Source organism: Eupeodes corollae, chromosome 3, assembly GCF_945859685.1.
Source record: "Eupeodes corollae chromosome 3, idEupCoro1.1, whole genome shotgun sequence".
NCBI lineage: Eukaryota > Metazoa > Arthropoda > Insecta > Diptera > Syrphidae > Eupeodes > Eupeodes corollae.
The window spans coordinates 115271511-115488786 of NC_079149.1; the positions used below are offsets into that span (position 1 = coordinate 115271511).

Below are 217276 nucleotides of genomic sequence, written 5' to 3' on the forward strand. Positions count from 1 at the left end.
AAACAATCGCTATTTTAAAATAAAAATTAAATGCAAATGTATCAAAATAATCTGTTTAAGAATAGTATCTTTAATTTAAGATTTCAAAATATACCTGCAAAAACTGTTTATCTTCAAAAATGTAAGCGATTTGGTTTAAAAAAAACTTAATTTTTAAAATCTTGTTTTTGGAAATCGTTAGACCGTTTTTTTTTAACTTCCCATTATTCTAATCGATCTGATTTGTCGAATTGAAAATTTAGACATTTCTCGACGTTTCAAGATTACTAGAGTCGAAATAAAAGATTCTTAAAGAGATTTATGTGATTGCGTATGTACGTACGTCCGTCGTTCTAAAGTTTTTTTTTTTTGTCGTCCATAGCTCAAGAACGAATTAAAATAAATGTTGTTAAACAGAGATAATAACGCAGAAGGAAATATCAACATAATCGAGTAGGTGGTTTTTTACCATAACAATTTAAAAAACAGTTAAAAATTTTGGTTAACCCAAAATATCTCAAGAACCAATAACGCTAGTGACTTGAACTAAATTTTATATTATGTATTGAAACGTGATCCAAAATAAACACCTTTTTGGAAAAAAATCAGTTAAGAACAAAATAATTGCCATCTCGAATATTTTCCAAACAAAAGATGATTCACCCTCCAAAATAATTGTATGTAACGAAAAAACCGTTTTTGACATCTGGTAAATTTTTGAGAGAAATCGAGTTGAAAGTTTTTTTTACAAACAAAATCAAAACCTAAAAATAACAAAAATTTACTTTCAACTCAAATATTTTTACAAAAATTTAAAACAAAATTGACTTCAAACTAATTTTATCTCACAGAAAATATTGTTTTTAACATTCAGTAATTTTTCATTAAAAAAAATAAAATCTACAAAAAATAGTACACAATTTTTCTAAAAATGAATGTTCGGTTCTCGATATCTCGTGAACAATAAAAGTTATTGACTTCAAATTAGTTTTATTTTTCCAGTTTGTATTTGTTGTGGGTCCCATCCCAGCCCTTTCTCAAATTTAGTTTTAGTATTTAGGGGAAACTTTAAAACTTAACTTTTGTTTGAATTCTCTACCATCGTAATGTCATTTCCGATTAAAATCTCGAGTTCGAAATTTTTACGAATGCAATACTTGCCATTGTAATTCATATATGTGCAAGTAAAAATGTATAGACAGTATTATTTTTCGATGAAGTGTTCATAGTTTGCCATCGAGGTCTTATGATTTAACTCCTTTATCTTTTTTTTTGGGTCTTTAGAAAGATGATGGCCAACAATCCACATGTTGAATCAAAATCTAGGTTCAATGGTTTTCATATGTATGTTGCAAGACTCTCTAACCATACGGTGTCAAAGACCTTTTCCAAATCAACCAGAACAGCACCTATGCATTGTTGTTTTGATTCCTTGTATTGGATATCAGAAACTAGTTTAGACGCAGTATGAATTGTGTCATGACCCGCCTTGAACCCAAACTGTTTATACGGATTTATTTTGTTGTCTGCAGCCTACTTAATCAGAGCCCTATTAATGATCCTTTCGAAAACTTTGCTGATGCTCCGAAGCAGACTCATCGACTGAAGATTTGACGGGTTGGAATTGTCTTCACTTTTTCGGGAGAGGATGAACCACAGCGGTCTTCCAATGCACTGGATAATATGCATTATTTAGTGCAATTGCCTCCATCGGTAAATGTCTTAGAACAACGTACTAACAATCACCCCACGAATAAGATAGGGTCTTCATCGATAAGTAAGTAACTCATTCCAAATACTCAAAAGCTTTCAGAACAGATAAAAACTAGAACGTTTTTTTGACATTTTAGAAGATATCAGGAAGTTTGTTCTTAACAGAAAAAGCAATTCAGGAGAATTCGGTTTTTAATCAATTAAAGGATCATCTCTAACTACTATTTCTGTACATTTTATAAATCAAACGTTATTATAGAAGGTTTGTCTGTTTAATGTGGAGAATACTCAGTTCTTAGTTCTGACTCCAAATCATCCGAAGATATTACTAGAAATTCTTCAATGTATGGCCACTAAAACTTAAACTCCCTATGTATTTCAAGTCAATTCAGTTGTACCATTTAATTTTGAAAAAAATCAATGCCCCCCAAAAATTTCGATTCGGATTAAAATTCTCACAATAAAAGTGTCAGCAACCGAAACTGACTTAGTTTTATGCTCAATGCGCTTTTTGTGAAAAATTTCAAATCTGCATCTGAAGGTTATTTATAGAAATGTACTCGCACATCGTCGTCGTACATATCCGCTATCGGCTTCTGTGCTATTTTATTCGAATAATAATAATGCTATACAAATTCAAATTCACAATTCCCACCCTCAAAATGGTAAACTCAGCCAAACAATTGTTGTCGTTTTCGACTCCCCCAGTTCTAGGTTAAGCTAGCGAGCGTATGGCACAGCTCGTGTGTGCTCATGTTGAAGATACATCTCTGAAAAAGTTTTCTTTTTCATATTTCAATTTTACGAACATACATAAATTTGTACGTATTGAATTTGGGAAATAGCTAAAGCAAATGATTTCAAATTTTTCTCACATGCCCGACGAGTATTCAGTGTCAACCTAGGAAAAGGAAATAGATGGCCAACCAACAATTCACTTTGCACAACAAGAACACCAAAAGAACTATAGGAAGGTACCATTGGATTCGATATGCTATGTGGTGAATGTTTTGTTTAAGGTTAGATTAGATTTTGGTTACACATGATGTAGTGGCTAAATTTTGAATAAATAGAAATAAAAGTTTTTAAATAAAAAAAATCATAAAAAAGGAAATAGTGCACGTACTCTTTATCGACCAAAAATTTTTGAAGCTTGGAAAAAATCGAAATCAATATTTTATAAAACAGCAAAAGGGAAGCGGAAATAAGGGAACACTGGAACAGAGATATTTGATTTTTTAAATCCTCTCCTAAATTCTTATAAGTGTGTTTTACAAAAATAAAATATCACAAGGAGTTATTTGCATGAATCATATGATTTGAGCACCCATCTTTAGGTAAGCGAAAATTTACATTAACTTCTGGAGGTTTAGAAACAATAAAACTTCAAATGATTACAAAATTAAAATCGAAGAACAATGGAAATTTATTAATTTTTTGAAAGTCCCCCATATGTTTTAAGTAATCCTCAAGTTCCGACATTGGATTCCTCAAAAATGGCGTTACTGAATATATATATGAATTGGCCAAGGTCATTAAAACATTTAAATGTAGTCCAAGATTCGATTTAATTTTGTTTATTTTTTTGTATTTTAAAAATTTTTCATTCTTGTCAAAATTATCTCAATTTGATTGTTTTATTATAACAAAACAAAAGCGCAATTGTTTTATGAAACAATGCCAGTTGAATAATATTATAAATAGACATATTGTATTTAAATAATGTTTCTCTAAGGGAAATATAATTGTGTATTGTTTTCTTAAAATAAAATTATTTAACACGGTCATTGCAATGTTTTTATTTTTTTAATTTATTTGATGATATCTCAATTCTAAAATATTTGATTTGTTCATGGGCTTAAATGGTTGGCGTTAAAATAAAAATGTATAATCAAATATTTTAATTTGATTTTAATAGAATGGGGTTTTTTAATATGAGGTTTCATTTTAAATAGCCCGCTATTTAAACAGCTGTTACTTTCAAAACATCCTTGGACAACTAAAACTGAAAGAAATGAAAAAATACACGTTTCAACAACATTTTTTAGATTGCTGAACCATTGTTTCTTGAAGCGATGATCCTATTAAGGAGTCAGTTTTTTTATTTAGGCCATGTAAAAAGTGATATCTTAGCTAATGCACCACAATCGATTTAAGGTCTGAAAGATGGAATTTTTAAATGTGCGAATTAGTCTTGTACAATTTCATGAAATGATATAGTACTCCAACCGTAGCCCTGACAGTCATTTATTTAGCATCGTTTTCCATTGTAAATGACATACACTTCGTGTCACATGGATAGGGAAAAGCTTTTTTCGATTTCTATTTGACGTTATTTTTCAAACCCTACGGTTTTTTGGAAAAATTGTGGAATGAATGAAGTTTGTATTGCAAAAAATATGTTGGATCAAGTTAATAAATACAAGTTTAATGGCTGTTTTTTGAAGAAGGTCATAAAAAGTATTATCATACGATCGAAAAACAGGATCCGGCCATGGCTTCCTCCAAGTCTGTCTACGATTTACGCCATCTGCCAAGCGTAATCTGAGTTATAATTGAAACTTTTTCTCTTTGATTTCGGCAAAAGGCTAATGAGATTATTTTTTTCACAGTATTGGCTTCGAGGTAGAATGCGTAGCGTCTCTAGACAATTACTTTGTTCGTATGGAACCAACAAATCTCCGTGAAACTATTCTATCAAAACCTGTCAGACTGTTTACTTTAAACACCTTACGGCATAAGGATCATCATCTTATACAGCAGTCAAGTCTTACTGGATTAAATAATAAGGAAAATAATGTGAATTTCAATTAGAAAGGAGAAAATCGTATGGAACAATAAAGAAAGTTTAATTAACTCCCATGTTTCGAATTTCGATCGAAAGTGAATTGAAATCACTTTTCAATTTCGCGTGAAAATGTCAGAAATGAAGGATCATCCATTTTTATCTTGTTTCTAAAGCAAAATGTTTGCTGTTTTGAGTTAGATGCAATATTATTGGCAATTTTAAGTGAAAAAAGGAAGAATTCAAGAGAAAAAATAAGAAGACGAATTTTGAGAGACAAAATATATTTGATTTATGTACCTAACACAATGAATGCTGTGTGGAAATTATGTAGACTTGTTCTGATAAATAAAGTGAATTCTTGATTTCCTCTTTTAAGCTTTTATTGTAATTTTAGATTAAGCAAAGACGCTTTTTTATATGTTCTAAGGAAAATAGAACCTTTTATAATACCTTCATCCATTACTTCAATTAAAAAATTTCTGCAACCCTCCGATTCCTAGCAGAAGGAAGCTATCAAAGATCAATTAACAGAAATAAAAAATGTGATTGGAATGCGTTAAAAAAATGGAACAAACCAATTCACAATAACGAATTGTGGAACGCTCAAATTCACTTTCGCAAAGTGTATTCACAATAAATGAAATGCAGAACATGGGCATAAAATACAAAATTCGATTCAAATAACCATTTTTACCTTTTCCTATAATAAGCCAATTATTGTGAATCTTTATAGAAATTTTGTTCCCCTTTATATCTTGAAATTTTATCCTCAGAATATTTTTCTCTTAATCATGGATCCAATTTTCCTAGAAATTTTAATACCTATACTAAAACCAATTGATTCCGAAGGCACCTTTTTAGCAGTGCGAAGAAAAAAAGGGTCTACTCCGTCCTACTCCATCATTGTGATTTTTGTTGAAAAGGCCTAATAACTCAACTTTGCATGTTTCAAAAAATATACAGTGGTGGCCAAAATAATAAGAGCGAAACCGATTTTTTCCATTAATTTGCTAAAATGGCTTTATTGGTTTTAATTCCAATAAAAATAATACCTACATATGTTTTTCGGAAGTACTTCTCCCTGATTAAAAATTTTGTTCACAACAAGATGACCTTGAATAACAAAATCCTGCTCAATAAGTTTTTAAGTTGATTTTTATCCTGGCCAAAAAAATAAGAGCGTGGAACACTCATTCTTCATGAGTTTTAGTATATGGGTCACCTCTAAAGTCTTAGTATTTTGTAGGATGTCCTTTCATTTTTAGTACGAAATCTATGAGTTTTCGGCATGTTTCCACAGGTGTAGAATACCATGCTTCCTGTTTCTCTTTCCATAACGCCTGTTGATTAGTGTTTTTTGTCAAGACCCTATTCTTCAAATCTTTCCAAAGATACTCAATAGGATGAGAAGGCCATTGCAGTCTGCCATCAGAACCAAATAAATTTATCTTGGTTTCGTCACTAAAAAGCCAATTTCTGCAAGTCCATTGGAAAGATTTACTTTTGCAAATCTTATACGCTGCTTTATGTTCTTAGAACTAAGTAACGGAACCTTCCTCGCAATTCGACCATGTAAATTTTTATCCTTAAAACGTCTGCGAATTGTGCGAGAGCTGATAATTAATGATAGCTTTGCTTCTATACCGCTTGATGTTGTAAAGGAATTTTTAAGCACCCTTCTATAAATCCTTTTGTCCAGTAAAGTTGTTGTTTTTTTGGGCGTCCTCTTTTTTCGGTAAACTTTGTTGGTAGACTTCGCCCGTTTAGCACCCCAGCAACAACACATTGAGATCGGTGAAGAGCATCTGCAATAAAACTGTATGTTATGCCTTGACCTCTTATAGTAGGGCAGCCCAGGATGCTAAATCGGGATTTACTCGAGCGTCAAAGAGACCTATTGGATTGCGAAGCTTAGATGATAAGAACAAAAAAGTGTTATATCATATATACACTTTCATCGGTGGGGGGAGCGGCTATAAGTTTTCAAAAATGTAAAAAAAAAACAGTTGCATGGACATACTCGAGCGCGTCAGATATTAATAGCATCCATGTTCTACGTATTTTTGAAAATATACGTATGTTAATCTGACCGTTTCCATGATGGGGGTGGTCGTACGTAAGGGTTGAAAACGGTAAAAAAAAATTAACCGAGCGCGTCAGATTTTCAAAGGGGATGTTAAGTGAACCTAAAAGAACGCTCATATGTAATAATCTGACGATTTGGATGTGACCCAAACTCGCGGCCATTTTTAGAACTTGCAAAAAAAAATCGCCAATTTGAAATACTCGAGCGCGTCAGATTTTGATATATATGGTTCATGTATATTCCATAAGCGTGTTGCCTCTTAATCTGACGATTATCTGGAGGGATTCGCCTAATCTGACAATGGAAAGTTTTTTTTTTATTATTATTATTATTATTATTTTTTTTTCCTTGCTTAAGTATTTGAGATAAATTAATTTTTCTTAAATCGAGCTTATTTAAATGCAAAAGAAACTTTGCATGCACCCCATCTTGCATCCATCACGCCTTTCACCCTTCCCACCTTGCACATACTTCACCTTGGACCCACTCCAAATCCAATAGTGTGCCCAAGCAGGGGGGTTGCAGGGGGCAGCATGCCCAGATACACACCCGGTGTGGCGTACACCCAAACTCGCACACACCCCTCTGTTGCATACACCCACATTCAGACCTACTATTATTACTATCAAAATAAGACCACTCAAGCAAAAAAAAAAGAATTAATTTAAAATAGTAGTTGTGGTTATTTTCAATTTTTCAAAAACTAAAAGACATAAAATCATCTAGTTTTCAGTTTTTGATCAAAAACAATTAAGAGCAATACATTCTGAAATAAAAACAATGGTAGATAATCTTGAAGTATTCAAAAATTACACTTTAAACCTTTTTTCTAACTTTTTTTACTCAAATTTTGAGTTTAAAATTAAATTTTTCAAAAACTACGCATAGTTCTGACTTGAATTAAAAACTGGCTAATAAAACAGAATGTTGGCTTTAAGAAAAAGTATAAATCTTAATTTTAAGTATCACCGTTATTTTTTAATTATTTTTTTCCATTTTAAATAATAATTTTTTTAAATTGCCGCTCCCCTCACTTCGGCTAACGGAAATCGTCAGATTATATATTATTTGTGAACGTTGAATTATTACCTTCAAAATAAAAAAAATTTAGCCACGCTCGAGAAAGTCAAGATGACGTTTTTTTTACAAGTTTGTAACCCGCCTACTTGTTATCGTCAATCAAAAATTGTCAGATTAGTGAAATATACACTTTTTAGCATATAACTAACTTACCCTACCTTAATCTTACGTGCTCGAGAATTTTAGATGACACATTTTTTTTTACTAATCTGATCCTTTATCCTTGACGCGCGGCCACATATACGGGGCTAATACTTGGTGGAGGTATTCAATGGGGTACTAGGTACCTCCCTGTATATTAATCTGCCGCGCTGTAGTAAATCCCAAAATCCCTTCTTGGGCTCCCCTACTATTAGTTGAAGAATCAAACGGACTTCTTCTTCCTCAGAGCAATGCCTTGCGCGTCCCATTATTTAAAATATAAATGCACTTTAAATACTTAAGCACAAGTCTAACGGTAAATTTAATTAATAAACTGCGATCGGATGTGAAAAATCAGCGAAATAATGCAATTCTCCAGGGCACTCTTATTTTTTCCACCATTGCAAATCTGACATTTGTAAGTAAAACTAACGGTACATTGCGAGTGACCTTCATCAATGTTTTACAGTCAAGTCAAAGAAAATGCGTATGTATAACTTGCACAAAATTGAAAAGGTTTAAGGTATAGCTTTAATTATGAGAAGAATAAAGTAAATAATCCACTCTTATTATTTTGGCCACCACTATTTCTACATATTTTCTAGCTAATCTATTTTTGAATTCTTGGAGTTACGACGTATGATGGAATTTCATTTTTGTTGGGTACCAAAATATGTCATTTTCGTTGTATTTTTAGAAGAGTTTTTCTCATAAGACCAACTATATCTGAAAATGGATTAATAAAACACATTTTTTTAAATAACGTTTACCAAAAGAAGAAAAAAATAAAGTTTATTACTTAAAGCCACAGTCACACACTTATAATAATATAAGTTTCACAACTTTCCATTAATTTCCATCATTTTGAATTATATTTAGTTAGGTATATTTAATACAATTTATATTTTTTTAATCATAAATTATTTGTTTAAAGATTGTAACATTGTAACAGAAGAAATTTAACTAATTTATCAACCACAGAGAGAAAAACCCTTTTTACCAAATTCTATTTTGTTTTTTTTTTAATTTTGTTTAAACATTTCATAGGTAAAAATCAAAAACTTTAGTATATCAGTATATAGCAAATAGGGTTTATGTTTTATTTTTTAATTTAATCTAATAAATATTTTTATACTCGTAAATATAATATATCACACCAAATTGTGTAGAAAAAATAGACATAATAGTAATTTTGTTTTGTTTTTGTGACAAGTATGCATTTTTTTACATATATCATATCATAGAAAATGGTGTAAATAATTTATTTAAATAATACTCAAAATAAAATCAAAACGAAAAATATAAATATATTAAATGAATTACCTAGCCATGTTATTTAGACACATATATTGTACATTATTTATCTACCTACACAATTACTTAATTTTTGACCTAATGTTTGTTGTTTGTTTAAACATAATGTATTTTTAGTATGTATATAATTTTTTCTTTGTTTAAACTTACCAGACAGACACATATATAGTACATAATTTATAATTTTAGTTTAGTTTTATTTTGTATTTTTTTGTTTGTTACTTTTTTGTTTGCTTCTTGTGTTATAAAACATTCGGAATGAGTTTTTAATTTAAAAAAATACACATTTATTAGTTGCAGTTTTTTTTTTCTTTTTTTGTTGTTTGTTTGTTTTCACAATGTTTTCTTAGGTACACTTTGTTTTATGTTACTTAATTGTTGCTTTTGCTTTAATTTACGTACAAAAAAAATTATTTAAAATATGTTTGCCCACTTTTCGATTAATTTATATATATAACGCAAATATTTTAAAAAATGTAAATAATGTTTTGTTTCTTAATATTTAAATATTATTATTCTTTTTTGATACGTTTCTTGTATTTTTCTTTTTTTTTGTTTAAGTGGACAAATGAGTAACTTTGTTGCTTTTGGCTATTTATTTAGTAGCTTAGTATAGTAGTTTTTTTATTTTATTATAAATGATTTGTTGCTGAAATGATGATTTTTGTTATGTTATTTGTTTTTGAGATTTGTTTACCATGATTGTACTTTAAAAGAAAAAAACAATGACTTTCAGGCAGATTATCTTGGTTTTGAAAATGAAAGAAAGATTTGTTTAAATTGGTCATTCTGACAAAAATTGGTGTTTTTGAAAAATCAGGTTGTTTTGAAAAAGTTGTAGCCATAAAATAAAATTTACAATAATAAATGTTGTTTGTATCTATTCAAATAAACTAACATTTATATTGGGTATGTTCTTTGTTTACTGATAAACATCTACATTTTCTGGTTCAAAATCGGAGGTTTCACTTCATATGATATCAACAATTTGTCATAGAACGAGATATGTAAGGTGGACTTTAAAAAAATTCTAAGGACTATTTCACAAGGTTCCATTTAAAAAGAAACTTAAATGAATTTCAAAATTATGTAATAGTTTACAATGAGGAAATAAAATTAACGTAAGCATTAAATTACAAGTTTAACGGTTTTTAAAAAGTATCTCAAGATAATTTGCCTTCAATCATATTTTTCTCTATGAATTATTATTTACTATTAACAATTTACATACTTCATTTTGTTGTTGTTTTGTTTATGTATTATTTGTCATTTTCTACTATTTATCATAATAATTACTGTAAAAAATGTTTATATTATTAAATTAATATTTTTTACTTTCAAGTTAATTTAATTTATAATAATTATTATTATGAATTTTTTTAAGAAGGCCACTTTCATGTTTATTTTGAAATTCGTTATCATCATAAACGCACATTCATATTTTAAACACTTCTTTAACCTACTTTTTGTTTGTATTTAATTAATAATGTTTCATAATTGTATTGTTTGATTCATTTTTGTTTTTTAAGTAAAAACTTTAAAAAGTAAGCATTCAATCTTTTAAACAGTATTGTACAATTCATTTTTGCATTTAAATCTTAAAAGAAAAAGTAATCATATTTATTTAATTTCTGTTCTTTTTTGACTTCATTCATTTGATTTTGTTTCAAGTGTTTTTGTACAATAAATTGTCACAAATCAATATAGTGTACTTTTGTTTTAATTTTTTAATATGATTGCAAATAAGTTACATTTTAGGTTTTTCTGGTTGCTTTGTTCTCATTAATGTCTTGGCGGGTTGTGGAGAAACATAAAAATATTAGATTTAAAAAATTAATTTATCATATAAAAAGAATTTACAATATCCATGTATAAGATAGGAATAGTTTTAGACGGATTGTAGTTAAAGCAAATTTCATATAGTTGTGATAGAAAGCGAGATTAATTACAAAAAAAATAACAAAATGAAACAAATGCATATGTAAAACTTTTCCTTTGTAGTTCCGTTTTGTTCAATTTTTTAATTTATGGGTCAAAAAGTACGTTATAAAATTGTTAAAAAAAGTTAGACATAAGTAATTGTTTCTATCGAAAAATAAACTGCAAATTAAGGATATTTTTACTGCATTCAGGATTTTCCCAGTGATGGATTTCATTTTTTTTTTTCTAATAAGAAATTCGAATTCTTGTAAAATTTACAAACAAAAAACATGATTACAGCAGAAATACTTGGATGATTTATGATCATTTAAAATGTGGTAGCGTTGCAGCTCGTAAAGAAACAGGACCTAGTGACTTACAACGTTCAACCATTCCTGTGTGCGAGTATAGGATCCTAAGTTTTATACAATTTTATAAACTTGAAAATATTAATTTTTGGTTCAGGAGACCATAAGTGCCGCGAAGTACTTCTTGAACTTGAAGATCAGAATTCACAAAAATTTAAGAATTCAAGACTAGTCATTTGATAAATAATTTAAATATCTTTGATGCTACTAAATCATGAAAGTTTTATTCATTGGTTATGAAATAATTGTCATTTCAAAAATCAGATTTAAGTAATAAAAAGTTTAGAATATTTGTTAAAAGAAACTTTCAATCCTGACTTAAAACTCAGAATTGGATAAAAACTAATTTATTTTATAGTTATCAAAATATGTCCAGCAAAACTTTAAAAAATTAGAATTCCTCACTCAACATTAGCCACACATTTGCGTTTTAAGTTTCAACTTTTTAAGCTAGTTCGAAGTTTTTGAACTAATTATTTTAATAGTTGGGAAACCTGAACATAAGCAAATGGCTGCATTTTGCATGAGACTATCCGAACATGTGTGAATTAATTTGGAAACCAAAAAGAACAACAAGTTTAAGTTAAATAATTCAACAATTCAAATTGTCGTTGACATTTTTTAGAATAGCCATTTAGCCTATTCTATACGTAAGCAAATTAGTGGACTGTCATGGATAAATCTTGGTGTTTTATTATTTCGCAAGCTATTTAAGCCCTTCTTAGGAAAAGCGTAAAGAAAATTCGACTTAAAGCGAACGTTTAAAAAACCTAATATGTGGTGAAGTTCGATGTTCAAATAACTTTGGAAATAACATTGAAATGAAATTCGCAAAATTTGTGATTTAAAAAAATGTTCTCTTTCAGTCGGACGTTTGATTAGTTTTTTTTTTTTTTAATATGAGCACCTATGTGCAAACAAAATCCTTTGATAGCGTATAGATGTACTTCTTGGGCATATTTATTTAAATGAAGTCTCAATAGCATTTTTTCCATCTAAGAAGAAAACAAATTAGAAATATTAACAGCGTGACATAATGTACTTTGGTGATCTTGAGCAGGTGCAGACGACATAAGGAGATTAAATTCCTAGTATCTACCTGGCCAATAGTCAAAAAATTGAATTCAAATAAAGGCAACTTTATTGGAAAGTTAGTCAAGTAGCTGATTTCATTTTCTTTTCTTAAGTTGGGCTCAAAAAATACATCTACATTCAATTTTTCAGAATTATTAAGCATCAAAGTACCGATAATGATAAGTTATTTATTTGTTGATAGTCGTATTGACTATTGTTCTTTGGTAGGGAAGCCTGTCCTCAAATCGATTATTAATTTATCGTTTTTTTATTTAATAAATTATTATTGTATGTATATAATTGATGTTCTAACATTGATAACAATAGTAGATTAGAACAGCCTGAAATAAAAGCCACATTTGAAGAAGATTCAAGAAAGAACCACTTGTGAACTCCAGCACACTTATTTATTTGACACATTTAATTTAAAATACAATTTTCTGGGTCATTGGTCAGTCTTTTCCAGATGCAGTTCGATAGAAATTATTGTTGGTTGATTTTTCTTGTTTTTTTCTCTCTTTTCCGAAAATTACATTATATGATTTGCTTTGGCAACATAACTTATGAAAGATATTAGAAAAATCACTTATTTAATTTTTCTTAAAAATTCGCAAAAGCAAAACTAGTTTTTCGACGGAGTTCGAATCCAAAAAGTTCGTTATATATATATACAAAGATATATCTTTCTATTGCTTATACTTTCAAAAGGGGATTTCGTATTTTGTTCACACTGTTGGAAAAAACCATAAGACAGGTTTGTCGACACCTTTAAACTATAAGTGAGTAAATAAAAATACATATAATAATGCCCAATTAAAAATAAACAAATTTGCATCAGGAACTGTTCATGACTTTAATTCCATACAAAAAACTTAGATATTAAATCATACCTTCACACATGAAAATATTAAACAAATATTTGAAGACAAAAAAAAAAAACAAATCAACAATTACAGAAGTATAAATACTTTCTTCTTTTTTTTCTTAAACTATCAGTGGTTAACATTCCTGTTCTAAAATTTAAGTTAGTATGTTTTAGCTTCTTTGAATTTCTTTTCATCGATTTTAAACTAAAAATAAAAAAATTGAGAAATAAAGGTATTTGAAAGTAGCAAAAACAGAACAGGGCTGTAAATAAAACTATCGCATAAATTGAGAGAAAATAATAATAATTATTCTAGAATGATGAACAGAAGAGTTTATTAAAATTATTGATGATTATAATGGACATGGAAAACAAGATATAGTTATTAATTTATATTTTATGCATCATGCAAATAACAGAGATAATATGTATAATATTTGTTGTTTTTTTGTATCTTATAAAATAGGCAATTGTTTTTCAGTTTTTACTTAATGTTATTTTGTTGTATATAAGTTATATACGATTCAATTCATATTCATACATAATATAATGCAAAATTACAAAATTACTATTCAGACATTCTTTGTATTTATTTTTTTCAGTTTCAGTTTTCAGTTTCAGTATCCTGTACTGCTGTGTTGCTTACATCCTTAAAGTTCTACTTCGAGGATAGTTTTATGTGTAAATACAATATTGTTAATTTTTGTTTGTTCTTCTTTTCTGTCTTTTCCTTCAGTACATTCATTTATAATAATTATAAATTTATATTTTTTTAGTTACTTACTCCTTCTAAATATATATATAGTTTAAACATATTTTACTAATATAAATACTTTTCTTTTTGTTTTTTAATATATATTTTTCATAATAATAATTTTAAAATACTTCATTCTTATGATTTTCCTGATTTAACTTTTTTTTTTTAATTTAGTTTAGTTTTAGTTTAGGTTTTTTAATATTATTATTATAACTATTATACATACACACACCGCACACGCACTCTTTATCATTATTGTTTTTCTTCGTATTATTCGCAAGTGATTGGGGTATATTTTTGTGTTGGATGAAGTACGGTTTCAGAATCTATACTTCCGTAGGATGATTGCGATGGAGACGGATGAACCGGAGAAAAATGTGTAGAAGATGGATTGATTGTGTCGTCGGGATGGTAACTCGTTCTTGGGTTGTTATAATTGTTGTTTGGCCTGTGTTGAGTTGTTGTTCTTCTTCTTCTGCTTCGATTTCCTCCTCTTCGGGGCATCACGCCTATTTTGAAAGTAAATGAATATCATATTAAAATTACTCAAATTTCAAAATTTTGTATATTTCTATAGAAAAGATTTAAGCAAGTAATAACATTTCTAATAAGCCGTTACCAAAAAAAAAAACAACAACATAAGAAGTGAAGAAGGAAAAAATTCATTCAATAGGAAATAATAATAATAAAAACATTTATTTTGTTGCTTGTGTAAGATTGTGAGGAATGGTGTTGAGGTGGGCTGGAGGCATATATTAAGTAAAACATGATCTTTGTGCACAGAAATGTGTCTTTTCATTTAGTTTACTTAATAAGGCCTCAAATGTATGTTTTGGGTTTCTTTTACGTGTAAGAAAAAGCGTGCAAGTGTGTGATACTGTGTCGCACTTAATTCAGTGCTGTGCAGTTTCTAAACTTTTTACAAAAAAAAAAATATATATATTTGTGTACAAAAAGTAAAATTTCATGCATATTTACATATTTCGAGAACCTATTCAAAGTGGAGCTTATTTGAAAGCAATCAAATTCGTTTCATAAGATTGTTTAGGATATTTCTGCGAAAACTTAAATCGCAAAGGCTTTGTTTTTATTAACTTTATGTTCACGAGTTCTGCTTTGCTAGGAAATTGAAAAGGCGCTTTTTAAATGTAGCGTTGGAACCAGCAAGAAATGTAAGTTACCCTCTGCACCTGTCAACACTCGCAAAACAGGTATTTTTGCAGAGCTGCAAGCCACTAGGAGTCATAGTAGTTAAAAAACGTTTTTTTTTTAAGTTTTTAACTAATTAACTTATTTTTGTATTTCTTTTGCCTTCAAGTTTATAACTAAAAATTTAATAAATCGATTTGCGTGCTTTATGTATTACTATATAGTAACTTTAGTTGAAAGCCTTAAAATTCAACTGATGGATTGGCTGACAAACGTCGAAGGAATGATTTAACGGCTAAACAACTTGACGAGTCTTCATATCTGCACATTATTTGAAACGCTGAGAAATACTTCTTCAGAAGACAGAAGTTCACATGTGCCAGATGTTACATTCGGCAAAAAGTCCATAAGAAACTTATGTGCATTTCTGGATTATTACATCAAGATTTTCCAATCAACAGGGTTCATGTTGATAGCACGATTTTTGGGTAGCTGTTACCTTTTAACATGTGACAAGAAAGAACTACGTTATTGCTTAAAATACACGATTCAACAACACATTGAAAATGTTTTGATAGCGAACATATGGCAGTCATAAATTAGAAAGGAAATTTTCATGATCGGGTTGTTTTTCGGAGAAGTGATCACGATTTGCCACTAAGATCTTTCGATCCCAGACCTTTAGACTTTTTAATGTGGATCCAACTAAAGGATAAGGTCTATGTCAATGATCCACAACCGATTAAAATGGAATAAGCAAAATTATTGTAGATATGCAGACGCAAATGTGCGAATTTTGTCGCCGTTCATGTTTCTTTAACTGATCTTAATGCCTAGCAGTACACTAAAATTTATGAAACAGATTTGATAAATAAAAAGTGTACGACTATAGAATAAAAGTAAATAAGTAAATATAGAACAACTCTAATAGTTAAACCATAACTTTGTGATAAACAACAACAAAAAAAGAAGTAGATAAACATTCAACTTTTTTGTTTAACTTATTAAAAAATTTGAAAAACACACACAAATTTTCAACCAAAATAAAATAAGTAAATAAATAATAAAAAAAATTTAAGTACACAATATTTATGACAGCAAACCAAGGCAATGTAGGCATACAGGTAGATTAGGCAGTCATTCCAAGTTTATTTTTGTGTTTAATTTATTTTGTATTTATTGCATTTTTCATATTAATTTATTTTATATTTTTTGTTTAAATTTTATAAATTATGTATAGATTGGATTTTCTTTTTGATTTAAAATCTTACAGTCGAAAGTGATGTTTCTTGCACTCTATAATGCTGACGTCTAAAATTTTCCAGTTTCACTTTATTCATGGGCGCACCTAAAAAATAATTAATCACAAAAAAGAGAAAATGGTAGGTTTTTGTTACGAATGATTAGGGAAAATAGTCATAAGAGATACAAACAAAAATAATAAAAACACTTTTTTTTGTGGTAAAGTGCCTTAGAAATACAGGTATATTTTTATGTGTACATTTGAATCAGAAGAACACACTTTGAAAAGCGACGAACTGACATGATATATTTGGAATACGCGTCACGTTCATGGATATGTTTGATATGAACATTTGGAAAAAAAGACATCCTTGGGAATCATAATGATGTAATATAAGAAATAAAGGATAATGGGCAAAATTTTATGTAACCAGGTCTACCTAGTGTCCTCCAGAAACGAACCCTATCAAAATGATTAGGTACTATAAATTGTTTCAACGTACTAGTATTTTTTGATATTAACTAATTTATAATTTAAGAAAAATCTTTTTTGGTTCTGTGTCTATTATCTCTCCAAAGTTGGGCAATCATTTTTAAAGGCTCATACGATGTTAAATAACAATTATAATCATCATTTGCGAATGGAGAATTTCACAACATTTGAATTTAATAGGTTAAACCAAGTTATTTTAAATTTTTAGAATGTACAAATAACTACGAGGATGTACCATAAATGGAACTGCCTGTGTCTGTGAAGAAGATTGCTGCTCAACTGATCGGTCTATAATTTCACACAAGCTTTTGTAGATATACGACTTAAATTTCCGATAATTATTTCTTTTTTTAAATTAAATTTACCGACTAAATATTGGTACGAAATAGTTTTTTTTTTTTAATTTTGATCAATACTTATGTACATTCATCAATCTGGAAGAATCTTTTTGGCTTTTTCACGGTATATCTTAATGACCGCTTTAAACTCTCGAAAGTAGACTGGAAACTTCCTACAAGACCAAAGTTTGTGAATGTTTTCGAAAACATATAATTGCAAATTGAAGTTAAAAGATGCCACTTCCCTTATAGTTTTCTATTTTTATATATTTAACACTTCAAGACTTTAAGTCACTTGAGAGACTCTACAAATAGATTGTTTGAATCAAATAGAAGATCAAAGGAAAAATGTACACATTTAACATATTAGCTAAAGCCGTAAATGAATTTCAACAAATGAATAACAATAGCAGAAATCTCCCTACTGAAGGTATCCTTAAATTTCAAATTACTTAGATGGAGATTAAACTTTAGTTTCCAGTCTCGGTAAAATAAACTATTTAACAAGTGATTTAAGTAGTCATTTTCATAAAAAAAATGTTGATAACATTCAATGGATTATTAAGACAAGAATCCTTTCAGCATGGTTGGATGCGGCTCATATGACTTTTGAAAAGTGGCAGTCAAAATCAACCAATTTTAATTGTGTAAGATTATATGACGCAATATGAAAAGAGATAAAAGAATCTTACGAAAAATAATGTAATGCTTTTCCGGTTATTTTTGTTTTCTTTCAAACAAAAATTCTTGAGTCCGAAAAAGCTTAAGAATTTCGAAAAATAAGGAGAGATAGGCGAATGTTCCGAATTTCGATCGAAAGTGAATTGAAATCACTTTTTAATTTTGCGTGAAATTAAATTGCATGTTCTTCAAATCGATCCATTGCGAAAACTTCGAAATTGATTCGAACTGTCAGAACTGAAGGATCATCCACTTTTATTTTGTTTCTGAAGTAAAATGTTTTCTGTTTTGAAGATGGATGCAATATTATTGTCAATTTTAGGTGAAAACAGGAAGCGGAATTCAAGAGAAAAAATAAATAAAAAATTATGTGGAATTGTTCTGATAAATAAAGTAAATTCTTGATTTCCTCTTTAATCATTTTATTGTAATTTTAGATTAAGCTAAGACGCTTTTTTATATGTTCTAAGAGAAATAGAACCTTCATCGTTTCCTTCAATTCAAAACCTTTCCGCAAGCCTCCGATTTCTAGCAGAAGGAAGCTATCAAAGAACAATTCACAGAAATAAAAAATGTGATTTGAATGCGCAAAGTGTATTCACAATAAGTGAAATGCAGACATGGGCAATAGTAATATTATCACAAGAAATCTAATTTGGTACTATTATTTTGATATTTTTCAGAACCAATTGAAATTGTTATCATTGTAAAATTATTTTACTATCATTATTGAAAATTTGTCAATAAAATTGAATTGATTCAAATTGAATAATCACTGTGACAATCATCTATCACCTTAGGCCATCACATCCAAAGTGGATAAACGTTTTGTAATGAAGGCTCACTTTATAACACTGTTAAATCCTGGTATAACGAATTCAATCCTGGAAGTTTCTCAAAGTCGTCTAATTTCAGTTTTTGAGCCAAAAACTTTGTATGGTAATGCGAAAGATTAGAGGAATTGATCGGAAATATTCTAGTGTGAAGAAATTCAATGGTAGTGGCTCAAAATTCGTAATGGGTGAAGAAACATCGAGGTACACATATGAGCCAAAAAGTTTGTTTCATTGTTAACATTACAACTTGAAGAACGTAGAAAACCCAATACAGAATTCTTTAAAAGCATTTTTTAACAGGAAGTATTTGTTGAAATGCGAAAAACACACATACAAAAGTTGAATCATTTCTCATTATGAGCCACTCGAATCTTTTAAAATAATATGTTGAAGCAACAGAATCATCATTTAGCCTACAGACCTGATTTAACATCGCAAACATTAAAAATATATTGCTTTGAAACGATTTTGTACGAAAAAGAAGCTTTAATCATTTTTTAAGTGCACGTAAAAGAGCATTGATTGTCTTAGATAGTATTTTGAAATCAATAAAACCTTTCTTATGCCAGAAAGGTGAATGTGAATATTAATTTATTTAAAATTTTAAAATTAATTAGTAAGATGATTATATTTCTCTTTCTTTCATAAATTCAAAATAAAGGGTGATTTTTTAGGTATTATCTTTTTGGCAACACCAGTTTAAACAGCTGACGCACGTTTCGTGTTTTGTTTCACTGTCAAGCATCTTCAGTTTGGTCTATAATTTAGCCATCAATGGTCTTACAAACGATTAACGCTTGCAAACTATTGAAGTTTATTATCGAAATACGTGCTCTGTTAAGAAAGTTCATAGCGCGTTTCTTCCATTTTATTGTCAATTTTTTTTTTTTTGGCTCATTGGGAATGTAAATTATTTCCACCTTTTTTTGCCCAAAATGCAAGAGCTTGAGTTGCATGACATGTGGTTTCACCAAGACGGTGCCACACAGCACGCGAAACAATGGACTTATTGAGAGGCGAGTTCGGTGAACATTTTATTTTACGTTTGTGACCGGTCAATTGGCCACCAAGATCGTACGATTTAACGTTTATGTTAAAGCTCATGTCAATACAGACAAGCCCGCTTCAATTGACGCATGGGAAGACAACATTGAAGCATTTATTCGTGAGATACCGGCCGAAATGTTGGAAAGAGTATGCCAAAATTGGGCTTAGCGGATGGACTCTTTGAGGTGCAGTCAAGGTCAACATTTGCATGAAATAATCTTCAAACATTAAATTATATGGACCTAACTATTGATTCAAATAAAGATTTTAGGGATTTTTATGAATTTTATGTGTTTTTTTTTTTTAAAACTTTCCTATAGCTTTAAAAAACCACCCTTTACATTAAGTGCGCGCAAATCAAAGGAGAGTTAATTCCTTAAATTAAAGATGAAATCAATTGATGTGTTAAGCTATTAGAAACGATCTTAAAATTCCTAAGAAAAACGATATTTTTTTGTTAATCAGAATCTCCTAGTTACAGATGGACATGTACAGAAAAAGGATGATAATGTAACATTAAGGATTGGGTAAGTCTTTGTCACTTGTCAAGAATAAACTCAATTCTTATCTTCCTAACTATAATTAACTCCATCTGGTGAATAACACCATCATGTAATTTATCATGTAATATTTATTATTTTTTGGTTAATGCATGCCATCAATCATTGATAATATATACTTTATTGTTACACTTTCAAGGGCTCATGCGTAATCATTCTGAACAAAATGCAATAAGGTTGTTCAAAGGTCGATATTATTTTTATATATTAATATGAGACGGACAATTCACAAGTGTGTTTTATTTCTTAATGAAAATCCATTGGTTAAACGAGCTTTGCGCAAGGAATTAATGGGTAATTAGTTCAATATCATTTAGTTATACAAAAAAAATATAACATATTAAAAAACACAAAGAAAAAAAAAAAACAAAAACTTACCAATATAGCTTAGCAGCACAGGCAGAAAAATGAGACCATGGGCAGCACCAATCAACACAATGCCTAGGTACATTCTGAAGTAGAAAACTTGGAATATCTGACTCTTGGCATGTGCCAGAACTAAAATTCCAGCAAACTTAGTTAATGTTATGCCCGAGAATATAGAACTGCCCATTTTTGTGAGACAATCGGCAGCACGTTTCTCTCGCGTACTTTGAACCGAAATAGCAAAACTATGCACTAAATGTGAACAGAATTCAACTGATATACCAACGGCCATCACAAGATTGACCAGCGACACAGCGTTGAGGGATATATTCCAATGGTACATAACACCACCAAGATTAATCACAATCATTGTTATTGTGATGACGACAACAAGCGATGAGTGTATATCGAAACCCATCAAGAAATAAGTAACAATGAAGATAGCCATCACAGAGATACTCATACTCTTCAGGGTGTCCGGCCACATAGTCAGGTATTGCTCGTAGAAAACATAGAATACTGAATAAGGGAATACTTCGATTTTGAGTGCCTCACTCAATGGTACACCCTGTGACATAAGTCGCCCTCGAATCATGTTCGTTATGTTGGCTGATATTGTCCGAGCCGATCGAAGTGCTAAGTAATAATCCGCTGATGTTTTTAGAATCGAATGGTAGGCCATGAAGTGTGATGCGCCAATCTCTAGAGAACCATTTGGTTTGGCCACATATTTGACAGCGTCACCATAGGCTGGATGTCCACCTTTGGAACACGAATCATCTGGATTGTCCATTAAGAAGTACGGCAGATATTTATTGAAATCATGTTCAGTTGGTCGTTTCATGTTGCTCATGGAGTTGTTTTGCATTTCACATACATCACATGATGTGTCTATAAAATGAACAAAATATCAATCACATACACATTCAAAAAACGAATAAATTGTAACTTACCATAATGAGGACAGAAACCATTGGTTTTTGGGTCGACTCGACAGCAAGAACTTGGATTCGTAACCCAATCGAAGTAATCATCAATCCAACTTGACGCTGGTCGTGCAATATATGTTCTATTTGAAAGCTTGCTTGCCATGTAGAGTTGTGTGAGGACACTATCGTCATTGCAAAATTGTCCCGCACACACCAAGTTCTGTTCTTTGGTTTGGGTGAAATTCAAACCAGATTTCAGTACAAAATAAACCGGTGGTCCAATTCCTAAGAATTTTTTCAACGACTGGAAATAGTGCAACACAAAACTATCTTCGGGCATCGAGAGTTCCTGATCCAATCCGATATCGATTCTTGGCGCTATCGCCACGCTAGAACATAGCCAACCGAAGAAGACAATCATCACCAAAATGCGAATATTCTTCTTCATCAAGAAAGGAACATAGACACTCCTGAAGAATTTATAGAGCAGTCCTTCGGTGAATTGCGATGGATCGGCTTTCTTGCCCCGGATGCAGCAGCAGATATCAAAACGGTTTTCATTTTGTCGTTTTGTGTCCAATGTCAGCAAACTGATGAAGCAGGTGATTTGCAGCAAGAAGTCAATGAACAGAGCCATACCGGCGTAAAGAGCAAACGCCTTCACTGCTGGCATATCCGACAGTCCACCGAGGAAGAAACAACAACTTTCACTAACCGAAGTGAGCAGCATCGATGGACCAACACGACCAAGAATTCGTCCAATGTGTTCTTCATGGGTCTCTGTGGGTTTGCGAGGATCCCGCTGGTATGTTTGAACCAAAATAAAGATGTTATCCACCCCGACAGCCAACACAAGAAACGGTATTACTTCAACGATGATCAAAGTCGCTGGCAATCCAATGAATCCGAAGGCACCAACAGAGCACACTACAGATGCAAGCACAATCACAACACCTCCAATGCCAAGTGTGATTTTGACATCGATAAATGCACGACTTGTCTCCTGCACTTGACCCAGAGAGATGGCAATATAAAGGAACATAATCAGATAAGATACCAAAATTGTCGGCACATCCGACTGTGATTCCCGATTGAGTTCGTCTTCAATCGACCGCTCTGATGAAAATGCAATGTCCATGTTCTTGCTCATGTTGTATTTGGTGTAGTTCTGCATCAGTTTCACATACTTTTCCTCCCATTCCAAAGCTGCTTGAAGCTTATCCTTGTTATGATGATTATTCACGAGGAATGTTAAGATCATAGCATCAGCTGTTTCGTATTTTGTTGAATCGGAAAACTGTTCGCCTTCTTTCAGAAAACCTCCTAACGCAATAGCCGGATCAATTGGACCACCATATTGAGCCAAACAAAGGTAAGGATTTCCCATACATTGATAGATCGTATCCAAATAGTTAATTTCGTAACCATTTTCATCGGAGGTTTCCTCGAATGTTTCCAGATCATCTTTAAAATAGCCCCACAGCGATTGTACAACACAATCATTTGTGGTCACAGGTCCTGTATAGGCTGCTGTGAGTGGAGCATAGCAAATCTTCTCCAAACCCTTGCCTTCTTCCTGACCGATGGCTTTAATTGCTTCCTGGAGACTATAAACATCTAGCAAAAATTGTTTATCAAATACTGGTCCAAATGTAATTGGACCATTTGAGGTATTGTGTATGATTTGAGGCATATCGACTGCTTTTATAATTATCTAAAAAATAAAAGGATTCAATTTGGTAAAAATTGGTTTAGTGGTTGAAGAGTGTGTTGTTGTTCTTACTTGTTCGATTCTGTAGAATGGCTGGAATGTTGAGTCAAAGTATTCACGTTCAATACGAGATCGAGATTGTGGCGATGCCCACAGCTGGACTGGATCTGTGGTTATGTGCAGGAATTTAATACCACATCCGAGGAATGCAACAAAAAAGACACCTAAGTTTGTGAATGGAAAGAAAATGTGTTAAAAAAAATATTTTCAAGCTAATTTTGCAAAATTAAATTTTTTGAAATGAATAAACCGATTTTGATAAAACCACTTAACTCATCACATCACTTACCTCCTAGGAGTGTCAACCATGGATATGTAGCAAAAAATGTTCCCCAAGCTGTAAAGAATGCTTCCAAATACTTTTCGGTATCAGCTCCTAATTGATCAAAAATATTTGATGGGTCATCATCGACCATATCAATGGTATCGGTTTGGACACCATCAACTTCTGTATCAGCTCCATCACCTGAAATGCCTGCGTTTTTAGATTTCATAGAAAATAAGAAAGAAAAAAAACAAAACAGAACATAAACACCAAACGCAACGCAAAAAACACATCAACAAAAAGTGATAGAGTACATTTTTACATATTTCATGTCTTTTACACAAAAAAGTTTTTTTTTTAGTTTTTTAAAAAGCTGTTCCAGAATTATGGAAAAAAAGGACACAATCCCGCCACCTTTCGATCATATTATTAGTAAATTTGAATAACACACAAAACAATATAATAAATAGTAATAAAAAAAATATAATTTATAATAAATTCGGCAAAGCGAAAGTGGAGGGACAGAAAGGCGCATTTTATACAAATTCATATGACAAGACATGATTTTTTGATTTTGTACTTTAGTTTTTTTGTTTTCTTTAACATACTGGATCGCTTTGATTGGAGTGGGGAGTCTTCTTGTTCGGCTGTCACATCGTTATTTGTATGTCCTGCTAAACGTCGTCCAACGGTTGAATTATAAAGCCTGCTATCCAAAACATCACCCATCAAACCTAAACGGGGGAAAATGATCATGACGAAGAAAAAAAGGATTGGTTTTTATAAAATAATAATTGTGTACCATTACCAAGTTTTGCAAAAACAAAGACAAAGCAACAGGTGATTATTTTTAAAAGTTTACACAGATAAGTTTGAAAGGTTTCATGCTAAATTTTAATCTCAGAAAGCGTCTGCTAGAAGGCATAGAAGGCGTATGAAAAAATATCAATTTCGAAAATGATGCCAAAACAAATCTCAAAGAAGTTGTGTTTAATTTTCATTGCCATCGGAGCATAATTCAATTTAAAAACTAAAAATTTCAAAACCGAGGTTATCGATTTTCTAGTTTAACTTAAAATTCGCTTTAAACTAATTAAGGTAAAATCTTAAACTACTAAAACCTTCCAACTTTTCTGTTGAGGAATTTCGAAATTTGGTTGCATTTGTCTAAGTTTTCTACTTTTGTTGTTTCTGTTTTGAAAGCTTAAAGCAGCTATGTATGTCTGTAATAATAACAACCTAACCAAAATTGCTGTCTTGCTACCAATTACCATGCATGACAAAGTCTTTTTTGCAAATTAGTGCGCTTACTGAAAACATGCATGTTCAATAGCATTGTTAGTCAAAAACAAAAAAAAAATACTTAACAAATAAACAAAACCTGAAAAGTGTCATGCGATAGGATTTGTTTATTGTATTGGTGTAACGATTTATCTCTTGTTAAATTATAAGTACCCTCTTAGTTGTTGAAATTCACTTTTAATACGATTAATTCAATGAAGGAGCTTTGAAAGCAATCATAATTTCAATTTTGTGACAAAGACATTTAACCAAGAAACTAGAATTTCACTTAGAAAAAATGCTTTCAAAGCTTAAACCTTTGGTTGAGAGTTTAATTTATAATTATGTTCGTTTTGAGAATTTCGGCTAAAAAATGAATCTCTGTACATCATAGTACGGTTGAAGTTGGGCTCAAGGGTAAACTGATGGGAATTCTTAGAGGCGCGGGTATTGCGGTAAAATTGTTTAAGGGAAGGAATGCAACTGGCTATTTCGATAGAGCACAATCCGTTACAATAACGGCAAAAAAGCGCGAGACAAGAAACTTCACGACGATGTTCGAGTGACGTAATCGAGTTGATGATATTCATGTCACCAATCAAATTAAAAACTCTTCTTTGAATATTGTTCAAGAGGCTTAAATAAGTTACTGGAGCAACAGTCCAGAGATGAGATTTATATTCAAGTTTCGGACGTACATAGGTTCTGTAGATTGTAGCCAGATCAGACATTTTGTGCATCGTCTCAAAAAACCTAGACATCTTGCGGCATTTTTGGAGACATCGCGTATGTCGTTGCTGTTGCACATTCCAAAGATGTCTAAATTTTCCGTTTCGTTGATGCAAGTGCCACTCATAGATAGTGGCAAGAAGGGTATATCACGTTTTAACGTCAGCTATCGTCAGCGAAACAATGTATTGGGTTAGAAGAAACAGACTGGAGATCATTTATAAAATTGAAGAATAGGGTCGGAGCCCTGGGGCACACCAGCATTTATTTTATGGGTTTCAGACTTGAATCCGTCCAAAACAACTTAAATTAGGTGCGTAAACTTATATTTTTACAAAAATGGTTAAATTACGACATTACATGAGTTCATTCAAATTTATCAACCAATACAAAGAAAGATCATTTTTTGTCAAAATTCAGTTTTCTCTTAAGTTTATATCAAGTGTACCTCTTTTATGGACAGAATGTTTTAAACTGATTGTTAGAAATAATATTTCTAAAAATTAAATAGCATTACTTTTATTTCATCGTATGTCTTTAAAATCACCTATTAACCGACTCTGTAAAATGTGTATTTTTAAAGCTATAAGAGTACTTAGGAGAAAACTCGGACTACAAATGTCAAGAAAAAAAAGTGACAGCTTTCTAACAAACAAAATTATTTGTTCCAAAATTTGAAGTTTTGTGAAAAGTGTTATCTCGAAATCGGTCTTTATATTTGTGTGTCGACTGATGGTTTTTTTTATAAAGTTAGTAGACAAATATTTTGTAATACTTTAAAAATTTAAAAATCTATTGACATCTTTGTTTTTTTTTTCCTTAAAAATGTTTGTCCAACAATTTAAAAAATTAAGCATGCAAATGACTCGACTTGATCAAATTTAAGTTAATAATATGTGAAAAAACATTTACGAGGCATTTTACTTATAAAAATATTTAATATAATTACAAAAAGCATGATATAATGACACAAGCTTAACAAGCTCGTAATATTTATTGATAACATCTTTGTAATTCTAAAACCCTGTAACTAGATTTCTGATATTGTCGATTAGTACCTACATTAAAATGCAGCAAAAAACTAATTGCATAATTGTGTTATGTAAATTTAAAAACTCTACAAATATGAATATTTAAGAATCACAAACTTAATATTCAGTAACTATGTAGTAATTAAAGTTTTTAATATCTTTACAACAAACTTTAACGAGTTGAATAGCCTTTTGCGTGTAACAAAAACATTTTTTACTAAAATGTTATTCTAAAAGTTGTCATGCCATAAATTCAAAGTAATGAATAAATATGTAATTCAACTTTAAAAACATTAATTCATAGCAAATGTTAAGACACCACTTTTTAGGTAATAATAATTCTTATCAAAGATTAAAAGCTATTTCGGTTCCACAGAGTGATCTCTACAACTAAAAAATATTTCAATGTTTTTTACTTGCAACATGGTTGCGCTTCGCAGATTAAGTCGTATTTGAGAATTGAAACTAGTCTTCTTCTATGTTTTTTGAATATCTTTACCTCAACAACATCAATCTTAAATCGCATGACACTCTCGCTGATGCATTAACATCTTTTCTTTTTTAGCCTGCCTAACATGCAACTTGGCGTGTTCTTTAACATGTTGTTTTTTTTTCTTTTGTAAACCATCCATGGTTGAATTATAAAGTTCACCAATCCATGACATACAAAATATGTTCCATACAACTTACCTTCAGCATTTTTAGATGGAAACAGACAGACACCCATCAAAAATAGCAAAGAACCCACTAAGAATACTACCAACATTATCACAGAATATGCATCGAAACCGAAAATAGTAAACTGTTGTGGAAGAGGCGGTTCTGGTGGTGGTATTGGACAAGATGCTTCACAATCAGAACAGGAACATGGAAGTGTTTTATTCTGAAAAGCAAAATTTAAAAACAATTAATTTCAATTGGATTGCTCAAAATAATGTTAGGGACATTTATACATTTAATGGACTGCTGCAAGGAACTGTTAATGGATCAACTGGCGCATAACCGTTAATTATCTGTGACTTATCGGCATGTTGTATATAATTTATTTGAAATGGGACAAATGAATTGCTTTCGGTATCGCCAAGAAAGTGAAACCACTTTGTTGCACTACATCTTGAAGCTGGATATTCTCCGCACATAATATCCAATGCTAATTGTCCTGTCGATGGAACAGAAACCTTAAAAGAAAAACAATTGAAAAATTGATTAATAAAAATTGGTTTACAGATTGATTTGTTTTTTAAAAGTTCTATCTTACCTGAGAGCAGGATTTGTAAGTAGAATTAAGATAATCAGTGGTTATATGTAAATCCACCGCACTGACATACAATTTACCTAGAAACGAAAGTGGTTAGTTTGTTTTTTAAAAATTAAATTGATTGCAAAATAAAAAGAATAAGCAAAACAACATTTTTATAGAAATGTACATAAATTTACCATCTTTTGATGTTTTTGTAGAATTTACATATAGGAAATTCGATTGATTGGGCGAACACGTATAGTCACACATATGACGTACTAAATTACCCATGCAGGACGGACATCGATCAAGGAAGGTAGCTGCTTTCCCAATGTTGCTATTAAGAATTTTTATCTGAAATAGAAACAAAAATTTATTCGTTAAATTGTTAAATCGATTGAATAAATAAATAAAATTGTATTTTGTTGGTGTAAGATTTTGAAATAGTTTTTGAATTATTCAAAGAATGGTACAGATTAAAAAAAAATATTGTACTGTACATTAAATCAACAGTTCTCGATATCGATTTGGTGTAAATTGAATCTTAATTAAAGACGTTTTATAAATAAGTCCTGTTTTCTTGATAAATGAATAAATTTGAGATTTTTATTCGTTCTTCTTAATTCACTGCACACGTTTTGAACACGTGAAAAGATTTTATCGTTCAAACATCCTGTCTTAGGCTCGTGTAATTGATACACTGAGACATTTCATTTGGTTATATATAAGATAGAAACCAAAATAAATTGTGGTTCAAAAAGCATTCAGGATTATGTGCAGTTTAAAAGATCAGACTTTGGTGTAAGATGGTTATGAATATTAGTTTTTCGAAGCGAGATCTTTTTAATGAGTAATGGGCAATGAGTTTTTCAAAATGTTTAAGGAAATTAAACTAATACATCCCAATGTTGAGGGTTTCCCAACAAAAGGTTTTTTGTATTGTGCTCGTGCTTTAGGACGTCTGAAATTGTAACTGATTCGCATTCCTAAAATAACGACAGACATGAAACATTGCAGTGGTGTTAAAGATTTGCTAAGCCATTTAAGACAAAAGACCATTGATTAAAATAAGATTATCGGAGACATAAGGGAGTCATGGGGCACACCAACGTTTATTTTTTGAGTATCAGATTTGAACATTTTCAATACTACATACGTAAATTGAACGACCTGGAAGGTAAATTCGAACTCAAAAAATATGCCACTTTCTGAGAAACTGACAATTTTGAAGCTATCATTTTTTGCCATTTGACAGTTAAAAACTAAGACCCCTCTCCCCTTTAAACACATTAAAATTATTCAAATTCATTAGAAAAAATTGTGCACATTTTACAGTCACAGTGTGTAAAACTGAAGCACTTTTAAGTTGTCGTTGGGAAGAACCTTGTTGCTAGAACTTTATTTTAAGATCCATTGCTAACATTCATGACCGTATTCCTTTTATTGTCAATAGTTATTAATTTTTAGGCATAAAATGTTGGATATAATTTGTATTATGATTTTGCTTCCGGTAAAAAATCTTTGGCGTTAAGTAAAAAGGTTATGAATCGATTTTCTATTAAGTCTTTGTGGCTAGTTTCTGACATAAGTCTTTTTTGCCTATCGTGAAAGAAATTAGATCGATTAATTGGATTACATTGAATTGAGAAAACACGGAAAATAAGTTTTTAAAATAGAGTAGTTTTGTACGATATTTTATTTCAGAAAAAGTAAAATTATTATTATTATTTTAAACACTTACCTGTTGAGCATCACAGCAAAATTCCTTTTGGCCATTTTCTAAGAGATGTGGACATCTTACTTTTAATGCCTCCAAACCATCTGGAGAAATCGCTTGCGCCGAACCATTATATGAACAATATTGATTAAGCGCACCTGGTTTTGTATTACAAACTCCATACCAAATACATTGACCATCAGCCTATAAAAAATAAGAAAAACAAATATATTTAATAATGTAATTAAAAACTTAACCAACGTTTTGTGTGGAATTTTAATTTTCCTAAAAATTTTATATTAAAAATAAATAAGTATGTAATCTTTTTTTTTTGCGGTTTAAATTAAAGGAATGTGTAATCAGAAACTATGACAAAAAACCATACTTTAATTGTTTAATAATAACAAATAATTAGTTTGTGAAGTAAGAATAGTTGACTTTCATTGTTTTAGCTCGTAGTTTAGTTTCATTGAGTATATCGTAATCGTAAGTCGCTTCGGTCGTATAGGTTGCCGAACCATATTGTTATTCAACTAGAAAAATTTTAAGATAAGACTATCGAACGCGTATACAATGTCTTCATTTAGTGTTTATTTATTTTATAGTTATAGTTTATATTAATATGTTATTGACTTTGTAAGTTATCATAAGAAAAAATTTACTTTAAACAAAGAAAGTGTTAGAAGCAAGCAGTACATTACTCAGTTTAATCATTTTTGTTAAATATAGTAAAAGATTTTGTTTAGTTTTCACAGCACAAAATGTCAAATAAGAATAGTGAAAATTATTATAACATACATATTCCTTAGGAAGATATTCTCTTAGATCGTAAATATTTATCAAGATAAAGTCATCTTTTTCTTCATAAAGTCATCTTCTTCACCAGATGAGAGCAAAGATATAGTTGGAGGTTAGTCAACTTGTAATAATTTCTGTGCGAAAACAAAACACTCGCAATTTTTGTATAATAAAAATATAAATCTATGTGGATTAGATACACAACAAAATCCAGAGATCCAAAATAACTGTTGACCTTTATTTTCAATCGGTTTCTCACTGAAATGTATTTAATTCGCCAATTTCATTTTGGTCTTGGTCTGTGATTTATTTTTAAAAATTAATTTTTTAGGTCTTTGTGTTATGATATTATGTTATTTAATTATATGATTTTCTTTATTTTGCAAGTAAAAAAGTTAATTCTTAATTATTAAGCCTAACTAAAAGTAAACTCTCAAGAGTTTTTGGATTTAAATTATATCTCCTTCTTTCACTAAGTATAAAACTTAGAGAAGAAAACGCCCTTTCCAATGATACTTGCGTTGCTGGAACGCCCAGTACAACCAGAGCGATTTCAAAAATGTTAGAAAATTTTAATTTGAGATTTTGAAAAAATTAAAGGATGTTAGTTAGTTTAAAGGATCCAGCGGCAAATGATGTTAGACCGAATCAAAGGGTGTTGATAAAAGACTAAATAAACATTTCTTAGAAATTCTAAACAAAGAACTTTCTAACGGGTAAAGTAAATTAAAAATCTCTTGCCCAAACCCTAGTCTTATATGATAAATATATTTGTTTCTAAAAATGACCATACTTTGGAAAAATGTATGAATCGATATTTAATTGTGTTTCCCTTGAATTAAAAAATAAAAATTTTACACTGATCGATCGAAAATCATACAAAGATTTTTGTTTTCTTTTAAAAACATAAAAAGTGTAACTGCGCAATGTAATAATCTATTTTTCTATTTTCCGGACGGAAATTAACTTTCCCAAAAACTGATACTTCTTTGTTCAAAAGTGAAGCGAATCGTTCCACTGATTTGTGTTCCAATTTCACACAATTCCAATGACAGATTTCTGTCAGTTAAAATTTGTCTGTGGATTTCAATCAGGACATTTTTTTCAGTGACAGAAATTTTGTATACTCACTATAAATGGCCTGTCAAAAATGTATGTTTGTTTTCAATGATGAAAACCAATGATAGCTATAACTGGCGCCTCACTGAAAATTTAGCAAAAAAAAAATCCTCCCTTCCTATTAAAACAAGTTTATTTGTGTCAAACAAAAAGTCAGCTGATTAATTTTTATTTTTTTTTTAACTAAACCTTTTTCTTTTTTTTATTTATTACTCATACATAATTTAATTTACCTAGAGTTATGAATGAATTAAATTAAATTTGTCCGCTTTTGAAATTAACTAAAAGTTAAAATTTCACTACCATATCAAAAAGAACTAATTATGGTAGATAATAAGGACTTCATGAATAAAATAATTTTATTTTGAATTTTCCTTATCCATGAAATATGTTTATATTTTTGCCGAAATTTGGACAATAAAGATAAAATCTATTGTTCTCCACAATCTTACATAATTTTCAATATAAACTAAGTTTTTTTTTTAGAAAATTTACTTCATGTTGCAAGTTTTCAAAAATAGAAAACATTTTTAGGGAAATTTTAATAACCACACCAAATAATAAAGTTTTGGCATTTTCTGTGCCAACGACAGAAGTTAGAGTTTATTTATAGAATTGTATCTTATGAAATAATTATAAATATGAGATGATATCGTAACGAAAGAAAACCTATTTTTGACATTACAGTGGGGTCAATGATGAAAATATATAATTTTTGTAAAGAAGACCTCGAAAACTATTGAAATGTAATAAAAATGCATTCGGTTCGAAGAAAACGCTCCACGCTCAGCTGTATGAAAAGCACTTATTCATGACAAAAGAAATTGTGGTAAGCTGTGATCTAAAAATGACATCGTCTTAAGTTCAGAATTACAAACTTTACGACACAAACTACTTATTAGATTTAAATATTTATTTGTCAAAAATGTAGGCTTTAACTATAAGAAATACGATTGATAAAAACCACACATAATCATGTTATAATATTTAGCGAAAACAATGTAACAATTTGTTTCTGTAAGAACATGTTAAAGATGAAATAAAATTTAATCAGCAAAAGTTTTAAACGAAGAAAGAAAAAAGCACTTATTAAAGGGACTTAATTTACAATGAAAATGATTAAAATTGTATTCCAAAGAAACAATCAAAAGCAATTCGTGCCCTTTTTGTTTTCCCTTATCTGAATAAAAAAAAACATTATCGACAAAAATATTCGTTGTTTTAAAACGGATATATTAAAAGAGTATAATTAAACCACTAAGATAAATTCGTGACTTTGATCAACGAGACGAGACCATAGTTGTAAAATGTTAAAAAAAAAAGAATACAAGTACGTATAATTCATATGTAAAATGTATATTTATAACTATATTTAGCAAGATAGCAAAAGAGCTGCGAACTTTCATGGTCGATAGATAACTTTTATTTTTCAACATTAAACAGAAATTAACTATTTCTTTATAATTCAATAAGTAAGTCTAAGATATTGAAATTTCAACAGAACTTTGAATGAATGATACTGTATTTGATAGCTGGACAAGACTCGAAAGATCTTTTGTGCTCACTATGGATTTTTTTAAGATTTCACATTCTATAGTACCCTTCCTCCCTTCATCTTAGTTCATTTGATTAACTCTAGTTTTAAGAGTATTTAAAGTGAGATAATTCTTTCTGACTTTTTTGCTTGCAGTGGCTACTAAGAAGGGTTGTTATTGAATCGCAAAACTGCAAACAGCAGTAACATAGGAATAAGATGATAGCTGACAACTGACCTCAAATAACCACTAGAGAAAGTATCCAGAACTTTGGAAGTACTGCCTCACCGACACGTCGAAGGCAGAATCAAAAAAGATATCGTAAGCCATATTAGGAACACAAAGATTGTGTTCGGGATGTTAGCCAATATTTGGAAGAACAATTCTTTGATCCTACATTCAAGTTACAATCCTTGCTTCGCTCAAAGTTTAAATCAGTTATTACACGGATGGACTGCCCCATGGTTGCTGAAAGGTTGGTCCTGTTATGAATAGTGTACTATTTCGGAAGCATTTTTTTAAGGGCGCGTAGCTCACATTTAAACCTACCAATTTTTTGTAAGTTATATCTCTTGGTCATATCATCTTCTGAAAATGTCTTGGACTTCTATTTCCATAGATTTACAAATCGAGACTCTTTCCCTAGGATTTATGTTTTTTAAGTCCCAACATTTTTGTTCACTCTTCTACTACTAAATATATAATTTCGAGCGGCCCAAAGAAAATGATTTATTTTTGGAAATTTGTGGAAATGTGAAAAAAGTCTTTTTTTTAAATTAAATTAATTTATTTTCTGCTTTAGAAGAAAATATCTCCAAAAAAGGTTGTTATCAGTTTAGGCAATATTCAAACTCTTCTTCCGGAAATGACTTTTACAAATTTATATCCACTATCTATTTAACGTTACATTCTCCTCAATTTAAAGGTCAAATATCTATTTGTCAAAGTGATAGATAACACTTCAAAGTGTAAAAATATCGAATTCTAAATTCATCATACTTCACTGACTCATGTGTCGGTTTTTTTTCTAGTCAAGGCAAGTTAAAAAAAGTGTTATCTTTTTTAAAGTCATTACGAAAAAAAACCTTTGCTCTTATACCAAATAATTTCAATTCCAAATAATTTTAACAAAATCATCAAATAAACATAAGAACAAATTATATGAAAAATATCCGACACGTTGCTTTAGTGTTGTCGTAAAGTAAAGTATGATTGATAAGATACATAGTGCTAGCTGCTGGGGAACTTATTATGAAAGTCTTATGATATTTGAAGGAAAAAAAAACCACACAAAATAGGTACATATTTAAACACCTGGTTTGTTAAAAATAAACAATTATGATTAAATAGAATACCGATTACATATTTGATAAGGTTTTTTTAAGGCTTAGTATTTTAAAAAACTGTAAGGTGGCAATGTTTCGCCTAAATTATGAATCAAATATAATACTTGATAACTTTCAATAATTCATCATTCGCTTGGATTAAACGTTTCTTCGAACTAAATTTTATTTTAATATAAACCAATCGTTAATGTTTTGTCATCATCGTGTCGTGTTATATATATATATTAATTTTGATATAATAATGATGTTTTATATTTCCTCTATAATATAGGGCAAGCAATAAAAATGTTTAATTTCTTCTACTTATGAATCACTAAAAGCAATATACAGCCATGGCCAAAATAATAGGAACAAAACTTAATTGTTGGTAATAATGTCAAAAATACGTTATATGCAGTCTTCATAAGAGGCTGGCCAAAACCATAGAAACTTTTGTTTTAAACACCAAAAAACAATGTAATGGGTTTTCTTTTTTTAGAAATATAGAAGTTTAATTTGGCAACACTAATTCAACTGTGTCAACTCTCAAGTGATTTACTTTAAGTTTACTCTGACATTTCAACACTTCCAAATGTGACCATTTGAAAATCATGAATCTCTTCGAAATAAATATCGATCAAATTTTGTTTAGCGACAAATAACGTCAATAAACAACGCTACTGCATTTGATACACGAAAACTGACTGTGGTGGAAGAATAAATGGTCCGCTCTTCTTTAAAAACTATGCTGGGCAAAACGTTACAGTCAATGGTGACTGCTATAAAGACGGCCACAAATGTTTGAAAAATCATAGGAAATTTCCCTCCAAACTAATCTACGCCCGAGCCAGCTGTGGCATTAATATGTCAAAAATCATATTTCAATTATAATGTCAAAAGATAATCTTTCGAAAAAAAAGTAAATTTCACGACAATTTAAATAAATCGTCTTTGTTTTATTCGATATCAAAGTAGTATACCTCTATAAGGTAATAACCAGCTCCGAATGATGCGGAAGGCCGTTACGAGCGCTTTCACGGCGAGCCCTGATATTGACAAATCAATAGCCCAACATTTTCAAATACAAAAAACTGATTTTTGAAACGTCTACATGGTTTTCCACCCAAGTGAAAAAATCAGCTAAACTCAAAGATAAAAATATTTCCCTATTGTTTCGGCTATAGCTGTATGCAAATCGCTAGAAAATTTCTACTAATTGCAGCAAAACAAAAAAGAACAAAATAAAATCAGCCATTGAAATGATAAAAACGAATATAAAGATTTGTTTATCTAAGAGACTTCATTGGTTTAGAAAAACAATAATTTATATAAAACTGAACTTTTTTCAAAAATAGCTTTGATAATAATTATTACCTACTAAGTTCAATGACCATGATAAAAAAAAACAATACTAAAATGGGTACATAAGTTTCCTCAATTTAGCGACTTGTCAATGATTTTCAACGACGAAATTTTTGTTGCGTCTTGTTCCAATGTCAATTTAATTTAATTGGAAAAAATTACACTAACGCATTTATGCATAAGTGTTCTGCCGGTCACCGGACATAACTTAACAACCCGATTTAATTTTAACTATAGTAATTTATCAATTTTATAAAAACAAAACATAAACAAACATCTCTGACACATTTCAAAAACTTGCTGATGCTCAAAACGAAGTCGAACTTGAAATTGCATTAGGGCAGCAAACTAATGGTCTTGAGTTTTTTATTTTTTTATTTTGGAATCTCATGTCTTTGCCCTTAACACGTTCAAGCAACAGGTATGTTCAATTAATTTGAATTTTTTTTCGTAGTATCGTCTGTAAAAATAAAATCAAAAGTGAAAAAAGGCAATAAAAATAAATTCAAACTTATTATGCGTATCATATTCTACTTGTCGTTATATAGCAGAAATAAAAAAATAAAACAAAAATGTAGTTTTAATGGAAATTGAAACTGGATTTCATTTCGCATAATCAAGATGCGTAAAGATTCTTAACGAAACACGCAGATGAAGATGGATGTGTTCTGATTGCATAAACAAGATTCTCGGCATTTGAAATGAAGAAAGTCTTCAATTCCCTTTCGATGATGGAAGAGTTGAAAAATATTTAAAAACATCTTCCCAGACTTCAGGAATTCATTTGAGCATGATTTGATTTGGTATGCAGTGAAGAAGCAATGTTGAATGATTTTATTTTGAAATTGTGTTTGTCGTTATAAAATTACTATTTGTGGGCAATAAGAATGAGGTTACATTAATTCAATCTCAGCATAGACAAAAATTGAAGTACCTCATAAATGAAAAAGGTATTGAAAAGAGGTTTATGTAATTTAGATTCTAATGGTGCTGTTGGGGTTTTGTTGTAGAAAAATAGAATTTATAAGTCTTTTTTAAATTCAGTGTCCTCAAACAAAGTGTAAAAAGGTTTAAATCACAGACCATCTTATTGTGATTGTATTTTCGATAGAAAAAAAAAACGATCAGGAAACTTCAAAATTATAATTCTTGTAATGAATTATAAATATTTTGATGCGTTATTGAGTCGTATTATGTTTCATTTAAAAATTACCCCAGATCCAAAAGCTTTCTATTTAAATTGTAATCTCTTTTTTGCAAAACCATACTTAATTAGTCAATAATAAAAACCTTAATAAAACAGACTTTTTTGAAATATCCAAACAAGAAAGAACAAATAATAAAAATATAGTCCATTAAATGTTTTAGAAAACTATGCATACATTTGCATGTACACTTCGTGTCACATGTATAGGGACAAGCTTTTTTCGTTTTTTATTTGACGATATTTTTCAAACCCAAAGTTTTTTGGACAAAATTAAAATGTGGAATGAATGAATTAAGTTTATATTGTAGAGAAAATTTTTAGATTAAGTTATAAATAAAACTTTTATGGCGGTTTTTCCAAAGAATGTCTTAAAAATTAAAAGATCTTAATTTCAAGAAAAAGTCAATTTTGATAAAAAAAAAATTATATACGTATGTATGTACATAATTTTTTTATCAAAACTGCAATAAGAGGATCAATAATTAAATGATTTCATGAGACACTTTTAACTTCTCTTTAATTAAAAAATATTTTCTTTATTAACTTCCAACAGGAAGATAATATTATCGGTCTGATTTGTCAGATTGAACATTTTGAAATTTGTTGACGTTTTAAGGTAATAGAATCTAAATCAAATATTTTTCGAGAGTTGTCTGTGAATATGTCCGTAAGTCTATACGTTCGGGAAACTTTTTTCATCGTCCATATCTCAAGAACCAAGGAAGATGCAGAAAGGCCTTACTGAAGAAAACTGAGTGGGACCATTTTGTTTGAAAAACTAATAACGCTAGCGATTCTTTATATATATCAAAGAAAAACTGAAAAATAATGTTTGTCACCCCGAATATTTTAGGAATAAAAAATAACTTTACCTTTAAAATAGTTGTATGCAACGAAGAAGGACCCTTTTGACATCTGGTAAAATTTTGAGAAAAATCGAAACGATAGTTTTTTTTATAAAAAATTAAAACATTACTGAAAGTTGGTAAATATTGATTTTCGACAGTCTTGTCAAAAGTTTAAGATATTGGCTTAAAACTAATTTCATTTTGTAAAAATATTGTTTTCAACATTCAGTACAATTTTAATAAAACTCCAACAGTCAGTTTTTTCATAAAAATAAAATACTACACAAAATTGGTAAAAATGTATGTTCGATATGTCGTGAAAAAATGAAGACATTGACTTCAAAATGATTTCATTCTGTGCTAAATTTTGTTGTTAACGGAAGATAATGATATTAGAAAAAAACAATATGTATTTTTTTACATTAAATTAAAACATTCAAAAAATTATACTAAAATTGGTAAAAAAATGGGATTCGCCTAAAAATCTCGGGAGCAAAAACAGATAAAGAAGTCAAACTTATTTTATCATATTGTTGCTCACTTTTAGTCAATTTTTAAGAAAAAAATAATTGACAACTATTTTTACAAGACACGAAAACAACAAAAAATGTATTCTTTAAAATTTTGTATTTCACTTAAAATATTTATATTAATATATTGTTAAAGTTTTAGACAAATAGATAGACGGGTGAGTCTGATGAGAAGTTACCAGAGTGGGTCGATCCAAGCCTATTTTTTTATTTTTATTTTGAAGTGACGTTTCGGGAGAACATTTTACAGATTCCAAAATTTTTTGTTACAAAGCCTTTAAAGCAGAGATATTACTTATAAAACTGCAGAAAAAAACCTATGTTAATAAAGACATGAATTACATCGTGCTTTCTTCAGTTTTAATGTTCATTTTGTGTTAAAGTAATTGATTTATCCAAATTGTTCAGATCCATAAAAATGTAAATTTCACAAAAGATCAATAAAATTCAAGATAAAATGCGCAGTTTCCATTCATACATAGCTGCAGCACCAACTTACGAATTCATTTTTTTGAAGCCTGATTTTAACAATAGGTTAAAAGTTGACAACTAAAATAGTAAATTTGTTCAATTTTCTAACAATATTTTATTTCAAAACCATTAAAATATTTTGAATGAAAAAAAAATAACATTGCTAAAAATAACTTAAAAAATGGGCGTGGCAAAAGAAGTTATATTTATCGTATCTTTTGAATTTATATTTTTTATTGTAACTTCGGAACATTTTACATGATTTCTTTATACAAAATAAGTAAACCACTTCGTTTCCATTCAAAAAGAAATATTAATTAAGAATAGACAATAATTTCGTGATTTTTCAAAATTAAAAAAAAAAAACTATTGCAACAATTTCTAAATACATTTTCTGCAAACTCCTCGGCTGAATTAAATAATAATAATTAAAACGTTTGTTATTATCGTTGCAGAAAGTATTTCGATGCTGAAGAAAGAGTACATCACATTTAAACTTTAGTTTTTTCTTCAAATTTTATGAGTTTACTTAAATGTTTTCAAACTTGTGGCACAAATAACAAATTCACTTAAAATTGCTTGACTTTATTGGAATTCTAATGCAATTCCCTTTTCAAGCAATTTAATGTAAGTATCTTAATTTCCGGTTATCTTGATTATTTCAAGGGGAATTGTAGAGAGGAAAAGAAAGCTGCCTAAAGGGTCAACTAGTGAACGATTAAAAAAATGCCAGAATGCAATTATAAATCAGTACAAGGTAAGGTAGTTCAAAGTGCAGTAACAGAAACAATGCATTTAACTATATAAACAACTTATATGTACTGCAGCTAACATGTTAAACTTAAAGTCTACAGTTCATTGATTTATGGATACAAATTCCACAACAATGGAAAGTCATTTCTTGTATTGTTTTTTTTTTTTAATATTTTTATTCAAAAACATTACTTGTTAAATTAATTAAATAGAAAATTTTTTTTCTCTATTTATTCTATAAAATATGCTCTGCCTGTAATAAAAATATGTATCGCTTTAATGCCAACAATGTCTTTGAAATTAAGATCTTTATTCCATTGCAATAACACACTTGCCTTTGAAACTAAAAATAAATTATATTCAATGCAATATTTCTACTAAAACAATAACAAAACCTTCAAGAATTTATTTTTACAAATTAATTTAAGGACACTTACCACGCCTTGTTTCTTATTGTTTTATTCATTCGTCCTTTATACAGACTTTGGCAAATAGCATTTCATTACTTTTACATGAAGAATATTTATTTATGTAGTTCAAGGAACCGCTCCTTGACGATTAATTGAAAATTATAACAAAACAAAATGACAATCCTTGGAAAATTGATACCACAATAAATATAGAGAAATACAAAAAAAAACACCCTATACAGTCTGAGTTAAGGTATTACTAATTTCCGGACATTGACATCGATTTATGTTCCCTTCCTTTTTCTTTTAACTGCTCCATGCTCGATTGTATGCACAACAACATGTCAAGAATACTCGTTTACATTGTGAACATTGTGTTTTGAACACACATGGCCATTGGTCAGTGGTCTGGTCTGGTCACTGGTCAGGTCAGCAAAATTATCCCAACCCTCGCACCTTTTTTACATCATGCTGCAAAAATGGTCAATGAGGCTTAAGAAAAAAAAAAGACGACCGATGACCTACGCCATCCACCGACACGCTGTGATGGTGTAGCGTGTTCTACAAAAGACATTGCCAAAGGCGGTTCAATAGGTTACTTGAAAAAATTGAAAAGAATATTATGGAACGCGTGTGGGAAGAACATCACACTCCACTTTTCAAGACCGCCACTGCCAACTTTGCCGCCACCGTCGAGTCGCTTTATTGATTTCTGGTCATCATTAGTTCGTGACTAACACGCAACACAAATCTCTCTGTCTCCCTCTCGAACACAACGTCTTCTTTGACTTTCAATTAATTACTCTAAATTGTTTTGAAAAAATTGATTTTCTTTTTGTTCCTTTCATTAAAGTGTAGGTATTTTTTTAACGAGTCGATTTTCTTAGTGTCAAAATGCTGAATGGGAATGTTCCCAGGAATATAACACACATAAGGTGCGTGTTGAGTGTTGATGGTTTGACTTCAAAAAAATTAATGCAACTTGATAGTTTATGTGCGCGAGTATGTGCGGTACATATTTATGCAAGACACGCAACACCGATGCCATCAATTGGCCTGGCCTCTGCAATCATGCTCGGCAATTCTTAATTCAATTGAACCTTTACGGCATCACAATTGCCGTTCAATTTGTCTCAATTACATTACCCATCTTGAAATTGGTCTACACCAACCAAGACCAACTAATGCTAATGGCGGTGGCGGGTGATGGTGGCATGGCGTTGTGATGCGATGCGAAGCGATGCGATGGATGTTGCGTCATGTGTATTTTTCGATTAAGACTATTTTCCTCCTTCGAGTGAAGTCGATATTGTTTTCTTTTTTGGAATGATAATAACAATTTCTGAAGTGTTGAGGTTCTAGCATCCAAGTTAAGAGTATATATGAGACTTTTTCTTTGTTTCTTAATTTATTCAATAAGACAAATGTGTAACAAGTGATTTATATACAGAGCGGAGGGCGATTGGCGATTTTTTCTGACTTTAATTTCTATTTAAACGGGAAGTAAATGTTGATTTTAAAATAAATTAACACTGTGTGTTTATTTTGCTCGCAGACAGTGGGGCGTAATAGTTTTTCAAATGATTTTTCATAACACTGCGGAAATGAATATTTTCCTATACATCTTTACAAACTATATATCTCTATCTATGATTATCGACGCAAGCGTCTTGAACACACTAAAAAGATTATGACTACCATTTTCATGGCTAAAAATAGTACGAGCTTAAGAAAAATGAGAAAGGATCAGAGAAGAGATACATCCACATTCTTGATGTGCGGCTGAAAAAATATTATCTATACTTGATTGACACGACTTCCGGAATTTAAAATAGGAGTTAACTAACGCGCATTCTTATAAGTATGATTTCTAACTATGAAATCATTTTGATCATGTGTCAGATTTCGAGGTAGAAAATTTAGATTATTTCTGAAACCAATAATCCAAATAAAAGGTGGTTAAATTTTAAGGACCGATGTTGAATGTGAACTTCATATAAACGTCAAGTTTTTCCTTCATTTGATTTGACATTTCCCAATTCTATTCGAACCATCAAAAGAAACACAGTCGAGCACGCGTTAAAAATAATCAGGCTTATTTTAATTAAAGCCTCTTTACCATTTTAAGCATCGTCAATGGTCAGAATGATGGCTAGATATGAAAATAGTGGGCTTTAAAATTTAACCATCCTTTAGTATAGGCCTAAAAACGTAGAATGTAATGTGTTTCAAAATGACTTCTCCAGGATAAAATTACCAATAATAATTTGAGTTTGAATGAAGACATAAATCCAGGTCCACCAATCTGTCTCTTTTCTTAAATTTTATTTTAATTAAGCTCGAAAAAGGTCTCCGAATTGATATAATTTACACAGATTTTGCGAAAGCTTTTGATAGAGTAAATCACTCAATTTTGTTGAGAAAATTAAATTCTTTTGGTTTTCATTCAAATCTTTTAAAATGGTTGGACTCTTAAAAAAAGTATTCAATTTGTTAGAATTGAAAATATAGTTTCAAGTCCAGTTTTGGTAACCTCAGGTGTTCCCTAAGGTATCCATCTTGGGCCACTTCTTTTTCTAATTTGTATCAATGACTTACCTGATATTTTCGAAAATTCTGTTCAACTTCTATTTGCTGATGACTTAAAGTTTTTTAGATGTAATTCCATTACGGATTGTCATCTGTTGCAAAATGAACTTCGTAAATTATCTGAATGGTGCTCTGGAAACCAATTATATTTAAATGCCTCTAAATGCGAATTTTTTTCTTTTTGTCGTAACTTTTTTCAAATCATCTTTGAATATAACATTAATAGTCATGTTCTTGATAGAGTTTGTGAAAAGAAAGATATGGGGGTAATTTTCGACTCTAAATTAAATTTTGTCAAGCATATAGAGTTCAGTGTTTCCATTCTAGGCTTTATTAAACGCAATAGTAAAGATTTCAAAGACCCTTTTGTTCTTTAAACGCTCTATTCTTCTTATGTCAGATCAATATTAGAATACTGCTTTGTTATTTGGAATCCATTCTATAACATTCTTTCAAACAGAATTGAAATGATTTAAAAAAATTTACTAGTTTCGCAATTCAGAAATTAGGTTTGAACATCGAAACTCCATCATATGCTACAAGATGTCAACTTTTAGGTATGCAATCACTTGTAAATAGACGGAAAATGTATTCAGTTATGTTTATAAGTGATATTTTATCGTACCATATTAAGTGCATATTTTTTGTATCCTTAATTAATTTATATGCTCCATCGCGACAGCTAAGAGTACGTTCATGAAGATGATCATAGAGTTAACTATGCAAAAAACGAACCTATAACCCTCCATGTCAGTGAAACTAATCTTATTGCGTCTCGTATTGATTTTGACTTTCATCTGGGTAGATCTTCGTTAAAAAATAGATTGTTATTGTAATTTAATTTTAATTGATTTTTAATTTTACAATATAATTTTACTGTTGTCGAATTGTTAATGTTTATTTGTATTTTATTAAAAATATTTTGTTGTATGTAATACGCTATAAGTCCATCTCGGTGTTTTAGCATGTATTCGAATTCGGTAGTCTAACTGTAGATTTAAAATCTCTAAATTATGTAAATAAATTAATAAATAAATAAATAGATAAATAAATAAATAAATAAATATTTAAATAAGTATTCTTGCGTTTAGCGTTCGAGGTCGAAACATCATTAACAATTTGTCATGAACTCAGAACCATAGGATTTTATGCATCAAATCTCTTTCAATTCAGTTGACAAAGTTAATGTTTAATTTTTAAATGCATTTTCGCATTATTTACGATATTTAAAAATAGCATCGTTCTTTGTATAAAATTATTTTTAAAAAAATTATTATTTGTTTCTCCCAAAAAAATATAGCTAAAAAAAACGAGACGAGAAAAACCTTGGTCTCAATTTGAGAAACCGAAACTGAAACGAGACTCAAGGCGACTTTTCGATGTTGACGAAGGAATTTATAGACTTCTATATTTTCCATTAAACAATGTTCAAATGTCATGGCTATGTGGGCTGCAAAACTAGGTAACAATCTTCCAACTCTATCTATTCCAATTCTGCACAAAGTCAGGTGACATGAAGAAGTAATTGTAGCTTCTCCATTATTGATGTGGTGGACATCAATCAAAAACATTTCCAAATAGAAGACATTACTCACACAGACATTACTACACATTCGTCTGAAGACTCCAGTTTATTTAACTAATATTTGCAAATACATATTTGAAAAGTTCAAAGGATATGATAGGTATAAATAAAAAGCACAAAAATTGATTTTATAATTATTATCATGTGCATAGTCCCTAAGATATATTCAAAAGCAATAAATTCAATCGAACGCAACGCCTCAATTAGTTTTTAATTACATTAATAGACTTTTATTGAAATTGAATTTAAAAAAAGTAGCTTTTGCCGCATGTAACATGTGTCTATATCGTGACACAAGTGTTGGCATAGGGTGTGGTGTTCCAATTAAATAGTTTTTCTCTTCTTTTATTTGCAAACGAATGCAATCTTTTGCGAATGTTAACTATGGTGACATCAATTTAAAGATTGCATTCACTATGCAAATGAATGCTTCAAGTCTCATATGATTGGATGTTAAAATTATTGCAGTCTTTTTGATTTCAAATGATAAGTGAGTGCAAAATATGAAGTCCCAGTCGTAGTAAATTCAAAAATGAAATATTGAAATTCAATTCAATTAAAAACTTTTAAAGATTGCATTCATAAAACATTGCATTCTTTTTTACTTCATTTCAAGTAACATTCATCTAAAACCAAAAAAATGAATAGATACGAAATGCCTTCATATAATTCTGTTCTGAATAAAAATGCTTTGATCTTTACGTAGTTGAACAACATTTAATTATTATGTTTTTTCATTACACCACAAAACGTTCTTGTTAATTAAATTAAATTATTTCGTTTTTGTCTAATTCCTAATGCAATCCTATCCGATGACTTTGAATTGTATGTTTGTTTCATCATTTACCTTGAACTAGATTTTTAAACAAAAATCACTCAAAACTGTTAATTGTTTAGATCTCGTTCTATGTTAAAGGTTAAATTCTTGTTTTGAGTATTTAAAAACATATAATAGATTTTCATTAACACCGTTTTTGCGTGTTGTTATTTACATTTATATTTTTCTATGGAAATTTTGGAGTTGTTTTCCACGTAACTTAAGTAGTATCTTCAAAAACAAATTGTTAAATAAAAATACATTAACTTATTGTTCAATTTCATAATTAAGTAGGTTGTGTACATATAAATTGAATTCCTAAATCACTAATTTTAATTAACTAGAAAGCTCAAGAAATTCCTTAGTTTGACATAGTCATGGGCACATTTCACAATAATTGACGTGCGTGCTTTTTAATCAGTAAAATAATAATTTTATGTCGAACTTCAATGACTAATGTTTATGAAAGTTATAAACATACATACAATTTTAGACAAATATTTACCAATATCTATGCACGTTAGGGTGGTCTTATTTTGAAAAAAAAAAGTAAACTTAAATGACAAGGCTTCAGCGGCATATAGAGAGTTTAACATAAATATGTACAAAAACAATTTAATTAATGTTTCAAGGCATTATATCTTAATACTAAGTCGTTTCATCCTGCCCCGAAAGTTATAGTAGTTATAAAATCACAAAAAAATTTCAAAAAATGGTTGAAATTAGTTAAAATTTGTCTGTCACTTTAGCTAAGTAAATTCTTTCGATTGTCAGGTCTTATATACATAATTGTTTGATATGTGATTATGTAAAAAAAAATCATCAGGTGTGACTTTCAATTTTATGTGAAACTATTTCCAGAAACGTCATCTTCAGATATTGGGCAAGTTCAGATGACATAAAGCAAGTTTCTAGTATCTGACTGTCAAAAATGCCTTCCCCTTAAAGGCCACTTTATTAGAAAGTTGAATGGAAAGTTAAAGTCAAGTCCACTTATGTAAAAATGACAGCTAATCATGTTTTTTCAGTTCAAATCAAGTCTACTTATGTCAAAATGACAGCTAATCATGTTTTGAACTTTATTACTGTGCAATTTATTTATTTTCTGCTTATTTACTTTAAGTTTATTGTAAAAGGGTTTCTTGTCAAACTGGAAAACGAATAATTAATATTTTTTTACAATACAAAACAAAAATCGTGATGGACTTGTAGCTTGTAATAGAAGTGGTTTCTATACAAAAAAGTAAAGTTCCGAACATGCCCCCTGTCAGACGAAAGTTTAAATTGACAGATGTCAATTTTTGAGGAGCTGACGATTGCTGACGATTGCTGAGAATTTCATTAGTCTTCAGTAATATGAACAATAATATAATCGGTTACATGGCATTAAAATTGCCAAGCTGTGGACTAAATCTGCCAACCGTTTGAGCAGACAATGTTTCATTAAAACAAAATTGACAACTCATTGACATTTATAGCCAGATCACTGGCAGTATTGTAAATTCTGACAATCTCCCAAAAAAATTCCGTTGGGAGAAAACTCAACTCAGACATAATCTAAAAATGAAAAGAAATCGGAACAAGAGCCACCATAATGTATATCTATGCAGGTAAGTAAAAACAGATTTTTATCTGTTTTTGAATATTGATTCAAATTAATTCAATTACACAAAAGACAAGTGCGTTAGTATGCAGATATACTTTAATGTTCTCAAATATTCATTTAACAAAGTTAAATGACTCAGTCTGCAAAAAATATACTAACATTTATATTGTATATTTATATTTTTTCAAAAAAAAATGTCTTTATGACCAACAAAACAAATAGCAAAATTACTCGTACCACCTCACGAACTCAAAACCGATATGGGGTAAATAAGTGAGTATTCATTCATATATACCTAAATACCTTGATCTTGACGTCATAATCGATTGTTTTGTTTTTGAAAGAAGAAAATAAAAATAGGTTCCATAAAGATATTTAACACAAGTCCACTTTGTTTACAGGCGATTGTTTTTTTTTTGTTTGCCCTGACCTCAACTTATATTATATTATGATGTCGTGCCTAGAACGTATTAAAAAGAATATTATTAATTTTATCTGACCTATGACACAGAAATATGTACTTCCATAATTCTACCTACATAAAATGTATGCAAGCTTTTATGTCTTTGATTTATGTTGTAAAACAAAAAATAGGTTTAAAATAATGTAGTCCTTCATACAGAAAGTTGTAAGTTGCTTTATAAAATATGACTTTCTTATTTAACAATAAATATTGTTTTGAAATTCGAGCTAATGTGAAATTACTCATCACTGAATACAATTTTCGATGTATGGTTTTTATTTGCAAAACACATTTTCTCAGCTTCACTAAACGTAGTAGCTTATTTAATTTTAATTAGGTAAACAAAGTATTTGAGTGAGATGACTAAAATTATTTTATTTTAGTAGACACTTTTTTAATTTCAAGGTTAATTTGTTGTTTTTTTTTTTGCAGTAGAACTATTATGACGGGTTTTTCAACAAAAGGTTTTATTTTGAATAGACTATTATTTGAGCCGATGCCTATTTTGATTTTGTAATCTTTTGACATTTGCCAAGTAAAAAATACTTAACTACTTAAAATAGAATGATAAATACTTTAACAACGCATTGTAATTTATAAAATTCAGTACAAAAACTCGAGATTTTGATCAAACCTAACTTTAAGATGGAAGAAAAGTCGAAAAATTGGGTCCTTCGTCTGCCTGTCTCTCCATACAGCCAAAACCACTGGGTGGCTGGAGTTCAAACTTAGAAGTTAAGATTTTAGGCAGATTCGCGTTAGGTACATTTTTTTGATAATCAAAAATGTCAGATTTTACTTTTTGGATTTTTAAATAAAAATATTGATTTTTAAAACTCCATATCTCAGGAACAGGTCAATATTTTTTGACGAAAATTAAATTTTAAACGTATAAGCTCTTAAAAAGTGCATACTAAAAATATTTTGAATCTATAATTGAACAATTTTGTATATTAAAATTAAAAAATATATATAAGTTTTATTTGTAAACAATCTTTGGACACAAGAGCAAGTTCGTGCGATCTAGTCGTGCACTTTATTAGTTTCCCAAACTAGTTATTTCTCAAAAAGATTTCTATTATAATAAGCGCATACTCAAGAGAACAATGCTACCCTTATTAAGCAGGGACACAGTTTGTGCCATGACTGGGAAGGACAGAGGGTGGTGAGTCATTCCACATTCACGCAGTACGGCTAAGGAACTGATCTCTGTAATTGACAGTACGACCGAAGTAGGGCTCGAGGGTATACAGATGAGCATTTCTGGAAGTGCGAGTATTACAGTTGAACTGTTTAAGGGAAGGAATTCAGCTGGTTATTTTTCTAGAGCATAAACCGTTAAATTAACGGTGAAGAGGGTGCGACCAAAAACTTTTCGACTATGTTCAAGCGACGTAAATGATCTTATGATGGTATTATTACCAATCAATCTAAATGCTCTACGTTCTATTCTGTCTAAGAGGATTAAGTAAGTTGCAGGAATACCAACCCAGATATGGGACTTACACTCAAGCTTTCGACGTATATAAGTCTTGTTGATAACAGCCAGAACAGAGGGGGAGCAAAACTTCTTGCATCGCCTTAGAAAACCACGCGGATTTTTATTCCCTATTGTACGATGTTGTTAAGGTCGGCATTTAATGAGCTTAAGAAGAGAGATGTGAGTCTGAAAACGAATATGAAAAGCTAGGTGTACTATAGTCAGCTAAACAACGTATTGGTAGGAGATCTGTAATACAAATGAGAAAGACTGTTATTGACAGAACAGAGCCTGTATAGATGACTAAAAATGGCCAAGAGATCCTTTAGACATTTTTATTTTGGACTATGTGAAAGGTAAGGTCCATGCCATTTTTCGTGAAGTTATTAAATACATATACACAGTCCAAAAAGTCTCCTTACAGCAGCTTTCTTTTTGTTGATTTAAGATAAAATACAGAGTCCGGCAAAAAGTTATACCATATTTTAAAAGTGAACGCCGTAGTGTGTGCTGTGGCTCCATCTTGTTGGAACCAGGCTTCTTTGTGGTTTCTAGTTAACTGATTTAAGTTTGGTTGGAGGAAGGTCTAAATAATGTGACAATAGCGATCCGCATAAACTGTACATTTTTGTCCATTTTCTTCGAAAAAATACGCAGATATATTCTTCTACGATAAACGCTGATGCCCACCGTGCCAAGACATTATGATTACTTAAAACGGCACGTATACCTTTATCTATCTATACCCGGAATACCATTTTAAACGTCTAAAAATACGGGAGGTTTTTTTGTCGGACCCTTTATTTCCTTTTTTTTTCCTGTATTTACTATAACAATATATTAAAAACTGGTTTTGAAAATCACAATCACAATTTTTTTTTAAATTTGGTAAAAAGGTGAAGGTGGAAACTAACTTTTTTCTATGTTACCACTTTGGTTTTTACATTTATTTACATAGAGCCAAACGTGACAATTAGTCATGGGATATTTTACAAAAACGACAACCGCAGCCCTGAATGATCGTAGGCATATTTGACTGACATCTTTTTCTGTTGTTGATGGCCCAAGTTCTCCTTTACAGTGACACGAACATATATTATTTTCTTTCAAAAATTACAAGTTTTTTCTTAGTAACAAAATTAAAACTCTTACTGGAAAATCTTTAAATGGTAATTAGTTTGTTTTAGATTCGCTTTTTTGTTTTATTTATAAACTAATTAAATTATATATGATCGAATTGTCACTTTTTTTAAAATTTAGTATACTGGAATAAAAAAAAAAACAGTCATGCATAAAGGGAATTGAAAATTTGCATCCAATAAAGATACCTAACATAATGGTTTTAAGGAAACGTAATAGATCAAAGAAAATTCGTCTTCGTTATTTAAATTAAACATAACAAGAGAATAAAGGTTTCCTGAGCCAAAATGCATCTTCATCATCATCATACAAGATGTAAATGCACAAGTACAAGAAGGCTTTTGAAGGAAAATAAATTCCAAAACATTCCCTATCAGAGAATTTTTGGTGATGCAGCAAATGCATGTGGTATTGTGGTTTGTCTTTTGGTATCTCCCTTAATTCTACCTCGAAAATGATCTTCAAAAGGTCATGAAGCATTACATTAAATGCCAACTTATTTAGGTTGCATTTCTTTATGCAAAAGTGAACACAAACAACAACAACATAAAATAAGCAAACGAAATTGCTTTGTTTCAAATGTCATTATTATAAACTTTGTGAATATTGTTTTTTGGCATGACCTTATACTCCTCGTTCGTAGTTAGTACTGGTATAGAAGTTAAGTGTTTCTCAAAAAGGTTTTAGGAATTACAAGCACGACTGCATTGAACTTATTAGCTATTAACTAATTAAAAGGTTAAAAGGCTAAAACTGTTAATCGAAATGAACTTCATTATACAAAAAATAACTACTTTCGAACTAATATACAAACATACCTAGTAAATGCATATTTCCATTTGTACGTGCAAATTTTTTAAGTGTGTTTGTTTAGGTCTTAAAAACTGTCACAGATATCTGAGAATGATAATGTGAACTTTGTTCTTGAAAACAAAACAATGAAACTGATTGATTGTACCAAATTAATAAAAAAAAAATATAAACAAAAACAACGATTCATTAACAGCATTTAAGGAAAAATTCAAAGTTGCAAAAATTCAAATTCTCGTTGTGATACAAAAAAGTGAACTTGTACGAACGAAGCTTGAATTTGTCACGATATTAAGGGCATGTTAATGTAGAATTTGTTATAGGAAATTAAAAAAAAAAAACTAACCTATTTAAATTGATAAATTGCTATAAATTATATTTTTTTATGACTAAGCATCTTTTAGATATAAAATGTACTTTGTTTTTGAAATGAAAAGCACGTACTTACAATAACGATATGGAGTATAATCATTTCTCGAAAAAATATGTGTACCTTTGCAATCTTTTAATTGTTATTTTAATATTTGCTTAATTATTCATAAATCACTGTAAATGTTAAGTAAAAATAACATATATTTGCATTTGGTTTGGATTAAAAGTAAAAACTTTCTTAAAAATTGTAAATAGAAATTAGCTTCACTTATTACGGAAAGAATGAAATAAGAGATATTAATTAACGTTGAAACAAACATTTTATAGGGTCTATATAAAAGCTTTGAGCAAGTAAGATTTTGGGTTTTACTTGCCTGACTGAACTTTTTTTTAAATCTTTACAAGTTTCGAAAAATTTTAAATTCATTTTAGAATGGAATATGCTACAGTTTCCCAGACTGTGTTTCTATATAACAAAATTATAAGAGAATCGTGTGTCGTAAATATATACACATAATCCAAAAAGTCTCTGTACAACAGCTTTCTTTTTGTTGATTCTGAGATAAAATATTTATTATAACAATACATATATTAAAAACAGGTTTTGAAAATTACAATCACAATTTTTTTAAATTTGGTAAAAAGGTGAAGGTTAAAACTAACTTTTAATAGATTACCACTATGGTTTTTACATTTATTCCTAGTACTTTTTTTTTCATAAAAACAATAAAATTAGTTTGCTGTAAGGAGGCTTTTTGGTCTATGCGTAAGTGTTTTAATTGAGACAAAATAAAATTTAAATAATCATAAATAAAATATAATGCCACAATGTCAACTTTTTACCATTGCCGTGAATTCCGTTTTTATAAAAATTCCATTTCTTACCTGAAAAAAAAGAAATATAAATTACTAAGATTCAAAAATAGAGAAATACAATTTTTTTAAATTTAGTTTTTTAATAAAGTAATCAATTATGAAGTTGATAGTCTGTTAATAAGTATTTTCTACTACTACAAGGTTAAATATCGAAGTGAGACGATTGACGGACCCAATTGCTGCAAAAAGTGTTCAAAAATTAAGCCTCTTGGTTGGAATTTATTCGAGACGTGGCGGCCACTTACCCGAAATAATTTTTAAAATATCTTTAAAATAAAACTTAATTCTTGGCCATAACATAAAATTATTATTTCTTGAAACCACATGTCTAGAAAAAAAGCACCCCTTTAATTTAAATTAATTTTGTTGGAAATTATACAGGTTCAGAAAGCAAACGTTATTAAAAATGGTAAAGTATAAAGTATAGTTTTATCCAACATTTATTTGTAGTTTAAAATCTATTTTCTTAATTAATTTTATATAAAATCAATATTTAAGTTTAATGTGGACGAATTTTTAAAAGATTTAGCACAATTTAAGCAATTTACTAAGCTGAAAAGAAGATTTAAAGATCTTAACATCTTATTAAATCTCAATATGTTGCTAAAGTTAAAATCTCGGAATTTTTACTCTAACTTTTAACAGTTTTATAAATCCACATAACTTATGTCACTATCCTCGACAAACGTTCTTGTCAAATTTACTTGAGAGAGTGGATTTGTGTGCCTTTTAAATTATGAAAATGTTTTTGAAAGCCAAATGTTTCGAAATAATTAAAGACTCGGCTTCGTGCAGCAATATGTAATGTTTTAAGACCAGATCAAATCGTTTCGAAGAGCTGGATGATGGGAAATTTCACTCATATATGTATATACATAGGTTTGGCATAGGTTTGTCGAGATAACAGTTCGGTTCGTGGTTTAAAACCTAAACATCTAAGACCGAATTACAAATCTTAGTTTTTGTTTAAGTTTACCGGAATTACAAGTGTATTTTCATTACAGTTTTCTTTGTGAGAAATATAATTTAGGCTGGTGTCTAATAAGCAAACTTCCTGATGGAACAAAAGGTCGTACCTATGTACAATTAATTTTTTAAGAGCAGTGAATGGAATGGAGAAGTCTCTAGTTGGGAATTCCAATGAATAGGAATTTTTTTTTACTTCGTTTATTTCCACGAACTGTCACAGTTTGGACATGTTCAGATGTTCATTTTTTAGCAAAACCAAAAGAAAAGTTTAACATTCTGGAGTCGCTAGTAAATTGCTTTTTAGTATAAGGTTAGGCCCTAAACAACAGACTATTTAAAATTTTGACGTCATACCAAATTTCAGGAAACATTGTTTTTATAAATCCCAAAATCATTCCTACAAAAATATTTGTCATCTCGAACAAATTATGATGATAGAATAATTCTATTCATCGAAAAATCTGATTTTTGACATTTGTTAGAATTTTTAGAAATTTTTTGTATAAACAAAATCTACTAAAAATTGATTTCCGACTCGAATATCTTGAGAAAATTATTTTATCTTATGAACAACCCTTTTTAATTTATTACATGTTTTACAAAGATAGATTAAAGTTCTACAAAGAAAAACACATATTAAATTGGATCACCGCGTGTCAGAAATTTTCTTTACAGAAAACAGCTTAAACTTAAATTTTTGATTTCATGTTTTTTTTAAATTTATTTAAATAGCAATTCGGTTTATTTCAATTTATAGGGCACCAACTGAAAGTTATCAGTGTATTTTAAACTTCCCATAGGAAGTTATTGTAATCGGTCCGATTTGTCGAATTGACAATTTTGACATTTCTCGACAACCAGATATCGACTACAAATAAATTTTGTTATACAGATAATAAAGCAGAAATATGCAAAAAGGACTCTCAAAAAATTGAGTGAGTGGTTTTTTTACCATAGCAATTTAAACAAAAGGTGAAAATTTTGGCTAACCCAAAATATTCACAAACCAATATCCCTAGAGATTTGAATTAAATTTTAAATCATTTGTTGTGAAGTAATTCCCAACTTTTTGGAAAAAAAATCCAATTAACGTTTTTTTATAAATCAAAAGACTGAAAAAAAAATTGTCACCTCGAATATTTTACGAACAAAAAAATTGATTTTCGACTCGAATATTCTTTCAAAAATCTGAGATATTGGCTCCGAGTTAATTTTATTTTATAAAAAATATTGTTTTCAACATTCAATAAAATGAGAAAAAAAAAAACAAATAAACAGATTTGTAGCAAAAATTTAAAATCCTAACAAAAAAACATTACCTACTTAAACTTGGTAAAAATAGATTTTCGACTCAAATATCTTTCCAAAAATAAATGAAAATAAAATTTTGAGAAAAATAGAATTGAAAGTTTTTCTTAACAAAATACGAAAACCTACAAACTTTTAAGCAAGACAAATCGACAGACGGGATTAATTTTCAATTAATATTTCGAATTGTATTTAATTTGTTTATTTTTTTATTTTACTTATTTATATTTAACATTAACATTTTCCTTAACATTGCACATTTAGTTTGGCCTGAGTTTTTTCGCAATGTTTTCTAATGTTACTATTCTTACATTTTTTTAAAATAACACCATATTCAAAAATAGAAGAGGGTAATTAAGGCATTTGGGTAAAGAAGGGGCATTTGACCTTCCTCGGTTGTCTATTATTGTTTTTTTTTTTATCGATAAATGAGGAAGCCTAGCGAAAACTTAAAAGTCACATTGTTAAATTAAAAAATGTCACTTACCACCATTTTCATCCCAACGCGACAATTCAATTGTAACAATAAATTTAACATTTAAAAGAACTTTTATTGACTAATGTGCTTAAACTTCCAAGAAATATATCAAAGACTATTCTGAGAGTTGAACATCATCCACAGCACGTGTCTTTTTTTAAACACGAGTTTCTTATTTTTAAACTCTTGACTTCTCAGAATTTTGTATGTTGAATCAAATTGAAAAATCTATCTATTTAAATGAAAATTCTGCAAAACATATAAGCCCCGACTTTTATAAGGTACTCTATAAATAACCTTTTTCCTTAAATAGAATTCCTAGAAATATCATCATATCAAATATAATTTTCTATAAGATCTCGAGATATAACACATTAATGTATATAAAGTAAAGTAAAAGTGCATTTTTCTCCCACCCAGAACTAGGTAAACGACTTAAGTTATTCCAATAGTAGAACATAAAGAAACTAAAACTTAATATACTCTAAAAGATCAAGCATTCCAGTTTCCAGCTAAACAGCTTCAGCATCACTAGACCCCGTTAGCTTTCATTTATATTTGTCTTTTATTTTTATTTGTAAGTTGTATAAATTTATATTAAATTTCACGTTGTTTAGGTTTTTGTTTCCTTTTCGGTTGCACACTACAGAAAAAGGTATCTCCCAAAAGACTCGTTTTATAAAAAGATTTATTTAAGGCAAGGCACATGTCTGGGTTTTTGTTGTTGTTGTTGTATCTTCATTGGAACTAATTAAATTTTGTTGTCACTAGACTTTCCAGTTTTTGCATTCGTGTATCTGAATGAATGAATCAATTGACCCTACTCATTATATTAATTGAACTTGACAAAAGAACCAACCTAACAAAAGCTTTTCATTAGATTCTAGACTTAAATGACAACTTAAATCATCGCAACTAATAAACTTTCAAAAAATAATGATTTCGGCTTTGGACTTTATAGAAACTTGTTTAACTTTTATAAAGAAGAACAAAACGAAAACTTTGAATATAAATCATTATTAAAAAATAATTCTTTTTTTATTTAAATATAAAAATGTTAAAAGTTCAAGAAAAATACTAATTTTCAAATTCTAAAGAATTCCATAAATGAGTCATTTACCTTCTTTCGTGTGCCACTGATGCGTATCAAAAAATAATTTGTCTAATATTGTATTTTTCTTAAAGCCGGTTTAGCAACATTTTTCATAAAGTTTGTGGGACAAAACGAAACGAAGAAAAAAAAATCAGCCTTTTCAAAGGTCAACTTATTAAACTGTGACAAGTTAGTAAACTTAAATAATGAAAAAAGAGCACATACAAAACTTTTATAATGGAAAAAAAGAAATTTTCTCAAAGAGAAATTCTCTTTTTAAATTGTTCATTGACATTTCATTGACCCTGGATGTGAAAAATAATAATAATAAAGGTAAAGTGAATCGAAATGCTGATAAATTGTTGTGTAACCTGGGACCGATGATGATAATAATAATGATGATGATGGGAAAGAAGAATCAAACAAAAATTATATCATTAGATACATATGTATCTTTTAGATATATTTTATTTGCTTCTTTTTTTGGAATTATTTATTATTGATGTTTGTTTTGTTGTAAAGCATTTTATAACAGCCATACAAGTGAAATTGAATATTCATATCAATTGAGTTCTGTTTGTTTTTCTTGTATGTAACTTTTGTGAGAGTAAATCGATACAAATAATGAATTTTTTATGATGTTCAAGCCCCCTTATCATCATTATTATATTGATTTTAAATTAAAGATTTAAACGTTGCTTTAAGCTGGAATAGCAAGAAAGGGTGTTGCACGAGCTTAAATTTCACAATGTGAAAAATCAATAACTACAAAAATTATTTAAATTATCAAAACTGTGGATTTTTAAAGCAATATTACGCTGAATCCATCAAATTGTTTAGGTTACAGCAATTCAAATTTAGTTCATACAATTGACTTTACATAATTTTGTTTTTATTTTAGATAATACCCTAGGAACTCGAAAACAATGTCTAATAAATATAATGTATTTTAAGGACTGAGTTTTAAAATTTTAGAATAAAAGGTATTGCAAAATTTTACTGGACGACGAAAATAATTTGTTTTCGTCACACAATTAAAGCAATATTTTTCTAAAGTTTTCTAAGGACTTTGGTTGTTTCCTGCTTTTGAATCTCGCCTTTATAAAATATGACCCTTCAAAAACCTTTAAAGCAACCAAAAACTTGATTTTTAACCAAAAATTGTATGATGACTTTGCAAAGTACAAATCTTTGGCTTTTTGATAATTTTTTTTTGTATTTTACTTTGTTTTTGGAAATTCTCATTAGTTATGAGTATTCATGAAATTAATAAAAAAAAATTAATGTTTTGTAGTCTTGAAAAAAAAATACGTTTTGGAATTAATTTTTTAGTGTTTTAAAAATACCCAAAATTTTTGTATTTTTGCAATATATTACAAAACCTTGATATTGTAGCTATTTTCTGGGGAATAGATTCGTTACAAAAACAAAAATTACCTTTAAACCTTTTTCGCTTTTTTTGTTAAACAAATTTTTTTCAACATTAATGGTTAAGCGTTTATGAAATCTAACAACTTATGAAGATTTTTCGAAAATTTAATGAACTATTTTTGAACGCAGCCTTTTACTAATCATCGAACTTTGATTGTCTGTTTATTCAGTAAACTCAACATTTACATCATGGTAAAGTAAACAATGCGAGAATTTTCTATCGGAATTCGAATTCCGCTGTGGATCCTTAAAAAAAGGATACGTCATCGCAAAAGCGCTGTACAATCGCTATTTTGAAATAAATCGCTTACATCAAAAATTCTTGTAAGCAATCACTGTGTACCATTAAATAACTCACTTTTCATTTTATTTGTATGTTGGGTATCACTGGCGATCTCAACAAAGAATATGATACCTCAAATATCGCTTCTTCCATTTATTTTGCAAAAGTGTGTTTAGAAGTTTCGTTTTTCTTTCAAATTGAAAAATTCATGGAAACGCAGATTGTACGGTTGAGAGCTTTTTTAACTTTCGAATTTGTACGTAAGCGAACCTTGGCCGATCAATATATTGGTTTAATCATATACGTGTATTTTTAAAAATAAAATTGTATGTGTCACGTGCTTTTAATTTTGCTTAATAACTGATAACTGTTTTTGATGATTGAAGTTGGAAAATGACATTTTTACAATTATTTATTGTTAAGGATTGAAACTTTTGAATTTAAGGACACATATCCTAAATAAAAGTATATATAATGCGATGCAAGGGAGATACAAAGATCAGCTAGTCGAAGTTGTATCCGTGGCGTAATGGTAAGTTGCGCGTGAAACTTTCATGCTAGAAGTCTTGGGTTAATCACTGTCTGTGCCACCTAAAGTTTTCTTCAACTGCCTCTTGTGAGGAATTGATAAATCTTCCAAGATTGATTGCATATAAAAATGTATTAACAAAGCACAAAATAGAATACATTTTAATAAACGTTCCCCAAACACTACATAACTGCCTTCTACATTTCACAATCCGAAACTATATCTTCACCAAAATATTTGTACTGACTTCTGCTAATAAAACACGTATCTTGTGGTATTCCTAAACTAGCCTCTAGAGTGATATAAGTTGCTAATATTACTGAAGTTTGTCTCCTTTAGTTTGTGATTTAACTCGATTGAAGCTTTAATTACACTCTGAAAAACAACTACGTATATCAAAAAAAAGAACAACAAACTTCCTCCAACTTGGTAACAATGCAAGAAATCCCATAGCATGAACTATTTTTTTTTTATTTATGGTTGCAATTCAGAGAATCCATATGATTGATTGCACACTATGTTGTGTCCTTCTTCAGAATTCCATCATAACAAAACAAAAAACATCGGATACAAATCAAGTTTTTGCTGGGATTGATAATGTTCTGCTTCCTGTAACAATGATATGTAGTTGAAGTTGTAGATACTTTTTTATTTCATAATATAATTGCATGTTACTTTTTGAAGGTTGGAAATTATGTTGACCAACTGAAAGAATGACATGAAAAGTGAAAGGTGTAATTACTATCATGTTCATGGTCACTCAAGAGCACGCACTTTTTTGTGGTGAAGCGTTAATTTCATTTTGTTGGCCTACTACGAAAACTATACATTTCTATGCATATGTATGAGTACTTGCAAATATTGGTTTCGTGTATATTAAATAACCAACATTTATACTGCGGCTTCAAAATTGGGAATAAATGGGTGTCCCATAGTCGTCGCCACAGAAGAAAACCAGGGATTACTAATTTTTTTGTGAATATTGTTTTTTTTTGTTTTCGCTTTTCTTTAGAACACTCTGTGTATGAATTAGAGGTATTGTTAACCAAGTTCTGCTAAAATTTTGCATTATTAATATTTTATTTTCAATGTAGGTATGCGCGCGGGTTTTCGACATTTGACTTGTTTACTTACGCGCCAAGATTAAAACGAGCTTCATCTGAAAAGATGATTTTTTTTTTGGCAAAATCAACATCTTCTCTAAGCGTTTTACCCAGCGTCGTTCAAGCGTATACACAATCATATTCGTTCAGCGGAAGGATAAAACTAATTATCTGTCAAATCAGACATGAGCTAAGTGTTACCATTCAAGAAATAAGCACTAGTGAAAAAAAAAAACGTTAGATGGCCAATATTATTTCAACACAAAAAAACGGTAGTTAAAGTTCATTAGTTTACGATCTTAGTCAAATAATTGTCCATAATTTCTTCTGTGGCTCCAGGGACTATGATTTCAATGCTGGCTGCTATCTACATAAGGGAAGTCAATATTCAAAAGTTCGACTTCAACAGCAGAAGCTACAACAAATCTTACAGTTAAAATCAAGGTTTTTAAAACCAAGAAGTTCACATTTTTTTTAAAATGTTAAGAAACTAAATGAGATTTTTAAAAGATTAAAACTGTATTCTGTAGATAAGTTGTACTTAAATTTTGTGAAATTATTAATAACATTTTTAATTAAGTATTATTAAGTAATTTACCTCTTGAAAGTCATCAAACCGTAGGTGTGTTTGCATTTGAAAAAGGTGTATTTTAAAAATTTGACGTAATTAAGAGAAATACAAATTTTTGTATGGGCGATTCAAATTCTTTGAAAAAGTTGTTTTTTCGATTGGGTTTCCAAAAAAAAAACTGGTTTGGGTTTAAAATTTCAATCGTCATTATTGTAGGTTTTTGACTAAAAAAACTTTTGGAATAAAATGTTAAATTTAAGCATTTACACCTTAAATCTAAAAACTAAATTTTAAACCAAAATTATTCTAATATTCTAAGAAATGACCTTTATAAAAACCTAAGGCCCCATTGTTTGAGTGTTTCCAAATTGATTTTTAAGTTGACAGTTTTGTCTGTTTTTTTTTTTTTAATTTTCGTTTGCTGATTTTAATTTGCTTAGGCAAATATCATCCTATTTAAAAACGTTAATGGATTTGGATTTGTTAAAAATTTGTTGATAATATTTAGGGCAAGATAATTGAAAAAATAATAATGCGTAGTATTTTATGTACGATATATCAAACAAAAATAATTGTTTAAAATGACATTGATTTCTTAATTTCGAAGCTCATTAAAACTTAAATTGCTCCATCTGATAAATGTTGTGGTGTTTGTGTCATTGATCGCATTATTTAGTAATTTAACTTTTATATCAAAAAAATCTATGAAATCATCTGTATTAAAATGTATGAAAACAGTTTCGGTAGTGATTTTATTTATTATGATTAGTTTTTAATTATTTAAAATAAAAGACCTCAAATTTTGTAAAATATGAAATAATAATTCCATCTTCTTTATCTACTTCTTTTAAATATGATATTGTTATTGATAAGTGGGCCGCAAGTCTTTGTTAACTTTTTAATTTAAGTAATTTAGATCCACAAGATGAGCGACCGACGCTACGTTTAGAAAGTGTTTACTTTTTTTACAATCTGAAAAAGGAATTTGACACTTTCGAAGTGTCGTATTAATCTAAATTACTTAAATTAAAAAGTAAACAAAGACTTGCAGTTTATTTAGAAATAATTAAAATTTGTTGTTTAAATCTACACATCTGAAAATAAAAAACTGCAGAAAAAAAAGAAAAGGTATGAAATTCAATAAAATGAAAAATCTCAATAGGACTTTTGTGAGTATTGAGGCAGAGGCGTCAAAAATGTGTTTAACGGTTAATGAGAGCAAAACAAAGAACATGATGTTATCAAGATCGGACCTACAACACCAAAACGTCTCGATTAAAACGTCACCATGAACAGACGTAACTTTGAGGTGGTTAACGACTTCGTCTACCTAGGCTCCACAATGAACGCAGAAAACAACATCAGCGCTAAGATCAAACGAAGAATAACTCTTGTTAACTGCTGTCTTTTTATACTAAGAAATCAATTGAGTAGCACAGCCCTCTCTCGAGCGACCAAAGCGTCGCTATATAATACCCTCATCATCCCTGTACTGCTATACGGTGCAGAAGCATGGACGCTTAGAGAGAAAAGTTCTTCACGTGATCTACAGTCCCGTGTGCATAGAAGGGGTGTTGAAGAGAAGATGGAACGACGAAAAGTCTTCGAAACCACACCCACAGGACAACGCAGTAGAGGTAGACCGCGAATCAGGTGGCGCGCACAAGTGGAAAGTGACCTCACACAACTTCAAGCTCGAAACTGGCATCCAGCTAGGGACTGAGTTAGTTTATACCTCCATGTACAACAACCAAATAATAATTGTCACATTAACAATTTTAAAAATTGATTTTATTTTTGTTTTAAATCAGTCCAAAATACGAAACTGTCTACAGATGGCATCGGAATACATCAAAGAATGTATTAAAAAAAAAAAAGTTCCCAGACCAGACTGCCCCAATACCCACCCTGGGATATCAATCATCCTTAGTTCAATATGAACTTGAAATTGAATAAATTGACTAAAAACGACAAAAAAGCTACATTTAAATAATTCCAACCAAATATCAGCATACAGGTACACTGTACCTACATATGTACATACATATCTACAACCTAATATACAAAAATGACAAGTGTATTCAATCAATAAAATGATAATCGATAAAAAATGCTATTAGTAGATAATTTGATATCAAAAGATAGGGAATACTTTTCGTTAACTCTCATTCTCAAAAAAATTAAATATATTTTTAAAAAAACCTAAATTAAAATTGAATGTCAATTGATAATTGTGATAATTAACAAACAACAACAACTCCTTCTTCTTTTAATACAAAGTGAATCATATTTGTTTTTGTTAAAATATATAAAATATCGATTATATCATTTACCAGAAAGATAGAGCAGCTTGAGTGTACTTTTTAATTTTTCAAAAAATCTATTTGATCATTCTGTAAACAAATCTCTCATGCGATAAGAATATTAAATTCAAACGATTGCAATTTTATCATTGGTATACAAATATAAATACAACTACTTGTGCATATTGCAAACTTTAAGTTGACTTTTGTGTAATTATATAAATAAATGATATCAGAAAACATATAGAAATACAAATGCTCAGGCAGAGGCATCCAACAATGTACTGAGCTCGCTCGGTGCATTTGCACTTAGTTTGAAAACAAGCCCCTAGCTTCAATACGTAACTACAATGCGGTTGCGCGGTGCGGCAGAGGCGGCGGGAAGACATTAGAATTCTCAAAGACGGAAAGACGCGACGCGCGCTTTTATTTTTCTTCTTTTTGTTGCGTACACCAAAATAGATATAAAATAAAAATACTACAAATTTATAAACATTAGTTTAATCTTGAATGGTTCAAGAGTTATTGTGTTTTGTATTTTATTTTCATTTCGATTTCATTTGATGTTAATGTTTATTTTAATTGTTGTTATTTATTTTTCTCTCTTCTTATTCTTAGTCATTTTCGAAATAATACAGAAATGTATTGTATTTTTTTTTGCTTACGTTGCTTTTGAGGTTTATGCAAATTGTTTTGTGTTTATGTCTACGTGGAAAATGCAAAAATTATATTAAAAATATTCTACAAGTAATTTAATAATACCAAATATTAATATTATAGTTAAAATGGTTAACACATTCATACAATTTGAACTTATATTTATATTCGTGTGTGTGTGCGGTTTTCTTGAAGTTGGTAATAAAATGACTCAGTTGTTCCTATATAAAACTCAAGTTTCAATTCACTGAAGATAGTACATTTTTTCTAGTGACTTACGATATAGGTTTTCACAAAGTTAAGTGTCAAGACCGCAATAAACTTAAGTAGGGGGTAGATTGTGTTTGCATTTGATATAGTGTGACGTGTTTAGAAGAATACATTCTATAAGTACCAAGAAACCTTAGAAAGAAAGTATAATTTGATTGAAGGTGATTTATTCTTTGTTAGACGTAAGCAAAATATATACAAATATGCATCTCTGTTGAAAGTCGTTGTCAGTTCACACTTTATTTTATTAAGGCAAAATTAGAAAGATAGAACTTTGGAAAATTCCTCTTTTTTCGGAATAATGTCTTTGACATTTGAATAGCGGGAGTGATTGGAGTGTGGTAGTTATATGCCAGAGGTTCAATTCCTTTTTATACCACCCCTCAGTATAAAGAAAATTTCTGGTCATACAAAATTCAGATTTGGTATACACTTGTAGGTCCCTTGTATTACTGCCAAAGTTCGCAGATAATGTTTGATAATTGTATGTCTGCACGTACAAAATTGGGAGAATTTTTCAAAAATTTCTTTGGTTCTTAATAAGCTGTTGCCATTATTTTGCTAAAACAGAAAAAGTACAAAATGTTACTTTCTATTGCGACGAAGCAAACTGCCGGTAAACTTTTTTTGAGTATTAATTTTGTACTTTGCTTGCTTTGTCATAATTTGTATTGGCAATAGTTAAATTGTGCAGAGGTTCTTAAAAGGAGTAAGATACTCCAACTTTAGTTTCGACCAAATGACACGGTGGCCCGTCGCGTCGTTGGTTTAAAAATCAAAACGTTCTTAAACAAAAATGACAGAAATATTCAATACATTAAAAAAAGTACGTGTATATTATTTGTCGTTTTTTAAAAAAAAAACAAGCTACAAAATTCTTGTATATTGTCTTATATTGTTTCTTTTTCTACTTGAAATTTAAAAAAATAGAAGTGAGACTTCCGCAATGTTTATTTTCAGATGAATTAATTTATCGTTCGTAGAATAAAATTTGAGAATCACTGAAGTCTTATTTTGACTTACTTGCCCATGTTCTGCATTTCGTTTATTGTGAATACACTTTGCGAAAGTGAATTTGAGCGTTCCACAATTCGTTATCGTGAATTGGATTTTTGAACATGTAAAAGAATGTTTTGTATTTCGGTTTGTTCAATTTCTTGAAAGCATTTAAATCACATTTTTATTTCTGTAAATTGATCTTTGATAGCTTCCTTCTGCTAGGAATCGGAGGGTTGCAGAAAGGTTTTTAATTTATGGAAACGATGAAGGTATTATAAATGGTTCTATTTCTCTTACAACATATAAAAAAGCGTCTTTTTTAAACAAAAATTACTTGTTTTATCAGAACAATTCTACATAATTTTCAAACACTGTGTCAGGTAAATCCAATATATTTGATTTATCTCTCAAAATTCGTCTTCTTATTTTTTCTCTTGAATTCTGTTCCTTTTTTCACCTAAAATTGCCAATAATATTGCATCAATCTTCAAAACAGCGAAAATTTTACTTCAGAAACAAAAAAAAAATGGATGATCCTTCAGTTCTGACAGTTCGAAGCAATTTCGAATTTTTCGAAATCGATCGTTTGAAGTGATTTCAATGCACTTTCGATCGAAATCCGAAACATGGTCGACTATATCAATTTGACATAGAAAATTACTAGACTTCTATTAATAAACCCAAATCAAACATGAATTACTTCATACAGTAGGTGAAGTGGCAGCGATTTTAAAAGTTTAAGAATAAATTTAGAAATTATTTTGAGATGTCTTAGTTAATTCAATTTTTTTGGTTCTTAACATGATGATAACTATGAGTTAAAAATAGAGTATTATATAAAAGTTGTACAAAGTTTTTATTATTTTGACGTAATTAAACTTCAATCGTAACTTCTTATTAGCATTTGAGTTTTCTTTTTTCTTCTTATTATCAAGTTGTTAGAGATTCTACATGCAAATCTTTTTCCAACTATAGCTTTTTAGAAATTAATTATATTTACTAAGTTTAACATGAAGACGCATAAAGTACCGGAGTGGGAATTGAAGAATGAACATTTTCTCACCTATAAGCGTTTTGTGTGGTAAATTAGAGCATCTTATTTTGGTATTGCTGTAGTAATTTGTTTGCGAAAATTTTCTCTATTTTTTTTTGTTGGTGTTATTGTTACTATGATTTTTATGAAACTTGAAGGTCATATATAAGTAAGATGATTATAATTTGTTTCTACAGCTAATTAAAGAAGATGAAGGTTGCTGGAAATTAATCTAATGAAAAAATAAGACGCACGTATACAAAACACATTCACTGATACATACAAATTGCAACTAATAAACTAAACATATGTAAAAATGAACAAACAACAGTATTAACAAATAAGCTGAAAATAAAAAATGAGAACAAATCTGGCTTTCAAAATTTTAAATGTCTCTAAAAGTAGTAGGTACCTATCTTTAGAAAAATTAGTATGATTAAATGTTAGTTGTTTATTTCAATTATTTTCTTTGCTATTAATCCTTTTGAAAAGGTATGCATTTTATCCTATTTGAAAGGTATACACATTTAAACCCTCACAGAGTCGGTTTAAGGCTAAATAGAAACAAAAAAAATATTCTTTAACAGATTTTCATTTTGCCATTAATTTTTTTTTTTTAATTAATTAATTTTTTAATTAATTAATTTTTTAATTATTATGGAAGAAGGCTATTACGTCTACAAAAAGGCACTGTTTGGTGAACTCGTTGGTCCGAAGGTGTGATTGGACCTTACTTCTTCGAAAACGAGAATGAAAAGACTTTCAGCGTCAATTTGGAGCGTTGTGGTCATATGATAACCGACTGTTTTTGCCTGCTATTAAAGAATACGACTTGAATATTATTGTTTTCAACAATACGGCGCCACATGTCATACATGCCACACAACACCAGCGAATATGGCTTTATTGCAATTGGCATTTCCTGGCTTTCGCGTAATTTCAATACATTAAGGTTTGTCCACACCAAAGAAACATATCTGGAAATATTATTTAAAAAACGTTTCTGATATATTTACTACTTGTTTAAGAAAACATTTCTGAAATGTGTTTTGTTTAATTTTTGTTGCTACTTTCTTTATAATTTGTATTTTTGGAAATTTGAAACAAGGCATGGGTATTTTTGATTTTATTTTTAAAATTTTCCACATTTTCGTGGCGATATCAACTGGCCACCAAGAACATGGGATTGACACCACTGGACTATTTTGTGGGGCTATGGGAAATACGGTGTTTATGCAGATAAACCTCGAACTCTTGAGCACTTAAAATGCAAAATTCATCAAGTTATGGCTGGAGATACCGCCCAATATGTGTCGAAATGTGTTCGAAAATTATGCTTGCAACAATATACTGGTCGACATTTAAGTGATGTAGTGTAGTAAATGATAATAATTTCAACGTTCAAACTTTATAATTCAATATCATGAAAGAAAATATGTGTTTTATTTACGTTTAATTTTTTAAACCGCCAAATGGATTTCCTATTCTTAACTTAACTTCCTCGATCTTACCAAAAATGGCACATTTTTACTAATTTTTGTCAAAATCCAACCATTAATAGTAAAATTGAAAGTTTTTTGCCATGAAATAATTTTTAATCAAATTAACTTATTTTTGTTTGTTTTTGAACAATGTATGTTTTCTGATTACTTTTTTTAAATAATTAAAAACAAAGAGAATTTTTAAAATAAATCACTAAAATTAAGCCATGAAAATGTTTGTAACTACATATTATACTTTCTTTTAGAATGAAGTGCAAAATTTGATTTGGTTTCACATCTCAAAGTATTTGAATTATTTTAAAAATTTTTAGCGAAATTTGAATAACATCAAATTTTGTTTTGCTAAAAATTATCTGTCCCATTTCTAGGTTATTTAAAATGCAAATAAAAAAACATTAATGACAGGCAAGGTTACGAAAATTTTGTAGTTCATGACTCCGACCTTTTATTATTTTTTGGTTCTTAAAACAAAAAAATATATAATAAAATAGTTGAAAGAAATACAACAACTAAACTTTTTAAAGGTTCTCACTAACTTCTAAAGTGAAGAACAAAAACTCCTATAAAAATGGAAAAAGCACATCACAGTGTCTACTTAAAAATGTTAATTTACTTATTTCTTAACAAAAATCTCATGTTTTCGATGAAACATCACATATGCGGTTAATCGTATTTTTAAAACGAATTGCAATTGTAAATGTAAATGCATCTGATAAAACCCCATAAAATAAGAGGTCAGAGAACTCAAAGAAGAACTTACAAAATTTGTTCTTTCACTGCATACACTAATTTTTATTTTGCATACATTTTTAGGAAGAAACAAATAAAAACATACAAAACTACTTGAGTTAACTTCAACCACTTAAACGTTCCACAAACAAAACTTTTATCATCGTTCGTCATCAAACATAAGTTCCTACGTAAATCTTGGCATCCCATCCAAAAGAAACCAAAGTATGAGTTGAGTATGCGGCGTTAAGATTATCCATAAAACCCTCAATGTTCAAAGTTCGATCTTGTTAGTCATACTGTGACTGTGCGTTGTTTGGGATTCTTTTTGGATACTATCCGTCTGCACTCTCTCTCTGAAACATAGCAACAATTTTCTTCATCCTACTCTCATCTCATCCATAAATTTAATTTAATTTTTAAGGGAAATTGTTTTTTGTTGTTCTTTTCTTTTTTAACAAAAAAAAATAGTAAAATAATATCAAATAAAAAGAAGAGAAAATAAAATAAAATTGTTCACTATTTTATAATAACAAAGCTTCAGAGAGAGAAAAATTGTTTCTTTTTTGCGCCTGATGTTGATGCTAAAAATAGCTTACTTTATAGATTTTATATCTTTTGTTTACATACACTGCAGGGCCGTCTATACCTATGTACATTACACTGTAGAGTACATTCAACGCTAGTTCATTCGTTCGTTTGTTAGTTTAATTAAACCGCTCGGCCCACCAAACAAGAACTTGCACTTGCTTTCTTTCAATGTCATCCTTAGAAATGAAACTAACAGTACAATATACTACATGCAGCTGATTTATATAAGTTTGGAAAGATTAAATGAACGACGTGGAGTGAAGGTGGGTGAGAGGGCTGAAAAGACTGAAAAACTATGCCAACGAACGTGATACACTGCAGGCCAAGAGTTTGAGTCCAATATAGTCCACAGACTTCATTCATACCTGGGATTTTCAAACCCGGAAAATTGTTTACCTGAATTTTCACGTTTTGAAGTGATAAGCTTTGTATCGGGATTCTTCATCTATTAAGTAAACATCTATTTTTAAATGGGAAAAGTTGCGGAAAACAATATTGAAAAACGTTCTGAAATTAACACTCTTATTAAAAAAGGCAATTCGCAGCGGGAAATTGTTCTCAGTTGAGGAAATGGAAGGGCTCTGTTTAACGTACCGAAACGGGACGTCTTCTTGAGGAAAAACTAAGCTCATTTGACTTGAGGATCTGCTTATATTAACAACAAACGAACTAAACAGGCGAAAAACATCATCGGAACTTAGTGCCGAAATAAACACAACACGGGATGAGCCCCTGTCCTAGACACCAACAGTCAAGCGACGACGGCAATGAGATGCTGGCAAAATTAGGACGATCTGCAACCACTTTCGTGGAGACTGGACGGAAGACATTTTAAGCCGCGCTGCTTCATTTTTTGATATTGAAAAAGTAACGCTAACGCAGTGTTTTCAACATTAACTCTTAGCTGACATGCGGGTTAACTCATTACTCCATGATGAAAAACACCATTTAAACAAGATATTTGTACACATGTGAATATTAATCATGTCAGTTGGAGATTTCATCAACATTTCTTGTTTTGGTTTTGGTAAGTTAATTTAAATTCAATTTAAAAAAAAAAAAACATTTTTGTATTGAACAGCAGTTAAGGTCACATTGGGGTAACTTATCACCCTAAGGCCAATGAAACTATCCATCAAAGCGCCGCCATTCATTTTTTTTTTGCTAACTATTTAGCGAAGCCAATTCTTTAACTGTCACCAACAGATGTCATTTGTTGTCTTAATTTGAAAGGTTAAAGACCTCTTGATTACACTTTTTAAAGTCTGGCTTAACGAATAACTTCGTGTGGCCGATAAGAGTTAGGATTAATTGGCCAAGGATTAGAATTTCAAAAAGACAATGACTATAAGCATACGTCGAGACTTTGCCGTGATTAACTTAAAGTTAGAAAGACAAAGCAGTCTTACAATTCATCACATGACCGCCGTAATAGTTGGATATCATCGTCATAGAGTTTTTGTTGGCGGAGCAGGATAGAAGAGTTCGAGTCAATGCTCTTCATCGCCCAACGTCCGCACCAAAGAAACATTTCAGGAGAATTTGTTCAGAAAACGTTTCTGAAATGTTTACCAATTGTTTAAAAAATACAACATTTCAGAAATGTTAATGATTTGCTTTTTGGTGTAAACGCTTTAAAAAATATTTCTGTAATGTTTCTTTGTTTCCAATTTTTCTATTTATATTTTCTACCTTATCTTCTTCATAATTTTGGAAATTTTAAACAAGGCATCGGTATTTTTGATTTGATTTAAAAATGTTCGACAAGCGCAAAACCCAAAAAGTTTATTTTTGATACATTTTTATCAATTGAATACAATTCCCGTTGCTTCACACATTTTGAGTTTTTTTTTTGTTCTGTTTTTGAAACATTGTTTAGTTTTTTTCAAATTTGTTTCTTTGGTGTGGACGCATATAACATACGAAACGATTTAAAAAAACGTCTATCAAGAATGCACTTGAAAGTTTTTTTGGTTTATGGGCTGTAAGTTTGACTTTTCAAAATTAGAATGCACTCAAACTTTTGATCTGCAGTGTAAATAAGCTTAAAAGGGTGTAGATCGTTCAAGTTTGAAAAAGAACCTTCCCCCAACCACATCCTTCAACCCCCATCCACCCCATCATCGATTGAACTTTCTTCATTGACGGATGACAGCATTCCGGCCGCTGCCACTGTCACTGCCCGTGCAAAACGTTCAACCCATCACAAAAAAGGAAACAAGTGCATGCACTATGGTTATTAGTTTTTCTATTGCTTTTTTATTTTCTTCTTCTTTTCGATGTTTACAGCGACTTACAGTTACAGTTTTCATAGCACGATAAAGCAAAACAAAAAAGCATGACAATTTTCCATTTCGTCCATTTCACATAAGCCCTCGAAAACACATAACATCAGAACGAAAGAAAATATTGAAAATGGGAAAACACAATTTATCAAGAGCATATAATTTCTCTCTTTCTCTTCCCTGGCTATTACTCTCTTTCTCTATTTCTCTTTTTAGTTGTGTACATATCTATTGTACATAAATGATGAATAACATTTGAACAGCAAAGAACTTGAACTCTCTTTGGGTTTTTGTTGTGGCGCTATATTTCGTATACTCAATGGCACACTATGTTTTGGTTTTGGTCTTTTAGCCTGTAGCCTGTGGGGTTGGTATTTTCCGGAAAAATCGATTTTTTGTTATTGGGCGCACAGAAGAGAACTACATAGGTGTAGATAGGATAGTACATAATATGTAGTTGGAAAATGCAATTACGAGTAGTAGATTATTTTTAAACTTTGGACAGAGCTACGCGGCAGTGATGCAAGAGGGTGTATTTTTGGACATGAGTTGAGTAGATATGGTAAAAGAATGTTTTTTTCAATTTTGTTTCTTTTTTGAGAAAGTGGCATACAATTTAATAATGATGGATGTAGAACTATTAATTTAGCTACCTTCACTCTAACCTCCCTTTTTAAATTGTATTTAAACTTGATATTGAAAAATAAATGCAGTAATTTTTTGAACGAAATAATGATATGTACTTTAGGTACTTAAAGAACCGGCATGAAAGGTAATGGCAATCAATACTCGCACACGCCGAAAAATATTTAGAAAAAAAACGAATTAAATTATTAAAAATATTACTTTTTCTTTATTTTATGTTCCATTGTAGAATTTGGAAAAATAAGGAAAAGCTATAATTTTAAAAATGTACAAGACCAATCCAAAAATCTTTGAACTACTAGTCACAATAACCAATTTAGGTAAATAGGGTTGCCATTTTAAAAAGGTCACAATAACAAATTGATGAACATTTTTATTTAAATAAATAATAAATAAATTTAAAAAACGCTTTCCATTTCTAAAAAAAGTTAAACTCTAGTTTAGCAACTTTTTTAAGAACGAAATTTGGTTAAGCAAGTGACACGTGACTTCATACATTTATAAACACAATATTCTGTATACTGACACTTGAAGGTGACACAATGTTCTGAATAATAAAATTTGAGTTCCAAAAATTAAGGAATGTACAATTTTATTGCAAAAATTCTTAAGGCAAAGTTAATTGCCTACAATTAAAATCAAATGGAGTGTGACGTCACAATTTCAAAAATATGACATAAAGTCAAAACTGAAACTTGAAACTGATGAAATTTGACGTTACAAAGCTGGCACTAAAAACAAAGGACAAAATTACCTTCAAGTTGTTGTAATTCACTTATAAACCAAAATTTCGAAACTCACAACGTCACAATTCAAATGCTTTACTTATGCATAGGCAAAAAGATCACAACATTTGGCACATTCATATTTTGTGTGACTTTACTATGTCGGAACAACGCTACTGAATAAAATATTATTGAAAGCTTTTCAGAATGTTACAAAATAGCAATTTATGTTTTAACAAAGTTTTACTTTCTTAAACAATGCAAGAAATATGTACAGCTATGTAAAAATTGTAATACTTTTCACAATTTAATGAGTTTAAGTAAAAATATTAACCGATTCTCAATTTTTAGCGTCAAAATGAAGGAGCAATGAAAATGTGACAAAAATAATGTGCAATAAGGAGTCCAAAAATTTTGAAACTCCTTTGACAATTACTTACAAATATTATTCTAAATTGTTACAACCAAAAAAAAAAACACACATACAATTCAGAAAAATGCATGAAATATTTATTTCAATCGATAGTAAGGTCCATATAATTTAATGTTTGAAGCTTATTTCATGCAAATGTTGACCTCACGAATAAGTGCTTCAATGTTGTTTTACAATGCGTCAATTGAAGTGGGATTGTCTGTAGATACATGAGCTTTAACATAGCCCAACAGACATAATAGTCTAAAGGCGTTGAATCGCATGATCTAGGCGGCGAATTGACGCCCCGAACCTGAAATAAAATGTTCACCAAACTCGCCTCTCAATAAGTCCATTGTTGCGCGTGCTGTGTGGCATTACATGTGTTGAAACCACAGGTCATGCAAGTCAATTTCTTGAATTTTTGTCAAACAAAAGTTGGATATCATCTCACGGTAGCTCTCACCATTCACAATTACGTTACGATTCGCATTATCTTTGAAGAAGAACGGTCTAATGATGCCACCAGCCCATAAACCGCACTAAACTGTGACTTTTTTCTGGATGCATTGGTAGCTCTTGCAATGCAATGCAATCCAAAACCGAAAATTCTGCTTATTTACGTACCCATTGAGACAAAAATGAGCTTCGTCGCTGGACACAATTTTTCGGTAAAAAAATGGATCTTCGGCCAACTTTCTAAGAACCTGTATTTTGAAAGGCATCACACCTAAATCCTTCCGGAAAAGTTTGCACGTTGTTGAGTAACAGAGGACCAATTGCTCCGAAGTGACGATTCGATGATTGATGGTCATCATTAACACTGGCCGATACAGCTGCGATATTTTCTTCAGTTCGCACTCTACGTAAGTGTGTTAGTGGTTTAATGTCCAACCAATGTAAATTTGTGGGTCGATTAAACTGACAATAAAATGGAAGAAGCACGCGATGAAAGTTCTTCATAGATGCAATTCAATATTGCAAGCGTTGGTAGGACGATTGATGGTTAAATAATAGACCAAACTGAAGATGTTTGACAGTGAAACAAAACACGAAACGTGCGTCGGCTGTTTAAACCAGTGTTGCCTCAAAGATAATAGCTAGAAAATCATCCTTTACCACAACATAATGTTAGGTATATTAGCGAAATTGTGTTAGTATTTATGCATAGCAGACCTCCTTAAGTAAAACATTTGGCTAGATGTTCAACAATTTATAACTAATATGGAATTAGTTTTCGGCAAGTTTAACTGGACGAAAAATAAGAAACATTCATAAAAATGTGACTTCACAAAGAGATTAACAAATATTGAAAATCTAATTAAATAACCTAACTACAAAAAACTATTCTTAGTTGGACGAGACCAATTATGTCACTGATTTGTCTAGGTATAGTATTAACGTTTGAATAGAATCATACTCACTGACTGCAAAAGTATAAACAAATGTACTTAAAGCTGACGTCACAACAAAAGCCTGAGACATCAATAAATTTGTAATTCCGTAAGTTAATTAAAGAATTTTAAATTTTAACTCTTACATGATTATGTACCTATGTGACAATAAAGGTTAAATTTTTTTTTAAACAGATTGAATTGTTTTAACCAAAAGTCTCCCTGCTCCAAGAATACTTATCAAACATTTATTTCGGTCGTACTGTCAAGTAAAGAGATTTGTTCTTTAACCGTACTACGCGAATGTAGAATGCTTTACTAGTCATTTCAAAATTCATAAATACTCAACTCTAAAGAAATAAATATATTTCCCAAGATATCATTTTTGTAAATAGATTTAAGGAATATCAAAAACTAAGCCAATATTTTAAATAATAATTCAATTTCAATATCATAACCATAAAAGCCAATTTCAAAAAAGCCAGATTATTATTCTCCCAAAAAAAGTTTTTAAACAATTTTGTGGTTTTTATTTATCAATACCGTGTCATTTTCATCATGAATTTTCATTTGTAATTAAATAGTAATGACCAGAAAACCATATATAAATGTAGTTATAGTTAAGATCTTGTTGTTATGGAATTTTAAAGTATTGTTCTATTAAAACAATCAAATATAAATTTTAATTGCCAATGCAATCAAAAAAAAAACTATTTAAAACCTTCAATATGATGGTAATTGTTCGTGTCTGTTACTGACAACTGATAGACATACATGTGGACACGAATAGCAACCAAACATACGCTTATAACCCACTTATGGAGTTCAGAATTAAAAAAAAAATAAAAAAAAAAAACATCAGTCACGGATGGTCAGAAATACTTAGCAACAAAAACTACCATAAAATAACAAGCTAGGAAAAATCAATATAAAACCTCCATATCCACACACAACAACTCATCCCTTGACAATAACATTGGTTGAACTCTATTGCAAAGGGGATGGAATGGTTTTTGAGTCAATATTGAACAATCGACCAACTATAATATTGAGGAAGGAAAGAAAATGGTCTTTCAGTGTAGGTCAACATTCGACTAGAAATATCTTAACGACACTTTGACATAGTCAAACAGAATTTATTAAAAAACGAAATGAAACGATAAGAAAACAAAAAAAAACTATTATAGGGGCTTTTTGGAACGATTAAGCAAAAATAGAGGTCAATTATGTTATATTTTCTCAACCCAAGCCAACAAACTTATCGATTGGATATTGTATGACATAGCAGAAAATGCTTCTATGTTATTATTACTTTCCACAACGACAGCAGTAATTTTTGTGCTCCCAAAATTAAATACACGATATTCATAGAGGACATGACGGGCGCACCGCCTCGCAACATTTCGAGGGTAATGTGAAGGTAATGACAATTTAATAATATTGTATTACTTGCATTTAGATTTTTAGGGGTCGTTCTTGATTGTTAGGCAATAAAATAAAAAGAAACAATATCATTTGGAAAAAACACAAAAGTGTAATGTTTTAATATGAACCCTTTGTTTTATCTGGATTATTATCTTTTTGTATAAAATGAAGTCGTTCGTAATATTAAGATATCAAATATTGTGTTCAAATGGAGCAAAACGTGCTTTGAAATTTCATAGAAAGAACCAACACGCAAATATGAACTTAAAGAACTCTATGAGACCATTGAACGATAAGAATTAAAAAAATTACGATTAAACTGCACCTAAAGCTTAAGTGCCCGTGAAGTGGTGCTTAGTGTGTATTAGACAATAATTTCAGAGGTCTGGGTTTGACCGTGCCTGTGTGCCATCATCCAAATCGATTCTACTAATTGAAAAGTCAATCTTAAATAAGCCGTTCGGATTCAACTGCTGGAAAATGGAAACGCTCGTTTTCAGAAAAGATGTCTTGTCAATTATGAAATTAAGTGGTAGGTTTATTGTCACACCTAGCACCCTAAAAACCCGCACGTTATTGTCGAAAATCCAACGCATCCACAGAAAGTAACACTTCTGCCCGAATTGTGGAACATTTGACGAATCAGTAAGAACCGAAATTATGTCAACAATCCTAGAGTAACAAATCGAAACCATTAACAAGGTTTAAGAAAGTTACAGTAACAGTGGAAATGGATTTTTCATTGTATAACAACTTTTTTTAAAATCAAATTGGGAAACAAAGCTGTTTAAATTTTAGCAAATCATTTATTGAACGCTCTGATAAGGAGATATATAAATTAATTGTATATCAGCGTCTAGATGCACTTCAAGTTTTTTTTAATAAAATATAAAGATAAGTCATTTAATCTGCAATTAAAAAGAAAACAAATGTTAAATATTATCAGGTTTTGTTTAAGTGCATAAGAACCAAAATTAAGGTACAAAATTAGTACAAACGACCTTAAATTTATTGTTCTTTACTTCTAGAAGTGGATTAGATTACTCATTTCAAAAGCTTTTCATCCAATTTGGTAAGGAAATTTAGTCTAGCCATAGGCTGCATTACAAACATAAAACACCATAAGTTAATTTAATTTTAAAAGTTCCATTCAAAATGATTGCCCTTAACTTTGGACACAGTCCACGGAATATATTGACACGCACTGTTTTTAATTGTGTTTGTACAATGTGCTTCGGTTAATTATGTTTCAAGGCTTTACAAATTTCTATGTTAAGGCCACGCTTTCTGTACACACAAAAAAAAACAGTCTAAAATGGTTCAAATATGAGCTTTCCGAGGGGCCAACTTAATAGTTTGTAAAATCTTAGATAATGGACTACTCGTAAAGCCTGAGTTTTGATTAAGTTTTGTTTATATCACCAAAGTCATATGGAAGGATCCATCTATCTTCTTGTAATATGGCATTTTTTAAACTCTTTATCAAGCTTTCTACCACATCTTCCTGGTATAAGTTTTCAAGCGTTTCGATATATTTATTTTATTTTTTGCAAAATTGAAGAAATGTGACCTTTTAGTTTGACTCTAGAAAAAAGTCTTTTATTGAAGCATTGAGATAGCCCTCTTCGACTTTTCACTTTTGTGGTTCTGAATACTTTTCGAAAAAAAAGAAAATTAAGAAATAAGGTTTTCTTCTAATAAACAACGTGGATTATAAAGTGATCCAAATATACTGAGGTCTCCTCTTGGCTAGTAAGAAAGTTCGTAATTATTTCGAAAATATTTTATACGACTTATATTTTATATTGTAAGTAACCGTGGCATGATGGTTAATGCGTTGGAATGTCATGCCAGAGGTGTTGGGTTCAATCCCAGCTTGTGTCATCTAAAGTCCATCACGTTTACTAGCTCTTGCGAGGAATTAACAAATTCTCCAAGAGTAATTCTTGTGCTTTCTTAAATTAGCCGTTTGAATTCGGCCTTAAACTGTAGGTCACCTCCATCCCTGACAACAGTACTCGCATACAGGAATGGTTGAGAGTTGTAAGTCACTAGGCCCTGGTTCTCAAAGGACTGTTGCGCCACGTAATTTAATATTCGACTTATAATTATTTAAGTTATATAAAGCATAACTATTGACCATACTCAATACTCATCCTTCGAGAGTCCGTTCTGTTTTAATCTAAGCATTATTCAAATGTTCTTCTACATCTCAACTCTGTACATGACATCACTTTGCATTTCATCCCTCTTTATTTACCTAAGCCGGCAATTAAGGTACAAATTAATTCTGTTATTTTATTTCGGAAATTAATTATTTCAAATGTCATATGGCAACGTTTTGTGTAATTGATATTTCTGCTTCTCATATGAATTAGGCTCGACAGTTTGGCATATATGTTGTTGTATTCTTCTAAGAAGCAAAACTTTTGTCTTCTTCCGCTTAAAACATTTAACGATGTATTTTATTTGAAAAGACATATTAATCTTTGGCCCACATATTTTTTTTTACCTTCTGTATTATTTAAATGTCAAGTTTCTCAGACTGCGAAATAAACAAAAATCAAATTGAAATAAATTTGTATACTTAGTTATAATTTCATTTGGAGTATAATACTTTTTTAAGCTTAAACATTGTTTATCATTTCGACAACAATTTTTTAAGTATGGGACTGTCATGCTTAAACGGCACATTTTAAAACTTTTTAATACAACGATGATGCATAAACGTCTCTTAAGTTTAATTTAGACCGGAAACTTACTGAGGGAGTTCCAGGCTGGATTTAGACAAGGATATTCAGCAATAGATAACATTTTTACATTCAGGAGCTTGGCAGATAATTTATTGAAACAAAAGAAAAAGCTGTATGCATTTTTAAACGATTTTAAGCAGCTTTTGATACAATCGATAGAGGTGCACTATTCTATAAGCAGCGTATAGTCTTGGGATATCGTTGAAGTTTGGTCGCGTTCTTGAGCACCTATATAGAGGAACAAGTGCGGCTGTATGGACAGGTGAAGAACTGTCAGAATGGTTTAAAACCTCATCGGTAGTGAGACAAGGTTGTACATTAAGCCCAACTTTGTTTGCACTATTCATAGACGACCTTTTAGAGAACCTGCCGGGTGGTGTGGATTTCACAGGGATGCGGATTAAAGTACTTCTGTTCGCAGACGATATAGTCATGCTTGCGCATTCACCGGAAACTCTATAGCTCATGATAATAAGGGTTTACTAAGAAATTTAATAGTAAATATATGTAGATAAATCGAAGGTTATGGTAATTAAAAGTGGTGGTCGACGTAATGCATCATATGAAAAATGAAGCTTTAATCGCGAAAATATTGAATGTGTGCGAGACTATAAATACCTAAGCATTACTGTAACAAATAATTTAAATATTGAAAAACTCTTAAAGGAGAAATTGGTTAAGGCGAAAACTTTAATTAATATGACATGGAAACAATGCTTCAAGAATAAGTGTATAGCACATACTAGCAAGTTTAAAGTATTTGAAGCAGTAGCTGAGAGCATACTTTTATATGAATCGCAGGTATGGGGATGTAAAAAGTACAATTCGGTTGAAATGTACTTAATGCACTTTATAAAAATAATATTTCATTTGCCGAAAAATACGCCAAACTTTGTTCTAATGCTAAAAACGAGTCTTACTCCTTTATTTATCAAAACACTGAAATTACAAGCAGACTTCTTGCTTAACATTTTAAAAATGAATGATTCACGGGACGTGAAAAGAGTGGCCATAAAAGCGATACAAGATCAAAATAGTTGGTATCGAGAGTGGCAAGATCTTGCTCAGGAATGTTAAATTCATTTTAATTTACCCATCGAGGAGTTAACAACCGCTAAAAACATCTTATATGAAGTCATTTCAAAGGTTGATAGGAAATGTACACAACAACTTACAGCAAATTAAATCATAACCTTGCAGGGAACAACTATTTTAAGGATTCCAATAATGTACGTGTGATTTCTATGATGGTCAGACTACGTAGTGAACTAATGATTTAAATTTCATTCCACACAGATCTGATTTACACCTAGAGTGTAATATGTGCAACCTATCAAAAAGAGAGGTTACTGTCCACTTCTTGGGAAAATGCCCTATTCTCAGAGAAATCAGAAGGAATGTACAGTGGCTCCCATGGCTAATCGGACATAGAAAATAAAAATGTTAACAGTGCAATTTCTCTAAAATAATATAGGGGGTGTAGAAATTTACCTCAGATTTATTAAAAAGAAACCCTTAAGTGTCATTTTAATTAATAAAATCTTATTTTAAATAAAAAAATTAAAATATGTGGTCAAAAAACTAAAAAAAGCCAACTATTCTGACTCTCACATATAATCGGACACTTGTTATTGATGCACTGTAGAGTGCTCAGTAACGGTACTTTTCCCGTCAAATTGTGATAGGCTTAAGTATTCCTCTTTCACTATTCATTTTCATTTGTTTCTTAAAAAGTTTTTGTTCCAAAATCAAATCAAACAAACATCGGTTGAATTACGAAAATTGGTTATTTCGCATAGTCAGGATGGAAAATCAGTTCGCGAAATTGCCAAAATTGTCCAACGGAGCCATTCAACCGTTCAGGATATAATTTTAAGGTACAGAAATGAAAATAGGATCCTTAATATAAGCAGGATAGGACAGGGGAAAAAGTTGACTGCATACGAAGAAAAGCTACTTGTTCGGGAAGTCAAGGAAAATCCTTTCTTATCCTCGGAATCTCTGAAGGTTTTTTTGAAGGAGACCAGGAATAAGGAAGTGAGCAATGAAACAATCCGAAGAGTTCTTCGAAAACAAGATTTAAACGGCCGCGTGGCTCGAAAGAAGCCATTCATATGCGAAAAAAATAGAAAGGAAAGGTTAACATTTGCTAGGGAACACCTAACTAAGGATTCTTCGTTCTGGAATAAGGTAAAATGTGTTAAATTTGTATTGTTTGAGTGCGGTTAGACATTATAACATCATGAAATAGGTTTTGTTCACGGATGAGAGTAAATTTAACTTAAGGGATCAGATGGACGAAAATTTGTGTGGAGAAAAGCAAACGAAGAATTTTCCCATAAACATACACGGGCAACTGTGAAACATGGGGGTGGGTCTGTCATGGTATGGGGATGCATGTCGAGTTCTGGTGTTGGGAACTTGCACTTTGTGGAAGGTAAAATGGACCAAAAGGGTTATATTAACATTTTAAAGAAGAATTTGGTGCCAAGTGTCAACAAGCTGGGAATAAATGACAATTTTATCTTCTATCAAGACAACGACCCCAAGCACACGTCTTATACAGCAAGGTCGTGGTTGCTGTATAATTGTCCCAAAGTGCTAAAAACACCTGCACAGTCCCCCGACCTTAATGCAATTGAGCATATTTGGGACGAACTGGGACGTCGCATTGCACAAAAAAGTTACAGAAACATTCATGAGCTTAAGACTGGTCTCCAAGAAGAATGGGAAAATATACCAGCAGAAATTTGTAGAAAACTGGTGTCTTCAATGCCTCGACGCCTTGAGGAAGTAATAAAGTCAAAAGGATACGCCACAAAATATTAAATACAATGTGTCCGATTATATGTGAGACAGGAAGTTAGGAAGTTTTTTAAGTTTTTTGTTAATTGTTTTTAAATGAATATTCAGAATGTTGTTTTTGTTTACTTAAATTAAATATGAGTTAAATATGATTCTTTATGATGTTTAATTTTCACACCACCCATACATTTTATTAGAGAAATTGCACTTCCAAAATTCTTCTTTTCAATGTCCGATTAGTCGTGGGAGCCACTGTATTCAGAAAAAACTTTTTATTGGAAGTACAAGTGATTAGTTTATTGAATGAAATGAATGTTGTCAAACTTTACGAATTTTGAAAAAATTGCGCTTAGATATAGAAAACCTATAATAAACGAAGATTTCTGATTGCGTTTAAGTATTATTATTACAATTATTATGTTTAATCTATCTGAACTTAATATTGTTAAAAAATTATAAATACCTTTTTTAATATTGAAAAGAAACTACATATATTGAGTTTTGTTGTCAATCTGGCAGACAGCAATCGCCATGCTATAATGATTTTTGTGAACATTTTTGGTGTGTAATGTACATTTTACTTTAATTCAATAAAATCTGTATCTATCTATCTATCTATCATAACGACAACAAAAATTCACATTCATAAGAATTTTAGTCTTGTTTTTAGATTGGGTCCTCATAATTTCTGTTTGTGATAAATTAGGTATTTCTATAAAGATACTCAAGTATAAAAGATGCACCGAATAAGTTTTCTATAAGACTAACATCAAACGAACAAATGTTCGTATACTACTATAAATCATGTGAGCCTATTAAAATGTGTGTAATAACTATAACTTTTAAAAGAAAATCATAAAATATAAAAATTTAATTCACCGGCTCATGCCTGCTGATGATAGATTTACCTTCGCCTTAACCTTCAACTAGAACAACCACACCAAATGTCACATCCATACATACCATAAATATATATGAGAAGTACATGCACTTACTTTACATGCGCGTTGCTTCTCTATGAATTTCTATGGACATCAATTACACCACGTGCACATGAAGCGGGTGCCAAAATAAGAAAAAAAAACGTGACAATATACTATACGTAGAGTACCTACATAGATTATAAAGATACATAAGAGTATATAGATATATTGTTATCATTACAAAAGCTCTCGCCGCTTGTATGACTAATTTTTCTGTAAATTTAAAATTGTACGCTTTTAGATTTGAATAACAATTGAATAGGTGGTAGGTACCTACGCTACGATACGACGAATAAGTACCTGCCCTTCAATATTCTGTTTCCTCTACAAACCTATTTCTATTCTTTTCTTTGACTTTCATTCCGTAATCAAACTAAACATAATTTATAAATAAATAGGTACAATTTTTTACATTTAGCTCTAATGATTTACATATGTTACATACATAATTTATTAAATTTCTCATAACTTACGTAATAATATTGTTTTGTTTTTATTTTTATTTTTAGACCAAGGGAAATTTTGTAAAATAAAAAAAAAAAAAAACAATATTAAATAATTACGCAGAATATTGGCATAGCCCAACAGGTAGTACATATTCTTAAAATTGTTTGTTTTTTAATGAAAATATGGAAGGTTGTAATTTTTTGGTTACAAATACGCTTCACAAAAAATGGTTGCTAATATTTTGTTGTGTAAAATTAAATTAATTCGGAAGTGAATACTCGTTAGATTGATTGTACACACATTTGTTTAAACTAAATAGTCTTCATTTTTGTTTGCTATTTGTGCGGTTTGTATTTTGAAATACATAATTTATTTGTTATTGAGAAATTTATTAGTACGAAGGTAGTTTACATACAACTGACATAATGTAGCTTAAAAGATTTTGAATGTTAATGCGGATTAATTCGGATTTTTATCATTGAGCCCCTTTTAAATTAAATTTGTTATTATTGAATCTAGTTTGTTCATATAGAATTAAAAGCTAATATTCCAAATACAGCGAAAGCCCTTTAACATTTGACATTTAGACAAAAAAAACTTTGAGCAAGATCAGATGACATGAGAGATCTAGGGGGTTATTCCGTAAAATGATTATAGCCAAACGAAAGCGTTTTGACGATAGTCTCACTTCACGTAAGACGATAATCGTCAAAGTGATATCACCAAAACGATAGCGTTTGCACTATAGCTAAATAGGTATCGTCTGTCAATGATTTCCAAATACTGACTAAGCAAATAAAAATAAAAATGTTTCGGTGTAATTGAGTTTTGTTACAAAGTAAAAATTAAAACTCAGAAAAAAATTAAATTAATACTGTTATAGATATGGAAACAAATAAGACGTAAATGTATTTAATCATTTTTGTTTTTTCTTTCTCACTTGTAAAATAATCTTAACCATTATAGTTTTGTTCAAAGTTCTTCAAAAGAGGCCTTTATAATTTCAATAATATCAGAGATAGTTACATCGTCAGTGGTAAAAAATAAAAACGGTAACAGTAACAATAACAATAAACACCACAAAATAGTTGGTAAGTTTGGCCATTTGTTGCAAATTTTCACAACTTCCCATAAACCAAAACCAAGTTTAATAACACTTTCAATGACTGGAACAAGCGTTATATTTCGTTGAATTCATTTTGACATTTCAGTTATCTTATACTGAAAACGATAGACAAGACGATGGTGACAAAGTAATTGAGTTTGTTTGTTTTTTACACTTTTGTTTTTCTTATAGATTATACATTATTTCACTTAACTATAATATTGCCGACTTACAATTGGCCAGGCTTAGTGACAAAGTTACGTGAAGCAAATTAATATTGCAATTTTGAGGATATCGTTAATGATAATCGTTCTGAAAATTACGGAATGACTACCCTGTGGCAAGCAAGCATCTAGTATCTGATTTTCCACCTTCAAAAAATTACCTACCAATTAAGGCACCTTTATGTGAAGTTGACTGAAAAGTTCATCAAGAAAACCCACCTTAAATATGAAGTCAAGTCTACTTATGTATGTCAAACAGCTGATCATGTTATTTGTATTCAATTGAAAGCTGAACTTTATTACTCGGTGACTTATTTATTTTTTCCGCAAATTTATTAAATGTTTTGTGTAAAAGGGTTTGTTGTCAAATTTGAAAAGTTACCAGTAATATTTCCTTGCAATAAAAAATACTGAGAAGTTTTCTTTGTCAAACTGACAGCTGATCATGTTGTTTTTGGTAATTTTTGCAAAATTAACTAAACGTAAAGATTAGTGGAGTAAAGTTCCGAGTTTGAAATTAATAACATTTGTAAATATAACCAAATGCCTTGGTTTAGCTTTTGGGTGAATTTCAAAGGGTTTCCTTTGATTTTAGATGACAACTTTCTATGATTGAATATTTATTTGGCTTTTTAACTTTTGTTAATTGATTTTAAATTGTTGAGTGGACTTTAGTTGTATGACAGTTAGCTTTTGAAGAATCAGTCCAAGTGCAAAAGTGCTTGATGTTTGTGTAAGCAAAAGGCTCACTTTTTTTTAAATATGGCATCATACCAAAGACTAAGACCCACAAATCAAAGAAGATCGGTTGGCACCTGAAACATATGTTTTTCCAGCCTTGTGGTAGCACAATCAAGTTGTTGTTGTAGTGTTCAAACCCTACTAATGTTCTACAAATAAAACCGATCATTGCTTACATGTTAAATTCTCAAACAAAGTTATACAATGGAGAGGCCTCTTTTATTTCAAAAGAGAAACCGAGACACAGGCAACAACTGATTCTTTAGTCTAGAATTCTTGATCTAGAAGGGACACTATAGATACTTGGGTTGCAAAGCTAATCTGATCATAGTTTAGACTATAGACATAGTGAATAGTTGCACATACGAATATAATAGATAAGAGAACATTTAGAAAAACACAGTGACTGAAGTAAAAAGATCATTATGTCAGAACATTAGAATCCGAATGCGAAAAAAAAATTGTAAGCTTTCTCAAAGAGACGACACAGCAGAGGAATATCAAGACTCTGGAAGCCAACAAAAGTAGAATATGTCCTTAACCATCTTAAGTAAATGTTCAAAATAATATTCCGTTGCTAAAAACCCTTATTCAGTAGTCTTTCGATTTCCCTGATAATCTTGTGTTAATCCCAATTTAAGCAATACTCAATTTTAGCAACAACAAAATCCAGTAACTCAACAAGTTTTTAGTTATACAAACTTTAAGTTATCAACGTCAAAAATTTTGCATTCAATCGTTGAACTGTTTACACACAATCGATCATTACCCTTGACGTAATGCCAAAAACACGATTTTGAATTAGTCATTCTGTGAATGGAGTATAAAAATAAGAAAAATTATCATGATGAGCAGTGGTAGGTTATGAAGTGCCACATCAAAGGGGATATACAATTGTCAGGAATTCACAGAAAAATAAATATAAAACGCAAGAGCATAAGTGGTAATATGAATACTGATTTCCTTGCTAATATTGCTGTTGTTTTTATTTTTTTGTTTCTTTTTATGATTTTGATAAGATGCAACGTTTAAGATCAATGGCATTTTGTTTTAAAATAACAGCTGTTCTTCTTCTGAATATAAATATAAGACACATTTTTAATAAGTAGCAAAGCCGGAAGAACTACCAAATAATAGTTTTTAAATTGATCGAAATTTTAGTTCAACATAATTTATGGGGGTAGTCAATGATAGTCTAAGTTATATTAATAAGCATAGCTACACCCGGCTTTAAACTGAAATTCGGCGAAAAATTATAACCTGAACCTGAGATTTTATTCAAATAATAAAACCTTATAATTCAATTTATAAAACAATTCAAAAAATTAAAATAGTTGTAAAACTAGTCTCATTTCAACTGTGGTACAAATTTGATGCATATTTTGAGAATTATTTCAATAGTTTATATGACTTACTGCTTACTAATTTTTGTGCGTATTTTCAGTCGAATTCTATTTTTGTACTAAATACTTCACAATATTGAAAACCAAGCTCTATTTATAAAACCTTTTTGATAAGTATAATCTTTCATTATCTAACATTGAATATTCCTCTTTTGCTATAAACATCAGAGGAAAATTATTTTAAAATTGTTGTAAAATTCTTGGAAATTGAGATATAAATAAAATTGAACTCATTGGACTTTTCTAAGAATTTCAATACAAAGTGTAGGTGCAATGGCGCAAGAGATAAAGAGCTTTATTGTTGAATTAGAAGTGTGGGTTCGAGTGCACTTTTTTTTAATAGGTATAAATATCACCCAACTAAACGCCCCGTGGGTTTTAATGTGATAACAAACACCTTTCTACTTAATCCTTAGTGTCTAGAAAATCTCTTTCTTTTCCTTTGCCATTCGGTTCAAATTACATTTTGAAGAAAGACCTTGTCTTACAAGTATCTAAAGTAAAAACGTTTCTGTTTGAAAATAGAAGATTTAAAATTTACTTGAATTTCGATTACCTTGAGTACCAGATAATTACTTAAAGTTGAAAAATAAATAAAGAGTTCTACCAATCGATGGTGGTCAATTTGTATCGACGAGAAATGTGGTTTCTTTAGTTCAGCTCATGAAGACATATCTTCATGTCATGGTCAAATAAAATATAATTTCTGGTTAAGGTAGCATCATTACTATTTTTTTAAAGACATTACGTTAGATTAAAAACGTCTGTAAAAAGACGCACTCAAGGCCGTGAATTCCTCAGTTGTTATACGACACGAGTTAAAAAGCTTGATTGCTACTTTTTAAACCTATTTGGAACCCAGTGTGTGAGACAACGTTGGTAAATGTCTATGCGAATAAATCATTTAAATTATTTTTTGAAATTGTTTCTTTGTCTTCCCATTTATAAAGCTTCTTTTGAAAATATTTGCTTAGGTAAACTCCAAGCTTTGCAGCATGGTTAACCAATTTACACTTATTAATAAGTAGTATGTAATATGCTTAAAGACATCAAACACTTAGAACATTTTAGATCTAGAGTTGATCATCTGTTTAGTTGCTTTCAGCTTACAAAATTTTACAAATAGCCATCAGTAGGTTTACCAACATTAGTTTTAATTGAAAAAGTGGGTGATATTGTGACATTTTTGTTGAGTTCATCGGTTTTACAATTTCCTGGAATACGCTAGTAAAACAACCAGTAAAGGTGCCATCTCCATAAAAGATTGTCGAAATAGAAGGATTGTTACAATGTTTAGGACAGAAGCCAGAGATTAAGTTTGAGCAATATGGCAATCTGAGATAATATAGTTATCAGATAAGAATGTAGCTCTTTCTGAAACATGGTACAATGCTCCAAATAGCGGAAAGAGAAATTTAGATTTAGAATGCCCAAATTTAAACGGTTCTAAAGAGTTAAGAATTTTGGTGTGGCCATTTTTGATATTGAGCTTTGAGGCAACTAGAAGTATATAGCATCATTCTCGTTATTGCTTGTTTCAAGTAAATAGCTGGTATTTAAAGTGTAATACATTTTTTGAATGTTTCGCCAATTACGAAAAACCGATTGCTTAGCAGACAAATAGCGAGTTAAAATTTATTAAATCTTACAATTGAAGATCATGATATCGATTATATGTGCTTCCAAAAAGCCACAAAACCAGACTAATTATAAATGTATTGCGTGAGAAGTTTCCTGATTGTGTATTTTCACGTTTTTTTTTATATTGTGCGCGCACTAAAGGGGTTATAAATACTCTTATAATGATTAAACACAGTGCGATAGGATAAGAAAGAAGAAACCGATGCACATTAGTTTTAAAAGTCTTGCACATTGAATGGAGTGGGAAATATTGAGCCTGCTAAAGCATTCTTCATACGTGTCGTGAGGCTAAAGAAAGAATCTCTTTACTTCACAGTACGTCCGAAATTGGTATTGGTACGGGTATTACGATTAATTTGTTTAAGTGGAGGAATGCAAGTGGCATAGATAAATAAAAGGCATTAAACCTTGCGGCGGTGTTCAAGAGAAGCAAATATCTCGATAAGAGAACGATCTCCATTCATTTTTAGAGCTCGTTTTTAATTCTATCCAGAAGACTCAAGTACGTTATTGGAGCACCAACCCAAACATGAGAGTTTTACTCCAGTTTTGGAAGAATAAAAGATTTGTAAACTATAGCCAGATCAGAAGGGCTTAAAAACTTCTTGCATCGTCGGAGAAAACCTTAACACTTAACAGCATTTTAAGCGTCCACACCAAGTGGTTTGTAATACACATACCTAGGACTGAAAGCTGTTCAGTCTCCTCGATGCAAGTACCACTCATGGAAAGTGACATCAGGGGAGGGTTACGCTTTTGCGACGGAACGCAGCATTGAGTTTTCGAAGCATTAAGTTCTACATGCGGTTTTTAGTTAAATTTGTATCTATAGTCACGCAAAGATCGTGTTTACGCTAATAGTTCAAGAACTTTAGAAACATCAAAACACAAAAATACTCAAGTTATAGGAAAGACGCTGATCGAATAAAAGAAAAAAAAGTGTTTAAATTTACTTGAAAAATAGCATTTTGAGAATCTTCCTGAAATCGAGTATGAACCTTTATATATGTACCTACATATATTTTTGAAAAGATTTCAACTGTAACAAGGCCAAGTTTAAAAGGTCACCATAATTTACTTTAGCAGGGCGGTTGCATAACTCACTGTTTTTGCTCATCCAAATGCTTGATGGGTACAAAACAAGCTGTTATTGACCTTGTTAACCTACTCCTGAAAATTTGGTATAATTGACATTATCTTAATTTTAATGCACCGATTTCTACTAAGGTCTTATGATATTAATCTGAATGTTTGGTTGTTCATGTTTCATTTCAGACTAATAGACTATGCAAAGAAAATCGATTAATACCTTCAAATCCAAACAAAATAAAATACTTTTTTATATAAAAAATCTACCAAGAACATTACCCTGGTTTTTGTTCTCCAATAAGCGTTCGTCGTCCCCTAGCAAGGACGAAATTACTCATCATAGTCCTAGTATACGATACGAATACACCTAGTCAGAGTCGGCAAACCAAACCAATCCATCTGACGGACGAAGCCGATGGCCCCCATGGAAAAATTGTATCATACCCACCTACTTACTATCCCAACTAAGTGAACAACAAGGACAACCAACGACGACGACAACGACAACGAAGAAGAGGAACAGTTGGTTGTGCCATCAACATAGGACAACAAATATCACCAAAAGGAAGGATACTCGTTTGTTTGTCATAGAGCGATGGATACAAAAATAAAAGAAAGAAAAACCATGTGAGTAGGTATATATCCATACTAACTGAGAGACACTTGTTCTTTAGGAGTGTCCCCGTTGAGACACACAGAGCACAAAGAAGCAAGGATACGTAGACAATGTGTATGTATTTAAGTTGTATGACGTAGTCATCGCCCTACTTTCTGTGATCCAGCTCTAACCCCCCAACTAATAAAAAGTATTTTTTTAACAGCAAAAGGTTATTATGCTTATGAAAGACCTAAAGAACACAACAAAAAAATCCCCTTTTTAGCTTACCTGAAAACTTTCAACAATAAGAGTTGCAAATATCACAGCTACAAATAACAGTTTAACGGGAATGCAACGTGCGTTTCTGCATGCGGTTCTTTTTGTTGTTGGTGTTGTTGTATTAGGCATCGATACCGATATTAATCTACTTGAGCTACTGCTGCTGCTGCTGCTGGAGCCGCTTTTTAGCCTTGAATTAATCGACATTTTCGCAGATGTACCTATGCTTTAGGTATTTTTTCTTCAATTAGTTTTTCCGATTATTTTCCTTTTTGGGTTTTCCCCCAACCCAAAGACCAAAGAGTGTCAACCACTCTCACACTCTACTCGGTAGTACGGTACGGTACCTTATCTGTTGGCTGATGCGCCGTTGGGTGAACGGTGAAGTGGGGTAAGGGCTTGTCCAGAAGTAGATAGGTATTTTACGATTCGATGGATCGATAATTTCGAGGAATTTTCGTCGTTTGCAGGAAATCAAATTGAAATTTTCAACAAAACAGAACACAACACAACAGAAAAATAATAGAGGAAAACTAACAAAATAAACTAAGGAAAATTATAATCTGGGAATATTGTGGGAAGGAGGATAATTGGAGACATTCACAAAGTTCTTTGTGTCCAAATCCCGTTAACTTGTTTTTAATTATTATTTTATTTGAAATTTTTAGATTAAAAAAAACGTATTTTCATCCAACACTTCTTTTTACAGACAACACTGGAGGTGGTCTCATAATTGAAATTTATTATTCTTGTAATATTTTCTTTTATACAAAAGAATCCACGACGACCACGAAACGACAAATGAAAATGAGAAATTATGACGACGTGAACTTATTTTTCTCTACTCTCGATTTTTGTTTTACCGTTTTTTTTTTTTGTTACTTCAGCTTTCCATTTTTGTTTAGGGAATCAATTTATTAATTTAATATTTCTTTAAGGGAATTCAAATTGTATGTCGACTGACCACTTGAAGTTATCAAATTTAACTCGCGAATTTTAAGAAATTGTAGTTGGTTATTATCAATTGAATTTTGGAAGAGAAAACGTTGAAATTTTAATATAATCGAGGGTGTTCTTCGGGAGAAAAAAAGAACACACCTTATTCGTACAAAGTTTTCGTCTCGACTAAAAATTGTAAAACAAAAATTCAAATGTAAAATTATTTGTGCAAGATGTAATGAACGGGTTTTTCGATGAGAAATGTCAAACAAAATAACAGGATAGAAAGAGTCAAATACAATTGGTTGAATTTGAATAGGGGGAATTCCTATAAGAACAAGAGAGCAAAGATATTTGTTATCTTTTTGGGGTGGATGTGGTAGAAAGAAAAGAAGAGGTAGATGTGGAAAATAGATTTGTCTTTTTCTTGGTCGAACGTCAATGCGAGTGCAACCACTTTTGTGAATTGGTGATTTATGTACTCCGTTTAATCTGCTTCAATTGGATGGTTGTAGGTATCTTTATGTGATACAATCATGTAGTTGCGTTTAAAAGCGATTATGGAGTTTTCCTTCAAACTTAGTGGTTTATATTTGATTATAAGTTTAAATGAAAAATAATGTGAGGACTCAAATAAAAAAGTTCATTATGATATTGAAAAAACCCGAGGACGTTTGAGGGAGAAATAAAAAATGTTTATTTGATTGTTAAGAGGTTGTTCTTTCATTAAATAACGGAAAACGATAGGAGGCATACGGCCGCAGCTAATGGCTGAAACACAAACACGCTTCAGCTTCGGCTTCACCTGAGTTTACGAGTTCAGCCATAGGAATTCAATGCATTCTATCACAATGAAGCTTTGACCTCACGTTTTATTTGACAATCGTAAGGAAAAGAACGTAATGTGACTCCAAACGGAAGCTCTAGTTCAAATTTGTTGAACATTTGTTTTATCTGACAGCCCAACAGCTGTAAAAAAGTCAACAAACAAAATACATTTGCTTTTGGAGGGATTTAGATTGGTTATTATAGGCTATGTAAGCTACTTCCGCGATGAATTTTTTTTTTTTTTTTTCGATTTTAAAACTCATATTTTTTGTATGTTGAGAAAAAAATAATAAATAACATATTGGAAGTGTCATCCAAAGCAACCTTGAAGCAGGCGCAATGTAACGGAGACGAAGCCCAAGCTGAAGCGTGTTTGTGTTTCATTCAGTTATAAAGTTGCGGACTTCATGTACCCAAAGGAAAGCGTTCCAAAATGTTAATTCACATCTCGGTGCCCAGTTTTCATAACCATATCGAGAAATAACACTGCCAGGAAACTACGAACTGTGACTGTGAAGCTGGTCATACACTACCGAGCCATTTGGATCACGTACATTTAGACGCGGTGTAAGTTTGTCTGACACACACGAAATTGTTTCCTTAAATTGTTGTACGAGATAGCTAAATAATTGTTTAACCTGTAAGCGGAAATGGTGTAATCAGACAGAACTACTTGGTTCTTTGATTCCTCACATACGACTGAGCTGAGCCTTGGATCGTTGAATCGGGCTCATTGATTTTTAACTTGACTCTCTGAAAATCCAAATGAGTCTACAAAGCCAAGCCGATCCATCTAAGTTTCTCCACACAATGGCGATTTTGAATCGGCTCGGTTCCATTGGCTCCTTAGGTAGGTGCATAGCTAGCTTAAGGGTTTCATTATTTTTCTAATGTATATTGACAACTTGAATGAATTGTCAGAGCTGGTATCGCAACATTTTTAATACTGTCATAGTTTTTAATTGCCAATTGTCTGATAGTTGCAAAATTGGCACCATTTTTCAAAATGAAGTCTCTTAATAACTTTTAATGAGGGAAGGTGTTTCATATTTTAAAATATGTTTGACAAACGTGTTTATTTGTCGTAGTGGATGAAAAATAAAATATATAGATATTTTTGTTAATCCTAAAAAAACATTTTATTAGCACAATACAAAAAAATGGAACTACTTTTTCGAGATAAAATTTTTTTCTATAGACTTGGAAAATACAATATAGGCTCGTAACGGTAAAAATTCCAACGAGAAGTATTGTTTGACGAATGTGCCCCAATTCGTCAAATATTCAGCAAAACATATTTTAAAATGTGAAAGGGGATCTGAACTTTCCCTAGAACTCCGTATTGATTAAGTGAACAAATAGAACGTTTAACAGTTATTCATTATTTCCAAATTGTTACATAATTATCAAATCATTAAAAGTAATTATATCATACAATTCTGACAGACACAAAAATGGAAGATAGGAGAAAGTGCAAAATGTTCTTGCATTAGTTTTGCTTTCTCATGCTAAATGAATTAAAAGAAAGTACCAAGCAGACTTCCGTAACGTGTTTCCTTATTTAAAGAAAAACTTTATAATTAGTTAGTTTATCTTCTTTTCCAACCCTAAATATTTTTTTTTTTTAAATGCAAGGTTTGAATTAACTTCGTGCTATAAGAATATCACTCTTGAAAAATTAAACCTAATGCGCAGATCTAGAAAATTTGTTTGGAGTTTTCCTTTTATTTTTTTACTGACAGTACAGAGTTGAAACTGTGATGTTTGGCTTTAAAGTTCAAGTTGCCAAACAAGCATGCACGATTTTAGGCTTGGTTTTTGCGGGAATATTGTGTAAAATTTATATTTATTAGGCCCAATGAATCTTAGCCTTAATTATTTCTTTTCAGAACTTGTGAACATAGCTTAAGAAACTACAAAACTAATATGAAATCAAAGTAACGATTCGTTATTTTATAGCCGGTTCTTGTCTTGACATATAATACTTATTGTGCTTACCAACAGGTGGCACTAATATGAAAAACCCTGGCATTATGCTACAGGTTGTTGTCTTTTCAATTGTTTAAATTTATTTGCATTCGTTATGAACGTTTTGTTCTTTAACCACCATGTTAGTCAAATTTTAAGTTAGTTACATCGAGGAAGTAGACATTTCCTTAAAGGCCGAAATGTGTTTATTTGTCAGTAACATAATGTCTTGCGAAACGTTTATCAACATCCTACATAGGATTAATAGTAAAGCACTTGAAAAAGAAACATAACAGTTTGTTGATGAATTCGTAGCCACTTAACCTTATTCAAAAGAGACTTTATCGATCCGTTTTTTTTTTTATTTTATTTTTTATTTTTGTACTGACATTCGTAGGCTTTCTTCCTGGTTCTATGTACATTTTACGTAATTTCAATTTCAGTTGTTGTGAAAGCAAAATAAAGAGTGGATATCTGGGCATTTTTTGCTCCCGAAGTGATTTTGTTTAATTAGCAAAAAATAGCATAAAGTCGAATTTATTTCGTATAGCCGTTAATTATAGCATCTTTGACATTTAAGGATGATGCAGGAAACGCCTAAAGATGAAGGTAGGTACGTTATTTTTATTTTATTGTCATCAAAGTGATTGTAGGTCATTATTTGTGAAATGTAAACAAAACAGAACACGTAACGTTATGGACCTATCTTTACATCTTCATACTGTTTTGTTTTTGTTTTGTTGACATAATTAATTCGAATTTAAAATTCGTTTGTTTGGGGGAATGTTTTTTTAAGGGATGTTTTTGCAATGTCTCTTTTTTGAAGTGTAAGCACATTTTTTGTGATGAATTGTAGTCATATCCCTGAAGGAGTATTCACGCAATGAGTGAATGAAATTATATTATGTTTTAATTTAAAATTTTTTTAAGAGTGGATCGTTTGGTTTTAGGAAAGTGCTTAAGATTATTTCAAACCAAATTGTTCCATTTCTATTCTGAAGTTTAGCGTACTTTTGAAGTTGAATTTCTAAAATTATGCAATTTTAGGCGCAGAGGAAATAAAGATATATAGTATATAAAATATAGTTCAATAAATATGACTTAAAATCGAACCACAACAAAAGTGTTCATATATGCGTTTCAACCTCATGTAATGGTTGGGCTCATCAGAAGATGAACGTTGCACCTTGTCTTTTAAATCATATTTATTGAAATAAACGGTGTTCAGGAAAAAACAATTCGACTGTTAACATTCAAATATTTCATAAACTATAGTGTTTGAAATTTTATTTTTGAAAATAAGACAAAAAACTGTGATTCCAAAGCCTTAGCAAGAAATATTTATTATTCCTTCCCATCTTACATCTCTTTTCTTAAGGTTCAATAAAAAAAAACTACATCACACTCATAACTGTCATTTACGTACTTACCTTACCTAACCTACGTATTTCCATCGCGAGTCAAAAACGGTTAAAACTAGAATTTATGAGTTCACTGTTTCAAATTGAGTGGGCGCCTTCTGTTTTTGTTAATTTTCGTAATTATATAGAATATTGCCTTTGGTGTATGCCTGTTTGAGTTTGTTGTATGTGCAGTATTTGTTTAGTTGTGAAAGCAGACCAAACTTCAAAAAAGTACATATTCACAATCATCCTACGAGTACTAATGAACTGACACAAAGATGTGGGATCTCGTTAGAAGAAGACGCTTTTACCGATACCGACAGTTTGATAATAGGGTGTTCTTAAATAATGTTAACTAAAAATTAAATTAAATCAAGAAAAAACTATTTTTAGTACGTCTCCTTACCATAGAAATTATACACAAGAATGAGCTACTATAAACAAAATTCTTCGTAATTTTGTAACTTATTTAAAATTTTTAATTGAAATCATATAAAATACAAATAAACTATTAAACGATAGATGAGATATGTACATATATAAATATCTCGGTTCTAAACAAGGTTCTTATGGTTAAGGCAGCGAAGGTCATTTAACCTGGTTTTATTGTATAAAGTATTAAATGCTTATAACACTAGGAACCAAAATATTATCTGCTACTCCACATTAATATTCTTTCACTTACCGGATATTTTTCATTGATAAATTAATTAACTTATTAATTTATTAACTTCCCATAGGAAGTTATTGTATTGGGTCCGATTTTTCAAATTGAAAATTTTGACATTTCTTGACGTTTCAAGGTCCCTAGAGTCGAAATAAAAGATTTTTAAAAAGATGTTTGTGCGTGCGACGTTTTTTCGTCGTCCAAAGCTCAAGAACCAAAGAGATATCGACTTCAAATAAATTTTGTTATACTCTCAAGAAAATTGCGTGGGTGATTTTATTACCATAGCAGTTTAAAAAAAGGTGAACATTTTGGTTAACCCTAAATATCACACGAACCAATGACGCTACAGACTTGAATTAAATTGTATGTTATATATTTAAATGTGATACAAAATTAGTATATTTTTGAACAAAATCCAATTAGAGGTTCTTTTTTATAAATCGAAAAAAAATGTCACATCGAAAATTTACGAATAAAACATGACTTCATCCCCAAAATATTTTGTGCAACGAAAAAAAAACGTTTTTAACATGTGGTAAAATTTTGAGAAAAATAAAATTGACAATTTTTTTTATAAAAAATTACTAAAAGTTGGTAAAAATTGAATTTAGACTGAAATATTTTTTCAAAAACTTCAGATTATGGCTTCAAACTTATTTTAACTTATAAGAAATATTCTTTTCAACATTCGGTAAAATTTTGAGAAAAATTGAATTCACAGTTTTTTTACAAAAAATAAAAACCTAAGAGAAAATTTAACAAAAGTTGGTAAAAATTAAATTTTGACACAAATATCTTTTTAAAAATTTTAAATTATGGCTTCGAATAAATTTTACAATAGATATGAATGAAAAGTTTACATTTTTAACGAGAAACAAGAAAAATTTTATCAAGCCAAAAATCTTATTTCGTGTTTTTTTGACTATGAACGATTTTTTTTTTGGAAAATTGTTCTTCCATTTGTAAAAAAAAATAAACTTTTGTTTTTCTGATTCAACAGTTCGAGCTCAATTTTAGTCGATTTCATTAAATTTTAATCAAAGGTTTAAGTCGAAATTTCGTATAGCCTTTTAACCTCTAAAAAATAACCACGTACAAAGTTACAAAGTGGATCATTATGTACATTTATACATATGGAAATAATTTTTTTAACCTAAAAATCTTCAAAGAACAAAATTAATCTTTTATTAAAACAAGAATATTAACAATAGGTACTTTTCTTATAACCTTACTTATAATTTCATTAAACTACTAACAGCTTTTTTATAGAGTTCTCAGGTAACTCCAACTAGAAAAAAAAAAATAATCAAACAGTTTGGATCTGTGCATTTTTTAAAAGCCAAAATCGATAAACAAGGAATTGCCATTTAAATATGTAGATCTGTTTGTTAACTTTTTCAATAGTATATTGTCAGGCGAATACTATTATGACTTTTTAAAGATGACAGAAAGTTTGTAAAAAATAGAACTAATAGTGGTAGAACCATAGGACTAGAAATAAAAAGAGAATTTTGCATGTTTTTCCTTAACCTTATTCCACTCCATTAGCCCAGGTGGTGGTGTTCTATACAAATAGAAAATGTGAGCCATTATTCAGAAAAAGTTTTTAGTTTCCATAATTTGAGCATTAAAACAAAACATTCTAGTTTAAAGAAGTACCACCCTCTGAAAAAACATTGTACCAAAAATCAGCTTTATGATGAAGTTTAAAGAAGTTACACTGCGCATAAGGAACTACCAACTACAGAAATTATATGGCACAAATATAATGCAATGTAACAGGTTAAAATGAATGGAGTTCAGATGCATTCATAGTCGTTATAATGATATAATAGTGGGCTAATTTTCAGCGAGTTGCTTTGTGAAGAGTGTTTGCCAATGACATGTTAATCATTTGCAAATTATAAAAGTAGGTCATCAGTTATATTAAGAAGTATAGGTACTGGTTTAAACCTTTTATTAGAGCGATTTGCACTGAAAAGTTTTGTGATCTTTCAGCGCAGTGACTTTAGGAGTTAAAGATAATTTTTAAGGTGCGGATAATTTGCAGGTATTCCATAAACGTGAATATGACAAAAGAAAACTGTGTGACTACCACAATAATTGAAATATTTCACAATCTAACTACAACTTGATTTAAAGAGCATCTTCGTTGATTCTGTTTTAATTTTTGATTATTCGTAAGCATTCAGAAGAACATTTTCATAATTCTATTGGATAAAATGAAGTACGTTTACGAATTAATGGACCCCAGTTTTATAATTTAATAAAACAATAAACATGGACATATAAACTGAAAAGTCTATTTTTATGATTTGTGATGAGTTTTTGTTTGACATGCCAGTTTTATAGTTTAGACTGTAAAAAAATGGCGTTTTGACGTTTCAATATTTTATCCCATAATATTTGACATTTACCTTTGAAACTGGATTTACGTTTATATGCAACTTAAATTTACTCACAAATAGTTTCTGTTACTTTAATTAAAGTTTTGTTCAATACTTTACTTACTTTTAAGTCTAAGTCAAGTACGTGCAATTCAGAGCCATGCATTCAATTAACCCATTACTCACTATTAAAGAATTGCATTTTTTAATCTTATTTAAAAAAACACTCCTCATTATAACTTGAGAAAAGACAATAATAATAAATTGAAAAGAGGCGCCTTTTATGTAAAAAAAAAAGAAAGAATAATAATATAAAAATACTTAACATTAATTACGCATACGCCCGAGTGGCGTCTGTACCTAGTTCTGTCAATTTCTCAAAATGACATGAGTCGTCGTTAATATATGAACGATGCAAAGAAATAAATTCATTCATTATGATGCTGATAATGAATATTTTATTTTTTCTAAAAAAAAAACATAAAAATCACTTCAAAATAAATAAATTAAATTAAAAAATGTGTTTTGACTTCCAAAGTAGCTGATCACAATTTATTTATTATACAATCATCCCGGATTTAGTAGCCTTATAATAAGAACTCTCCAAAAAAATCTCTACAAGAATTGATCCACTTGTAGATTCTTTTGAATTTGACTTACGAGTAAGATCCTGGGGAAGTACCTTTTACATTTACCATCGTTATCATTTTACCAGCAGTAGTAATATATAGACCTATATTACGATAAGGCTTGCAAAACAGCGGTTTGAATCAATTAATATTAGGTAGTTTATATACATATCTCTCTCTTCCTATCTGATATCTTTATGTAAATAAAATAGACAAAAATTAACCGCACACAAGGCCCAACGATATGAAGAAAAAATGTAGATACTCTACAGCAGAGTTGCCATTCATTTCTTTTTTTCTTAAACAAAGTTTTCTCGTTTTAAAAATGTTCGTACGCGCTTGTTTATTCAGTTCTAGAACCTGAAACGTCATTTGACAAATCTGGTTTGGGTACTTAATTTGACAGATACTGATGAGAAGTTGGAGAGTTCTCAGATGATGAAATCATTATGTTCTCATGAATTGAAATTAGCTAGTGTTCAAAAATAAATAAGAAATTGGTAAATGTCAATCTTAAAAGACTATGACGTTTCTTATAGAGTACAAATAACGAGACACTTTTAAAAGTTTACAACGAGCCATCTATTTTATCGAAAAGTTATTAGAAATTCTGGCTTAAACAATCAAGAACTATTAATCCAAAAAACAAATGTCAACGAAGTAAGTTAAATCTGTGTTCAGTTAGAATTAGTTCGAATTTTGACATTCAAGTAAATGCAGAGCAATTAAAATGCGTCTTGCTTTACTTTGAAAGAGTTAACTAAATTTAACGAAACTTATTAAGGTATATAAAACTTAATCGGACTCATTTAAGCCAAATGAATTGGCCATTATTCCAAAACAATGCTTGAATTTGTTATTAAAATACTTCATAAAAGTCGTGCATAAACATAGTTTTGACATTTGGTAAAAAAAAATTTAAATAAACTGACAGATGTTGGCGACAGCTAAAATGGTCCCGTTTACATCAACAGGATCGATGTCTTTGACCAATCTCTACATCAAAATGTCAAAGCAAAGTGATCACTATTTTTAAAATTCTAAATCTAAAAAACCTATTAAGGTATCTCTAAAAATCGCGCTACTTTTTTGTACCATCTTATTTCAATACCTGGCTACAATAAAGTGTGAGCCGCACCAAGAGCACGAGTGACAAAGTTTTTCGAATGGAAAATTGAATGGAGAGTTCGCACTTTGGTAACAATTTTATTCTCTCTGTCTCCATACCTTAGCTTATACTCTCTTTTGGTTATAAATATCAAGATTGTATATTATATACGCGGCTAGCTTGCAGTCTGCTAGAACTTGGAGCTTCAGCTTATACTCTTTCCTGTAGCCATTAAATATTGTTGGAGCTCGGCCCGACGCGACGCGGTAGTAAAACAAAACTTATTTTATGGGGATCGACGTTATGGTGTACAAAACAGCGTTTGGTTGGAAGTGAGTGGCCAACAACAATAGTAAGAAAGAAAAACAACTGGTTTCTCAGTTTTGTTCCGCTGGCTGGCTGGTTGACTCTGGCTCTGACTGTTTCAACTCGTCATTCGTTATTAGTGCTATAAGCTATTAGTCATCATCGGGCCGAATACCTGGCAACGACTCAGATTGTTTGCTGCGTGCGGTTTAATAAACAATATATTTTTTTCGAAAACACATTACACAAAATATTATGTATGTTCATTAAGCTCTGGTTAAATAAACAAAAGGAAAAGTTTATTGTGTTAAAAGTGAACAAAATTTAAATAAAATACATATAATTAAAAAATATGTCAACCAGTGTTATAGAGGTTAAGTTTATTTTTTCGGGTTTAATTCCGTGAATTAATTTTAAACATATGGTACTTAAGTTCTGAAAATAATAAGTGATATTGTTGGAAAAAAAAGTGTGCTTACGAATTATATTCAACGAAAGATCTCCATTCAAAAATCTTTATAGAAACGAAGAGAGAGAATTAAACAATAAAAGGTAACATATTTGTTTCCATAATAACTTATAATTTCATGTTTTGTTGTTAAGTTATGGGGATTTATCTTTAAAGTCCGACTGGATTAAATATTATTAATTGGTGGCTTCTAAATCGCTGATGGCTTGACAATATTGATTCTTAAAAATGAATTTCAAAAGTTTGTTTATATTTTTCTTGTTTTCGTGTGTTTTTTTTATTTTATAATGCAGCTTAGTTACTGTTTCCAAAATGTTTTCGCATATCTCGATAACTTACTCGTGTTTCATTTGAAAGCTATACATACAGTCAAAGTCGTTTAAGTGTATCTCCAAAGTATTTTTAATTCAATTCATGTGCTTATTAAGAATAACTGTTATTTTTTAAACAATTTACTTCTCCGGAAATGAAAGGTTGACAAACATTTTTTGGGCGACTTTCCTCAAAAAATATAAATTTGATGAAGCATAATTTTCGATGATGGCTTAACAGGGTGCATCATAAATCGAAAATCTGACTAACACTTTATGCTTTGAAGGTTTCCATTGGTTCTTTATTATTAAATTAGGATCTATCTTTGTTTGATTTACCCTATAAAAAGAAGATGATCTTGAGTCTTGATTAATGAATTATTTTGAAAATGCCTGAATATAACTAAATCAGAATTGTTTCTTAAATAATTTGAACAGAATTTTCACTAATAAATTATCAATCTGACAGTTGAAATAGTATTGGAGTTGATGTATGTAAGAAATATAATTTAATACAAAATATTGATCCAGAAAGTTGATCTTGAATAAAAATAAATCAATTTGTTTTGCTCAATGGAACACAATAACGATGAAATTAATGGTTTAAATAAATTTTGAATTGAAAACATCAAACCAAAATAATATTTATTTTTTCAGTGCTGTGAATATTTTTGTACATTTGTTTTATTTGTCTTGCTTTGTTTGATAAAAGGTGCAGCAATAACCTGTTATCGTAATTTAAAAAAATGTAATGAAAATACACTATTTGTCGATTAAGTGGTAACTGTTAGGCAACCAATAAGGCAATGTACGTGAAAAACCTAATATAGATATGGTTTTGTAATAAGAAGCTTCATTTTGATATTAATAAAAAAAAGTATATTTTAAAAAAGTGAAATCACAAGATCTTGGTGTCCAATTGTAAAAATAACAGGTTCAGAAAACAGTGTTTTCAAGAATGCCAAATGTGACGTTTTATTTTCCCCCACTTTCTTGTAGTTTGTACTTGTTAAATGTCAAAAGATTACAGATTCAATAAAGACTGCTGCCCAAAAAGCGGGCTACTCTAGATGAAACCTCTAATTGTAAAATTATATAATGTCTTACATGAGTACTTTATAGAGTTATTAAAAAGTCACAGCTAAAGTTGTATCATTTTTAAGGAATTGTATACATAATAGATTTGTTTATTTAAAATACAAAATTATTTTAGAACAGAAAAACAATTATTTATTAAAATAATAAATATATAATAATTGTTGATAACAAGTAATATACAAAACGACAAAACCCAAAACATTGTGTAAATATAAAATAAGGTGGTTTATGTATTTTTATTTCGTGTCAATATTTCTTTCAGGAGGATATTTTACAGAACGAATATTCATAATTTAAAGAACTTAAACAAAATTTATTTTCTATAATTTGACATAAACTATAGGCATCTAACTTCTCCATAGATACATAATGTTTATAATTTGTAATTTTATAACTATAATAATAATGAACTTCATCAGATCTCATACTTAAAATTCACCTTGGTTTTGAAAATGAGATCTTTTTACCGAAGATAATATTCTGTAAATATAAATAAACGTTGTCTTCAACCTAAACCTATGTATGTTTTGTTTATGTAAAAATAATATTGTTATATGAAACTCATACTCAAGTACGATTTACTAAGAACAATAAAAAAAGCCATCAACGATGTGTTTGATGGTTTAAAAAAAGTTATTATATATATTAGAATATTTTTTTTCTTGAATTTTATTCGAATGAGTAATTAATTAGCCCATCAAATGTATGTATGTATGTTTTGTTTTAAATAAACAAAAAAAAAACCTTTGAGATGTTGATGAATTTTACGTTAATATTATGTTGTTAATTTTTAAAAGAACTTACTGTTAACGGCTTAGCGAATTAAGGAAATTTAAAATAATTTACTAACTAATTCCCTTTTAATAAAAACGGGTTATCAAAAAAAAATCAAACAAACCTAAATGTGAAGAACGGTCCCATTTATTTGTTATGTCGGAAACTAACCATAAGTCAATTGAATTTAGATGATTTTGTTATTTGAAAATTAATTAAATGCTGGGAGATATTAAAATGCATAGTTTTAAATTAAGTAACTTAATAAAATCGCTTTATGTTTAAAGCGAGTAGCTAAGTTCCAGAGCTACATATATTTAATTTTATTTTGTTTGACAAAAAAAAAGAAATATTATAAAACTCATTAAACTATAATAATAATTTGTTTATTGGAATTCAAAACCAGGTCAAATGTCAAATACCTGAACACGACAAAAACCGTGAGTTTTGATATTTTTGAATTAAAAACATAGTGACTATGAAATAAAGAATGATCTTCTTAAATTACTCACTGGTTACATATTTTTATAAAATATAACAAAAAAAAGAAAACATGTATGATTGTTTTGTTAGAAGGAAAAATTACTTTCACTTAAGTATACAAATTTAGTATATTAAAAAAAAAAACATACAAAAATCGAGTTTTGAGCACTTCTCCTGTTTCGTTTTATCTCAATTAATTGTTAGATGTGGGATCTGACTAACGAATAAAAATATTCTAATAATACAAAAGGGATTAATGAAAATCTTAAATACATACATTCCAGATACAATCATTTGACAGTTTAGGTTTTTCGAAAAAGTCGGATTTTATTTATGTAAGTCACATGATGTGAATGACTTCTTATTTTGGTGTCTTCTAATTTATGTATGGATCATTTAAAGTCATTTATTAAATTTCTTTGAATTTTATATTTTTTAGTTTTTATGATTTGTTCACAAAAACAAAAAAGTTTCATCTATAAATAAAAATTTGTATTATTTATGTGCCTTAAGATATTGACCAACTATAAATTGAAAAAACTAAGTATATGTTGCAATAAACTACTTTATATGAATATGTATTGGGATTTTAAACCCTAAGTAAGACAAAGTTCAAAAATATCCAAACATTCAATCAAAAAGACTTACTTATTTATTCACTGTGATTAAATTGCTCTAAAATTATAGAAGTTCGTAATTAACCTGCTGTTACCTTTTGCCTTGAAGGCTTACTCAGACAGTGAGTAATTGCTTTTTTGTTTTTTTTTTCTTCTTAAACATTTTATTTTAATTTTGTACGCGTGTATGTGTACTTATAATTGTTTTTGTTTTGTATATTTCTAAAAAAAATAATCAAAATATGAATGTTTTATTCCTACATAAACACTTCTGAGGTAATTTCAAATTTCATGTCAAATTGGAATTATTTTGCCTAATGGAATTGAATATTCCCAATTTACCAATTTATGTGTCTAATGAAAGTAACTATCTGATTATACCTAAAATATTTTAATTAAATGGGTGGTGTATCTACTCAACGTTCAAATTACAAATATAAGAGATGAACACATAAACCCACATAAAACACTATTATGCTAGCTTTAATATTGCTTACTCACTTAAAGGTTGGTATGGTTTAAAAAATTAAGATAGACAAAACATGCAAAAGTTAAAAGATATAATAAATGTAGAAAAGACGTAAGAGTACAAAAAGATATAGGTTAGAATTATCACAATAGGTTATCTTGACAAGAAGACTATATACTTTACTTGCGCTTTCATTTTTACAAATAAATGCTTATCAGCATTATTTACAGTACCTATGATAAAAAAAATTAAGATAACATCAAAATGAAGATCAAGACTTTAATAGATCTATCAAAAATAAGAGAGCACTTTACTTGAAAATAAGGTTCAAAGATCTTGAGGTAACAAAGATCTTGAAGATCAAGATTCATATGAAGTAATCTCACTCCTTTAGTAATATATTTGACCAAAAGAAATCTTGCAATTACTTTTGTGTCTTTATGAAAATAAAAGTCAATCTTTTATGAATATTTTTATTAAATAAAAAAAATATTATAAGCAAATTTTTAATATGTTTTTAGTACAGGTAAAACAATAATTCAAAATTTCATCTTCATTTATATTCATTGCATCAATTCAGTTTTAATTTTCAATTTAACTTTGCCGGGAAAATAAATACTCGTAGTAAGCAAATTAAAAAAATAATAAATAAATAAAAGAAGAAGAAAATAATAAAACAACAGTCATAACTTTCTTTTTCTTCTTGAACTAGGCTGTGGAACAAATATGGAAAAGTAAACTTGGGACGTGCTTCTATAACCTTACTTTTTAAAGTAATTATACCTATCTAACCTACCTAAGTAACAAATTTTATACTTTGAACTTGTTTAACATGAATCATAGTATTTATGATAATTTTGTATGGTTAACATTTAAGTGTTCTATATTTTAATGTGTATAAAAACTCATTATCATTTTGTTACATTGTGTATGAATATGAAAAGTTCTTTAAAGAGCTTACCAAGAGGTACCTACATAAATAATACATGCATTGTTTTAAAAGTTGGTAGTTTTTGTGTGTTTTTAGGCATTTCTTGGCAATTTTTTTTGTAAATTTCACATAGAACAACCTAAAAAAGAAGATAAGATGCAAACTCCACCGGCAACTTTAAGTTGGTGTCAAGATGTCATTTAAAGAAGTTTTATTTGTTTCAGAAATATTTACCATTTTGATATCAAGATTTAGATCCGATCAAAAATATTCACCAATTTTTTTAGTCGTTTGCGTTATTTTTTATTTTTTGTTCATTTGAATTATTTTTTGTTTATAAAATATTTGAGCTGAAAAATATTTTTGCCAGTCTTTTTTATGCCTAAAAAAGGGCAGGTGATTTTTATCTAATTCAAATCCTTTTTGTATAACATTATTAGTTACCAAGATAAATTCGAGACAAACCGAAAGCCTACTTTGGTTTATTTTCAATTTGACAAATCGTATCGATTACTTTTAAGGAGAAGTAAAAAATGGAGCCGGCAAGCCTTGAAGTTGGAACTTAAAGGCACAGATAATCCCACGAACTCAGGCTAAAGAAATAGTCTTTAAATAATAAAAAGTGCGTAAGACACAATTCTATAAAATTCTGTCTATGATTTAAGGAAGATTAGATATAATTTTTAACGAAAGCCTCTTTTAAAAAACACTGATTTGTTCATATGGATATTTTGAGGCTATGTAAATTCATGAAATACTATTTTTACAAAAAAATCGTTTAGTTTTCCATACCTATATTTTAAAATCTGAACAGCTGTTCGAATTACGGATTAGAAATCAGCGCTCCAAAACTTTATTTTCAAGGCCACGAAATTGTTAATTTTAAGATTTCTCAAAACTTCATAAGGTAACAGTAACTGTTGCCAGGCGTTATCTGACATTGTCATGCGATTATTTTTAAAAACTTTCGACGTGGATCACCAAGACAAGAGTGCAGCGATGAATTTAATTCTTTCTACAGCGATGAAGCTCTTCCAAAATCTGTTCTTGTGCCACAAAATTGGCCGTGAAAAAGATTTGTTCGCGTTGGATCCCTCATAATCTGGCAAACGCTCAAAACACGGCTCGTGTCGATTGGTGTAAAGAAATGATGAACAAATACGGTGAAGGTGCATCAAAGGCTGTGTATAATATCTACACAGTTGGCGAATCATAGATCTATGCATATAAAAAACAGCAATCGACTGTATGGGTCTTTCAAGATGAGCCAAATCCAACAAAAGTAGTTGGCGGAAGAAGCACATCGAAGCAAATGGTTGCCTGTTTCTTCGGCATTACCGGGCACATGGCAACAGTAGCGTTAGAGCAACGCGAGTTCTGAATGGCATACGACAATTTGTTTGCCAGAAGTCATCGGAGAAACTCGAAACATGCAAGCTCTCACACATCGGCTCAAAAAAAAGGAATTTTTGGCCAGCCAAAACATCGAATTAATGGGTCATCCACCGTATAGTCCTGATTGGCACCCAATGACCTCTTTTTATTCCCGCACATTAAACAAAATGTACGGACACCGTTTTTCGACCTCTGAAAAAGCCGTTGATGCATTCAAAAACTATGTTTTGGAGGTACTTCAATCGTAGCGAAAAAAGTGCCTCGAAAATTGGTTCAAACAGACGCATGCAAAAGTGTATTGCTCTCGATGGAAAATATTTTGAAAAACAATAAAATCAATTTTAATCATAATTCTTTGTTTTTTTTTCATTACTAGGTCAAGCCGTATGAAATTAAATAACTAGTAAGAATTTTCAGAAACTAACCAAGATAATAAAATTATTTCAACTTTGTGTAGAAGACTTGTTATTTGCAAAACCATCATGCAATTTATTGTTAAGGGATATTTTGGGCTTTAACCTTTTTTTTGAATGTGTTAAGCTTTTTAAAGAGACATACTTTAAAAACTTATAGTGATAGAAAAAAAACACTCAAAAACAGACTTTAAGGGAAGTGGAATTCCATATCATTTCTTCCTACATTTTTAATTTATTGTTTTTTTAAACCACTCGCTTATAATTTCTTGGTGCATTGGATTTTTCCTATTTCATTTATTTTTACTTTTGTCGTTTTTTTTCTATTCCTTTCTCACATTGTTTAGAATATTTCTATAAATGGTTTTGAGTGAATATAAGATAATTAAGAAAAAGTAAATATATATAAGACTTCGACCGAGACGAAAATCTTTAAATGTGTGTAACAACTTCCACTCAAGAACAATATTTAAGACATACCCATATGTCTTAAGAAAAAACACAGAAGTACAAGTTCCCATTTAAATTGGAACCCTTTTGTCGGAACTATATTGATAATCTTTTAAAAAACTTAAGGTGAGGCAAGCCTACATCGATGTTTCACTTATTTCTAACAGTTCACAGCTGACATGTCTAGAGATAAAAACTATAGGAACATAAAGAAAGTTTTATACGGTCTAGCCTACGCCTTGCCTATACAGATTGCGAAGAGAGTCTAAAAATTAACTACCCATAACGCGCATTTATCTATATTGCAATCATAAAAACATTGAGTAAAATTAAGTAAAGTACGATGCATTATGATGATGATGATGGTAAAGTACTGACTTTATTTTTTTTTGTTTATTTGTTTATTAATATTGTTACAATTTTCGACATTGAATTTTGTATTGTAAAATGTAAAACTCTATAGAAATGCCAACCTCATCCCATATTCAAGCATCGGTCTTTATGCTTGGCTACATCGATTGGACTCATGGCTTTGTATAGAACTTCAAAAAAAAATGTATATTTATTCCTTTCAGTACTTCGTACAAAATATGCTGATGCATTACACACAATGTTTGTGCTTCTTGGTTCGTGGTCAGATAATTACGATCAGCGAAGTGTAAAGTTTTTAATTTAAAATAATCAACATCGTCGTTATTTTTGTTTGTGTTTTTTGTTTGTATTATTTATTCAACTTGTGGTATACATTATTTATATAAGATTGCATCATTCGAATTGATTAGTCACAAAATTTTTATTCCTGCATAATTACAAACGTTTTTTGGTTTAAAAATACGAATAAATCTTAACTGACAATTAAGGCAATCCTTGAAGTTTCTCTCACTTGAAGGGAATTTATCAAGGTGATGTGTTTCCGACCACGATTCCATAAAATCAAAACATTTCTCATGCAGTTCGATCCTTAACTTTTTATATGAAAAATGCCTCAAATTAACAAAAGATGATCAAAACAAACATACCTTTTAAAAATACAGCGCAAAGTCAAACTTCAAAAGAAAAGATAATGGTGACTTACTCCCGTCAAAATTTATCTCAATAGGCGGATTTCTTTTTTAACTAAGAATAGAACTCTGAACATAGTCCGAGCATGCTCTGAACATCCTCTAAACAAGAGTGTTCTGAGCGTTCAGAGTTATTTTTGAAACAGGCCTGAACACTTGAGCTGTCACTATTTGACATTTCAATTTGTTTATCATTTTCTTCAGAAAACAAGAAATAAGATTCAAAGATTAAATAAAAATAGAAAAAATAATTATAATCAAACAAGCATTCGATTTTTTTTTTTTTTGAAGAAATTGAGGATGATTGGTCACTATCCCGACTATTTTCTTGTTCCAATTTAATTATTTGATCTTTGTTTGTTCAATTTAAACTGTCAAATGCTTGTGTTTAGCATTCAACTCGGTCTGCTCAGTTAGTTTATTCTGAGCTCATAGAAAACCCTCTGAACAAGTTCAGAATACGATCAGAACGAAAAAAAAACACAAATTGGAAGCTTTGAACTTTCAGAAGAAAAAAAGAAACACTATTTTTTGTTTGACAGTTCAGGATCTGCAAGAAAAACGACTAATAAATAGGGCGCTAAAAGAATCAGTCAAAAAAGGAGAACTGACTCAGATTGAATGCGTCCAGAAATGTATGTTGTAGAAAAATGAGCATATTCAGAATTCAAAATCTACTAAGGATTGTTAATTTTTAATTTGGTAATTGCTTCCTCTTCCATTCTCTATAAATATGATAGACACACATAGCTATGGCTTCACAGCGACTATTATTTTATTAAATATAGTTTTTGTTTTACACGATATGACTGAACGCGGCCTATTAAAATCACAATTCAGTAGCCTCAAGTATATTTAATTAGTTTAATTTTTTATAATGAAATCACAGGGTGCTCCAGGCCTAGCCAAATTTAGAAGAAGAAAAATTTATCCCTGAAAGAGACATCTGGATAAGGGATCTCAAAAAAAAACAAAAAGATCAATTTAAAAATTGAGCTCCGAAATGTAAACTGTAACATAAAAATCCTTCAAAAAAGCCCATTCTCTTTTCAGTTACCGTATAAATTGTAAACAACTTACAAATATACCTAAAGAAAACATGTAATGTGAACAAAAACCTTCACAAGACATGGGTGAAAGGCTACAAGTGTACAAACTAAAGCCATAAATGCTTTACAATTTATTTCAGGTTCCACTTAAACTACACGACATTAAAAACAAAAGTAAACAAAGACTGAATTTAAAAATAAAATAAAATTAAGGATGTTTCATGGCTTCTTCTTTTGTTGGCTGTTTTTGGCGGCGTGTTCGCGGTTAACAACCATCAGTGATCATTGTTCACTATAGAGTGCACAGAGCTATAAAACTTTGTTCATCGTACCCCGTTTTATAAATTGGGTTATAGTCTTAAAATTGTCTCTGTCATCATGATGTCCTATGCAGATGCAAACTTAAATTTTCTAAATTAACAAAAAACATACATGCATACATACAGCCTGTCAAAAATTTCTCATCAAAGGACATTGTGTAGGTTTATTTAATGAGAATTAAACCCACGATCGAATCGGTAGGCAGTTAAACAAAGTAAGAGAAGACTGTTACAAAATTCAGAAATTGGTAAATCGATAACGAGGTTTATTTTTTTGTGCTGACTGCGTAGGTCTTTTTGAAGCTTTAATATTATTTGCTGTCACGAAAGAGTATAAAGTAATATTTGTCTGCAATATTTGTTTATATTTCAAATTATTAAAATGTTCTGCATTACGAATTTGAAAAAAAAAAAAATATAAAAAATTAAATCATCATTTAAAAAAGTTAGTAGGAGCGATATTAAAGGATGAAACGTCTTAAATGTCAAACTGACAGATGGAATTTCCTAATATCGAACAGTTTGATTTTCAATTAAATATAAATCAATTTTTGTAGCCAGTAAAAATAAATTAGTTTACCAATGGAAAACATTCGTGAGATGTGTTTAGCTATAATTTCTTTTATTTCAAAGTTTTTTAACACTTGAATTTTCGAAAATACAATTCCAAATGTTATTTAAGGCTATTTTATATAATGATGTGAAATATAATGATTCAACTCATTAAATATTTACCTTGGACCTTAATTCTTTCTTTGGATAAGGCAATATGAGCAATTTATATTATAAAAAATGTTCATGTTCCCAAGCAAACCTATTGACAGGTAACAAACTTACTAATTGTTTGACTCTGGCAATAAATTTTATTCTTGACAAAAGTCATTATACTGCAACAAATTTATACCTTTGCCTTACCTTTTGTTGATTATGTGGCTTGAGACATTAAGCCATTGCTCATCATACCGGAGTAATTTACTTCCATTTTAGGTGACGAATACATCCTGCCTGACACCAAATCTGGTTCTGAATGTCTAGCACGCTGTCGCCGACCGTATCGTCTTCGTTGTTTTCGTCGCCACCAACCGCTCACCGCACGCCAATGAGATAATAATTCACTTTTATTCTTTCTTTGGTTTGTTTATTTTATAAATTATTTATTATTTTATACCTATACGAACTTATGTTCAGTTCCTGTAAAAAGAGAATAAATAAGTCTTATAGAAGTCACACATAAAATGTGTGTAAATGAATGGCAACTTCCCGTCTTAAAGAAAAAATACAAATTCGATGCGACCAAATCAAGCCTTAATCCATACATTTATTTATGGAATTATAACCGAAGATTTCCGGTAGAGCGTGACATGCACATTTGCATTGGACAAAAGAATTTTTAACCATCATATGATGTTCATTTTCTTTATGCCTTTTATATGAGGCTCTATAGCCAGTGAAAGAATAATGTTAGAAAACAATGGTCGTGGTTGATCTTAAAACTCGAGACTATGACCAATAAAAGTCTTAATACATGTTGAGTGAAGTAGTACCCGTGGCATGGTAGTTAGTGCATTGGACTGTCATGCCAGAGTTCTTGGATTCAACATCCTGATGCCAGTGCCATATAAAGTTTTTTTTCACGAGTACTCCCTCTTGCGAGGAATTGACAAATTATCCAAGAGTAATTCTTGTCATGCCAAATGCTTTCCTAATTAGCCGTTCTGATTCGTCTTAAAACTGTAGAAATGGTTGAGAGTTGTAAGTAAATAGGCCCAGTTCTTCTTAATTTATTTTATTTATTTATTTTACATGTTGAACATACTTCTTAATGGACTTCATAAAACTGGCAAATTTCTGACATCTGGAAATCAGAGGCTAGAAATGCGAAGCTATCATTTTCTCTTTCTATTTTTGACAGTTTGTGGATAAAAATGATATTGTCAAAAACAGTCCTATGGAAACCAGTAATACTCTAAGCTGTTTTTTTTTATTTTGTTGGATCTTTTGAAGTCTTATTTTTTGACAAATCGTATTGAAGTTTTTTACAATCGTCCTTCTTTTTCAAATCAACAAACTATTTTCAACTGTCATCTTTCACATTTTGTGTGAAAAATACTGTAAGTTTTATCGTTGAACTTTATATAAAACCGATCCAGGTTTTTATGTCTTATTATGTCAAAATGTCAGGTAATCATATGTTTTTAAATCAACTGTCAGCTGAACTTCATAACTTTGCACAATTGTATGTGTAAAGGAGCGCCTGTCATAATGGGAACAAAGAAAGCCTTATCAATGAAAAACAGTCAAATTACAATAGATGATGTTCACATAAAACGCTGTATCTCATTCCCACTTAGTATAATGAGGCGAATCGAGTTCAAATGACTCTCCTAAAGAGTTCAATGTTAAAACCATCATAAATCCTTAATGTAGTTTTTATTTGGCATCTCGAAATCTCTCCCCCGTACAGGGATCCCAACACCTAACTGAACGATTATTTTAGATTCTGACAATTCTGAAGTTTAAAGTATAATTTTTTATAGGAAACTAAAAAAATTGTCTTGAAAGAAAATCATTTCGTACAACTTTTAAACAAAAAATGACAACTGTCGATTTGACGTTTAACAATATAACTTTCCACGTCTTCAAAATCTGTTAGATCTGTTTGAGAACTCCTTCCAGTTCACCAATGGAAAGCGCCATAAATAAGAGCGTGTGTTTCTAATTTGAATTATCATTATGTATATTTTTAATACGCAAAAACCAAAAATTTACAAATGTAAGATTTTATCATATCTTCCATCAAGAAAATATGTTTATTCTTTTCAAATCCAAGTCTTTCTCTTAAAACATGAAATAAACCGAAACGAGTACGCGATAAACATCCATCACAACCCACCCATCTATACTTTACTTATACTTGCGGTAAAAGTGGGTGGTTATGGATAATACGCTGCGGCAGTCAGCAGTCACATCTTGAGCCTTGTTAATATTATTGTACGTAGAGTTGGAGTACCCCCAGTTAAAGATACATTTTATGTTTTAGAGAGAGGGACGCCTACATTAACTTTTCATAACCAGTTGCACAAAAATGTTGTGCAATGAAATGTAAAAAACAACTACATATACCTCCTTACATCTACATCGATAGAAAGCCGAAGAAAAACTGAGTCCTATAAGCTGATGATCGTTAAAAGACCATATTTACCGGACGGACAGACAAATCAAGTTCAATGGAACATGCAAGAAGAGCTTACACATCTCAAGTCCATATAATCCCCCAGCTTGGTTTGATATATAAAAAAGAAAACATGTAATCGGTGGCCGTAAATAACTTGTCAATCGTAATATTTTCTACGCTACACGTCGCGTCGTCGCCGGGCTGCGCTGCTGGGGCATCGGGCATCTAAAGTCGTACACTCACTCAGTCAATGTTCTTCCTTTTTGCGCGCCTTTTTTTCTGTGACTGTTTCATTGCTGGAACCGTTTTTTCTTCTTTGTTGAGAGCAGTTGACAGAAAGCAATCTGTTGTATGGCGCATTATTTTAGCTTGAAAGGCCTCGAGAAGTCGCAACTGTAGATTTTATATGTAGGTACCTATTCGAGGTTTAATTTCCTCGGAAACCACAAATGTGGGGTAAAATCTCAATTCGTGTTTCAAACTATCTATGTTTTCCAACGCGCAATTTGCGGTCTTTTATTAAACGTCAGATCGATTGAATTTTGTAAAAAAAAAAATGGAACGGATTTTCGTTTGCCACACTCAGTTCGTTTGTAGATCAAACTGCAGCAGAGATTTGATTTGCCACAATTATAAAAGTCGTAGGTACACTTACATCATTAGATAATTAATCATAGAATATTATTGCTGCCAACATTTCTATAACAGCAGCTGTCAGAGCTATATTGCATTTTATGAGTTGATTACCAATCTATACTAATGCTATACGGAACGAAAACTGGATTCGATAAGATGAATCATCACCAAAGACGAACGCCAACATGAAGAAAGATGATTTTTTGTTTATTTAACGGTAACATCTTGTGCTCAATTTAAAGTGACATCTTGAAAATCCGATTAATGTTGAGTTGGTTGATTTGTGTAGAGTTAATTACATTTACATTATTTCTATTTCCATTCCATAATCAGGATTGTCACGTTATATAAATTTGAATATAAGACATGGAAGTAGATTTCTTGTGTTCAACAAATGGTGAGTTGGGTTAGATATTTAGGTCAAACTAGAGGTCCTGCCATTGAAATAAAAAGCCGGGAAGTACTCACCAAAGTTGCTTTGCCAAATGATTTCCCGAAAATAAGCAGATTCAGACAACAAAAAAGATTTCATTTCCAGTCAACTTCACTCTTTGAATGTACATTTTTCACAAGGGAGCTAGTTAGTTTTTCAAGTCTCATGAATGTCAAATACAGAACTTTACTTCAGAAACTTTTATTTTGAGTTCATAATACAAAAACTTCCAAAAGCATTACTGTCTACAAAACACTCCTCGGGCAAGCTAGAAGTCCATCACGATACTGTAAAGAAATATTACTTATTTCTTTTCAAAAGTTTCATGGAACCCTTTTACAGAAAACATTAAATAAAGCTGTGCAGAAAATAAATAAATCATAGGGTAATAAAGTACAGCATTCAGTTGGATGAAAAAACACGATCAACTCTCATTTTGACAGAAGCAGACATTACTTGAAGTTAGGTAGATTTTTCTTGAATAATGTTCCAGTCAACTTTCCAATAAAGTTTCCTTAATTGGAAGACAAATTTTTGGCAGCTGACCAATCAGATACTAGAGACTTGCCTTACTTCAAGTCCCTTATGTCGACTGAACCTGATCCACAAAAGTCATTATTAACCTGCATCGCCAGGCTGTGTCAACATTTGACACAACTTGTTTGTATTTGGTGATCCAGAAACTCTCTCCGATCTGAACTCCTAATTAAATATGTAGTTCTTGTTTCATTTTGACATTTGGTGTGATTGTGAAGTGAAACTTATGTATGTGTTGAAAGACATTAACTCAAAAACAGAATTAATTCTCAACAGAAAAAGAATATTTTTTTAAAAAAATAAGAGGAGAGGAAAATGGCAAGTTTTGCTTTATTCACTTTCTTTCTAAAAATTATACTTTTTTTATTTATATAATGACAGCTTGAGTTTGACGTTTAAGTATGTAAATGTTATTCCTTCTGATTTCAATTCCGATTCCAGATCCCAATTTTTTTTCCAATGATCGTTAAAAGACCATATTTACCGGACGGACAGACAAATCAAGTTCAATGGAACATGCAAGAAGAGCTTACACATCTCAAGTCCATATAATCCCCCAGCTTGGTTTGATATATAAAAAAAGAAAACATGTAATCGGTGGCCGTAAATAACTTGCCAATCGTAATATTTTCTACGCTACACGTCGCGTCGTCGCCGGGCTGCGCTGCTGGGGCATCGGGCATATAAAGTCGTACACTCACTCAGTCAATGTTCTTCCTTTTTGTGCGCCTTTTTTTCTGTGACTGTTTCATTGCTGGAACCGTTTTTTCTTCTTTGTTGAGAGCAGTTGACAGAAAGCAATCTGTTGTATGGCGCATTATTTTAGCTTGAAAGGCCTCGAGAAGTCGCAACTGTAGATTTTATATGTAGGTACCTATTCGAGGTTTAATTTCCTCGGAAACCACAAATGTGGGGTAAAATCTCAATTCGTGTTTCAACCTATTTATGTTTTTCCAACGCGCAATTTGCGGTCTTTTATTAAACGTCAGATCGATTGACTTTTGTAAAAAAAAAATGGAACGGATTTTCGTTTGCCACACTCAGTTCGTTTGTACATCAAACTGCAGCAGAGATTTGATTTGCCACAATTATAAAAGTCGTAGGTACACTTACATCATTAGATAATTAATCATGGAATATTATTGCTGCCAACATTTCTATAACAGCAGCTGTCAGAGCTATATTGCATTTTATGAGTTGATTACCAATCTATACTAATGCTATACGGAACGAAAACTGGATTCGATAAGATGAATCATCACCAAAGACGAACGCCAACATGAAGAAAGATGATTTTTTGTTTATTTAACGGTAACATCTTGTGCTCAATTTAAAGTGACATCTTGAAAATCCGATTAATGTTGAGTTGGTTGATTTGTGTAGAGTTAATTATATTTACATTATTTCTATTTCCATGCCATAATCAGGATTGTCACGTTATATAAATTTGAATATAAGACATGGAAGTAGATTTCTTGTGTTCAACAAATGGTGAGTTGGGTTAGATATTTAGGTCAAACTAGAGGTCTTGCCATTGAAATATAGAAAGCCGGGAAGTACTCACCAAAGTTGGTTTGACAAATGATTTCCCGAAAATGAGCAGATTCAGACAACAAAAAAGACTTCATTTGCAGTCAACTTCACTCTTTGAATGTACATTTTTTACAAGTGAACTAGTTAGTTTTTCAAGTGTCAAATACAGAACTTTACTTCAGAAACTTTTATTTTGAGTTCATAATACAAAAACTTCCAAAAGCATTATTGTCTACAAAACACTCCTCGGGCGAACTAGAAGTCCATCACGATACTGTAAAGAAATATTACTTATTTCTTTTCAAAAGTTTCAAGGAACCCTTTTACAGAAAACATTAAATAAAGCTGTGCAGAAAATAAATAAGTCATAGGGTAATAAAGTACAGCATTCAGTTGAATAAAAAAACACGATCAACTCTCATTTTGACAGAAGCAGACATTACTTGAAGTTAGGTAGATTTTTCTTGAATAATGTTCCAGTCAACTTTCCAATAAAGTTTCCTTAATTGGAAGACAAATTTTTGGCAGCTGACCAATCAGATACTAGAAACTTGCCTTACTTCAAGTCCCTTATTTCGACTTAACCTGATCCACAAAAGTCATTATTAACCTGCATCGCCAGGCTGTGTCAACATTTGACACAACTTGTTTTTATTTGGTGATCCAGAATTTCTCTCCGAACTGAACTCCTAATTAAATAGTTCTTGTTTCATTTTGACATTTGGTGTGATTGTGAAGTGAAACTTATGTGTTGAATTACATTAACTCAAAAACAGAATTAATTCTCAACAGAGAAAGAATATTTTTTTATAAAGAATAAGAGGAGAGGAAAATAGCAAGTTTTTCTTTATTCACTTTCTTTCTAAAAATTATACTTTTTTTTCTTTATATAATGACTGCTTGAGTTTGACGTTTAGGTATGTAAATGTTATTCCTTCTGATTTCAATTCCGATTCCAGATCCCAAGTTTTTTTCCTTTCAAAATCCTACGTTAAAACTTTCAAAAGAAACTAGAAGAAATCTTAGAATGCCTAAAATTTAAGCCTGAGTCATATAAATAAGTTAGGGCTTAAATTGTAACTATGTAACTTGTTGCACTCCTGAATGTCAGTAAGTGCGTAAGCTTTAACATTTTATACACGTAACTATTTGTCAACAACTGCTAGTTGTTTTCGTAGAAACTTAATAGGTTTAACTTCGAATCGTTCGTTTCGCTCTTAAGAATAAACTAGGTTAAGAGTTAAGACTCACTTTTATTTTATTTTGCATAATATAATACTCAATAATCAATTTTTCTTTTGAAGAGCATCTTAAGAAAGTAAAATATATTTGACTTATTGAGAGCAATGCAGCTTATGACAATCAATCATTTTTTGTAGAAGGAAAATGGACGTAAAAGTGCATATGGAAACTGTTATTAAATTAAAATCATCATGTATATGACATTTTGTACCTAGTATGAATGTTATTCCAAGTGTGATGTGCCCTAATTTAATTTAATACGAAGCCAAAGCTTAGTTTTGGTATAATTTTGTTTATTCAAATAATTATGTTTTGGTTTCCAAGTTTATTTGAATAATTTTATGTGGAAGATTTTTTACTTTTTATTTTTGATAAGAATGACTTTTTGTTACCACACCTATTTGGGCTATAATTAAATTTGTTATTTTTTCGTTTAAAATGTATGCATGCACATATTTTAATTGTTTAATTAAAATTCTGTTTTGATTAAATGACACCTTACCATTATATGCATACATAAAATGACAGATCAAAAAAGAATCCTTTTTTACTCCAAATCTTCCCTTTTATCTGTAAGTTTGCTAAGTTGTAATATGTTTACAAAATACCATCAACACGCAACGTTACGATACACCTTAAAATATCGCCGTAAAGCCAAAAGATAACAACTTTTGTGGAAAGCCGTCAAAAGACCTATTTTTGTAGTGGCGGCATAACTTAAATAGGAATACTTTACCTCCCCTACATGAATATCAACATTATGAACATATAAGTGATTGAATTTCTGTCTGAAATTGCTTATCAAAAACAATTAAAACGATGCACAAACAAATTGATAAACACAAACTTAAACCTTTGCTTTAGGAAATGGATAATGGATACAAGATCGTACATGTTTTTTATTCATCAATCAATTTTGAAAATGCCATAAAATAAAGTTATATGTATAAAAAAATATTCATTTAATTTGTATTTCCTTCGGTGAAAACATCAAACAGTCATTCTACAGTTTTTATATGACTTGGTTTTTTTGAATTTCTAAAAATTGTATCATACATATGAATATTTTGGGTTTTTACAATTGAAGGAGACAAAATGACACTTGGCAGGTATTGTAACATAACGACTGTCAATAGTCAATTTGTTTCACTTTTAACCAAGACTTACAACGAAACTTAGCTTATAAAGGAAAAACATGTTTTAACCTATAAATAAATATTTTTTTTTGTAGTTTTGTCTCTATTTCTAATTATATATTTGTTTTCCTTTTGACAGGTTAAAATTTTTAAGATTTTAATTTAATTTTCTTTAAAAAAAATCAAACCTAATTTGAATAACATACGGGACGCTGTTCACATTAGCGTCTTTGAAAGGTGCCTCAATTTGACGTTTTATTTTTTCAACTGAAGCTTTAGCCTATTTCTTAAATACATATATTAAAAATGTCAATTCTATCTTCCTTTTTTAACTATCAAGTTAATAATGAGCTATATGAGACGTCAAAATTAATCACTTCAAAAGAGTCTAATACAAACAATATCATGGAAATTAATGAACAACTAATGTCAAATTGTTGTTTTTATGAACATTTCAGTACGATTTTTGTTTTCAATTTATACACGAAATATTTTGTTCATCAGTTTGTCAACCTTGACGTAATAACTTATGCAATGGGAGTTTCCATCGGTAAAAACAATCAATTTGTTTTTCATCTAGATCATGTAAAATACAAATGTTTAATGTACCCTGTTTAGACAAAGTTTAATTTAATCCATAATAATCCCACTTAGTTAAAGGAGAATCCCGCTGCTATGAATAAAAATGAACTATAAATAAAATGTGAAAACAGGATGTTCCCAAAACCCCTCTTTTCCCCCCTCTGCACTAATACATATATAATTTTTAAACTTATTTTTAGCTTTAAATTTGACAGCTCTACTCCATTTGTTGGGACCTGAACAATGTAAGACTTATACAAAATAATTTCAGTCGTGTACCTCGAAAAAAAAAATCAATTTTTGAAAAAATCTAAATTTACCCATGAAAAAACCCATAATTCCTAAATATGACCTTTGGATTATGATGGAAGTTTGTATTTCTTGACATTTCTGACAAAAACTTCTCATAAGAATAAATTTGGGGTTATATCTAGTAAATTACTTAATTTTAGTCTTATTGTCAGAGGCCCCTGACCAATAGAATAAGTATGTGTAACAATGTGCTTAAACAGTATACAAATATACTTTAAAAATCACTACAGTTATAAATTGAAATTATGTCCTGTCACTTTTGTGAGTTGACGTGTGCCATATATTTCTTAGAGTCATTTCCGGTTTGGCGTACGCCATAAACAAAGCGTCAATGAACTTTAATAAAGGATAATTTACCGCAGTCGTGTATATTACCGACGCTTATTTTTGATTATAAATTATTTGGTGCTATTTTTTAAGCATTCTATGCAAAATACTTATACGTGTCAAAAAATGTTTCTTTACAATTATTTTTTTGAAATTATCTCCATAGATGATACGTGTACATTTCGCATTTACAATTTTAAGATTTAGAAAAAGTTTAAACAAGAGATTATTACATATTACTCTTTTATTTTTATTACCATAGGTACATTATGTTTATGTACATGATACAAACCGTTACCTTGTTTCTATGTAATACATAATGTTTGTATGTATGTATGTATGTATATAAAATATTATACCTTGTAAGTATTCACCTATAGTAGACAAAGTTCAATTTTAGCCATAATAATCCCACTTAGTTAAAGGGGAATCGCGTTGCCATTAATAAAAATGAACAAGAAATAAAATGTGAATACAGGGTGTCCCACAGTTATCACCCCAGAAGAGAACCATGGCTCCAGTAATACATTTTAAATCGAACAACTTCTTCTGTAATTTGGTTGTTACAGCTTCTTTATCGACTAATAATACTTCTATGAGATTTGGTCTCCTTCCTAACTTTGACAGATTGCCACCGATTCTTTTGAAGCTAGTACCAACTACCAGTTACCAAAAAAAACATCAAAACGAGTAAATTACTTTATAAGTTTTTTGCCTTTAATTTGTGACTTGGTCCCAATGCTAGCTCTTGCGACTCTGTATCCCTGCCACAACGACTTTGAAACACCCTGTATGGTGTACCTTATTTAATGTGCAATGTGCACCACCTGCTAAAGACTCCATGCACAAACATATTATACACCACAACAAAACAAAATTTACGTTACCCTAACAACAGACATTAAAACATACATTAGATACAAAAAAAACTATAGACTTGGGGGTAAGTCAAGGATAAATTCGTCCTTAAGATTTATGTATGTACAAGTATATGTTTAAAGGTACGCATTTTCACCGTCAAAGGTATTTAACGGAAATACAAAGGTATATGCATGCAGTTCAAAAGGACAATGATTTCTATATGTGTATTTCTTATTTGTCAAACAAAACAAAAACCATTTCAATCAGTTCCAATAACTTCGTGTTAAGGTAATGTTCTCTAGTTCTCAATTGTTGGTGGTGATTGTTTGTTTTAAATTTGTGCACATAATAACAATTATTATTTAAATGGTATATCTATCTGTGGTAGTGTTTTAATAAAGAGTGTGAAGATGCTAAGTACACAATTTTGGACATGAACAATAAAAAAGTTACAAGCAAAATTTTAATCTCACTTTGTTACGGGCAAGAAGCTTTTGTCTTTAAAAAGGGACTGGAATGGAACATTTACAGATTACATCCTTCAGAAGTACATAATTTTTAAATAAGGAGTTTTTGAGTAAAGGTTTACAGATTGAACAAATAAATAATCTTGAAAGCATTTTTAAATTTTGTGAAATAAATCAGCAATTTTAACTATGTAAGTCTTGCATAGAAAAAGTTGTGCCAACGGACGAAATTTTTTTTTAAAATGGGTTTTCAAATTACAGCTTTCTTGAATCTTCTGTGGAGCATTGTAGCATTAACATTTTCTTTTACGTGACCCCAAAGAAATTATTCTAATTGGCAAAGTGTGGCTGCAAATTGTTCACCATTTTTGTATTGAATTTTAAAAATTTGAATGCATTGTTGAAGCCTAAAATTTTCCATTTTATAAATTGGTGTAGTTTTTGCTTATCTAAAGTAAAAATTTGACAACTTGGATTGTGACAGCTATCTAAATAGCTGGCTTTCTTAAATGAAAGTTCTTAATGTAGGACCCTTTCAAAGGGGTTAGTTTTGAAGTTGAAATGTTGGGTAAACATTTTTGAAAGTAGGGTTTAAATTTTAAGAAAATAAACAAAAAACAAATTAAAATTCATTGAAAACTTTACTTTTAAAACTGATATAAGATTTTATCATAGAAATAAAAGTAATTTTTATAACTAAAAGCTACATTTTAAGGAAAACTCTTGTGTAACTGATCCAAAGTTTGATACTTTTGATGCTTCCAAAAACTGAGGTGGTTAAAAGGAGGAAAGAGGAGATCCGCTAGAGCTGAATTATTCTTCTATATTCCACTGGTAAATTTGGTTTCAAACAAAAAAAATTTTGTGTGCAAAACGTTTAAAAAAAATTGTTTATCAGTGGAGCTGTCAAAATTTAATTCAATTTTTTTTCTGACATATATACTTACAATTAAAAACATCACGAACTATATCCAATCAATCTGTTGTTTTTAGTTGAAATAGGGTGAATCGCATGAAAATTTAGATTTAGAAATTTGATTTGAAATGAAAAATAAATCAATTTATTTTTCTCAGTAAAATTAAAAAAAAAAGGTTTTGACAGATTAATGTAAATGTCAAAAAAAGCCACCGAAAAATGTTTACTGACAGAAATCCGTCATTGGAATTGTGTGAAATTAGAACACAAATCACAATCAGTATAACGATTCGTTTCACTTTTGAACATAAAAGTATCAGCTGTTCAGGAAAATGAATTTCCATCCGGAAAATAGACAAATACTTTTTTATAGCAAAATAAATGCGCAATAATACTTTTTTCACAAAGAAAATTCTTTGTGTGATTTCCGATCGATCGGTATATAATTTCCATTTCCAACCAAAGGGAAACACCGTCAAATATCGATTAAAAAATGTTTCCGCCTAAGAGTTAATGCTCATGACAAAAATTTCATTTTCTGCTCGGGCACAACAGTTCCATTCTCAATTCATTCTGATTTATTTATTATGTCCTTGTATTCGAACTGGAAGGTACTTTTGTATCGCTGTGGGAGTTTAAGAGGCCATTTATAGGTTTCATTGAAATCAATCCGGAAAATTGTTTGAATGAATATTTGACATTGTTTCCTTTTGAAATTATGTTATTATATATTTCGCTAAAAAGGTATTTTTCTATTTTCTGGACGGAAAGTCATTTTCCTGAACAGCTGATATTTTTATTTTCAAAATTTGTATTCCAATTTCACACAATTCCAATGACAGATTTTTGTCAGTAAAAATTTGTCGGTGGATTTCAATTAGACAGATATTTTTTCAGATATGTAGCTATAAGAAACCTGTAAAAAAATGAAATGATTTGTTCCAATGATATTTATAATTGCTGCCTAAGTCAGAATTTTATTTTCAAACACGAATGTTCCAATTTTGCTATTCCGCAAATCAAAATCAAAAAGTGGCCGTGAGTCGTCACCACGCATTTAGACACGAAGTGTTGTGGGCAAAAAACCCGACAGGCACTTTGAAAACATCTTTTTTGACATACTCATTTTCGTTATAAAGTAATACATCAAATTCCTTCAGAAAATGCAACTTATTGTTTTTCTGTCCCAGTTTCGCCATTATAAAAATATTCACCTAGTGTGTTCAGATTTGTGCACTAAGTTGGTAGACTTTCAAAGGTTATAAATAAAAATGCATATCTTTAAGTGAGGTGTTGATGTTGACCCAGTTTTCTAATGCAATAAATGAGTAATAAAAAGTCTGCCACTTGAGTTCATTCATATTTGCCATTGAATTTCTATTGAAGCCTATATCATAGTAAAAGCATAGATAAAGCGGATTTTGATAAGAAATTGATTAAATCGTTTCTTATCGATTTTATTTTTTACCAATGCAGCCTTTCAATCTTAAGACTTTCTATAACCTGCTAGTAGTAAGCAGAATTCCCTATAAAGAACAGGAATTTTTAAATCCTCTTTTAAATTTGAATACAAACCTTTTTCGATCAATCCAAACATCATGCCAATGGTAAATAAATTAATTAATGTTTTTGTTTTTATTTTTTTTTCTTACAGACAAAATGTCGGAATATTTTGAATTTCAGATGACCAAACGTTACTTGAAAGCCGGTTCTATATCATACATGGGCCGTCAACAACAATCGTTCAATAAAAATGAGGCACGTGATCGACGGAAAGCATTAATAGCTCTTAAAGATATGATTGGAGCAAGCATGAATTTCGCCTTGAAAGACAAATCGTGCTGCACCGACGATGACTTTCTAAATAGATTTCTTTATGCCAGAAAATTTCGATGCAACGAAGCCTTTGAATTAATTATTAACTATCATTCGTATAAGCAACGTAATAAAGTTCTCCTACAGAAGCTTAATATCTTCGATGAAACCATCCAGATGGCTTTGAGAGATGGGAATCCGTGTATATTGAAAGAACGTGACCGACGTGGTAGGAAAGTGATTCTATTCAATACAGTCAATTGGGAACCAACAAAATACACAGCTGAGGATGTTTACCGGGCCTTTCTGCTGACACTAGATAAACTGTTGGAAGAGAAGCAAAATCAAGCATTGGGTTTTGTGGTGATTGTAGATTGGACAAACTTTACTCTGCGACAGTCATCGCACATGCAGCCAAAGATTCTGAAATTAATGATAGAAGGATTACAAGTGAGTTTATCCTCTATATAACTTTTTATCTTCATGAAAAACATCATTTTCTTTTCTGTAGGATTGTTTTCCAGCTAAATTCAAGGCGATCCATTTCATTGCCCAACCCTGGTATGTCGACATCGCTTTGGCTGTGATCAAACCATTTCTCAAGGACAAAACTCGTGAACGTTTCAAGTTGCATGGCACCAATCTCGCAACCTTACATGAATGCATTGCCAAGGACATCCTTCCTCCAGATCTGGGCGGTGAAGGACCAAGTGTCAATACACTCGATTGGTATCATGTTCTTCTCGAATCTAGCCAAACTACCGAAGCACCAAAATCATATCGACTCATCGAAACGACAGTTTATGCAAAGGCTCCATTCAAGATACCATCGTCGAATGGTATTTCAGAGAAAAGTCAGTTAATGATTGAAGCGAATCACAGTAACTTATGACATAGTTTTTCAACACAGAACGAAAATCAAATTGTGTGCGCTTAAAAAATGAAAGTAGGGGAGAACGACATAAGCGATTTATGCAATTTGTGATTTTTATAATGACATTTAATATTAAGAAAATATACATACAAAAAATATCATTTTATTATTTATCACTAAGAATTTTTAAATGATTCTCATTTTGTTGCTATGCGAAGGGAGGTGATGTGAAATAATACCACAAAGAAACTTTTTTAAAAACCATTGTTTCAAACCCCGACACTTACTTTAAAATAAATTGACGTCTCGACACAAGTTGAAAAAAATAGTTAATTATTCCCAAGAAACTTAACTTTTAATAACCATCCAAAAATAAGACTTTGTATTTTTCTTTTGTAAGGAAGAATTTTATTTGACTTTGCCCACCGGCAGAAAATGGTCTTATTTCACATCACACTCATGGAATATAAAATATTTTGTGTAATGCGATATATTTTAGGTACACTTATGTATTTAGATTGTAATGTAACTAATTAGTAAATCGTAGTATTCTTATGATTAAATTAAGTAATCTCCAGTCTCATACATGTATTTTTTCTAAAAATAAAAATAAAAATTCGAATATCATATTTATATTTGTTTTATTATAGTTATAATTAAAATTTCAATAAAACACACCTTGTGAAGCCACTCAGTTTATCTACACTTGATTTGTGTTGTCAAAGTAAAAATATCAACAATAAAAATCAGCAAATACCTACAGCAATCACAATTTAAAATGGGTCGTTTCACTGTGCCGTATGTTATTTTTTTTTATAATTAACGGGCACTCAGGGGTTATTAATACCCTTAACATGTTTAAAGTTTAAACACGGTGCGGGCTTTGGGAAAATAGGGAAGGATTACAGAGGAGATACCGATGCACAGTGGTCTTAAAGTTTTTAATATCAAAATGAAAGGAAAAACAGAGCTAGGTAAAACATTCCACATTCTCGATGTGAGGTTAAAAAAGAATCTCTATTCTTGACAATACGTCCAAAATCGGGCTCAAGGTTAAACTGATGTGCATTCCTAGAAGTACGAGTTTTACGGATGAATTGTTTGAGGGGGGAATGCAACTGGCTAATTCCACGGAACACTGTTTATACAAATATTGGTAGAACAACAAAAGGCATGAAACATTGCGCCAGTGTTCGAGTGACGTAATTGTTTCGGTTATAGTTCTATCGCCTATCATTTTCAAAGCTTTTTTTGGATCCTGTGCAAAATACTTAAACTTGTTTAAGGGCAAGATCAGAAGAGGGGAACAATTTCTTGCACCGTCGGAGAAATCCTAAGCACCTAGCAGCATTTCTGGCAATATCGAATATGTGATCATTCCATAAGAGGTGATCTGTGATACACATACCGACTACAGAAAGTTGATTAGTTTCCTGGGTGCAAGTGCCGCTCATGTTTTGAGTCATCGGGAGTGGGTTACGCTTTAACGACAGGAGACAGCATTGAGTTTTCGAAGCATTAGATTCTACACGGTTTTTGATTCCCTATTGTACAATGCTGTCGAGATCAGAATTTAATGAGCTTATCTTTGAACAATTTGTTCTTGGAAAAAGTAAAGAGTGATAATTTATCATCCCTGCTCTGAATGTGTTCCTTGTTTCGGTTTTCCTTATTCAAATTTTACTTGATATGTTTATCTATGTAAATTTTTATGAAATTAGTACAAATTATGTTTTAAAGTTTCAAAAGCAACAAAATTGGAAAGAAAATTAATATCGAAACCCCCAACAACAACAAATCAACATTTTATACCAAATATAATCGAAATTTGGAACCGAGGTTAATGTACATGTTTATTTTATTCTTAAAAGAAGTGGCAATATAATATTTTCTAGGTTTAAATTCTATTTTTATTTACATCGGGTAAATGACACGATTTTGCAATATTTATTGACGATAACAAAAAACGTAAAAAGGTAAGTCTAATTTATTTTTATTTTTGCGATTAAAAAAAGTAAGTACCTATCTTCAAAATTAAATGTACATTGAGATAGGTATAACACAATAAAGCATCGAAATGGTTATCGTTTCAATAAAAATAAAAAGCAGGCATTAACTTTTAAAGTGCGGCCTGTTAGGTTAAAGTGCTTCACAACATAAGCCAATTGAAAGTTATTGAAAAATAATTAACTAATTGATTTGCAATTTAGTAAATTAGTATGGTTTGTGAGTAGCACAGTGAAATCTCTCGTTTTCGCCATTTTTATTAAACGATCACTTAACTTAGCTGGAGATGTTCATGACCCTGACCAACTTGAAGGTATTTTCAAACTTTGCAACGACATATATATGTATGTATGTACATTGTACATAAGTATCTACATTGTTCTTAGGTAGGTTAGGTTAAAGTGGCTGTCCATGATGAAATCGGACACACTTACATACGCAAGTGTAATGGCTCATTGTTATAGCACATGAATCTTGAGGCTTCCTCCTAAGCTCAATGAAGTTTGAATCCATTACGAAACATGAGAGGCTGATTATGCTAATATCATTTTGATCGTTTATATCGTTAAAGAAGAATTCTCCTAGTAGTAATTCTTGCGTTTTTGAGCTAGAGCAGGGCATACACAGAGAAGGTCAAAAACTGTTTCCTCCTCTTCCTAGTGCATACAGCTTCTGCTAAAGTCTCGGCTCAGAGATAGCAAGTACCTTAATAGCTTTGAATCTAGTGTTGGCCAGTTGTTTTTTGTGACCTGAGACGTGGTGATGTTGTTCCACCTGGTGTTTGCCTTCTTCATAGCGTCTTGCATTAGAAATAGTTTACAAGTAGCGATTTGTATGCCAGCATTTGCCAAACGTGTTAGAATAGGCTGTACTGTACCGTTCCTGTCGAGTTCATTTGCATGTATGCTTTGGAATTGACTCTAAATTCTAGGTCTAGGTTCAGACAACATAAGGGACTTCATTAGCAGTCAACTTCATTCTTTGAACGTAAATTTCAACCAAGGCAACTAGTTAGTTACCTTCATTGTCCTTGGCAATGGTTTTTCTTGAAGCATTTCATAAAGCCTTTGCAACTGTTATTTGTGATAACTTTATTTGCCCTTCAAAAAAACAATACAAAATATTGGTATAAACACTTTCACATTAAAACAATAGTAAAACTTGCATGACTCTTTTTATATATTTTATTTAATTTATCTTCGCATCTTAAATATTTTTTTTTTCGTTTTCAATTGAACTCCAATCAAAATAATTGTTCGTAGAAAAAACTGCCAAACTTCCTATTCATTCGGGGCTAGTGATACCACTTTTCACGAACTCCGAATTTCGTCGCAAATTTTTTTAGTGCGACGGGAGCAATGATTCTTTTTTTTGGGGTTCGTACTACGAATCTATTACGACGGGACATGTGATAAGGCTGATTATGATAAATGTTTGAGCTTTTGTTGAAAAAAAAACAATGTCTTTGATATTTTTGTGTCAACTTTAACTTAAGTATTTTAAAGCCACAACTTACTATTTTAGTAAAAATTCAATATTAATATGCAAGCAATGCACATAAACGGTTGAAGTATAAAATTGAGTGATTTTTGAAATAAAAAATTTAGTTTCATAAGTAAAAGTAGTAATTTTTTGTTTAGCTAAATAACAGTCTCTATTAAAAAGTATTTGTATTATTATCTAGACCTAGATATAGACAAATATCCCCTTACCACTCTATGTTAATGGTTGGATTATCTTTAAACCGGCTGTAATATTTACGGCGATTTATTCACATTTGATTTTGTACAGATACAATCGACAAGTTCTTTCCCATTTGCGAGCGAAAACTAAAATGTTTTAAATTAAAACAAACATTACTTTTAGTATTTTCACATAAAGAAGCATTTATTATTTTGTATTTAAAAATTAAACAGAACCATTATCCAAAAGAATATTATTATTTTTGCAAAAATTCTTATGGCAAAAAGCTTTTAATAAAAATTATGTGGGGATCCGCTGAATTGTCCAACAAATCAACGGATCCCCATTCAAAAGCCATGGCCTTGTCCGCATCCGCAGTCATCGTTTGAATGGTAATCATGAAATGCATTTACTGATCCATGGTTTCCACAGCTACCTGTGGATCGTTTGGGGGTGGACGTGGCTCATCTCCGTCATCACCAGGACCGGCTGCAGGTGCATCTTCTTGACCTCTTGATGGACCTGGGGCAGAGCCAGCCTTAGCCTTTGCCATATTTACAAAGTGCAAGTTTTCTTCGTCATCGAATATTTTGAATTCCTGACCCTTGCCGACGATGGCAATTGAGATGTTCTAAAAGAAATTTATCAAAGAAATGTTTGTTGGAATCGAAAATGGTCATTCTTAGAATTCTTACCAAAAGTGGAGACTGTTCGTCCTTAGCCAATAATTCATCGTTGGGAAGAGTTCCTCGAATAGCCTGGATACCATGGCAAATCAATTCATCCTTAGTGCAGTCAGCGAACTCACCCAAATGGCGCTCCAAGTAGGTACGAGCACTCTGGGACCTGGATCCAATTGACATAGCCTTGCAGTTGAAATAGTTGGCCGATGGAACAACTTGGTAGATGTGTGGTCCCTGATCATCGTAACCAGCAACTAGGAGTCCAACACCATAAGGACGACGATCATAACGCTGAGTGGTAACCTGCATTTTGTTGCCCAAGTTCATAATCAATCGCGACACTGGGTAAGTTGTATCGTACGAGTACTTGTAGTTCAAACATTCCGAACGGAGGTAACGGCTCAAAACACGAGCATCGGCAGTGATTCCAGCAATTGAAATACCCAAATGGTCATCGATTGGGATGATTTTCTTCTGACTGGACGAGAGCTCAGAAGTTGCACGACGGAGTCCCACCAAAACGGCATAGTCTCGGTTTTTCAGACCTACAGTTGCGGAACCCAGTTTGACTGCTTCCATGGCATATTCGACTTGATGCAGACGACCCTGGGGACTCCAGACAGTCACATCACTATCGTATTGGTTTCGGAACTGTGGTCATATGCGGCACACAAAGCAATTACAAAGAAAAAGGAAGATTGTTTGCAAAGAGAGGTTATGAAAAGAAATACAAAAAAGTAGATTAAAATGAAAACTTCTCTTCATTTGAAACAATTTATAATTGAAATACGTTTTAATTAAAACATTTTTTCAAACTTACCATTTTCTTAATACAAAATTTAACAAAAAAGAAGTCTCTTTAAAATGGAATGACAAAACAAAATTCCAAAATTTGCACCGCTTCGCTTATTGGATGAAGGATGATGTACTCAAACTGTTTAAAGTGAAGTTAGAAGCAGTTGGTAATGAATTAATTCAGCTACATTTTTCCCAAACTAAACATTAAGTACAGAACAGATGGAGCAAACAGAAATACTTCGTCTTGACGTTTAAAACGAGTGTAGCCCATAACAACTTATTAATATTATAAGAGCAATGATTTTAGTTATACTGCATTGTTCACATAATACATATAGGGTTAAATATAAATTGTTGTGTAAAACAACACATGTTTTGAACACTTTGCATTTATTTTGCATAAATCTTTAACTTCAAGGTACATTTTTAATTTGCCAAGAGTTGTTAAGAAGCATCACGGTGTTATAAAATCTGATTTTTAATTAGCTTCTAGAAGAGTAAAAGAATATTGATTATAATATGTGTTAGGCTCGGCGCGCACATGCAAATTTTAGTTTCGAAACTGTTTGGTTTCTAATCTGAGCACTATAGACTTATACGAGAGTCCGCGCACATGCAGAAACCATTCGGTCGCCCATTCGAGCAACTTTTTAGTTTGTGTTTTGACACAAACTAAACGATCACCCCAAACCAAGTAATTAGTTTGTGTCACAAGGAATTTTAGGTAACTGCGCGCACATTCAACTAAATCGTTGAACAATTTTCTTTAAGTGCAAGAGAGAAAAAAAATTAGGCAATGTTTTCCTTTCACAAAAAATTCTGAGGGAAGAGTACCACCTTACATCTCAATTTCACTAGTTTTCTCTTTCATACATTGATTGCGAAAATTTATTAGTTGCTTAAACCCATAAAAAATTTCTGTATCCTACTATGATACACGTAACTGCGCGCACATGCAACTAAATAGTTTCTTTCGTATGTTTGTATTAGTGCATTTCAGTGGAATGATTCTTTAAAGTGTGACGAGGTTAGTAGGATAGTTCCAGACGCGCAGAATAATATATCCTTCTTGTATGTTTGTTTTCATAATTCAATTGCTACTTTTTAAACGTCAAATGTATTTATGAACTGAAAGGAGGTGGTTATTATTATTTGTAACTCAAAACAAAACATATTTTTTAATTTTTATTTTATTTTCAGATTATTATGTACTTCAATCGTATCAAAGTGCGTCATCGTTTAAAAAATGGAATAAAGCACAATTATTTCAAATGATGCTTCGCCTCTCACAAATGGGAATGGCAAAAGTAAAACAACGCTGTCGCCGTCGAATGATATCAACCAGACTGCAAATGGAATTGTATACAATAAAGAGTAACATAAACAACATTGAAACGGAAAAGCAACCACGGGAGCAGCAGTATCAGGAAGAGGAGAATTCTATGATGATACTAATCGGAGCAAATCTTCATTCGAAAAGGTTCCTCTACACACAGCCTTCCTAGTATATCTTGGCTTTTACCTGCTCATGATATTGGGCTACATCAATCAATTTATGTGTGCCCGAAAAGTAGCTAAACAAAATAATCGAGAGGTAAGATGACGATGACGTGGTACCCGTGGCATGATGGTTAGTGCGTTGGACTGTCATGCTAGAGGTCTTGGGTTCGATCCCCTGCCTATGCCATCTAAAGTCTTTTCACGGGTACTGCCTCTTGCGAGGAATTGACAAATTCTCCAAGAGTAACTATTGTCATGAAAAAGTGCTTTCTCAAAATTAGCCGTTCGGAGTCGGCATATAAACTGTAGGTCCCCTCCATTCCTGACAACATTACTCGCACACAGGAATGGTTGAGAGTTGTAAGTCACTAGGCCTTGGTTCTCAACGGACTGTCGCGCCACCCAATTTATTTTTTTTTTTAAGATGACGATTTGAATCGATTTGAAATTCACGAACTGACATATTGAGTCTGAAATTCCATTTGTTTCCAGGGCTATGTTACGCTATACGATACCTTCGAGAATTCTATTCACGGTATGTCTATTGCTGGAATTTCCCAATTTGCAGTGTCCCTGGTAGGGAGGTAACTCTCAAAGATCGCATAACCAAGGATTACGGTTGGACATTTGAGTTCACTGGAAAAGAAACAAGATGCTTGAACAGCGTTGCAGAACAGACGGCTTGGCTTTAGACAGTCCCCGTTGTAAAGTGTGTTGGAGTGTTCGATTGTCCGAAGTTATTGCATTGAAGAAGAAATACAAACCTTATTTGCATTTGTATGAGACGCATAGTGTGGTAGCAATGGGACCAAATGGTCGCGGTACTGTCGACTATTATGGCGCCGATCCGAAAGATGTTGATATTCTAATGGGAAAATTTAAGAGCTTTGGCAGTGCTGGTGGTTATATTGCTGGAACAAAGGTAAAGATTGTTTTTTTTATTGATTGTTTTTAAATATTTTGTTTTTTTTCTTGGTGGTCTGTTAAATATTTGGTTTTATAATAAACAAATATAATTCTTTTCTCTTTTAAAATATATTAGTTATCCCAAGCGTTCACTTTGAGTCGAATATTATTTGATTATTTATTTGTAAAATGTGAATTATATAAATTGTATTATTTTATTTTACAGAACTGTAGGTCGTACACAAACTTTGCGTAAGGTAGCGGTTGTTGGAGTTGGGTTTCCTGCCACTCCAATTGTGGATTGACGTACATATACGCTTAAGAGAAGTTTGATTATGCCTTACAAGTGAATAGTGATTGATGAAATAAGTGATTCAGTAATCAGTTGGCCTAAAGTATTCATGTAAAGTAAGAGATTCTAATCCGATTATTTATTAAGTTAAAAGGAATAAATAAATAATAATAAATAAATGAATAAGGTCATTTTATAATTCGTTTAATAAGAATTTCATTTATTTGATGTATCTTCCCATATACATATATATAAGTATAAAGTTAGTTACTAAAGATCTATTATATTTCTATCACTAAAAATAAATAAGTAAAGCAAAATTGAAAGATGTTTTATTTTCATCGCAGTAGGAAAAAGCGGAGTTCTAGATACATTTTTTGAAATTGCCCTTTTACAAAGCGTTGTGAGTTCAACGGGTGAACCCAATATTGCCTTTTGATTGCAGGTTTATTCCTTCTTTCTAATTCAAACGCACATATCAGTGCCATTATGTAAAAATCCATGCCTAGAAAATTTTGACCTTCAAAAAACAAAAAATATATTTTATATAATTTTGTATTCCAACAATATATCTACTCTTTTCTTTCATAAGCAAAAAAATAGGACAAATTTGAAACTATTTTGTTTCGTGTATATGAGATAGAAATAGTGAATAAATGTTTTCTGTGTATTGGTTTATTTCGTTGATTACTTTTGGAGTTGCTTATGTGCGCGATGTTTGGGCAACTGACGATCAAACTATTTGGTTTCGAAAAAGTTGCATGTGCGCGCCTACCCTTAGTTTGAGAAACGAATTCACTTGTTCTGTACGAAAGGAATTTATTAAAAACAAAAACAACCAATCATTTTACCATTAAGATAAAACGAAATTAAAATTTATTTGTGTTGCTTTAATTTTATTAAAGTGATTATCAACAGATGTTTAAGTATAAAAAAAGAGCTTTAATTTTGAATTTCAAGATATCTTGATAGCTGTCACCACTTAAGCTAAAAATGGAATTGTATACGCTTTAACAACACATCAAATCGGTAAAAATTCATTACAGGAATATAAAACATTTGACAGTTAATGTTCGCAGTCAGAATTTCGCAAAATAAAGCTTAAAAACTAATTATTTCTCGATCCCAAGATACACCATAAGGGATGGAATTCGTGAAGTTATTCAGGGCATACATTTCAAAATCCGAGAATTGATCATACAAAATTTCATAACAAAAATAAAGTGTTAGAAACTTACTCTTTTGTAATACCAAAACAAAACCTACATGCGGAAAGCAATATGTCTAACTTTGTTTGATCAGCAAGTAATTATAACAATAAAACAGCATATTGGTCTATATATATTGAAAGTATTTGTGAGTTTCAGTAAAAAGTTAAAATATTTGTTTTATTTTCTTTGTTTCTAACTGATTATTAGTTTTCGTATCTGAACATTGCCTCTGCAAGAAAATTGCTCACTCATCACCACTGAATGCTTTCATCATCATCCAGCTGTTAAATGTCATAACTGAGCAATTTTTTTCTTACACAAAAATTCGTGAATAGTAAAGTTGTGGCGTATTGTATATTTAGTTCGGAAATTTCAATTTTCTATAAAATTCTACTTCGTATTTCTTTTGATATCACAAATTCTATACAAACATATAAAGTAAAATAAAAATTAAACAATATTCATAAGCCTTACAACGGAAGCCTTATTAAATAGTTCCCTTAGAATGGCTGGTGTTAATGTTGAAACTCGAGAAAATCGATGGAGAAAGGTAAGTCTTTTTTACTTTTTGTCTTCTTTTATTTGTTTTTTATGATTATCAACTGTGTTTGAATTAATTTAAACAAATACGCAATGATTAGTCATGCATGACATGCAAATTAAACAAAACAGACAAAATTGTCTCAATATTTTGTTTTTGCAATATCTAACTTCTGACCGAAATACATAAAAATGTATGAATTGTCTAATATCAAGTATTATCTATGATTCGAGATAAGAATTCTCAACTCCACTGGAATATGATCATAAAATAAAGCCTTTTCCCTACGATTACGCTCCACTGCACATCAATTACCTTTCTACATGCGATATCGCAGATATTTTTAAAATCTTGTTTACTTAATTTAATTGTTATAAGACAAGAAACTAGTAGTAGGTGCTAGTACTTGTAGGTAGCTACTGTTTTTAATTTTGTTGTTCTTTTTTTACTTTTGTTTTGCAGGCAATTGTTGGTCCATTACCTCCAGATTTTCTTCGTATTTCAACACCAAGGGAAATTCAGGAAGCCGTCGATTGCCAAGCTGCAATGGCATTGTATCAACAACAAGCTATGCCGCAATATGTGGTAAGTCTAAGTAATAATAATAATAATAACAAATGAAAGATCTTACAAAATATTGTACATGTATGTATGTGTATATACCTAGTAGTACGTATGTATACAATGAAAGTTGAGAAGTGATAGATTCGAAGGAACAACAACAATAAATATGTATTAAAAAAATAAGAGACTGTAGGAAGCACCACAAATGCTGTAATAATTATTTACATTTATAATTCAAATGATGACCAGATATTGACTTAGTTTATTTAAGTCTTTTTATTTTTTTTTTACTCGTTCGTCATCACGAGATAACAGGCATTGATTTTTGAAATTTTCTTGCTTTTATAAAATATTGATAGCTTAAGACGTAAGAACAGTTTTAGTTAGAATTTTAAGTTTTTGCCATTCCAATTTACTTAGGAAGTATGGTAAGTTATCAATATTTTTAAGTAATAAAGAGTATCTACTATAAATTCTATATTTTATTATTTTTTTTTAAGTATGTATGTATGTAGTTTTTATATGTTAAATTCGTTTAGGTAGCAAGTTTGAAGGCATAAACCCACATTAAGTTCTTGAATAATCAGGAACTGAGGACACCAGATCAACCAATTAAAGTTAAAACATACTGTATAATTTATACCATCGTATTTTTTTAATCAAGTGATTGATAGTAAAGTAAACTAGAAAGAATATAATAATATAAGAATATAAAAATATAAGAATCTAAAAGAAATAAAAAAAAACAAAACCTTAAGTTCTTTTTATATATATATGTGCTGAAAAAAAACTTATTAAAAGATTTTGAAGCACTAAAACCTATCAGTCACACGCATAGCTAATTTACGGCCTTTCACAAGTCATTTTCCATTACTTTCAGAAAGAACTTGCAACCAAAAGTGATAAAAGACTTAAACAGAACTATAATTGGAGAGGACGATATTTAATGAATTAAAAACATTTTCCATCAGCCCAGTATTGAATCCTTAATTTACGATTCTTACAGCTTTGAGTTCAAGATAAGAGAGAAATATTTTTTAAAGCTTAAACTAAGTTATGTAAAATGTAAGTGATTGATACCCTGCTGAATTGATAGGGTAAAAGTTAGTAATAAAGTGAAAGCTGATGTTTTAAACCAAACATGAATTAATTCAAAATGGAACTGTTTAAAAATGTTAAGTTAGTTTTTAATACTTGTATGGAAATGAGTTCTTGTTTACCCATTCCAATCTTTCCCCGTCGCTTTTCATAACATTTTAACTCCGCTGCTTATTGGTAAATTCAAAGCAGCACATAAAACTGATCTAGATCCCTGGAAACGTTGGCAACCGTTGCAATGAGCTCGCGGATAAACCTGCCAGCCTTGTAAGCAATTCACGAACCTACCTTTATAACATTCATACCAAGAATGACCTTGTAAAAATTTGCAAGAAAACCGATCAGCTTCTATGTAAGAGTGTATCCAACAAAATCAATCCCTATATACCCCTATTCTTATGAACCTAAAACCTTTCCAAAGAAAAGAAAAATATTTTATCGCAAAAAGTCTAGTTATTCCAAATTCCCTCGTTCTTGTTTGAATTATTTAACCTAATCATCAATAGCTTACATAAGTTGAATTGTGTACACCGACATTTCTACTATAAAAAATATGATAATCACTTATCATCTTAACCGATTTCAATGCAGAGGTAACTTTCAGTTTTGAAGGCCTCAAAACAAATTTTTCCTCTACAACCTGGCAAATAATAATAGTGAGATCTTCCTGGATTATCAGGTGGCATCCTAAGTCATATCTTCAATTTTCACAAAGCTTAACTGTTAAATCTTTGCCAAAATTAGTTGACACAGAGTGACATTGATGAGAATAAAATACGAATTTCACTATAAGAAATCACTACTTGATCCAAGCCAAAGGGTATTGATTTTGCTCCATTGGAAAAAAGTAAACAGCGTTTTATTGATAGTGTTTGACACATGTAAGGTTTCGAGAAAATTATGACAGAATATTTCCAACAACAAAAACAAAACAGAATAGAAAACAGAAAATTAGCAGTCCTCAAGTTTTTCTCTGGGTTAATATTCTTACGTTCCCAACTCAATGAAAATCCACATATATGTACATACATAAGCATGAGCTCTCTTTTTTTTCGATGTTACCTTAAATATAATATAAGGGATCAGAATACATCTATCGTAATGTACTTAGCATAAACTTATTTCTGTCATTAGTCAGAGACATCTACTTATCAAAAAGTGATTTAAGTAGAAGGTGTGGAGATAAATGTAAAGATCACTTCATTTGTGAACGGAGATTAATTCGAAAATTATTATTAATTTTTACGGCCTTTGCGGATGTCTCAGGATTTAAATTCTTCAAAAATTCAGAAGAGTTCAAAGAGGCACCCTAAACTTAATTTCCATCCACTTTTTCTTCTAATCAACTGATCATCTTACAGGGAACATATTATGTTACAAAAAAAATTTGTTTTTAAAATTAATCATTAATGAACTTCATCCAATACAAAAAATCGTTTAGTAAAGAATTTTTTGCACTTTTAGTAAATAAAACATTAGCTATTAAATTACCTAAACAAATAAAATCAAGCCAATGACTGTTTTGTTGAAGATAATTTTTATTTCAGACCTAAGGTCTCAAATTTACATAATTCCCAACACCAAACTTCCCAGATTATACGAATTACATGCATTTAAATAAAGTTAAACATAATGATTACATTTTAGTCGAACTCAGTAGCTTCAGAGCCCTTGTAAGTTGTGCTCCCAAATCAGGATGAACTTGGGTAAAATTACTCAAAGCCTTCACTTGAATAGTTGGATTAGCATTAATCAAACTTGCAGCAATATTTTCAACTAATCTTCTTCTCTCTTGACAAGAGAGAACATTCAACCAAAAATTAGTAACTTGTGAGAAATTATCCTCATCACCACTACGATAACGATCTACATCTCCAGTCACTGAAAATCGTTCCCGTAAATTTCTAGCACGTAGAGATTCCTGGGGTCCACCAAAAGAATTCGGATAGTAATTTGGAGCTCCATCTTGATTATCCGTGAAACACATTCTACCATCACGTTGGTAGTTCTTAACTGCCACACGATAAGGACAATTAACAGGCAACTGTAAATAGTTCACTCCCAGCCGATAGCGTTGGGTATCACCATAAAAGAGCCTTCCTTGAAGCATTTTATCTGGAGACGGTTCAATGCCGGGAGGCATGTGAGACGGAGCAAAAGCAATTTGTTCAACTTCAGCAAAGTAATTTTTAGGATTTCGATTAAGCACCAATTTTCCAACCGGAATCAATGGGAAATCCTCATGTGGCCAGATTTTAGTCACATCAAAAGGATTATATTTGTAGGTTTTGGCTTGCTCAAAGGTCATAACTTGAATGTACATTGTCCAACTTGGAAATTTTCCCTCTGCAATTGCATTAAACAAATCTCGTGTGCTGTAGTCTGGGTCTGATGAAGCCAATTCTGCAGCACGCTTGGGATCCAAGTTTCGTATCCCTTGATCGGTTATATGATGAAACTTGCAGTAGACAGGTACGTTGGAGGAATTTATCATTTTAAAGGTATTCGATCCATACCCATTCATGTGACGAAAACCATCGGGAATTCCTCTATCTGAGAATAGAATTGCAAACTGATGTGTAGCCTCAGGTCGGAGAGCAAAGAAATCCCAAAACATATCTGGGTCCTTGAGATGTGTTTGAGGATTGCGTTTTTGTGTGTGAATAAAACTTGGGAATAATGTTGGATCCCTTATGAAAAATATTGGAGTATTATTCCCAACAAGATCCCAAATTCCTTCTTCTGTGTAGAACTTGACTGCGAACCCTCTCGGATCACGCACAGTATCAGCCGAACCGCTTTCGCCTCCAACGGTGGAAAAACGGACAGCAATTGGTGTTCGTTTATTCACACCTGCAAAAACTTTTGCTGCACAATATTTTGTTATGTCATGGGTAACTTCGAAATATCCAAAAGCTCCAGCGCCCTTAGCATGGACCACACGTTCAGGAATTCGCTCACGATCGAAATGTGCGAGCTCATCGAGAAAATGAAAGTCTTCGAATAGAAGAGGTCCTCTCGGCCCCACTGTGAGAACTGCATCCTTAATACCAATCGGCTCCCCCGAGCTGGTCGTAATTGTTGTCGCTGCGTCACCTATGGACTTTTTATAATCCAGCAACTGGTTTGTTGCTTTATCTCTATTAGCCATGATTGAGTGTTTTTTTTAACCACAAAGCAAAAAAAAAGAAATATTTTCTTCACACTTAGCACAAAATTTGTTAGAATCTATTGATTCATTGACTGACTTTTTTAGTCTCAGCAGAAATACGACTTACCCTACTCTTATATGCAACGGCTTCAGCTGGGTTTGAAAACGAAACAATACTGTTTATTTACCTTGGCCTAGCTGCCTAGCCACTAACATGGTTTCTAAATACTCAGCAGTAGCTATATGGGCGTTATTATTCCGGATTACTTGTGCTACAAATATTTAGTATTTAATTTAATGAGCGCAACTACTGCAGACTACATCGATCGTGGCCAAGAAGAATTCTTCTTTATTGCATTGCAAAAATTGGTAGCCAATTGTTAAATGATTCATTTAGTCTTTAAACGGTTTGGATAGGTGTTCGAATGCTTGCAGACAAAAGAAAATTACAACTAACTCCTAACTCGTTGATGTAATTATTACAGCGATGAAAGACTTAAGGAGTAGATTTGCGCGAGAAATAAAATGTATGTACAATTAATTCTCCTTAGTAGTTAACAAAAGTTGTTTGAGACAATGTAAGGTGTTGATTATATGCTTCATTGAATATTACTTTGTTTTTATACTCAAAGGCATTTTAATTTTACAATTTTTCTCTTACTTAAATTGCGTCTTTTGAAACCTTTAACAAAAAAATGTGTTTTTGTTTTTAATTAATTTCAGGCACCAAATCATGTCGGACGCCTTAGCATTACTTGTGCCCAAGCCCGTTTAGTTCGTAATTACGGTCTCACGCGAATGGATCCATATGTTCGAGTTCGTGTCGGTCATTATGTCTACGAAACACAAACCGATCCAAATGGTGGTAAAAATCCACGTTGGAATCGTGTCATTCAATCTCAGCTTCCTGTCGGCGTGAATTCGATTTCGGTTGAAGTCTACGATGAATGTAGTTTTAAAATGGACGAACTAATTGCATGGACTGAAATACGAATCCCTGAATCGGTATTGCGCGGCGAAACCCACGAAGAATGGTATCCATTGAGTGGCAAACAAGGTGAAGGTCTCGAAGGAAGCATCGATATGGTTTTGAGTTTTGGCAATCAACCTGTGACACCATACATGTATCAGGCTATATCTGCAGCACCGATGGTTATGGTACCACCAGGACGACCAATGCCAATATTTGTGGCCCCGCAACAACCACAAATGCCACCTCCAATTCCACAAATCAGCGAAGCAGATCTTAAACAGGTACAAAATTTAAAAATATGAGAAACCAACAGAATCGGAGTAAAATTTAATTATTTGTTTTTTTTTTTTTCAAGGTCCACGAAATGTTCCCAGATATTGATAAGGAAGTAGTAAAGTCCGTATTCGAAGCAAATCGAGGAAACAAAGATGCAACTGTTAATTCATTACTTCAAATGAACGAATAGAATATTATTTTTCTTTCTTTATTTAATTTGATTAACAAAGCATTCCGGCTTAGTGGAAGTGAAAAAAAGATACCAAAATAAATTTAAACGTACACAACACACACACCCCCATTAACATTTGCGCGCTGTCTTTTAAACATTTATAACAGCAAATTATAATTTAATCCGATATTTCCAATTTATTTATTTTTAAGGATGAGATAAAAATCAAATTATTATTATAATACGAATAAAATGTAATTTTAATATATAAAACTGAATGACTTTTTCATATAAGATTTGTAGTGCTGTTATAATCGAGAAAACTAAGAAGGACAAGAAGATTTGTATTCCTTAACAGTTGTATTCTTAAAAAAAGTGGAATTAATGTGTAGATACTACTGCAGCTGTTTGGGATGGTTCGTGTTTGTCAGACTTCTTCCTCACTATGAAAGTTGTTTGATGTGCGCTAAGCTCTCTTCTTTTCGTTCTGTTTTTAAATGATCTTCATGCGGAACTTCCAATTGGTATTGATCTTAAAATTAACTCCCTCTATATGCGGACTATATTGCACTAAAATAAAATTAATTGGGTGGGGCAACAGTCCGTTTGAGAACTAGGGCCTAGTGACTGACAACTCTCAACCATTGCGAGTACTGTTGTCAGTGATGGAAGGGACCGGACCGAATGCGAACGGCAAATTTGAGAAAGCACTTTTCATGACAAGAATTACTTTTGGAGAATTTGTCAATTCCTCGCAAGAGGCAGTACCCGTGAAAAAACTTTAGATGACATATGCAGGGATCGAACCCAAGAACTCTCGCATGACAGTTCAACGCACTAACCATTATGCCACGGGTACTAAGGCTATGCTGCTATATTGTACTGCTGTCAGATAATCCTTCCAATTTGCATCTAATTGACGGTTTTAAGACTTACTGCATTCATAAAATCTTGAAATTTATCTTGATAAGTCGAAAATAGTAATATTTCGCAATGGTGGAAGAAGAAGAAGAGCAGCGTGAGAAAAATGGTTTTACAATAATTCTGAAATAAAGGTGTCTAATCAATACAAATATCTTGGCGTATTGTTTAATTACAATATGTCATGGAAGGAGTATCTAAAAATTCCATCAATGCAACGTGATCGAGATTGTACCGAGACAATACCAACCAACACTCAACAAAGTTTAAAACATACAATGCCGCCTCAAAATCTATTATGTTGTACTGTGCTCAAGTTTGGGGATACCGCGAAGATAACCAAGTGCGACGTTTCTTCATTAAAAGATGCTTTTTACTAGCCGATAATACGCCTAACTATGCTCTGCACATTGAAACAAGTTTACTGAAGGGTTTTCTAACGTCCCTCCAGATACTTTTTTCTTTCATAAGACAAAATCTAAATCTTTCTAATAAAAGATTACCCAACATTTTATCGAAAGCCATTATAAACAAGAAAATCTTCTGGGCTAACGAATGGTTGGATCTTTTTCATGGATGTTCGTTGGATTTTTCTTTTGACATGAATCTACTTTGATGGCTTAGCTTACATAACATTCTCTTACTGAAAATGAAAGAAAAACACTGGACCTAATTTACTGTTAGTGCGACACAGTCTCAATTGCACTATACCATTAGCAGCGGCATGCTTTTTCACTCTCAACGTTCTTAATGGTTACTGCTACTCAAACTTATATTACTTCTTAAAGCTTCAATCAAAAATCGCATTCTTATTATAAATGAATTTTCCACAAATTTTGATTTTTTTTGTATTGAATTTGTGAAAGTTGCGGTGATTTATTCAATAAACAATATAAAATTTAAAAAATGGAATCAATTATGGTGTATATTTAAATCAATTAAAATAAAGCTTACAAAAATTTTGTATAATTACAATAAGGAAAGCATTCACGAAATCGAACAGTGAATAATAACACTTTGTCGCCTGTGAATCCGCCAAAATATTAAATTTCGTCAGGGTAATGCAATACAAACATTTTTGAAATTAATTTTTAGGGGGAAGGGTTTGGTTCAGAATAAAATGAGCCCCAAATTACTCTATAATTAAATTTTTTTAATTTTGTTTGGTTTAGAAAGTCTCTAAAAATTTCAACTTTGCAATACAATTTAGGGGGTAAGGGGTATATTAATTTGGAGTTTCGCTCCTTAGGAGCCCAAAAAGAGACCTAAATTCCATCATCAGTTTTTTGAAATTATGAACCTAAGTTTGTGGTGTTTCTAGCTTGACGTCAAGTTGAGAACACCACAAGTTTGAAGGGGAAGCGATTTTTGAACAAAGTCGAGATTAGAGCACTATGTTAGCACAAAAAGAGCCCTACATTTCTGCATCATTAGAATTTCGAAATTCGATTGTGCTGTTTCCAGCTTTACGGACCTGAGTAATTTGTGGTGTCCCTCAGGGTTCGATATTAGGTCTCTATTTATTTATAAAATTACCTTCCTGATGATTATCGTGATATTTCAATGAATATCTGTACTGATGATTAAATTCTCAAGACCTATTGATCTGATGGAAGACTATGTGACGCCAATGAATGAAGCTTTGGAGTGCAAATACATATGCTAATGTAAGCAAGTTGCAATTAAACTCTCAAAAATCTAAGGGGATAGTTATTTACCAAGACTTTATTTAAACTTTTACTATACTAGACCTTCTTTTACACAATGTCACAGTACCCTAAGTAGAAGAAGTTAATAATCCTGAAATTATTGTAAATCGAAAACTCTCAAATCATATAAACTTGGTTGTCAGGGTGGAGTATAAGTTAAAGCAAATCTTCTAGTAAAATCCTTGAAATTACCTGACGATATCGTGATACTTGCTGAAACCCCTGAAAGTATCCAATTGATGATAAACAGAAAAGCTGAAAATTGCTACAAATGGAGGCCCAGTAAATTAAAGGCCTTAAGGAAAGGTGAAGATTTAAAAATGAGGATTAAAAGAACCTAGGATTAAAAAAATCAAGATACCTTAATCTGAAAAACCATATGGTAAAAAAACTGGCCAAATCAAAAAGCGCTCTTAATATAACGTGGAGGTTAAATATGCATAACAAGGACGTCAATTTAAATGTAGTTTCGCTTTTTTTGAAATAACAGTATATTCTTATCATTCCATCTCTTGGAATTTTTAGGAAGTTATTTCTGAATACTTACAAATCGTGGCTACTTAAAATTAAAACTACCCTTGTTTTTTGTATTGGAATTACTGCCTATAAAATGTGCTGTTTGTAGCTTTAAATTATTCAAGGTCAAAAGTAGTACATTATATTTTCGATCCACAAATTTAAAACAAATATTCCGTTTATAGGGTAGAATGAATAATATGAAGTTTATTTATTGATTATAATAATATGAGTAAATTACTATTTTATTAGCATCCAATTAAGTTGGAATATATGGACACTCACTCAATAATTCGAATTGAAATAGACTGCTTAAATATAAAGAGAATAAGTTAATCCAAGATAATAACATCAATCTTGCCACGTTTACCTCCTCCCGATGATGATGACGATGACGAGTTACTTCCTCCTCCTCCTGTACCTCCTCCCCCTCCACCACTAGAACCTGGCTTTTGGGCATTTTCATTCATTTGCTGATTAGCTTTCTGTCTTTCTGCTAGCTTTTGTTGCAGAGTTTTTACTGGACTTGTTTGCTGAAGACCAGGGGTTATAGATGGCGGTGGTGTTGGAATGGTTTTGGGTGTAATTCTGCCTCCTTGTGGTGGAGCACTCATTGACATAGATGGTGGTGGTGGTCCCACTGACGTTAGAGTAGCTGGAGAATTGTATGTCTTCATATTAAATGGTTGCTTGGGAGTTTTTGAAGTCGATGGAATCATTGTGATTTGTGGTGAAAGCGACTTCAGGGCCGATTCTACAGCCGCATGAATGTCCTGCGTTGGTTTCTTCGGTTTTGGTTGACGATTGCGTTTGGCGTAGGGACGTTTCTGGCCAAGCATTTGGAATTGTTGAAATTGGGACATTTGAGCTATTTGCGAGACCATGGAACTATCGGTACCCATTCTTTTTAGGAGGTCAGCATATTGAGTGAGCATGGCAGCTTGTTGATTGTAATTATCCATACTGAAGTGGCTTAACAGTGGAAACTGTGGATTTATGCTGGCTAGGGAAGCCAATTCCGCAGTTGTTAAACCAGCTAGTGTAGTTGCTGGATTTGTGGGATTCGAAGGAGGAACAGAAGGAGGACGTGAATAGGGAGTTTGTTGAACTGGTTTCTTTTTAGAAGAACTTTTAGCTTTGCCTTGAGGTTTGTCGGGTATTTTCAGTTCGGGTATCATCGACATGTTAGGTATTTTTTGAGCCCTAGATTTTTCAACAGGGAACATATTAGTGGAAGGTGTTATCGATAGAGATTTTGGCAGTTCGGGAAGTTTTGGAGGGAGAATTGATGTCATATCAGACAATGGTTTGACATAGATATTCGGTGAATGTGCTGGAACTTTTGTGACCGAAATAGACGATGCTGTCGATGGCATCGATGTTGAGAGTTTAGACGAACCAGTCGTTGGTTCCTTGGGGTGCATTACTTTTGACGAAGTGGGAGTTATGGTTAATTCACCTCCACCAATGTTAATGGTGGTAGATTGGTTGTGCGATGATGTTGCAGTTTTTGACACTTGTGATGCTGCAGATGCAATAAGATTTTTAATATCAAATTGTGGGATTTTTGCAGTCGATATTGGTGGCGACGATTCGGGAATATTCGGAGTTGTTGGTGTTTTAGGAGGTTGCAAAGCTGCCAATGGATTAAGAATGGGATTCATTGATGGAGCTGCTAGGTTAGGAAGCAACGATGCTGCGGATGCAGCTGGTCCCCCAAGCAAAGCATAATATTCTGCGACGAGTTTTTGGAAAGCAGCTTGATCCTGGTGAAGAAAACATTATACAAAAATTAAATAGATTCGTCTAAATCGAACGAGTTTGTAATTCTTACCGTAGTCATTGAATTTGTCATTGTGGGATTCGTATAGATAGACATAAGAGATGCCAATGATGTTTGATTTATAAGATTGCTGGCTGCCTGAATCGAAGCTGATGAAACAGTGGGCTGTTGTTGTTGCTGCTGTTGTTGTTGTTGAAAGGACGATACACTGACTTGTGGAGGTGTATTTTTGCTGCCTACTGGACGACCTCGAGCTCTGGATGTAATACCAGGAATTTGTATTGTTTTATTAATCTGAAAAAGAATTCAAACAATTAAATTGGTTGTGTTCATTAAAACTGGACAAAAAGAAAAAAACATACGATTGGTGGGACATTTGCAGTTGTAACTGCTGGCTTCGGTCCAATCGGTGGGATTTCTCCCGATCCTGATGTCACAATAGTTGCTGGTTGTTGTTGACCACTTGCACCACCAGCCAAAGCCTGTTTTTCTTGATTCTTTCGTACAGAAATCTCTTGCAGACAAAGCTTTATAGCCAAATCCACGAGATTTAAGTTTTCTGGCATTTTAACGACTTTGTCTTGGATGTAGAACTTATAAACATCAACAAGCAATTGAATGAAAAGGGGTTCTTTTTGATTCATGTGTTTAATGCACTTCTTATGAGCTTTGTAAATATCGATGAGTAGATTTAAAGTTTCTACATTGTCACGGGTTTCCGTGATGTTTTTGAGGATATTTCGCATGATTTGAACACAGAATGTCATTGCTTGTTGATATAGTTCCATTCGCTCGGAATCCTTGATGTAACGTCTAAATGAAGGAAAATTTAAATAATTTATCATGTTTAAAAATTGAATATTAAGAATGTCTTACTTATCATTATCCGGAGTACGATATAGTTGCAGGGCGACATCTATGAGAAGCTTATGATTATTTGACTTCCTCAATACCTGAATAAGAATGCTAACACATTTGACTAAATGCGATGAAAAACTTCCAGGACGATCAATTTCCGACGAAGGAATTCGCCAGATTCCATTAAAAATATTATTATTCTTACGATCGGAGAAGAGACCGTTAATTTGATTGCCCAAATTGGTAGTATATTGACCCAATAGAAGTTGACGACATTTTTCAAGGTCCTTGAATTTTTCCGGTGCATGTAAGTAATGGTGAACTAAGCGATAAACAGATTTGTAGTGTTCTGGGAATCGAGTAACGCATTCTTCCAAGTTTCGAACACACGAACGATAAATAGCCTCCAATTCATGTTCAGAGTAAGGAGAATTTTTGTCACGTTTCTTGCCATCATCAGTGGATGAGCTCTCAGAATCTGAACTATCCGAATCGGAACTCGATGAATCTGAGGTGCTGGATGAAGATGCTGAACTTGTAGTTCCAGTAGCTGTACTTGAAGAGTTTGTAGCTGAACTTTCCTAAAAAATAAGAACAAGGTTTAAAAAGTGGTACACAATATTTAAAACAAAAAACAATATGAAGGATTTTTCAAAAGGCTCAAACAAATCGAAAGCTTGAAGCTTTTCTTTTAAAGAGGGTTAAATTTAAGTCCCTTGTTTGTTCTTTTTTTGTTAGCTCTCTAATTTGTCCCATACAAATTTTCTCTGAAACCTCAATATGACATGGCATACATTTTGTTTTAAATACATTTTGTCATGAATAGGTAAATAAATTTACACCCTTATTTTTGTAATTTCCGGTTCTCCATTAAGGTTTCCCAACTGCTGACATGTTTCCTTTCAATTAATCGTTTGTGTCGAAGACAGTGCATACGTTCGCCTCTCATAACTCAATCAATTAACCAAAACGCATAACATGCGTTGTTCAACTCATTACCATTTTCAACCCCCAATCTTCAAGCCATCACAACCAGCCAATTCAGCCAACACTAATTAGTTCCATATTTAATCAAATCACTACATCATAGAAGTATGAATAGAAGGAGTCGAAGGCAACTTCACCTTCGAATTCGTACTCGTACTTTCTCTTCATACATATTCAATTGGAATTTTCAAAGGATATAATTAGGCGTTTCCTTGTACTGAATAGTTTCGTCAATATACTCTCTTTTGGTGGAAAATTAAACATTTGAGGTTCCATAATATAAGTAAAAATCTTCTTCTTCTATTTGTACACCACACACAAACATACTATGTTTGTTGTCTTTCATTCGACTCCAACACCTAAAGAAGGCATTGATCCAGGACAACTCTGGTACTGGGATATAGGGATGAAGATGGGTACTTCCCCAATCAAAATATTTAATAGTTCCCCATAATCATCATCATCTCGTCAATGAGGTTTTTTTGTTTATTTCATTGCTCTTATTATACACAACAACATATTCGACACCATAGATAGACAGATAGTATAAAATTGAAGACGACTCGTAGGTCTTTAAGGTGAATTTTATAAGTTGTCTATTTAAGGTCTAGAAGATGATTATAATGGGATTATCTCTCATAGTAAAATTAATCAACTGTTTACAAATATAATCCAATTTTTGCCAGGTTTTCTTAATTTTTTACTAAAAAGAGTTTCCATTGGTAGTTTTGGAATAAATCGATTGATAAGTTGATGATTGATTTCATTATTGGCCCAATGGAACAGGATTGAATATAAATTTGTTTGTCATATTGTTGGTTCCTTATTTTGACAATTGAGAAAGTGTCAGTGAATTTGTCACATTTTAATTGAATCCTGATAGACTTCAGATGAATTGAGCTTCAAGAACCAACTAATTCATTACCAACTGCTTCAAGAGAACAATTGAAAACAAATCACTTGTGACAGTAGTCAAAATGACAGATACAATTTATTTGATTGGTATTTTGATGTAAGAAAGGGTATATTTTCCATAAAGTTTAGATTTTGATTTCAAATCAAAAATAATTCAATTTATATTTCCAATGGGATGCAAAAAGGAAGAAAGTAAAGGTTTGACAGATTTAAATAAAAAATTATTTTTTTTTATAAAATAAGTTAATTTTGTTTCAATCTATCAACAGCCGATTTTCTCAATATTAACAAAAAATAATGTTTTTTTGAAAATGAGAAGTCAATTTTATAGATCTTGAATTTCTATCTGAACCGAGGTTTGTTTGATTCTGACAAATCTTAACTAATTTGGTTGATTACGTCACAAAAATGACAATGTCACAATTGACGTTTAACTGTATGAATGTTTAAATTCTAGTTTCAATTCTAATTTTAAATCCAAAAGTTAATTTTGCTTTCTTTTTAGAAAGTTATTACTGTTATTGTTTTGCAAGATTGTCAAATAAATTCAATATGATTGTCATCTTTCAGTTTGACAACATGTTTTTTTACAATATTGAGTGTTCGATTTGATAACTTGAATTTAGATCAGAAAGTGTTTTCCCCGAAAGAATTAATAAGTTTTCGTCAATAATTTTGTATCTGTGAAAATTAATCTCTTCAAACTGACAGCTGTGGAATATTTCAGATTGATATTTCTGTTAGAAAAAAAAGTGTAAAAACTGAGAAAATCTATATGTGAAAAATGTATTGTCTAATATTTATAAAAATAGTTGTTGTTTTGACAGGTCCGAATGACTACCGTTTCATAACAAAGTTGAATTTTGATCGAAAAATAATTCTTTTCGCCCAAATTGATTTGTTTTTGTCATAAATATTCCAATTGTGAAAATGAATTCTTTAAAAGTGACAACCACGAAATATTTTGAACTATATCAATGTGTGAAATATTGTTTCTTACTGAAAATTCAACTTTTGTTTAATATTTTTAAAATCGATTTTTTGACAGATATGAAACAGTCAACTTTTGTCTCATATTTAAAAAAGAACTGTGTTTTGACAGATCAGAATAAACAAACTGATTTTTTATTAGAATGACATTTTCTGTTCTTAAATCAACTTTTGTGTAATATTTTTAAAAAACTATGTTTCGACAGATCTGTATACAAAAATTGATTTTTTACTAGAATGACATTTTTCGTTCTTAAATGAAGGTACTTAATATGATTAAGAATCAATATCTTATTGCTCAATAAAAATCGAACTGCTGTTCCGAATAACCTATTGAAAATTATACTTAACACGTGAAATATGTTTGTTAAATGAGTTTCTAAAAGTGAAAACAAAAAATATGTAGCAAATAATTTCAACTTGACCCTTTTTACATTGCTCGTGAAATTTCCCTCATGTTTGGCCAAGGGAAAAACACCAACGCCGCCACCCATATATTAAAACATTTAAGGGGAGGCATTTTTCTGCAGGACCAAAAACATACAACCCGTTTTAATGTCTACATATAAGAGATAAAGGACGAGTGTATTTTATCTATAATCTGTGTGTGTAATTGCAGCACTTCCATTGTGCGGTGGTGTAGGACCGGGCGGACGAAGTACCAAGACAACAGTGGTTCTAGTTAGATGGTAGCGGAAAGGGCTGAAAAAGGATCAAGTTAGCAAAAGCCGAATAGCGCTTGGTGTATCATTTTAGTTGAATTGGGAGCTGGTTTTACTAAGGTACGGCAACGGCAAATGCTATATCCTTCACAGGACATATGATTGAGGAGAGAAAACAACTTAAGCGAGAAAGGAGCAAAACGGAATTTGTAAAACACGAGGACGAGGCTAAAGGATATCTACAACTACAACCGACTACGAGTACTGAGTAGGTATAACGTGCAAGGTAGCCAAATGGAAGGACGACAATTTTTAAAGGCTGATGATAATGACAAGAGAACGACACGGCATGATGATGACGTTGTTGGTTGGGAATCGGAAGTGAATTCCATCAAAACAAATTCTGGGTTTTTGTATTCTGTTTTCTGTTTTTTTTTTGCCTTATTTTTGTTGTATTGTCAAGTAACGTGGCATTGAGAGGGAAAAAAGGACAAACATTGCACAAATACAGGAATATGTGTATAAAATATAAGGGAGAATGTACACCAAACATAAGGAACCAAAAACTCAATGGGAGAGGATATTCTGCTGATATACTCGTATTGTGTCACCCTTCGCACCTACCCTATTGTATTTTACGGATGTATGGAATTAAATGCAGGAATAAAATTTATATTTGCGGCACATGCGCGTTGGGGTGGAAATTGTGAAATTAACTTCAGAAAAAGTGTTGCAAGAGTAGATAAATGGTAGTAGAATGTAGTATTGTATTGAAGGAAACAATATAACGTAATTTCCCAACAAAGAAAATATCATGGATCTATCATGTCAAGGGTCTGGGTTTAATCGTTGTTAATCTTGTCATGAAAAGAACTTTTTAAATAAATCCTTCAGATTTGGCATACAAACTTAAGGTCTTCTCCATACTTGACATTACTCTCCCACAGGGTTGGTTGAGAATTATTAGTCCCTGGAATTCGTTGCCTTATTTATTTGTATTTATTTATTTCAACAAAATAAAGGTAGATGCATATTGCATACCCTCAATGGAACGTCAAAATAAGTCACTTCATAACAGGTCAAGAAGGTTGAAAGATCGTTGGTTGAATTAAGAAATACAAAATTTGTATGTCAAATAAAAAATCATCGACACAGAAACTCAATAGATATACCACCAACACATAGAATTTTTGTAAAGACAATTGTAATTTGCTGAAATTCATGCCTTTAAGTGATAGTTGACAGTCTATAGTTTTGTTTTGACAGTCCCGAACTTCTATTTAATGTGGAATTAACTGATGTTTAGTTGACCGTTTATGTACGTATGTATGTGTTTAAAACTTATAAGTATGCTTGTATTATTATCCATTTTCATCTCAAAAATAATGTAAGTTAAAAGAAAATCTCTTCATTTAAATGACCACTTTTCAGTTTGACGTTTAAGTATTACGGTTTCATTCTGATTTCGAATCCAGAAAAAAATATTATTATATTATAATATTATTATGGCTCCCAATTTGACGAGGAACCCTTTTACATTAAATATTAGGTCCGTTCGCGTACCCTTCTAAAACAGTCCAATTTTGCTTACCCAAAAATTTCGTAGTTTTTTGTAAAAGAGAGCGCTCACTAGAGCGCTCAGAAAAGTGTCAAATTTGATAGAACTTCAAATAAATTAAATAAACGTCTCGCTTTTACTGTCACTTATAAAACTAAAATATGTTTTTTCAAAGAACAGCAACAAGTTTGCAATTTTCATGTTTCAATTTTAATTAAGTTTTTTTTATTAAAAAAGAAACAATGGACTAGTATGATGTTGCAGTTCAATGTTTTCCAAAACAAATTTCGAAGAATACAAACCGGTACGTTATCGAAGTGAAGTATTTTTAAGTAACTGAACATTTTTAACTTTACTACCTTGCAGACGATAGTTACAGAAATGAGGTGCTTGGACAGATACTGGAATCTAAATCGTCATCATCTCTTTCAACACAGCATTCAAGCACCAATTAAAGCTCACGTGGTCTTAATTTATCCATTTACAAAAAATAAAATTCTAAACACGAAATAAAATGATGATGTTTCAAAATTTATATATTTTTTGACAGTAAAATTTTGGGAAAAATTTGTTGTTTTCCCGTTCGCTTACTTTTTTGTAGTTTTGTCATTTTGTGAGAGAATTTCACCCCCACTCTTTGAAATATCTGTTTTTACGAATTTTGGTGCAGAAAGTACGCGAACGGACCTATTAAATGAAATTGTGCAGAAAATAAATAATTCACAGATTAATAAAAACATGAAAAGCTGTCATTTTGACATAAGAACATTAGGCTTGATAGTAAGGGAGATTTTTCTAGACTTCTAATCAATTTTACATAAAAGTTGCTTTAGTTGGAATGCAATGGTCAACCAGATACTAGAATTAGTCTTTTTTCCTATAAATGTCCAAAAAGTTTCCAGATGACAGTTATTGACAGCTGAAAGTGTAAAGTGTAATAACACCATACTTCGTTTAAACAAATGGTAGATATATTGAAGTTTTAAAAAACCTCAGTGGATTATGAAACGCAAGCCAGTGCGTCTCATTGATCTACTACTAAAGTACCTTTTTGAAAAGTTCAAGCACCAGCAACACTTAACCTACGAAACTTTACTTTATACAAAACACAGCCCTTCGAATTCGGATTTGCTTGCCGTTGTTATTCTTGTTATTCCACCACCTACCACCAACATCAGTTTTAGTTCGGACTTTGCAGTCGGTAAAGATACATCGCGTCTCTCAAAGCATCGAAACCATTTTAGTTCCATACATCACAGTGCAGCGGCATAAAACTCCATACCTACTTCCGATACACTATAAGACTCACTCTTCCGGCCCCGCAATAATATCCTTGTGCTTTAATATTTGCGGCATTTTTAAACCTACCGCTACCATCATACACCACACTGCTCACCACACACTGCACACCATATACCATACACCGCACCTCTGTGTCGTGTCGTGACTCGTACCCGTGATAGCATCATATTTCATCTGTACACCGTATATTAAGCCGTTTTCTATAAATTCTCTACGGAATTTCCCTACACAAAGAGAGCAGAGCTGATCGGAGCGGAGAACCGCACAAATCCTTTCAATTTATACGTACCTATATGTAGCATTTAGGTACATGTGTTCTCAAACCTCCGTCGCCGTCGTCCTTTTCCTTTACCAAGGAGGAAGCCGTCGCCGCCGCCAACACCACGACCACCACCAACGAACGCCCACCAGAGGGTACAAAGTGTAATTTCAATTTATTTTGGCGTGGTCAAATGGAAATTAATTTTTGCTTTCGTGTTTATTTGTTTATTGTTTCTTTTTTTCGCAGTTGAGTTTTGTGTGAAGCAATGTGTTAAATAAAAATATAAAAAGAATATGTGAATAATCAACAACATACCTAACAAACAACAAAGGAAATTATTTTCGTCCTTTCAATACCGTTATATGAATATACATCGAAACATACATACGTACATACAAGGATAAATAAATTTAAGGAAAAACGAAATTCCAACGCGATTCTAATGAATGCCATATTTTTATCGTTTTCATTAAATCAACACAAAATGCCGAATGTCCTGCTGTATCGACGTTGTCGCCGGTCGTCCTTGTTATACTGACGCGATCACATATATTTTGATTTATATTTTTAAATATTTTTTTTTCGCTTGCCATTGCTATTTCGCTATATCATACGAAAAACGCATCAAGTACTATCATCAAGGACGAACCAACTGTAGTAGAGTAGCATAGAAAAATGTTTATGCAGCAAATGCTTTCGTATATAGCGGTGTTTTTCATTGCTGCTGGATATCAAGATAAACCATTTCTAAGGACGACGTTGATGCTGGTCAAAGCATCCTCTGTAGTCGATGTCAACGTCAACATCGCCATTGCATCCAGTTCTAAGGATAATTTCAATGATAATAACAACAAGGAGCTGGGTATAAGTGCCATTCGACAGTCTAATGGGTTAGTCCTTAAATACCAATTGCCCTTTTTTTATGTTTTCTTCTTTTTTATCTTTAGTATATAGGTATATATATATAAGAGTATTTTGTATGTTGTTGTTGTTTTTGTTTTGGCTTAATTCATGCTGGGTAAATGCGATTAGGTTTCATGTCATTTTGTTGTTGTTGTTGTTGGTGGTTTTTTTTTGTTTGGGGGGGATTCCTAATAAATTCCTTTAAGCTTAGCGAAAATCTACACTTCAAAAGGAAAACAGACACACAAATGCGAATAGATTATGTACAGAGATATCCTTGCAGAGAAATTGAGAGAGAGATAGTAGACAAAGAAAGCGGTGGCGGTGGCAGCAGCAGTGGCGATAAGTACAGAAGAGACAAGAAAGAATTAAATCTTTCACCGCCTTCGCAGGATTCCCAAAAGGCGGCATCCGGACACAAGTTTTTGGTTTTTAAGTTTTTTGTAGACGAAGCAAAATCAAACCAAGACTAAGAAGAAAACTGAAGACTGAAGAGAAGTTCTTCATAAGGACATGATTAAGGACGATGCAATTTCAAAAGCTCTATTCTTAGGTTGAGTTCAACGTTTGCCTTTGTGTTGACAATAATTTACGGTATTTTTCGTCTTCCTTTATTTTTTTGGACTGATTTAGTTTATGAGGGGGCGCCACCGGTCAGGCAGTGGGAGTTATTCGTTCTTCCCTGTACACAAAAGTCGCCGAGTAGAATTGGTATTTTATTAAACCAACAACCCACAAACATGGTGAATATAGTATATCTATATTTACCTTACCTACCTTTGTATATCCAGTGAATTTAAGCCCATTGATGGATATCTTTTCGCTCTCTACTTAATAGCAAATACAACAGGCTTCTCTCCCTGTGGTGTTGCATGAGTTGAATGGGAAATTTGTATATTTAATTAAGCTGAAACCCCATGAATATTTTAATTTAACTTTGTGAAGGATGAGAATAAAGTAGGTAGGTAGTATATGAGAGTGAAACAACTCTGAGTAAATACAAAATGTAATGTAAAATAATATCTACTTCCAAATGAATTGGTGGTAAAATGTCAACGAGTTGTAAAATGGTTTTTCATCAAAGCTTGATGCAGGTATACTTTATACTTCTATACTTGTTTATAATACGTACCTGACCTAAATATTAATCTGGATTAAAATTATGTTTGTATTTTTGAACATTTTGCAAAATTGAGTTGAATGAAGAGCTCTTGTTCAATAAAAAAGATAAGACTCAGAAGTTGTGTGCTTACAAAATTCTTTGCCCGGGATAAAACTTTTTCATCTTCACGATGAGTAAGCAAAGAGCTACATGAGTTCACAAGAATAAAAGATGGCTCTCGGTAACGAAATTTCCGATGTTTAAAATAATTTAAAGGTTTAATTATGTCAACAAAATTGAAAGGCGAAATTTTCGCTTTTATAATGAATGTTTTTCGTTCTTTTGAAGACGTTTCAAACAAAGAATTAGGTCAATTAGGCACCAATAGAAATTACAAGTTTGCTTTATGGGAACAGAAGCAAATTTTAATTACAATATAGCAACAGAATTTTCAGAAATGACATACGCTAAAAGGATGACATTGTCTGCGTTCAATCTTGTTTTGGATAGCGTATCTTGAATAGGTGAATTTTTAGATTCCTTGTTGAACGAGTTGGATAGTTGTATTAAGATATCTGTCAAAAACTAAAAACTACTTTTAGCAGAGAAACATTTAATCTTCGAAGTAAAAATTGTTGTAAGATAAAACATTTAATGGATAGTTTAACTGATTCGTCGCACGATGATGAATTGATGGGTGCGTAACAATTTAATAAATAAGAGATAACCTTAATCTATAATCTATGTTAAATTTGCTCTTAGCTCAATTGGAATTCTATACGATTAATAATTTACTTGCGTAATCTCCTTCTAAAATTCGGAGGCAAATAGCTTCTTCATCGTCTATTACATATCTACAGAACAATCTGAAATACAACTTCAACTAACATTTTGTATCTTTTTGTTTACCAAAAAACACTAAAAGCTGAAATTAATTTTCAAGTTTCTTGAAATTCAACCATGTGATGAATCAGCTGTTCTTTTATTTATTTATTTATTTATTTATCATCAAGCAGAGAGCTAACTCTTACAGACTAGGATTTACATAATTTTTTTAATTTATTAATAATATAGATAATATTTATATGAATGAGAAAAACAAAAACTCAACAATAATATAATAACAATTAACAAAAATATTAAAGTTCAGCTGATTGAATAGTTAATTCATTTAAAACATATGTTTTGAAGGTATCTCTTGAACAACTTTTAAAAATATCTATTTTATTACATACAGCATTAGTTTCCCTGATGCAACGAGAAATTGGCTCATTAAGTCCATAATTTGTGCGATGAAAATATTCATATAAAAGGTTAGATTCACGAACATTCCTCTGAGGAACACGAAGTTTTATAAGATTTAATAAATTAGGACATTTTATGTGATACGTTAAAATATCTCTGATGAATATAACAGAGAAGCAAGTACGCCGACTTTCCAGAGTTTTAATATCGAATAGTGAGCACCTTGTTTTGTAGGTTGGCATATCAATTCGCCAATGTAGTTTAAAGATTAAATATCGAGTAAAGTTTCTTTGAACTTTTTCAATTCTATTACAGGAGTTTCTATAAAAAGGATTCCAAACTACACTAGAATACTCCAACACAGATCTTACCAGAGAATTAAAAAGTGACTTAAGAGAATATGGATCTTTGAACTCTCTTGTGTTTCTCTTTAAAAACCCGAGCATTTGATTAGCCTTGTTAACCGTATAGTCAATGTGTGGCAGGAATGAAAGTTTAAAGTCTAAAACGACTCCAAGGTCCTTTTTACATTCAACTCGTTCTAGATTTACATGATTAAGTTCATAATTGAATAGAATAGGGGTAGTATGTCTAAAACAAGACATAACTTGACATTTAGAAACATTAAGATGGAGGAAATTAGACTGACACCATTCTGTTAATCTAAGTACATCTTCAAGAAGTAAATGACAATCAGATAGACATTTAATTCCACGATACAACTTAAGGTCATCGGCAAATAAGAGACAAGGAGAAGATACAAAAATTGACGGAATATCATTTATGAATAATAAAAATAACAATGGGCCCAAATGACTTCCTTGAGGAACACCTGATGGGACATAAATATTTTCAGAATAATAGTTTCAATTTTAACAATTTGAATCCTGTTGGAAAGGTAAGATTTTAACCAGCTCAGAAGTGTAGAGTGAAAACCGAGAGAATACAATTTATGCAGAAGCACCCTGTGGTTAACACGATCGAATGCTTTAGCAAAGTCAGTAAATATAATATCTGTTTGTATATGATCTTCAAATTTATTTATGATGTAATTAGTCATTAGAGACAGATTTGTTGTTGTTGATTTACCAGAAATAAAACCGTGTTGATATTCGGATATATAGTTACGTAATTGAAAAGATAACCTGTTGTAAACAATTTTTTCAAATAGTTTTGGCATTGCAGAAATCTTGCTAATAGGCCGGTAATTGGTAATATCTTGCTTAGATCCAGATTTAAAAACTGGGGTAAGAAATGATAGTTTCCAACTATCCAGAAATTTACCCTCGGATAGAGATGCATTGAAAATCCCCGTAAGTGGTTTAGCCAGTGAACGAGCACATTTATGAAAAATAATAGGTGGAATCCCATCCGGACCCTCCTTTTTACTTGCATCAAGCTCAAGCAACACTTGTTCTACTTCGGAGACATCCAAAATCATAGAACCTATATCAAAAACCTTAGAAACACTTGGTAGTTCCTGGTTTGAAAATAATTCCGAGGAGTAAACGGATTGGAAATATCTAGCAAAAAGGTTACAAATTTTTTGAACATCACTAGTTGTAGAATCATTGAATTTCATGCAGCTTGGATAACCAATGGTCTTACGTTTAGAATTAATAAAGTTCCAGAAACATTTACTGTTATTCCTCATATTACATTCAATCGTAAACATGTAGGAATTATAACAAAATGTATTTAATATGTCAAATTCGCGTTGAATAGCCTTATATTTAGATCGAAGTTCAAGATTATTATAATTTTGTTTATGTAATTTGAAAGCTTTATTCTTTCTATTTTTAAGATTAATTAATCTCTTATTAAACCATACAGGGTTTGAGCTCAATTTCGAGTATTTACTTGGAATAAATCGATGCATTGCTTCTTTGATGGCTGTCAGTAGATTTTTATTGGCGATTTCTAATTGAATTTTGCTATCAAATAAAAAAACAGAATCCCAATGAAAGTTAAGAAAATACTCATTCATTGCATCAAAGTTTGCTTTGCTGAAATTTGGAACATATGTATTATAAACATTATTTTTTTTAATATAATTATAAAAATGAAAGGTACCTTCTAACGCAACATGGTGTATAGAATTTTGTATAAGCGGCAAATCAGACTTTTCAATAACAATAAAAAATTCTTTATCAACAAAAACCAAGTCAAGAAGTCTTAAATTATCATTTACAAAAGAGTTGATTTGAATTAAGTCAAATTGACTGTAAAAATCTATGATACTTTCTTCAATTTCGGAATTGACATTGTAAGGAACAAAATATTTTTCATCTAAGTCTAGAATCCAATTTATATTTCCTTGATTAAAATCTCCAATACATATAACATGTTGAAAATTATTAAGATTTTCTAAAATATTTTTACAATTATTAAAATGTATATTATACACCTCAAGAGAACTCCTAGGAGGAATGTAGCTTAACATAACAAAAACTTCAATATTATTATTAAATAAAAGTGCTACAATTAACTGATCAATATCAATCTTTGCTTCACTGATGTTATTATTAGATAGTAAATTTACTTGTTTACATGATAATGAAGAGCGTATGGCAATCAAAATACCTCCTCCTTTTTCCATACCTGTTAATAAATTACATCTATCTTTCCTAAATACAGTATAGTTACTTAAATCAAATAATTCAGATGTAAATTGATTAGATGTCAACCAAGTTTCAGTTAACATTATTAAATCATATTCAGAAGATGCAAAGATGATGTATAAATAATCTAGTTTAGATCTTATGCCTCCTACATTTTGATAATAAAAAGAAATTTTACTTGGATATTGTAAGGTTTTTAAAGATAAAGCAGCAACGTTGTCTGGAGCTCTTGAATATGATGAAGAATTCTTATAATCTGGGTTGTTGATTAAGCCAACTGAAGTTATGTTACATCTGCCGATTGACGACCACCTTCGTTTTTTGGCCTGTTTACAAATAGTTTACTTTCACAGACCTAGGCCATATAGTTGCGTCACTAAGTAATTGATTAAGACAGTCTGCAGGAACACTCAGTTTAAAGTTTACAAATCTAATGTCTGATGCAGAAATATCTTTTTTAATTAGTTTTTTAATTTTTGTTTCTATAATGTTTACTAAATCCTTGAAACTGTTTGATTTTCTGGATGAATAAAAAAAATCGAACAAACCTCAAAAAGTGAAAACCTGTTTCTTTTTTCTATTTGATCAGAATTTCTAGGAAAAAATCGATTTTTTTTGGTGAATGGAACACGATCCATAATTTTTATGTTTTGATGATTCAAATTTATTTGTATTGTTTAATCTTTGAAGAAGACGATGAACTTCCATACTTGTTGGCACTGAAATTATGTAAATTAAACAAATAAGTACAAACCACATTCACCAAACCGAAAAATTAAAAATTGTTTTGTAGCTGATGCAAGAACTCTAAAGAACGCAAAGTAAATGGATTTTCTTACAATTGAAAGAAATCTTAAAATATAACATGTGATTTATTCCATGGCTGAATTTCATGATTTATAAAAATTAAAGCAAAGTTTAAGACAAAAAACTTTTTTTAAGCTTCAACTCACAATAAGAGCTTATTTTTAATACAAAAAGTAACAAGGCAACATTTATACAATATTTAACAAATGTAAACAAACTGGTCTAGACATAATTTTCTAATAATACATTTTCTTTTTATTTAAATTAAGAATCCCAAATTTAAAAGAAACAGATCTTTGAGTTTAGTTCATTTTGATGAATGGACGCGGTCAGCAACATATGCAAATGTATCGGTTGGAATAGTTGTTGTAGTAATACAACTTCTGGCATTTGATGTAAGTTGCAACAATAACTGTCAATTTTTCGAATATGTCTGGCTATTCTATAAAATTGGTCGATATCTCTCGAACATGAAGAAAGAAAATTAAATTTTCAAATGGTTAATTGAACACACATTTTATTTCTTTAAGAAAAAAGTGTTTTTATGTTTCAACTTTTGAAGTGTCAATTTCATTTAAGGTAAATGTGCACTCGGCCGCAAAAAAAAAGATAGAATTTTTAGTGCATACTTATTTCACTTCTTATAATGTTACCATTAGGAACCTACTTTTTACACTCATTTTCCAAAGACATGGTGTAACTTTCAAAGGAATTTGTTTTTCTTTGATGATTGATTTTATAACTTGAAAATAAAGAAGACAGAATTCCTCTGCTCCATTTACGAAAAAAAAGAAAATAAACAAGGATATGTACATCAAATTTTTCATCACGTACAAAAGTGTAATATATAGAAATATCACACTGTTGGTATTTCAAATGCCAATCGTACACATATATAAGTTATAACATCGGACAATTTAAACATAAAGGTGTGTAAATCTATTGCTTGTGAAGATGAGAAGATATGTTTGGAATATTGATGTATGCCACGCGACAGATGATAAATAAAATACAAAGGAAGAAAATATCTTGATTTCTTTTTTATTTTTTGTATGATGTTTTTTTTTCTGTGTTATGTTTTTTTATATAACAATTTTATTCAAATCCCTTTCGTGTCAATGAACCTTAAGTACAATTTCATTTAATTTGTTTGTTTTTGTTTATAAGTAATGTCTTTTCAAATCTTTAAAAGATACTTTGTGTGAAAGCCTTTAAAGTTCATCATAATTTTTTTTAAACCGTTTAAAACCATATTTAATATTGTTATATACTCATATAATGTAATAGAAATGAAGAATTATGACTTTTTGACACTGAACTATATATATTCTCAAAAACAATACAAAAAAGGCTATACAAGTTCCAACAGGCACAACTGTCATCGAAAAATACATTTTTGCAAATGGCGTCAAATGTCAATTCTACTTTGAAATTTGTGAAGTTAACATAAACAAATTATACAAGACATTTTAGGTACGTTCGCGTACCTTCTTAAAACAGACTAATTTTACGAAAAATTACGAAATTTAACTAAATCCTGTTCGCGTACTCAAAAATTTCGTAGTTTTTCGTAAAATAGAGCGCCCAAGAGATAGTAACATATTTCCCTAACCTACGAATTTTAGCCCAAGACATTTCTTTTTGCTGATTTGTGAAAATTGACAAATTTGATAATACTTCCAATAAATTAAATAAATTGCTCGCTTTTGCTGTCACTTATTAAATTAAAAATTCTTTTCCAAAAAACAGCAATTAGATTGCAATTTTCAAGTTTCAATTTAATAAAGATTTTTCATTGTTGCTTAAAGTTCATGTTGTTTTAATTTATCCATTTACAAAAAATAAATAAATTCTAAACCCGAAATGAAACGATGATGTTTCAAAATTTATATTTTTTTTGACAGTCAAATTGTGGGAAAAATTTGTTGTTTTTCCGTTCGCTTACTTTTTTGTAGTTTTGTCTTTTTGTGAGAGAATTTTTCCCCCATTCTTTAAAATATATCTTACTACGAATTTTAGTGCAGAAAGTACGCGAACGGACCTTTTATTGCAGAATAATTCATCAACTTTTTGTTCTTGATGAAAACTTGTGTAGCACCCTGTATAAGAAATTTGACAGTTGAAAAGATAAGACTTCTGATTATAAATCAAGTTTTATTGTATGTTATGAAGTTGAATTACTGTTATTTAAGCAAACTTTTTGATAAACAATTACCAATAGTGGAACTTCACGTGTGAGTAATTGACAGTTAGTTTCTAACAACTGACACCTAACTCGCTGCTTAAAATGCTATCCTTTAAAGGAAATTTACAATAAATTGGGCTCATATTTAAAAAGAGAAAGGGAAACATAGATTTTGTTAATATTTCTTTAAATAGAAGTAAAAGCGTTATGCATTGATGAAACGTAAAAATTGCCACAAAAAAGTGTGAGTACTACCTTTTTTTGCAGCCGATTTAGCAACGACTTAACGAGTCTATTGACATTGACATTAGTTCACTATCTGTTGGTTTTGTGCCTGTGTATCATCCGGTCAAACAAACCCAAAATTGGTCATAAACTCATTCTTTCTGACAGTTCAAAATGTCAACTGTCATAAAGGTATAAGAACGATTCTTCAAATAAAATATTATCTGACTCAGGCAATTTAATTTTAAAATCTTATTATCCTCTGCTTTAAAAAATATCCTTTTTCCATTTACGAGATTTTCACAAAGCAAACCGACCCTCGAGGATGTGCATGAATCTTTTTATTGAAACTTTATACAAATTTAATTTCCTAAGAGCTAAGGTCTGCTATAACAATCATCATCACGTCATCGTCATAAGAAATACTTATATTTGAATATTGGTAAGGATCGTTTAGTGAAACAAGTTGAAGGGTAAATTCCAGCTAGTACGAGTATATATCTTTTTCTTATTCAATTTTAATTAAGTAAGAATAAATATCAGCACGTCCTTTCCTTTCAAAGGATATTTGCACAAATCACTTCTTTAATATAATCTTAAGGCAGGAGCAGAAGAATGAAAAAAAAAATTAGAAAAAGAAATATTGAAAAAAGGAAAATCTGAATAAAAAGGTATGCTACCTATCAACATTTATTGCAAAACTTAAGCCCAGACATGGGAAAGGACTACAATAGCAATAGAACACCCTCTTATATAGTAACCTATAGGAGCAGTAGCATCAGCATCAAGAAGAAGATAAATAAAATCCAATTCATTCATTCGACTTTTATTCTATTTTCCTGCTGCTTAGTGCTTCATCTTCTGCCCGATTTCCTTCATCGTCATCGTAGTCATATTAAAGCAGTCAGTATTACACTTGTATATTGTGGTGGGGTTGTATAACGTATTTAATGCGCACTCAGTCAGTTACTCACTAGGACTAAAATCCTAGAACTGTCTCTGGTTTATTTTTATATCTATTGGCATTCATATATCACTCCCAGGATGCAGGAGAAGAAGAAGAAGACGAGACATAACACAAAACAAAAACACAAGGTAAAGCTAAAGAGCATCGACTTTGGCACATGGTTTAGAGCAAAAGGTTGAAGAAGACAACAATGCCTTCCTTTTTTTTGTTTTGTTTTGTTTGTTAGTTAAAGCTCGAAGGAGGCAAATTCTTGGTTTTGTTTTTATTTTTATTATTCTTTTGCTTCTGCTTTTCTATTCTTTCGGGAGTCGATTTTTGTATCTCTGTTTTTGGTGTTGTACTGTCGCCTCTTATATTTTTAGTCCCTCATTGCAAATGAAAGCAATGAAATGGAACAGAGGATAAATGAGGACTATTTGCATATTTATTTCGATGGAAGAGGGAATAGAATTTTTTCTTCTACTCCCCCGTCACCACCCCCTCTCTATCTGTCATTGTTTTCATTTGGCGACTCTTCACCGAAAACACAGCGGGAACTAAAGTATTGATATAAACAAATAAAATGTCCTGACAATTGTCACAAAAAGGACGACTTTAAGATTTCACATCAAAAGTTAAGTATGTTTTTCTACCTCTTTCGGCAAGAATATCTCTCCCTCTCTTTCTCTCTCTGTCAAACAGGAAATGAAGTCCTTTTGGTTCCAAAATGACAGACAAGAATTAGCAATGCGGAAAGAGTTAAATGGCATTAGGAATGTACATTTAAATGAGTTTTTATTTTATATATAAAATATACCAAAAAAAGGACTATTTTGTATAAGTGTCTTCTTCTGCTTGGTTTAAAAAAGGAAATTGTCAGATAAACCTTACTATACATATACAAAAGAAAGAAAATTCAAGACAAATTTTGCATACATAAGTTTGTTAAAAAGAAATTGTGAGAAGCATGTTAAACTGACATTTAAATGAAATGTCATTTCCATATTGTGATGGAAGAGATAGGTAGTTTTGTAAAGTGTTATTATAGTGTTAAGATGGTTATAGGTAGTGTAACGTCTTCATGGTCGTTGGTTGTCTTTTGAAAACTATCTTAAATGTATAAAAGTTGAGAATATTATACCAATTTACATAATTCTTCTACTATATAGTCTGAAATTTTGATAAGATGTTTTTTTTTTTTGTCTTTAACATAGAAATCTCATATTTGATTACGAACGCTGTCTGCACACGTTTAAAAAACATGAAATATGGAAATGGGCAAATTGAAAAAAGGGAGCAATAATTTCAGTGACTTATGGGGTTTTCGAGATGGTTTTTCTGTTTTACATATGTGGTATAAAATGTAAAAGGGTTTGAAGATTTCCCAAGAGTTGAGTATAGAGTTGGTTCGTAAATCTTTGAGAAGTAGGAAAATAGTGTTCGTGGGATGACAGCTTGTGGAGAACAAGGGCCAATTGAGTGAATCTAAGCCACTTTTGTAAAATTATTATGCTGTCGGTATAAAGTGGAACCTAGAGGAAATTTTTCATTTTTCAAAACGAATTTGAGAACAAGTATTTGATCTATATTTTTAGCTGGACTTTTTTAGTACTTCTAAGAAGAAAAAAAAACATTTATATTTTAAAAAGAAAATAAGGGGATAATAAATTCAGAAGAAATCTGTTAATAGTTCAACTTTTTTAATTCCCTTTTACACTTTTATGTATACAGAGTATCAGGATCACATGTCAAAAAAAATGTGAAGATGAATCGGTTTGTGAACAGTCACAAAAGGTTTGACAGCTCATCTAACACATTTTGACAGCTCATCTTAAGACGATATGCATATGCTTATAAATATGTAAATTAAGTGGCAAAGAATTTTTAATACATTTTTGATGCTTTTGTAAATGGAATGCTATTTGTTTTTGTTTGCAATTTTATTTTGACAGGAGTGTTCATATGTTCAGTAAAATAGTATGAAATGGCCTTTATACAGATTTGATTCACTGCTAGAACGATAACATGTTTAAGAATATTTTCGTCTTGAACGGCTTGCAGCACTGTATCGAAGCGTTTTTGTTGATATTCAAAGATAAAACAAGGCGATATTAACAAAAGAATCGTTTGTTTGTTTCCCAGTGTAATAGAAGCTGAATGGAGCCGTACAAAATTTCCCAAAAATGTTCCATACATTTTCTTAAAATCAATTTGTGTGACTGTCATAGGAGACACAAGAGGTCTTGCCTTCAATCTCTGTCTGTGCCACTTAAAGTCTTTTTCAAAGGTAGCACCTCTTACAAGGAATTTAAAAATCTCTGCTTTCTAAAATTAGCAATTTGGATTCGACATAAAAACTGTAGGTCCTCTCCATTACTCGCACACATGAATAGTTGAGTTGTAAGTCACCAGGTCCTGGTTCTTTACGAACGGTTTGATTAATTTAATTAACCTGGAAGGTGTTCCGAAATATATGAAACTATTTTATTCTCAAATTCTGTCAAAATCAAATACTATTGCATGATGTTTTCTTCAAATTCACAGTAAAATTGTATTCATGTTTATAGTTAAAGTAATTTTTTCTTTTGATAAAAAAAATTTATAAAAAATGAATTCCTAAATTTGACAGTACGAAATAATTTCGAAATTTTAAAAATCGATATCGAAAAACTGATATAACCAGAAATATCGTTAATAGTGAAGTTTTAAATTTCGGTTAATTTCACTTTCAACGAGGAACATAAATCTTGTAGAACTAAATGCGGTATAGAAAACCTTAACTGATTCAAAAATACAAATACTAAAAAGGATCAAATTCTTTTTCAATAGCATAAGATAAGGAAACATGTTATTCCTAGTCTAGGAACTTTTTTGAGAAAACGAAAGTTTCAAGATATAGAAACTAAGATGTCATAGAAAATTATTACTTTTACATTACTCCATTATTAAAGCATTTAAAGACGAAGTACAATTGAAGTATCTACTTGAAAATAATTAAGTTTTGCATGAAGCATCATTGAAGTATTTACTAATTCCCCAGCTCTACGATATATTTAACGCATCATAAGTTTTGTTGACTTAAAACTTAATGAGCTGTGTTATTTATGTACATATGTATATGGTTCGAATCAATTAGAGTTAAGATTACTTCTTATTTACTTATCTACATCGAACTAAAAAGGTGCTTTAATGAGGGAGGAGAAACAATAGATCTTACAAACGACCTACATAAATATTCAAGCATTTTATCTTGATGGTTTGAGTTAACTCTCAGACTGGATAATATGTTTATTTTAAGATACAAAATACATACATACATTCATATACCTATATGTAAATATGTAAATAGGTACAACACATGTCTGTCTAACTTTATAGTTCTGTTTGAACTTTCTTTGTTTTGAAGATTTTGTCCCGATAACCCCCTTAAAACTTGTCATGCATATACATACGTATGTACGTTTATTATTTTTTGATGAATACTTTTCATCATCATCTGTCAAAAGTTCTTTCTCAAATAAACTCACATTTCATTCCTGAATGAATTTGATTCAAGAATATTTTATGATTTTTTTGAAGTGACAGTGAATTTATATTTCACAAACAAACATACTTCACAAAACCATCAACTGTTGATTCAGTGAAAAGTAACAAAAATACAAAAAATAGAAAACAAAAACTTTCATAAATCAATAAATTCTATTGAAATAATATACCTCCTACCGCATCCAGGCTGAGCCTCCAAGTAGCAGAAAAATAAACCCTCTCTTCTCTTTGTTTCCATTACTTTTGTGAACAATTTTAGAAAAAGGGATTAATATACCCAAAGTTTTCATCCATTTTTATTTGTAACTTTTTCATTTTTGTTGTTTTTTATTTTATTTTTGAAATGAGTACTTCTTGAAGCTGTCAGGATATATATTTTGCAGAAGTAGAAACATGTACATGCTTAACTTTGATTCATTGTCCTTTTTACTCACGAGTGTGTATAATATGCAGATTTGGTTTATATAAAAGTGTACTTAAACCCAAAAGAATTAGCTTGATGGTTTGGGGTTGAATTATATTATATAAAATTTTATGGAACAAGTCCTTCAAAATAAAGGTCGCTCATCTCAATATAAATGGGTATATGTATGTATGTATATGTTTGTAAGTAGTTCACTTGAGATTTTGTGATACGGAAGTCGACTTTTTAACAATAACTACAACAACAACAACTAGAATGTATTCAATTGAAAAGAGTTGAAAAATAGTCCTTTTATTCTTGTGGGTTAAATATTTGGTAGGTAGTACTTTATTGGCTAAGTTTGGTTAGAAAATATTTATGTGGGTATGTAGAACACACACATATGGATATGAGGGAAAACTTTTCAAATTCAATTGAAAAGTTCAATCATTTTTGTGGTACTTGGAGTTTTTAGCATTTTATTATCTATGGAGAGGAAAGTGTATAATGTGATTTTTGAAAACTTTTTAGGGGTTTTCAAATTCTCTATATTTTATCAATATTGATATTGGTTTTGAGGGAAAAGATGGGTTCTCTATACATCCCATAAAACTTTTAAAAAAATCTTGAAAATATTTGAATTAGTTTTTATATGTATTTTCCTTTTGTTGAATTTTGAAGAATCAAAAATAGAACACACAATATGGTAAGCAAAGTCTTCAATGCTCATAGATACAACAGGATCCAGAACATTCCTTATGCTTGAATATAAAAAAGTAATGAATCTAGCAATTATAAATTAAATTAAGATCCCTTAAGTTTTGCTTTGAAAATTAAAACTCAATTCACTGAACAAAGAAGTGCGTATACGCCCGAGTGCACTATTGAAGTAATTGAATCATCGCCGTTTATAGAAAAACTACTGCATAATTTTCTGGTTCAACCATGCATAAAATAAGCATTTTTTTTTGAAATTGCATCAAATATTTCCTCTAAAATGAATTTGTTCACTGGTTTTGCTTTTTTAACACTAAATCAACATAAAATTATCTACCAAACAAAATATTACTTCCAACCCTTTTTTTAAAAACGGGTTAGCTGTATTTTAATCAAATAAAGTGAAACCTGGATAGAAACATAGATAATGGAAAACTCAAATTAAAGCCTCCTTTGAAGTACCTACTTTAAAGATGGTAAGCAAATTTATTATATCTGGCTAAAAGCAAAAGAATAGAGGATTCTATTAAGCTTTACTATGAAGGAGTTTTTTGTATAGTGGACCGCTAAGCATACAAGAATGTAAGCTTTCGATGGTCTTTGTACTTTGTCATTAATTATCTTAATACCCTTCGTACTAGCGACATTAAATAACTTTCAAAAACCGCATTATTAATTCATATCCAAAATATCTAAGACGTTTTGGATATTATTAATAATAGCTTCCTAAACTGCATCATACAAAGCAATAAAGAAGCTAAGTATTCGAAACTATTAATCAATCACAAGATGTGTGTGCTTGTGCATCTCTTGTCTATGTTTGAAATTCTTTTAGGGGATGATGGAACACTATGGGTTAGAGATATTCGTATGTTTCTATGAGCAAAAAATCAATAAATTGCTTTAGGGACACAATCTTGTGAAAATATAAAAATTCTAAAAAAATTATTTGTATTACTTTTTGAAAGTTTCGCAAATATAATCAATTATTTTTTAATTTCATCACACACAAACTTTTAAAAATGCTCTCGAAATTAAATCAATAAAATTATTTCAAAAATTACAGCATTGCCATAAGAATTATATTTATCGTGGCCTCAGATGCCTTTAGAGGAAAACTCTTAAGGTGTTAAATGTCCAGATCTCTCTTTAAGAAATAGCATGGTCAGAAAATTATTTTTGCAGAACTGCGAACACTGAGGCTGCAGATGTTTGCCATTTTTGTAGTAGATTATAAAAGCTTGAATCAGTTGCTGAAATAGCGTACAATTCTTACTTGTCAAATGTCAAAAGATGACCAAACAGCGGACTGTTGAAAATGAAACCTTTTGTAAAGATATTGTTTTCACTTAGAGATTATTAAATAAAAACTGATGAACGCAAAGTGTCACTTTATGCCCCCTTCTCTCGTCTACCTTTGCACATACATATATATAAAGTGAAAAAATGAAGAATAATTTATGATACGTTAAATCAGTTACTTCCTTGTCAATGCACAGCAAGGCTTCGATCCCTGTTAGTGACAAGTCAAGAGCTCTCTTTCTAAGGGTAAAAATTAATTATGTATAGAGTAATGTATTTACACTACATAAGATACTCCACTCGTAGCACGGTAGGTGATCAATCTTCTACGATGATAAACAAAGATAAGGCATTTTTGTATGAAAATGAAATAAAATTATAGGATGAGTAATATTCTTTATGGGAAATTGTATTAAATAAATAAAGGAAGCCTAAGCAAAGTCTATTATGTATTTGTTATACAACAAAAAAAGTTAATAGCTGGTCAACAGCTTATTGTTGTTGAACTTATCGATTACCAAAAAATGAACCTATTTATTTTATTTACTGACTTGTTGATGCAACACGATGCTTATAAATAACATTCACATCAATTTGATGCTAAAATGATCTAATGGTTGGAAATTGGAGCTATAAGAATAACTTACTATTTGTGTTTTCAGAATAAAGAGGAAGATTTTAACTTTTTGTCAATGCTACAAGAATTTCCAAATCAATTTGAAAATCTTGATTTAAAGCACCATTTTGACAATACACATGGGTAGGGCTTGTTTCAATACCTGCATAATTAAATATTTTTCAGTGACTTTTTAAGTTTGGTGCAAAATACAAATTATCTGCATTAAAAATATTTATAGGTACATGTGTGATTATACAAAAGTTGGGTAATTAATGTCATCAATAAATATATACAAAGTCTTATTATATTTAATTGAAATTTTTAATTTAATTTATTTTAAATAATGGAAATACCTTTATTTAGTCGCCCAATTTCAGTTCTTCATTTTGAATACAAGTTATTAAAAAAAAAACTAGTTCTTTAAACGTGAGTCATGTCACAACTCCGAAAATCAATAATTAAATGACTGTCTATTAAACATTATCATTGATTTGAGAAAACTTATCAACTTACTACAATCTGTGATGTATATAGTTAAATATATATTACAATTTTCATAATGCAGTGTTTTCCACTTTATTTTAAAAAAATAAGAAATTTTGTGTTCAGTTTCAATCGTCAGTCCGTTGTGTGTTATTTAAATTTAAAATTCGTATCGCCGAGTAAACGTCAAATCCCACTTTGAATTTTATTATTGGTAATAAAGTTAGTTGCAGGTCGCATAATTTGACGGCCATCATAACTGTACTAGAGTTTGGGTAATGTTTGTTGTCTATACACCTACTAAGCCAGGCAACACGTCAGTCCTATGGTTAGTCATTATTTGTTTGTTAATGTAAAGCTTATTTTTATACATTCATATTAGATTTTGATTTTTTAAAATGTAATTTGTTGATGTTCGAAATTACAAAAAAAAAATATTAGTAAAACTATGTGAAAGTAGTAAGAGATAAGTGAATAACGTTGCGTTAAATATCAAAAGTCTGTTTTGAAAACTGATATGGTTTTTTCTCTCAGTATCACATATTAATAGTTATTTTTAATTGTTACTAAGTGGTTTTAAATACTAAGAGATTTTTATTAATTTGTATTAAATTTCATTATAATACTTTCAAAACTGTGTACACTCGTCAGTCCCCTGGCAGTCAAATTATGAAATGTTTAAATATCTTACGACGTACTCAAAAAAGTGACTGTCCCGATTGGGAAAAATAAATGTATAAGATGAGCTATCATATATACCCGAATTTGTAGAAGTTTGATTTAATAACTATCGTTAACAAAATATTCTCAAAAGTAACCCAACTTTTGTATAATCACTCATATATTTTTTTCAATTAAATAAATACAAAATAAAAATGTATTTATATATAAGGAAAAAAAAACATGTGCAAAGTTTAAAACTTTTTTCTTTTAACAAAAAAAAAAACGTATTTAAAAAAAAAAAGAATTATTTAATTTTTTACAGTAAAAACAATTAATGGTAACATCAAAATTTGCAGTCGAAAAAATTTTGATTTATTTTTTTAAAATCAAACACTTAAGGCGTTCTTACATGACAACTCTTTTTAATTCAAATAAGTTTTAAGTTTAAATCTTTTTGTTTTTATGGAAAGGACGTATTTTTTGCTTTATTTTTGTATTAAATTTTAAATTTCACTAATTTGTTTTAATGAAAATATTTTGTTTCCCATTTATTTAGTCTTAATTATTACAAATTTTGTAAACAAACATTTTACTTGTATTGAATTATTTTTAAATGCAAACAAAAATTTAGTTTTCAATGATTTTTAAAAAATAATTAAAAATGTATCGTTTTGTAATGAATTTATTGTGTTGTCTTTCATTGAAATGTTTTCAATGCAAATAATTTGTATTTGTCAATATATTCCTTTTTTTTCTAAAAAATTATTTTTACAACAATGGTTGAAATTGCATTCCATATCAATCAAAACATTCGTTATTTGCACTAAATGAGTTTTTTGACGAGTAACGAAATTCAAACAAGAAAAATCGGTCCAAACTAAAATCTTAATATCATCGCCTTTTAAAACTTCCACCAAGTATTTTTGTGATATGTTTGATTGAAGAAAAAATTTGTCAACTTATTAGTTAAAACTTTAGAAAATATTTAAAATATTATTGTTTACAACCTTTAATCAGCCTCAAGTCAATTTATATTTATACGGTCCCTAGACACTCAATATTATTGTGCAAATTTTTACAGAATATTATTGGTTGAAAGCTGATACTTGTGTCGTGTAGACAACATGCTGAATGATTCTTACTTTATGGATGCTGCTTTGCAACGTGAAAGGTTGCTCTAAGTTTTTAAGAAACTGCATTGCGTCAAAATTATACAATGTTCGTTCCACTATGTCGTCTACAACTGCACCACTTTTTTCAGAATCCAAATTTTGTTTAAATTCTTTTCTGTACTTGATGGGCGAAGAATAAAATTTTTGAATTGCTTGCTGTTTAGCAGCCTCGAAATCTTCGAAAGTAATTTTTTATATTTTTCACTTTTTGCTTCCGACATATAGAAACCATATGGCAAGTATTGCATTTGTAAAAAATGTCGAACTCGAGATTTTAATCAAACATGACATTACGATAGTAGAGAAGTCGAAAAAAGTTTGCCCACGGTTCCGTCTATCTGTCTTTCTTTATGTCTATCTGTCTTCGTCCCTGCAGCTCAAACCATTCGGTCGATGGATTTCAAATTTGGAAATTAAGGTTTTGAACCGATTCGAGTAAGACGTTTGTATCTTTCATTTAAGACTAAAAGTAACAGTAGTCCCCATAACAATTGTTTGGTTAAAAAACGAAAATTCGAATCTTTTCAAAAACAAACCCATAGATATTTTAAAGTTTTACTAGCATTTTTATTCTTAATTTGGCTCCTTTTAATATAAAAAATATTTTTGTATTACTCTAAAAGGCTTCCCCCATAGAACCGCAATTTCATTTCCGTTTAATGTTTTCTAAAAAACCAATGACCCGATTTCAAAAATTCTTTTTATAATTATTTAAAGCTTACAGTATAATCTGTTTAATAAACAAAGCCGGCAAAGTCGCAAACACGTTGATACATTTAAAAAAAAATGGTTTTCAACCTTAGTTTCACTCGCGGAGGTCTTTACTCTTCAAATTTCAAAATTAAATAAACAAATATTGTACAATTGCACATATCAAAAGTGTTTTGATTTTCTTTAATAATATTGCAAAACCTTGTAAGATTATCACTTGGGACCGCTTTATCGTATACGTTCTTAAAATACTCCAGTCAAAAAAACATTTTTTTGTTTTTAAATAATTTGTAGTGAATTTTTTGAAACTGTCGATTTAATTTTTCAAAACAAAATTGCCAAACATTTAAACGTTTTGAAGGTAATATATTTTTTTTTTTTAGTTCGTTTCGAGGTGAAAAATATTTGTTTTAAGTTTTGTTTCCAATTACAACAAAAACTAAAACTAATATAAATTCTGTATGACATTAAAATCTGTACAATAAAGTTTAGTTAAAATTCTATTTCGTGAGATATATTAGGCGAACCATGTCAACATTTTTAATTCGAAAAAAAAATAACCTTAAATGGGAAGTAAACAAAGGTTGACATGTTTTTTTTTTAACGTTAAAAAAAGATAGTAAGGATTTTTAAAGTATATTTTGTACTTGCTTGAAATTTTCCATTTTCTTTTGAAACACTGGATTTATGTACATAAGTCACTTAAACAAAAAAAAACTTAATTTTTCCATCCCTTAAGAAAACCCTCTTTTTCTCCATTTTTCATTTAAAAAGTTGGCATGTGTTTTTAAACTATGATAGATCTGAAGTTATCAAATTTGGGTTTATACAGAAAATATATTTTCATATTTAAATTGACTAAAATTAAATTCCTAGTGTGAGAAATGTCCTAATAAAATATAGCATTTTCATTAAATTCTTCTCGAACCAAAACAAAAAAAAAACTAAATTTCCTTGGCAAACTTTTCTATGTACATAGGTTCTACCCACGTTAGACATTTAATCAATCAATTATTATTATTGTTGTTTTTGATTGACTTCATGTAAAGGATGTAAGATGATTAAATATCTATATGTATGTAAACATAACATTGACTTTTGTTTGCTTTAAATCTAGATACATAATAAACTCTCAATCAATTTCTTGTTAGGGTCTATACAAACATTTGGTTAACATCCTTCTTTTATAAATAAAAATGTAACCATATACAACGTCTTCGTATGTTATGAAGCTATACCTACATTTTTGGCAATACACGAAAAAGCCTGCGGTACAATTATTAAGCAAACAACTTTTAATGTTGTAATGTTCGTTTGATTTTATGTGAACAATGAACAAACATACGATAGAGGTATATAGTATTTTCCAAACAGTAACACTTAGTATAATTGAATTTGAAACAACTTCTTTTTCCAACAATAACAACAAAAGTTTTCTTTATTATTATTTGTTACCATTCAATCTGATACACATCATCCCCATATCAAAAAGACAGACTTTTCGCTCTCTTTATCAAAACATAATCGATGACGAGAAAATAAACTTAAATAGATACACACTACCCTCCTGTGTGTGTGTCCTGTGTATGTCCTGATCCTATATGTACGTTCTACATTGAACATACTCGTACAAAGGCATCATGCTCCCTAAATTCCATTCATATGCAGCCACTCAGATGATAAGTAGAATAAAAATCTGCCATCGTCATCGTCATCGTCAACTTTCCCACCCATTGCCATCATACAAAATATGGGCGATGTAAAAAGAAAAGAAAAACTGAGGGTGTGGAAAATGTGATATTTTATTAAGTTTCTCCTTTTAAATGGCTGACGACGTATAAAGTCGTGTTGGCTCTTTATTTTTATTCCTCTACTTTTTTTTCTTTTTTGAGGAATTTTCTTCTTTGTCGGTCTTCTTTTACCAATTTGTAAGGGTAAAATCAATTCGTTTAAACACTCTGTCACTGAATCTTTTTTATTTTGTTTCCATCATCATAGTCTTTGGCACCCTACTGTCTAGGTCTGATCCCTGGTTGTGGTGTCCTGTGAACTATGACTGGGAAAGGCAAATCGATGCACTTCCAAGTTCCATAATAATAATTTCCAATAGATGGGCATCGTTTGACGCCTACCGCCTTGCCTGATGTATACAGTACGCAACCACCAAAACCACGACCATCACCATTTAAAGGATACTCTAGATGGGGATGGGGATGAAGATGTGGATGTGGAAATAGATGGTATTTGGTTTTCTTGTTGTCGCTAAACGAGACGATTATCTTTAAATGGGGTGGAAATAATGAGGAAAAAGTAACCGCTGACTGCTAACTGCATTCGATATCAAATTTCATTGTATCGTTTTTTTTCTCTCTGTTGATAATGATTTATTTTTAAATTTGAATCTTTTATTTTCTCTGTCGTAAGGGTAACACAGCTCCCCTATTTTTAAAGTGCGGTATACATTTCGACATTTCGTCCACTTAATGTGTTAAAAGGCTTTTAGTCCAGTGCATTTATAATCTGAACCAATGCAGCTTAGCGGGGTTTGACATTTACAAATTTTATTAAAATACGAATTGGAGAAGATAACTATGAAGTTTCTAACGAATGACAACCAAATATTGACGGTTTTAGGTTTCAACTCAGCTTGTTAGAATAGATAGAGGATAAAATTTCATATTTATTGAAAAATATGAAAAAATAAAACGATTTCTAAGGCAACCTTTGATGGCATCATATCGTTTTCAATAGTGAAAGGACGATGACTTGCAGCCAATCCAAAAATATACAAGGGTGCCGTGAAATAATGGCAAGTGAAATAATAACAACTTTCAAAAATTGACTTGATTGCGTTTTACAAAAGTGAAATAAAGCCAATTCTCAGCAGTTGTGCATATTGCATATTGGAAAAGTGAAATAAGTCCAAATTATTTTAAGAAATAAGATCAACATATTTTTACGGTGAGGTATGTAAGACGGGGCATGTTGACCACCCTGTTTGGGCACGCTTTATAGGATTTGAGGTAGGTGCTAGGTTAAGGGTATGCAATTTCTTTCACTTATGGCAAACCTATTGTTAAAAGTGAAATAAAACCAATTTAGCTTTATTTCCCTTTGTTTAAGTGTAATAAGACCAACTTTTGGAAATTTAATACACTTTGCAAAAATGGAATAAGTAAAATTCTCAAATTTTTGCATTTTTGTACTTGGCTTTATTTCACAACACTGTTTCGACCACTGGAAAAGTTTATGAAATCTCGATTTTTAGATCTTACATAATTGTCAAATCTGTCAAAAAGTTGCAAAAGTCTTACAGTCCATTTCTTGAAAAAATTCTAAATCAATTTAGTTACTCTTGGTTTAACTTTGAAACTTGGTTTTTAAAATATTTAGAAATCGAACATTTCTTTACCCTTTATGCAATTTCTTTAAAATTTGTTATACATTCATAGTTTAGTTTCAAGGACTTAGATTTCGGTTTTATGAAACAAAAATCTAACGAATAATTAAATACTTTTATAGAACTCGGTAAGATTTTAAGCATAAGATTCTGACATTCTATCAATAAATAGTATTCAACATTTGTCAGTTTTGATTTTTTTGCTGATATCAAATGAAATAAACAAAATTAGTTCAATTTATGTCCTTTATAGAAGTAAAATAATTGATGGACTCTAAAATTAAAATCGAAATTCTGTCTCAAACTGAGATATACATAAATCAAAAATCTTACGCTTAAAAAATTTGATGACTTAGAACTTAATCTAGTTTTAATTTTTGATAGATCGATAGAATCTTGAAAACCTATAATTCTTTTGAGGCTATATTGTCATGTGCTATTTTCAAACAGGGACGCAAGAAACTGTCAAATGTCATTGTTCAATACACTTTTTTGACAACAGTAGCTGGAGACTATTGTGACAATATTGTAAGATCTGACAATCATCTGTACTTAGCTTAACTTTGGCTTCATAATGGGTGAAACACAAACACGGATCATCTTCGGCTTCGCCTGATGTTTACGAGTTTAGCGATAGGAATTCAATGCATGCTATCACAATGAAACTTCGACCTCACGTTTTATTTGAAAATCGTAAGGAAATAACGTAATGTTACTTAACTCCAAATGGAGTTCAAATTTGCTGAAAATTTGCTTTGTCTGACAGATCAACAGCTGTAAAAAAGTCAACAAACAAAATACATTTGCTTTTGGAGGGATTCTCATTGGTTATTATAGAATGTGTAAGTTACTTCCGCGATATATTTAATTTTTTCGATTTCAAAACTCATATTTTTTTATTTTGAGAAAAAATAACAGCTGCTAATGACAGAAGTGCCATTTTTGAAATGTCATATTGGAAATGTCATTCAAAGCAACCTCGAAGCAGGCCCAACGTCACGCAGACGAAGCCGATGCTGGAGCGTGTTTGTGTTTCAGCCATTATTTACTGAAACAGTTTGTTGGTGGAGGAAACATAAAAATACAGTCTAACATTAATATTTATCCATCATTGATTTATCTAGAGTAAGACCCTCAAACTAATTAAATATCCAAGGAAACTAGGCCTTGACATTAAGTAAAATTTCACAACCGGTAAAAAAAAAACACTTTTTAAATTGTTCTTAGCGAATTATTGAATTTTCTGCAAACGAAAAACTCGAATACATTTTCCCATAGATTGTATAAATGTGTACTTGGTAATTGAAAGCAATTCATTTGTGTAGAGATAAAACAGTAGTGTTGCTAAAATTGATCCCTGGAGAACCTTAATGGAAACTGTTATCACTTGTTTCAATACTTTATTTCACTCAACCATTTTTTATGTTGTTAATTATATGAAAAGATAAGTTTAAACAAAAAAGTTTAATAATGGAAAAATAAAACGGTGCTGGTCAGGATAAAACCTTAAGGGATCCCCAATTATTAATATAACTTTATTGAGATATAAATAAATTACATTCTCAATAATTAAAACTAGATAAAGCTAGCTACCAGGGAGCCCCAATTTCTGTGTTTGTTATCACTAGTTTTAATTAACTACATTCTATTGATTTGTAGGAGAGTATAATCTTAAAATTAAACAATTGTGGGCTAAAAACTGATCCCTGGGGAATCCCACTTTTTGGGTCTGGTTTTAATCCTATCAGAACGGAATTCAACTAAAACACTATAGTTGTTAATTTGTAAGAAATTATAACTTTAAAAGATGTTCATTCAAATAAAGACAGAGAACATTTTTTGACCTTAAAATGTTTTTAATGTTAAGAATGATACATTTTTTTGTGTCGGTTTAATTGGATAAACTCATGTCTTATCATAAGACTTTTCAAGAACCTTCCACGTGAATTCTCTGCAGTCAAGGTTTTACTTCCGACTGCACGACCCACTGTAAATTAAAATAGGCCTAACACTAAATGTTTTTACATAAGAGGTTTTATTATAGCTAACCCAGCTGACACTTTTGAAGCTTTTATGTTTTGACATTTAACAACCTAAAATTATGCCAAAATTAAAAATGGATACTCACTTCAAAAACGCATTAAAATTTATTGGTTTTGTAGTCATTGCTGGCAGTTATGTTAGAACATTTTTTGCTTAGAAACTGACATTTGCTTTCGAGGTGACATTTCTTCCTTGGAAAACTACAACAATTTAAATTCCCTTGAAAATTAATTAAGTCATGAAAAAATGAAAGGATAATACTTGAAGATTTTTTGAGACTTTTTTTATGACAGTTACTGTTTGATTTGATTCCTCTACCAATCTGTGCTTAACAACTACGAGTACTCCATGTTCTTTTGACATTTTCGTGTAATTCCAAAAACTTGCAAAAGGCAAAACTTCAGAATGCAAACAAAAATCTCTAGTCTCCACTTGTTTGTACATCCATCTGTAGTATAGGTACAGTACATGCATTGCAAGAGGGCAGATATGCAGTGTACAGTGTACAGATGAACAGTGTACATGTACAGTGTAAATTCATAAAACTAACCACAAAGATGTGTGGGTTGGGATATATTTTTTGTTTAATTTGTTCATTTCACTTTGAAAAACCACTTGAACATATTTCCATAGAGAATTTTCATTTTTGTTTACTTTTTTTCCTTTTGGTCGTTTTTATTCCATTTCACTAGTGAGGCATTTTAATTCCAAAAGTACACCAAACACCACTTCTCTGCTAGCAATTAGTTTCGTTTGGGATTTCAGAAAAAATAAAAGGAAGGTTGGTTGGATGGGTGGGTGGGTGTTTGGTTAATGGGTGGGTTTTGTACAAAATTTAGGTCACACTAAGTCAGTCATACGAATAGCCATGTTTAGTTCCAGGTATGTGTGTACTGAAATTCTACTTTAGAAAATGCATTAGGTATATGAACATAAATATGTACTTCATATAATTTACACCACACCGAAGTAATGTCATTAAGGGCCAAACCATCAACTTACGAGTACTGTGTCAATAGCACAAGCTTTTCATAGGGTTTTTAGCGCATCAGCAGCAACAGCGGCTGAATGAAAAAGATTTTCTATACCTACAGAGTTGGAGGAGGCTCAAGTCGGTCGGTTGGATATTATTTAAACTCACTTCATTCTCTATAGAGGTGGGCTGGGCATATGGGCTGGAAAATGGGAAAATATACCAACATAATTTTTATTTTAAATTTATTTTATTCAAAAAGGAATTGTGGATATCACAAGTATACCTATAGAGGCGACGACTTAATGAAACACGTCTGATGTGAGTACCATTGACAATGTGTAACTATGTTAAGCGGTTAGTTTTTGTTTTATGTTGTGTATTCCATTACACAAAGGGAAAGGGTTGTTATGGCGAATAGGTTGGGTTGCTAAGGCAGGAAGGGCTATAAAACATGCATATAAAATATAAGGCTGCCAACAACTTAATTGTATGTTTATAGCATAAAGGTGAATGGCTAGATTTTGGTTTAACGTCATTTTAATTGATGTTTATATACATGAGAAAAGGTGTTTTTTAATCATTTTATATGCTGACAGGACATTTTAGGTTAACATTACCTTAATTAGCGTTAAGTCTTAGAGAGTTTATTTTTTCGTTTGAGAAATTATAAAAGTCAACGTTGCATGTAAAACTACCAGAGCTGTCAAATTAAACTCTAAAGGATGTGAACAATTCACGTGCTTTCGTTTCTATAATTTGAAAAGAAAGCAGTTATTATATACTTTTTGCGTGACAGTTCACATCTTTATGTTTCATATAAACGTCAGGATATAATTTAGTTCTTTGTTTAAAGTGTAAAATTTCACCGGTTTAGAAGGAAATTAAATGAAAAGCATAGAAAACGTGAACAGAATGAGAACTATATACTATCAACTGATTTAAATCAAGATAAATTTAATTAAAACATTTAGAGCGAAGTTTTGTTATAAAGAAAATCTTTTTACCAACGGGAAGTTGGTAAAATTGCTTCAAAACTGACAAGATTTATGACATTTCTTTTTGTTAAACTTTTTTGGTGAGCTGTCTTTTTATTGCGTTTCCATGTAGACAAATTTAATTCGATTCATAAAATAGTCAAAAAATCAACTCAATAAACAAATTTTTAAAGAACAGGCACACAGAAGCATAGTGACCTATATGCACTATATTGAAAAAAAGAAAGCCATAATTGATCATGACACAAACTTGACCTTTTTTTAGGAACTTCTATACTTCAAAATTTTGATGAAAAAGGAGAACTGTGCAGTTCACTTGTATCGTGTTTTGCACAAACCGACTTAAGTAAAATTTCAGTTTGCGCAGTTATTTTGTGTCGTGAATTGGCGGCCTAAGTTTGTATTTTTTGGATTTTCCAATAAGAACATTAATTTTGAATAACCCACTATTTTGACAGCTGGCTCTTTTTAACTTTTGATTTTTGACAAGTAAAGCTACGCCATTATTAAAAGTCAAACGAAAGACGATTCACAATAAAATGATAAAAGTTTTGAAGTCACAACAAATCAATCGCAATTTTTCAAAAAATGTTCCCTCCCCATGTTATTTATCAAAAGGTGGTCACAAATGGAAACAGAAATTTTCTGATTTTAAACTTCAATGACATTTGCTTACAATGTGACATAACCAAAAATGTATTTGACATTTCTATATTGACAAACTGTTTGGTGAGAAGGAAGACAAGAACCTTAATTCATTTAGTCACAAACTTGTCTTTTTTTGTAGCAGTTGTATGCATCAGTTTTGTATTGATAGAAAATTTAAAAAACATTATCATCTTTGTAGCAATAAATGTAAGTTTCTGTTTTTTACAAATATATTGTGCTAAAATTAGTTAGGCCACACTGCTTCTCATGGCCTCATTTTTCATAGTCATTTCCCAAAATCCTTGTAATAAACTCTGTTGTCTGACTAGGAACAAAAAAAATTAAATTCCTGCAATGCAGGACATTGTATAGTTCATCAATTTAAAAACTGACGGAAGCCAGGTACGATTCGGTAAGGTACATAATATAGCTTGATCTTCTATTAAAAGATACTTTTCGAGTTCCTAAACAAAAGCGACATTAAATAATACCTGCACCTGTACTGTACAATTTACATTGTACCTTTGAAATTCATGTCTAGATTATGTGTATATATGTATTAAAAAAGAAGACTCCATTTTACAAAGTCCTTCTACATGGACGACAAAGTTTAGGTATAGTTGCAGGAAAATTGAAGCTAACTTAAGTCTGCAGAATTCCTGTCAACTTTATTTCTCGTCTAACTTTGTTCCTGAATGAAATCCCCATTAACTTAGTAAAAACAAAAAAAAATAACTAAACTTTCTTTATTCTCTGTGTATCCTTTCCTATAACTCCTAAAGCAAGTTGAAACTTTAATATATTTAAGGAAGCAGAGCATATCTAATATATAGTATACACAAACTATATTATGTACCTACCCATTATAAAGTTATGTATAGTGTCTATAGCAATGCTGCCAAAACTCATGCATTCTTAACCGGTGCCAAAATTGTTACAGCCAGCGCCACCACCAGAACGTGTATACATTACGTCCTATAATACATAGTCGAGGGTTCCTATAAATTCCCCCCATGAGATGTGTTAACGTTTTTTTTTGGTTTTGGTTTTGTTTCTGCATGAAATGCAGTGGAATATAAAAATTACACTGAATTATTATCCTTAGGCATGCAATCAGTATTTAAATGTGCGTAGAATTATGTGCCAGCCAGCGGAGCCCAAGGTACTCCGCATATACTCCTATAAAAGAACAATGGTTAGGTCCTTCTAAAAGGGAAGCAACGTATTACTGTTTAGATGATGGCGTGAATCACTCATTTGTAAATTACTTTGCCGTTTTAGTTGTTTTTATGAACTAATAACACGGACTTGTGCGGTGTGCTGGATGACAGTTGTTGTTTTTGTCGTTGTTATTGAGTTAGAAATAATAATTCATCAGTCACTTTTTTTAGATTTAATGGAATTTTATGCGTTTTTGTGTTACCTGAGCTGAGCTGTCACACCTTCATTGTGGCTATATTAATATGCAGTCCTCCCCCATCTTCATAAAATTCTTTCATGTGCATCAAGAATGATACTCCTGAGAGAGAAAAATGACTTTTAAACAGGGTGTGTTTTAGAGTTGGGAGTTAAATTTTACCCACATTGAACTTCAAACAGAGCAATGCTAATACACTCGGATGGGGGAAGAAAATTCTTCTTTCACACACAAAGAGGCGAGGCGAGGAAATTGACTTTGTACGGAAAATACATGTTTTCAGTTTTGTTTTCCTAGTTGTTTTTTTTTTTGTTTCTTTTTGTCTCCCCTGAGTTTTCTAACTTTGTTTGTTAATGACTTTAAGTTGGCCAGCCAAACAAACAATTGGCCCAGTTCTATGTTTCCAGTACCTATGTTGTATATAATTTGCTTTATACCAACACATTAACTATTTAGATTAGATTACTTTTTCTTCTTCCTCGATTTGCCAAGTTCGGGCAGAAAACAGGACTTTCTCTGGTTGTTATTTATTTATCATATTATGCGCATTTCACTTTCAAGTGATATCAAGTAGAAAAAGAAAAACCTTACGGTAATTGCGTAGAGACAGAGCGGACTAAAATTATTTAGGGCCCACAAATTTTTAAATTGTTAAATGTAGATTAAGTGAATAGTTTTAATTTATTCATGTGTCCATATCATGCTGAACGCATTCGTTTAATAATATCGTTCTGAACGCTTTCATTATAATAGTTATGTTATGTCTAATATTTCTTATTTAACCTAAATTTAATTTAAAAATTTTAAACACTACCAAAACTTTTAAATCTTATGCGGTTTACTATTGTTTGGTTAAATTAAGACATAAATCTGTCAAAAAAATTAGTTCTCAGCTGTCAGATGAAGTGTTTCCTTTGACAATGGAAATTATGATACAAGTGTTTAAGACATATTTGTTCTTAAAATTTAAAAGCACTTTTGTTTTTTTTTAGTATGTTCTTTGTTCTCAAAAATAAAATAAACTTTAATGAAACTATGAAAGTTACACCGAAAAGAAAGGCACAAATAGAATGATAAGCAAAATATGAAAAACCACGTTAATCGTATCATTTTTTTAGCTGACATAATGTGTAAATATTCTAAGATTAACGAAATAACAACAAACTAAAGAACTCATTTCGTCACTCTCGTAGATCAATATTGTATTTTATCGAACTTAATCAAACGTACCTACCCATTTCGTGCTGAACACATTCATTGAAAAACTATAAAAAACTATCTTTGTGGTAAAATCATAAAGTGCGATGGTGTAAACATTACAACGATTGGGGAGTTAAGTTATCAAGCGTTGTTAGTGTTAATAGGCTCATAAAACTATTCAGCAAACGATAACAATAAACTTATTAGGGGTAATTCACAATTAATAGGAAATAGTTAATCGTTTAAGATCTATTGACACTTTTAAATGCCTTTAAAGTGCTTGCTGTACTTTCTGTAGTGTGCCTTTACATTAAACGATTTTTTGAAAGTTGAAAGAAGCTTAGCAACTTTTATCTACAGAAAAATAATTTGAAAAGGCCCCAAAAGACGAAGGCCTTTTTATCATTTGTACACTTTTTCATGTGAATAAATATGCCACTGAGTAAAGAAAAAGGAGAACGAGCAATATAGCTTTGATTTACATTTCGTCGAAAGTGCCTGCAATTTGTCAGTTACCATCGAGTAAGTGTTCAGGAGGTAGGGTTTCTAAAGCAGAGTTTGCATTTCAGTAAAAAAAAAAAACTGTTGTGGTTTTTGTACTTTTCGTCTCCATTTTCCCTTCTTTTATGTTTTCGTATGCATATCAATTGTCGGTTTTTCCAATCGACTTGATTGGGTGAACGCATGATGTAGTGCGGTATGGAAGCAACCTAACGTTTTGAACGTTCAAAGTTATTATTTTTGCAAATCATCATAATCAAACATCTAACTCTCTATGGTCAACACTCAATTCCAGCTAACCTTACGCGTAATAGTTTAACCGTTATCGTATGCACTTTATTGTATGCGGTGGCGGTGGTGGAATTATTTATGAAGTGGTTATTGGTGTTTTTATACGGGCAAATTGTTTTGACACACAATTGACACAACATATTGAACAGAATCCAACACACAATATAAAATCATTTTTCACTTAATGGTTTTGAACAAATAAATCACAGAGCAAGTGAGATAGAGAGAGAGAGAAATGTGTTTAAAGGATTCAGGTGAACTTTGTCGAACATAACCGCTAAATGACAGCAGCAAAATTCGTTAAGCGTAGCTGTTTTTTTTTTGTGTTGGTTATTTTTGGAAGAGTTCGGAACCATGACGATAATAATGATGATGATGTTGATGATGAGGGAATTCGGTGAACCAAATCGATTTGGTTTTCCAGGAACTATTCGTTTTTACAATAACGACATCACAGGATATGTTGTTGACTTTTTGATGGTCGAATTGATTTTTATTGTGATAAGGATGACAGTTATGTGTGAAAGGATTGCAATCGATAGATTTTAGTGGTTGTGAATTTTTTAACAAATAATTTTGTATGTAGGTTACATATCGAAAGAGGCACAATATAAAGGAAGATAAGTTCATAATTTGCCAACATAAATGCAGATAGTATATGGTTTACATAATTCATTGGGAAATGTTTTTTGTGGTATGCTCATACTGATTTTTTGAGTGGGTTTTCACTAACTTTCATTATATTTTAAATTAAAGAAGTAAAATTAAACCTGCAAAAACACAAACAAAAAAGCTTGCAACTTAGATGTTTATGTTTGTGAAGATTTGTTTTATTTTCACTTATGGCATTTCTATTGGGTCATTTAGCATTTTTTTCATATATCTAGGAGAAGAAGAATTGTCAAGTTTTTAGGTTGATCAATCGATTATGTTTTGACAGTTGTGAAGTGAAATGTATCAGATGCGTTCAATCTCAGACAGATAGTGTATCCGGATATCTTTTTGTTAGTATTTTATGTGTTAAAGAACAGTTGAGCTATGAAAAAAGAAACCGAAGTTATTCAAGAATTTCTAGAAAGAACCTGAAAATATATTTTAAATTTCATTTGACAATAATTTTTGAACATCGAAATCTAAAGTTTGTCTGCTTTTTGTGAACAGCTGAAAGTTGTTGTTATTTTTTAAAAGCTATCTCTATTAAATCATATTTCTCAAATTTCACCTATTCAAAACAGCATATTAAATACAGGACTAAACGCAGCCGTTTTGTCTCATTTAAAAAGACAAAAAGCCGTGTATTAGTTATTTTGTTGACCTCTTATATCGATTGAGGTTGCCCACCGCGTTTTTGGAAAAACTTAAAATTCCAATAAACTTTCTAAAGGTTTGTTACTGGGGCTAGTTGGGGTAACGAATAAACTGCCAAATTGACATAAGATGACCTGGTTCAACCCTGGATAAAGTTTAACGAATAAACCAATTATCAAAGTAAGTGGAGTATTTTGCTTACTGGACAATTTTTATGCCAACTTGCACAATGTACAATTGTACATCCTTCAAAATTGACAGTTTGACCATAAAATCATTAATAATGTATGACATTTCGTAACGTATTATCTTAATCAAATGACTTTATTTTAAGTTCACGAAAATAAATCCATTGTCCAATGTGTACGTGTATACGAAAATAAAAATATATTTCATTCTGAACGCACTAAAGACGAGATTACTTAATTTTTCTTTTTTTTCATTAATTAATCATGAAATCCTTTTTGCTGCCCAACACGCCAAACTACATATATGATTTCAGGAATACAAAAGCAAAAAAATTACATTACGTACTTCCCGCCACAAGACTCTGTACAAATGTTACATGTATATTATGTCTCTTGATTTTATTTATATGTGCATATTTATGGCTAAGAGAAACATTTCTCAACAACAGAGTATAAAGTCCTACAAAGCCGTGAGTCCTGTCGACGTCGCGTCGTTGGGTTGGCTTGCCTTGGCTTGTGCCTGCTGATTGCTGAACTCATATAAAACTCATTTTCACTTATAAATTTATTATTTTCTTGTACTTTAATGCCTCAACTGGCACTCATTGAATTTTATTGCAAAGCATTTTTCATATTATAGAAATGCCGTCGTCGGTCGTCGCTTCGCTACTACCACCCACAGTACCGCCCTACTTAACGTCGTCATGTCGTCGTCGGTCTGCGTGGCTTTTCACCCGTTTTAAATGTTTTTTTTTTTCTGTTTTCACTCATAAAAAACTGTAATATTGATTTTTATTTTCTTCCATTCGCATGTTTCTTATCATTGTTGTTCAAATAAAAATTAATAAAATATTTTTACAGTCAAACCCACCCATATTCTTCCCATCACTGTTTTGAATAAATAATCATTTCTGTTTAAGCTTTACGACTTCGGAACTTCGCGAAACAAACAAATTAAGCCTTTTAAAGCTGTTTAAGATTTAAGTTACCTAAAAATCACATTATTCAATTTTTTAGTTTGTACTGTAATTTTACATTATTTATACAATTGTCTGTACACTGTACAACGTTAAAAAGCCACACGCGAAAAAGAATATATTCAAGAGACTTGCAATTCGTTTGCAACATTCTTTTTTTCTGACGGCTTCATTGTGAATCATGTTTGCTTGTAAGGCAAAAAGGAAACAATCAGCGTTAAAGAAGACACCTAAGGGATGAGGCTAAGGGGGATAGGGGGAGGCATATTTTTGCACTTGCAGTATACAAGCTTGAAATTAAATGTCATCGCAAAGGGATTGTAGGTAGATAAAAAAAACTTTTCACCAACAAGAGCTGCAGACACAAGAATATCCAAAGAGTTGTTAGATGTTTTGTACAAAAAAATAAACCCTTTGTCTTAAGATCCTGGACAAAAATGTCATTTTCAGGAGAGAGTCTCATGATTAAAAGCACGAGACTTGCTTAAAACAAAACCAAAACATAAAAAAATCCTTCAACCTGAGTAGTTCTTGAAGCTATAATCAACATGTTGTTTATGTAGGAGATTCCTCAGAGAGAATAAGGTGGTTCCAGAGAGAATAGGGACAGATACAATGATGATTTGCTATAATAAATGCAAAGTAGAAACCAACTAATGAATGCAAAATGTATTCTTAGGGCTTCTCTATACCTACTTTTTGTCCCAATTGTTTGTTTCAAATTTTATAAAAATGTCATTTTTTTAACTATTTTTTTAGTTTCATTGCGGACCAAGAGACTCATTCAGATGGTGGAAATGAAGAAGTAAGCTTGATTTACAACTCAATATAATTTTTATAAATTCATATATTGTTTTTCTTTTAAGATCCCAATTGGTATATGTCAAGTCTACAATGGCACGACTTGTGAGAAATACCTTAAAAACGAAACTGTGTTTATCCCACCGAATTTAACACTCAACGAACTAGAAGAACGCCTTAAAGCCGCTTATGGCGTCATAAAAGAATCAAAGTTTGTGTACAAATACATTTTATTTTTAATTTAATTCTTATTCTATTTTCCTTTGTCCTTATGCTCTATAGAGACATGAATCAAAATTGTAGGATATATGCACTGCCAAGTTTATGTTACAGTACACTGCCTGTATGCCGAACTCCGGAACGTACAAATCTTTTATATTTTTCAAATCGCGCCACCCACAAGGAACGCAAATCAACGAAAAAAAATCAAGCAGGTCATCATAATGAATCATCAATCGGAAATCATATAATCGATCGAAGGCGAAAACGATTCCTCGAGAAGAACACTAAAGAGAGAAAACTCTTTCTCAAGCGTAAATCGACAATAGCATACGATGACATCTTTACTGGTGAGATATCCAGCCAATATCCACCGACACGTGAATCGGAAAATTTGAGACGTATTTGTCGGGATGAATGTGAACTGCTGGAAAATGAATTGTGCCAAAAGGAATATGCTATAGCTAAAAGGCATCCAACCATTGGACAGAAATTGCCATTGGAAGAATGTCAGAGTTTGCCTCATGCTAGTGATTGTTCTTCCTTTGGAATTGCAATCGATGTCAATCCAGAGGAGCATTGTTATTGGGGATACGGTTCAGAGTATCGTGGTACATTGGCTGTATCGGCTTCAGGAAAACCTTGCCTTCGGTGGTCATGGTTGATGAAGGAAATATCCGATTACCCAGAACTTGCTGGACAAAATTATTGCAGGTGGGTGGTGGTGTTGAAAACACAGAATGCCTTCGATAAATTTAATTTAATAAAAAATATCATTGTTTCAGGAACCCTGGAGTGACTGAAGAAAAACCATGGTGTTTCGTAGACGACAAGTCTTTCGAGAAAATAATTGAACACTGCAATATACGCAAGTGTGCTGATGAGTTGTGGTTTTATATTTATCTATCGATTGCAACGATTATCTTTATACTTCTTTTGTATGCTGGAATAGTGTACTACAAGAAGCACATGAATGACGGGATGACAAATATTCAAAATGTAAGTTTTATGAAGCTTCATTGAGGCGCATATGTTCACATGGGAACCTTTCTTTCAGATAAACACTCCAAATGCAGATAAAAATATCTACGGTAACTCACAAATGAATTCTTCCCTTGAAATGGCTCGTTTGAATGGCGGCAATGAGAATTCAAGCTTTGCCCAAAATCTAGACCGGAGTTCACTTCTTAGAGTGGCACAGTTTACTCTACAGGACGTAGAGTTCGTCGAAGAAATCGGAGAAGGAGCATTCGGTATAAAAAACACATTAAAAGTTTTTCCACTTTTTTCATGTGCCTTCCTTTATTCATTGAACAGGAAAAGTATACAAAGGTCAACTCACCCAATCGACTGGGGAGAAAATCTTCGTTGCCGTCAAGGCTTTAAAAGAAAATGCTTCACTTAAAACTCAACAGGACTTCCGACGTGAAATCGAATTGATTTCCGATTTGAAACATGACAATATTGTTTGCATTTTGGGTGTTGTTCTAAATAAGGAACCATTTTGCATGCTCTTCGAATACATGTCCCAGGGCGATCTTCATGAGTTCCTTATTGCTAATTCCCCTACCGAGAGCAAATGTTTAAGTCAGTTGGAATTTTTACATATCGCATTGCAAATTAGCGAAGGAATGGAATATTTATCAGGACATCATTATGTCCATAGAGATTTGGCAGCTCGAAATTGTTTAGTTGGAGAAGATCTTACAGTGAAAATATCAGATTTTGGTTTATCACGAGATATTTATAGCTCGGATTACTATCGGTAAGTTCAACTATAGGGAGGAGAATAAGAAGAACAGGTATTATATTACTTTAATTTTAGGGTTCAATCAAAATCATTGTTACCTGTACGATGGATGCCATCAGAATCGATTCTTTATGGAAAATTCACAACAGAAAGTGATGTTTGGTCATTTGGGGTGGTCCTTTGGGAAATTTATAGCTATGGAATGCAGGTTTGTAACCTATTCTACATTTTGCTACAAAACCTACAAAGTACTGAATATTTCGTCTCATTTTCAGCCATATTACGGTCATAGTAATCAAGAAGTTATCAATATGGTCCGATCTCGTCAGCTTCTTGCCTGCCCAGAAGCATGTCCAACAGCTGTTTATTCCCTAATGATTGAATGTTGGCATGAACAATCGGTACGTCGGCCATCATTTTCAGAAATCAGTCATCGATTAAAAGTATGGCACCAAGCACAGAAGAAACTGATATGTCCATCACAAATGACACAGTCCTTCCATTCAAATAATTCAACATTAGCAATGAATTAAGATTTCATACAAACCAAAACGGTTATTTGATCTGTACTTATAAGTCCAACACTCTTAAGCAAAAGTTATAACACATCTCCAAACTGATATTTAATAAAAATAGTACTAAGTTTTTTTTAACAATAAATCGACGAAGAACTTCCATCGAAAAAATAATTGCATTTACCTTAAAAACAATAAAAACAAGTGGTAGAAAGTGTTCAGAGAAAAATCAACTAAATGGAATTGAAAATATTCAACATACCTAGGGGCAAAGTCATGCTTTTATGGTAGTGACGAAGCAAAACCCTTTAAAACTATACAAATCCAAAAATAAAAGCTATGGTTGTTTGGAATATTAAGTTCCCTCATATCTTCCTGTTAAATAATTATTAACTTAAACTCTAAAACAGATAAAATCTGATTCTGCAGAAGTTAAAAACCTTTAATGGTTAACTTAAAAATGACTGACTTACACATGCGTTGACTTGAATATCGATTTTTGTTACAGAGAAATTGTTACTTCATCTCTTTATGCGTTTAAAACGATAAAACGAAACAAGAGTTTTGTTTTTGTAGCTTTTTTGCGCCAGCTAAAGCATAAGCCACTTTGTACTTTTAACAAAACTAGCCTTGGCTTTTTTCGTAATCAAGCTTTTGCTTTTATTTAAACAAAGAATGAAGAAACTTTTTTGAACAGATATAAAAAAATAAGCAAAAATCGTATAAATTAACAATTTTAAATAAAACAAAACAATAATGGAGATGAAGGGACCAAAAATAAAGTTTCCCACGAAAAATTTTCAATTGGCAGGTCCTCATTTAAGACAACTATCAATGAAACCTTATATATTTGTATATTATAGGTAACTTCATCCAGATACTAACAAATAAATAACAGAGTGTGTTCTATTTTAATTTTTAAGATTTTAGTTACTGTAAGATAAAAATTATCATAAGATATTTCTATTTAAGTAAAAATAAACAAACAAATATTTAAAGCATATAACTATAAGAATCAAGTAATACTTTAAAAAATAAGCTTTTTATATTTAAAAAAAATCAAAAACAAACAAAAATATTTTTAAACTTGGTTTTGTAAAATAAAATATTATACCAAATATTTAAAAAAAAGATATATCAAAATAGAATAACCAAATGAATTTATTAATATAATAAAAACACAAAACAAAAATATATCAATAAAAAGTTAAAATCTTTTCAGTAAAAAAATCAAGAACCAAAATTGTAATAAACGATGCAAAAAAACATACCCACAAAATTTATAATTAAGATAATAATTTATACCTATTAACTTATAATCAAGTCCTGCGAAATTAATTTCGTTTCGACTTTTGTTTTAATGTTTTTTTTTGTTTTTTCTTTTAAAAAAGAAGCTGATTGCCTGGGATCAAGGTAAGTTTTAATATGTAAAACAAATATTTTGCAGGAGAACAGTGAATCGAATGGAGCAATTTATTATTTTAAAAATGTTCGAAACCTCTTTCGAACTGCTAATCAAAAGTAACAGAGTAACAGCAAATATATTTGTGTATCTCGACCCGAATCGTGCCTAAGCAATACTTTTTGGCATTCATTTTATCCTTTTTAAACAAAATTTGTTGGTGCAGCTGCCGAAATTTGAATTAATTTAAATGATTCTCGAGATAATTAAAAAATGTTCAATTCCAACTGCTTTAAAAATGTATCAAAACTTTAAGTTGTTATTTGAAAGACACAAATAATCATCTTGAGAAGTATACAATTTTGTCAATATAGAAGGAAGAGTAAATTCAAATGTATGGTTTTGATTCGAAGAGTACATTTTTCTATAAATGCAAGATGTCATAAGATTCATACAAAATAATATAAATTGGTACTCAAGGGCCTTAATTACAGAACAATGATTTGGAAACTATTATTCATTTCTTTTGGGAAATTAAAACACAATTATTAAGAATATTTATGAATTTTGTCCGCCTAGCATGTTTAGTGCAATTGCGTCTATGAATTTAACCAAGTATTAAATTTTTTGTTTTTGTTTTTTGAATATCAAAACTTAAATTTTGAAGATCACCATATTAAGTTATTTGTTTAGCTGCCATTTTTTTTTGGATTCGATTTCTCAATTATTCTCTATCACAAAAGTCAAATGGACGTGTTCGCCCAAAACCATAACGACCAAATCATAAAATGTCATAAAACCCAAAAATTGATCACAAAGCCCAAAAAGTCAAAAAAAACCTATAACGAATTTCGAAACGCCCAAATACTTTTTTAAATAAAAGAACGCGCAAATTGTTAGTTGTCATTTTGCTCAAAAGAATTTAAGAATTTTAAATTTTTAATTTGTGTTTTATGACACAACATAGGTGTTGGCCTTTGTAACATTTTTTGGGTATTACTACGATCAAAAATACTCTATTTGATGATATATAAATCCTTCGTACGTATCACGCTCCAAAAATCCATTTGTTTACATTGTTGTAGTTGTAATGTGGACGAATTCAACGAGAAAAATTGACGTGTTTTCATTTCAATTTCTAAGTTTTTAAGAGAAATTTAATAAAATTAGAGGAGAAATCACACGCATACTTAAATAAGTTTATGAGTCCGATTTCCAGTTTAGCTTGTAGGCAAACCAATATGGCTACCGAGGATTTATATCTTTACTAGAGTGTTTTTGACTTCGATTGTGATTGCTACCGTTTCTTATGTCTTATCACCCAAAGACATATAACCCAAATTATAAAATGACATAAAGCCCATAAAGAGAAACGTCACTAAGAAAAAGCCACAAAGCCTAAATAAAATGGTCAGGTTCAGACAACATAAAGGAATTTATTTGCAGTCAACTGCGTTCTTTGAACGTAAATCTTAACCTAGTCAACTAGGTAGTTTATCAAAACGGCGCACTACAGCGCTAATTGGATCTCAGGCTAGGTTGCCTTGAGATCGCCATTTCTACCTACCAACTAGGTAGTTTTTAAAGTGTCATCCATTTCAAACCTGGAACTTTACTTCACAAACCTCTAACTTCAGTATATCATGCAAAAACTTTCAAAAATATTATTATCTTCAAAACACTCCTCAGGCAATGTATAAGTCCATAACGATTTGCATTTCGTATTGTAATAAAGTAGAGTAATAAAGTTCAGCTTTCAGTTGAATCAACAAACATGATCAGTTGTCATTTTGACATAAGTAGATTTGAGTTGATAGTTAGGGAGATTTTTCTTGAATAATTTTCCAGTCAACTTTCCAACAAAGTTGTCTTAATTAGAAAGCAAGGAAACTTCCCTTTCTTTCAAGTCTTATGTAGCCCTGAATCTGCGCAATGTCATATCACCCAAACCAACTTTGAACGTAGTAACACTCAAACCCTCCCATACACAAATCACTGTTTATAAGCATAAGCAAGCAAACCATTTCGTTTTATTTCATTATGAAAATTGGGTTTGTTTCACTTTCTAAAAGTAAAATAAAGACAAACATATTTGTTATGCTTTCTTGCCGTTCGGAGTTTTTAGGGCATCTGACATTTGTTTAGTTTAATATTTTTTGGGCGATACAATTTCAAACTCAAAATGTCGTACAAATAAAAAAAACAATTTCTCATAATGCCCAATTCGACTGACGTTTGACACCGATTGGATGGATTAACTTAGTATTTATTTATGATCGATTATCGATATGTTCACTGAAATGACTTGTGTGGTATTGGACTAACTATTTTTGCATTGTTATAGTTTAAAATAAATAATCTTTTAGTATCCTCTCTAAAACTACATTATGTATAAAAAATATGATGTATTGAGTAATGACCGGGGTTAAATACCTTAATTTTTTTAATTATATTTTGGACTTGTTGTTGAGGATTTTAAATTAGGACGCGTTCACGAAATGATTTTCTATGCGTGTGTACTGATTTCATTTAAAATGTACCTTATTAATAAATTATATTGTTTAACGGACACACAAAACAGCTTAGTTTTAGTATTTTATTCATTTTTATTAAGTCAAGATTTAAGGCATTAAATTGCTAGCAAAGCCAATTCTGCACCTTAGTGATTTGGAGCTTGAACTAGGAAAAACTTTATCTAAAACTAAGAAAGAAAATTATTTGAGGTTTTGTTTCTTTTTACTACTTTTTCCCAAAGTTGCGTTAATTAATCTTGACAACTGAAAATAATTTTAAACAGAGTGATAGTTATAAATTCATATCTGTTTTCTGGAAGTGTTATAACCTTTTTTTAAAATTGTGAAATTAATAATTCGATTGATTTTCATCTTTGTTTTTGTTGCTTTCGAAGGCCATTTTAAAAATTTTTTAACGGAAAAGCTATAATCCGTTCATTGTGTTACCGTACAAAATTTCATCTTCGTCAACTTTGTGAGAAATCGTACTATGACTTCAAAACACAGTTTACTTATTCTTTTATAAGAGTTGTGTTGATTGAGGGATATTATTTGAAGTGTGTATTTCAATACTGTCAAAAACTAATTAAATTTCAAAAATAGTTTTTGTATGACATTAGGTCAGTAATTTGAGCATTTAAAAGGTTTGAATGTTACAATTTTTAAAACAATAAATCGATTGTGCTACCATCTCATTTTACTTATTGGTTTTTACTAACAAAAATTTGTTGGAAAAGTTTTTCGAACTTGAATCAAATTTCTAAATATGTATGTTCAAAAAGTACCCATTGCTAAAAACTAACCAAAAAGGTATTGATTTGATAGCTTTAAAAAAAAAACTTACCTGTGATGCCCGACGTGATGGACTTGTTGCTTTACTTGTAGCTGCTGTTACATTTCCAGTATTAATACTCTCCGCACTTTCAATAACTTCCATAGTAGCTGTAGCTGGCTTTGGCAAAGCTGGTTCTGGTTCTTTTTGAGTTTCCACAATAACTGGAGTTACAGTAGCCGAAGTAGGTGAAGTAACCAAAACTGTAGGAGCAACATTTTCAATTATTGGTTCCGTTGACAATGGTTGACTTAAAGTTTGAGCTGCGGCAGCTGCTGCTGCTACTTCTTCCAGTTTTGCTTGTTTGATTGCATTACTTTCAACTTTATCGGCAATCTTGCGTTTAAATGCATTCAAACTATTATCTACAAAGTAAAAATATACATTTTCAATAAAAAAAAAAAACTTATGGATAGAATGCAATTGTAACTTACCATCAATTTTTGCTTTATTAAAAGCAAATGGACTATTTGCCAAATTATTCAAAATCTGATTGAAAAGATCTCCAACTTCTCGAGATATTTCTTTATCGTGTTCAAGGAATTTAATTATTGCTGCATTTGTTCTATAGAACATTTCAAGAGCTTCTACGGATAAGGTTGTTGGATTACTGTGGTTGATTTTTATTGGATAAGTTGCATTGTTTTCGTAGAGATAATTTGCAGCCTTGAATTAAAAGTATATCCATACATTAATAAAGATTCATTAATACATGAAAAGGTACCTACTTTTAAGTAATGATTCATATAAATCGAAGGTTGTTCTTTTCGTTTTTCACCAATTTTACCCAGCATATATTGATTCAACCACTTTTCATCGTGAGAGTCATTATCATCGTCGTTTTCGTCTTCCGTTTGATTTTGTAGCATGACATCACCTTTAGTAAAACAGTCATTGGCAATTTTTAAGAAATTCTCTTTACGATCTTCAACAGCCGTGAACCTTAACGAAAACCAAAGTCAAAAATCTATTTGATGTATGCCTTTAAAACTTACTGTTCCAGCGAAAGAGTATCTGATGAATGTTTCAAATCTCTAGAACAAAACGAATGCAATGTATAAGCAAATGATCCATATTCTATCCAGACTAACACTTGTTCATGGTTCAACTTGGTACATTGTTTGAAACATCGAATAGTATCTTCGCACTCGTTCATAAATGCAGGATTTCTTTGAGGAAAAAAAACATAAAAATAAAATTCCAGAAAGCTAAACGCTATTTAAAAGAAAAAACCTACTCAATCGTTAAGAATCCATTTAGTTTAGTTTCGATTTTGCTAGCTTTGGATAAAGCCATTCCAGCCCAAGAATCAAAACGATCTGGATGACAAGCTAAATCCAGTGGGTAATACTTTAAGGTTTTCGAGAAATCCCTACTCTTAAAATAATAATCTGCCAGCAGATAGTAGATACATGATATTCTATATGGCAAGAGAACACAATCATCTGGTAGAGAATCCCTGGAGCCCGATATGAAATCATGAATATTCGAGATCACCGTAGTGGGATCCATTTCCTTTGGAATCAATGGAACAATCTTAAGCAATAACTGTTCCATATCAGCTGAAATCGATTCGAGTTTGTAGGAATTAAATTCTGGTAGATTTTCTGGTCGATAGAGATCAAAGAGTTGAATTGCTCTCTGCCACGTCAGCTCTACTGATGTTGCTTCGTGTTCTTCAATGTGCCTTGATCGAGCTTTTTTCGGTGGATAGCCATAAAGACAGTAAGTTGTCTGTTCCATATATTCCATCACAATATCACGACACGAATCATAGAGAGGGGCTCTTAAATTTGGCGCAATCATTTCGATGGTGTACAAAAGTAATTGTCCACTGTCACGTGTACACCACTGACGCTTGCCGAGGAACTCATGGGCAGTAAAAAGCGTTAAAAATGAATGAGGTAGTAGATCTTCGATTTCTTCAGTATCCATTGTGACATCAAGTGGACGAGTTTTTATAACAATTGGACTATTGTGTTCTTCCCTAAAAGTTTATCAAATTTTTTTTAAAATTATAATTTCAATATTTTTTTTTAAAATAATTATACCTTAATAAAACTTGATGTAATACGACCCATGGACGCTTTATCTCTAATGGGTGTTGGGCATTGTTATTTTTATCAAATGGGGCATCCAATTGATGAGCCAAGAGCTTGATAATATTTTGCACCAAGCGAGGCAAATACTTTTCTAGATGATCCACTTAAAATTTAAAAATAAAAACATTTTATGTTTCAGTTCACGCTCAATTTTTGAAAGAAAAGAACACGTTTAAACAAAACAAATTTAAGATAAAGAGACCCTCAACGTCAAAAATCCCACGTTTAAATAGGTTAACAGCATACGTTTTGTTTTTAGTACACAATTATTCTGTATGCACTCATGCGATCAAATTTGATTGGTTTATCGATTGAGTGATATATTTAACTCTTACTTCATGAAACGACCTAAATAAGTCGAAGGTTCCGCTTATTACAGTTGACCAATCAATGGCGAGAATTAAACAATTTGACAACATCTTCTTTTTAGTACATCGTACAACGAAAATTCGTTGTTTCTCGGATTCGGATGGTGGTTTCTAAGAGCTAAGCAATTCTGTTAAGCAATTGTTATGAAAATCGGATTTAAATAAATAAATTAGGCGGCGCAACAGTTCTCAATGTACGAAGTGACTTACAACTCTCAACTATTCTTGTGTGCGAGTACTGTCAGGGATGGAGGGAGCTACAGTTTTAAGCCATATCCGAACAACTAATTTGGAAAAGCAAAAACTAACCATCATCTCATGGGTATTACAATAATAGCAGCTAATTCCGTGTTTTATTTATTTTGGCTCATATTTAGGGTGCAACTTTATTTTCTACGAAACATTAGAAAATTCTGATGTTTTGTTGTAGATCTAGGCCGTTTAGAACGCGGTTTATCTTCAAGTGTTTTGGTATTTTAGCCTTTTAAAATTTGAATATAATGGGTGATATTTGAAATTATGGTTTCAGCGGCTTATTCAATTTTCGACAAGTTAAACCGCCCTCCAGATCTTTCCCAATCTCGCAAATTTCTCCTTTCTTTTCTTCTGTCTTTTATTTACGTTTTTTTTTGTAGACATCTAATAATAAAGATTTGCTTCGTTCTTTGTATTGCCAATATTCCAACATACTGGAAAGCCTGTTTTTATATAATTATTCAAGCAATGCTCGTCTTTTTAAGACCCACAATTTCTGCTTTTCTCTCTACTCTTGTAGTTTCTTGATAGAGATCTATAATCCCACGAGAGTACGAGCATACATCCTAAAATGGCTGTCTGCAGCACATCGCCCAGCCTCATTCCACTTTGGACTTCAACTCTACTGACAACCTACCTCTGTATAAAACGCTACTTTATACCTTTCGTAGTAACATTTATAATATTCAAGATACTCATCTTCCCAGGACATTAATATGAATTTGTCGCAAATAAGCAAGAAACCCTCTATATCTTTCAACGAGTGTCGTTATAATGTGAGAAAACCAGTTAACTCTTTTGTTACTTAAGGGTCATCCCTTTGAACTAGTTGGAGATTTTAAAAGCCGTTTACGACTTACAAGACAAATTAATTCATTAACTCAAAGCCCATGCAAAAATTAAGTCAATAATCAAGGGTAAACTCAAATTTTTGTCCTACATTACAATTGCTCTTTTTCTATGCGAAACTTTAGAAAAATCTACTTACATATTTCGGATCCTTCATTTAGAATCAAAGCTTCTAGATAAGTAAAAATATAGTTTATGTTTTCTGCCCACTTTCTCTGCCTGTATGTCTCTCCAGTTTCGCCAGTGTATTTTGCAACGGCATATTGCATGCATCTTTCTGCCCAAATAAGACATTCCTAAAAATATCAACAATTAAAAACCCATAAATTAGTTAGACACTTATGAATATATAAGTAAATATAAATCACAAACCTCAAAGTCTCCAGTTTGCCAAATAGACTCCAACAAAACTTCAAATTGTGTTTGAAGATCTTTAACCCAAGCTTCACTATCTTTTACCTCTTTGCTATGGATGAGGCTGTCCTTCAGAATCACAATGAGTTCTTTCCATTGTTTTTGCTCATACAAATCCCTCACTTTATTTAATCCAATTTTTCTAAGAAATGCATTTTTAGTTAAGTGAAATTGATTTAGGATTATGACTTTAACTCACCTCTGTGTTTCAGTTCTTGTAACTTTAACAGTTTCCCGATCAAGATAATTTAATTCTTCTTTCATATTTGGTAATTCCAAAGAAAAATCTTCACTCTGTTCGCTTATTAATTCCTCCAAATGTTGTAGACTTTCAACACATTGACTCAAACGATTCTCATATTTCGCCCAACAATATTCCATGTGTATCAAACGAATAATATTACGTTCGTAGAGATCATCGGAAATGACATAAGCACATCCAGAATTAAAGCTGAGATGTGTGAATAGCTTTTGCCATAGTGCACTTATTTCGCTAATGGTCAAATCAAATTTAAAATAAATACGACTTTAACACAAAAAAAAAGAGGTTATTATTACCTATCTGATTTGATACTCTTCTCGAGGTCCAGTTCCATGAAGAACATGCACATCCGATAAGAAGCATTGAAATTATCATTAGACAATTGATTCCATGTAACCAATTCATAGTGGCTCCTACGTAGAGATATAAGAACTAAGCCTCTAAAAATATGGAGAATATGTTCAACTTACAAATAATATGAGCAAATTTCATGATATGCATCCTTCATCTCATCTCCCATAGATTTGTCCCAATATTTCGAAACGAATTTGAGCCAACGAAAAATGAGGAGAATCAAATCGAATGGTCGGGATTTCATCTTTTCGAGAAATCTAATGAAATCATCTTGAGTTTCACTCTGAAATTCTTCGAAAGATGCCAATTTCTCTGATGATAGCTTCCTGACAGATGGTTGTCGTTCACTTGTTGGACACTTTTCATCATTTTCAACAGATTTAAATGGCCATTCGTCTTCAAAAGTTTCACTACAAAAAATTACAATAAGATTATGCAGTCCATGGAAAAAGAAACTTCAACTTACTCAGTAAATTTGCCAAAAATCCGTTTCAAGAAGCCATTCAAAGTGGTATCGATTTCCGGTCTATCCTGTTGACTCTTCTTTCTCGAGGTATGTCGTCGATTCTTATGCCAACCCCATTGTTCTAGGAAACTCAAATCACTACATCGCCGTCTTGGCTTTGGTTTGCTTGTCTCAGTCTCTTGTTTTGCATTGGTATCCGAGTCCTCAGCATTCGAATCATTTCCTTGCTGAGGAGTTCTCGAACCGATGTTATCAGTGGACGGTGCTATAAATACAGCTGCATCATTCCCCGAACTGGCACTCTCTTCTTGTTGACTATTACTCGCCGGCGATTGATTCGAATTGCTCGATGGTTCATTTGAGTTTTCATTGCTTTCGGCCAACCCAACATCCTGTGGGTTGGGGTCAGTGTCTCGCATAGGTTTCTCATTGTCTTCATCTTTTGGTTGCTCAAGGAAATCATCGACACTCAGAATGAAGAACAGACATTGTTTTGTCTCATGTAAATGATTGTACACTGAAATAATGTACTTTCCAATCGAAAGCCAATCAAGCTGCTTCACACGAAATTGTTCAAGATCTGGTTTGACCATTTTAGTGTCTTTCTCTGGAATGTCTCGAGCTTCGGGAAATACACTTTTCTTTCCCTTACTAGTGCGACCTTTTGGTTTAACAAATGGAGTGCTCCAAATTGTTTGATAGAATTCAATGAGATCAGGAAAATTTTCTGTCATCTCAGTGAGGACATCAAGAGCACGTTCGTATTTGTTGTCTTTTAGATACCACTTAAGAGCCCAACCATATGCACCCATAAAATTCTGATTGAGACACATAACTTGAAGAATTCCATCGGCAGCAGACCAATGGTTTGGATTACGTTTGAGACATTTTTCGAACGCATAATCAGCTATGTCTAGGACGTGTAGACGAAGAGCAAGTTGGCCTAATCGATGCATTGTGTAGACGTCTGTATCGTCAATGTGAATTGCCTTTGTCGAAGAAAGTGTTATTTAATCAATGAAATATTCAGTATAAAAGTAGAATTTGTTGAACAAGATTGTCTACGGCTTTTGGGGTGAATGAAACGAATTATAAGCTTTGAAGAACTTACCTGCATAAAATGATCTAAGGATTTTTGGAATTCCTTTTTTTCCTCATAAATCAGGGCGATATTTTTGTGGCAGTTGTATCGAATGGCAAGTAGTTTTTCGTTATTACTTTCCATGCATACCTAAGGAAAATAAAATTAATAGCTTCTTATTTGGTAGCCTCATTGGACACATTGAAAAGTAAGTCGTCTTTAGCAGACCTAAACAGAAAGGTATTTTTGATGATGTAACAACTCATCCTTTTTTATGGATTCTCTGGGATTGCCAGAGATCAAACCAATACAAACCCTGTCTTATAGCTTTTGTTACACAACCTGACATATAATATAGAATAAGATACCTCATTGAGAACCCGAGTTTCCAACAACTCCAACATTAAAGAAAGAGCTAAATCTGGTTTTCCGGCACCCTTATATTTTAGAGCTCTCATGTATTCAGTTTCGGCAATAGTTTCCTATAAAAACAACACGATTATGAGGGTTTATTTAGACAAGAAGTTCTTCCATCTCATCGGCCTAACATACCTGAGCTTCATCCGTAACGATAGTTTCATCTGGAGCTTCATCTTCACTCTCAGATTCATTGAGGGCAACTATTTTCATCATGTTGAAATAATTTTTCAATTCAATCTTCTTTCAAAAATTATGTGATTGTTGTAGAGAACGGTGGGCCAACCGCGAAAACTTGGAGCACGTTAAATGCCGGAGCCGGGTTTTGTTTTATTCGTGGATGAGATCTTTTTCAACCAAAAAATCATTTTGTTGTGAATGAAATGTTTGGTATGAAAGTCTACAAAATGTAAAGGGTGTAAATAAATATTAAAATTATGTTTAATTATTTAATAATTTACTTATTTCATTGCCAAACAAAATTACCGACGAAGCGACCAACAAAACGAAGCAATTGTCCTTACTCAACCTCAAAAAACAGCTGTTTCTAATTTGACAGAGGAGACGCGACCGTTGTGAATTTAAGGGTATTTGCAAACTTTTCATTTTGTCATGCGTTCTTTTTGTTGTCAATTATTTAAACTTGAACAGATTTTGGTGGTTGGCTGCAAATTTAATTCAATGTCATTTCTCCCATGAGATGGTTAGAAATTAATCACGCAATTTTGTTCTTGAATTACTTTTTGCTAAATAAAAAATATGTATAATGAAAATTTTTAACCTTCTAGAGTATAGCTTTCCATTACTTGTCTTTTGATAAAGTTTATACATGTCAAATTTGACTACAAAAAACATCCTTCCTTCACTTTGTAAAATAAACACGTCAAAAAAACTGGCTGAGTCCATCCCTAGGCATGCAAATTTTGTAACTGACATGATTAAAATCTTTAATAATCTGAACAATTTTACTTTTTGTACTTTTTAATTTTTTAAAAAACTTAACATTTTAATCGAAAAAAATCATTTAAATTCTTTGCTTACTGTATGAAATAAAGTCGGTTTCGTAAATCTTAAGTTCTTGTCATATTTTTAGATTTTATTTGTCAAATTTTTTTGAGTGAATTTCAAGGAATCTTGAACTAACAACCTTTTTATTTCTTTTCCCATAATTTTTGTATAAAATCGAAAATTACGATAAGCTGTGATTAAATTTCAAATCGATGAAATTGAACCTATAAAATGAATGAGATTCGAATTTATTTATACCAATTTTACGATGACACTTTTACTATGTTAGAAATGTCGCATTCTACTTTCCTTAATCCATATTCCATCATTTAGAAATCTGAAAATTTTTCATCAGACACTTGCTTAACAAACAGAACACAACCCTTAGTACTTTTTTATGTTTACACCTTTAAGTAGGGGAAACATTAATCTGAAATCAAACAGTCCTCCTCCAGTAAAACAAATCGCCAGCTGATTTTGACGTAAGTTATTATGTGAGAGTGAGGTTAGGAGCATCGAAAAGTTTTGCGCAATGTTTTTCTTCATTGTGAAAAGAATTTTAAAATAATTAATTTTATTAAATCATAAAGTGAAATTCATCTTTTAAAATGCCTATTTCCGAAATCATCGATGGACTTTCGTCAAATCCCTACTTCGGAGCTGGGTTTGGATTATTTGGTCTGGGGGCCGGAGCCGCAGTACTTCGAAAGGGTCTGCAAGGAGCTTTGATTCTTTTCCGGCGACATATGATGATAACATTGGAAGTACCATGTCGAGATAAATCCTATCAATGGCTGTTACAGTGGATCACTCTAAAAGGTGCTCGCAAAACGCAACATTTGAGTGTTGAGACTTCCTTTGTGCAGAAAGATTCTGGACAAATCTGTACAAATTATGATTTCATACCCAGTATTGGAACTCATTTGATGAGTTATAAGGGAGTTTGGATAAAAGTTGAGAGGACAAGAGAATCCCAAACTTTGGATCTGCATATGGGACTGCCATTTGAAACTGTCACCTTGACTGCATTCGGTAGAGATCGAAATCTTTACTTTAGCATCCTCGAGGAGGCTCGTCAATTGGCACTTAAGGGTAAAGAAGGTAAAACTATTATGTACACTGCCATGGGATCTGAATGGCGACCATTCGGACATCCTAGGAAACGACGTCCTGTAGAGTCGGTGGTGTTGGAGGAGGGAGTGGCTTCTAAAATCATAAAAGATTGCAAGGATTTCATAGCGAATCCCAAGTGGTACACTGACAGAGGAATTCCTTACCGAAGAGGCTATCTATTATATGGACCTCCTGGCTGTGGCAAATCAAGCTTTATAACTGCTTTGGCTGGTGAGCTAGAGTATGGAATTTGTCTACTCAATCTCTCGGAGCGTGGACTCACCGATGATCGGTTGAATCATCTTCTTAACGTTGCACCAGAACAATCTATAATTCTCCTAGAAGATATCGATGCTGCATTTGTTTCGCGAGAAGATGTCACACAGCAAAAGTCCGCCTACGAAGGTCTAAATAGGGTTACATTCAGTGGACTGTTGAATTGCCTCGATGGTGTTGCGTCTACAGAGGCAAGAATTGTATTCATGACAACAAACTATCTGGACAGGCTAGATCCAGCTTTGATTAGACCTGGTCGAGTTGATATGAAAGAATATGTTGGCTATTGCGGTGAATACCAACTTGCGGAAATGTTTAACCGATTTTACAAAAGTGACACAGGCGTAAATGGATCATCTGCAGCTGCTGAGTTTGCAAAGAATGTTTTAGCTGTAGGGAAACCAGTTAGTCCAGCACAGATACAAGGTCATTTTATGCGACACAAGTTGTCCACACCTCAGACCGTGATAGACAGTGTTGCGGACATATGGGACGATCGTGTTCGATAAGATTAAAAGTTAAACAACACAAAAGTGCTTTGAATAACCTTTTTATTTTTATAAGTCCTTATTTTGTTTTTATTTCTTGTTAAATAAAATTATTTTTGTTTTACTTAAATAATTAAAATTTTAGTTAAACATGAGGAAAACAAACTTTGCTCTATTGAAGGATTGATGGATTTTTTTAACAACTGCGCTTAGTATCTTTTTTTAATTGTTGTTGTTTAAACTGTTTATGTGTAGTCAAAGTTTGATCCAGAGATGAATCAGAAAAAATTTAAATTTTCCACTTAATCGTGTATAGTAAGTTTACTTTTAGTATTCGGTATTATTTCGATTTGAAATTCAAATTTTTAATATTGTTTGAAGATATTTGAACCCATTGCATTGTTTTTGAATTTATCAAATTATCAAACTTTTTAGATTGACGATGACCTTGGGTAATACTGTATATTTAAAGCATAAGAAATTACACATTTCAAGACATTTTTTTCAGAATACTGATCAAGATTTAAGGCAACGATTGTTTTGCCCATTAATTATTCAAACAAATACATTTTTAATATTTAAATTTTAGTTACGGGTTATATGCTCTCAGAAATGACATAAAACTGATACAATGGACAAAAGTGAATCCATAACCAGATCAGATGAAAGTAACACTCGCAACAAATTTTTGAAGCTGAAAATCAAATTATACTTTTTCGAAGGTTTTTGATATAATTTTTAAGTTTGAATCTACCTTTAAAATAATTCTATTAAGTAAAGTGGTGTATTTCTAATTCTAATGATTTAAAAATCTATAATCCCAGTTTTGAATAAATTTTTTTTTTTCAAATTTACCAATGTGAAATTTGGCACATTTTCTTGCCCTATGTTTGTCTTTGTATTGACCTATTTGAAAAATATAATAGGAACATTGAAAACCAAGAATGAGCTTAAAAAATTTGATTAAGGAATTGAAGTTCAAAAACAGAATTATTGCTTTTTTTTTAATTAAAATGAATGTGAATCATATAGAAAATAAAAATATTTTAAAGTAAATATTCTAGGAGCTTATAAATGGACAGGTTTAGAGTACCTAAGGGACTTCAAAGTAAAGCAAGTTTCAAGCATCTGATTGGCCAGCTGCCAAAAAATTGCTTTCCAATTAAGGCAACTTTATTGACTGGAAAGTTAGTCAATAAAAATCTCCCTAACTATCAAGGCAACTTATGTCAAAATGACAATTGATCATGTTTTTTTCATTTAATTGAGAGCTGAACTTTATTGTTCTATGGTTTATTTATTTTCTAAACAACTTAATTTAATGCTTTCTGTAAAAAGCTTTCTTGTAAATTAGGAAAAGAAAAAAAGTAATATTTCTTTACAATACAAAATACGAAGTCGTTATGGACTTGTAGTTTGCCTGAGGAGTGTTCTGTAGAAAATAATAATGTTGGTAGTTTTTGTACTATGTACTTGAAGTACAGGCTTGTGAAGTAAAGTTCTGAATTTGAAATTCATGGCACTTGAAAAACTAACTAGTTGCCTTGGTCAAAATTTATAATCAAACAATGAAGTTGACTGCAAATGAAGTCCCTGGTGTTCTCTGAACCTGCCTATTGCCTTTCAATTAAAGCCACTTTATTGGAAAGTAGACAAGTCAATTCTACTTATGTCAAAATGACTGCTAATCATTCTTTTTTATTCAACTTAACTTTGTCACACTGTGATTTATTTATTTTATGCACAATTCTATTTAATGTTTTATGTACAACGGTTAATTGTTAAATTGGAAAAGGAATAAGTACATTTTTTTAATACAAAATACTGGTTGAGATAGAATTGTAACTTGCCTTAGGAGTGCTTTATAGGCAAGGTTGTTTTTTCACGATAAACTAAATGTAAAGGTTAGTGAAGTAAAATTCAGAACACTTAAATAATAACCATTTGTCTTGTTCAAAATGTACGTACAAAGAATGCATTTGACTGCAATTTAAGTCTGTTGTCTGGACCTACCCAATGTACTGCCCAATATTTCAGCTGAAGCGAGCTGCCAGAATTTTGTATGGGAATTTTGTCTGTCGAGTTTTTCTTACAAATTTAATGAGGAAATGGATTTTCTGTTGAACTCAGAAAAGCTGGTTCAAAATTAAATTTGATATTTTTTTCAAAAAAGTAAATAAGTCAAATTAAAATAAAATTCTATAATAACAACAAACATTCTACTTCAGTAGTTTATTCTTAGGCGCGTGTGTGCAAAATTATACTTTTCTGCTAAACGGAAATTAACTAGTTGCATACAAATTTTGCCTGTATTCCTGGGCTCTAAATATTAAGCTATACCAATAACCAATAGTCAGCTTAAGGCTCCAGTTATAGCTATCATTGGTTTTCATTAATGAAAAAAATCATTGGAATTTTTTGACAGGTCGTTTATAGGCATCATTTTTTTTTTTTTTTTTTTTTATAATTAGCAAACACTAAAAGGGTTTTTTATACCTTTAATATGCCAAAGACACAGTGTGAGCATTAGGAAAAGAGGGAAGGGTTGGATAGGAGGTGTCGGTGTACATTGGTTTTAAATTTCTGAACATTGCAATGACAGGGAAAGATAGAGCGTGGCAAGGCGTTCCACATTCACGTAGTACGGCTAAAAAAAGAATCTCTGTACTTCATAGTACGTCCGAAGTTGGGCTCAAGGGTAAACTGATGGGCATTCCTAGAAGCGCGGGTATTACGATTAAATTGTTTAAGGGGAGGAATGCAACTGGCTATTTCACTAGAGCATAGTCCGTTAAAATAACGGTAAAAAAGGGTGAGGCAAGAAACCTTGCGTCGATGTTCGAGTGATGTAAACGAGTTTATGATATTAATGTCACCAATCATTTTAAAAGCTCTTTTTTGAATACTGTCCAAGAGGCTTAAATAAGTTACTGGAGCACCAGCCCAGAGATGAGAGTTATATTCAAGTTTCGGACGTATATAGGTTTTGTAGATTGTAGCCAGATCAGACGGAGAAAAAAATTTCTTGCAACGTCTCAAAAAACCTAGACATCTTGCGGCATTAAAAATATCTGTCATTAAAAAAAAATGTCCTGATTGAAATCCACCGACAAATGTTTACTAACAGAAATCTGTCATTGGAATTGAGTGAAATTAAAACAGAAATCATTGGAACGATTCGTTCCATTGTTGGACATACAAGAATCAGCTCTTCAGGAAAATGAGTTTCCGTCCAGAAAATAAAAAAAAAAAAAACAATTTTTTAGCGTTATTTTCTCAAAACAAAAGTTATTTTTTGACTTCCGATCATCATCATTGAAACCAATCATTAGAATTTTTTAACAGGTCGGTTATAGCTTTCATTAAAAATTTCTATAATTGAAATCATTAAAATTTAATATTTTGTAAAAAAAAGTTAGTTTAAAACACTTGTTTTAATATTTAGAAGATATTTTGTTTTTTTATTAATGTCCAATCTTTTTAGTAATGGTTGAAAACAATATATAAAAAGAAGTAGATGGGAAATTGGAGGATGAGAATGAAGGAGCCATTACTAGACCATTTGCGAATTTAATTGCTTCCAAGATGAATGTAGGTCATTAAAGTCGAAAGATGCAGCCAAGCAAGTGGCATTGGACTTCAAAACAAATAAGACAAAAGTGGAAACCGCTACAAGCTTGAAGCTTTTAAAATTCGTTTTACTTCCGTCCAATATATCCCTTATATTTTCTTGGAAAATAAATGAATATAAGTAAAGACAAATTCTCCAAGAGTAATTCTTGACATGAAAAGTTCTTTCTCAAATTTGCCGTTTGGATTCAGCTTAAAACTGTAGGTCCCTTCCATCCCTGACAACAGTACTCGCACACAGGAATGGTTGAGAGTTGTCAGTCACTAGGCCCTAGTTCTCAAACCAATTTATTTATTTATTTTTATAAGTTTCACAAATACGAACAATATGAAACGGTTCAATGCGAAACGGTTAAAAGGTTTTAAACAAAGTAGTGTGATGGAGACCTTAGTGAGCATAATTATAATTACAAAATAAACGAATCAAACAGTGCTTATAAATTTGAAAGAACTTGACAACTGACACTTCATTAAAAAAGAAACAAAACATCTCCGTATTTTTGCTTGTCTTTCAAATTTGTCAAGTCTGCTGTATAGTGTTTTTGGTAGTAATTCCGTTTAATATTTTGGTTGCGGTTTCTTGGTACCAAGTTAAAGATTATTTTAAAAAGCGTCTCGTTTTTGTACAATCAAACAAAAAAGTAAACATTTTCAACTCAATCTTCTCAAATACGTCATTCTAAATATATATTAATTCTTTTTACAGATGGTGAACTCCAACGACTACTCAATTTGTCCCTTCAACAGTGCACATAAAATTGTTACCTTCAGGCTACCGGCTCATATTCTCAAGTGCCAGAGAAGCTATCAAGGACCTCCATTGGAAGTATGTATCTACAATGCATGCCATTTAGTTAAACCAGGTACAATGCAAGAACACCTAGAAACTTGCCGGGAACGCCACAATTTCCATCACTGTGACTACGAAAGATCCTTCAGGATGTCCAAAAACGAGACTGACGTCAATGCATAATGCATTGCAATCAGTGTACCTCCTACGACAAAATCCTTGTGACTTTTTAGATAGAACTTTTTTACGATAAAAGAAATCGTATTTACAATTAAGACCAATGTTGAATTAAATAAAAAGTAGTGTTTTTCTTTTTTCTATAAAAAAATAAATTGTTTTATTTTTTGTATCATCATTTGGTTAAGTATAGGCATATACATAAATAGACAAGCATTTAAATTAAAAAAAAGAAACTATAATTCTAAACTTCTTCCATGTCCAGATCGGTATCTGTATCCAGCAGTTTTCGACTAGACATCGCGTCCGATTTATATGATGAACCTTGCTGTTGTTGTCTAACAACTTTGCCCTGATTCACCACCGGACTCTGTGAGTACAAGTAAATGGCAAATGAAACAACAGCTATGGCCAGAACTGTGTTTATGTAAATAGGTATTGCGAATAGAAAATAACATAATACTGCTGTGAATAGAATTTCTAAGGCGCTGGCAAAAGTTTTGAGTATTGAATTCAAGTATTTCAGGAAGAAACTCGTCACGATACCAATCGCTGCATTATTGATGATTATTGCCACAACACTCCAACGGAATACCGACTGGATGTTTGTGAATGTAAAAGCATCAAGTAGTTCTCCACGCAAAATCAAAATGCCAGCATTGCATGCGATGGAGTCAAAGTACATAAAAACATTCTGCACGAAGATGTCGACATCGGCACCTTTGTCCTTGAGCAGGTATTCATTGTAGACGCCAGCCAAACAGGAACATATTGTTTGGACTAGAATCCAAACAGCACTTATGCTCAAATCGAAACCGGTTGTATTTTTGTTTGAAAGCTTTGAGCCATCTTCAACATTTGTTGATGTTTGCGTCGAGTTGTTTTGGGGGAAGATGTTGGCACCAGAGTCAGATTGACTTATTGCATTGAAATTGAATTGCTTGAGCATGCATCCCACTGTCAGGAGGATCAGAGAGAGCCATTGTCGTTGTGTGAGGTATTTTTTAAAGATCACCTGAAATTAAATGAAAATAAAAAATATATTTAAATCTTGTGTTCGAGGCAAAAATAAGGAACAGTGATATTAAATATAAATTTTTAACTAAGAGTAAAAAGGATATTATTTTTGAACTTAGTTCTGGGCAATGTAAAATCGTATCGAACTTCGATAGAATTTATTCGTTCATACTGCAATTGACTCTATAATGCTTGTACATAGTTTTCGGGCTTAATTTAAAAAAATTGATCAAGATTTCTACTTATCCAATAATTTCCTGGAATACACAAAAAGATTAGAAAAAAGAAAAAGACTACCATAAGAATTTTACTTCTATCAGGTTTTGCATTCCGTTTAAAATTTCTTTATTTTTTAGAACTTTCACTAAATCTAGCTGCATGGACCTTTTACTTAAATCAGAAAAAATGAGAAACACAGTTTCCTTGAAAAATTTAGCAAAAATCTCCTAAACCAGCTGATACTTGATCTTTAAGGTGCATAATAAAGTTGTTGATTTTCATTTTAAATTAACATATAAAGGACCAACATTGTTTGTATAGTTCTTCATTTAAGTTAATGTCTTTGAACAAAGATTGTTCTCCTCCCTCTGATAATGTCAGGTGTAAAAGTGGATAACATTTCCCCAACATGTCGTTTCGCCATTCGTGAGTGTCAATTACATATCTAGGTTACAGTAACCAGTGAGTAGGCCGGTCACTTTTTTGAGGTTATAATTTTTAATTTTACAGAGTCCGTGAAAACACTTTAAGTTACGTTTTTTTTGGCTTTGAAAATCCTTAATAGCACTAGTTAAAAAATCTTACACTTTACATCCAATTGAAAGGACGACAAGCTACTAACGGACCATTCAATCTTAAAAGCGATTACTTTCAATTGGGCTACGTGAGTGTTGATTTTGTGGTATTAAGTTAATTAAAGACGTTAATTTTCAAAATAATCGTAAACAGAACAAGGTGTGCAAAGTGAGTTTCTCTTCAAATAAAACTTTGAGATATATGTAAATAATGTGACGGCTACATTTTGGATAAAGTAATTTCTTTCGAGATTTCATTTAACGCATTTGACTATGTCCTAAAAAATTACCACTTTTCCTAAGCATCCTTTAGAGCCATCGAGAGAAAAACTACGTTATTTGCTTTTTTCTGCTTATAAGAGGCTGGCATATTTCTACAATTTTTGTATTTAAGACCAAAAGAAAAGGTAATCGTGCAGACCAAAACTCTTAACTTTATCAGGCTACTGATCCTGGAGGGTCTATGCTTAAAAACGATAATCTTCTATCCTCTTCGATTTCGAACTTTTTAAAAGTCTTTAAAGGAGTTTCTGTTTTTCTTATCACTTCAAGCTGAACACTGGTATTTGTCGATTCTTTTACCTGGAGAGTTCTCGAACTGGCAGAACTTTGAACTTCTTGAATTATTTGCATCCACATTTTTGAACAGCTCATAATCTCTATCCGGACATACAATTTTTGAGTTTACATTTATTTGCTGCCTGCAAATTTGGTTTGATGTTTTAGAAAATATAAATAAAACTTGTAAATATTTGCAAAGTCCGTGCGATAATCTGTCAAATGGCATAAAACTTTTATAAAATACAAAAAACAGTTTAACTTTAATGCGTTTCGATGAAAAATTTAATGTGTAGGTTTGTTCAATTAACCGAGCGTATTGCTAGTTCCCTAGAAATACTAAATATGTTTCCTAAAGGTTCATCATTGCGATTTCAACGGAGAAAAAGACTTTATGCTGATGAATGTCCTGAAACCTCATAAGACCCGCAACAAGGATTTAAAGTAGATTGTTTTTTTTTTTTTCAAAATTCCTATAGAAGCCATTCATTCAATTACAGAAAGGTTTAAACGACTTGATACGTATAACATCAATTTTTCATTTTTATGTAACATAAGCGAATGTTTAAAAAATACAAATGTACGTACCTACTTCATGCTTTTATCTGCAGAATTTTAAAGCATTAGCTAGTTTTAAGGATTGAGATGGAGAATAATTGTTTTAAGAGTTAACCGTAATATCCCCGCTTGCTTCACTACAAATCTCAACTTTAGATGTGTGAAATTTAATTTTTAGTTCAAACTTTGAAGATTGTGCTCCGAATTTAGTAATTGCTCTCCAAATCCCTAATACAAACCCGGCCACTGTAGCTTCAGGAGAACGTAGTTTTTCTAAACTTAATATTATTAAAAATTATCTTAGGACAACCATGACTGAAGAGAGATTGGTAGGCTTATCTACAACGTCCATTGAAAAGGAATTATTAAATTCTTTAGACTTTGATGATCTCATTTCTGAATTTGAAAAATGTAAGGCCAGAAAAGTAAGTTTTCAAGTTAAAAAATGTCCCCTCTGCTGATTTCATCGCAGCGTTGTAGTTTATGGTTTAGGCTTACTTGGGATACCTCAATAACAAAAAAAAACACACTGAAAGCGCTTTCTGCTAATCTTGCACAGGGCCCAAGATTGCGTTTGGCCGACCCTGAGTTCAGCACTTAGCATCATATGCCTATGAGGGTTTTTTCTTATTTCTGTCTTAAAAGTGAGAAGTTTTGAATGCATTTATTTTGTCAAAACCGGAGAAGCAGATATCCCCTAAGGTTTTATTAATGGAGGTAATGTTCACCCCGAAATAGGTAAACTCTTTAACTACCTCGAAATAAATGTTATCAATGGTGACATTTTGTCTAAGTCGGTGGATGGATGTTTTTTTTTCGTTGACAGCCTTATTTGAGTCTTATCTTCGTTAATTTCAAGACCAACTAGTTTCGAGACATTGATATGTACGTCCTCTCCGTATCCCTTAAGTTATACAGTTACTTATATTATAAATACTGCCTTCAGTATTAACTTTTTGCCAACGTTCTATAAGATCCAGAAACGATATTGAAGAAGCAACATGATAATGATATCTTTTAATTTTATTTTGTTGGATATTTGTTAGTCACACAATCCGTAAGAACTTGAATCTCACGTCCCACCCTTCTACTACTTCAAACTCTATTGTTTATCTTTATCTCCTCAATTAAATTAAATATGGCCTCAAAACTTTTTATTTTCAGTCGAACTTAATGCTGAAACTAATTATCAGACAAAAGGACAGCTTACTTAATTCCAATGTATTCTTTTGAATGATTATGTACCTAAATAACAATAAAATTAATACAAATAATGTTTATTTTAGAACCCACCTGAAATAATATGCCGGTAATGACAACTCTCAATTGTAAAAGTAAATAATAGGTCGTCGGATCGAACGTCGATAAATTGACAAAAGCTAAATTATTATACAGGCAATATAAAAATGCCGGCACAAAGTACAACATCATCACATTGGAATGCTTTTTTATGTCTTTAAATAATGAATCGATTGTATGACTGAAAGATTAAAAATTATTTAAAAAGTTGTCCATCTCCTTGAACAATATTATTAAACAAAACTTACTCTCTACAATATAAGGTAGTTGATATAACTAACTTCAAGACTTCGGTCAATAGCACCACTGTCACGGTATTATAGCTATATGAGTTATTAGACTCTTGAGATGCCGTCACCAATATGCCTTAAAAAATTAAAAAAAAAAGAAAATAAAACAAAACAAGACAATACAAACATTTTGTATCCAAATCTATGCCAAGGTTTTGCTTGATTTTTCGATTTATCAATTTTGTTTATTATCTTCCAACCAACAACTTTCTTACCTTGGCTTATAAACAAAGACATGTAAAATATAAAAATTAAACATGTTAACTTTGTGGGAAATAGTTCTCGCCATATTATTCCGCTCATTTTTGTTTGTATTTTGTTTTTAAAATACAATTTTATGTTAAAAACAAAATAATATATCACTATCAGTTTACTTCCTCTTTCCGGAGTTGTATCAATTTTAAAACACCACCAAAAGTGAAAGACCAATAATTTTCAGTTTGCTTCAAGAATTTGATAAGAATTTTAAGTGTTGTATTTTTGTTGCCATTTCAGAGGGTTTCGAGTGTCGTTTTATCAAAAAGCCTTTCGATATCAGTTTAGTTCTAATTTATATTTTTTTTTGTTTAGGTTTTTATTTTTTGAGATAAAACAAAAAATAAATATATTTTTTTTGATGGTTTACACAAATTGCACTGAGACTACAATTACCGCGACCGCAACAACAGAAGAATATACAAAAGTTGCTATGCGAATGCGAAAGTTGAGTGGTCACTTGGTCAGCAATTGCATCAGCTGTTTAGTTTGACAGTTCTCTAAAAAGTGGTGCCAAGATATAATTCAATTTGTGCATAGGGTGCCTCAAAGCATTCATTGTGCGTTCTTAATTTCATCCAAAGCGAGTTTATTGGTTTCTTTGGTCTGCTATCACACGATGGAACTAGATTCGTGCAACATCTCCGAATTCTGCTTTGTAAACTCATTCTATTCCTTAAATGCTTTTACACTTTTCTTTAAAATTTTATTTTGTAACCAAAAGCCAATGATTAATTCGAGATGATTCCTTCCCCACCAACAAAACCAGAAAGAGAATACCAAAAAAATGAACAAAAATAGAGAGGAACTTCTTTCTGGCAATTTTGAAATAATATTGAAAATAAGTTTCCTGTTTTTGTATGTCAATTGCAATTCGAAATCTTTCTATGATCAAGGATTCCATCTGAACACTTTTAAAATAAAAGGTGTTTTTTAGACGTTTTACTTCAAAGAAGAAATAAAACGCATTAATTCAATGTTTTGATAATGTAAAGACAAGTGGCTACCACGTCTGCAACAATTGGCACTCAATATTCTCTTCTAAGATGTCAAACGTCTTGGGATTATTCGCGTAGAGAAGCGACTTCATATAACCCCACAAAAATTAGTTGTCCTAATAGAGGTCAAACGATTTGGAAACGTTATGTAGGAGTAAGTCAATTCATTATGATATGGCAAATCAAATTGAGCATAAATCAAGTGACATCTGTCAAAAAGTATTACCAGATTGAAAACCCCAAGTTTAAGCAAACACCCGTTATGTGCGAAACTTATAGGTGCGGTTTGAATGTTCTCCACTTCAACACAAAAAATAGTATTTTTTAAAAGGACATAACTTCACACAGTTCTAATCGCACTTTAATCATATGAATGTTTAAGTGAGTACGTTCTCAGAACTGTTATTTTTCCTAAATGAATTCTTTAAATAAAGTTTAAAAATCTTCCGGACTAGAATGATAAATGAAATTTTGTTTGGGCTTAAACGAATCTTAATTGTTAAGTTCATGTACATGTAATTTCACTGTCATTTTTATATAATTTCTCATTTATATTTTTTTTTTGAGATTTTAAAATAAAATAAATGAAAAAGTGGTATCAAAGTACAGTTTCTAAATGTGTCTTGAAAAACATTGTTTTTGGTGTTTGAAAAATATGAAATCGATAGCGATAAAGTGAATTTCGGAACTCCAATTTATATTTAGAATCAATTTGTTCCATAAAAACCGGTAATATCGGATGTAAATTTGTACCCATATCAATTTGTTTACCTTTTACAAAGATCTTTCAGTTGAGTGACATCAAAATACATATCCTTTTGATTTAAACAGCTCGAAGCACGGCCAGCATTTAAACTATAAGATAACTACAAAAACCTTGAATTTAATTCCAAAACATTGATGTTCTTTTCTTTTGTTTATAATATATTTTGTGAATCATTAAAAAAGAAAAACAAGAACTTATATTTCTCATTAATGGTTTGAAATACCTATTTTCATTTTCATTACTTTTTTGTTTGAATTGCAGTATTTGTTAGAAAGAATTCAATGATAGAAAAAAAAGGTTATTATTTATAAATATAAACTGAATTATAAAAAAATAAACATTGATGAGAACATGGATTATTATTTAAATACTATTGTGTCTAACATGGCGCCTAGACATTGGACTATGTTGTTCTGCATTACTTTGTCCACCTTTTCTTCGAGATGCCGTTTAGGATCCTGCTTACCAACATTTTTGATGGCAAGTTGTTCGGGAGTCATCTTTTCTTCATCTTCGAGAGCCTGTAAAAGAAAAATTTGGAATGAATGCTCGCAAAACTAAATGCTTAAGAAGGACATACCTTATTATAGTTCTTGGCCAATTCTAACATCTCAGCTACGGTGTTCTCGTTGATGGAGGAATGCTCATTGTAATCGGCTAAAGTCAAACCATCCATCCATGATTTCTTATGCAGGTTGAGTAACATTTTCTGTTCCAGCTCATGCTTCCTGTAGTTGATGCTGATGGAATAGTAATGACGATTCAGGCCATGGATCAGCGCTTGCACCGAGGGTTTTTGTAAATGTCCCAAATTTGATGTTGTTTGGCGGGGTTCTTGACCCAGAACCAACATATTCGGGTTGATCAGTCGAAAAGCGTCAATGACAACTTTACCCTTCACCGATTGAATGGGATCAACGACCACAGCAACGGCGCGCTCACTCAGAGCCTCGAACGATTGCTGGGTATTGATATCGACACCGGACAACCAGCATCCGAAACCAGGATGGGAATGGTACCAGCCCACGACCATTTCGGGGCGGCCAGTCTGTTTCAGCATGTCCAACATTTTCGCCTGGAAAACTGGATCCACAGCCTCCACAGAGACACCAGTACCAGTTTGTGGCATAGCAAACACATCGATCACCTGGACAGTGTAATCATCAACAAACTCACCCAACATCAGACCCATGACCTCCATGGGGACTCCGGCACGACCGTGTTTGAGCATTTTTAACAAAGCCAGTGACGAAATGTAGACTTGTTCGGCTGTATCTACAACAGGGGCATCTGTTGGTGGTGGGGCTTGGGGCATAGCACCTCCTAAACGAAGTAGGCGATCCATAATTCTGAGGAAATACAATGTTTTTTTTATTGAAAAAGCAATGAGTAAACATCGAAATGTAAATTACCAAAATAGTTTTCTTTGTGTAAATTGGAATAAAAATGAATTTTATACAAAAAGAATTCCGGCGAAAATATTCTTCTTTGACGAGATACAACACAGCACAATTTTATTTGACAGATGGAATGGCTTTTGCTAAAACCTAAAATGTGCAAGTAACAAAGTGGCTAGATTCACGGCGGATGGCTGTGTTCAGTGCGGCAAAATGGAATTTTAAGAGTTTGAACACAATAATGTGCTGGGAGAAACTTACACTTTTCTAACTACATCTCAGGGACAAGAAAATTTTATTTAAGACAAGTATACATTTGACAATTATTTTTAACTAAATAGTGTTGAAAAGAGAGAAAGTCTTTTTTTTCAAAAAGAAAATATATATGGCTCAACTTCCTAACACCACAGCACGAATTTGGATAGTGTTTTTTTCATTTAATAGATATGTTCAAATAAATAATAACTATATCAATTGTAGACCGAAGAAACATTTATTACTATTTTAAATTAATTTTCAAAGTTCACTTTCTTACATACAAGCACACAAAAATGGTTTATTTTGACATTTCTTCCCTGTTTTTTTTGTTCAGTGTTACCATAGTTGTTTTTTTTTTTGGATTTCGTTGATTTTAAAAGTAAAAAAGTAGGGTTAAGTCCGAAAAAGAAATAATTTGTTTCTATGACTTACAGGTGTTTTCTCGCCTTAATGTTTAAAACGTGTTCTATTGACACCCCAACCTAACTGTAAAAAAATCAGAACTAAATTAATGCTGCGGTAATGGAAAGTCACCTCTGTTTTTTTTAATCTATTTTCATTTTTTCAATACCTCCACCATTCTATGACAGAAAATAAATTTGAATATTATTTTTTTCACCTGAAGTTGGTTCAGAAATAAATTTAATATCTTGTTTAGTATTTGTAATATTTTTAAATAGTTACAGCCTCTATTACTTGAAATAGGCTTGTTGTGGTTCAGCATGTTTCACACATAAAGTTGAACCAAAAATTATCAACTTACATTTCTCTATATGACATAAAGTGTCATATTGTATATTTTGCCACTGAAAAACTATTTTCAATTAGCTTGAGAATAGGAAACAAATTAAAAAAAAATATTGAACTTTAATAAGTACTTTTTTCTAATAAAAAATTTTGGAACATTTGTATTTTGACATTTCATTATTTGATCCGACTTTCACTCAATTTCTAAACAAACTTAAACGTTTTTGAATAACATACCTGTCTCTTTCTAACCTTGAAGTAAGAACGAAAAGCAATATGGAATGGTGTAATAAAAAGTATCCAATGTGCATATTATGTTTGTTTACAAAAATCGATTAATGGATTTGATGTGATTTTTGGAAATTTTGTATTGTGGTAGTGATGTCAAAATTGACATTTGATTCCCAATTTTATGTTAAGTTGGTTTTATTCAAAAATGTATGGTAAATGACGTTTTTATAGTAAATCTACGAATAAAGCTGATTTACCGGAGGAAGGAATAAGGAAAAGTGAGACAAACAGTTTTAAAAATAGGAAATTTGAATAAAATTGATAATAGATTCCGAATTGAAGTACCCGTAGCGTGATGGCTACTGCGTTGGACTGTCATGCAAGGGGTCTTGGGTTCCATCCCTGCCTGTGCCACCTTAATAAAAAATAAGGTTTTACGGGTACTGCCTCTTGTGAGGAATTGAAAAATTCTCCAAGAGTAATTCTTGTCATGAAAAGTGCTTTCTCAAAATTAGCCGTTCGGATTTGGCA

The 217276-nt window shown here is 31.2% G+C and overlaps 12 protein-coding genes across 24 annotated transcripts; 5 read left to right on the top strand and 7 right to left on the bottom strand.

Moving 5' to 3' along the window:
- Positions 1 to 13851: 13851 nt before the first annotated feature.
- LOC129952134 (NPC intracellular cholesterol transporter 1) lies at positions 13852 to 89779 on the bottom strand. 6 transcript variants are annotated; one of them, XM_056064587.1, is made up of 13 exons: positions 88669 to 89779; positions 29785 to 29964; positions 28241 to 28397; positions 28062 to 28138; positions 27757 to 27981; positions 27494 to 27686; positions 24371 to 24496; positions 23787 to 23963; positions 23510 to 23661; positions 21751 to 23440; positions 20810 to 21688; positions 16506 to 16582; positions 14456 to 14594 (listed from the first exon to the last, which is right to left on the bottom strand). In XM_056064587.1, the coding sequence occupies exons 1-13, from the start codon at positions 88864 to 88866 to the stop codon at positions 14589 to 14591; spliced, it is 4137 nt and encodes a 1378-aa protein (XP_055920562.1). In that variant the 5' UTR covers positions 88867 to 89779; the 3' UTR covers positions 14456 to 14588. The 6 variants fall into 6 exon arrangements, with proteins under 6 accessions (XP_055920558.1, XP_055920557.1, XP_055920560.1 ...); XM_056064586.1 differs by having other exon boundaries at positions 23787 to 23972; XM_056064583.1 differs by lacking the exon at positions 16506 to 16582 and having other exon boundaries at positions 13852 to 14594.
- Positions 89780 to 92808: 3029 nt separating this feature from the next.
- LOC129950336 (clavesin-2-like) lies at positions 92809 to 124212 on the top strand. 6 transcript variants are annotated; one of them, XM_056062234.1, is made up of 3 exons: positions 92809 to 93003; positions 122549 to 123159; positions 123221 to 124212. In XM_056062234.1, exons 1-3 carry the CDS (start codon positions 92976 to 92978, stop codon positions 123599 to 123601), a joined length of 1020 nt encoding a protein of 339 aa, XP_055918209.1. In that variant the 5' UTR covers positions 92809 to 92975; the 3' UTR covers positions 123602 to 124212. The 6 variants fall into 6 exon arrangements, with proteins under 6 accessions (XP_055918209.1, XP_055918210.1, XP_055918211.1 ...); XM_056062235.1 differs by having other exon boundaries at positions 92811 to 93007; XM_056062236.1 differs by lacking the exon at positions 92809 to 93003 and adding an exon at positions 98784 to 99449.
- A 3238-nt stretch (positions 124213 to 127450) lies between these two features.
- Positions 127451 to 128910, bottom strand: LOC129952036 (proteasome subunit alpha type-1). Its single transcript, XM_056064459.1, has 3 exons — positions 128777 to 128910; positions 127969 to 128607; positions 127451 to 127904 (listed from the first exon to the last, which is right to left on the bottom strand). The coding sequence occupies exons 1-3, from the start codon at positions 128777 to 128779 to the stop codon at positions 127683 to 127685; spliced, it is 864 nt and encodes a 287-aa protein (XP_055920434.1). The 5' UTR covers positions 128780 to 128910; the 3' UTR covers positions 127451 to 127682.
- Positions 128911 to 129978: 1068 nt separating this feature from the next.
- Positions 129979 to 131834, top strand: LOC129951411 (serine palmitoyltransferase 2-like). The gene is made up of 3 exons (XM_056063539.1): positions 129979 to 130348; positions 130747 to 131176; positions 131387 to 131834. Exons 2-3 carry the CDS (start codon positions 130907 to 130909, stop codon positions 131414 to 131416), a joined length of 300 nt encoding a protein of 99 aa, XP_055919514.1. The 5' UTR covers positions 129979 to 130348; positions 130747 to 130906; the 3' UTR covers positions 131417 to 131834.
- A 1145-nt stretch (positions 131835 to 132979) lies between these two features.
- Positions 132980 to 139711, top strand: LOC129951088 (toll-interacting protein-like). Its single transcript, XM_056063098.1, has 4 exons — positions 132980 to 133213; positions 133667 to 133789; positions 138741 to 139271; positions 139346 to 139711. Exons 1-4 carry the CDS (start codon positions 133169 to 133171, stop codon positions 139454 to 139456), a joined length of 810 nt encoding a protein of 269 aa, XP_055919073.1. The 5' UTR covers positions 132980 to 133168; the 3' UTR covers positions 139457 to 139711.
- LOC129951087 (catalase-like) lies at positions 136458 to 138188 on the bottom strand. Its single transcript, XM_056063097.1, has one exon. The coding sequence runs from the start codon at positions 138015 to 138017 to the stop codon at positions 136503 to 136505; it is 1515 nt and encodes a 504-aa protein (XP_055919072.1). The 5' UTR covers positions 138018 to 138188; the 3' UTR covers positions 136458 to 136502.
- Positions 139712 to 142762: 3051 nt separating the features above from the next.
- LOC129948818 (calcineurin-binding protein cabin-1-like) lies at positions 142763 to 200652 on the bottom strand. Of its 2 annotated transcripts, none has more exons than XM_056059884.1 (20): positions 200557 to 200652; positions 200231 to 200495; positions 200047 to 200160; positions 199709 to 199828; positions 198598 to 199586; positions 198248 to 198541; positions 198074 to 198190; positions 197715 to 198008; positions 197474 to 197657; positions 197241 to 197397; positions 195579 to 195732; positions 194765 to 195514; positions 194523 to 194696; positions 194256 to 194469; positions 193962 to 194193; positions 193540 to 193892; positions 145244 to 145806; positions 144730 to 145180; positions 144419 to 144661; positions 142763 to 144350 (listed from the first exon to the last, which is right to left on the bottom strand). In XM_056059884.1, the coding sequence occupies exons 2-20, from the start codon at positions 200309 to 200311 to the stop codon at positions 142917 to 142919; spliced, it is 6918 nt and encodes a 2305-aa protein (XP_055915859.1). In that variant the 5' UTR covers positions 200312 to 200495; positions 200557 to 200652; the 3' UTR covers positions 142763 to 142916. The 2 variants fall into 2 exon arrangements, with proteins under 2 accessions (XP_055915859.1, XP_055915860.1); XM_056059885.1 differs by having other exon boundaries at positions 200582 to 200596.
- On the top strand, positions 151531 to 190224 carry LOC129948819 (tyrosine-protein kinase transmembrane receptor Ror). Of its 2 annotated transcripts, XM_056059887.1 has the most exons (10): positions 151531 to 152062; positions 152148 to 152791; positions 186255 to 186300; positions 186362 to 186507; positions 186579 to 187229; positions 187301 to 187514; positions 187573 to 187768; positions 187833 to 188280; positions 188341 to 188473; positions 188541 to 190224. In XM_056059887.1, the coding sequence occupies exons 2-10, from the start codon at positions 152577 to 152579 to the stop codon at positions 188796 to 188798; spliced, it is 2307 nt and encodes a 768-aa protein (XP_055915862.1). In that variant the 5' UTR covers positions 151531 to 152062; positions 152148 to 152576; the 3' UTR covers positions 188799 to 190224. The 2 variants fall into 2 exon arrangements, with proteins under 2 accessions (XP_055915862.1, XP_055915861.1); XM_056059886.1 differs by having other exon boundaries at positions 151531 to 152791.
- Positions 156492 to 157964, bottom strand: LOC129948821 (uncharacterized). The gene is made up of 2 exons (XM_056059888.1): positions 157225 to 157964; positions 156492 to 157157 (listed from the first exon to the last, which is right to left on the bottom strand). Exons 1-2 carry the CDS (start codon positions 157853 to 157855, stop codon positions 157135 to 157137), a joined length of 654 nt encoding a protein of 217 aa, XP_055915863.1. The 5' UTR covers positions 157856 to 157964; the 3' UTR covers positions 156492 to 157134.
- Positions 200653 to 201577: 925 nt separating the features above from the next.
- On the top strand, positions 201578 to 203119 carry LOC129951955 (mitochondrial chaperone BCS1). Its single transcript, XM_056064345.1, has one exon. The coding sequence runs from the start codon at positions 201712 to 201714 to the stop codon at positions 202999 to 203001; it is 1290 nt and encodes a 429-aa protein (XP_055920320.1). The 5' UTR covers positions 201578 to 201711; the 3' UTR covers positions 203002 to 203119.
- A 4586-nt stretch (positions 203120 to 207705) lies between these two features.
- LOC129951821 (UDP-galactose transporter senju) lies at positions 207706 to 212810 on the bottom strand. Its single transcript, XM_056064171.1, has 4 exons — positions 212309 to 212810; positions 212052 to 212169; positions 211798 to 211984; positions 207706 to 208592 (listed from the first exon to the last, which is right to left on the bottom strand). The coding sequence occupies exons 1-4, from the start codon at positions 212394 to 212396 to the stop codon at positions 207822 to 207824; spliced, it is 1164 nt and encodes a 387-aa protein (XP_055920146.1). The 5' UTR covers positions 212397 to 212810; the 3' UTR covers positions 207706 to 207821.
- A 1439-nt stretch (positions 212811 to 214249) lies between these two features.
- LOC129952084 (26S proteasome non-ATPase regulatory subunit 14) lies at positions 214250 to 215659 on the bottom strand. Its single transcript, XM_056064511.1, has 3 exons — positions 215525 to 215659; positions 214693 to 215461; positions 214250 to 214633 (listed from the first exon to the last, which is right to left on the bottom strand). Exons 2-3 carry the CDS (start codon positions 215455 to 215457, stop codon positions 214472 to 214474), a joined length of 927 nt encoding a protein of 308 aa, XP_055920486.1. The 5' UTR covers positions 215458 to 215461; positions 215525 to 215659; the 3' UTR covers positions 214250 to 214471.
- Between the last annotated feature and the right edge of the window lie 1617 nt (positions 215660 to 217276).

Coding starts and splice junctions, on each gene's coding strand:
- LOC129952036 (XM_056064459.1), bottom strand. Junction 127,905..127,968: donor ACGAACAGTCTCCACTTTTG/GTAAGAATTCTA, acceptor AATTTCTTTTAG/AACATCTCAATTGCCATCGT.
- LOC129948818 (XM_056059884.1), bottom strand. CDS start 200,311: ATGATGAAAATAGTTGCCCTCAATGAATCTGAGAGTGAAGATGAAGCT. Junction 199,829..200,046: donor AAACTCGGGTTCTCAATGAG/GTATCTTATTCT, acceptor TATTTTCCTTAG/GTATGCATGGAAAGTAATAA. Junction 197,398..197,473: donor GGCAAACTGGAGACTTTGAG/GTTTGTGATTTA, acceptor TGATATTTTTAG/GAATGTCTTATTTGGGCAGA.
- LOC129951088 (XM_056063098.1), top strand. CDS start 133,169: ATGGCTGGTGTTAATGTTGAAACTCGAGAAAATCGATGGAGAAAG. Junction 133,214..133,666: donor GAGAAAATCGATGGAGAAAG/GTAAGTCTTTTT, acceptor TTTGTTTTGCAG/GCAATTGTTGGTCCATTACC. Junction 139,272..139,345: donor GCGAAGCAGATCTTAAACAG/GTACAAAATTTA, acceptor TTTTTTTTCAAG/GTCCACGAAATGTTCCCAGA.
- LOC129952084 (XM_056064511.1), bottom strand. CDS start 215,457: ATGGATCGCCTACTTCGTTTAGGAGGTGCTATGCCCCAAGCCCCACCA. Junction 214,634..214,692: donor TGGCCAAGAACTATAATAAG/GTATGTCCTTCT, acceptor TTTCTTTTACAG/GCTCTCGAAGATGAAGAAAA.
- LOC129952134 (XM_056064582.1), bottom strand. CDS start 88,866: ATGTCGATTAATTCAAGGCTAAAAAGCGGCTCCAGCAGCAGCAGCAGC. Junction 27,687..27,756: donor CTTGCAGCAGTCCATTAAAT/GTATAAATGTCC, acceptor TTTGCTTTTCAG/AATAAAACACTTCCATGTTC. Junction 23,441..23,509: donor CATTCTACAGAATCGAACAA/GTAAGAACAACA, acceptor TTTATTTTTTAG/ATAATTATAAAAGCAGTCGA.
- LOC129951821 (XM_056064171.1), bottom strand. CDS start 212,396: ATGAGCGGAATAATATGGCGAGAACTATTTCCCACAAAGTTAACATGT. Junction 212,170..212,308: donor GTCTTTGTTTATAAGCCAAG/GTAAGAAAGTTG, acceptor TAATTTTTTAAG/GCATATTGGTGACGGCATCT. Junction 211,985..212,051: donor ACTACCTTATATTGTAGAGA/GTAAGTTTTGTT, acceptor TTAATCTTTCAG/TCATACAATCGATTCATTAT.
- LOC129951955 (XM_056064345.1), top strand. CDS start 201,712: ATGCCTATTTCCGAAATCATCGATGGACTTTCGTCAAATCCCTACTTC.
- LOC129951087 (XM_056063097.1), bottom strand. CDS start 138,017: ATGGCTAATAGAGATAAAGCAACAAACCAGTTGCTGGATTATAAAAAG.
- LOC129948819 (XM_056059886.1), top strand. CDS start 152,577: ATGTTTATGCAGCAAATGCTTTCGTATATAGCGGTGTTTTTCATTGCT. Junction 187,230..187,300: donor GCTGGACAAAATTATTGCAG/GTGGGTGGTGGT, acceptor TCATTGTTTCAG/GAACCCTGGAGTGACTGAAG. Junction 188,474..188,540: donor TTTATAGCTATGGAATGCAG/GTTTGTAACCTA, acceptor TCTCATTTTCAG/CCATATTACGGTCATAGTAA.
- LOC129951411 (XM_056063539.1), top strand. CDS start 130,907: ATGCTTGAACAGCGTTGCAGAACAGACGGCTTGGCTTTAGACAGTCCC. Junction 131,177..131,386: donor GTTATATTGCTGGAACAAAG/GTAAAGATTGTT, acceptor TTTATTTTACAG/AACTGTAGGTCGTACACAAA.
- LOC129950336 (XM_056062233.1), top strand. CDS start 120,028: ATGGAACATTTACAGATTACATCCTTCAGAA. Junction 120,059..122,548: donor ACAGATTACATCCTTCAGAA/GTACATAATTTT, acceptor TTTTTCTTACAG/ACAAAATGTCGGAATATTTT. Junction 123,160..123,220: donor TAATGATAGAAGGATTACAA/GTGAGTTTATCC, acceptor TCTTTTCTGTAG/GATTGTTTTCCAGCTAAATT.
- LOC129948821 (XM_056059888.1), bottom strand. CDS start 157,855: ATGTTAACTGAAACTTGGTTGACATCTAATCAATTTACATCTGAATTA. Junction 157,158..157,224: donor ACACCATGTTGCGTTAGAAG/GTACCTTTCATT, acceptor TCCAAATTTCAG/CAAAGCAAACTTTGATGCAA.